Source organism: Symphalangus syndactylus, chromosome 7, assembly GCF_028878055.3.
Source record: "Symphalangus syndactylus isolate Jambi chromosome 7, NHGRI_mSymSyn1-v2.1_pri, whole genome shotgun sequence".
Lineage (NCBI taxonomy): Eukaryota > Metazoa > Chordata > Mammalia > Primates > Hylobatidae > Symphalangus > Symphalangus syndactylus.
Window position 1 is genome coordinate 141,178,630 of NC_072429.2, and position 281,822 is coordinate 141,460,451.

At 57.7% G+C, this 281,822-nt stretch overlaps 4 protein-coding genes and 1 long non-coding RNA gene across 26 annotated transcripts in view; 3 read left to right on the forward strand and 2 right to left on the reverse strand.

Moving 5' to 3' along the window:
- Nucleotides 1-11,533: 11,533 nt before the first annotated feature.
- On the reverse strand, nucleotides 11,534-147,671 carry TSNARE1 (t-SNARE domain containing 1). Of its 16 annotated transcripts, none has more exons than XM_063643603.1 (15): nucleotides 147,601-147,671; nucleotides 98,794-98,920; nucleotides 90,167-90,316; nucleotides 88,404-88,910; nucleotides 74,701-74,778; nucleotides 73,951-74,020; nucleotides 63,287-63,481; nucleotides 62,113-62,203; nucleotides 58,498-58,572; nucleotides 57,952-58,008; nucleotides 43,029-43,187; nucleotides 27,351-27,423; nucleotides 23,558-24,019; nucleotides 18,305-18,387; nucleotides 11,534-13,775 (listed from the first exon to the last, which is right to left on the reverse strand). In XM_063643603.1, exons 2-15 carry the CDS (start codon nucleotides 98,879-98,881, stop codon nucleotides 13,197-13,199), a joined length of 2,667 nt encoding a protein of 888 aa, XP_063499673.1. In that variant the 5' UTR covers nucleotides 98,882-98,920; nucleotides 147,601-147,671; the 3' UTR covers nucleotides 11,534-13,196. The 16 variants fall into 16 exon arrangements, with proteins under 16 accessions (XP_063499673.1, XP_063499671.1, XP_063499677.1 ...); XM_063643601.1 differs by having other exon boundaries at nucleotides 43,029-43,190; XM_063643607.1 differs by lacking the exon at nucleotides 90,167-90,316.
- Nucleotides 63,504-73,144, reverse strand: LOC134737260 (uncharacterized). Its single transcript, XM_063643615.1, has 2 exons — nucleotides 63,964-73,144; nucleotides 63,504-63,901 (listed from the first exon to the last, which is right to left on the reverse strand). The coding sequence occupies exon 1, from the start codon at nucleotides 69,733-69,735 to the stop codon at nucleotides 68,512-68,514; it is 1,224 nt and encodes a 407-aa protein (XP_063499685.1). The 5' UTR covers nucleotides 69,736-73,144; the 3' UTR covers nucleotides 63,504-63,901; nucleotides 63,964-68,511.
- A 166-nt stretch (nucleotides 147,672-147,837) lies between the features above and the next one.
- Nucleotides 147,838-151,500, forward strand: LOC134737262 (uncharacterized). The gene is made up of 2 exons (XR_010121965.1): nucleotides 147,838-150,127; nucleotides 150,247-151,500. It is a non-coding gene; the product is annotated as an uncharacterized lncRNA (long non-coding RNA).
- A 43,762-nt stretch (nucleotides 151,501-195,262) lies between these two features.
- The window catches only part of ADGRB1 (adhesion G protein-coupled receptor B1), a 98,219-nt gene continuing 11,659 nt past the window's right edge, over nucleotides 195,263-281,822 (forward strand). For 4 of the 7 annotated variants that reach the window (XM_055287434.2, XM_055287435.2, XM_055287436.2 and 1 more), the window contains exons 1-25: nucleotides 195,263-195,349; nucleotides 209,143-210,145; nucleotides 220,678-220,839; nucleotides 221,823-221,933; nucleotides 222,349-222,513; nucleotides 222,635-222,798; nucleotides 223,316-223,490; nucleotides 225,086-225,250; nucleotides 225,456-225,557; nucleotides 227,018-227,124; nucleotides 227,281-227,475; nucleotides 229,463-229,531; nucleotides 230,143-230,251; nucleotides 233,877-234,020; nucleotides 234,545-234,620; nucleotides 234,826-234,928; nucleotides 236,259-236,302; nucleotides 256,403-256,544; nucleotides 265,210-265,313; nucleotides 267,869-267,971; nucleotides 269,011-269,161; nucleotides 269,691-269,760; nucleotides 271,314-271,380; nucleotides 273,604-273,689; nucleotides 281,173-281,344. In XM_055287434.2, the coding sequence (XP_055143409.1) occupies nucleotides 209,362-210,145; nucleotides 220,678-220,839; nucleotides 221,823-221,933; nucleotides 222,349-222,513; nucleotides 222,635-222,798; nucleotides 223,316-223,490; nucleotides 225,086-225,250; nucleotides 225,456-225,557; nucleotides 227,018-227,124; nucleotides 227,281-227,475; nucleotides 229,463-229,531; nucleotides 230,143-230,251; nucleotides 233,877-234,020; nucleotides 234,545-234,620; nucleotides 234,826-234,928; nucleotides 236,259-236,302; nucleotides 256,403-256,544; nucleotides 265,210-265,313; nucleotides 267,869-267,971; nucleotides 269,011-269,161; nucleotides 269,691-269,760; nucleotides 271,314-271,380; nucleotides 273,604-273,689; nucleotides 281,173-281,344 (3,570 nt within the window). In that variant the 5' untranslated portion in view covers nucleotides 195,263-195,349; nucleotides 209,143-209,361. Of the gene's footprint in view, nucleotides 195,350-209,142; nucleotides 210,146-220,677; nucleotides 220,840-221,822; nucleotides 221,934-222,348; nucleotides 222,514-222,634; nucleotides 222,800-223,315; nucleotides 223,491-225,085; nucleotides 225,251-225,455; nucleotides 225,558-227,017; nucleotides 227,125-227,280; nucleotides 227,476-229,462; nucleotides 229,532-230,142; nucleotides 230,252-233,876; nucleotides 234,021-234,544; nucleotides 234,621-234,825; nucleotides 234,929-236,258; nucleotides 236,303-256,126; nucleotides 256,274-256,402; nucleotides 256,545-265,209; nucleotides 265,314-267,868; nucleotides 267,972-269,010; nucleotides 269,162-269,690; nucleotides 269,761-271,313; nucleotides 271,381-273,603; nucleotides 273,690-281,172; nucleotides 281,345-281,822 lie in introns of those variants that run through there. The other 3 variants (XM_055287433.2, XM_055287441.2, XM_055287442.2) reach the window with 2 other exon arrangements.
- On the forward strand, nucleotides 258,489-264,633 carry LOC134737264 (uncharacterized). Its single transcript, XM_063643628.1, has 3 exons — nucleotides 258,489-261,807; nucleotides 261,911-262,432; nucleotides 262,553-264,633. The coding sequence occupies exons 2-3, from the start codon at nucleotides 261,919-261,921 to the stop codon at nucleotides 262,966-262,968; spliced, it is 930 nt and encodes a 309-aa protein (XP_063499698.1). The 5' UTR covers nucleotides 258,489-261,807; nucleotides 261,911-261,918; the 3' UTR covers nucleotides 262,969-264,633.

The window sequence follows — 281,822 nt, forward strand, 5'->3', positions numbered from 1 at the left end:
ACACTGGTACATGAAGGCAGGCGTGTGCACACTGCACACATACACACAAATGCACACACACACGGATGCATACATGCAGGCATATGTAAATGCACACACCCGCCCACTGCTGCCCTGAGTGCACACCTACGCTGTAGGTGGAACTCAGGGAGTGCTTACTGTACCTTGGACAAGTCTTCTCTTCGCCCCCTGGGCCTTCTGCCTTCCCTCAGTTGGGACCCAGTCAGCTGCAGAATTTGTGCTTTTTTTTTTTTGAGACAGAATCTCACTCTGTTGCCCAGGCTGGAGTGCCGTGGCGTGATCTAGCCTCACTGCAACCTCTGCCTCCTGGGTTCAAGCCATTCTCATGCCTCAATCACCCAAGTAGCTGGGATCATGGGCATGTACCACCACACCCGGCTAATTTTTTTGTAGTTTTATTAGAGACAGGGTTTTGCTTTTTTTTTTTTTCATATTTTTAGTACAGACAGAGTTTAGCCATGTTGGGCCAGGCTGGCCTCAAACTTCTGACCTCAAGTGATCCACCCACCTTGGCCTCCCAAAGTGCTGGGATTACAGGTGTGAGCCACCGCACCCAGCCGGAACGCATGCCTTTCTGCTGCTCACCTCAGAGACCCCAGAACGCAGCCAGCTCAGAGTCTGGAAGAGCCCCAGATGCAGGGCATGGTGCCAGAACGGAGGGGAGTCCACGGTGTGTGTGGGTCCAGCATCCCCGGGGCCCTACTCCCACCGCCAGCCCGAGGGGCCCCTGAGCCACCGCCGTGCACCGTCCGGCGAGCTCAGGTGAGACGCATCCAGCCACAGTCACGCTGCAGCTGAGGCGTGGCGCAGCCCACCTTGAACCCAGGCCTGACTCTGAAGTTGCTCCTGAGTCACCAAGGACACTCCCAGGTGAGGTGAGGAGGATGGGCACGTTGTCTGAGGACGGGGCCGCGGGGCGGAGGGGTGACAGCACCTCACCTCCCATGGCCGCTGTCTCTACCCTTCCCTCAGCTGTGAGCCTGGTATTTATTAGATGCAGCAGATTGATTGAAATCTTTGCCTAGGGTTATTTTTCTGCTCAGCATTCTCCCAGAGAAGGACTGGTCAAGTGGGCACGGCCAGAGCCTCTGTAGACAGGAAAGGGCACGGCCTCTAGGGCCCCAGGCCTGAGAGGGCCGAGTTCAGACCGGGTCACCCTCCCTGCCCCCCATGCCCCTATAGGCTGTCCTTTAGGGCGCCTGGAAACACAATTCACATTTACATTTCTCAGCAGACTGGGGGAAGAATCTATAACAATCTGATCACGAAAATGAGATTCTCCAGTGTTCTCTGTACCCGGGACACTGCGGGCAGCTCAGGCCTCAGCAAAATCCAATTGCTGTTTATTTAACCTGCTTGGCCTCCAAATTAAAAGGCAGCCTCCTTCGCCCCGGACACAGGCCCACCTCCCCCACAAGCAGCCTCTCACAGGGCTGCCAGCCCAGGACCAGCGCAGGCCCCTTCCCCTACCGTTCTGCTACTTCCCTGCCTGCAACGTGGCCACTCCCAGCTCTCGGGATTAAAATACCAAGTTGCTAAGAATGCAACTAAGGGGTTCTGGAAGGAGACTTGGTGGCACGCCTTCCCTCGGGGGCACCTAGAGGATGCCTCGCAGAAAACCCTGAAGGCTGTCGTGGCAAGGAAACCTGGCCTTCAGCAAGAGGACAGTGGTTCAGGGCCTGGTGCACCTTCCCAACCCGGCCCCGCCCTGCCCAGGTGCCCTCAGGCCACAGAGGCCCGGGACTCACCCTCTGCACTCCCCCAGCCCACCTCTGCTTGGGCCTGGCTTCCAGGCACAGTTAAGTGTCTCTTCCTCCAGGAAGCCTCCCTTGATTCCCTAGAACCGATGGCTAACTCCTTCCTCCAGTCTCCACAGCCCCGAACCCAGAGCCTGCCACCTGGAAGGCACCTCAAAAAGTGTGCGACATCTTACCGTGGTGCAAGCCCCTAATTTTACAGGGAAGAAAGTAGAAAAAGTCAAATCATGATCTCAGGACAACTAGCTCAGAGCCTGAGAGCCACAGAAGCACAACGGTTTAGAGATGGAAAGAGAGAAAGGAAGGAGGGAGGAAGAGTGAGTCAGAAAGTTGATGGCCAGATGAGCAAGCAGGGGCACTGGGGCCGGGGCTGGCAGCCCACTCTCAAGGGACTCAGCCCTCCCTGGCCAGGTGCCCTCTGTCCTCCCTTGGGGCACACACTGTCCAGGCCCCACGGCCAGGGAGGCCGCGCGGGTTATCAGCTAACCTTGCCCTTTGCTGGCCTTGGATTAACTCAGAAGCCCAAACTCTTTAGCCACCATCTGACCCAGCCTCACTTCTCGGAACCTTGAGCCCCGTTCCCCTGGAAAGCTTCGATGTGGCCAGAGACCTCTCTGCATGTCTTCATCTCACCCCAACAGTCGGCTGAGTCCCCCGGGAAAGACCCTGACACCCCAGCCTCACCAGTTCCTGGGGGAAGCACAGCGGGCACATGCACTCTGTGATCTGACTTTACTCAGCACTTATTGCATGCAGAGCTATGCCTCAGGCACCAAAGCCCTGCCCCGTGGAGCTGATGTTCCACAGGGAGGGAGACCACAGGGCAGAGTCTCCGCAGCTGGGTCAGGGAGGGGAGGGCAGGGAAGGTGAGGGCAGATCTTCTGATAAGCACATACCTGAGACCTAAGGGGAACCAGCAAGGCAGGATGCAGAGAGGACAAGGCAGGGAGGGAGGGAGGGAGGGAGGAGAGAAGGAGGGGGGAGGAAGGAGAGAGGGAGGGGGAGGGAGGAGAGAGGGAGGGAGGAGAGAGGAAGGGAGAAGGGAAGGAGGAGAGAGGGAGGAGGGAGGAGAGAAGGAGAAGAGAGAAGGAGGAGGGAGGAAGGAAGGAGGGAGGGAGGAAGGTAGGAGGGAGGGGGGAGAGAGGGAGGGAGGAGGGAGGGGGAGGGAGGAGAGGAGACAGGGAGGAGAGAAAGAGGAGGGAGGAAGGAAAGAGGGAAGCAGGAGGGAGGAGAGAGGAAGGGAGGAAGGAGGGAAGAGAGGGGTGGAGGAGGGAAGGAGAGAGGGAGGAGGGAGGCAAGGAGGAGAGAGGTAGGGGGAGGGAGGAGACAGGGAAGGATGAGGGAGGAAGGAGGAAGGGAGGGGAGAGAAGGGAGGAGGGAAAGAAGGAGAGACGGAGGAGGGATGCAAGGAGAGAGGGAGGATACAGGGAGGGAGAAGGGAAGGAGAGAGGGAGGAGAGAGGAAGGAGGGATGGAGGAGAGAGGGAGGAGGGGGGAGGGAGAGTGGTGAACACCTGCTGGGAACTCAGCACATGCCGGATGCTGGCACTCCCTGCTTTCTGTAGTTATTTGAAGACTGTAGCCGCTCCCACTGCACAGGCGCTGTGACGCCTCAATGCATTGACACAGGTGAGCCCCAGGATATTCCTGGCGGAGGAAGGATCTGTGAAGGCGGTATTTCTCCTCGCCCCTCATCCTGGCCACAGCCCCGGGGTGGGGGTGCAGGGGGTTATCATTATTCTCCTTTAACGATTGCGGTTTCCCGGCCTTCCTGCCAAACCACGAGCTCCGACAAGGCGGATCACGGGCACAGAGGGGTCTGAGGCTGCCCTTGCTGCACCCAGCAGAGCCTCCTCCAACATGCGGCGAGTCTGTCCTTCAGACCTGCCCTGGGGGCACAGGTCACAGTGCCAGATGCCAGCCAAGTCCAACCTGGGCAGCAGGGCTGATGCCCAGACCTGCACTGGGGGCACAGGTCACAGTGCCAGATGCCAGCCAAGTCTAACCTGGGCAGCAGGGCTGATGCCCGGGAGAGTCCTGCCGGTCACAGCTGCCCAGGGCATCTCCCCGACAGCCACTCCTTCTATCCCGCGGCGGGGCCGGCCTGCTCCCAGCCTCATCAACTCTTGCCTGGCGTCCGTCTCACAGGCTCATGAAGCCGCTCACGCCCACCTGCTCATGGTAACAAGACAAGGCCCAGCCCTACAGCCCTCCAGCCACACACTCAGGTCCCCTTCAGGCCCGCGGCGACTCCATGGTGGGACAGCAGTGTCTCTACCTCGTCCTTCTTGTTCCAGGTGGCATGGCCATTTTTAGGCCTTCATTTGCTCACAAACTTTATAATCAGTTTGCCAAACTCCTTGAAAAACACTATCAGAATTTTGGAATTGTATTGAGCCTATAGATTTGGGAATTGGCAGCTTTACAAAACCGACTCTTCCTATCCATGAACATGGTGTGTGTGTGTGTGTGTGTGTGTCCATTTTAGAATTTTTTATGTCTTGTAATAAAGCTTTATAATTTTCTCCGCAAATACTGTCCTCATATTTTGTTATTTTACACATGGTATTTTTGTCGGTATTATAAATGGTATGTTTTTAAACGCAGCTTACTTATTAATATGGTTTGGATGTGTGAGCCCGCCCAAATCTCATGTCGAACTGTAATCTCCAGTGTTGGAGGCCTGGTGGGAGGTGCCTGGATCATGAGGGCCGGTTTCTCACGGTTTAATGCCATCCCCCTAGTGCTGTCATGGCGATCGTGAGTTCTCACAAGATCTGGTTGTTTAAAAGTGTGTGGCACCTCCCCGCCGTCTTGCTCCTGCTCCAGGCATGTAAGATGTGCCTACTTCCCCTTCGCCTTCCACCACGATTGTAAGTTTCCTGAGGCCACCCCAGAAGCAGAAGCCACTATGCTTCCCGTACAGCCTGCAGAACCCTGAGCCAATCATACCTCTTTTCTTTATAAATCACCCAGTCTCAGGTATTTCTCTATAGCAAAGCAAGAATGGACTAACACACTTATTGACTATGTATGGAAACGCATTTGATTGTAATAACATGTGGACTTCAGACAAGCCACTTCACAAACTCTCTAATAAATTCTACTAATTTGTCCAGGAGTTCTTTTTATGAAGAAAGACAGTCGTGTTGTTGTGTTTCATCTTTTCCAGTCTTTATATATGATTGCGTTTCCTTTCTAACCAAGCCAGCCAGCACCTCGACTTTCTCTGTTTTTAAAGGAGGGCTCCTCATGTCTCACCGTGAATGTTCGCTGTTGAGGTTTTGGTAGATAATCCTGGTCAGTTAAGAAAATTCTTGCTTTTTAATTTGGTGAGTTTTAAAAATATGAATGGGTGTTCAATTGTAACAAATACTTTCTCAGGACGTCTGGAAATGACAATCATCTGCTTTTTCTTATTTCTTCTGTTCCAGTGGGGTGAATTCTATTTATAGGTTTCCTGTTGATTAAATGAATAGATAAGCAGTGTTGAATCCACTTCCAGCATAAATCCAACCTGGCGAGGATGCCGTATCTCCAAACACTTCTGGTTACAGTTTGCTAGTGTTTTCTTTGGGATCACCACGGTTTAGTTCAAGGGGTGGACTGGCGTCTAACATCCCCTTCTCATGGGCTTGTTTCTCATCCTACGCATTTAGGAATTTCCCCTCTTTTTCTTTTTCCTTGAAAGGTTTGTGTAAGACTGGATTTCTTCCTTGAAAGTTGGGTAGAACATGCTTTAAAAATCATCTGGGTTTAGCATCTTCACCATGGAAAGAATTTTTCCTACCGATTCAATTTCTTTAAAGAATGACTGAGGCTATTTACAGTTGATGTTGGCAAAGTGGACTTTTCTAGGAATCTGTCTATTTTTTAGCTGAGTTTCCCCACGTGTTGGCATAAGATTATTCATGGACTCCTCTTGTTATTTTGAAATGTCTGCTCTTTCTCTCCTGGACTGCTGTTGCTAGTAGTTCATCTATTTAAATGGTCCTTCCTAAGAACTGGATTTGGACTTTGTAGAGCCTTCCATTAAAATTTGAACAAGTTAAAGTTAAAGTTAACTCTGCTCTTGTCTTTACAAGTTTCTTCCTTCTATTCCTTTAGGTTCATTCTGTTGTTCCTTTACTTAAAAAAAAGTCTTTTTAATGTCTATTTTAATTTTCAGCTTTCTTTGGTAGTATAAGCATTGAAGGGTACTAAGTTTCATTGAAGTATCCCACAAAATTTGATATGCAGTATTTTCATTATTATCCAGTCATGTCTTTGTACCTAGCTATTAACTTACATATCCCTTAATGATTTCTTCTTTGACCTCTGAGTTATGTAGAACTGTTTTAAAATTTCCAAACATACAATGACCTTTTTTATTTTTTGCCACCAATATCTAATGACTGCATTTTTCTAACTGCATTTTCTAATGATTGAAGTGTTCTACACATTACTGATCCTTTGAAATGTTTTGACTCTTGCTTTATGACCTAGTCCATGGTCAAAATCTGGAAATATTCCAGTTGTACCTGAGAAAATGAGTGCCCTCTATTTGTGTAGCAGAGGGTTCGTTCTGTAAGCATCCGTGCAGTTCAGCGTTGGAGTTCAAATTTTTAGGTTTCCTGCTGACACTCCCCATCAATCTCTAAAACAACATGCTGAAACCTTCCACTATCCTGATAGATTCACTGATTTCCTTCTGTAATTCTACCCACTTTTGCTTTATGTATTTTATTAAGTGTAGAAGGGTTTAGGATTTTTCATCCTCCCAATGCGCTGAACCCATTCTGGAGTGACTCCAATGTACCCTCAATACATTTTGTCTTAAAGTCCATTTTGTCTAAAATTAACACTGCTACTTAAGCTCTCTTTTGCATAGCTTTTTTTTTTTTTTTCTTTTTTGAGACGGAGTCTCGCTCTGTCGCCCAGGCTGGAGTGCAGTGGCGCAATCTCGGCTCACTGCAAGCTCCCATCTCCTGACCTCGTGATCCGCCCGCCTCGGCCTCCCAAAGTGCTGGGATTACAAGCGTGAGCCACCGCGCCCGGCCCTTTTGCATAGCTTTCAACTGGCAAATCTTCACACCTTTCCTTCCAGTGCCCCACGGCCTTATGTTGGAGTGTCTCTCTTGTCAATAGCAAAGGTGTTATTTTTTCCTCCAACCTGACAGTCCTTAACTCTGATGACCCCATTTAATCTGTCTGCATTTATTTTGCTCACTGGACAGTTCCAAATGCTTCTTTGCGTTCTCGCCCTGTCCTGCATTTTTCTTCTGTATTATCTGCTTCTCCTTTTCTTTTTGTTGCTTTTTTTCCCTTCTCCTTTCTGTTCAACATAGGTTTTTGTTTAATTGTATTCTTATTCCATTTTTACTGATTTGGAAGTTACATACTCTAATACTCTTCTTTTAGGTTACCTTAGTCTTAAGTTTCTTATTAACTTTCTACTCAGGTTTTTTTTTTGTGTGTGTATAGTTCTATGAAATTTTATCACATATGTAGATTCATGTCACCAGCACCATGTTCAAAATACAAAACTGTCCCATCACCATGAGGATCTCCTGCAGCCTTTTACAGCTGCACCCCACCCCACTCCACTTCCCTAACCCTCGACAACCAGCTACCGCTCTGCCCTCCATCCTTATGATCTCGCCCTTTTGAGAATGTTACAGAAATTGAGTCATAAAGCATGGCCTTTTCGAGACTGGCTTTTTCACTAAGCACAATGCCTTAAGAACCATCTGAGTTGCTGGCATTTCCGAGTGGGCTCCTTTCGTCCCTGGGTAGAGCTCCACTGTGTGGCTGTGGCAGTCTGTTCACCTGCTCACCTGCTGAGAGGCAGAGCAGGGCTTTTCCACTTTGGGGCCACTGCAGATAAAGACACGAGGAACATTTGTGTGCAACTGTTGGTGTGAACATGAGTTTTTATTTCTCTAGGATAAATGCCCAGGAGTGAAACTGTTGGGTTGTATAGTAAGTGTTATGTTTACATGTTTATGAAACTACGAAACTGTTTTTCAGAGTGGCTGTAACATTTGACATTCCCATCAGCAGTGCATGAGTGAGCCATTTCTCCTCATCCCTGTGCCTCTTAGTCACTTTAGCGGCAGGCAGTGGCATCATGGTGCTGGCTTAATGTGCATCTCCCTCATGGCTACTGCTGTGGGACATCTTTTCATAAGCTTACTTGCTACCCATATATCTACTCTGGTGAGTGTCAGACCAAATTGCTGTGCACTTTCTGATTGAATTGTCTTCTTTCTGCTGAAATTAGAGAGCTTTTTATATATTCTGGATACATCATCAGATATGTGATTTGCAAATATATTCTACTAGTCACTGGCTTCTCTTTTCATTCCCTTAACAGGATCTCTTGCAGAAGTTTCCAATTTTGATGAAGGAACCCTTGAGCTTTTTTATGATGTACAGTTACTAGCACAGGCTAAAATTAATCAATATTTAACTTCCCTGCGAATACAAGGATCTCAGAATATTTGAACAATTCTTCACATTTAATATACTATCATTGTCCAGTAGTTCCATCCTTTGCAAAAATTCTATTCCACAAATTAGACATTCTAGTAATTATGGACTTTTTAAAACCTTAATGAGTATTTGGATTTACTTACACATTTACCAATTTCGTGGTTCACTATTCTTCTTGCATTACACATAATCTTTCTGGGATTCCAGTCCTTCACCTTGAGGTCCATCTTTTGGAAACCCCTTTCATGAAGGCCTATTGGTGGTAAGCCCTCGCAGTTTTCATTTGGATAGAATGTCTGTATTTTGCCTTTGTTCTTGAAAGGTAGTCTTGTCCGTTGCAGAATTCTAAGTTGATACCGACTTTCTGTCAATACTTTGTAGATACTACCATTTTCTGGCTTCTTCTGTTGCTAATGTAATGTAACATGAAATGTCAGCAAAATTGTCATCACTTCTCCCTTCTTTCAAATTGCTCGAGGCTTTCCCTTTCTCTGTGCTGTTCTGCAGTTCACCCATGATGTGCCCAGGAAGGTATTTCATGTATGTGTTCAGTATGCTCATGCTTCCTGTGTCCGTGGAATCACACGTCACATCAACGACCTCTTCACACATTGCTTTCCTCCATTTCACTGATCCACCTCTTCTGGGACTCCAGGATGACGTATGTTGCATCTCCGGTTCTACTTTCCCCATCTCTTCATCTGTCATAGTTTCTATTTTCTTACCTCTCTTTGCAATATTATTTCTTTAGAAATCTTCGAGTTTGCTATTACTAACTTCATCTATGTCCAGTATGTTGCTTAACCCATCCACAAAGTTCTTCATTTCTAAAAGCCATACTGATCTTTCACAGATCAGCCTAATCACCTTTTAGAATCTTATTGCTCATTTTTGTGATTTCATCTTTTTATTTTTAAAAATATTTCACAGAAATCATATTATGTGTCTGATTAATTCCAACAGCTGAAGTCCTTTGGGGTCTAAACTTGATATTTTTGCTCTCGTTGGTTATTCCTCCTGGTTTTCCCTCAACGGCTTTCCCCATTTCAGACTAAGTGATTTCCAACTGGAGGCCCAAAAGATTCTTCTTATTCTGTGAGTATCCCAAAGGCCTGACTAGGAGATCTTTTCTCCAGAACCTTCTGCTTGGATCCAGGATCCACAGGTAGACCTGGTGCTTATTTGGGCTCAGGGCAAGAAACTTCCTCATTTCCTGAGATCCTCTAGCATGGGTAAGCTGGCTGTGCTCATTTGAGCCAGATGGATGAGGCACCTGAAAACCGTCCTCACCCACCTGGAATGTAGCACTACGTAGGGAAGCGGCATGAACTTGGAATCCAGACACCTGGTTCAAGGCCTGCCTCTAGCACTCTCTGTGAACCTGGACATGACCCTGCAGCTTCACCACCACCCCTCCAACACCACCCTGGGCTCTCAGTCTGTCTGTAAAATGGGGGACCTGGTGAGGGGACCATCCCCACGACTCCCCCCAGCCTCTTTTCTAAAACACGCCTTGGAAGGCCCTGCAGGCAAGCTCCGCCACAGAATGCCACATCCCATTTCTCATCAAAGACCCACCATCCTCCTAATCTCTCCTGGTAAACATTTGGGCTGCCTGGGGGATGGAATGCAAGAAGCACAGCGTCCGAGGTGAGCAGTGTGGATGTGAATCCCACTGAAATCCCATCCGGGATAGGTCGGCAACCTCAAGGTCTTCCTGGCTGCCTCTCTCACACGCTTGCTAAGAGCATTCCTTCCTCAAAAACTCTGATCCTGACAGGCTCCTGTTGAAGCCAGGACCACAGCCTCCTTCCTGGTGAACCTCAGGCCACCTCTGGCCCACATCCAAGAGAACAGGTTTCCAGGCCCAGGTCTGAGGGTGACACTCCTGGACCCTCCTGGTTCTCCTTTCATCCAGAAATGTCCTTGCCCTCAGGGCCAGGCATGGCCTCTGCCCTTCCTGTGTGCCACCTGCCATTCCATGCCCCCGCTGGATGATGGAGCTTCGCAGACAGCCATCTGCTGTCCTGGTCATGCTCCTGCCTGGCCTCTCGGCATCTGAGCAGCTCTCAGGAAACTGTCCTAGAGTGCAAAGGGCACGTGTGCACTGTGGAGACACATGGACCAGGACTTGCCCATTCTGCCCCTAAGTTCTCGACTCCCTGCTCCTCAGCCACAATGCAGAGGTGGGGCCGGCTCTCCTAGCTTGGCCCTTGGTCTTCTCTGCCTGGGGTACTTCTGGCTCTTCCTGCCCCTCGCTGGCTGCAGTGATTACTGCCAAATTGCCTTGGAGGCCTCTGCTGTCTGTCCTGTAGGGAAGCCCCCGACACTCTAGGCTGTGTAATCCCAGCTCTGTCAATGCCCCAGCTTGGCAGATTGCACGCTGCCTACCCCAGCATCCAGTCCCTTCCGTTTTAGTAACAAAATCCTGAATTGGGGCTGAAGCCATGTTTTCCAGCTTCTAATGCAACGAAATGTGGGCATCTGACTAACTCCCAGTCAGTGGGCTGAGATGCAGGCAGAGATCTCCTTCAAGGGAGTGTGTGTGACCTTCCTCCACTCCTTCCCTACACCCTGCTACCTGGAACACGAGTGTGATGGGGGGAGGCCTGCAGCCATCCTGGGCCATGAGGATCATGGCAGAGAAGGGAGCAGAAAGACACCTGGACCTCTGAGGACTGTGGCCCTGCCTTGCCAGCTCCAGGTCATCGATGTCCGCGACATAGGGGCCATGACGCCTATCTACTCTAAGACACTCTATTCTCTGTTTCCTACCAAATGCAGTTACACCGATTTTTAAGTGATACACAAAATGACTTTCATCAAATACTGACTTGCTTAGTAAACGTTTTCTGTAGCACACGCTAAACTCTGGAAGGAGGGGCCTCAAGTCTGCCTTGGTTGCTTCTGTATCCTCAGCACTCAGTAAGGGCTCAGCCCAGAGGATACTCCCAGAAGATGCCTGGACTGACCAGGGTCAGGGCTGGGGCCAGAGCTTAGTGTGTAACTAGGACCAGGCTCAGTGTGTGATCAGAATCAGGGCCAAGTCTGTCACCAGGATCAGGGCTAAGTCAGTCACCAGGATCAATGCTCCATGTGTAACTGGGGTCAGGACATAGTGCAGGACCAGGATCAGGGTTCAGGGTCAAGGCTCAATGTGCAACTGCAGTCAGGACACAGTGTGGGGTGAAGGTTGGGGCTCAGCTAGGACCAGAGTAGAGGCTGTGTCCAGGTTAAGACTGTAACACAAGACAAAATACACATGGCCATACGAGGCCACCGTCAGCCGTGCTGGGTATCTTTATTTATTGAGCTTTATTTTTTGTAGAAGCAAGGTCTTGCTATGTTGTCCAGGCTGGTCTCGAACTCCTGGCCTCAAGTGATCTTCCTGCCTCAGCCTCCCAAAGTGCTGTGATTACAGGCATGAGCCACTATGCCCAGCCCATGGTGGGTATTTTTAATGGACAAGAACCCAGAATGAAGATCTACAGAGGCTTCTTGGAGGTGGTGGGACTGAGGTCACCTGGTTTTGCAGGATGGAAGGCCAGCTTTCCCGGGGTGGAACCATCAGAGTGGAGGCCCCGCCCAGAACCAACAGCAGCACCATGGGCACCCACAGAGTGGGGAGCCTGGAGGGAGGCCAAGCATGCACAGAAGGCAGCTGGACATGTGGCTACACCTCAGGTTCTTTCATAGACAAGAGTTACTGACACACTGCTGGCTCCACAGGAAAACGCAAAACGAGGAAAAGGCCCCTCTCCCTGCTCTCAGGGACACTGTAGTCTTGACTCTCGGCTGTGCTGGAGCTTCCCCAGAAGCTGCTGGGACCAGCATGCCTCCCACTTAGGCCAGTCGGCCAGCATCTTGCTCCTGGGACAGGCTTTGGGCCATGGGAGGCAGGCAGAGGCCGCAGAGGAAGAGGCTGGAGGCCCCAGACCAGCCAAGGCCCGGGCTGGTCCCACCTCCCGCTCCTGCTCACTCCCGACGGCTGCCCAGGCTGGGGGGCTGCAGACTGTGCCCTGCCGCACAGGGACTGGAGATGGGGCAGCCCCACCAAGGGATCTCCAAAGAGTCAAAGGAGGTAATGGAGGAAGAAGGATCTGAAGACGCAGGGAGGTGCCCGGACCCCCGCAGGGAGGCTGGAAGCAGCGGCACCCGCCAGGCCCGAGAAGCAGGCTCCAACTCCTGTGCTCGTCAGCAGCCGCATTGCTGCCTGCTTTGTTATTTTATGCTGATATAAAAAAAATATTTTGCAAGAAAAATCTACAGGTACAAAATGTCATCCCAGCCCCATACAGTACCAAGTAATATATAGGCATATATATATATATATATCTTTATGTATTTATAACATAGAAAATTGGAGATAAATTATTCCAGGCTTATGGGATGTGGTTGCCTGGGCCAGAATGACGTAGGGCACAGGAGCCCTGCCCTCCGAGCGTACACGCCCACGAAGGCGACAGGGGCTTTCAGGAGTCATGCCAGATCACACTTGGGACCTTTTTAGGGCCTGGCCGAACCAGCCTTTCCAGAGCTCCGGTGAGCAGGGGGCCCCTAAGTGCATCTTCCCCACCTCCCCCTCCCCCAGGGGCGCTGGGCTGCGGACTTCACGGCCACTGCCGCAGGGGCTGGAGCCTCCAACAGCATCATCCCTGAGTAGACCTGGTCCACTGGGCCCCACAGGTCGGCTCTCTGCAGCCTTTCCCTGCAGGTCACCACACTCCACAGACAACGGCAAGGACGCAGCATCACAGGTAGACAGCCCACATCCTCTCATCCTCTGGTCTCCTGGACTCGAGTTGTCCCGGCGCCCTGGAGACCCAGTCACTGCCACCTCTCCCCTGCCTGGACTCAGCAGGGGAACGACCGGAGGCCCCACTCCTGCCCTTTGGCTCTGCCAGCACCCCCGAGCAGCCCTATATCTCCTCCTCCACCTTCAAGATCATCCCTGAGAAGACCTCGAGCCCCGAGTGGGCGCCCTGGGGGCCGTCCTGGGAGCCTCCAGCAGGCCCCTGGGCCACTCCACTGGCAAGACCACCGTCCTGGAGTGAGAGTGAGGCTTCCCGGGTGGGGCGTGCTTCCACCAGCCTCTCGAGGGTCCGGTTGAGGGCCTCCACGCCATCGGCCAGACGCTGGCTCTGCTCGGCCAGCCGCTGCAGCAGCAGGTTCTGCTGGGCCATGAGTGTGCTCTGCTGCTGGGCCCAGGAGGAGAGCAGGGCACCCTGCTGCCGGTGGGAGTCCAGCAGCCGCTGCTCAAATGCGGACGTTTCAGATGCTGCCACCGGGGTCCTCCTGGAGGGCAAGGGAGGTGCTGGCGCCAAAGAGGGCGGGGAAGGCTGGAAGGCCCCCATGAGTGTGGTTGCTGGTGGGGTGGAGGCTGGGGAAGCAGGTGGGGAGGGTGAGGAGGTGGGTGCGTGGAAGACTCCTCGTAAGTCCAGGGGGTCAGGTTCAGGCGGGTTGGGCCCTTCCAGGGTCCGCAGGGGCAGCCACAAGCAGCTGGGGGTCTCATCCTCCTCATCAGCTAACAGAGGGAGACAGGGAAATATCAGCCTGCATGTCCAAAACCCAGTGATCTGGGGAGTGAGTGAGGTGCAGGGACAGTGTCCATGTGAGGCCTCTGCGCCTGGAGCTGTTTGGGTCTCATGATGCTCTGTCTGCAGTGGGTGTTGCACCGGTTTGAGAGATGAGGAAACAGACCCAGAGAGGTGGGCACATTTACTCTAGTAGTGCTGGGACTGAAGCCACAGCCTATCCAAGTGCAGAGCCTGCATGCCCACTCATCACAGCACCACCTGTATTCATCCTCCCACCGACTCCCCTGTGCTCCGTCCGCTCGTCCGCCTGCCCTCTGGTCTACCCGCCATCCTGCTACCCACGTGTCTATTCCTCCACATAGACACGCCCACCTCATCCACTCATCTATCTGTCCACCTGTCTGTTCATCACTGTCCAGCCATCCCCTTCCAACCTCCTCTTCCTTCTATTCATCCATCCATCTGTCTACTCACCCATCTACAGACAGCATGGATACTCACATTTATCCATGCTGTCCATCCACCCAGCCACCCACCCATCTACACCTTCCTCCTTCCATCTACCCATCCACACGCCCGTCTACACCTTCCTCCTTCCACCCAGCCACCCGCCCATCTACACCTTCCTCCTTCCATCTACCCATCCACCCGCCCACCTACACCTTCCTCCTTCCATCTACCCAGCCACCTGCCCGTCTACACCTTCCTCTTTCCATCCACCCGCCCATCTACACCTTCCTCCTTCCATCCACCACCCGCCCATCTACGCCTTCCTCCTTCCATCCACCCTACCACCCACCCATCTACATCTTCCTTCTTCCATCCATCCATCCACCCGCCCATCTACACCTTCCTCCTTCCATCCACCCACCCGTCTACACCTTCCTCCTTCCATCCACCCACCTGTCTATACCTTCCTCCTTCCATCTACCTGCCCGTCTACACCTTGATCCTTCCATCCAGCTACCCACCTGTCTACACCTTCCTTCTTCCATCCACCCACCCGTCTACACCTTCCTCCTTCCATCCACCCGCCTGTCTACACCTTCCTCCTTCCATCCACCCGCCTGTCTACACCTTCCTCCTTCCATCCACCCGCCTGTCTATACCTTCCTCCTTCCATCTACCTGCCCATCTACACCTTGATCCTTCCATCCAGCTACCCACCCGTCTACACCTTCCTCCTTCCATCCACCCTACCACCCACCCGTCTACACCTTCCTCCTTCCATCCATCCATCCATCCACCCACCCGTCTACACCTTCCTCCTTCCATCCACCCGCCTGTCTACACCTTCCTCCTTCCATCTACCTGCCCGTCTACACCTTGATCCTTCCATCCAGCTACCCACCCGTCTACACCTTCCTCCTTCCATCCACCCTACCACCCACCTGTCTACACCTTCCTCCTTCCATCCATCCATCCACCCACCCGTCTACACCTTCCTCCTTCCATCCACCCGCCTGTCTACACCTTCCTCCTTCCATCTACCTGCCCGTCTACACCTTGATCCTTCCATCCAGCTACCCACCCGTCTACATCTTCCTCCTTCCATCCACCCTACCACCCACCCGTCTACACCTTCCTCCTTCCATCCACCCTACCACCCACCCGTCTACACCTTCCTCCTTCCATCCATCCATCCACCCGCCCATCTACACCTTCCTCCTTCCAGCCACCCACCCGTCTACACCTTCCTCCTTCCATCTACCTGCCTGTCTACACCTTGATCCTTCCATCCAGCTACCCACCTGTCTACATCTTCTTCCTTCCATCCACCCGCCTGTCTACACCTTCCTCCTTCCATCCATCCATCCACCCGCCCATCTACACGTTCCTCCTTCCATCCACCCACCCGTCTACATCTTCCTCCTTCCATCCACCTGCCCGTCTACACCTTCCTCCTTCCATCCATCCACCCACCCGTCTACACCTTCCTCCTTCCATCTGCCTGCCTGTCTACACTTTCCTCCTTCCATCCACCTGCCCGTCTACACCTTCCTCCTTCCATCCATCCACCCACCCGTCTACACCTTCCTCCTTCCATCTGCCTGCCTGTCTACACTTTCCTCCTTCCATCCACCCACCCGTCTACACCTTCCTCCTTCCATCTGCCTGCCTGTCTACACTTTCCTCCTTCCATCCACCTGCCTGTCTACACCTTCCTCCTTCCATCCACCTGCCTGTCTACACCTTCCTCCTTCCATCCATCCACACATGCATCCATTCTTCCAATCATGCTTCTAGCCATGCCCTTGTCCATCAGGCACCCATCCACTTAAGTGAATGTCCCCAAGAAGACAAGGGGGTCAAGCTTCCGTAGGGCAATAGGGAGAGAGGCCTGAACCTGAGACACAGCAGACGTGGGCTCCAAGGCCAGCTCTGCTTGGTCTCAATACTGTGTGACCCTAGAAAACACCTTTTCTTCTGCAGGCCTCAAATTCCCGGTCTGCAAATTAAAGGCCTGGCTTCACAGTCTCCAGGTTTGGGATCTCTGACCCTTCCAGTTCCCTGGGTGTGGAGAATGGGTGAATAAATGTCCCTCCCTGACACACCGTGGGGAGACCCCTCACAAGTGGGAGCAGGACATTCTATGCAGAGGTGACTTCACAGACGCCTGGTCCCTCCTGACACACCGTGGGGAGGGCCCCTCGAAGGCAGGAGCAGGACATTCTATGCAGAGGCAACTTCACAGACACCTCATCCCTCCCTGATAATCCCTGGTGGGCCCCCTCAGGGGCAGGAGCAGGACAGCCTATGCAGAGGTGACTTCACGGCAGAGGTGACTTCACGGCCGCCTCCTGGGCCTGAACCCTGCCCACCTCCTCTGCAGTGTGTGTGGGGGGGTGCCTGCTCTGCCAGGACTGAGCCCACAGGCTCACTGGGAACGCGGCATGGCGTCCATGGCACAGGTGGCTGGCCCAGTTGCCACCGCCCTCCTTTCCTCCTCCTCCTTCTCCTCCTCCTCCTCACTGTCCATCGTCCTCCTGCCGTCCCAGGCATCAGCGCTGCTTCTGACCAGGTGATCCCAGGCTGCTCAGGAGGGGTCATCTTGCTGGCTGGCTGCTTTCCTCTTCAAACAAGGCCCTCTGCGTGGTGTGGCCCTGAGTTTCCAACGAGTCCGCCTTGCCCGTCACCAGAGCCTCCACCTTCTGCCTCCTGGAGGCCTCCGGGCCTAGCTGCCCTCAGCGGCTAGAGGTGGCGGGCCAAGGGCCGAGGCCAAACAGCCCAGAGCTGGCGCCAGGAGACCCAGCCCCAGCCCTGACTCTGACCCCATCCTGCAGATGACCTTGGCACAGCCTCTCCCAGGTCTTGTCTCCCGGCCTGGCGTTCACCAGCTGTCAACAGGGGCCAATCCTTGGTGACCCCGACCTTCTGAGTCTGATGGCCCCGACAGAAACGGGGAGACCCAAAGTGGGCTCAGCCTCCCCGTTACCACACACTCCCCTGGTGGCGGTGCCCGGGCTGGGTCCTGCTGGGGAAGCTCAAGGTGGCCCTGGCCTTTCCCTCATTCTCCACCCAGTCAGGCCCCTGCGTGGTTCCAGCTGCGGCCCCCTTTTCCTCTTGCACCCGAGGCAACTGAGGACCCTCTGCAGGCACAGCCATGATATCCCAGCATCCTGGGGATGTGGCTCCTCTCTCGTCACACCTGCGTATGATGTCCTGGGCTCGTCTGGCTACTCCCGGACCCCGGCCTCACACCCACTGCACCATCTCGTCTGCCAGTACTGCCCCTGCTCCGCCGTCAAGCGTGTGTGCTCTCCTGGCCCCAGGTGGCCCAGGGGCTTCTTCTGCGCTCCCACGGTGGCCCATGCCACCCTCATCTTGCTGGACTTAATGTCCAGCCTGCCTGGCCCCTGGGACTCCTTGACGAACAGGCTCTGGTCATCTCTGCCTGTCAGGGCCAGTGGGGAGCACCAGGCCACAATGAGGACAGAGACGGTGAGGGGAGGCCTCCATCTCGCTGGACCACAGTCTCCAGCCAGCCTGACCTGTCAGGTCCTCCTGTGGTGACCACAAGTCAGCAACAAGGCCCAGCGAGTGGCTGGTCCTCAAGGCAGCTCCAAGTCCCACTTCAAAAAAATAAAGGCCTGAGCTTTCTTGTTCCCTCTGAGCCACTGACCTGCCCCAACCACAGAGTCCCCTCCACAGTCCCCCGCCTCAGGAGGGACACCGAGCCGCATATCAGCATCTGGCACGGGAGATGGAGTGGGAAGGCCCCAAGGGCCCTCCCCTCGGCTGCGCCCGGGATCCATGGGAGAGGGTGGAGTGGCGCACACAAGACAGGAGACGGTGCAGACCGCTGTGGACACCACGCAGACCACTGCTGCTGCAACCCCGCCACTCCCAGGGCCCCCAGGGCATGGGCAGCAGACTGGTTCAGAGGAGGCCTGTGGGCATGCCCCTCCCAGGCACAGGGCAGGGCCTGGGCCCCTCCAGACAGACGGAGGGAGGGTTGGAGGATAGGGGACGGAGGCCGGGCCGGCCGGGCACTGTGGCCCTCACACGGACTTACTTGGTGCCGGCTGGCTCCAGCCAGGAGCTGGCGGGCTGCCTCCGCATGCGAGGATGCAGCCTCAAGGCTGGCTTCAATACTATCTGCAAATCAAGACAACAGAAGGCAATTACAGATGGACGCCCAGCCGCCCCCGCCCTGAGGACACCCCCCAAAGGCAAGCCCAGGGGAGCCTGAGCCCAGGGCCTCCAGAGGAGTGGAGGCTGCAGGGATGGGCGCTGGGCTGCCAGACGTGCCGAGGGCTCCGCGTGGTGTGGGCAGTGGGCAGCAATGACATTAGAACAGAGGCCTGGAGGGGGCCCAGGGAAGGGGACTCCTCAGTGCCCACACCGGGTGCGGCAGGAAGAGTCCACTCAGGAAAGGGTGGGAGGGGCAGGCGGAGGTCAGGGCTGGGGTCAAGTCCTGCTCTGTCATGACCTTGCCTGGGCCAGCCCCTCCAGTCCGTGGCCACAGCCCCCTCTGAAGGGGCAAAGCCCCTGCCTTAACATCTGTGGAGTTGCGACGTGGCTGATGGAAACCAGGTCTGCAAGCACAGGGCTCTGGTTTGCCCCACGCGCTGGCCTCGACTCAGCACAGGGAGCTGATCAGAAAGTTGTGCCATCATGCAGGGATCACGGGAGACGCTACCTGGGCAAAGCCGGGCTCAGTGGCTGCAGCAGTGCTGCTCGGGGCAGCCACATCAGCAAGGCCCACGGGAGACACCAGACCAGGGCCTGGGCAGCCCCAGAGATCCGGAAGATTCCATGCCGCCCCGCCAGCACCAAAATGGCAGTACCAGGTGCTACATGCACCTAAGCCGTCCTCACCCCACAAGGGATGCGGGGCTGGCTGTGGGCTCGCAGCAGTGAAGGCGTCACCCCCAGCAGGAGCAGGGCCTGAACGCAGGTGCTCAACCTGGGCGGTCCCTGGTGCTCAGCATTCTCTTCCACCCAAGGGAAGGACACATGCCACCTGGGCACCAGGAGCGCAGGCACAGCCTGGGTCCGCAACAGAGCCACATGCAAACACACGCATGGGCAAGGCTTCTTCCCGGAGGGAGGTTCCTTGCAAGGCCTGCCTCCAATCAGGCAACTGGATAAGAGCTTGGGAGGCAGGAACATCTCAACAAACTGTACCTGCAGTGCCTACCCGGGCACGGGCCTGAGCTGACTTGAGCCTTAGAGGTCTTAAGGCCTGGGATAGAGAGGCCATTACAACCACAGGGACTACTGCCAGGCACAGCATCACCTCCGGCCTGGCAGGACTGGCTCTGAGGGAGGAGGTCCTCAGAAAGACAAGGCCACTCCCCACCGTCCCAGCAGGGACTCCCTACTCTCATCAGGGAACTGTGGCCCCATCTCTGCAAGCCCCCTGGGCAGGAGGTGGAACCCATGAGCCCGGCCTTCAGAAGCCCCCACCCAGGCCTCACACGGATCCTTGAACCCTTGGTCACCAGCTCCACCCCACCCTTGTCCCCAGCCCAGGGCCCTAGTGGAGCCGCAGGCACTCGCAGACACACCCTGATCGCCACATCTGGGGGCTCCTGCCCCAGCCAGGGAGGGGAGAGCCAGGCTCCTGCACAAGGAGCCAAAGCCCAGAGAGGGCGGGTATGGGTGACGGCCTCGGCCACTCCTGGAGCAAAGCACTCCTTTGCTCACTTGCAGACAGCCCCACTGAGCTCGGCTCTCTATGTCCTGCCACATTAGGGTCACGACCCTCTCAGCCAACGGAGGAGGAGAGGGAAGGAAGATGGGGCCAGAGGTGTGACAGATCCCCCTACAACTGCCACCCAGGAGGGACCAGCCTGCCAGGGAGGAGGCGCTAGCCTGGGCCCGCGCAATGCCCCACTCACGTGCAAAGGAGCCACCTTACACCTGCAGTGGTAACAGCCTGGCCTCGCTTCCGTTGCTGAGAGGTGAATGTGGACAGTGGAGAGCATTTGCCCGCAGAGACAGGAAGGCCATGGTGGTCTGGGCTAACACAGGTGGTGCTGGACAGGCCACGTGCCCTGGCTGGACACTTTCTCTGCCCCGTGACCACACGCAGCCTCAGCCAAGCCCTGGACCCCACCCTTGGACTCAGCCGGTGCCCAATTCTGCTCTACACCGAGCCCTGGCCCCGGGGACTCTGATCGTAGCATGTGACCTGGAGGCCCACTCTCAGAATGGGGACTGACGTCCTGCTGCTCCAGGGCTGCATGCACGGGCCACAGACCCAGGGCGGTCCCAGGGGCATTCTTAGCCAGCATGGCACTGCCCACATTCAAGACACGTCACACAACCACTGCCCAGCTCCGCAGCCAGCAACATCTCCCTCAGCGCCCAGGCTGCCAGGTGGGCACGCCACGTCCTGCCCCGTGGCGGTGCACAGAGATGCACAAGGGGAGGGGGGGCTGCTCCTGGTGCTGTGTGGGCCCGTGTTGCTTGTGGGGTGAGGACAGGTTCGGTGCGTGGGCCCTGTGGTACTGAGTGACACACCAATACCTCATCAGCCATCAGCCCTGGACCCAGTGGCTTTGCTAGGTCTTGGAGACCCCGGTCTGTGGGGTCAGCCCTGCAGAGCCACAGGCCCTGGGCACCTGCCCCTCCCAAAACAGGGGGTGCTCCATGGGGGCCCCTTGCAGATCCCGACTCCAGGAGTCCAAGGGATACCCAAGCACTAGGCCAGAGGCCTCCAGGGGCCAAAGAGAGCAGCCTTTGGGACTGCCCTCCCCAGACACTCACAGAGCAGCACACACACCTCAAAGGAAACTGCCTGCCCAGTGGCCTCAGGGCACAGGGACCCCTGTGGGAGACCCCCCCGCACTGGGTCAAATCGCTGCCCCCAGCCCCACAGCCGTGATCAGCCCTGCAGGCCTGGCCCTGCCCAAACCCCAGGCGGTGCCACTGCAGAGCGGAAAGCATGGCCGGCTCAGGGCACCTAGGCCTGCAGCTGGGATGCCCCCACCCTGTCCTCAGGCTTGGCAGCCACTTCCCTACTCCCTGCCTCAGTGCCCACGAGGGGAGGTCCGGCCCTGTCCCAAGCACTCTCCCTCGGGAATTCAACACGTCAGTTGCTGTCAGCAGCAGGGCAGGCCACTCGGAGCAGCTCACAGGCACCAAAGACTCCCGTGATGCAGGTGAGCCCAGCGGCCTGTGGACCTGGAGTGGCTGATCCACCAGGGGTCACAGAAGTCAAGGCTGGGTCTCAGTCTAGGGCAGGGAACCACAGGGTGAGCAAACCTGAGTTCCTGCAGCCTCCAGGGCTGCAGAAAAGGACCAAGCACCTGGGCCACACCAGTGCCACCCCCGCCAGGCCCTTCCTTCTCAGCCCCACATGTCCACCCTTGCCATGAAGCACCCCCAAATCAGGTCTGCCTCTGCCCATAGAACCCTGGGCTGCAAGAACCTGCCCTGCAGGAGACAATGCGGCCTCCCTGGGGGGTGGATCCGGCCACCCCAGGCCTTCACAGGCCTGAGAGGACCCAGGTCCTCCTCCAGCCCCACCCCACCAGGAGGCCCAGTGACCAGGCCCATCCCCCAAGCCCCATCACAAGGACCAGTGACCAGGCCCATCCCCCAAGCCCCATCACAAGGCCCAGTGCCCGGGCCCATCGCCCAAGGCCCACAGCCCAGGCCCCTTGTCCAAGGCCAGCCACTGGGTCTACATGCGTCTCCCAACCAGCCCGGCCCACTCTGCCCATGGGTCCCAGCCTCATGCACCGCTGTGAGCAGCAGCAGCTGAGTACGCCCCAGTGCTCCAAGTTCTGCCATGGCCGCCACTGGGGGCGTTTGAGGCCAGCCCCTGCCTGTCTTGTGGGGCTGAGTCCTTCTGTCCACTCTGTGGCCCTCAAGAAGGAGCTGGTCCTGCTTCCGGGGCTTCGTCCCCAAAGTCCTTCCGGCAGCTCCCAGCAAGGGGAGGGTCCAGCGGGGCTCTGCTTCAAAGGCTGGGCCACCATATGCAGAGGATGGCGAAGGAGGTCCTGGCGCGGTATCTTGAGGAGGAGAGGAGGTGCGGTGGGAGGAGGCACGGAGGCAGCAGGAGGAGGCACGGAGCCAGCGTCACCCTTGGAGCTAGGGGCAGCTACGGGCTGCAGACGAGGCCCGACTGGACAGAAACGCCTGGCTTCTGGTGGTCCCTGGAGTGGGCCCGTGGGCTCGGAAGGGGGCACAGCGTGCCTGACAGGCTGAGAGTCACCAGATAGCACCGCACGTGGGGCTTCCAAGTGGGCCCAGAGGGAAGGGCCTGAGGAAGGAGGGGAGGCCACTGCAGGCCAGAGTGAGGCACAGTGTTGGGTGGGGAAGAGTCAAGCTGGGGCCCAGGCTCCTCCCTGGCTCTGCCCAAACTCCTCAACTGTGACCAATGAATGGACAGGTCACCTCCTGCTCCCTGGGAGCTACAGCAAGGGCCAGCTGGCTGGAGGGGCATATGGGCTGAGGCTCCTCCCGCCTGCTGGCTGGCCTTGTCTTCTCATGGTAGCTGTACCCTGGGGCTCTGGGGCTGGGGGAGAGCGGAGGGAAGCCCTCCTTCTTCCCAGACACCCGTCTTCAGACTCTGGGGCCAGCCGGGCCCTGCTGCCCTGCATGGGAAAGTAGGGCCTGCTCCCTGCTGGGACCCACTGGTTTGGAAGACCTGGCTGCCTAAGGACAGCTGTGCTCACCGCCGGGCTGCATTTGGAAGGGGAGGGCCGCCTGTGGAGAGGAAGGCCAGGCCGGGGCCCGGGGCCAAACAGGACTCCTGGCCACACGACATCAGGCGGGAATGGCAGAGGCCAAGATGGGGGCCTTGGAGGGCACCCTGGGCTGCACCCGCTGCTGCTGCGCATTGGGGAGCTCTGCCCTCGTCTCTGCCCCTCACCAGGCACTGGTCCCAGCAGCCACCTTGTGACCGTCTCCCCATGGTAGCGCTCACCTCTCTACAGTGACGTGGAACTAGGCCCCAGCATCCCATCTGGACACCTGGTGGGCATGGCTTGAAGTGGTGTCTACGGTCGAGCCCCTTGGCAGCACAATGCTTGGCAACGCCGGGAGGACCCTGAGCTGGGACCCCAGGCGTGAACTGCAGCCCTTCCACTCCCGAGACAGGCACAACCCTCCCTGGCCCCGACCCTTGGTTTTCCCACCTAAAAGAAGAGATGGGCCAGGAGGGTGGCGGGCCATCTCCATGGGCCTCTGGGTCTCCCTCGGAGGGTCTCCCGCTTGGGAGCTGGCGCAGAAGGCTCAGCCCACTTGCCGGCCCTGCTTGCCCCAGGGCAAGGTGGTCCTGGGGGACAGGTTGTGGGGAAGGCCCACTTACTTGGCAGGGGCTCCGTGGCCTGGCCCTCGCCTTGAGGACCGTGGGCGGAAAAGGTCTCTGCCACCACGCGCTCCACAGGCGTGAGGAGGCCGGGGGCGGGGCCGCCCTCTGCCAGCTTCTTGCGCACAGCGCCTCGCAGGTCCCGCCACTTGTGCTTGAGGTCACCCAGGTCGCGGCGGCAGTAGCCCAGCGCGTTCACTGCCTGCAGGATACGGTTCCACACGCGGTGCTTTCTGGCAGGTGTGCCCCGCAGCGCCCCGAACAGCAGCGGGTAGTGGCGCCTCACCCTCTGCACCAGCACCTCCGTCTCCTGGGGGCTGAAGTTGGGCTTGCGTGTCTTGGTGCGGGAGTGGGGGCCCGGCCGCAGGGGTGTGGAGCCCGGCCCGACACCTGGCAGCAGGGCCACCACGGCCGGCTCAGGACTGCAGCTCTGCCGGCACACAGCTTTGCTGCTGCTGGACCCTGGAAAGGCACCAGAGGCTGAGCAGCGGGCAGAGACCCTGGGGAGAGTAGCCAGGTTCGGGGTCACAGGTCATCACAGGCCCTGCATCTGTGCACAGTGGCCAGGCCTCGCGTCGGCACCCAGCATAGGCAGCCTGCATCCACTGTACTGGGGCCCTTCTGTCTCAGCTACGCTCTAGGCCTCCTGCCTGTCCACCCGACAGGTGCCCTCTGCCCTCCCTGGGGCCCTGACCACGTGTGGTGGGTCAGCCCTGGTTTGTCCCCCTCCCCACGACGGCTCCCTTCCTTGAACTGCTGGCATGAGTGCCCCTCGTGATCAGTCCTTCACTGGGACTGATCAATCCGCCACTGGGACTGGGTGGGCACCTGGAGTGGACAAAGCGCTCCACACACTCAGCACATCCCAGCCCGCGACAGCTGGCCAGGGGCAGAAATGGCTACAGCCACCTCTGGAAGCTGATAGTGGGGAGAAGGCAGGAGGACAGGGAGACAGGAGGGGTCCTGGGGAAAGGAGGTGGTAAGGGAGTGATAGGGCAGCCCAGCAGGCCCTGTATGCTGCCACAGAGCAGCTGGAGGGGGCCACAGAGCAGCTGGAAGCCCAGGCTCCGAGGGGATTGAGAGGCGAGCCTGGCCCAGCCCCGCCCCAGGGAGCAGAGGGTGCTTGAGCCTGTCACTCTTCTCCTTGGGACACAGCACAGCTCCCGGGAAGAGGACGCCAGCCGCCTCAGGTCTCTGGACACACTGCCAGTTGTCAGAGCAGGAGGGACCAGGAGGCTGTTCTCAGCACAGGCCCCAAGGTGAGGCCACAGCTTGGCCAGGGCACGGAGGGAGAGTGGGTGGGAGGGGCGGGGCCCGAGAGTCCTGGTGGGCAGCTGAGTGCTTTAACCAAAGGCCTGTGGGCACCAGGGGCAGCCTGGCTCTTCCTCAACTGAGGAAAAGAGCCACCCAGCCAGAGCCAGGAGCCCCTGCCCCACCGGCCTGGGAGCCAGGGCTCCTGGCAGCAGCAGGTATGGACAGGGCGGGATGAATGGGTCAGAGCCCTTGAGTGGGAGCGGGGAAGACACCAAAACACAGCAGGGATGGGGTCCCTATGGGAGGGGAGCAAGGTCAGCATCCCCTCAAAAGCCCCCTGCAAACCTGGAGCCCCACCATGGTTGGGGGCTGCACAGGCAGGCCAGGGCCGCTGTGTGACTACAGTGGGAAGAGGACATGAGGGACTCTGGCTCTCCACAGCAGAGGAGGCCAGAGCACATGGAGTCAGAACTGGACGCAGTCACCCCGGGGTTAGGGTCAGGGTTAAGGGGACCCAGAGCTTTTAGACCTCATGGTGAGGACCTCTCTAGGGAGGTCCATGGGCAACCCCATGGAGACAGAGGAAGGGCTGTGGCCCAGGGTGGGGGGGCAACCAAGGCAGGTGGGGGCACTGGGGAGTCGGCGGGCCTGGGCGGGGTCACCGGGCACTGTGACCTCTGTCGCATCTGTCTGGGAAGGCCCCTCCCTTGCCCTGGGTGAGGGTTTCCTGAACGGAGCCTCCAGCCTCCCTGGCTCCACGCTCAGCCCCTTCATCCCCACCTCTCGCCTGTCAGGTCCTCGGCTGGCTGCCTCCAGCGGCAAAGGGTGGGGCTTCTCCCGGACACTCAGAGGCAAGGCACAAGACTGTGGGCCTCCCACTTCCCGCCCCCACATAGAGCCTGGCACTAAGGTAGGGCCTGACTCTGGGGACCAAGGCATCCCTGCTGCTTCACTTCCTTTTCCAGAGGAATGCAGGGCTGAGAGCCCACGGTGCTGGCTGGGAGGTGTCCTGGCTTTCGGTGCAGCCCCTCTTCTTGTGGATGCAGGGAGTTCAGGACACCACGCCCTGGCCAGGCCTGCACGTTTCCATGCCGCTCTCCCCACATCCCCTCAAGCACGGGCATATCCATAGCAGAACCAGAGCTCCAGCCTCCCCATCTCTGCAACCTAACAACCCTATCCACCCCAGAACAGCCTCACTGTGGGGAGTCTCTGGACAGAGGCCCAGGATGAAGGCGTGAAGGCCAGTATCTGTCAATGAGCGGAGCAGGGGCCAGCATCTGTCAGTGATCAGGGTGGGGCCAGCGTCTGTCAATGAGCAGAGGCGGGGCCCATGTCTATCAAAGAGCGGAGCGGGGGGCCAGTGTCTGTCAATGAGCAGAGCAGAGGTGGGGCCAGTGTCTGTCAATGAGCAGAGTGGGGGCCAGTGTCTGTCAATGAGCGGAGGCGGGGCCAGTGTCTGTCAGTGAGCAAAGTGGGGGCCAGTGTCTGTCAGTGAGCGGAGGCGGGGCCAGTGTCTGTCAATGAGCAGAGGGGAGGCCAGTGTCTGTTAATGAGCGGAGGTGGGGCCAGTGTCTATCAATGAGCGGAGGAGAGGCCACTGTCTGTCAATGAGCAGAGGCGGGGCCAGTGTCTTTCAATGAGCAGAGGCGGGGCCAGTGTCTTTCAATGAGCAGAGGCAGGGTCAATGTCTACCAATGAGCAGAGACAGGCCACTGTCTGTCATTGAGCAGAGGCAGGGTCAATGTCTACCAATGAGCAGAGACAGGCCACTGTCTGTCAATGAGCAGAGGCAGGGTCAATGTCTGTCAATGATCAGAGGCGGGGCCAGTGTCTTTCAATGAGCAGAGGCAGGGTTAGTGTCTGTCAACGAGCAGAGGCAGGGACAGTGTCAATGAACAGAGGCGGGGCCAGTGTCTGTCAGTGAGGGGAGCAGGGACCAGGGTCTGTCAATGAGCAGGGTGGGGGCCAGTGTCTGTCGATGAGCAGGGTGAAGGCCAGTGTCTATCAATGAGCGGGTACCAGTGTCTGCCAATAAGCAGAGGCGGGGCCAGTGTCTGTCAATGAGCAGAGTGGGGGCCAGCGTCTGTCAATGAGCAGAGTGGGGGCCAGGGTCTGTCAATGAGCAGAGGCGGGGCCAGTGTCTGTCAAAGAGCGGAGCGGGGGCCAGTGTCTGTCAGTGAGCAGAGTGGGGGCCAGCGTCTGTCAATGAGCAGAGTGGGGGCCAGGGTCTGTCAATGAGCAGAGGCGGGGCCAGTGTCTGTCAAAGAGCGGAGCGGGGGCCAGTGTCTGTCAGTGAGCAAAGGGGAGGCCAGTGTCTGTCAATGAGCGGAGCAGGGACTAGTGGCAACGAGCGGAGCAGGACTGAAGGAAGACAGGGCAGGAGGGGAGGGAGCAGATGCTCAGACCCGGACCCCAACCTGGGCCTGGATCCTCTCAGAGGCTGCTCCACCCACCCTTAGGTGAAGGGGTGAGGGCTGGGGGCTGGCAGGCAGGCCCTCAGGGCAGCAGGCGGCCCGAGGCTGGGGCAAGTACCCACCGACAGCTTCTCCTTGCTCTGACACCATGGAGGCCAAGTCCTTGATGATCTGATTCACATCCAGCAAGTTGCTCTGTGGAAACAACACAGAGCCACATCAGGAGCAGGGCTGTGGGGCAGACACCAAGGGCACCTGAAAGTTCCCATGGAGCCTAGGGCGGGCCCGGGCGACACCTGCAGAATCAGGAACCAGAGAACAGCTGGGGACCAGCTGGTCTGTCCACTTCCTGTGAGAGAAGGCATGACTGGGTCCAGAAAGGGCCAGGGGTGAGCCCAGGGTCACCCCAAAAGTCAAAGACAGGGCAGGGATCTAAGTGCTCCATCTCCTGACTCTGAGGCCAAACCCCAACCTCTCCAGGTGTCCTAGGGGCTGTGAGCTGCTTCCCTGGGTACAGAAGTCCCAGCGTCTGTCCCCGGGATTTGCAGTCTAGTGAAGGACAGCATCCCCAGCACTGTAAAGGCCTCACTGCAGGAGAGCAGAGAATGTCTAGCGCAGATACACCATCCCCACTTGCCTGGGGGCTCCTGGACAGAAGGGGCTACCTTTCCCTCTCTGTGTAACAGCACTGAGCATGGGCCAGCACACAGGCACTGCTCAGCAAATCCTAAAGAAGTGGGATAGATGGACGAATGGGTTCAGAGGAGTGGACAAAAGGGTGGATGGGTAGATGGAAGGATGATGGACAGATGTGTGAATAGGTGGGTGGACAAATGGAATGGTGGATGAGTGGGTGGATGGATGAATAGATGGGTGAGTGGATGGGTGGATGGATGGGTAGGTGGATGGATGGATGGGTAGGTGGATAGGTGGTTGGACAGATGGGTGGGTAGATGGATGGGTGGGTGGATAGATGTATAGATGGGTGAATGGATGGGTGGGTGGATGAATGGATGGGTGGGTGGGTGAATGGATGGGTGGGTGGGTGGGTGGATGGATGGATGGATAGATGGGTGGGTAGACGGATGGGTAGATGGATGGGTGGGTGGGTGGGGTGGGTGGACGGATGGATGGGTGCATGGCTGGGTAGATGGATGAATAGATGGGTGAGTGGATGGGTGGATGGATGGGTAGGTGGATGGATGGATGGGTAGGTGGATAGGTGGTTGGACAGATGGGTGGGTAGATGGATGGGTGGGTGGATAGATGTATAGATGGGTGAATGGATGGGTGGGTGGATGAATGGATGGGTGGGTGGGTGAATGGATGGGTGGGTGAGTGGGTGGATGGATGGATGGATAGATGGGTGGGTAGACGGATGGGTAGATGGATGGGTGGGTGGATGGATGGATGGGTGCATGGCTGGGTAGATGGGTGGATAGGTGGGTGGGTGGGGAGATGATGGATGGATGGATGAGGGATAAATGGATGATGGGATAGATGAGTGGGTGAATGGATGGAAGAGTGAATGGAAGATATGTGGACGGATGATGGACAGGTGGGTGGGTGGGTTGGTCAATGAGCAGCTAGGTGAATGGTTGCTCCAGTGCTATCCAAGGACTGAGTGGCTCCATGAAGCTAGTGAACAGAGTAAGGAACAGAAACGTGGGCCAGGAGGACTTCGGGTACCCCTCCATCCCGGTATACTGTGCTGGCCTCTTCCATCTTCCATACTGTCTACCTTTACCCTAACTCCTTTTGCCCAGTAAAGTGGCCCTGATGATCCTAAGGGATGTGGCCACGCCACTCTCAGAGCACACACCTGGGCTGTGCTTCAGGCAGGGCACATACCATCCCCTTCACACCTGGCACCCACCCAGGGGCATCCTAGCACCCATCTAACAGAGCAGGGAGTAGGGGCTCAAGTGGTCCCATGACCTCTAGGGCCTCTCAGAAAGGGGAAGAGTTGAGACTCAGACCCCTGCCCACCAGATGCCCACTCCTTCCCTGACTGCCACGCTGCACCTAGGACGGCTCCTCCGTTGGCCAGATGCATGGCCCTGGGCAAGCCTGGTCACCTCAAGCCAGGTTTGCTCACTTATCACCCGAACAAAACCAACCCTCCTCACATTGCACCTGGCACATGGCTGGGTTCCAGCCAAGTCCAGGGGAAGCTCCTTCAGGCCTGCCGTGACCCCTGCCCTGGCACACCCGTCCAGTCAGCAGCTCATTCCAGAGCTGGGACTGATTTCCATGAGGGTCACTTCACCCCACTGCAAAATGTTACAAGGGAATTCATTTTCTCTTTAGGAGTATTCTGGGAAATGAAGCAATTAGCATGACCTTAAACTGACACGTAGTATCAACTGCAATTCAATTATCAGGCTTAAATGTGATACAGAGGCAGGCAGTCCCTCTGCAGGAACTGGGCAGTGGCTGGGAAGGTAGCGAGAAGGTGGGGCCCAGGGGTCAAGGCTTCGGTGTGCGTCTCTGGCATGGCAATGGGGGCAACAGCGAATGAAAGGATGCGTGTGGGTTGGCCCGGGCCGGTTTCTGGTCTCCTCGTCACCACCACCTTCTGCCGGAGTGAGGTCACGGGCTCTGGAGACCAAGCTTAGGCTCCATCCTACAACGGGGACATCAAGGTCATGAAGCATTGCTCAGCCAGGTGGGTCCCCACCTCCACAGGCTTCCCAGTTATAGACCTGACCCCGTCAGAAGCCAGGCATGACCTCGCCACCACCAACTTCGACCCTGGCCACTGGGCATACCCAGGCCTGGTGCCCTGGTGCACCCTGAGCCTGGTCTTGGTGGCTCATGGCCTCAGGGACTTGCAGGGGCCTTCCCAAGGGCTTCACAGGCAGACGCATCTCCCCACGCGGAGTGTGACTCACCCATTATTGCCCCATTTGACAGGGAAGACAGAAACTGAGTCACTGAGAGGGTTAGTGACTGCCCAATGACACACAGCTGGAAAATGCTGGAATCCGGATCCAACCCACATTTAGGCAGACTCCAACCCAGGTCACTACCACAACCAACGCTGGGTGGCACCCAAGGCCACCCTCCAGGATGTGGAACCCAGGACCCCGGCCAGATCTCAGGGACAGTGGGCCACCCTCCAGGTCGTGGAACCCAGGATCCCGGCCAGATCTCGGGGATGGTGGGCCTCCCTTCAGGACGTCCCATGCCGCAGCCACCGGCACGGGGTGGGCCTCGCGTGTGTGGACCAATCAATCTGCTTCCCATCAGCAGGCGCAGAGAAAGGCCACACTGGCATGATGCTGCTGTGTCCCTGGGGGGAAGCATGGCTCCGAGCCCCTGCCCAGCCTGTGGGGATGTAGCTTTGGTGAGAGATGCCAGGGAGGGGTGTGGCTGGGCAAGGCGAGTCCAGTGCCTTTGAGGGGCTTGGGATGCCCAGCTGCTGGGGCAGGGTGGAAGAGGGGCAGCTGCGAGTCCCTGAGGCTCGGCCTCAGTGTTCCAGGCACGCCTCTGTGCACACACAGCCACTGCACTGGGCGTTCCCTGCTGACAACAGAGTCAACTTCCATAACCCCGAAAGCGCGGGCTGGGACATGGTGTTCCCAAGACAGGCAGACCCTGTGGCGCCCACAGGGCACAGATGGCCTTCGTTCTAGGTTTTGGGGGAGGCCCCCAGAGGCAGTGGCCGAGGTGATTTTCCATCTCATCGCCGACACTCACTGCCGCTGCCGGGCTTCACAGAGGGCTTGCTCCTCCAGGGCCCCGGGGCCTCCTGGGCAGAAGGGTTTTGTAGTCAGTGCTGGTGCTGAGGACGGCTCACAGGAGCCGGCACTGGTGGAGCCCCCTGCTATCCCTGCCAACCTTACCAGCAACACGTCAGGCCCGCAGACAGAGGAGCTGGTGGGGGGTGGGCACGCGTTCTCTGGGCTAGGGCTGCTGCCGGGGCTCCTGCCCACTCATTGCTGGACTCAGCAGAGAAGCAGCAGGAACAGTGATAACTGCCCATTGGGATGAGCTAAGACACAGAATGTTAATTTGCACCACAGCCGGCACAGGGGACACACAGACTCCAAGCCTTCAGTGCAGTGGGTGTGCCTCCTGTGAGAGGGGACCATGGCTCCTGGCACCACAGCTTCAAGAGGCTGGGCCGGCAAGGCTGGCAGGGCCTCAGGGCTGCATGCCGAGAGGTTCCCACTCCCTGACCTCTTACGAGCAAACGCAGCATTTGTGCGAAGCCTGCTCTTCCTCATTTTAGGCACCCCTCTCTTTAAGACGCCTGGCACTCAAACATTGGCCTGGTCCCACTTCCCTGCAGACGGGTGAGCTGCCAGCCGGCCCAGCCCACTCGGAGGCACCCCCTGCCGAGGCGCTCACTGATGAGTGAACATCGTTCACCTCGAACAAAGCGGGAAGCAAAGCCTGAACAGCAGCTCCAGCTCCAGGCAAGCAGCCACAGTTAAGAAACCCCTGACCCTTGTTTTCTGGAAAATGGCTCACCACAGAGAACCACTTCCCACAGGCCCTGGGCAGGGCCAGCTGGACCCAGTCCTTGGGGAGCACTCTCTGTATAGAAGGGAAAGGACGCTGAACTCGGACAGTGAGCCTGGGGCCCCTCCCTGCTCCCCAACCTGAGGCTGGAGGCCACAGCCCCACGACCCCTCCTGGCGACTGAGCTGGGGATCTCACGGAACCAACTGAGAGGGCTGCTCAGGGCACAGGCAGCCCCAGAAACCCAGGTCCTGCCACATCAGCCACACGAGCTGCGGGCTACGTACACACCACCGTGCACACCCCATCTCAGGACGGGGCAGGGTGCACCCTGGCCCTGAGGCCTGCCCTAGAGGCCCCGGATGTGAAGGGATGGGCCACATCTACCGGGCAACCCCAAGCCCTCTGCAGAGGAGCCTCCTGGAGGGAGCAGGGAGCCTGAGGCACTGCCTGCCTTTGTGTCTCCTCCTCCATCATCGGAGGCTGCCGGGACTTCCTGGGGATTCTCCTTCGTCCTGGCCCAGTGCTGGTCTCAGAACGAACAGAGGAATAAAGAGCTGAACACAGCCTGTGGCTGCGAGAGCCGGGCAGGCGCAGTGGGGCTGGGACCTGCAGCTGGGCCTGTCGCTGACGGTGCAGGCAGATCCCAAGGATGGGCTCAGAGAGGGCCCCACCGCAAGAGCCAGAGGAGGGCCTATCAGGCATGCAGCTGGCATGGGTGGGCCCCCCCAGGCACTGTGGGCCCTGGGCCCTGTGCACCTGGGCAGGCCTCGGCTCCTGAGGAGGAAGCTTGGGGCAGGCACAGCTCCACTCCCAGGCATACCTGGGGGACTTGCCAGAGATCTGGGCTCCCCCACAGGCCTAGGTGGGAGCCTAGTTCCAGGCAGAAGCCCAGTCCTCAGTCCTGGGGTGACAGAGAGGCCAAGGCCAGGCCTGAGAAGGGTGGGGCCTGCACGAGGGGCTGGGACTGCCCCGATGGAGCCCTCCAGGGCAGCAGCAGTCCTGGTGCTGTTCTCGGGGGACAGGCAGGCTATGCCCTGGCACGGCAGCCAGAGAGCGGGAGAGCGGGGGAGAGACCCAGAACTTGGCAGATGGTTAAATCATGCAATTATTTGTCAGACTGCTTCTAAAACCAGAACTCATTAAAAGCTCTCCTGGAATTTTCTTTCTCTTCTTTCAGTGGCACGGTGGAAAAAGCCCCTTGCACGAGACATAATAAAACCTTGGTGTGTGTGTGCCTGTGTGTTCCCTTCACTTTCCAGAATGAGAAGTCAAAACACCGCTGCATTTTTCTCTATCACACCATCTCTTCTTATAATTAGGATCCTGGCAACCATCCACCTACAAAGACGACTATTCCAGTTAATGGAGCCACCAAATCGTATGCGTTTATTTGTCCACTCACCCATTTATAGCTAAAGATCAGCCAGGTCAGGCACCTTCAGGCTGTGCAATGCCAGCCACAGGGCAGGTCTGCTGGGCTCTGCCTGGGGCCTTGGAGCCCTGCCTGGGCCATCTCCACATCCCATCCTCCGCCCTCCCAGGCCTGCCAGGTAGCCATGGCAACAGAGCAGCTGGCGTATTCTGAGCTCTGTACCTGGGTCAGGTGATGCCCGCTCAGGAGCTCCAGCAGGTGAGATGGGCTTGGCGAGGGAAACCCAGTGCAGACACAGAGGGGCAGGTAGGCAGAGCTGGCGGGGAGCAGACACCAGCTCTGGACCAGTGCCCCGGTGAGCCTGCTGCTGCACGCTGGCAGTGGACCGAAGGGCATGCGTCTGTTCCCTCCAACCTCTCCAGCCCAGGGAGATGAATCGCTGCCTGCCACACACTGCTCAGGACTGGTGTCCTCAGTTGGGGATTAAGTCACTGGCTCCTGGGGCGCTGGCTCTTTCCATGCCTGGCTCTGGACCTGCGGGTGGCCTTGGAGACAAATCCCACCATCCTCATCTCAGAAAGGCCAGGGAGAGTCAGCTCGCGAGCATCGCGGTGAGGATGGCCTTGTGCTGGAGTAGGGCACCTGGGCTCGAATCCCAGCCCCACGGCATGTGAGCTGTGTGACCCTGGGCAAGCAATGGGCCTGCTCCAAGCCACTGTCATCTCTGACAAAATCTGAACGTAGGAGTGTTCACTCTCACAGAGCTCTGGTGTGGGCTGAGACGCATATAAATAATGTCGGCAGGGCCCTGTCATTAAACACAGAGCCTCCACGGAGTCCCAGGATACAAACACACTCACCCAGTCCCCGACCCAGCCCTCCTCCACCCACCCCACCCAGCACCGCCACCCACCCATTTGTTCATTCAGCAGCCACTGGGTGCCAGGCAGCGTCAGGCCGGTGAGCTGCTGCGAACACAGACGTGACCGCAACAGGCAACGCCGCTGCGAACACAGACGTGACCGCAACAGGCAACGCCGCTGCCTCCACGGGCTTACGTTCGAGTGGCGAGAGATGAATCCTTACAAGAGAACCCAACAGTGTGTGGGGCGAGCGCGGGAGCGGCGGGGGTTAGAGGGCACCCCTGGAGTCAGGGCCTGCAGGTGAAGAGGAGCCAGCTGCTCAGGCGTCGGGCGTAGGGTGCTCTGGGCCTCGGACAACAGGAACCAAGAGCAGGGGTGGCTGGGCCTGCCCAGGGAACTGTGAGATGTGGGGTGAGGAGTGAGGGAGAGGACAGTCCATTGGGAGTACGGGGTCAGCTGCCTCTCCCTCGGACGGTCACAGCAACGCACGCCACCCCCGCCCCCCTCCACCTGCTTCAAGCAGAATGTGATAGAAGGGACGCAGTAGAGTTTCTGAGGCTCGGCTTCCTTCTGGCTCTGCCGGGGTCCTGGCAGCATCCTCCAGGGCCCAGCCTCCATGCCGGGAGGAAACCAGGCCGTGGGAGAGGCCAAGCGTGGAGCTCCGGCCCAGAGCCCAGCCCGCGTCCCAGCCAGTAGCCAGAACACCAACACGAGACAGGGGCAGCCGAGCCTTCCCGAGAGTCTCCACCCTTGGCTGTCCGAGCTAGTGGACAGGGAAAGCAGTCTCAGCTTTGCCCTGTTGGATGTTCTGACCCACAGAACCCACAAGCTTCCCCCGCGGAAGAGAGGTGAGGGCCGGAGAGGAATGGCGGAGTGCCGAGAACCAGTGGTGGGCAGTCAGGGGCGGCACCCTTTTTCATGGGAGCTTTTGAAGATGGGCATGACTGCAATGTGCTTGCTGATGGGCAGAATCGGAAGAGGGAGACGGGAGGGCCCAAGATCGGCGTGTGGAGGCAGTGGGGGGGCGGGGCATGGCCAGGGCGGGAGCCACAGGCTAGCTGTGGTGCAAGCAGCTCACCCAGGGCCCCGGGAGTGGAGGCCGGCCAGGCCCCAGGAGGCTGTGGAGGCGCTCTTCTAAGGGCTTGTTTCTCCGTGGAATGAGAAGCAAGGTCAAGGTCAACGTCACCAGTGGGGTGAGGACAGGAAAAGAGAGCACACATGAAACAAACCACGGGAAGACTGTTGCAGGCCCCCAGGACGCCACCTAAGCCCCAAAGCGCATTGAGCATGGAGCCCTACTCCTGGCTGCACCAGACCCACCAAGGGCCTTTCAGAGCCCCAAAGAGCCAGTTCCCAGCCCTATCCCAGACCAACGTGGGCAGAACCCATTTCGCCAGGTGCCCCACCAGTGTGGATCCACAGCCCCGCACCACCACAGAAGCACACCCCTGTCAGTCGGGCTCTTCACGGGGTGGCAAGCTCCACCTCCCCCACACTCTGCACACAGCACGTGGAGGGTCACCTGTCAGACCACGGCTCGCCTTTCCTGCCCCAGAAGCCCCAGGACCCCACATGAAGAAATCCCGGGACTCCGGCACTTCCTAGTCTTGAGTGCTTTCCTTCCTCAGGAGTCCCCAAGAAAACGCAAACCCCTCCCTTGAGCAGCCGCACCGCAGGCCAGCGGCAGCATCTGCTGCTCTTCTCAGTGGCACCGACACCCCAGCTGGCAGCAGTGCAAGGCTAACCCCTTAGCGGACAGTGAGCTGCTGAGCCAACAGCAAAGCCCAGGGTTCACCTCCTCACCCCAGAGCTTGGCCGCATTCCCGAGGCAGAGGGCCGGGACGCTTGAAGGAGGGAGGGGCAGGTGGAGAGCCCCAGTGCAGCAGGAGGGTGGGTGTGGGGCACGTGGACAGCCACGGCCACACCTCCTGGCCCAAGTTCCTCCCAGGCCTGAGTTCTCACCAGGCAGTTACACTCCACCGTGGCACTTTCACCCTGAGGCCAGCACATTGTGCCCATTTTACAGATAAGTAAACCACGCTCCAGGAGAGACCTGCCCAGGGTCACGTGGCCCAGTGGTATGGCTGTGCCTGAGCCTGGGATCCTGGACCAGCACCTACTTCTCCTTGGCTAGAAGACGCCTGAGGCCTGCCGGCTCCCCTCCCCAGGGGACAAGGGAGCTTCCTGGAGACCTGGCTGTCATCCCTCCCACCAGCCTGGCAGCCAGACAGCTCTAGCCACCTCGGATCGAGGGTCATCTCCTGCTAACTGGGTGCTATTGGTGTTCAGACGCCACCTGTTGGCTCTGCCCTGGAGCATCTGCCCACACACTGCGGGGATGCATTTCAGCCCCACGGGGCCCTCAGCAAGCAGGAAATGGGGCTGCAGTGGGGGCAGCAAGCAGGAAGTGGGGCTGCAGTGGGGGCAGCAAGCAGGAAGTGGGGCTGCAGTGGGGGCAGGAGAGGAGTGGCCACACTGGCCCAGCCTTGGCACTAAGCTTCCCCTGGCCACCACGGCCACCCTATTCTTCATCTTGGCCAAATAAAAAAGGTTACCTAGGCTCCACCTGGAGGGGCAGGGACAGGGGCAGGGGCAGCCCACCCAGGGGGCAATGAGGAGAGGGAGTAAGGGAGCCCAAGGCGAGGAGGAAAGAGCAAGCTGCTACAGGGTCTGCAGAGGGCCGGGACCCCCTGGGGACCTCAGAGGATGCAGAGTGGCCAGAGGGAAGGTGGAGGGTGGTGTGAGGAAGGGCACTGGAGGTGAGAAGCAGCAAAGGCCAACAGGGTGCCCAGGGCCCCTGGGAGAATCGAAGGGCATGAGTTTGCAGGGACGAGGCAGGGATCAATCACCTCACTAACACCTGGGGCAACAGCAAGGGCCCAAACACCAGGCTGAGGGCTATCCTTTGTCCTTCATGCCCTCACCCACAGCGACACACGGACTGGTTTGCAAAGCACTTTGCAGTCACTACCTCAAGGGCCTTCTCATTCCCAACCACCTGGCAGGAGTCGGAGACCAGGGCTCAGAGAGTGGCCTGGGAGGCACTGGGCACAGTTCTGGCCTGGGCTCCTGGCGGCAGCTGGCGGCCTTGCTGTGTGGCCATGGGCACCCTGCCTCCTCTGGGAGTCCCGCAGCTCAGTGCAGAGGGTGGAGGCAGCTGTCCTGGAAGCCAGCTCTCTCCCAGCCAAGGCCAAGAGGAGGTGGGGCCGGTCAGCAGGGTCCATACAGGGCCGGCACAGCTGCGGGTGCTCGGAGGGCCTGGCTGGACAGGCAGTCAGCTGAGGGTCAGCAGACAGCCCTACGGAGGAGCTGCTGCTGCGGGGACGGGCAGTGGCTCCTGGACACGACCTAATTGGATGCTCAGACACCGCCTCACCCACACCGGGGCTCACACTGCTGCTCAGACACAATTAAAGCTCACACTCCCGGTGATGAGATGGGAATGGCCTCTCCATCTTCTCCCCCATCCAGACAGGGCCGCTGGCCAGGGGGCTGCCAGCCGCCAGCACTCGCCTCCGCGGCACCTGGATACCCAACACCCGGAGTCCTGGGAGGCTCGGGGCTCCAGCCCGGGACCAGCAGCAGGGTCTACCCAAGGCTGGAAGGCCAGAGACAGGATACCTCAGCTCAGGCAGGGAGAGGAGCCCCAGGGAGGCGAGTGAGTACACAGTGGAGACAGACAACGCCCCGGGACCCCACGAGCCTTTTCCCACCCGAGCAACCCATATGCAGACTCAGCTCCCATGTGACTGGCACAACCCCTCCCACCACAACCCTCACCTGGGAGATGGCGGGCAGCCCCAGGTGAAAGGTTCAAATGCCAGTGCTGCCAGGCCCTGCACCCTCCAGAGACAGATGGCACTCGGGTCGGAGTCAGACTGCCTGGGTTCCAGCCCTGCGGCCTCCCCCACTGGGAAGGGGGAATGGTGTCCTCCCTGGAGGGGGCTTGTGCACTGAGCCGGCCCCAGGTCCTGTTCACTCTCGAGAGGCCGCTCTGCCCCTCTAACACCCCTGTGTACGCAGCTGGAGCAGAGCCTGTCTGGCAGAGAGTCCCGGCACCCTGGAGAGGGCCAGGGCCCCATGCAGGCCAAGGACGGCTGCACTGTGGCCAGTGAACAGGTCATGCAACGCATAGGGGACAGGCCCCCCTCACTGGCAGCCCTCAGCCTCCACCGGCCCCTGGGTGGCTCCACTTCTGCTCTCAGAGGAACTTTATTGTATTTATCAACTCCATTCCTGCACAGGAGAGAAAAAGGAAGATGCCCAACATAAACCAGGAAAGAGAAACGTGGCCTGGTGTGCTTCCGGCGGGGCCGTCCATCGCCCAGACTCAGGCTGGGAATGCTCTGGGGCTGGCCTAGCCTCTCCCTGCACCTCCAACCCCCTGCGCTCACCACAGCCCTGCAGCATGCTCTGCAGGACACCCTGTGGGCAGGGATGAGATGCTACCTGTGGGACCTGAGTCCATCCTGGATGCCAACAGTGAGGGCTCAGGACAGGCCTAGCACTGGGGGCTGGCTATCATCAGGGAGGGGCCGGCCACTGTCATGGGAGGGGGGAGGTCACTCATGGGAGAGAGGCAGTCACTGTCACGGGGGAGGGGGTGGTGACTGTCATGGGGGAAGGGTGGTCATTGTGGGGGAGGGGGCGGTCACTCATGGGGGAGGGGTGGTCACTGTGGGAGAGAAAGGTGGTCACTATCATGGGGGGTGGTCACTACCATGGGAGAGGGGGTAGTGACGGTCATGGGGGAGGGGGGTGGTCACTACCATCGGAGAGGGGGTAGTGACAGTCATGGGGGAGGGGGGTGGTCATTGTGGGGGAGGGGGTGGTGACGGTCATGGGGGAGGGGGTGGTGACAGTCACAGGGAAGGGGTGGTGACTGTCATGGGGAGGGGGTGGTGACTCATGGGGGAGGGGTGGTCACTGTCATGGGGGAGGGGTGGTCACTGTGGGGGAGGGGGTGGTGACTGTCACGGGGGAGGGGTGGTCACTGTCATGGGTGAGAGGTGGTCACTGTGGAGGAAGGGCGGTCACTGTCTTTTGGGGCACTGGCCAGTTTGACACGTCGGTTCCACAAGTACTGGCAAGTTGCTGTGGAGCCCACTACTCCAGGCTCTGCGGATGGGGCTGACCCCAGGCAGGCAAGGGCCGCTCACCTTCTGTCGGGGCAGGGACCAACCAGAGACTCCCCGTGGGAGGCAGACAGGGAGCTAGGGCAGTCGAGGGCAGTGGGGAGGGCCTCCCTGAGGAGGGAACACGGTGGAAGCAGCAATGCCCAGATCGGGGCAGGGTGCTCAGGGGCATACGGAAGCCAGCAGGGGTAATCAGAGTGGGTCTCGGCGGTCCCCACAGGCTCCCCAGGACGGGGCAGGACACCCTCACTCAGAATCCGACTGCACCAGGCCTGGGGGGGCCAAGGTCACTGCCCAGAACTGAGGCTGGCCTGCTCTCCACTGTCTCCCGTGGGTGGCCTCTCAAGCCAGCCACATGGCACCCCGTGGTTCCTCTGACAGGCCGTCACCTCCACAGGGCCTGTGGATGCCCCACAGGGCCCGCTACACTCTGCCTACGGCCACACAGGCTGTCCCAGCTGGCAAGTCCCTGAGGACAGAGAGCGACTTTCCACCTGCCCATTTCACAGATGAAACGACTGAGGCAAATCGGGGTTCAAGGTCACCCAGCCAGTGAGTGGACAGGGGCCTAAAGCCAGGACAGCATGTCCCCAGTCTGGCCCTTTGTTTTGTCCCAAGGACGAAGCTGGGGAGGAGGACAAAGGAAAGGCATGCTGGGCGTGGCCATCTGTCCCAGTGGACAGGAGCCCCCAACACAACCCCGAACTGCAACCTGCCTGTCAGCAGCGGCGGACGCTCGAGGAGACCAAGAGCAAGGCGGAAAGTGGGCACCGGGAATCACGCAACACTGGCCCACTGCTGTGATACTGCTTCCCCTCCCTGGGCCTCAGCTGGCCCTTGTGTTCACACCCCCACTAGCCACCTAGTAAGTCATTGAGGGCTGGCCACAAAGGAGGCTCTCTCTCAGACGCCAAGTCTGCCCTGGGAGACTTCTGAACCTATAAAATCTTGCAAATCCCAAAGCCCCCAGTGAATGTGGGAGGAGAGATGAGGGGATGAGGGTGCTGGCTTCCACAGGAAAGGGCTACAGCCAGCCGAGGTGCGTAACATAGTTCCACAAAACCCTGCCGCCCACACCCCCAAGCCCTGTGCAGGCTGCAAAGATGGCTCCAGAGCAATCGGGCCTGCAGGGCCTGGCACGTGGGACCTCCGCTGCGTCACAGCCTCTCACGCATCACGCTGGAGTTACTGTCACCGGGACCTGCTGCAGACCGGGGGAGGGCTTCCTAAAGGCTAATGACAATTTGCGTTTTGTTTTTCCCATTTTCAGAGAGCAAAGGGAGGGAGTGGTGCAGTGAGGTGTGCGGATGCCTTCCAGGAAGGACTCCCACCCCGCCACCCTCCGTCCCGCGCCTGCTGTTTGCTGGCATGAGGATCCACATCCACTGCGTCACCCCCATGCTGCAGACAAAGAAACTGAAGCTGGAAGGGCCAGGCTGGCCATGGGGCCTGCCCACTCCGCACCACTCCTAGTCCCCCCTGCTACCCGCCCTCTGCACAGTGCTGAGCTGTGAGGGACCCCGAGGGTCACAGGCAGAGCCCGGGCCACCTGCATCCTCTGGTCTAGACGCAAGCCCAGGCCCTTGAGTGAATTCAGTTCAGCCCAGAGCCCCAGCTTTCCTCCCGCCCTCATCCAGGCCTCTCCATCTCTGAGCTGGACGAATGCAGCAGCCTCCACGTGGGGCGCCCTTGCCCCCGGAAAGGCTGCTGCGCAGCCCACACTCACCACACAGAGCGCCAGAGGGAACCCGGGGCCAGGACTGCCGGTTGGACAGGCCCTCACACAGAGGACTGCGGACGGGGCAGCCAGCCCCAGCCTCCACTCCGTTGAACCCCATCCTGGGGTGGCTGCACCGGCACGAGCCCTCACCAGGCCCTGGGAGAAGGACTCCCAGGCCAGGACAGGGAGAAGCCAGCCCCTCAGGTGAAGGCGCCACACCGGAACCCCAAGACCCGTTCCATAGATGCTGCAGAGTGAGCGCCAGGAGGCTGGAGGTGGGCCAGGAGCCACGCCTCTCCCTGGATGCTGCCCTCTAACGGCCTCCTCATGCCCGCAGCCCTCTGTGGGGGTTTGGGCTTTTTGGCCGAATGAGCTTCTGTGAGCAACCTCCACTCCTTGGACTTAATCAACAAGCAGTGCCTCCTCTCTCCTCACGCCACTCTATGCCCCACAGGGAGGGCTGAGCCTGAGCTGCCCGAGGGGCTGTAACTGGACCTTCCCAGAGGATCTCGATTCCAGCACAAAGGGGAAGCGGGTCGTCTGCCTCTCTAGATGTGGTGCCTTCGGGGCAGTGCTCCTGGAGGACTCACGAGCACCCATTTCTCTGCTTCTCTGGGAACAGTGGGCCTCGCTGCGCCAGCAGGGAGGGATGGAAACCATCTCTGTGCTTCAGGTGGTTCTCTGGAGCATCTCAGCAGCAGCAAAGGGCTCGTTCAGCCCCAGAGAGAAGCCCCCGAAGCAGCCTCCAGCCAGGGCCACAGGCCCAGAGCTGGCGCCTTCCTCTCTGGGGAGCCCGAGGACAGGAAAGGGTGAAGGGGAGGACACCTCACAGAGGAGGCGGGGGCCCCGCACACAGGTCTTGAGAAATGGGGGCTCCTCCACCACGTCAAAGTAGGGGGTTGCCACAGCAGAGGCAGGGAGGTGGGGGCCACAGAAGTAAGGGGCAAAGGAGAAGGTGCTGAGCCCCAGCACTGTGGGGCACTCCCTTCCTTCAAGAGTGGAAGGCCTGCTCCCTGGGAGAGCAGAACCAGCCACAGGTCCTAACCCAGTGACTTAGCTGACTTACTGCCAGGCCTCTGCTTTTCTAGAAGAGTCAGCTCTTAGCAGACATCTGCTCTGGAAACCCAGCCTCCAGGAGCTTCAGAGTGGGCAGGCCCTAGTGCCTTCTGCAGATGAGGGGCCAGAGGAAGGGAAGGACGTTCAAGGTCACACACAGGCTCGGATCCCACCGCCAACAGAGCGGATCTCCACCACGCTGCCCGATTGATGTGTTCTATGTACACTCAGGCATCAAGGGAGAAGAGGCTCATTCACACATGCATGCACTTACACATGCATGCACACACACGCACTCACACATGTATGCACTTACACATACATGCACACACACGCACTCACGCGTGCACTCATACATGCACGCACACACACGCACTCACATGCATGCACACACAAGCACACACACTCATACATGCACTCACATGCATCATACACACATGCATGCACTCACGCACACACATGCACGCACACGCATCATACACACGCATGCACTCACGCACACACATGCACGCACACATGTACACACACACATGCATACATGCATGCACTCACACACACATACATACACACATGCCCAGACTCAAGTGCCTCTTGGGATACTCTGTTTTAGCAACTGTCTCAAGGAGATTAACCATGGGCTAGAGACACATTTGGCAGCAGGTATTACACATGTGTAAACTTTAAAGAAACGAAAAATAAGCAGCATCCAATGCCCACTCTACAGTTGCACCCCAACAGCTCACCCCACCACCTGCTGGTAGCACCACCAAATTGCAGGTTCGGTTCTGAGCAATTTATTCAACCTTTCAAAAGAAAAGTTACTGGGAACTGCATTAAGCACCAAATCATCTTCATTAGAGCTAAGCAGCCTCCTGGAAGTCTAACCACACAGCAAATGAAATGGCCATGGTGACTCAGAGGCTACCCCAGCACAGACCCCAGCTCCTGGCCAGAGGGCGGAGGGGATGGGGATGGGGCTCCCAGACTCCCATCTCTCCCTTATTGGACCAGATGGCCAGAGAGAGGTGGTTAGAATGGGCAAGGCCATGGAGGCCTAGTTCCAGCCCCTCCAGGCCAAGGGCAAGCAATGGTGCAGCAAGGCTGGCACCTGGGCTCCCCTGGTCCCCGGCCTCCACACGTAGAGCACGGAGAGTGCGCACGCTTGCCCGTGCCAGCCTCACCTCCATCTGCAGGATGGCCTCCTCCCGCAGCCGGATGGCCTCCAGGTCCTCCTCAGTGATGTCCGGGAGCAGCACCTGCTCCTGGCCCTGCCACATGTTGTCACTCCCATTAAAGACCTTCTCATCAGCAGCCAGCTCGGCAAACGGGGCCTGGGGACTCTGCTGGTGACAGACAGATCTTGTTAGCACCGACACCCCCCATTACCACCACCACCCAGGCCTAGACCTTGTTAGCACCGACACCCCCCATTACCACCACGCCCCAGGCCCAGACCTTGTTAGCACCGACACCCCCCATTACCACCACGCCCCAGGCCCAGACCTTGTTAGCACCGACACCCCCCATTACCACCACGCCCCAGGCCCAGACCTTGTTAGCACCGACATCCCCCATTACCACCACGCCCCAGGGCCAAGTCTTCCCATGGCTCCCAACAGGCCACCCAGCTCCGTCTCGAGATGAGGCCACAGATGCTAGGTCTTGGCCTCCCACGCCTCTGGGTATTGGGACCCCCCTAGAGCTTTGGGCAACGTCATGCACACTGTGGGGGCAGGAGAGGAGCTGGGGGGCTACTGTGAGCAGTGGGCCAGGGTCACAGGCGAGTAGACCCTGGTCCCCTTTTGGCACATGCCCCCCTCTCTGGCCATCCCAGGCCTGTGTAAGGAAAACTTGTGAGCCCTATGGCCCCCACGCCAAGCCAGGGCTGCCCTGTCCTTGGCCAGATGGAGGACACGAGAGCCAAACGTGGCCCCGACCCCAGACAGCACAGTCTACCTCGTATTCCCAGCTTTTGGGGGTGACGGGCCCTTTGTGAACCGCCAGAAAAATGCCCCTATGCACATAAACACAAATTCTACCTCTTCATTTTGGGGGCTGTGAGCCCAACGAAGGCCCCATCAAGGAACCAGTTAGAGAGCCAGGGGCAGGCTGCAGCGCGGGGCTCAGAGATGAGGTGGGACTGCAGGCAGGGCGCAGGTGCACCCGCAGGAACCCAGAGGAACCCGCCCTCCCGTGACAGCCTCAGGGAGCAAGGCTGAGAGGTTTTTGGAATTTGTTTTCATTCCTTGTTAATTTATTTGCCACATTTTAAATTCAACAAAATCGTGCTTTTCCCTTCACTATCTCCATCTGCTCTCTGAGGGGACGATCTGGGTCTGAGGTGGGGGCCTTCTGTGGCCATGAGCCTGTCGCTGGGCATCAATCTGGGCCTCCCAGGCGCCGGTCACCTGGGAAAGACCACAGACGTCAGTCCCCGGTGTCATCAGCCCCCCGCATCAGGTCCCAAGTCGGGGTATAGGGGCCCGGGAGCAACCAGCAGAGGGGAGGGTGGGCAGGAGGCAGGAAGGGTCCATGCTGCAGCCGCCCCCTCCAGGTGCACGTGTTCGTACCGAACTGAAAACGCAACAACAGTGGCGATCCCACCCCACAGCCCTTCCTCCCCTCCTGTCAGGAGGCCGCAGTGCCCCCACCTGCCCTGCCCACGCCAGTTGGGCTGCCTTCATGTTAGGAAGGTCTGTGTGGTTGTGCGTGTGTGACTGTGAGTGCCTGTGTGGTTGTGGGATGTGTGACCATGTGTCATGGTGTGTGTGAGAGGGAAAAAGGGAGACAGGAAAAGGCACCGAGAATGGGCAGAGCAGAAAACCAAGGTGGCGGCCTGGCCAGGACCGGCCTCACCACGAGCACCTGCTCCACTCAGCCGTGCCCCCTCATCTTCCTGAAAACTCTGCAGGGAGGAGCCAGGGCCTCCACAACAGCCGAGGACACTGAGGCAGAGCAAGGTGGGGCTGTGCTAAATCAGGGCGAGCCCGTGGGGCTCTGCAGCAGCGCCTGCTCTTAGACACACATCAAGGTTCGGTGAGCGCAAGGACAAGGTGACAGTGGTGGGGATGGCTGACAACGAACAGTGCCACATGTGCCAGGCCCACTGATGCTACGCCGGCCACTGCCACCTTTACTTGCTCCTCATTCTCCTGGGGCAGTGTAATGACCCCCCCCCCACCCACCATCCGGGAGACTTAGGGAGTTCACAGCCACCCAAGCCACTCTGCAGCGAACGTGCAATTCGGCGCACCTGGCCAGGCTGCTGCCTCCTGCAGCCCTCAGGAGCAGACCCATGGCACCCTCAGCCCCACTCCCAGATCCAGCTTCCCCTGAGCTTCACTCATGCTGTGCCCACACACACCCCCTGACACAAATCCTGGCACCACCCTCCCTGCCCAGGCAGGCACTCTCCCAGCTGACTCGTCTGGCCGCTGGTCTTGGCCCAGTGGGCGTCACCAGGTGTCCGGAGAGGAGGATCTGACAGAGGTGGGGGCTGTGCCGGTCCCAATGCCTCGGGGCCTTCTGTGGCGGTGGGGCAGGAGGCACAGTGGCTGGGCCTGGATAAGAGCCCCTGCTGGGACAGGACTCTCAGGATGGGGTCCGCCCAGTTCACACCAGAGCCGGGGACTCAGCCACAGGCCCCCTCCCTCGCCTGTCCCCACCCCCATCTCCCCAGCCCTCTGCAGGGAACACAATCAAGGTCCCCTCCCAGGTCTGGGAAAGGTGCCTGCGAAGTGCGAGGTCCCAGCCAGCTTTGCACCTCTGCTCATCAGGGCCCTCAGGCAGTGTGGACAGCTTTGCCAGGTCCTAGCCTCTGAGGGCACAGGGCCCTGCCTAGGTGTCGTCTTAGGCATGAGATCTGGGTACAATGTGTGAAACTGACTGGGAACGGGAATCCAGGCAGACCTGGGGTGCAGGCAGCCTCTCTGCCTCATCTCTCCCCACTGGACCCTGCTGGCCTCCGCCGTGCCTAGGGACAGCACTGTCCGCCAAGAGCAGCCAGCCATGCAGGCCAGGAGGCAAGGCACGGTGAAGGATCCTGTCAGCGCTAGGCACGGAGGCACTAGGGGTACAGCCGCCACCTCAACCCATCCCACTCACGTCCAGAGCCCTTGCTGTGCCCCTCCCGTGTGTGTGGGCATCTGGGGACATGGGCTGCAGGGCAGCCTGGCTCACGGGACCTGCTCTGCCGGCTCCCCCAGTGCTTGGGGACTATAACCTCAGTCGCTCTGCAAGGAAGCTGCAGAGGCTGCAACTTGCTCATCTTCTGCCCTTTCCCGATCTGAAAGGCGCCTCACCATGCCATGCAGCTCACAGTGGGCACGTGCAGAGACCCCAGGCCAGAGGAAGTTCTGTGAGCACTCCTGGCGAGGCTTCCCGGTGTGGGGGTCTCACCTCCCCTGGAGCAGTCACTGGCCCCACCTGGCTTCCCAGCAGGTGCTGCTCCCAAAAACCGCCCAGGCTGGGTCACATTTATGCCCAGGGCCTGGTGAGGTGCCCCTGCCTCCCGAGGCCCAAGAACCCTCTCTTGGCCAAGGTGGGGAGAGGACTGTGCCTTGGCCGCTGGAAGGAAGACCCCAGACACCACACAGGAGACGGAGGGCTCCGCCCCGTCTCACATGCTTTTCTTTCCAGGAACACCCATGGGGAGCCCATGGTGCCCACCCTATGCCAGGCACTGGGACTGGAGCAGATGGACAGGTGACAACCCAAGTACGGACAGATGAACCCCGGCTGGGCACCGAACCAGTGGATCCACAAACAAGCACTTCATTGCGTTTCTGGCAGAAGCCACCCCAGGCAGGGGCGAGGCTAGGAGGGCTGTATGCTGGTATGACTGCATCCAGGATGGGGCGGCGGGGTTCCTCACTAGCCCCCACAGTCTGCCTGAGACAGCTAGTGACAACAGGACCAACAGCCACAGCAACCTTGGAGGGACGTGGCATGAGGCTGGAGACAACAGGACCAACAGCCACAGCACCGGCCACCCCTGGAGGGACACGGCATGAAGCTAGGTGCTATTCCCTTTCTCCCATTTCCTCAGTCCCCTCGGCGGGGGCACGGCCACCCTCGTCTAAAGGACAGCTTGTCCAGGTCCCACAGGTGGGATGGTGAGGCTGCCCTAGCCAGGTTCTCCTTCCCAAGCCAGCTTCTTCCTACACACCACCCTGACACGGGTAGAAGCTAGCAGAGGCCTTTAAATAAATAAATACGTGGACAGATGAATATAAAATAAAAGATCTAAAAAATCTGTTGACAAGCGCAACTCGTCCAAGGTGGTAATTATCACCTCCCCTTCCTGGAGTGGGTGGGAGGAAGTGAGCAGTGCCTGGCGGTGGGAGCCCAGGGAGGCGCTGGCCCCGTGCCAAGCCCAGCAACCCCAACGCCTCCTTCCTACAGCTCCAGCCCCTAGGCTTCCGGGGCGCTTGCACAAAGAGCCTGGGCTCAGGTTCCGGCCCAGCACTGGTGCCGGCTGTGAGGCCCCAGGCATGCCACGCACTTCTCTGGGCCTCACTGTCCTCATCTGTAGAATGGGAACAGTGGCATTCACAGCCCCATGGTCTATGCCCCTCAAGCTCCACTCACACGGTCTGACCCCTCATGTCTGCAGAGCACAGCAGGCGCGCACCTCACTCCACCCGGAGCCCCAGAGCACGAGGCTCTCCTAAGGTGCGAGGGCTCAGAAACACTGCCCTTCACTTCCTGTGTGGGCCTGGGGAGGGTCCTCAGCGTCCCTGAGTCTCCAGCTTCACTTCCAGGGGATGGAGCTGACCTCACCATGTCCTAGTGTCGCCTGGAGAGCTCGAGGTGAAGCACACAAGGCTGCAGCACACAGCAGAGATGCCATGAGATGCCACCTTCCTGACTCAGGTAGGAAACCAGGCTGAGCTGCGCTTTTCCCAAGTGCTGCAAGCTACGGGGCAGAGATGCTCCTCCCAGGGGGACATGGCCGTACACGTCCCTGGAGAGCAGCATAAGGGTTGAGCACAGCCTCCTGCCTGCCAATGGTGACAGGCCCTATAACAGCCCCACTGACTGGGATCCCGTGGCCTGGGTAAAGTCAAAGCCCCCAGGTAAACATAATATAACTGTTAAGGTAAAAGGTCCCCGGGGCAGCCCGGCTGGTGTGCCCGAGGACGGAGATGCAGGAGCTTGCCCTCGGCCCTGACAGCAAACAGCCACAGATACGGGGGCCGGAGAAAATGTGGTCCCTCCTACGATGAAATCCTCCAGGGCAGCTAATGCGGGCGAGTGAGACGGCCGGGTGAAGGCACCATAGGACGTTCTGTGTGACATGAGTGAGACGCCCAGGTGCAGAAGGCACCACAGGACGTTTCGTGCGACGCCCAGGTGCAGAAGGCACCACAGGACTTTCTGTGCGACATGAGACACCTGGGTGGAGAAGGCACCACAGGACGTTCTGTGAGACGTGAGTGAGGCGCCCAGGTGGAGAAGGCACCACAGGACTTTCTGTGCGACATGAGACACCTGGGTGGAGAAGGCACCACAGGACGTTCTGTGAGACGTGAGTGAGGCGCCCAGGTGGAGAAGGCACCACAGGACTTTCTGTGCGACATGAGACACCTGAGTGGAGAAGGCACCACAGGACGTTCTGTAAGACGTGAGTGAGGCGCCCGGGTGGAGAAGGCACCACAGGACGTTCTGTAAGACGTGAGTGAGGTGCCCGGGTGGAGAAGAAACCACAGGGCGTTCCGTGAGATGTTCCCTGGACTTAAGGGTTTCAGTAACAGCTCCCCAGGAGCTGCGGGCAGAGGGTGCCGGGCACCCATGGAGACCTGCCTCAGATCTGTGCCTTGGGACTGATGCCACCTCCTGCATGTGGAGAAGGGGGAAGCTCAGGGGGACGGGGAGGGCGCAGAGGTGGGAGGGGGTGCAAACGGGGCTCCATGTGGACGTCCAGGAAAGCGACCGGGCTGGGGTGCGGGCCGTGTGGATGCCCAGGAAGGCGGCAGGGCTGGGGTGCAAGCCATGTGGGCGCCCAGGAAGGCGGCCGGGTTGGGGTGCGGGCCAGAGGAGACCCCGCAGGTGCTTGGTCTCCCTCACCTCCACAGCGGGAGGATCAGGCGGCCTGGTGTCGCTCTCCCCAGCAGTGCAGGACAAAAGCCAGGGGAGGAAGAGATGGCTTAGATGCCCGGGTCCCTCTGCAGCCTCCTCCTGAAAGGCTCACAAAGCGCTCCTTTATTCTCCTCACAAAGGCCCAATTTGGGTCTTGAGCTCCGAGGCTGGGATTAGGGATTTGCTGGCAAGGTGCTGGGGCCAGCGCAGAGGGGACGGCCCTGTGATAGTTTTCCAGCTCAAGAGGCAGACAGACAAAGGCGGCTTTCTCCTCCCCGCAGGGCTCAGGGCCTGGGTCCCTGTTCCAACACGTAGGGAAGAGACATGCTCTAACGTGAGTGCTGGAGACAAGGCACACACGGTTTCCCGTGGGAAGAGACTCCGCTCTGCCAGGCATTCAGAAAGCAGGGACCCGAGGCCGGCACTGAGGGCTCTCCGAGGCTCTGGGAAGGAGACCACTTTCTCATGCACTCCGACCCAAGGGAGGGCAGGGGCCAGGGCAAGAGGCACTCACACAGGGAGTGGTGGTGTCTTTTCAGGAGCCCCAGATAGCTCACTGTTTCCTCCAAGCAGCAACGGACTCTATTTATTAGCTGCTGGAGTTTCTGGAGGCAAAGCCCAGAACATCAGGACGGACACGGCTGTGGCAACGCTTCCCCCAGCCCCATGTTAAATCAAAGGGAACTGGACCCACAGACAAGGGGCGACCCCCAGCCCTGTGCCCCAGACAGGGAGGCGTGTCTAGGGCATTTCCAGCCAGCCAGTGAGAGTGAAGCACATCTTCACTTCTGCAGCCCGGCTGGGGACACACAAAGTCCTGGTGGAAATGCAGGCTGAGGTGGCCAGTGAGGGCAAAGACAGAGCGTGACCTGCCACTGGGGCCATTGCCCTGACGCTGCCCCAGGGACTGGGTTGCTGCTCACTGGCTGAGCCCAAGTTGGGTCTGAGACTGACCCTTGACCCAGCTGAAAACTACTGACCACAGCCAGGATCGCCAACTCCAGACAAGCTGAGCTGCCCACCCCACACCCAGGGGAGACAGGGAAGGCATCAAGTGCCCCTCGCCCCTGCCAGGGCTGCCAGCCTGTGAGCAACAGCCCCCAAGTCCCCCCCACATCAGCCCAGCATCAACTTGACAACAGTCCTTTTGTTGAACAGGGCTGCATATCATCTCATCATTTATAGTTTGCAAATTCCTAGAAATAATCTAACCTTCCATGATTTCTCAGAAGCACTACTGGCCACTCCCCACCTTTTTAAAAGAAAATTCTACTAAAAGGCAACACATCTATGTTTCAATGCAGTTGCCAAGAATATAGCTCTATGACTGCTTACAAAGGAAACACGTCCCAGCCAAGACACAGGACACTGGCCAGGACCCCCGGGGCCTCCCTCCAGCACCTGTCATCCCAGGCCTCCAACAGAGGAGAACCCAGCTCTGACTTCTAACACTGTCCACCAGTGGGGCCTGGTTCTGAACACTACAGAAATGGAATCCCACAGTCTATCCCCTTGGGTCTCAGGTTTCTCGGACTCAGCGTTATGTCCGAGGCATCACTGGTGGGGCCACTGATCATACAGTAGCCACAGCTCATTCTTCTGGCTGCTGTAGAGTCCCCAGTGGCATGAATTCAGCTTGGACTCGGCGTTATGTCCGAGACATCGCCAGTGGGCATGGTGGCCACAGCTCACTCTTTTGGCTGCTGTGGAGTCCCCTGTGGCATGAATTCAGCAGGTGCTGCTTTTCCATGCTGGTCAGAATGGGCGGTGTTCCAGGTTGTGCCACTGCATGGGGGCTGCTATGAGCATTCTCCCATGTGACTTCTGTCAACACACACAGTTGTCCTGTCTCCACGGGGGAGTGGCCGAGGACTCCCACAGATACCAGAATCTGTGGGTGCGCAAATCCCTGATATAAAATGACTTGGTATTTTCATACAACCTACGCACATCCTCCCATATATTTAAATCACCTCTAGGTTGCCTATAATATTTAATATGATGTAAATGCTATGTAGTAAATAGCATAGTTGTTCTACTGTATTGTTTTGGAAACGATGACAAGAAAAGAAGAGGCTGTACATGTTCAGAACAGCTGCCATTTTTTAAAAATATTTTCAGTCTGTGATTGGTGGAATCCATGGATGTGAAACTCATGGATACGAAGGGCCAACTGAATATGCATGTCTGTTGGGTAGAACTGCAAGATCCTAGGTAAGAAAATGCTGGACTTTATAGATATTCTCGAACAGTGTTCCAAAGTGGTGATGCAGAGGCACACCCCAACAGTAAAGGCATGAGAGTGCAACCGCCTGCACGCAGCCCACGCCTGGCTTTTGCAGAGGTTTTCACTCATGTTTGCTCTAGTTATTTGTGTGGGGGTGGTGTGTAGTGATTTACCATCATGGGTTTCTTTGCCATTTTTCTGATAACTTGTGTTGCTAAGTACACGTTCACAGGCTTATGAACCAACTGGAATCCTCTTCTGTGAGGTGCCTGTGGAAAGCTGCTGTCCTTTTGTTTTTCAATAGAGTTGTCTGCCCTTTCCTTGTTGATTTGTAAGATATCTTTATATATTAAGGATGTAAGTCTTTTTCACACGTGTTGTGCAAACGCCCTCCCTTGTGCTGTGGGCTTCACTCTCTTCCTGGGGTATAATTTTAACAAAGTGTGTCGACCTTCTCCTTTGCAGTTGGCACTTGTGCATCTGTGTAAGAAATACTTGCCCACCGTGAAGGCGTCAGGGGAGCCTCCCACGGTGCCTTCTGGATGTGCTACTGCCTTATCTTTCGCACGTGGGTCTGTGGTCCAGCTGGAAGTGCTTTCTGCACATGGTGAGTTGACATTTGGGAAGGGTCCTTTTTTTCCAGTTCAAACATCCGAGTGATCTGTATCAAGCTCTGAATGAATCACCCACCTCCCGTGGCAGGGCAGTCCACCTCGGCCACAAACCCAGCTGCCATGTACGTGTGGTCTGTGTCCAGTCTCCACTCTGTTCCATGGGTTAGTGTGTCCATGGGCTGGTGTGTCCACGGCTTGGTGTGTCCGTGGGCTGGTGTGTCCACGGGCTGGTGTGTCTAGCCTCGCACAAACACCACATTGTTTTCATTTCTGTGCTTTATAGCGTATTCCAATGCCTGATAGTATAAATCCCTTTCATCGTTCTTCCAAATTGTCTTCACTATTTTGGGTCTTTGACATTTCCATGTACATTTTGGAATCAGCTTGACAGTTCACACACAAACACACACTGAAAACCTGCTGGAACTTTAATGGGATTGTATTGGGCCTACAGATCCACTGGGTGAGAGCTGATATCTCCACACACATGGTATCCCCTCCATGGTTTAGATGATCCACTGGGTGAGAGCTGACATCTCCATAAGCACAGTATCCCCTCCATGGTTTAGGTCATCTGTCATTTCTCTCAGTAATGTGGCATGGTTTTTAATGTAGAGGACTTAAACCGCTCTTCACAGAATTTTTAGAAGAAATTTATTTATTGTAATAAATTTATTATGTCAGTTTTTAAATTTCCTCTCCAAACTGTCTTTTGCCAGCATACACAACGTCTTCTTGTCTGGTGACCTGTCCTGCCGCATTCACTGATGAATTCTAACAGCACGCTGCAGATGCGTTCGGATTTTCCATGGACATAATCACGCCGTCTGCGAAACAGTTTCTTCTCAATCCTACTCCTTTTTTTTTCATGCCATACTGCATTGGATACGACTTCTGGCACAATGGGGAACAGAAACAATAGTACTAGATGCCCCAGTTTTACCCTCTATCTTAGGAGAAAAGATTTTAACATCTCCTCAGTAAGTATAACGTTAACTCTAGGGTTTTTGAAGATACCTTCTGGCAGATTAAAGGCATTCCTATCTATTCCTAGTTTGCCAAGAGTTTTTTAGCCTCCTTGAGTGTTGAATTTTATCAAGTGCTTTTTTCCATCTGTTGAAATGACCTGTACAGATTTCCTCACTTATTCTATATTATGTGGTGAATCACACCCAGACTCTGAATGCAAGTCAATCCTGCATCCCTACAATAAACCCCACTTTATAATGATGTATCATCCTTTTACATATTGCTAGATTGAAGTTACTAATATTTAGGATTTTTGTTTCTACGTTCATAAGAGAGACTGGCATGTTATTTTCCTTCCTGTGATCCTTGTAAGAATGTGGAATCAAGGTACTGGGGCCTCATGAGGCAGGGAAGGTGTGCTTCCTCCTGCCGTATCCTCTGTAACAGTGTGTGTAAACTGCTGCTAGCTACTGCTCAAATATGGGACTGAATTCACCCATACAGCTATTGAGGTCTAGAGTTTTCTTTGTGGGATATTTTTAAATTATGGATTTAACTTTTTAATAAATATTAAACATCCCAGATTTTCTGTACCTCTTGGTAAATTATAGTTTTCTAAAAAAAAAGTTTCCTGTAAGTTGTCAAATTTATCCATGTTTTTAACGTCCCTACATTTTTCTTTTTTTAATGTGTAGGACTGGTAATGATCTATCCATTTTCATTCTGATACTGGCAATCTGTATTTTCTCTTTGTATCTTGATTAATCTTGTAGGGGTTTCACAATCCTTTCAAAGAGCCAATTCTTTTGGCTTTGCTAACTTGCCTACTGAACATCTGTTTTATATTTCGTTAATTTCTGCCTTAGTAATTGCATATATTCCTACATAATGCTTACTCAGTCTGCCTTCGACATGTATGTTACCTCTCTGATGATGTGAGGATGTCATGACACTTTAACACTATTTGCCTCCCCTCTGTCTGCTGGGCCATTTTGTCAATAACACACACCTGACCATATCTGAAGCCCACCAGTCCTCATCATCACCGTTCCACGGTTGATGTTAACCTGGGCGCAGCCGCATCAACTGTTTCCAGTGTCCCTTACTCCCTCCTCCAGATGCGCTTCCCTTTGAAATCACTCCTTTTCCACGTGGAGGGGGTTCTGTGGATGAGCAGTTCTCTCGTTTTTGTGTCTCTAAAACTGTTTTCACTTCACCTTTATTTCTGAAGCGTGTCTTCCCCAGGGTGCAGCTGGAGATTATTTTTCTCATGCATTTTGAAGGCACACTTCCACTGTCTTCTGGATTCCATCGTTTCTTCTAAGAAAGTCAGGTGTCAGTCTTCTCACTTTAAAAATCATGTGACTTTTTTCTCTGACTTTCATGTGCTCTTAACATCTTTTTCTAGTTTGAATCTGCTTTTCTAAGATTTTATTTTTGTCTTTGGTTTTCCAATTTTTGTCTTGCTATGACCAAGGGTGTTTTTTTTGTTGTTTTTTTATTTTGTTTTTTGTTTTTTTGTTTTTGAGACAGAGTCTTGCTTTGTCCCCCAGGCTGGAGTGCAATGGCATGCTCTCAGCTCACTGCAACCTCCATCATCCAGGTTCAAGTGATTCTAGTGCCTCAGCCTCCTGAGTAGCTGGGATTACAGGCGCCCGACACCACACCCACCAAAAATTATGTATTTTTAGTAGAGACGGGGTTTCACCATGTTGCTCAGGCTGGACTCAAACTCCTGACCTCAAGTGATCCACCTGCCTCAGCCTCCCAAAGTGCTGGGATTATAGGCGTGAGCCACCGCACCCGGCCAAGGGTGTTTTTTTTGTGTGTTTTTTTTTTTAATTTGAGACAGAGTTTCACTCTTGTTGCTCAGGCTGGAGTGCAATGACACAATCTTGGCTCACCGCAACCTCCGCCTTCCAGATTCAAGCAATTCTCCTGCCTCAGCCTCCCTAGTCTTTATTTTTTTTATTTGAGATGGAGTTTCACTCATTGCCCAGGCTGGAGTGCAATGGCACAATCTCGGCTCACCACAACCTCTGCCTCCTGCATTCAAGCAATTCTCCTGCTTCAGCCTCCTGAGTAGCTGGGATTACAGGCATGTGCCACCACGCCTGGCTAATTTTGTATTTTTAGTAGAGACGGGGTTTCTCCATGTTGGTCAGGCTGGTCTTGAACTCCCAACCTCAGGTGATCCGCCTGCCTCGGCCTCCCAAAGTGCTGGGGTTACAGGCGTGAGTCACCGCGCCCAGCAAGGGTGGTTTTTTAAAAGGAGAAATTTATCTATTCATAGAGCTTCTTGAATCTGTGACTTGAAGTATTTGGACAGTTTTGGAAAACTCTCAACTGGTACCTCTTCGAATATTATTTCTGTCCATTTTCTCTCTTTCCTGTTCATCTAGGACTCTATATTCTTTAGATTTTCTATCATTTTTTATTTTGTGTTTCAATATAAGTTTTCTTATGCCCTGCCTTCTAATTCACTAATCCTTTTTTCTGCTTTGTCTACATGGAGATTTAGCTAACCCACTAAATTCTTAATTTTAGTTAAGGTATTCTTCAATACTAGAACTCCCTTTGTAAAATAAAATGTAAGTTCTCTGGTAAAAGTCTCTACCGTTTACTATTTCCGTTCACATGTTAATAAGACAGACTGAGTATCCCTCATCCGGAATGCTTAGGACCAGAAGTATTTCAGATTTTGAACTTGTTTTCAGATTTTGGATTTTTTCTTCAGATTTTGGAATATCTGCATTGTACTTATGGGATGAACATTCCTCATCAAAAATCCAAAAACCTAAACGTTCCAATGAGCATTTCCCTTGTGCGTCAGGTTGGCTCAACGAGTTTCAGATTTTGGAGCATTCTGGATTTTGGAGTTTTAAATTAGGGATGCGCAATCTGTAAGCTGAGTGTCCAACCAACTATTTGAATATCTGCATCACCTGTTGGTCAGTTTCTACTTCCTGTTTTTCCTAGGCTTTAGTCATTGGATCCTGTTACCTGTGATGCCTAATGACTTTGGCTTAAATCCCAAACACTGTATGAAAAATTGCAGAGATTCTTGATGATGGAATTGTCCTCTGTCTTTGGAGAGACAGCACAGACATGATTCCAGGCTATGCTTTAGGTTTGGTTGGTCGGGGCTGGTCTATTTCTGGTTTACCTTCATCTCTCATGGTCTCAAGAGGAACTTGTGTTTACAAGAATCCCTCCTTCTGGGTGGGCCTTAAAATCCAACTTCCGTCTTCTTAGTACTCTGAGGGTACTCCGATTTCCGTTCAGCTTTTCCTGTAAAGTACTTGTTGCTTGACTTCTTAGACTCTCACATCACGCACACACCAGCGAATATGGATCAGCAAAAGCCTGCCTCAAGGGGAAAACAGACTGAGCGCTGCAATCCCCTTGTGCTCCAGGGTTTTATTCCTAAGGGTCCCGAACTCTAATTTTTGTCTCTCCAGCCCAGTAAGACCACTAAAGCTATAAGCCACCACTGCTGTTCAGTCTTGGTAAGCTGAGACACAAGCTGGCAAATGTCCTGGGGGTGAGAAGGCAGTGATGACGAGTCTGAGTGATCTGGGAATGGGTGCCCCTCTAGGCCTGGCTCCCAGCTGCTCCGATGCTTCCCCCATGTTGGATCCATGTGTGTCTGCATGTCTGCGTCTATCTGCGTGTCTCTAGGTGTCTATCTGCATGTGTCTAAATGTCTGTGTTCATCTGCATGTGTCTGCGTGTCTGTGTTTATCTGTGTCTCTGTGTGTCTGTTTATCCGCGTGTGTCTGTGTGGCTGTTTATCTGTGTCTTTGCGTGTCTGTTTATCTGTGTCTCTGCGTGTTTATCTGCATGTCTACATGTCTGTGTTTATCTGCATGTGTCCATGTCTGTGCTTATCCGTGTCTCTGCGTGTTTATCTGCATGTGTCTACATGTCTATCTGCATGTTTGTCTGCATCTGTTTACCTATGTCTCTTCATGTCTGCATGTCTATCTGCGTGTCTGCATGTCTGTTTATCTGCACGTGTCTGCATGTGTTTGTCTGTTTATCTCTGTCTCTGTGTGTTTATCTGCATGTGTCTACATGTCTGTGTTTATCTGCATGGGTCTGCATGTCTGTGTTTATCTGCATGTCTGCATGTCTGTGTTTACCTGTATGTGTCTACATGTCTGTGTTTATCTGCATGGGTCTGCATGTCTGTGTTTATCTGCATGGGTCTGCATGTCTGTGTTTATCTGCATGTGTCTACATGTCTGTGTTTATCTGCATGGGTCTGCATGTCTGTGTTTATCTGCATGGGTCTGCATGTCTGTGTTTATCTGCATGTGTCTGCATGTCTGTGTTTATCTGCATGGGTCTGCATGTCTGTGTTTATCTGCATGGGTCTGCATGTCTGTGTTTATCTGCATGTGTCTGCGCATCTGTGTTTACCTGTATGTGTCTCTGCGCGTCTGTTTATCTGCATGTGTCTCTGTGTGTCTATCTGTGTCTCTGTCTGTCTCTGTCTCTGCAAGTCTCTGCATGTCTGTGTCTCTGTGTCTATCTCTGTGCATCTGTGTTTATCTGTGTGTCTGCATGTCTGTGTGCATTTTTCTGTGTGCACATGCCTGTGTTTTTTTGCTTTTGTTTTTGAGACAGAATCTCACTCTGTCACCCAGGCTAGAATGCAGTGGTGTGATCTCAGCTCACTGGAACCTCAGCCCTGTCTCCCGGGTTCAAGCAATTCTCCTGCCTCAGCCTCCCATGTAGCTGGGATGACAGGTGCTCACCACCACGCCTAGCTAATTTTTGTGTTTTTAGTAGAGACGGGGTTTCTCCATGTTGGCCACGCTGGGTCTCGAACTCCTGACCTCAGGTGATCTGCCCACCTTGGCCTCCCGAAGTGCTGGGATTCCAGGTGTGAGCCACCGCGCCCGGCCGTGTGTGTGTGTTTTAACCCAGGTTTTACAGTGGTTCTCAGCAGGAGGGCTGGTCTGACCGGTGAGTCCTGCCCAGCACATGGAACCATCCACAGTCATTCTTTGGGAGCTGAGCCCTTGTCAGGCACTGTGCCAGGGCCCGAAGGTCAAAATGCCCATGTTTTCAAGGCTGTGCCTCAGGGCGCCCCTCAGATGAGACCCCTGCCCTTGGCCCTCCCCGCCCTTCCATGGAGCACAGATGGCAGCGGATTCTGGGCTGTCCCCTAACAGCCACTAACCATGGTCAGTACTCGGCACCCACCTGTTTACTGCCCCTCTGTGCCACGGGAAGCAGCGCTCTGGACTTTTCTGCAATTTTCTGTTGAAAAAAGGACAAGAGAAGAAAAACAGGAATAGCAAAAAAGGTGGGGAAGGGAGAAGAAATGGTCAGCTGAGTGCAGGGCTCTGGACGACAGTGCAGCAAAACACGCCTGCCCCTCCCGGGAGAGGCTGCTGGGGCCGGGGCTAAGCTCTGCCAGCAAGTCACTGGAAGGCCTCTGTCCACGCATGGGAGCTCTCTGGGACCCAGTTTCCTCACCTGTCAGAGCAGGGTGAGGCCTGTTCTTCCTGCTTCCCCAGAGCTACTGTGGGTCAGCTCTTGAGGGTAAATGTCCTCTAGGACACATGCCCTGAGGCACAGTCTGGATCCTGGCTGCCTGGAGACTGTCTGTAAGGATGACCCCCTTCTCTACCTTTAGGGATGGGGCTGCACCAGGCCCACAGGGACAAGACAGCCATGAGGGTGCTCCGGGAACCGAGGCCCACCCCACCTGGCCTGCAGGCCCCCGCTGCCCCCGCAGCACCTCACCTTCTGCACCACTCCGTAGCACTGAATGGCATCCGAGAGCTGGGTTTTCAGCCGGTCCAGCTGAGGATGCTCCTGCTGCAGAGAGGGTACAGATGGCACGGCATACCACCCACACCTCCTCCCACACCCATGTCCCACCTTCCCACACTCAGAATGGGACTTGCCATCAACTACTTCCCCCCCGTGTCACCGTCGTCTCCACAGGCACAGCCAGGGTCCCCAGGGACACCATCACCACAAAATCCGGCGCAGGGGTCACCACCTGCCAGAGCCAGGAGCTACTCAAGGCACATAAACCTGGCCCCACACCACCTCCGCGAGAAGCACTGTGACTTCTCTTCCACAGCGCAGGACACTGTGGCCCTGAGTCCCGAGTGGCTTGTCTGTGGTCACATAGGTGGCGGGGCCACTGCCAGAACCATTCCCCTCCCCAGCATCTCGCCTGTACCTGGGCTCCCCGTGGCCTCCAGGGTCCACCAACCCCAGTTCCTTCCTGCTGGGACGTTCGCCACCACACCTCAGCGCCCACCAGGCACCTGCTTCAGAGCTGGAGCTGGAGAAGCACTGAGCCAGGGTGGGGCTGGACAAGCAACCCTGGGGCCAGCCTCACTGCTCTGGCTCACCGTGGAACCCACAGCTTCCTTCCAGCACCCACCCCATGGCTATCAGAGGATTGGAGAGAGCCAAGGCTAAGGTGGGCTGGTCTGGGGTAAACCTCTGATGGCCGAGGGGCACTGGGAGCAGCCTATCACAGCCTTCACCTCTCCCCACAATCGAAGGCACTATATCTCATCGAAGCGTCCATGGCCCACAAAGTCAAAGATGTGGTAGGCACTGACTGTGCGCCCATCAAGCCGCGTGAAGGAGCCATTCGCTTCACGAGGAAACGGCCTGCATGGACCACCCACCCCTCCTCTCACCCCACAGAAAGACCTCTCAGAATCGCAACCCTCCACCATGTGGGGTCTTGCTCACACCTCACGTAAGTGCAGTGCCTCCCGTAAGAGGTACCCAGCGTGTATTCTTGGATGAATGAGTAAATGAATAAGTGACCCAGGCACACCCGAGTCAGAGAATGAAGAACAAAGCTACAGAGGAAGAGGTCAGACACAGGCATCAATGCTGGTCATGACGCTGCTGACATCACTGCCCGAGGGCACAGGCCAGGGCAGCACCCAGTCCCCACAGAGTGGTCCCCGCAGGGCAGCCATGGCTATGAGGAGTGAGCCATGCATGGAGAGGTTCCAGGCCACTCAGCACGAAGCTCCCAGTGTTCCTGTCATCTGCCTTTAGGGAGACTCTGGCCACCCCATCACTGGACAGGGGGCTGCTGCCTCTGTCACAGGTTTTTAGTATAACTAACTTTTGAACTGGTTCTACTTATTTAAGTACAAGTTTTATTACTGTATAATTTAGATCTGATAAAATTTACCCGCTTTAAGTATAGAGTTCAGTAACTCTTAGTTGTACAGCCACCCCACAACCCAGTTTCAGAACATTCCCATCACCCCAGAAAGGGCCCTGCGCCTGCCTGCAGGCACCCCAAAACCAACCCCTGCTCCTGCCTGCAGGCACCCCAAAACCAACCCCTGCTCCCGCCTGCAGGCACCCCAAAACCAACCCCTGCTCCCGCCTGCAGGCACCCCAAAACCAACCCCTGCTCCCGCCTGCAGGCACCCCAAAACAAACCCCTGCTCTCGCCTGCAGGCACCCCAAAACCAACCCCTGCTCCCGCCTGCAGGCACCCCAAAACAAACCCCTGCTCCCGCCTGCAGGCACCCCAAAACTAACCCCTGCTCCCGCCTGCAGGCACCCCAAAACCAACCCCTGCTCCCGCCTGCAGGCACCCCAAAGCAAACCCCTGCTCCCGCCTGCAGGCACCCCAAAACTAACCCCTGCTCCTGCCTGCAGGCACCCCAAAACCAACCCCTGCTCCCGCCTGCAGGCACCCCAAAACCAACCCCTGCTCCTGCCTGCAGGCACCCCAAAACCAACCCCTGCTCCCAACCCCGACAACTGCTCGTCGACTTTTGGTCTCCAGAGATTGCATTTTCTGGATGTTTCACACAAACAGAACCATACACTGTGTGTTTTCTTGAGTGGGGGCATGCAGTCTTCGGGCCCCACCACATTGTGGCCTGCCTGACTCTCCGCTCCTCACTGCTGACCACACCCAACGCAGCACTGGCCACGTCACGTGCATTTTCCACAGGGAGGGTGGCATGCGTTTCCCCTGCGGGACTGGCTGATCCATGCTGCTGGCTCTGCAGCAGGCCGAACTTGCAACCTCAGCCCTCCCAAAGCAGTGAGAGCAGCTATGGGCAGCACCTATGGCAGGGACACGTTGGCATCTTGCTCACACTGTACACATGAAGCGGGTGCGGGCCAGCAGCTCACACTGTACGCATGAAGCGGGTGCGGGCCAGCAGCTCACACTGTACACATGAAGCAGGTGCGGACAGCAGCTCACACTGTACACATGAAGCGAGTGCGGGCCAGCAGATCACACTGTACACATGAAGCAGGTGCGGACAGCAGCTCACACTGTAAGCATGAAGCGAGTGCGGGCCAGCGGCTCACACTGTGTGCATGAAGTGGGTGTGGGCCAGCAGGCTGCAGCTTGCTGACTCCTGCCCCGTAAAATCTTGGGGTTCAGCAGTATTTAATCTTTTGTCACAAATACCCTCCAATCTTCAGCAACTGGGCACTGACCTGGTGTGATGGAGCGGAGGGTGTGGGGACGGTTAGAAGTGGGGACAGGGCCAGGCGTGGTGGCTCACGCCTGTAATCCCAGCACTTTGGGAGGTAGAGGTGGGCGGATCACTTGAGGCCGGGAGTTTGAGACCAGCCTGAGCAACATGGTGAAACCCCACCTCTACTAAAAACACAAAAATTAGCTGGGCATGGTGACGGGAGCCTGTAATCTCAGGTACTCAGGAGGCTGAGGCATGAGAATCACCTGAATCCAGGGGGCAGAAGCTGCAGTGAGCCGAGATCATGCCACTGCACTCCAGCCTGGGAGACAGAGCAAGACTCCGTCTCAAAGCAACAAAAAAAATTGGGGACAGGGTGGAGACGAGGGAACGGCCCTGGGGCAGCTGAGCCAGGACGGTGGTGATGGCTGAGGCAGTGGGTGTGCTGATGGCCACCGCCATGGCCATATGTCTGGCCTGAGGCCCATGCATCTGGTAAGGCGCCAGGGTAGGTGAGGGGATAGGGAGGGTGCACGTGCGGGTGGCTGATGCAGCAGGGGGGCAGGGGATACAGAGCAGGGGAGAGGATGGTGAAACAAACAATGGTGGACCATCAGCTTCCAGTAAGGCCTGGCCAGGAAGACCCAGGGTGCTCCTGTCCCCACTACTGCATAAGCCAAGGACAGCAAGAGTCTGGGTGGCCACACCAGCTCCCGGCACGTGGTCAGCACACGGCTGCTGCCCGAATGACTGAACACAGGTTCTGAGCCATGGAGCCACGTGAGGCTGGGTGCCAGGCCAGTCTGTGTCCATCCACACGTCAGCCTCCCTGTATCCTGCCTTGTGTGACATCCCCGCTCCCATCACAGGCACAGGGGTCCGTTCCTCTCCTCCCTCCCAGCCCCAGACCCCAGGAACATACCGGGGAGGAGCTGAGCAGCAGCTCGGCCATCTGCTTCACGGAGCTGGCGCTGGCTGCAATGGTCTTGTTGGTCTCCTGCTGCACCGTGTGCCTGGGGGCCGAGAAGGAGCCAGGAGCGAAGGCAGGGGAGGAAGGCAGCAGAGAGCAAGGGCCCAGAAGGGCGCAGCAAGCAGGGACACATGGGCCGAGTGGGGGAGACAGAGACAGACAGATGGACAGGCGGAGAGAGAGCCGAGAGACACACAGAGACAGAGAAAACAGCAGAGAGGAAAACAAAAGTATGGAAAGGGTAGCAAACAGAAAGAGGCAAAGACTCAGAGAAAGAGAGAAGGGAACAGAGACGAGAGCAGCAGTGAGTCCCACAGAGAAAGAGGAGGGGGCCCAAGAGCCAGGACAGGGAGGGACAGGCAGACACCCAGCAAGAGACAATGGGGGCAGAAAGGCAGGCAGAGAGGATGGCGCAGGTAAGCTCTGGCTGGGGTGGGTGGCCCAGCCAGCCAGAACGGTGGCAGCCGGGCCCCACCAATCAGCCACTGTGAGGACCACCTTGCTCTCCCGCTGCAACCACCCCCAAATACCCCACAGACAGGAGGCTGAGCCACGGGCCCTCCCTGCAAAGAGGCCCCTCTCGGGGTCAGCTCTCCTCGGAAAGCCAGCAGGAGAATCAAGGCAACAGCGCCATGGCCCAGGGAGGCCAGCAGTCCTCACTCCCCTGCACACCTCTGAGGGGCCCCGGGTGAGACGGTTCTCACACCCAGACCCAGTGAGACACAAGGAGGCCAGGACAGTCCCAGGTTACAGTTCCAAGCATGACCTTGAAAGCAACTGGGAAGACCAGCCCATCTCCCACTTGGGGTTCGCCACCCCCGTCCCTCGAGAAAGAAGCACCAGGGCAACGGTACCCCAGACCGGCCGCAGGCACACACACCAAGTGCAGGGAGGACCCTGGCCTGGTGGAAACTGGGGAGCCTCAGTGACCCTTTCAAGTACAGGCCAAATGGCCCTGCAGGCCCCTCAGGCATCATCCAGGGGGGCCAACATGTGGGAGCAGGCCTGGCACCACCACTCCAGGCCAAGCCTACAGGAGCAGGGCCCACCTCCTGATACCCACCCTGGGCGGGCAGAGCCTGTGGCACACAGAGGAGTAAGACTGCCCCCCAGAACAGGCACCTACCAGGCTGGAGAGGGTGTGGGCCAAGGAGGGCAAGGAGCCATAAGGTTACCACAGACTAGGCGGGAACCGCGGGGACAGAAGCTTTCTTCCCCGGGGCCTTGGTCAGGGCCGCGTCTTCCTGGCATCTGAGGCTCTGGAGAGCCACCAGGGCCTCCAGCTCCCAAACACGCTCTTCGGCCAACCACTGGCTTAACACTGTGAGAAGAATGCAGAAGCAGAGTGCCCCTCACCCCCGCTCCCACCAGTCCCCTCCTCACCCTGCGCTGCCACGCAGCCTCCTGTCCCTCTCCCTGGGCTGCCACTCGGCCTCCCGTCCCTGGCCCACTCACCACTGCATCCCCTCACATTTTGTGCACAGCAGGCCTGGGCAATTCTGCTAAAGACAGTTCAGATCTTGCCAGACCAAACCTCAGCTCACCAACAGCTCCACATCTTATTCCGGTCAAAGCCAAAGTCCCTCTAGCGCTGCACTAGGCCCACGCGGGCGGCCTCCTGCACCTGCAACTTCACCTCCCCACACCGCCCTCCTGCACCTCCGACTTCACCTCCCCATACTGCCCTCCTGCACCTCCGACTTCACCTCCCCACACCGCCCTCCTGCACCTCCGACTTCACCTCCCCACACCGCCCCTGGGCTCTAGGCCTACGTGGGCAGCCTCCTGCACCTGCAACTTCACCTCCCCACACCGCCCCTGAGTTCAGTTCACTCCTGGCCCACGGGTCTCTGCTGCTCCTGAATGAGCCGGACAAATCCCTGCCTTAACACTTTCCTAGGCCAGATGCAGACAACCAAGCCCTAGCTGCTGATCCAGGAGCAGCTGTCTGTGGTCACGCTGCCACCGTGGGCAACGCCCCCAGCACCAACACCTGCCCAGATAACTCCCCTGGGAGGGCCAGGCAGGTCACGGCTCACACTCTTCTCTGCCCTGCGCTGACCTCTCCACTCCTCTAGACTCCCATGTGGCAGGGGCTCTCACTCATGCCCCACTGAAACACCCTCGTGCAGCCATCAGTGCTGGAACGAAGGCAGCCCGTTTCCTGTATGCGGTGGGTCAGGCTTTTCTCTTTCCAGGCAGGATCTCGTCTCATTTGTGCCTCCCTCACAGGCTGTTAGCACCATGCAGGATCAAAGTGAACAAGGCCTCCTTACCCAACCTGGCAACACCCCAGGCATCAGATCACCCTGCCAAGTCCATCGTGGGAACAGGAGGTTGCCAACCAGAAAACCCAAGACATGATGAAGGGAGTGGGGAATGAGAGCCGCCAGTCAAGGAAGGGCAGCCAGGCGGAAGGGCACTGCAGAGGGGCCACCTTCCATGATGCTCGTCCCAATAAAAGGCCCAGAGGAGACCTCCACTTACAGCCATGGTACCAGGCAGTACCTCCTACCTCAAACAAGCAGAAAACACATTTTAAACACACACACACACAAAGCTAAGGGATGCAGCTAAAACAGTACTTACAAGGAAATTACTGCTTTAAAGTCTTATATTAGAAAAGAGAAAAGAATAAAATCAATGTCCAGAAAGTCCACCTAAAGAAACCAGCAAATTAAACACAAAGGAAGTAGAAGAGAGATAATAAAGGTAAGTTCAATAATTAATAAAATAGCAAACAGACCAATAATAGAAACAATAAAATAAAAAAGCATTCAAAACATTACACAACTCTGCCTAGGCAGGTCAAGAGGAAAAAACCACACTTGCAAATTACCAAGATCAAGAATGAAAGAGTGAACCTGACAACAGATCCAACATTAAAAGAACATTAAGGAAATACAAATCATATCAGGCCCATAAATTCAACAACTAAGATGAAACAGAAAAATTCCTTAAAAGACATGAATTATATCAAAACTGACTCAAAAAGAAATAGAAAACCTAAATAGCTCTATATGTATGGCAATAAGTAAACTTGTGCTTAAAAACATTGCTGCAAATACACAGGCATGACAGGCTTCAATATCAGTATCACACAATCCCCTAGAAAACAGAGAGGAGACACACATCGTATGAGGCTCACACTACCCTGATAACAGAACCCAAACAGAGAATCTAAAGGAAAAAAACCCATATATCACTCACAAACCCAGCAGCAAAAACCTTCAATACAATTTTAGAAAAACAAATTCAACAATATATGAAAGAGATAGTACACCATGACCGAGAGGCATTTACCCAAAGGATACAAGGTTGGTTCAACACTCAAAACAGCCGTGAGTGTATTTCTCATATCAACAGAGCAAATTTAACAAGGAGAAAAACATCTTAATAAATTATGCAGAAAAAGCATGTGACAAAATTCAACACTCATTTTAGACTAAAACTTCCTTTAGTTTAGTTCCTAGTTTCCTTAACTAGAAAAAAGAAGGGGACTCCCTCAACCTGATACAGAGAGCCTGTTAAATAAAAAACAAAACAAACATCTAGGATACTTACAGCAAAAGACGGAATGCTTCCCTGTAAGATGGGGAACAAGGCAGGTATGCGTGCTTTCACTACTTTTACTCCTCATACTATAAGTTTACCCATGAATAAGGAGGAAAGAACTAAGAAGCATAAAGATTGAAAATGAAGAGTAAAACTGTCTTCGGTCATACAGACGTGTACATCTAGATAGAAAATCCCAAGGAATCCACAAAGAAGCTCCAGGAACTAATCAGCGAGTGAATCTATGCAGGTCACAAGATACACGGAAGTACACGGAAGTCACTTATATTTCTATGGAGTTGCAGCCAGCAAGAGGAGAGGAACACAAATAAGAGAAAGGCCAGCCTGGCTGTGTCCGTGGGCTGGACGATGACACTGTTATGGAAGTCCAGCTTGGCCATGCCTGTGGGTTGGGCGACGATGTTGTTATGAAAGGCCGGCCTGGCCGTGTCCATGGGCTGGATTATATTGTTATGAAAGGCCGGCCTGGCCGTGTCCATGGGCTGGATTATATTGTTATGAAAGGCCGGCCTGGCCATGTCCATGGGCTGGATTATATTGTTATGAAAGGCTGGCCTTACCGTGTCCATGGGCTGGACAACAATAACTGTTACGAAAGGCCTGCCTGGCCGTGTCTGTGGGCTGGATGACGATATTGTTATGATGCCAGTTCTTTAATTTATCCACAGATTCAAGGTAATCCCAAAAAATTATAGAAAGCTTTTTTTTTTAAAGAAATAGTAATTGACAAGCTGATTCTAAAATGTATACTGACTTACAAAGGGGCATGAGAGGAGGAGACGCGTTTGGGCAGCACGGGAGGCAGCACCAGCGTGGTGGGCTGAACACCGTGGCATGGGGCGGGCGAGGCGAGGGACAGCTCATGGCCACCTCCTGGGTCTCCAGAGTGGACGGTGAGCCATTGGGGAGTCTCTGGAACTTCTGCCTCTCACCAAAGTATGAGAGACATCCTAAAGACGCACTTTCAGGCAGACTCCTGCTGGCATGGGGAGGCCTCGGGGGGGCAATGGGGCAGCAAGGCTGAGTGTGGGTCCCACTGGAAGGGGCTATTCCGGGAAATGGCGACTCCAATCTGAGGCTGGACACTGCTCCAAAGGCCGAGGTGCCTCAGCAAGGGCAACAGAGCAACCCAGGACCAGCAGGGCACTTGGCCCAAAGACACGGGAGCTCACACTGTCAGAGCCAGGGAGTCGCCATCCTCACTAGAGAATGGACTGATGATGTCAGCATTCCCACTCGCCATCACGAGGCAGTTGCCACAACAGCAATTAGAGCGCCCCTCCCGCTTGTGTCTCACTTACCCATCCATCCTCACGGCCACCGAGGGAGGGGGTCCCACTCCGTCACCGTAGCATGCATGGCTTGGGGAACAGCAGTGGATCGAGTGCAGGGAGACGGATGAGACTGCACCTGTCTTATGACCCCAACACCACAGCAAAGCCCATGTCAGTGAACCTGTGACCCTCACCTGCCCTGGACTGCTTCAGCCAGGAGCCAAGTGAGGCAGAGAAAGCTGGAAACGCTAGCTGTACATTGAGAGAGCGGGCCCATCTCTCCACATCCAATGTGCGTTACAGATGCAATGCATAGAACCGTAACACCCATTTGTTGCCTCAAGAGAAGCTGGCCTGAGATTGAATCTGATGCATCAGCAGAGCCAAAAGAAACCAAGTGAACTGGAGGCTTCATCAAACTGCACCTGAAGCCCCACGACCGCTTTACAAAACCTACGTATCCCCACAAAGCCAGCTCTGCACGGTTTTGGTGAAAGGCCAGCCAGGCAGCTACAGGGTCCAGGAAACCCAACCCGAGCATCCCTCTCCCAGCACTCCTGTGCGAGGCCTGCACAGCTGCCGGCTCGGTGGCTCCTGCACCACCAGCCAGGTGGTGCCATTGCTACCAGCCCTCAGGTGACTGAGGAGTCCGTGAGGCCTGCCTGTGGGGTGTGTCACCTAAGGCCCATTTGCCCTAGCGCCCTGCCCTAGTCTGCCGGGGCCGGAACCGACCTGAGTACGGAGGCTCTCTCATTTGCTTGTCATTATTTCAGATGTCGTTCAGAAGCACCTCATGTCCTGCATATCTCATACCTGCTCATTTACTCCCATGACCACCTGTGTTTTACAGACGAAGACACAAGGCCCTGAGTCACAAAAGCACCTGCAGGCCGGAGCTAGTGAGCCGGAGTGGGCAGAGGTAGGGTCAGGACCAGCCCAGGCTCCCTGGCACCGGGCCCTGAGCTCTCCCAGCCTCCATGCCAGCTCCCAGGTGACACACTCGCCCTGGAAGACACCCTGCTGCCCGCTCCAGACTCAAGTGGTTAATCGGCGCTCCCGCCCCTCTGCCCGTGTTCCTGGAGAATGCGGCACCCCTGCCAGTCCCTTGGCTGAGGGGGCTGTGGGAAGAGCCTGTGGCTGGGCTGCTTTGATTTCCTGGTTCCTGCCCCTTCCCAGTTGCCTGTCCTAGACCTGGCAATGCCCCAGGAGTGACTCCATGTAGACCACGGATCAGCTTCATGAGCGGTTGACGCCCAAGTCAACACAACGCAGTGGTGTTGGCGCACAGACCCAGGGACCACCCACAGTGGAGGAGGTGGCCAGGGCGAGTGGACCGGCAAGGCCTGGAGTGAGAGGGCCTGGAAGTGAGGCCAGCAGAGGGCAGCGCAGGCAGAAGCCTGAGGCTGTGGGGCTGGAGGACGTGGTGTGGCCATGAGACAGGTCTACAGTCGTGAGGGTCATGCTGGGCGGACCTGAAAGGCCACAGCCCAGACTTTGGGTTTTACTTTACTGGGAGGGAGGCCACTGGAGCATCCTGAGCAGGAACCAGTGTGATCAGATCCACATTTTTAAAGATCACTTTGAGCTCTGCATAGAGAAACCACTGTCGGGGGCAAGACTGGGGAGGGGAGGCCAAGAGGAGACAGTGCAGGAGCCCCGGGCCAAGGCCGGGCCTGGACCAGGAGGTGGAGAGGAGCGAGAGAAGTGCGGGGACAGGGGGCAGCGTAAGAGGAGTGGACAGGCCAGCCCGTGACCAGTGAGGGCAGGGGTGGGGTGGGGTCCTGGGGGTCCCTTCCTTGGCCTGGGACTGACAGGGAGACCCCAGGTCAGTCCAGAAGGAACCTAAGTTAGCAGGCGAGAAGGTGGCAGGGCTGGAGGGACACCTGCGGTTCTGAGGCCCCACTGAGGAGGAATTCTGAGCTGTGGGATATGCAGTACCACCAAGAGAGGGGAGGAGGTCAGAGAGGAAAAGAAGCTGGAGCAGATGGATGAGGAACCAGCACCAACGAAGGGGAGGGCACCGGAGAGCATGAGATGGATGAGGAACCAGCAACAGCAAAGGGGAGGGCCCCGGAGAGCATGAGATGGATGAGGAACCAGCACCAGCAAAGGGGAGGTCCCCAGAGAGCATGAGACGGATGAGGAACCAGCACCAGCAAAGGCCAGGGCACCTGAGAGCATGAGACAGATGGGGAACCAGCACCAGCAAAGGGGAGGGCCCCAGAGAGCATGAGATGGATGAGGAACCAGCACCAGTGAAGGGGAGGGCCCCAGAGAGCATGAGACGGATGAGGAACCAGCACCAGTGAAGGGGGGGGCCCCAGAGAGCATGAGACGGATGAGGAACCAGCACCAGCAAAGGGGAGGGCCCCAGAGAGCATGAGACGGATGAGGAACCAGCACCAGCAAAGGGGAGGGCCCCAGAGAGCATGAGATGGATGAGGAACCAGCACCAGTGAAGGGAAGGGCCCCAGAGAGCATGAGATGGATGAGGAACCAGCACCAGTGAAGGGAAGGGCCCCAGAGAGCATGAGATGGATGAGGAACCAGCACCAGTGAAGGGGGGGGCCCCAGAGAGCATGAGACGGATGAGGAACCAAAACCAGTGAAGGGGGGGGCCCCAGAGAGCATGAGACGGATGAGGAACCAGCACCAGCAAAGGCCAGGGCACCAGAGAGCATGAGACGGATGAGGAACCAGCACCAGCGAAGGCCCTGGGAAGCATGGGCTGCACAGCGGGAGAAAACTTCTAGAAGGAATAAACTCAATAGTAAAAAGAAAAATACCCGATCAGGACATGGGCAAAGGATCTGAATAGACATTCCTTCCAAGAAGATATACAAATGGCCAACAAGCAGATGAAAAGATGCTTGAAGCCTTCAATTACCAGGAAAATGCAAATGAGATCACCACAAGACCCCACTTCGCACCCACTAGGATAGCCACATCCAAAAGACATCTAACAACAAGTGCTGGCAGTGAGGTGGGGAGACAGGAACCCTCCAACACTGCTGGCGGGGGTGTAAAATGGGGCAGCCACTTTGGAAAATCTGGCAGTTCCTCAAAGGGTTAGACAAAGAGCCATGGTATAACCCAGCAAGTCCCATCCTGGGGATATATCCAAGACAGGTGAAAATCTACACCCACATAAACACCTACCGCAAACATTCACCGCAGCTTTATTCATCGTGGTCAAAATGAAGTCACCCAAATGCCCACCAGCTGGTGAATGGGTCTGTCCTTACAGCAAGACAGAGGGGTGCAGTTCTGCACAAGCTGGTGAATGGGTCTGTCCTCACAGTGGGACAGAGAGGGGGCAGTTCTATCAGCTGGCGAATGGGTCCGTCCTTACAGTGGGAGGGGGGCATGGTTCTGTACCAGCTGGCAAATGGGTGCATCATCACAGTGGGACTGAGGGGCATGGTTCTGCACAAGCTGGTGAATGGGTCCACCCTTACAGAGGGACAGAAGGGTGCAATTCTGCACCAGCTGGCAAATGGGTCTGTCCCTACATACGGAGGGCACTGTGAGCCCTCTCTGGCCCCCTCACAGAGCCCTCCATCGGCCACTCCAGGGGGTCAGCTCTTCACACCCTGCTGGCTACCCCTCTGCCACAGGGACTTGCCTTCAATCAAGTGGGATGGGATGAACCGCACACATGGATCATGGTCCTGCCCTGCTTAAGCTCTCGCTGCAGGAGGCAGGGCTGTTAGGACTAAGCCCCTGAAAGAGCTGCCAAGCGCGGGCCCACGGTGCTGAATGATCGTCATCCAGGGCTCCTTGAGCCCTTCTGGTGCTGATTCTGACATGCAAATCCCAGGCCGGGAAGGAGAGCACATCTCACGCGGAGCATCAGCCCAGCTCACCCAGACCCCACTCCCATCGCTGCATGCGGGGCAGTGGGCCAGCAGACTCTCAGCAGCCACCTCTAATGCATCCCCACCAGGGCCACCCAACCTACAGCCTCACCACACTGGGGAGGTGAGAGGGAGGCATGGCTGCGTGCCCAGGCAGATCAGAGAACGCGGCCCACGGGAAGAAGTCCAAAAGCCCCAAGGGGAGCGAGTCCTCTGTGCCACTGTGGAAAGTAAAAAATTTCCTCTTCAAAGTTTCCCTTCTTACTAAAGAATATATCGTAAGTGTTAGAAATAACAGTTAAAAAAAAAAAAAAACTAACTTCCTTCAAGCCTCCTTGCTTTTATACTAATAACTCTTTGTTAAGCCCTATCCTATGTAGCTGTTAGATATAAGGGAATAAGTACATCCTATGTCCTTGTACTTTAACCAAGATATTTGTTCTAAACATGCTCAAGCATGTCCCAGCTCACAGCCTATGTGCCCTCCTTATTTGGAAATGTTATTACTTTTCTAAGTTCTTTTGCAAGCAGCTTCCTCTTTTCCTTTTGTTCTCCATTACCTTTACCTGTTCAGGAAAGTTTTAAGTTGTTAGCCAATCAGGTCTAAAGGATCCAATGCATAAGGAATAAATATTCTTGCCTTTCTTTGTTCAACTGTGCTCTCGTGGCAGGACTGCTAACAGGCAGCACCCCTTCTGCAGAAAGTAAAATTGCCTTGCTGAGAAAATTCTTTGTCTGAGCGCTAGTTCTTCTTTTTGGCATCAAGGAACGAGCATTTCTGACAGCCACACACCAGGGGGTGCGCCGGCCCACACACCATCTCCAGATCGTGACGGCCCCCAGGGTGGAAGGGAATAGAGCCCAGACAGGAATTGCGAGAGCCAAGTTGCCACTGAGCCCCACCCACGGGATCACAACGTGGCCACTGGACTCCAGTGTGGGGGCCTGTGACAGGGAGGCCCGGGCGGGGGTCCGCACACAGGTGACAGAATGACCTGGCCACACCGGCCTTGCATGGGATCAGAGAAATGGGCCCCACCTGGTGAGGTTTTTCTGAAGCTGAATGTATTCAGGTGGAAGGACCACCCTCCCTCCTGAGACTGGGTCCCTCCTACGCTGCAGGGCTGGAAAGTCTTTTCCCTGATGAAATGATGGTGGCCATGGATGAAGGTATATTCTTTAAATGTCCTTAGTTGGCGACTTCATCAATGTGGAGGAAATACAGAACTGGCAACCATGTTGGTCTCAAAAGTTATTTTTAAATGTTAACAGTCCATGATATGGGAGCATCAGAGGGGCCATAGAAGCCTCTAGATAAACCATGACAAGCAGGCTAGGCCCACAGCCGGCCATGCAGGGAGGGTCGGAAAAGCAGTAAGGCGAGAGTATCCAGACCTGAGAGCTAAGGCCAGCCCAGGGGAGAGCCAAGGTGCCAGGATACTCAGTCCTCAGACCAGGACAGTCTCCTACTCCACACTGGGGCCCCCTCTCCTCTCCAAGGCCCACAGCGAGTGGTGTCGGTCTTCAGCTAACCAGGCTGAGTGGCCCAGGATGCGCACATGAGGGCCAGGGTCCTGAAGTGCCCATCCCACCTGGCCCTTGTGACCTAACCCAGGAGTCAGGCAGCGGCACAAAGATCTAAACGCAACAGCTTCGCTGGGAACTCTGCTCACCACACTGAAGAAATGGGAGAGCCACAGACCCGGCCCAGAGTTACACAAGTTATGTGCATCAACAGGGCCCTCTGAGAGGCTACGCGTTTCCTGAGCCAGAGCACCCCAGAGCCCAGGTGTGACCAGCAGGTCCACAGTCCCTCGCTGAGCTCTGACTCTGCGAATATGCGTGGGTGTGAGGAAGGCTGGCAGGGAATATCGACATGCGAACAGCGGTTCCCAGGCATCCTGTGTCCAAATTCCCTATCACGAGCCTACGTCACTATCACATCAGAAAACAGTAAGTTTCAGCTTTATAAAAGAGCTTAAAAAAAAAAAAAAGCTAAGAATAGAATTGCCCTGAACATCTGCAAAGGGTGTTCCACAGCTGGTGCGTGAGGCTGTGTGGCATGGCGCCTGTGGATTTTGAATGGAGCCGCTGTGAGGAGGAGCAGAGACTCCAGCACCCTCCACCCCTGTGGGAGCCGTGGCCCCCCCAGCCTCCTCAGTTGTGGCCCTTTCAGGGTGCAAGGCTGGTGTGGCCACCAGTTCTGCACAGGGGAGTCTGAGGACAATGTCCCAATGCAGTGGCCTGGGGCTGACTGGGGTCCTTGGGGCTGTGGGCATCCTGCTCACTGCAGGGCGGGACACAGGCCAGCACAGGAGGTCACAGCAGCAAGTGCAGTGGGGGCCAGCTGGAGGGCAAAGGTATAGACTGCTAGCGTCCCCTCGGACCCCAGAGTGCCACTCTAACCACATCCAGGGCAGATGCTCCCTTCCCTCCCCTCCCCAGCCCAACCAGGGCTCCGGCTTAGCAGACAGCACCCGAGGCACCTCTCCCCAACCCAGACCAGCCCAACCCAGGGCAGGCCACTGGGCACCCCTCGAGGAAAGTCCAGTGGGAGCCCGCCAAGGCTCAGCTCCCTGAAAGGGCAGAAGCAAGATCGGACGCCCCACTCCAACCTAGCCCATGGCTGTGCAAATGGCACATCTGTGTCAACCTCCTGTGTCACCTCCTGTGTCCACAGCTGAGCAGGCCCCAACAGGGAGCCTTTAGACGTGGCAAAGACACATTTGGAGCATATTGGCAGGGAAAAGTGTGTGCCAGCAGGCATGCACCCCCTGACCTTAGCACACGCATGCGCGTGTCTGGGGCATGCACAGGTGCACCTGGGCTTCTAGGTTGGGGCGGGGTGCACCTGCGTGCCCTGTGGAGGGCACCTGCAGGCTGAGGGCCCAGTCTCAGGTTCACAGCACTGACTAGGCTTATCCGCAGTTGCGTGTGCATATGTGCGCACATGTGTGTCCCGGCAGCTGTGGGCAAGCAGCTGTATGGACAAAGCCCCTGTGCACAGGAGGACCACACTCCCGCCCCTGCCCCCCAATGTGCACCATGCCCAGGCACGGAGATGCCGTGGCCCACACACTCACAGGCTGTCCCGAAGCTCCTGCGTGTCACTCGGTGTCCCTAAGGACTGAAGGCTCCGCTCCAAGGAGGTTACTGCCCGAGAGAAGAGGGACAGGGTGAGGACAGAAGGAGCTTCCCTGCCCCTATACTCCACATGGGTGGCCCCATTACAGCCCAGGCAGGGTGAGCAGAGCCCAGGGACCAGTGCCTGAGCCAGGACAGACCACCTAAGTGGCCTGGAGGCCAGGGCCTACACTGCCTCAGCATAAGGTCACGCCCGCCAGGACCCCTCCCCAGCTGGCCTGCGACAGGCGCTCAGGCCCACGTGCAGCTCAGGGGCTCTAAGGAGCTGCCTCCAGCAGTCTTGCCCTGGCTCTGTCCACCCTGCTCCCCTCGCCCCGTCCCCTGCCCCTCCACTGGCCATCTGGGACGTGGCTCTCATCCCTGCTCTCAGCCTCAGTGACCTCTGGTCTGCACGTCTGAGAGGCCCTGGTATGCTCCTTCCTCCACTGGGCTCCATCCAGATCACACACAAGGTGTGGAGAAGGAGCAGCGTGGGGTCAGGGAGAGGAGCCGGCAGAGGGCAGGGGGCAGCAGGCAGGAGCAGCCAGCGGGAGCAGCCCAGCCCTTGCTCCTTCCCACCCACGAAACCCAGGACTGCACCGCAGGATGGCCTGAGGGGGGAAGCCATATAGCACCCTCGCCTCCCATGTCGCATCAGTGGTCCAGGGCGCCTGGATGGAGGGGTAGGCCCGGGCCAGACGCAGACTCACCACTGGAGTTGATTCGGGAGATGTTGGCAGATGTGTTCTGGAACAGCTCCTGGAGGTTGCGCGGATCAACCTGGGTGGCTGGGAGAAGACAGGGAGGAGGAAAGAACACAGGCTGAGGGTGAAGCCTGCGGGCCCAGCTCTGCTAACCGCTCTGGGCAATTCCCAGAGGCAGGGACCCGAGAGGCGGCAGAGTGGCCCTGAACCCCTCTCACTGCCTTTGCAGCTTGGCCACCCTGGGGTCAGGGCTGGACACCCGTGCCTGCCTTCACAGAACCCACAAGCTGGAAGGAAGGAGAGAGGAAGGCAGGGGGTGGTCCCTCAGAAAGGCTGTACCCTGAGCTCCCGTACACCGCAGCAGCTGGCATGTGTGCCCGGAAGCTACGAGCACCTGCATGTGGAGGCTCAGAGCAGCATCACTAAGAGTCAAAGCACAGCCCCGCTGATGAAGCAACAGAAACAAGGTCCAGCTCTGCGCCGGCAGCTCAGCATTGGAAACAGAAACACTGGTTTCCACACAATGCAGGTGAGCCCTGAGCGCAGCACGCACGGAGACGAAAGCCAGCAGGAAAAGGCCACACACTGCACGGTTCCACACATCTACCATGTCGGAACAGACCAATCCTAGGACAGAGCCAGGGCAGGGCAGTGAGAGGGAGGAATGGGCATGACTGCTGATGGGTACGGGGGTCCTTTTGGGGTTGATGAAAACGTTTTAGAATTAGAAAGTGGTGCCTGCCCGCCCTCCAGCCAGCAGCCCCGGGGGTTACACAGAGGAGCAGAGGAGCAGAGCGCATATCCAGAGAAGCTCCTGAAGAGCACTCCCAGCTCCCAGCAGCTTGATTGCTACCAGCCCACACTCGGAGAGAGGGCTGGTGTCCAAGAGACACTGGGGAAAGGACAGCCATACGGGGCCTGTGTGCAAGGAAACTCCAGGCACGCAACACGGTGACTCTCAGAAATACTGCTCAGAAGCCAGAGCGCACGGGGCAAAGGTCCAGAATGACCAAGGCAATCCCCAGGACCTCTGGGCCAGGCTGGGGAACTGGGGCAGGGCCGGAGGGACCCTCCTGGGTGAGGGCCTGCCCTGTGCCTGGACAGAGCTGTGGGTTACACACTTCTGTCACACCGCCCAGAATGGCACACTTAGGAGCTGTGTAGTTCACTGTACATAAATGAAAGAAAAGTGAACGGCAAGTAAACCAGCATTCAGAAGGAAGCGCACGGAGGGCTGAGTTCGCTCCGAAATGCATGCAGGTGGAGGCACTAAAGGTGCGATTAAACCAGGTAGAGACTCCAGGCTCGCATCTAGGTGCCAGCTACGTGGGTGTCTGTGCAGTTCTTTCAACTTTCTCTGCAAGTTTACAATTTTCCATATTAAAATTTAGTAATAAAAGAACATGGTTTGAGGTCTACAAACAGGTGTGAGGGCTAGAAGACGCTAGGGGTGCCGGGGGGACCCTACCAACACCACCCCTGTCTGGGCTGGCCTGAAGTGGCCTAGCATGAAGGGACACAGCACCCCTGGCTGGACGTCTGGGTTTCCACCAGGACAAGGCCCAAGCCCGGCTCTGCTCGGGGTCACTGAGCTGCCTGGCCAGGGCAGGGCTGACCCTGGCACTCCATCTGGGAGCACACAGGCCCGTCCACGGATGCTCTGTACACCCCTGCCTCCCCAGCAAGTCCTGGCCCCCTGCATACTTTCTGTCCAGCTACCTCCACCCTGCCCCAGCCTCAGGCCTTCCGGTCCAGCAGCTGCACTCATGGCAAGGCCTGGAGAAAGGATGAACTGCCAGGCAGCCTCCAGGAGGGCGAGGCCTGAGGAACAGCCCCCCATCACCCAGCACCCACCACCCCTCGATGTCACCATGGCCCAGCCTAGCAAGGTCAAGCCAGGGCCTCAGCTGCATTAGTGGAATAACGAGAATGATGATGAGTTAAATCAAGTTTAGCCTAAAGGCGCCTCCTTATGTATTTTCAGTTTGCCTAAAGGTTTATCTGTACATCTTGAACTACAACAACAGGCAGTGTAAATGGACTGTGGTCTACACTTGTGCCAATCACTGAATTTTGGCCAAACGAAACCAACTGTTGGAACCGTGTTCAAATAAGGCAAACGCCAAGCTGTAACTGATCTGTTTCCATGCCTCACTACCATTTTCTGTATGTCACTTTCCTTTTTCTGTCCAAAATCTTCTACCCCATGGCTGTGCTGGAGTCTCTGAGCCTACTCTGGCTGGGGAGGCTGCCCAATTCATGAATTGTTCACTGCTTAACTAAACTCCTTTAAATTTATTTCAGCTCAAGTTTTTCTTTTACCATGGAACAAGCTCTGGCAGGAGCACAAGAACCCATCCCAGGGCCCAGGATCACTCTCCCCGTTCACAGATTGGCAGGGGACCTGCTCAAGGTCACAGGCCAGTAAGTGACACACACAGGGAGCGGGGCAGCAGGGGGGAGGGGGCAGAAAACAAACAAAAAGAATTGCCAGAAATAATGACCAAAAGTACCCAAATTTTATGAAACTATAAACTCGGTGATTCAAGAATGTCACCAATCCACAAGCAGAATAAATATATATTTTTAAAATCCAAGGTACATTATAGGCAAACTGCAGAAAAACAGTGATAAAACTGAAAAGTGGCCCAGAGAACAAACTGCACATTTCATGAGGAAGAAAAAACATATGAAGGACTTGACCCTTTCATCAGAAACTGTGGAAGCTGAAAGACAATGGAAGGATGTCGTTAAAGTGCTGGACGGAAAAACTTGCAACTAGAATTCTACACCCACTGGAAACAGACAGGGGCAGATTTTGACAAGCAAAAGTGAAAAGGATCGGGTCCAACCAGATGTGAAGTACAGGAAACGTTAGAAGCAGCTAGTTAGGGTGAAAGTAACAGCAAGAAATCTGGATCTCCATGAAGAATTAAAGAACTCCAGAATGGTAAATAGAAAAAAGATACTTGGCCGGGCGCGGTGGCTCACGCTTGTAATCCCAGCACTTTGGGAGGCCGAGGCGGGCGGATCACAAGGTCAGGAGATCGAGACCACGGTGAAACCCCGTCTCTACTAAAAAATACAAAAAATTAGCCGGGCGTGGTGGCGGGCGCCTGTAGTCCCAGCTACTCGGAGAGGCTGAGGCAGGAGAATGGCGTGAACCTGGGAGGCGGAGATTGCAGTGAGCCGAGATTGCGCCACTGCACTCCAGCCTGGGCGAAAGAGCAAGACTTCATCTCAAAAAAAAAAAAAACAACAACAAAAAAAAAAAAAAAAAAAAAAAAAAGAAAAAAGATACTTTCATTTATTTAAAACACTATCGATTGTGAAAGCAAAATCCATAACTATGTGCCAGGGTCACCATGTGTTATAAATGACGCGTGGTCCTGAATGTATTGAAACCACATCAACGAGGCGGGGTCATCACATGTTATAAATGACGTGTGGTCCTGAATGTACTGAAACCATCTTGAGGAGGCGGGGTCATCACATGTTATAAATGACGCGTGGTCCTGAATGTATTGAAACCACATCGAGGCGGAGTCATCACGTGTTATAAATGACGTGTGGTCCTGAATGTATTGAAACCACATCATCGAGGCGGGGTCATCACATGTTATAAATGACATGTGGTCCCGAATGTACTGAAACCACATCGAGGCGGGGTCATCACATGTTATAAATGACATGTGGTCCTGAATGTACTGAAACCACATCGAGGCGGGGTCATCACGTGTTATAAATGACGTGTGGTCCTGAATGTACTGAAACCACATCGAGGCGGGGTCATCACGTGTTATAAATGACGTGTGGTCCTGAATGTACTGAAACCACATCGAGGCGGGGTCATCACGTGTTATAAATGACGTGTGGTCCTGAATGTATTGAAACCACATCGAGGCGGGGTCATCACATGTTATAAATGACGCGTGGTCCTGAATGTACTAAAATCACATCAACGAGGCGGGGTCATCGTGTGTTATAAATGACGCGTGGTCCTGAATGTACTGAAACCACATCAATGAGGCGGGCGCGGGACACAGAAGTGCATTCCTGTGCGGCCGATCCACCACACAGGACATGATACGGTGCTATTTGAAGGCAGGCTGCAGAAAGTTAAAGATCTACGTTGTAAACTCTAAAGCAACCACTAAAAAAAGAAACAAACAGGAATCTCTCATAAGCCCATAGTGGAGATAAAATGGAATGCTAAATAGCACTCAATTCTACTCCAAAAAAAAAGGAAGATAAAAGAAAAAGGGGAAAAAAAAGAGAAAATATGGAAAGCAAACATCAAGACAGTAGAGTTAAAGCCAGACATGAAGGCCTTACACTTAATGATGCATGAGCCGAACACGGCTCGTCCACTCCAGTAGCCATCAACCCCTTGCAGCAATTTAAATGTAGATTTTAATTAATTAAAATTAAATAAAATGGTAAACTCGGTTGCTTCCTGCACTAGCCACATTTCAAGTGCCCAGGAGCCCCATGTGGCAAATGGCTGTCACACTAAAGAATGCAGATGACAGGGCCTTTTCATCATTACCAAAAATCCTACTGGTCAGAGGCACCACTTTAACCATTCCGACCAAAAAGCAGAGCTTCTCCAATGAGAGTAAAAGCAAGATTCTGGCCAGGTGTGGCGGCTCATGCCTGTAATCCCAAAACTTTCCGAGGCTAAGATAGGAGGATCGCTTGAGCCTAGAAGTTCAAGATTAGCCCGGGCCACACAGTGAGATCTCTTTCTACAAAAAAATAAAAATTGGCCAGCTGTGGTGATGTACACATGCAGTCTCAGCTACTTGAAATGCTGAGGTGGGAAGACGGCTTGAACCTGGGAGATCGACGTTGCAGTGAGCCTTGATCACATCACTACAATTTTAGCATAGACAACAGAGTAAGAGACCCTGTCTCAAAAAAAAAGGCAAGATCTTGCTCTACAGTGTATACAAGAAGCCCACTTCATATATAAAATCAGATGAAATTATAAGTAAAAATTACAAAAATATATCATGTAAACAGTAATCACAAGAAAGCTGGAATGGCTACACTAATATCAGAGTAGAATTCAGAACCACAAATATAATAGAAATAAAAGAAGGACACTTTAAAAACAGATGGTCGGCCGGGCGCGGTGGCTCACGCTTGTAATCCCAGCACTTTGGGAGGCCGAGGCGGGCGGATCACGAGGTCAGGAGATCGAGACCACGGTGAAACCCCGTCTCTACTAAAAAATACAAAAAAAATTAGCCGGGCGCGGTGGCGGGCGCCTGTAGTCCCAGCTACTTGGAGGCTGAGGCAGGAGAATGGCGTGAACCTGGGAGGCGGAGCTTGCAGTGAGCCGAGATTGTGCCACTGCACTCCAGCCCGGGCGACAGAGCGAGACTCTGTCTCAAAAAAAAAAAAAAAAAAAAAAAAAAAAAAAAACAGATGGTCAACTGACTAAGATAAAACAATTCTAAGTATGTATGCACCTAATATCACAGCTTGAAAATACATGAAGCAAAAACTGAAAGAACTGGAAAGAAACACACAAATCCACAGTTACAGGCAACGCGGTCAGCAGAGCAGGCAGACAGAAGAGCATACAGGCCACAGAAACTCCAACACCATCAACCAGCCTAACCCATGCAACAGGGGAATACACATTCCTGCCAAATGCACGTGGAACACTCACTAAGACAGACTCTATTTTAGGCCCTAAAGCAAGTCTTGACATAGTTATAATCACTGAAATCATACAAAATACATTCTCTGAAGACAGAACTAGCAATCAGTAACAGAAAGGTATCTGTGAATGACATAATCATCTGAAATTACACAACACACTTCTAGATAATCATGTGTAACAGAAGAAATCAAAGAGAAATTAGAGCTGGACCTTTCAAATGATTAATAAAATCAATCGATTTACATGGGAATAATACTGAGAGGATAAAATTATTCAGACTAATCAAGAACAAAAGATTGAATATAAATCAGCAACACCAGAAATGAAGGAGGAGATATCACCATAGATCCTACAGACACTGAAAGGATATTAAGGAAATACTATGAGTAGCTTAATGCTGATTAATTTCAGAACTTAGAGGATGAGTTGCTTGAAAAATACAAAACAATCAAAGCTCACCTGAGAAGAAATAGACAGCATGGATAGCACTGCAGCATTAAAGGAAGTGAATTTGTAGCTGAAAATCTCACAACAAAAACTCCAAGCTCAGAGAGCATCACTGGCTAATTCTATCACTTATTTGCGGGAAGAGTAATACGAATTCTACACAAATTCTTTCAGAAGACAGAAGAGGAGGGACTCTTCCCAGCTCACTGCAAGATGTATCTTATAGTAATCAAGACAGTGTGGTATTAGCATGAGCAGAGATACAGATCCAGCTCTCACCTGCTGCTCAGGGGAATTAAAACAGCACAGCCACCTTGGAAAACAGCTTGGGTATATCTTTAAAAGTCACACCAGCCCTACGGCCAGCAATTCAACTTGCAGGTAATAATCCCCCCACAACAAAATGCAAACATCTGTCCATACAAAGATCCCACAGAAATGCTCACAGCCTCTTTCCGCCTAACAGCCAAAAGCTGGAGAACACGAAAGCATCCATCGATAGGTGGAAACACAGGCTGTGGTATGTCCAAAGGCATGCCTGCCGCCCAGCAATAAAAAGGGGTGCACTACCCACTCACACGGCACACACTGGGCTAAGGAAGGCGGAAGAGTACATGCTACCTGGCTCTGCAACTGTGAGACAGATACCTGATCTATGAGGGCAAAGCAAGCCATGGGAAGTGGGATGGGGTAGGGGCTGGGGCTGGACTGGGGCTGGGGCTGGACTAGGTCTGGGCTGGGGCTGGGCTGGGGCTGGGCTGGGGCTGGGCTGGGGCTGGGATGGGCTGGGCTGGGGCTGGGCTGAGGCTGGGGGTGGGGGTCGGGGTGGGGGTGGGGGTGGGGTGGGGCTAGGGGCTGGGGCTGGGCTGGAGCTGGGGCTGAGGCTGGGCAGGGGCTGAAGTTGGGGCTGGAGCTGGGGCTCCAGCTGGGGCTAGGGCTGGGGCTAGGGCTGGGGCTGGGGCTGGGGCTGGCTGACCAGAAAGGGGCAGAGGGAACCCTCTGAGGCCACAAGAATGTTCTTTACCTCCCTGGGGTAGGAGTCAGATGGGTGTGTTTCGCCCAAACTTGCACTGAACCATGCCTTTAAATGGACATGCCACATTGTGTGTGAACTAAACTTCAAAGAAGTCATGTCCGGATTCCAAACGGGGGTGAGACAGAAGCACACAGCCCGAGCACCCTGCCTCCGCCTCCGCCCGGCACCTTCCCAGTCTGACCTCCCCAGCCTGACCAGGCAACCTAGCTTTGACCATCGCCTTCCCGGCTGGACGTCAAGCATGGCATTCAGGGCCTGCCAGATGAGCTTCCGCCCTCTGCACCTCACACCCAGGCCGGGGAGCCTTCCTCAGCAGGCAGGCCGGGCCGCCCACCTTTGACCTCTGCGTTTCTAGGCCAGGACTCGGCGCAACCATGCTTTCTAGAAATGCCTGAGTCACAACATAACCTCAAGACTGAGGGAGCTGCGGGGAGTGCTGTCCCGTCACCAGGCAGGCTGTGGGGCCTCCCCCAAGCACTGCCTCTGCTACTGCTGGGGGTCCACAGTCACCAGGCAGGGGCTGCCTCATCTCACACCACCACTGCGCTCCTGTGACACCGCGGCCCCGCCAACCACAGCACAGGCATCCTGCTGCTTCCAGCCCCCACTGGGCCAACTCATCACTACATGCAGGACGCCACATCCTGGTCTCAGGAAGCGCCCATTCTGACATATCCCAAGGCTGCCGTTTGTTGGGTCCAGGAATCCTCGGAGGGACGGCCACACAGCTGAAGACCCTGGCTTCACAGGCCGCCAGTAACAACCCCGTGACTCTGGCCGGGGACCTAAGGGAGGTCCAGAGAGGGCCCCCCTCATTCCCAGTCCTGTCCCCAACACCCATTCCCAAGAGAAGGAAGAAAAATTCATTTCCCAGATTCCATCTTCACACCATCGGAGCAACTTCACTAACACTCCATAAAACAAAACAAAACGTCAGCAGGGCTTATCGGGACTTCTCTCTGCCGTCCCCATCCCCACCCTCTAGCTCTGCTGTGAACAGGGATAACGGGACACCATAAAATGCCAAAAGGAGGCAGGCACGCTCCCCACCAGGGCTGCATCGCCTACATCTCACTGCAGGCCCCACTTACCTGCCTGCTGCAGACGAAGGCCTCTGATGAACACTTGGCCATGATGTGGGATTACAAGGGTCTGGGTCCCCACCTGCTCTTCACTGAACCAGGTCCCATGGCAATGCAGCCCCAGCAGGAGGGGGTCCCCAAGGCAGGAGCTTGAGGAGGGCACCCACACAGCCACTCCACAGTCAGCACTGAGACCCCTGGACACCCAACACCCACCCCAAGCCTGCCTGGCTGCCTGGACCACTGGGCAAGCTGACAGTCTGCCAGGCTCTGTTGCCACCAGGTATGACACTGGCCAGGCAGTTCCCCAGTTGCCAGAGGGGATGAGCTGAAGGATGTGGACCAGGCTCAGATTCAGGCAGGAAAAAGCCCAGTCAAGACAGTGTGCAGCCTAACTTGGCTTGAGCTGAGCTGGGTGCCCTACATGCAATGCTAACCCTGTCCCACAGCTGCAGACAGGGTGTGGTGTGTGCCCGAGTCCACATGCAGTGGCCCCAGGGAAGGGAAGAACAGCCCAGGGCCGGCCTTCCCTCTGCCGTCTGGGAGCCACCATACACTGGCCCTAGGGTGAGATGCCTTGGCCCTGCTACCCTGCATGTGAGCTGCTGCCAGATTCTGCTAGCGTGACCTGGGCAGGGCACAAGTGGCCAGCCCACCTCCCGCCCTGGGAGGACCCTTCTTGCCCACTCATCTGGTGATGGACAGACGTGAGGAGAGAGGTAGTAGGGACAGAGGTCTGAAGCCCTAGGAGGCCATCCCCACTCTGGGCCTCTGCACATCCATGATGGTGCTTCAGAATCCAGAGAGCACCATCGGGGGTCCTCAAGAAGAAACAGAGTACCCCAAAACCTTAGTGTGTGACTGACAAGGCTGATAATCGCTTCCCCAACTTAGTGTGTGACTGAGGCTGATGACCGCTTCCCCAGCTGACCCTGGGCCAGCCCGTGCCGAGGGAGCGAAGAATCGGATGCGGCTCAAAGCGAAGTTGACGTTGACTAAGCCGGGCAGCTACGTGATGTGTGACGGCTCTTGTTACACTGGACCAGGCGACCATGGAGATGGGTCTCTGCAGGCCAGGGAGAATCACAGGCCCGTGGACCTATACCGTGGATGAGGCAAGGGAAGCCAGGGCGGGGAGGCAGGGAGTGTGGGCCAGGGCGCCACGGCCGGGAGTGGCAGCTCAGAGCGGCCACAGCAAATGCTGTTTGGCTCCCACAGGGCGCTGAGAAACCAGACTCAAGCACTGGCAAGGTTCACCCCAGGGAGACAGGGTCACCTCCGAGGGCCTCATGGAGAGGACGCGTCTAAACCCCAGCTGCCAATGCCAGCAAAGCTGAGAGCCAGGCTTTGTGCCAGCAGCCACGGGGCAGCCAGGGAAGCACAGGGCAGCTCCTGCCCACCTGGACAACCACTCCCGAGGGAGGTCTGCGGGAAAGGCAGGTGGCAGATGGACACATCAAAGGCAAGGCTCGCTCCCCACACCTGCTGAGTCTGGGCCCTCACCAGCCAAGAGCAGCGGCCCTGCCCTGCAGCGCCCTCCTCCTCTGCGACCAGCCCTCCTGTGGACAGCTGCGCCGGGGGTGTCTCCAACACACATGGCAACAGTCCTGCACCACGCAGGCAACTTCGCAGAGGACTGAGAGGGCTAGGGACGCTTCCCAACAGGGGCTGATGACGCAGCCGGAGAGCTGGGGAGTGAACCAGCTCATTCTGGGGCAGGGTCGGGGCCAGACTGGCCAGCACAGGGCTGGGTTTGTGGCCAGGGTCGGGGCCTCACGCTCCAGGAAGGCGGACGGCATCAGGAGGGAAGTGTCCACAAAGGCTGGGGTGCAGGGGTGGTGCTCAGGCCTTGGAAAATGGAGGCAGGCGAGCACCAGTCCAGAAAGAACACGGGGCCACGTAAGAGAAGTGAGGTTTGCCGGGGCCTCCTGTGCACCAGCCCTGGCCGAGGCATGTCCCGTATTTCCTCGTGATGGCGGGAACCCTACTTTATAGAGGAGGAAGCGGAGGCTCCAAGGATTACAGAGCAGATAGAGGCACATGGGGCATGGCTCCAGTCACAGGAAACGTCCAGAACAGGCAAAGCCGCAGGCAGACCGCAGACTGGAGCGGCCAGGGCTGGGGGAGCTGAGGGTGGGGTGACTGCCTAGGGCCAGGGCTCCCTTTTGAGAGTCAGAAACGCTCTGGAATTGAGACAGTGGCGGTGGCTGCACAGCACTGGGAATGAACTAGCATCACCAGGTTGAAGACTTTAAAAGGGTGAAACGACAAACTTTGATATGTGACTATTATGTCAATAAAGAAAGAAAATAATAAGGCTGTGGCACTCAACAAAGGCCCCAGAGCTGGGAAAGGCAGGGCCGGGCAGCTTTGTTCTGGCTCGGTCCCAAGGGAGCCGTCCCCTCTCGACCTCAGCCTTCCCACCACTGTCTGGATCTCAAAGGACCTCTCTAGCCCTTTGCCTCAGACGCCAGGGCTGCATGACCCAGCCCACACACAGACAGGGCCTGCAGGCTGCTCGGACTTCACACCCCACAGATGATACCACGTGCCTAGACACCTCCCTGGGCCCAGAGAAGCCACAACACGGCACAGGGCTGGTGTCAGAGAAGGGGCAGTGTGTACTGGCTTCTGTTGGCTTTTTAAGTTCTTAATACACTTTAGGGAGCCTGTTTCAAAGTCAAAGACGAGGTATGCAATTAGAGAAATGCCCCTCAAGGCCTAACTCCAGAGCCCGCCTGGGTCGGAAAAGGAGGTGCTCACGAAACACTCTCACACTCCCCCAGACCCCTCCCCTGCCCACCCCCCCCGGCCTCCCATCTGTCCACACATGGCTCCACCCTCTCAGATGCAGAGCCCGACATTGGGGAGGGAGTTCAAGTGGCACAGTGGGGACTGAGAGAGGACAAGGACATTGAGAGTGCCCTCAAGTGCCCCCTTCCCAGCCTCCCTGCACCCGCCCCCCCAGGCCTGGCCGGGCAGTCTTCTTCAGAGTAACAATCCAGGCCCACATCTCCTGCCAAGGCAAGGGCAAAGGGACTCCTGTTCACAGGAAATAAAGGCTCATCCTTGATGAGCATGGAGAGGAGTAAAGCGCAGGCAGTGGTGGAGAGGCCGCCGGGGGCTGCAGGCATGTCCCAGGAGGGCCCTGGCAGGCTAGCAAGCAGGCCGGCAAGGGGCTCTGGGGACCTGACCCCACCCTCCAACCCGAAGCAGAGTGCGTGCCTGGGGCGCACCCGGACACACGGCTGGGGCCAGAGGTCTTGGACACAGGCTGGGACAGCAGGAGGTAGAAGAGGATATGAAACCATCGCACAGCCTCCCCCCGGGACCACCTCCTCTTCCTCCACACCAGCAAGGTCACCCCCATCAGTGTCACTGTCCATCAGTCACTCACTGCCCGGCAGGCTGCAATGAGACCTCCTGCAGCCCGGGCCTTTTGCGGAGGACCACGGGCCGTGCCTCTAACTTTGCCACCTCCTCCATCATCCCGTTAATTACCCAGTGCCGAGCACAGCCACCGGCTCACTCAGCACCCCCAGCCCTGACAGCACCAGGAAACCCACCTGAACCCTGTGAGGAGGGCAGGAGGCCTTGTTCATGTAAAAGCCAGGGACGAGCAGCCCACAGCCCATGACAGCAATGCTCTGTGTCACCCCAGTCCCAGGCCCTGCCGGCCGCCTACAATACGGGCTGACCCCACTGCGGGGGCAACTGAGCCACTACAGCAGCTGCCAGAGAGCGGAGCACCTGTCCTCAGACACAGCAACGGGGAGGCCCTGGGGCCAGCTATCCCACTGACGGCCAGAGAGGGGCTCCCCCACGGCCCCCAACTGTGCCAAGAGGAAGGGCTGCCCTGTAAAGACCTCCCTCAAGCTGAAACAGTCAAGCCCGAGCAAGCTCCTGCAGCAAGGCCGGGTGACTCAGTGCCAGGACTGCCACTGCCTGCTACCTCATCCCGGGGCTGAGCAGGAGGCCTCAGTGCCCGTGACCAGAGATGCCTGCTGAGGTCTGCCCTGTCCAGGTGGGGCTGGGAGCACTTGCTCAGACCCTCTTCCAGACACTGCCAGCTCCACCACAGCCAGGACTGCCGTCCTCGCCACACACTCAGCTCGGGTACATGGGCAGATCCCAGCCAGTGTCTTGAGGGGAACCTTGGCCCACTGCAGCCCCATGCTCTAGGGACCCATCCAGTCCCAGGGCAGGGTGTGTCCAGGCAGCGTCCACACCAGGATGGAGGACTCATCGCCCACAGCTGAAATCCAGTGCGGGAACCAGGCTGCTGCCCTCCTCTTCCAGATCTCCTGTAGCACGGCCTCGTGCAACAGTCAAGAGGCCTGAGTGCACGCCGTGCCTATGCCCAGCACCTGTCCAGGCACCTGTCCAGGCACCTGTCCCGGCACCTGTCCCGGCACCTGCCCCGGCACCTGTCCGGGCACCTGTCCCGGCACCTGTCCCGACACCTGTCCCGGCACCTGTCCGGGCACCTGTCCCGGCACCTGTCCCGGCACCTGCCCCGGCACCTGTCCCGGCACCTGTCCGGGCACCTGTCCGGGCACCTGTCCCGGCACCTGTCCCGGCACCTGTCCGGGCACCTGTCCGGGCCCACCACAGCAGCAGCTCAGACGCCGGGCCCGCACTGACCTCCTGTGGACCTCCCTGACCCATCAGACACCAACAGAGCGATGCTCTCCCTGGGAAAAGAGACTCTGCCGGAGCCTCAGCCTCGGTGTCCGCAGAAGGCCCGCCGCAGTTCTGAGCAGACGCTGCCTCCCAGGTCTCAACCTGCCCACCCTGACACCACCACCACGGGGCGGCACCAGCCTGTAGGAAGGCCTCTTCTGGGTGTTAAAAACAGTAACAGAGCAGCATGTTTCAAACCACAGCGCTGAAACCCAGGTCAGAAAACCAGTTTAGTAAGTTGCAACCAGCTTTTTCTTTCATGAGTAGCACAAGACGCAGCAGGAGGAACATGAGCACGCATGGCCGTGGGGAGCATCGGCACAGCTAGAAAGGCCTGATTCTCGGCGTGTGTGTCTACCCCAGGCAGCAATGGCAAATGCCCCTCTCACCACGGCTGTGGTCCCAGCGTGTGACTGGGTGATGGTGATGGGAGAACTCTGTCCTGCCTGTCTGCGTGCTCAGCTCCACTCTAGGAGGGGGTGAGGGAGAGGCCAAGTCAAACGTCAAGCAGGGAGACAAAATTTACTAATGCTCCCTTTATACGTAATATGTATTGCCTGAATGCACAGATGGGTGGATGCACAGACGAGTGAAGAGTGAATGGGGCAGAGGATGAATGAACAAGAACACTCCAGATGAGACAGTGGTGACAGGGAGTGGGGGGGAGGGGGAGGGGGGAGGGGAAGGTACTGTGGAGGAAGACACAGGGCAACATGGCCAAGATGGGCCCCACCTTCCTGCTGGACAGAGTGGCACCCTAGCGAGGTGAGCTGGGCAAGGAACTCACCTCTGGGCGGCTCCAGACCGAAGCCCTCAGAGGGCAGTGCCTGGCAAGAGAAGGTCTTGGCCACCACCTGCTCCACGGGCGTGAGGGCCAGGGCCTGGGGCTTGCCGGAACCAGGGCTGGGGCCATGGGCCGCCTTCCGGAGGTCGCCCAGCTTGCGCCGCACGACGGCTCGCAGGTCCCGCCACTTGTGCTTTAGGTCCACGACGTCGCGGCGGCAGTAGCCCAGAGCGTTCACGGCCTGCAGGATGCGGCTCCACACGCGGTACCTGCGAGTGGGCTCGGCCTTCAGCAGCCCCGTGCCGAACAGCAGCTGGTGGTGCTTGCTCACCTTGGATACCAGCACCTCGGTCTCCTGCGGGCAGAAGTTGGGCTTCCTCTTCTTGGCCCGGGTAGCGCTGGGCCCCGCCATCCGGCCATGGGGCCCAGCAGCTGAGTCCTTCCTCGGGCCAGTGGTGGGTGATGAGGTGGGCTCCGGCATCCGGCTGCCTTCAGGGGCAACCCCAGGCCCTGGAAAGGCACCAAAAGGTGGATGTTTAAGGCCCTGGGCCTGTGGAGGCAGCGGCCCCGGCAGCAGCTCCCTAGGGCACCTCCTCTCTGGTTTCTGCTTCAGGACACGGCTGTCTGGTCCTGGCCCCCACCCCTCCCTGCTGGGTGTCCAGAGACCTGGGCCCACAATTCCCTAGCCCTGACACTGCCTCACCGGGTGCCGTCCGCAAGCACATAGCTTCTGGGTCACAGTGCCCCATCTCCAAGACAGCACACCGCTAGCCCTGCCTGCCCCTGCAGCCACCACAGGGGTGAGGGAGCCGGGCAGCCTAGGTTGCGGCCCTGGACCCTCTGCAGGGTTTCCTGCCCTCAGGCCAGGACTGGGCTGCTCCCGGGGTCAGCCCTTGCCTGGGGACAGCCTTGCCAGCTGACATTTTGGAAGGATCCTGCCTACCTGTCCACAGCACAACTAAGAGCCCTCTGAGCACCGGCCTCGGCTTCCCTCCCGCACTTGGGTCGAAGCCAGTAGGGACACGGTGGCCAGCCTCGGCTTCCCCTCCCGCACTTGGGCCGAGGCCAGTGGGGACATGGTGGCCTGGTCGGCAGCCTCACCCCCCTGCCATCCTGTGCCTCTACAGCCCTCCAACCTGCAAGGGAACAGGGCTGCGCTGGCAACAGTGGCAAAGTCTCTGCGTCTTTGCTCACATACGAGCTTTTTCACTAACTGGACCAGCTTCCTGAAGGCAGGGACAGTGCCCGACACTGCAGGTTCCCTGGTGCTGCATGTCTGAGTCCCCGGGAAGGAGCACTCAAGTGCAGGCCTCTCCCCAGGGGCCAGGCGTCCCAGAAGCACCTGGAAGGGGCCCCTCCACCAGGAGGGAAGCCCACCAGGATACCCGCAGAGGTCACGGCACCTGTTCCTCCCCAAACCACAGCAAGCACCCTGTCACCCCTCGCCAGCCCACTGCACAAGGACAGTCAGGCTTGAGGTTGAGGGGCCACATGAGCAGGTCCAGAGCCCCCAGCGGTAGCACCCCTGCTCGGTCCTGAGCCTACGGGGTTGGCCAGTTCTGGCCACCACGCAGCTTCCATCCTGTGGCCTGTCTGGGCTGGCTGCACCCTTGGCCCTACTCAGGGGAAGGCCTGGTGGGGGGCAGGGGATGAAGGCCCCTTGCCTCCTGCCTGCAGTTCCTGCCTGCTGACCCTGCCCTCCTCAGCACCTGCATCTCCAAGCCGCCTTCCCAGGACCCCCCAGACCCAGAGTCTGAGTGAAGTACCTCGCTTCCTGGCCCTTGGGACAATAGGCGTGCCCGCTGGCCCCAGATCACCTTCCCCGTCCTTCCCCACACAGGGGTTCTGCAGCTTGCTCTCTGGCGACGGGCAGGGGAAATGGCGGATTCCATACTCGGTCCAACATCTAGCGCACTCTACGGACAGCAAGGGACAGTCACGATTACTCTCAGCTCAGGGCGCTCCTGGCAGTGCCAGGCCCCCACGCACGGACAGCAGACGCCCAGGACCCGAGATGCTCCACTCAGGGCTCCTCCTCCAGGAAGCCCTCCCTGCCTGCTATATCCTCTGGATCATCCCCCTTCTGCTAAATGCCAGCAAGGAGTTCAGCACTTTAGGTGTTCCGGATTTTTCTCTGAACCAGTTCTGAAATGTGACTGCAAACTAGCAAACAACCCCCACGGCCTGCAGGGGTAGTCACAGATTAATCCCTGGACAGCTATTACCAGTCGGCAACAAAGTACAAAATGAGAAGTGCAGCTCCAGAATCGTTTAAGGCAATTCGAAACTGCCACGACCTCCATGCTCAGAATCATTCTACTGCATTTTATAAAAGTGCCACTCTGTAGCATATGGGAGATGAAAAGCAGAGCCACACTGCTATCCCCACTCGGCTTTGCGGAGACAGAGACGCATGCTCCCCCTCTCCCGGCTCCCAGACCCCGCACAGAACGCATCCTCATTTTCTCTAATTATTTCCATTTGTTCACAAAACATTTCTGGACACATTTCACTGAAATTCACTGATCCTCAGATGCACCTTATAAAAGCCTTTTAACAACTCCGGAACCACAATGTGCCTTTCAATCCACGGCACCCCAGAGTCAAAGACACGCCGTGTGCGCCAGGCTGAGGCCTCCGAAGCCGGACCCTGTGTGCCTGTCTGCAACCTGTTCTTCCCAGGACATGTCCCGGTAGGTCACAAGGATGCTGCTGGCTTGGAAGTGCTTTCCGGCCACATCCGTGGCCTCCAGGGCCAGGTCGGCACAGTGGGTCCCAGGGCTGCATCCCTGAGCCAAGTGCCTGAAGCAGCAGCTCTTGGAAAAGGCCCTTCATGCAACTCTCAGAGAAGTGACACTAGGGGCCACCCTGGTGAGCTCCCACTCAGGGTCCGTCTAGGGAGACCCTACAGCCCAACGTGACGGGGAAGGAGGGACTTTCCCAAAGCCTCTCACCAGACCCCCGGGAGGTGGGCGAGGGCCCAAAGGCCACCTGGTCCATCCTCCTGCCCCCAGATAGCACTGCCCAAACCACACAGGCAGAGACAGGTCTACGGCCACATAGACTCAGGGAAGGGCCTCCAGTGCCCAGCTCACTGCTCTGGACTGGGGCTCACTCACCCTCCAGCTCTGGGCCCTGGTGTGGGGAAGAGGGCCTGTGGAAGGACAGGAGGGCAGCTGCCTGGCTCATTTCGGGGCGGAGGTTTCCGCAGGGCAGAGAAGTGCAGCAAAGTGGATCGGAGTCACAAGAAGACAACCCTCTGGGGGGGCTGGAGAGGGAGCAGCCGCAGCCTGGAGACAGACGCTGCCCTGGGAAAACCAGGCACCCACGAAAGAGGCTCTGGCCAAGGCCTGGAGGGGGCCCAAGTAACAGAGGGAGGGGCCCCAAGTCACAGACGCCTCTCAGAGTTTGATGAGGTGAGCCTCCAGCATGGGGCCCCCTCCCAAGAGGGCAGGGCCTGTCCCTCCAGCTCCCGGCAGGCCCCTCTCCCCTGGCATCCACACCATCCTCTCTCTGTACAGAGACACACTCTCCAGGCCGGAAACCCCGGACAATGGCCTGTGAGGGGATCCAGGCACTTGGTGACTGAGCTCAGCCTCTGCTCAGAAATGGGGTCCCACAGGCCCCCAGAGAGACCACAGGCCCTGCTGTCACTCAAGGACACACCATCACCTCGCCACACTGCATCCACTCATCCAAGTCCAGAAGGACACGCCACCACCTCGCCACACTGCATCCACTCACCCAAGTCCAGAAGGACACGCCACCACCTCGCCACACTGCATCCACTCATCCAAGTCCAGAAGGACACGCCACCACCTCGCCACACTGCATCCACTCACCCAAGTCCAGAAGGACACGCCACCACCTCGCCACACTGCATCCACTCACCCAAGTCCAGAAGGACACGCCACCACCTCGCCACACTGCATCCACTCACCCAAGTCCAGAAGGACACGCCACCACCTCGCCACACTGCATCCACTCACCCAAGTCCAGGTCGTGCCCACTGCACCCACGTTATTCCACGGTGCTCCCCACACCCCTTGAGGGGCCAGTATGTTCTGCCCACCTGAGCCACATGAACCTAGAACATGGCAGGGACAGGCCTGGGACATTTACTGTTTGCTTTTGAATAGAATAATACCCACAAATTACAGAAAAATGTAAATGCAGACAATTATAAATAAAAAAATAAAGATCACAACATCCAGAGATAAACATTATTAGCCCTGGAGGTGGGCGGCTGTCTTCCACAAGCAAACACTGCACGTATGGCTTTGCTTCTTCCACATACCACATATCACAGCACGTGCACAGGTCACTCGAGGGCCTTCGACAATGTGATTTTAATGCCTACATCGAATTCTATCCCAGCTGTAACACAATCGTCTCCCTAAAGCCAGGTGCTTACAGTATTTCTGAGTCAGCACTCACACAAATCCTATGTGGTGAACACCTCTGCCCGTGTGTCTATCTTCTAAGACAGAGTCCAAGAGGAAGCACAGCTGGGCTAAGAGAAGGAACACTCCTGGGTGCCTCGAAGCTGGCTGTTCCCGGCACCCCACACCCACCCTCCCCCGCAACCCGTGGCCCCTGCTCCTGCCCCAGGCTGCCCCAAGCTGGCTGCTCCCGGCACCCCATGCCCACCCTCCCTGTGGCCCCTGCTCCTGCCCCAGGCTGCCCCGAAGCTAGCTGCTCCCGGCACCCCACACCCACCCTCCCCTGGCCCCTGCTCCCACCCCAGGCTGCCAAGGGCGTGTTAACATTTTCTTTTCCTGCCAGGTTACTGTGAGGCTGACCACTGCTGGTGAGCTGAGGAGACAGCTACGTGTCCTAGCTGTCCACAGACCTGGCCCGTGTGCATGGAGCTCTGGGGAGCTTTCTTCTGTGTATCTGAGTTATTTATGAGTTGACAACTCACTAGCTGGCTTTTTGTTGCCTCTGTCCAGAGGACGTTACGATGACACGACGGCCCTAAGGTGCTGCACAGTTAGGTTGGCAGGACTTTGGCACACAGCAGGGACTGGGCACATGCAGCTGACCCTACACCCATGGGGACTTTGTCCAGGCCCCACCGGCCTGCCTGGAAGGCCCTGCCCAGCTCTGAGGGTCCTTGAAGGCCCTGCCCACACAGAAGGCCGAGAGCTGACGGGAGCAAATGAGGCACTGAGCCAGGCTCGCCCCCGCACCCCAAAAGCAGCCCCGGCGCAACGATTTTCAACAAACCCGGATAGCACTGGTGCTTTTCTTTCAGATGTGTGATCGGGTTTGAAATCACTTTAAAAAGACAACTGGAAAAAAGTATATCTGAAAATGATGAAGTAAACTTCCAAGTAATTCCTAAACAAAGAAATCATAATGAAAGTTAAAGATATTTAGAACTGAACAAAAATTTAAAATACTATACATTTCAAAATGTGTGACATTCAACTAAAGCAGTTACTTGGGAAATTTCTAATTTCCAATGCTTTTATTACAAACAAATATTTACCATAGTCATGGTGAATGTTGTAAATATTCAATCTGGGAGTCAGAAAAATAAAATAGCATCAACTTAAAGAAAGGAGGGAAATGATGACACTATGAGCAGAAATCAATCACAATTTAAAACTTGCACGCACAGAACGGGGAAGCCGGGGCCATATCTCTGCAGAGACCTGTGGAACTGCCAGGTCTCTGCCGATACTGACTATAAAAGAAAACAGAGAAGGTACAAATACAGAGTATCAAGAATGAGAAACGGGACGTGGTTGAGACGCTGTGGCTGTGAAAGCAGCAGCAGCCACCACCGGCCCTCAGTGGCCCTGCCCGAGCTTCACAGGTGTCGACGCAGCCATGTGCATGACCACCGGGCTGGAGGCCTCTTCTCACCTCCCCTTCCCAGCCCTGAGCTCACAAAGCTCATGTGCAGCAGGGTGGGCAGGGCTGAGACCAAGGCAGGCAGGGTGGGAAGACAGGGCAGGGCAGACAGGGCAGGGACCAAGCAGGCAGGGCTGGCATGCTGGGACAAAGACTCGCAGAGCTGGGACCAGGGCAGGCAGGGCGGGCAGGGCTGGGACCAGGGCAGGCTGGCTTCTGCATCTGCATCTTAACCATTACATAAAGGTGCCCCAGTGTCACTACTGACAGCGAAAGGCTATCGTGTACAATTTCATTTCAGTAAGTTGAACATTTAGATAAAACAGTCGAATTTCCAGAAAAATGCAACTTAACAAAACTGACCCAAGAAGAAACAGAAAGCTTGAATAACGTTTTACAACTACAGGAATTAACTGGTAGCCAGAAAATCTTTCCACAAAGGAAAACACTAGACCCGCATAGTTTTACAGCAAAATCCCAGAAACATTCAAGGAATACATAATCCTGTTCTTCCACAAACTCACCAAGAATAGAACCACCGTCCCCATTCAACACTGCAGTAGAGGTTCCAGCCAGGAAAACACATAATAGGTGAAAGCACTGGAAAAGGAGCGAAAATGCCGTCATTATGCACAAACACCACCATCTACAGGAAAAGCTCAGAAGATTCCACAGACAAATCATTACAATAAAAAGGGTTTACAACATGCTGGACACAAACCAGTACACAAAAATCAATTACACCACACAAGAAACGCCTGGTTTCTTCAGCAAATAAACTTGGAGGGAATAAAGACACAGAAGGAAGCCAGAGACAGAGACACACTCAAAGGAGGAGCACGGGTCAGCCGCAGCACGGGATCTCAGGAGGCTCCACGTTAAACAGCATCCCTGAAACAGACACTCCTAGAGGCCGTCGGCCACTTCAACTGCAGGTCGGGTACGGCAGCCAAACGCGCTGTCACAGTGGAAATCTGGTCACACATAAAAGGAGTCCTTCTCTTTTAGAGACACGTGGAAATATTACAGATGAGATGATCTGCTATCTGGGATTTACTCCGGAATGACGCGGCGGGGGAGCAGCTTGGGGGCACATGTACCGCCACACTGGCCACAAGCAGTGAGGGGAAGCCAAGGTACACCAGGGGCTGCGACGTGTCTGTGCCTACTTTGATGTGTTTAAAAGTTTCCACACTTAGAAAATTAAAACATAAAATATTCAAAAATTAAATAAAATGTCTGGACTTTGTTCTTAGAAAAAGCCAACTGCATGTACACACCAGCAAGAAGCATTTGGAAAATGTAATATTGGGAATGGTACCACTTACAGCAGCAGGGAAAACAGTTTTTACTTTGTTGAAATGAATTTAAGACAAGATATGTAAGATCTTTCTGGAGAAAGTTATATGACTTCATTGAAAGACATTAAAGAAAACCCCATAAATATAAAGACGTGTGCTTGTGCACGGACTGGAAGGCTCAGAACCATAAAGAAGTCACTTCTCCCCACATGGACGCAGGGATGCCAGGCAAACCCAGTCAAAACTCCAGGGTGCGACAGGTGATCCTAAACCTTACAGTCAACGTCAAACCGCCAAACACACCCGAGATACTTCTGCAGAAAAATAAGAAGGGCAATTTGTTCTAAAAAGTATGGAGAATTATAGCAAAGCTATAGAAATTAAGGTGGATTTTGGCACACAAAAAGCAAACTTGACCAGAGAATCCAAATGAAAACTATCACAGAGCTGTCACTGCAGGTCTGCAGAAGAAAGGCAATTCAACAGTCCACACAATTTGTTCTTCAAACAGAGAAAAACAACATCACAGCTTCCCCTCCACACTCATCCCACCTCACACCATAAACAAAAACCAAAGGTCAATTACAGTCTTAAATATGAAAAACAAATTGTTCCATCTTTAGAGGGAAGTAAAAGATGGCAGCATTATCACCTCGTGATGGAAGTTACTAAAGAGAAAAGTGCAAGTCCCGAAGGGAATGATGGATCAACTCAAGGCTGCCCTGGCTGAGAACTTCTGCTTCCCAGCAGGCCTCCCAGTGAGAAGCTGGCCTGGCCTGGATGGGGCTGTGTAAACCCACCTGATGAGGCCATCATCTCCAGAACACAGGAGGGAAGCCTGGGAACCCATAAGCACGAGGCAAACCCAAGAGAAAAGCAGACCAACAGTGCTCACTGGCAGGAAGACCCATGTGCCCAATCAACACGGAAAGGGATCCATCCCATTCATTATCAGAGAAACATCCATTCCAACCAGAGGACAAGCCGCACCCACCAGGTGGGCAAGACGTCACCGTCCAACACCCCCGAGTGCTGACAAGAACGTGGAGCAAAGAGGGCTCTGGGTGGGGCCCGCATCAGCTCGGCTGCAGGTGGCCCGGCCCAGGAACGCCACGCCCCGTGTTACCTGCAGAGGCCCTGGCCATGGGCACAGGCTGTGAGGGATGACACAGGAGCCAGCCTCAGCATCCCTGAGACGCGGAACACGCACAGACGCCACGGTGTGCTCACAGAACCCAACATGATGCAGCGCGAAACCCAAGGAGCCACAGCCACGCGCACCGTGCAGGCTCCCAGAACATGACGCGGAAAAGTAGCACGACACGGAGCAACACAAATCGTCTGAGCCCAGGGAAGTTCAAAACCCACACAGCTCAGCAACGTACGGCTCAGGGATATGCACACACATAAGCAAAACTGTGAAGAACCAGCAAGATGCGGCACATACACAGTTCAGAGGAAGGACGAAGGAGGCGGGAGGGTAAAGGGGTAGGGGCCTGGGGGTCAGGCTCACCACCTCCGAACCGTTAGATCTGAACCTGTGTCTACACCCCACGCACATGTGTTCACATGCGCAATCCTGTGTCTACTCAGCGTCCCTCAGAACACATTTTTAAACATAAAATAGACCAAGCAGCTGACACCGTGCCCTGCCTAAGGCCACGCAGGCTCCCCTGGCCCATGGAAGGAAACTCCATCCACACCGGCCCATCTCCCAGGACACTCTCACTCAGGTCTCCCGGGGCTGCCTCCTCCAGGGTCCCCCTCTACTCTCCACTAAGCACCCCCTCCCCGAGGGCCCTCCCTCACCTCCTCCGTTCACGCAGCCCACCCCTCTGGGCTGGCAGTCCTAGTCCCTGCTGGGTCATTTCCTTCCCAGCACTCAAGAAAGAGGATCTCGGAACCATCCCAGTCAGAACACGGGCCCCTAAGGGCACAGGATTCACTTGTCTCTCTGCCTCCTGCCCAACTCCTGGCACACAGCAGACGCTGGACCAATGGTCTGGGTGGGAAGGAGGAAAAGGTGGCAGAAGTGGGAGGAGACCAGGCCAGCCCGGCACTCCCAGTGGGCAGGAAGGATGAGGGCATCCCAGTGGCCTTCCAGGCACTAAGTGGTGATGGCAAGATGAGGAAGGGCACTTGGTGATGTCACCAATGGCCATCTGCACCCCTGTCCTCCCTGCTGCCATCCTATCCCAGCAGGGCTGAGGCAGGCAGCTGCCCTCTCGAGCACATGCTGCTCCCTCTCTGCAGGGCTGGGGGTGGGAGACAAATCCAGGGCACTGGAGACTGCCAAGGAGCCAGCGAGGGCCCCTCAGCCGGCCTCATTCCCTGAACAGGCCACCCTGGGGACCAGAGCCCCAGCCAAGAGCCAAGCCAAGCTGCAAGGGAAGACGCTCACACCCCAGCAGAGAAGGGCCCCAGGGCGAGGGAGACCTGCCCGCACAGCTGTCAGGCTGAGCCCGAGGCCTGGCCCTGGGTGGAGAGAGGCAAGCAAAGAGCTTGAGGCCCCAAATTCAGTCCTCTTCCCCCACCCAGACAACCCTCATTGCGGCTGCCCTGACCCAGGCGTCGCCTACATGACCCAGGCCTGCCCACATGAAGGGCCGGATCTGCGGGCCAAGCCGACGGCAGAGCGGGAGTGGCCGGGGGGTGGGGGGAGGGGGTTACCGTGGCATTCAGATACCATGAGGACCTAAGTGGGGCCAGCCTGCAGGGTTGAGGTGGATGAGGTGAAACGGAAGAGCAGGGGCTCAACGCTCTGAAATACCTAGAAATAAGCCCCAGCTCTGCCCTGCACCCGCTGCACGGCCCTGGGGTGAGGTTTGCAAGCCCCAGGGGCCTCAGCTTCCTCCTCTGTATGGAGTGCAAAGTGCCAACTGCTCCACACCGTCATTAGGAAGGCCAGGTGAGATCCTGCACCCTCTCAGCCACTCTCCAAACAGCCCGAGCACCACCCACCAGCAGCTTGGTGCTCTAAGCGCCAGCTCCATGCCCAGCATGAACTGGGACACCTAGGTCTGCCCGCACACAGGACAGCCACTCCTGATGCTTCCTTTCCAGGGGCCTGAATCGCCTGAGCTCAAGAGTCACACCCCATCTCAGGACACAGGCCACTTTCCTCAAAAGAACAGAACTGGTATACAGCCATCAGCATGACACAGTGAGGACCCTACCCTACCCACTGCCATCCCCTCCTCCCTGCCCCCACTGCCAGCTACTATCATTACCTAGGGGCTGACAGCCTTGTCTCGAAGGTCCCCCGAAAGGGCCACGGCTCCCCAGGCCACCTCCGCCGGCGACGGATCCATACGACATCTTCTTACAGATGGCAGGGCCAGCAGCCTCCACACTGAGCTGGAGGAAACAGGAAAACCAGGGTGAACAGGAGGAAGGCATGGGAATTAAAGCTCCAATTCAGGGTGCACAGGGGCCTCCTGCCCCTCCCCAGCCCCAGGAACTGTACCTATTCCCTAGCCTACTCCAGGCTTCTCACCAGCCCCCAAACAGCAACCCCCACAGAGCCCCTCCAAGGTGGCCTCTTGGTCCACTGGTCCCTGTAGGAACACAGAAACACAGCCTGAGGAAGGCATGCCCCATCCCCTCCCAACAGGGACCCCCAACAAGGTGAGCCCTCTAGCCGGCTCTTAAAGACCAACTCCCACCGCCAGCCTCCCAGGTAGCTTCTGGGAACACTGGGCCCCCGCCATGCAGGCAGGGCAGCATCCACTGCATGTGAGTCAGGCCCAGGCCGGGCTGAGCACCCGGGGCCCATGCAGCCTGCCAGCATCTCTAGCTCCGTCGTCTCGAGCCACACTCCACGGTAGCGGGGCTGGGTCAAGCCCGGAGTGGCTCTGCCCTGGCTGAATGCAACTTGTGCAGCTGGGCAAGAGCCATGGGGCCTCTCTGGGCCTCAGTTTCCTCATCTGTGAAGCAAGGGGAAGAAGAGGACCTGCATCTTAGGGCTGTTGTGAGATGTAATCACACACACATTATGACTGGTAAGCACTCAACACATAACTCACGGCACTGGCGCCATCTTTGGGGCACCAGCCATCCCTGGCCTGGGTAGCTGGGCATCCCGCCCAAACCTCTCTTCCCATGGGCTGCAGCTCCAGGGACTCAGAGCAAACGACCAGAGGACAACGGGAGCTCTCCTGCCCAGACACTGCCAGAGCATCCTCTCTGTGTGCAGGGGTCCCTGTGTGCAGGGGTCCCTGTGCGGGCAGCTTCTGACTGGCCTACACCCTAATGCTATCACTATGGAGCCCGCTGGCCAGGCCACACTCAGTTCTAAACACCTTAGGGCAAGGGCTCCACCCGCCCACACAAACACCTAAAGCGCGAAGGCAGGTTTCAGGGCAAAGTGAGCCTCACGCCAGCCGAGTACAGGCCCAAGTCCCCAGGGCCAGGGGAGGCGGTGTGACCCCCACGTTCCCTCCGAGCAAGACGCCCGCCTGTGCCATCCAGCCCCACCCAGAGCAGGGCAGCACCAGGACACCATTGACCCAGTGGGCCCCACTGCCTTGCTCAGAACAATCGGGACCCAAACAGCTCTGGTTGCTGTGGATCGCACCTACCAACATCCACTGCATTGGAAACTCAAACGGAGGCTTCTGAAATAGTAGTAATTCATTTTAAATAGCAAAGCTCTTACTGTGAACACAGATAATGTCTTTACTAAAAACCACTGCATTTTCTAAAACAAAACTCCTGAGAGGGACAGCGGTGCCGTCCTACAGTCGCGGCACCCTCCAGACAGGCCCCAGCAGGATGGCCGGACTGACACCTGCTGCTGACACAGGCCTTGTTCTGCCCAAGGCGCACGAAGACGCCCAGCCCCACACAGAGAGGCATCAGGCAGAGCGGTCCTCAGCCCCTCTCTCCACGGGTCTCAGGCATCGCATCCCAGGTACCTGCCCAGTCACCACGGCCTCCCCTCTCTGCACGCTGCCTGGAATGGGGAGGTGGGCAGGACATTGGGTCTCAGTGGAAGACAGGAGGCAGGAGATGTCTGCTGCCCCAGGCGAGAGTGGGCTCTGAGGGCAGTGGGATTCCAGGAGCCCTGAGTGAGAGGCAGGTCACAACCCAGCGAGCAGAGAGCTCCACACACGCGCCGGGGCCTCATCGGGAAAAGCTCAGATGTGGAAGACAGCCCAAGACACACGGGGGAAACACAGCGTGGAGGAAACAGACACTATCCAGAGAGAAAACCTTAACACGTAACAGCATAGCAGCTAGCACTTCCTTAACACTTGGCGTGTGACGACAATCACAGAGGCGCTTTACTACACGCGCAGATTCATCCTCACAACCCTCTAAGCTGGGGCCACAAGTATCTTTACCTTGCAGCTGAGGAAACTAAGGCATGGAGAGGTGAGGTCACTTGCCCAAAGTTCCCCAGCTGGTAAGTGGTGGAGGAGGTTTCAGACTCGGGCAGTCTGGTTCCAACACCTGTGTTCTCAGCACTGCCCTCAAAGGAACGAGCCCAGATAACAAAGGCTGTGTTAACAGCCCCAGGACAGGAACGGGATGCCAAGAAAGGGATTTTCAGAGAACACAGAGGAGCACCGAGAAGCCAACACTGGGAGCAGCAGCAAAGAGCTCCAGAGAAGGGGCAGGCAGAGCGGGGGCCTCCGGAAACCGGAGCACGAAGACACCACGGAGTCAGAGGAAACCACCAGCCCTGCATAGGCACTTCTCCATCCAAGGAAGGGGAGTTCCAGAAAGAAGAACAGGAGAGCCAGGGGAAGGGAATCGTCAGCAACAGCATTCACGCTGATCCCAGCCGGAGCTCACTCGAGCTGGTTAGGGGCCCCTCACGTCCCGTGAGACTTCAGGACACCCAGGCAAGGAGACTGTCCACAGGCAACCAAGTCCCATATCCGGCATCAGAGGCCACAGTCCCCACAGCTCCAGTGCTGGGAAGAGAACCAGTGTGAGGGCCACAGAAGGCCATTTCCGACACCTGGGGTCCCCAGACCGCCCCTCCATGCGTGTTTTCTCGGAGAAGTACTCGAGGGTGAGCTCTGCCAAAACCAGGAACCGTGAAGAGGGAGGAAGGCCTGGACTGCCTGCAAGCAGAGGAAGCTGAAGGGGACCCAGGGCAAAAGCTGTGCCCAGGCAAGGAGGGCAGCCCGCTGACAGGGCCCCCGCAGAATGTTCTAGAGAGACTTCTTCAAGAAGACAAAAGCCGAACCGCTGATGTGAAGGAACGTGAGACTGAGAGGTAGAGGAGGGCTTCAGGCTCCTAAGAAGTACAAAAACACCAGGCAAACAAAGGCAGTTACAAACTACAGGGAAAAACCACAGGTGGAGCAGGGAAGAAAAGTCACCCCGGTTTCCTGTGACTGGGCTGATTCCAGTAGCACTTGTGGTTCTAATTAGGAAAGCCCTGGTCTCCTTGAGAGTGTGACAACACTGTAGCTACACCAGGAGGAGGGGAAGCAGGAAGTGTGTGCATATGTGTGTGTGTGCATATGTGCGTGTGTGCCCTTGGGTGCGTGTGCATGCATGTGTATACGTATGTGGGGGGCATGTGTGTGCCCACATGGCTATGTGTGTGCTTGTGTGTACCTGTGAGAGGGCAGGTACCTGTGTGTGCAGACAGACCTGAATCCTCATCTTGCAAGTTGATAAATAATGCCTAAACATTTTAAAAATCAAGTAGCAATCGAGGTCTACTATTTAGAGATCAACATCAAAAGAATCTACTAGAAGAATCAGACACAGTTGACTCTGGGGAAGGGGATGGAGGGCGACTGGGGATGACTGTTTTTCTTAATTAACTTTGCACAACTCATTTACTTTCTAAACTACATGCATGTATAATTTTAAAGTATTAAAGCTTAATTAGTAAAATTCCAATGAAACATCATCTAGAAAGACCTGTCTGGAACCAAGGGGAGGGCTGTTGGGGGGTGGGCCTTCAGCAGACAAGAGCCAGGCGAGCACCCAGGGCTCTCCTTAAATCCCCGGGAGGCGGCCCCAGAGCACCTAGCTTTGTCCCAGGTGGCCACACAGGCCACAGGGAGGCACAGCTGATGCAGGGCATGGCCCAATCCTACAGATATGCCCTTCGTGCCCCAGTGCCACCACACCAGCAGGACAGGCCTGTCCTGGCCTCAGGACATGAACTTCCATGGAGGAGCCAGCACAAGCCATCTTGGGCGAGGGCTGCTGCAGAGGCTTTCAGAGAACTCGGGGAGGGGCACTCAAACCCCAGGTGGGGAGGGTCCAGCAGTCCCAAGGAAGCGGCTCAAGGGGGTCCTGAGCACAGGGCACTACTTGCCATCACCTAAAATGATGGTGAGACACTGGCGGGGCCAGCCAGGCCTGATACGAGACTTGTGTTTGGGGAGCTCCCTCTGCTTCAGGATCGAGAGCAAGCTGCTGGGTGCATGTGAGGGGCTGGCAGGGCAGTGAGCAGGTGGTGGCAGGAATCAGGGCCCGGGGAGGGAGGGAGGGTAGAGCTAGGAATTGGCACGGAACCCAGGGAGAGTCAAGGGCAAGTCCCAAGTTCTGGCCCAGAAGACACGCGGACAGTGCTTTGACTTCCTCGTGCCAGAAAGTGAGGGGAGCCATGTGCAGGGATGAGCCCAGAGGGCCTCCCACAGGCGGGCAGATACCCAAAGCCCTGGAGATGGGGCTAGATGCAGATGGGGAGTCCGCTGTGTAGGGACAGTTGCTAAGGAAGAGAACTCCCAGGGAGAGAAGCCACCATGAAGAGAGGAGAGGGCCCCACAGACAACACAGGAGATGGGGACGAGTCGGGGGATGTTAACCAGAGGCCACGAAAGCCATGGCAGAGGCTCCATGAGAGAAGGGTTCGGCCAGCAGCTATCACTGCAAAGGGCAGCAGGGTCTGCTGTGTTTCAGGAGAAGGGGAGCAGCCAGCCGCCATCACTGCAAAGGGCGGCAGGGTCTGCTGGGTTTCAGGACAAGGGGAGCAGCCAGCGGCCATCACTGCAAAGGATGGCAGGGTCTGCTGGGTTTCAGGACAAGGAGGAGCACAGGAAGCTTGCGGAGGGCTCATGAGAGGTAGGAATGCTCATTGGAGGAGGGAAGGGATTCAAGTCTGAAAGAGCTCAGCTGAATCAGAGCTGGGGCCCCTGAGGGGACTGGAAGGCTGCCCAACTCCCCTCTGCTCCGGCCAGGCACGCGGAGGGGAGTGAAGATTCGTGAGCTGCTCCACCACCGCCAAAGAGACCACCTGACCAAACTCACAATTTCATTTCGCTGCACACGGGAACATGAAACACCCCTGTGTTTGCTCAGCCAGCTCAGGGACAAAAGCTAACCCACAGTCAGGGCCACCGAGTCACCGCAGGCAGAGAAGGCTGGTCTGGAAACACGAAATGGCAGCACGTGTCTTCCGCCTATTCACGGCCCCGCCCAGCCAGCCACTCTGGGCCCCAGGGGACACCTGGAATCCAGTGGGTGCAACCCCCCCATCGCTGGGAGACCACAAGGGGCCATGGGGTACTGAGCTGTACCAACCCAAACCCCCCAGGTGCCCCACGCTTCCACTTCCCTCCAGTGTCCGACTCAACCCCTATCCTGTGCTGGCCCAGCCCTCCCCAGTCCTGCCCCAGCCCCCAGTGGCCCCTGTGCGCACACCGACACCCAAGGTCTCTGGGAGCTGGGCCCTGTCCTGCCCCAGCCTCAGCTTTTGCTGCGCCCCTGCCCCACACCCTTGCTCTCTGGGGGTTCTGCCTGTGTCATCCAGGCTGCCTCCCACCTCTGTGCCTTCACCAAGGCTGTGCCTTGGCTTCCCCCATGCTGCTCCTGCCCTGCTCCTCCACCCCGCAGCCAGCTCATGCCCCCACTTCTCAACCCAGCTATCCCACCAGGCCAGCCAGGTGCTCCCATCCTGACCCTCCTGCCCACACCTACCTCAGAGCCTGATGCTTACCACACATCAGGCCGAGCATCGCCAAGCTCCGTAAGATGTAGATGCCCACCTGTTCCCTGCCTGGGGGAGGCTGCACACCCGCTGGAGCCGTCCTCACCCAGGGCTGGCCTGGTCCAGTGCATCATCACCCCAGCCCTGCCCTCACCTCAACACGTCCCAGCAAGCCAGATCGGAAACCCTGTCTCCTGTCCCCAGTCAAGAACCTCCACAGGATCGGTCCACCCTTCACTGAGGGAGGAAAGAACGAGAAGCCCAGCCCTCACAGGTGCTGAGCCAGTGTCCTTAGACTCGGCACCGCTCACGTCGCTGGATGCCGCACGAGTCCATGAGGAGGTTCTCTCATGCATCCCGTTCACAGCGGAGCCAGGGAAATCCCCAAAAGAGAATCTGACTGGCCCCGGGCCACCCAGAGCCCGCCTGCCTCACCTGCACCTGCTCAGCAGGCCCTGGCCAGGTGCCTCACCTGTGTGAGCAATGCTGATCCTCACGACACTGTGAGGCAGGGGTTATAACCCCATTCAAGAGGAGGACACTAAGGCCCGGGGTCAGCTGGCCGTCAGTGCAGGGCATGGAACATGCCAGAAGGCCTCAGACCCCCTGGCCACAGCATGCCACTCCTGTCCCAGCAGGAGCACACTGCCAACCACGGCTGGCACAGCTGCCCTGCCAGGAGGAGGGGTCAGCGCCCAGGCATGCTGGCTTGCTCAGGTGGGACTTCACCCGGACACCACGAGAGCCTCCCAGAAGTGAGCTGGATGCAGGGAAGGGCTGTGGCACAGGAGCCAGGCAGGCAGCCAGGCACTGTGGGGTGCGGCCTCGAAGGCCTGGGCACAGCAACAGAGGGAGCCAGGCCTTCCCAACCAAAGCACTCCGCTGAGTTCAGGACACGGTGGCGCCCCCGAGAACTCCAGGAGAAGGCAGGCCAGCATAAGGGGCTGCACATGGGCAGGGGACCCAGCCAGGGCCAGCGCTCAGAGGAGGGAGGGCTGGGCAGGCAGAGGCACGGCCAGGAGGAGATGTGGCAGAGGACAGGGACAAGGCGTGAGGGGGACATGGAGTCCCTCGGGGGAGTGTGGCAGAGCGGGCACTGGCTGAGCCAGATGTGGCTGAGGGCCTGGGTGAGGGCCGCAGAAGCCATTCCCAGCCCAGCTGGGCGGAAGCTGGCAGCGGGGCCAGGCCAGAGGGGTGGGCAGAGGCTGCCAGGCTGTTTTGCCCAAGAATGGCCCGAGCCTCAGGGCTGCCTCAATGAGACCGGACAGAGGCCAGGGACAATGCCCCACTTGCTCCCAAGGAGACTTCCTACCGAGCTGCTTCCGTGCCCGCCGAGGCCAGCCATCAGCCCCTCCGGCCTCATGCCCCTCAGGCTGGCGCCGGCTCTTCCCAGGGCCCCCGCCCCCCGCCAGCCTGAAGGGAGCCGTCTGTCCTTGCACTGCCCAGATTCTGTTTGCAGGGCGCCAGGGGAAGCGGTGGTGCCAGGGAACACCCACCTCAGGCATGCCACCACCCCGGCAACTCAGCCTGCCCCTGGGACAAAGCGCCCCGGCCTAGGAGGAGCGAGGTCAGGCAGCAGGCCACACCCACTACCCACCAGGCTCCCAGGCCCAGCTCTGGGGCTGGGTCCCCAACTCCTGGGCTGTGGGGCCAGTGCGTGGGTCTTGAGCCCCTCAGTCAGACTCCCCAACAGGGCCTCTGAGGCAGGGGGCCGGGCCCCACACAGGCAGAGGACACCCAGGCTGGGCCACCCACCCCCTAGCAGATGGGAACAGTGTTCTCCGGGCCGGGGCTTCCAGAACAGCCCCAGCTCCTCAGCCTGGCTTGAGAGCAGATCACCGTCACCCACAGGGCCAGGCCCCACACAGGTCGCATCAGCTCTCCCACCCTTGGTTTTCTCATCTGTCAAATGGACGGCAGTCCCTCCCTCACCTTCAGGCACGCGTTCTCTGGACCTCTGACCCGGGCACTGTGGTGGGGACACAGCAGCTCCAGACAGGCCTGGCCTGCTCTCGGAGACTCTGTGCTCCAGACGGGGACAGACAGGAAAATGGCATCCTGCTTGTCCCGTGGGGGAAGAAACGACAAGGGCAGCTGCTTGGATGTGCCGGGTCAGTGAGGGCACCGGAGGCCCCAGCAACTCCAGCTGGAGGACATGAGTGCAGGGACGGGCTCCTCGGGCGAGCCCAGGGCTGAGCCGCAGCCAGGACACGCAGCAGCAGAGGCAACGGCAAGAAGTGGCACTGCCTCCCAGGAGCGAGGGCACAGAAAGCAGCCCAGGGCCCACACCCGGACGAGGGGCCAGGGCACCCGCGACCTGTGGCCTCCATGGTGCCCACCTGCGGACTCAGTGTGGAGGAGTGAATCCTGGGGCAGGCTCTGGCCCCAGCTGGGCTGCTCACGCGTGGGCTTTCTGCAGCCCCCAGCCTCCCTTGTCCCCTGGGGTGACCGAGGTGGAGCTGAACTCGCTCCCAGGGAGCTCAGGCTCGGGCTTGCCCTTGGCCAGGGGAACACATGCTACCTTCGCACTCCCTGAATGAGCCTCAGGCAAGCTTCACAGGCAAGGCCGGAAAAGACAGAGGGAGCTGTCAGTTCACAGGGACGGGGGCACACAGGGAGCAGAGGCCTAGATCAGTGGCCAGACCACGGCCAGACCCTGCTGCAGACCACCGGGAACCCTCGGCCGCGCCCCACCATGGGGAGAGACCACAACACAAAGCTCTGCTCCCCAAAGCCTACCCTTTGGGGGAAACCATTTTCCAGGGCAAAATGAAACTGCAAAGTTCAAGAGGAGAAACTGAATGATGGACGAGGCGCCCCAGTCGCCTGCAGCAGGAGGGCTTGCTGTCAGCAGGGCAGCTGCCCACCAGGAGCCCCCATGGGTGGCCACGCTGCAGCTCCTCTGCTGGGTGCGCGGCTTTCGCCACACCCATAACACAGCCTCTCCACAGGCAGGAATCAGACAGCGGCACGGGAAGGGGCAGTCCCAGGAAAAGTGAGCACCTTGTCTGGCATCCCACTCCCAGGCTCCGGGAAGAGACAGAACCAGGACCCCGGCGGAGCTGTGGCCTCAGGGGTTGCTGCTGGAGCTGTCCTCCCACCGTGAATTAGCTGACTCTCTTACCTGGCCTCAACAGACCCATGCTGACAGCAGTAGGTCGCCTCCCTGCCCTGGATATTCTCGGCCTCTTTAGACTTCTCTGTATAATCCCTAAAAGCATTCAGTGTAAGGCAGAGAACACAGTCTGAGCCCACTTTCTGCTGCTGTTAACAGAATGCCACACACAGGGGAGTCTGTAAGGAAAAGAGATTTCCTCAGCTCGTGGTTCTGGGGGCTGGGAAGTCCAAGACGGAGAGGCCTCTGGTGGAAGAGCATACACGCACACTAGGCCGAGAGCAAGTGGGGGCCAGCGCTTCCTCTCATCAGGAGACCACCCCCAGATACGGCAGTGACCACGACTCAATCACCTCTCATGGGTCCCACTCTTCATACCATCACAATGGAGACTGGATTTCAATGAGTTTTGGAGGGGACATTCACACCACAGCACAGTCCCAGTCCAGGAGCAGAAGATCTGGCAAAGTACCAGCTCAACCTCTAGCTGGTTCTCTCTCTAGCCTGCTGTGTCCCAGCAAGTCTTGGCCCTTGAATCTGTTTCCTCCTCTGTAAAATGGGACCAAGAAGGGAAATCTCAGAGGGTGGGTATGAAGACCAGTGAGATGAAACATGTGAGCCACTCTTAGGTCCCAGGCAGGAGCTCAAAGCCCAACTTACAAGTCCCTGGACAGTCGGGTCCCTGGCCCCACCCTAACACATAGACATCTAGAAGGGTTCCTGGCCCCCGGAAGCCCACAGCCACCATGCTACGCTCAAACAGACCAGTCTCCAAGCCACCAGCAAGGAAGAGGACCTTCTGTCATCTCCCCACATGGCTGTGTGAGGGCTGTGGCTCCCTGTGCACTGGTATCTGCCGGGGATGGCCCTACGGGGAGAGCCATCCCAAGACCACATAGCCCAGAGGAAACAGCGGGGCCTGGTGAGGAAGCAGGGAGCCTCTGGATCCTGTTTCCTGGTTCCTCCAGCTCAGGGCAGAGGCTGCTGGCCCTGCCCTCTGTAAGAAAATGTCATACGGATCCATCACCAGTGGAGGTGGCCTGGGGAGACGTGGCCTTTTCCGCAGGAACCGGGGGAGAGGGAGAAGAGATGTGGGTTAAAGCTCCGATTCAAGGTGCACGGGGCCTCGTGCCCCTCCCCAGCCCTGTGAGCCTGGCTCCACTGCACCCATTCCCTAGGCCACCCGGGGCTTCTCACCAGCCCCCACAGAGCCCCTTCACGGTGGCCTCTTGGTCCACTGGTCACTGCAGGAACACAAAAACACAACCTGAAGATGGCACTCCCAGGGAATCCTGAGCTGCCCAGCCTGCCACTCACCCTGAGGGCCAGACAGACACCACGAACTGGCCCCCACAGGAGCCTTCAAGCTGCGACTGATGTCCCCTGGACCACCCTCCCCTCTACTGCCCACTGCCCACAGAATCCACCAAAATGGCTCCCACCCATGCATGTGCCCTCAGGTGCTTTGGAAGCCAACCGACCCAGAGATCTCAGGGTGAAGACCACGCACGCCCTCGCAAGAGACCGGGATGCCCAACAGACGGTGCCTTGCGTCTGGTCACACCTGCTCACAAGACCATAGTCTCATGTGGAGATGTGTAGGACCTGTCTGGGGGTCAAAGGGGATGATGAGTGATGACAGCATGGTTCCAGGTGAGGAAGAAGAGTCACCTGTACCAGGAATTCTCTAACTGAAACCTCGATTTTTAAAATGAGAAAACAAAACCTGGGGAGGGAAAATCACTTATCAAGGTCACAGGGACACAGTGGATCTAGAATAAGGTACCTGGCTGCAGTGTCTTCTACCTGCCTTCTACCTGCCCCAGCTTCCACACTCAGGGTTCCTCAGCGCTCTCCCTGCACTGGCACTGAGGCCTGAGGTCTGCCCTCATGGTAGTCTCTCTGCTGGACCATGAGCTACGAGGAAGAGGAGCACGTCCTCATCATCCCACCCGCCACACTAAGCATTCCCGCGCTCACTCACCAAGCAGTGGTACTTGATTAGAACTTGGAGGAGTCAGCGTGAATTCATAGTTTTTAAGATGCACAGAGAAATACAGATATAGATGTGTGTGGGTATATATAATCACACAGGCACACTCATTTACATGGCTGAGTGTATACATGACAGACATCTACTCCCTAGCTTTGTCCACTGAGAGGGCTGAGACACCACACACCCCCACAGCAATGGGCACACCCAGCACAGAGCTCTTGCTTCCTAAATACCACTCTTCACCGAAAGCAAGCAAGAGATATTAAGATGTCTTAGAGAAATGGCTGATTGCAGGGCTATAGCCAGGAAAGTAAAAGATAAGTCTGGAGCATGGAGCACGCTGTTATGCAAAAGAGTAAGGAAGAGCTCAAATAAAGGTAGGGGCATCTCAAAAGGACACAAGAACCAGCTTGAAAAGGCTGTCCCTGGCCAAATCTGGACAATCTGAGCATGAAAATAAATAATGATAAGAATTGTATAACTCATTGAATAAAATAAAAATCTACGAGTCCACACTATTATAGATGAATAAATAGAAAAAAACAAGAAGAGCTTTTCTTTAGAGTAGAAAGCCAGCTAATAACTGTGGAAGGAATGATGGAACCAGCAACCAACAGGATAATCATTCATTCTGGTAAGAATGTCCAACAGATGTTAAAGCTAGTGTGTGAAGGCTTGATGAATAACAGGATATTTACATAATTGCAAAGGATCTTCCCTGAGATACTTATAAATTAAAAAATGTAAGAAAATAACTTTACATAAGAGAAGCCTGGTAGGCATCACCTTAATCAAATGATCTAAGTCAGCATCATCAGCCATGGGACAACCCAGCACCACATATCCCTCTAACACGATGCACAGAGAAGAACATCACTTCCATGATCTCCCTGCCCAAAGCGTGTGACTGTGAGAAACAGCAGAGACACTCAGACTGAGAAGAACTCACCAGCCATCTTCAAAATGTCAATGTCATCAAAGACATGCAGACTGAAGTGTTGTCTGAAATAAAAGGAGGCTAAAGAGACAATCACTAAAACCAACACAGGATCTGGGATTTCATGTTACTAAAAAGGACGTTTTGCTAAAAAGAACACAATTCAAAAGGTCTGTCCTGTGAATATGAACACGATCTTTAGAAGGGAGAAGCCTACTGTATCCATGTCAATGTCCTGATCTTGATCACTGTGCTGTAGCTATACACATTGTGTATTTGGGGATCAAGGAGCATCACGTCTGCAACTCACTATCAAGTAGTTCTGAGAAAAACCATCCATACACACACACACACACACAGAGAGAGAGAGAGAGAGAGAGAAAGAGACAGAGAGAGAGAGACAGAGAGAGGGGAAGAAAGAATAAACCAAATGAGGGACATGTTAACATTTGGGATATTTGGGCAAAATATACACAACAAGTTTTCCCATTAATCTGGCAACTTTTCTTTAAAACTAAAATTATGTCCAAAAGTTCTAAATTAAACCTAAAATAAAAACTCACTGGAAATTATTTTTTAATCATAGGAATAAATTGTAAAAGCTGCAAGCACTGAAAAGTACAAAACATTACTAAAAGAAAGTGAAGAACATGTAAATGAGTGAAGGGACCTACCATGTTCATGGACAGGAACACTCAAGACTGTGCAGCTACAGCAGCTGATGGTTTTGCAGAGGAATTTGGCTGAACATTTCTAATGGAACAACATAAATTGTCCCAGGACACTGAAAATGAAGGGAAACTTTTTCTAATTGCTTTTTTTTTCTTTTTTTTGAGACAGAGTCTTGCTCTGTCGACCAGGCTGAAGTGCAGTGGCATGATCTCGGCTCACTGTAAGCTCCGCCTCCCAAGTTCATGCCATTCTCCTGCCTCAGCTTCCCGAGTAGCTGGGACTACAGGCACCCACCACCACGCCCGGCTAATTTTTTGTATTTTTAGTAGAGACGGGGTTTCACCATGTTCGACAGGATGGTCTCAATCTCCTGACCTCGTGATCCACCCGCCTCGGCCTCCCAATCTGATTGCTTTTATGAAGCATGTATAACCATGTCACCAAAACCTAATAAACCTAGTCTAAAAACAAGAAAAAGAATATGTTATAAACATTGATGCAAAAATACTAAATAAAACACTAATAAATAAAATCCAAAACCCCCTCTGCTTGTTTTTCCCCGGAATGCAAGGCTAGCTCAACATGAGGACGCTCACCAGTGCACTACACCATATTAACCTAAGAGATCTACAGGGAAAAGCTGGTGAGTTTCTCTACAGATGTTAAGAACAGCATCAACAGAGTTGCACGCTCATTCCTGATGAAAACACAAGAAGCTGCCTTATAATGATAAAATAAAGAACCTTTCATCCTAAACGAGCACCTTATTTAATAAAAAACATTAGGAACAATTCCCAAAGATCAAGAAGAAAACAAAGGTGCCGGCTATCTCTAGTCCTATTCGACACTGTTCTGGTGGTGTCAGCCAATGCAGTTAAAACAAGCAATCAACAAGACATTAAAAACAAAAAAAGAAATGAAACAAAATTATCTCTCCTTGTAAATGATATGACAGTATACTTGGAAAACCCTAGCAAAACAATGTTAAAATCTGAACAATAAAAGACTTTGGTAAAGTATCAGGATATAAAATTAACATACAGAAATCCACAGCCTTCACATATACAGAAACCAGTCTGAGGCTGTCATGGTAGGAAAAAACCCATTTACAATAGCAACAAAGAATATAGTATACCTAGGAATAAATTTAACATGAAATGGAAAAAATCTCTACAAGGGGACTTTAAAGTATTTTAAAGTTCATAAAACTAGAACTGATCGAACAGAAAGCTATCCCTTGTTCTTGAACAGGATGACTGTATCACAAAGACGTCAGTTTTCCTATCGCAATAAAAATACCAACATGCGTTTTTATGGAGCTGGACAAGTTGGCAGGCAGTTCATATGGGAAAACAACAGGCAGTTCATCTAGGAAAACAAAGACACGAGAATAACTGGGAAAACGCTAAACAAAATGGGCTTGCACTTGCAGACTTTCAGAACCCCAGAGAGTGAAGTCCTGATGCACGTTACAACAGGGACGGATCCTGAAAGCACTGTGCTAGGTGAGAGAAGCCAGACACCAAAGACCACACATGTGTGATTCCACTGTCATGAGAGGTCCTCAAGATGCAAATCTACAGAAACAGCAGATAGACGGATGCCGGGGTGGGGGAGGGGGAGGGGGAGGGGGACTAGGGAGTGACTGCTAATATATGTGGGCTTTCTTTTCAGGGTGATGGAAATATTCCGGCATTTGATAGTAATGAATGTACAACACTGTAAATAGACTAAAATTCACTGAATTATACACTTCAAAATGATGAACTTTAGGATATGTGAATTACTTCGCTATTATAAAAATGCTAGAAAGCCTCTATAATTAAAACTGTGCATGAAAATATAAATAGACCAATGGAATAAGGAAGAAAATCTAAAAATAGACCCATGTACATATGGAAATTTAGTATATGATAAATGCGGCATCACAAATCAAAGAAGGACTTTTTCATAAATGGTGCTGAGATATCTGCTTAGACATTTGGAAAAAAAAATTGGTTCATACCTCACATAATAAAAAAAATACACTCCAAATGGATCATGGCTATCAATACAAAAAAGATAAAACAATCAAAGTATGTGCAGAAAAAATGAATTCCCCTTTAACCTCTATGTAGGGAAAAGTTTCCCAAGTAGGACGCAAAATCAAAATACTATAAAAGGGAAGACTGACACATGTCACAGCTTTTATAAAAGCAAGTGAACAAAGAAAAAAAAAAACTTCTGTATGGTTAAAAAAAAAAAAAAAAAAAAACACCCTAAGCAACGCAGAAAGACAACACACAAGCAGGGAGAAAAGATTTGCAACATATGCCAGAGACAAAGGACGAGTATTATCCTTAACATATAAAGAGCTCATAAAAACTTCAAGGAAACAAACAAAAAAATGGGCAAAAGACACAAACAGAAAATGTACACACACAGGATATAAAACTGGTGCTTAAACATATGATAAGATTGCTCAAGCTGACTCATAACTAGAAAAATGCAATTTATACTGGTTTGGAGAGTTCCCCTTCTGCCCATGACTAGGAAGCTGGAAAGAGTGCTGCCCTAACCTAACAATATGAAAAGGCCTGGCCTCATCAGACAGCTGAAGCATCAGGGCCATGGAGTAGCCTAAAACCTAAAGAAAGAGAGTCCCAGGAGAGAAGATGAGAGCACTGGCCTCTGCAGTAGAGAAAAGACGGGAGACCCCAGGGGCCACCCAGGCAAACAAGAAGAATGAAGCCACCTGGGCGGCCACATCCACTCACAAGCTCTTCTCCATGGGTTCAAGAGAAAGCCTAGCACAGGACAAGCCAGGACCCCTGGGGTGCAGGTGCCGGCAGACGGGCGGCCCTGCAGCTCAAAGACAGGAAGCCCCTTTCCCCTGAAGAATAAAAGCCCAAGCCTATGGGTTAAGGGCAGCAACGGCTGAGCCCTGTGGCCCCAGGGCATCCGTGAACACCCACAGTGGCTAAGGAAGGGTCAAAAAACACTTTATGTATCTGGAAAAGGGGCAGGGCCCCTTCCTGGGCCCACTGCAGGGGTGCAGGAGAGGCAGAAAACACTCTCCTCTAAAGACCAGCAAAGGACTCAAGCAGAGTTTGACTGGCGCAGGGAGAGGGAAGGGTCACTGTGAAACCCCCGCTCCCCAGACCAGACCTGCCTGAGACTGAGGCTGCAATGAGACAACCGCCACCCAGCTGCCAGGCTTCCAACAGCCAGCAGACGCACCTACTGCTGCAGGAGGAGAAAGAATGTGGGGAGAGACCACCTCTGTATCTGCAGCGTGGGCACAGGAGGAAGCCCAACACTGCTGGGAGCAGGGCAGGAACACCCACCCACCCTAAACCCAAAGTAACTCCAGAGGAATCTGCAGCCGGGTCGTATACTGAGGGTAAAAACAGCAGCAACAAAACCCGAATCCAGGCCAACCCCTGACCAGCTGGACTCAACCCCACATAAATGGCCTAGCATAACGGGCATGCCCATTTCTGAGCATAAATATTATTTATCTCAGTCTGAAGTCCTGTATCTGAAGTCAAAATTAATCAAATCAATCAAAAAGTACGAGACACACAAGAACATCAGAAAAAGCAAACCACTGTTAAGTAACAAGACAATCAGCAGAGCCAAACTGAGGAGAGGTCAGAACCATCAAGGAATTTAAAATAACTCTGGCTTCTTTGTGAAAGGTCCCAGTAGAAAAGATGGACAAAATGCATGAGCAGTGGGGAAGCTCAGCAGAGAAATGGAAACTAACAGGGGGTCGCAGGGAAATGCCAACAATGAGAAACACCAGACGGAAATGAAGAAGCTTCTGGAGCTCTGCCATAGACTCAACACAGCCAGGAGGGAAAAGTCAGTCAACCAGAAATTACCCAAACCAAAACACAGAGAAAAAAGTGAAAAAAGAAAACAAAACACAAGCACCTACCAGACATTATCAAACGTCCTAGCAAATGTTTAACTAGAATCCCAGAAGGTGAAGAGAGAGAGAGCAGTGGCAGAGAATTTTCCAGAAAGAATGAAAGGCATTCGCTCTAGACTGAATGTGTCTTCCAAGGTTGGAATCTAACTCCCAACATGATGGTGTTAGGAGGAGGGCCCTTTAGGAGGTGATGAGATCATGGAGGTGGAGCACTCACGAATTGGATCAGTGCCCTTATAAATAAGACCCCAGAAAGACCCTTCACCCTTCCGCCACGTGAGGACACTGATAGAAGGCCCCATCTAGGAACTAGGACATAGGCCATCACAGGACACCAAATCTGCTGGCACCTTGATCCTGGACTTGCAGCCTTGAGAACTGTGAGAAACACATTTCTGTTGTCTATGGTGTTCTGCTATAGCAGCCTCAACAAACTGAGACAGTATCATCCTACAGACCCAAAAAGCCCAGAGAGGCCAGGCATGGTGGCTCATGCCTGTAATCCCAGCACTTTGGAAGGCCAAGGCAGAAAGATCACTTGAGGCCAGAAGTTCAAGACCAGCCTGGCCAACAAAGTGAGACTCCATCTCTACAAAAAATAAAAAATAAATTTAAACATTTGTTGGGCACAATGATATGTGCCTAGCTACTCGGCAGGCTGAGGTGGGAGGATCACTTGTGCCCAGGAGTTTGAGATTACAGTGAGCCAAGCACCACCACACTCCAACCTGGGGGACAGAGTGAGATCCTGTCTCAAAACAACAACAACAACAAAACCCAACAACAACAAAAAGCTCAGAGAACACTATGCAAAATAAATACTAAATAAAAAAGAAGGTGAAAAACATAGAAATATCATACTCAACCTGATGAAAACCAAAGGTTAAAAAACCTTGAAGCTGACAAAGAAAGAATACAGATCGCATGCAAAGAAATGAAGAAAAGAATTACAGCTGACTTTTCCTCAGAAACCATGCAAGCCAGAAGACAATGGAGTGACAACTTTAAAGTGCTAAGAGGAAAAAAAAAAAACCTGCAAGCCAGAATTCTATACCCAATGAAAATATCTTCAAAAATGAAGTAGAGAAAAAAAGCTACTGACCTAAGTACCTTCGGAAAACAGCATTCTGACTGGAAATGTCAGACTAAAGCAAAAGGAACTGTATAAAAACACTACACTTCAGCTGACAAAGCTGTTTCTGACAGGTACAGGAGGACATCATTACAGACATTCAAAGAATAAGGAGGGAATATTACTAACAACTTTATGCCCATAAATTCAACAACCTGGATGAAATCAACAAATTCCTTGAAAGACACAACCCTGAACAGCCTTGTATCTATTAAATACACATTGAACTGGTAGTTAAAAACTTTCCATTAACAAAAACTCCAGGCCTAGAGGCTTCAGAGCAAATTCTATCAAACATTTAAAGAAGTAATACCAAATACATAAACTCTTCCATGAAGGGGGAAAAAAAAACCCTGCAGGAAGCAAAGTCAGGTGAATGACTGCCAGGGGCTAGGAGTGGGCCATAGGGATGGACTGCAGGGGGCAGGAGAAGACATCCTGGGCGGTGAAAATGTCCGGTATCTTGACAACGGTGGTGATGCACAACTGTACAAATTCATCAAAATTCACTGCACACTTAAAAGAGTAAATGTTATTGTATATAAATTATACTTCAATAAGGCTGACATCACAAAAACAACCAGACAACACTCATTAACCGTGACAGCAACTAGGATCACAGTCACCCTTGCGAGGAGGTACCGGGCTGGAAAGGAGCACAAAGGCGACTTGCAGGTGTTGGAAACACTCTGTTTCTGGATTGAGGTGGTGGTTCCAGGGGTGGATACACCTGCAACAATTTGTCAGGCTGTATACTTAAGGTATGTGTCTCTTACCAGACGTGAGCTAAACGCCAACTCTAAAAAAAAGACTATGAACACAAAATGTTTAGCCTAAGCTGAGGGTTGGCAAACAACAACCCACAGGCGCTCTGCCTCATCTGCAGTAAAGCTTTGCTGGCACACAGCCACGCCCATTCATCCATGAGTTGTCTATGGGCTGCTTTTGTACCATGGGGCAGAGCTGGGTAGCTGCAACAGACACTCTAAAGCCGGAGAACACCAACATATTTACAGTCTGGCCCTTTCCAGGAAACGTGTGGTGATCCTGGTTTAAGCAAATGGAAGAACAGGATTGTCATCAACCAAGGAGACGAAGGCTGTGAGAGTAGGTGGTGGATTCTGAATTCTGCTTGGCAGACATTAACCTTGAGAAGCCACCTCACTGAAAACACAGTATGGGCAACTGAACACAGGATCTGATCTCAGGGGAGACGCTAGAACTGAAAGACCCACCATGGGAGCCTGACCCCGCAGGTCCACAGCACGACAGACGCAGGATGGGCCCTGGGCATGTTCACTGCAGCCTCAGCTCCTGGGACCTGGCATCTGGCAGCAGAGCGGGAGGAGCCCCACAACCATTTGCTGAAAGAATGAGAGAAAACCAGCGAAGGATGAGTGGGAGGGAGAAGGGAAGGGAAGAGCTGGAGGGGCTGGGACACGGAGGACAACCATGAATGTCAGCCTTACAGCAGCCACAGGATGGACCCCCTCTTTAAGGGTGGGCCCACTGGCTTTGGAAGGATGAGAAGAGAAACCAGGCCCCAGGGACAGACAGAGGCTGCAGGGTGGAGCGGGGGTGCTGGCTTCCCTCACCCCTCATGTGAGCAGCAGGGGCAAAGGAGCTCCTGCCTGGGGGGCCCCCTGGCACGTTCCTGAGCCTCTGTGCCCCTCCTCCATGAAATGGTCTTAACAGCAATGCTGGAGGATGAGCTGAGCTCACATACGCAGAAGGACCCGGAACATCCCCACAGGCCTCCTCCTGAGAAGGCCACCCCGCCAGTGCTGTTTCCTTCCCTGCTGTGCCTCTCCCAGCAGACTCCCCCAGGCCTCCTCCTGAGAAGGCCACCCCACCAGTGCTGTTTCCTTCCCCACTGTGCCTCTCCCAGCAGACTCTCCCAGGCCTCCTCCTGAGAAGGCCACCCCACCAGTGCCGTTTCCTTCCCCGCTGTGCCTCTCCCAGCAGACTCCCCCAGGCCTCGTCTGTGGCCTCTTGGCCAAGGCCCTGCCCCTGACTTCTGGACACTTTTTCTTGCTCTGCTCCCTCCCTCTGCCCCTCCATCCTACCCCTCAGCCTGTCCTAGGCCTCCCCCGTCACCTGTCTGCTGAGACCCCTGAGTGGGTCTCTCTCTCTCTCTCGGACTGTGTCTGTGTCTCCCTCAGCCTCTGTCTCTGGGTGTCACGAGAAGAAAGAGAGGAAGGGAGGCCTCACAGGACCAGGCAGCAGGCATGTGAGCTGGGCGCAACTCCCTTAGGAAGAAAACCATCTGGTCTTTGAAGGTACTGCAGGGTGCAACTGGGCTACGGCCATGGGAGTGGGTTCAGGCCCGGCCATGCTGCCACCTTCAAAGGCCAGCTGGGTGATCTCAAAGGTCCAGCCAGGCCTCACGCTGACTGGTGGCTGGGAGAGAGAAGGCTGGGAAAACACCCACCGGGAGGCCAGCAGCAGGATGGCAGGGCCGATCCAGACTCCCGCCAATACCCCCCCGGCCCAAGAAACCAGCACACAGGCATCAAAGACGAAATCAAGAGGGGTTCACTGCCATCCTCCAGGAAGAAAGCCCGACAGGCCCACGAGCTCCACGGGACCCTGAGACCACACCACCATCCCACAGCTGATGGACGCTGGCCCCTGCTCTCTGTGACACCCCCACCCCCACCCCTCTTTCTACCTCTGACACGGGGACCTGCCACAGGAGAAAGAAAGTGAGTCAGGCAAGGAAGGGCCGAGCACAGAAAACCACCAGAGACCCGCCTGCTGCCCATCAGGGCAAGACCTAGACTTCCGGGATCCAAGAACCCACTCCAGGCAGAGGCAAGCAGGCACACACAGGAGAGGGAGCTAGGCAGGTGAGCGGTGAAGCGGGGAGAGGGACGGCCGGGGAGGAAGGGCTCAGAGCACAGCAGCGGCACACCCAGGGGATTAAAACATCAACAAGAAGAAACACCTCAGGCTCCAGGTAATACACTGTGTGTGTGGAGCAAAGGGGAAGTCTCCAGGAGGCGTCAGTGAGGAAAAAAACTAAGACTAAAGTTCAGGCCAGGCAGCATGGCTCATGCCTGTAAACGCAGCACTTTGGGAGGCTGAAGCAGCCAGATCACTTGAGGTCAGGAGTTCGAGACCAGCCTGGGTAACATGGTGAAACCCCGTCTCTACTAAAAATACAAAAGTTAGCCAGGCGTGGTGGCCCACACCTGTAATCCCAGCTACTGGGGAGGCTGAGGCAGGAGAATCGCTTGAACCTGGGGAGGCGGAGGTTGCAGTGAGCCGAGATCGCGCCACTGCACTACAGCATGGGAGACAGAGCGAGACCTAGTCTCAAAAAACAAAAGAAAAAGAAAAAAAATAAAACTAAAGTTCACTCACTGGGGACTTGGCTTCCAGGCAAATCACTTTAGAAGTAGGAAATGTGGCGGGGTGAGGTGGCTCACGCCTGTAATCCTAGCACTTTGGGAGGCTGAAGCAGGCAGATCACGAGGTCAGGAGATCGAGACCATCCTGGCTAACATGGCGAAACCCCGTCTCTACCAAAAATACAAAAAAAATTAGCCAGGCGTGATGGCGGGCGCCTGTAGTCCCAGCTACTAGGGAGGCTGAGTCAGGAGAATGGCGTGAAACCCAGAGGTGGAGCTTGCAGTGAGCCGAGATCCGGCCACTGCATTCCAGCCTGGGCGACAGAGCGAGACTGTCTCAAAAAAACAAAAAAAGTGGGAAATGCATGAATTATGGCCCCTGGAGAGTTTTCTCAAACAAAGACCATCCGAAAAGGGGAAAGAGGCTCTGAGAAGGCTCTGGAAACTAGTGGGGGCAGGGAGGGGCTGGGGCGGAGGAAGGAGAGACTCAGCTCAGCCTGGGGAACAGGCGCTGGCCTCAGAGCTGCCCTGGGAAGACCCCACACACGTCCGACTGCTGCTACCAAACCAATCCACATTTGACAGAAGCTGCCAGGGACCTGGCACCAGGCAGGTGCCCAAGCACCATTAGTTCCTGTCCCCTTTCCCCAGGGAGGAGACAGGCTTGCTGGAAAGACCCAAATTTAGGGTCACCACACCTCAACCACAGTACTCGACCACAGTGCCCCAACAGAAGTGGGTCTCCCACGGGGTGGCCCCATTGGTCACAGTGTGCTCCGAGCCTGCCACGTGCCGGTCCTGTCCTAAACACTGGGGTACAGCAAGGGACAAGCCACACATCTGCTTCTGGGTGCTCGTGAGAATGGGGCAGTCTCCCAGCTGCTCCCGGCACCCACAGCGGACAACTGCATGTGGCCCCTTGAGGACAGGGGCCCCAGGGCCTGGCCTGTGCTGGACAGAGAGCAGCAGTGGAGCGGTGCCCTGGGGGAGGGCAGGTGGCAGGTGAGGAGCGCCACACGTGGTGGTCAGAGCAGGGCGGGTGTGTCCCTAAGTCTCTGCAGGGAAAGGAAGCTGGGCTGGCAGAGGATGGGGCAGGCACTGGCAGGACAGGCCCTGGGGCTGGGCGCCAGCCTCCTCGGCTCCGAGGGGACCCACCAGGCAGGCCTGGCAGCAGCTGCCTGAATGCTCAGCCCACTGGGCAGCCTTCGGTGCACCTCCCGGTGAAGTCTGCCATCCAGCTCACCACCGTGCACACTGCATGCTCTCTCAAAGGTCTGACCCTTCAATTAGCAAAGCAAGTGGTTCAATGAAAATGAAATCCTGCCTGTGATGCTACCAGCACTCAGCTGCTGGGCCAACCTCCCTGCACAGAGACCCCCAGTCATGGCAACTGAGGCCCAGAAGATGCGGCTTCCTAGCAGCAAGAGCCTGCTTGCTCCCAGGCCTGGCTGGCTCCCATGAGGCTCCAGCTTCCAGCACAGGCCCAGGCTGGGGTTCCAACTGACAGAGATGTGTGGATGCCTGCAGGGTGTAAGGAGAGAGGAAGAGGGTGGGCAAAAGCAGCGGGCAGGGCCTCCTAGCTCTGGCTGCTCCTCCAGATCCATGGGTACAACAGAGGCCCCTGTGCTGGAGACTTCACAAGTTGGACCAGCCGCTATAAACACATGGAAAACATGGACCCAGCAGAGTCAGTGGAGACTATAGACTGCAGAGTCCGCGCCTCCCTGACCTGCGTGCAACCTGCAGAGAAGCGCTCCATCTCTGAGTCTATCCACATAATCCAAAGTGCGGGAGCAATCGGCACCCCGCAGGGCTACTGAAGGGGTGAGAAAGGGACGAGGGTGTGTCTCACACAGGGGGACTCCACATGTGTCTTGATGCCCTGCTTTCCCGAGGGGAACCTGAGAACCGCAAGGGTGACCCTGCAGCCCAGTGAACCCTGCTGTGGTCTGAATGTGCGTGTCTTCTGCAAGTTCCCACTTTGAAATCCTGCCTCTAAGGCGATGGTGTTAGCAGGTGAGGCGTTTGGGTAGTGAACAGGTCATGAGGCAGAGCCCTCATCAGTGGGATGAGTGTCCTTGTCAAATGGACCCCTGAGAGCGCCCTGGCCGTCTTTCCACCATGTGTGGGCACAGCAAGACGTCAGCAGCCTGCAACCCAGAAGAGGGCCCCCCAGAACCACCCCTGCTGGCACTCTGATCTCAGACTTGCAGCCTTCAGAGTGATGAGAAATGAGTGTCTGTCACCAGCCAGTTTGTGGTATTTGTTACACCAGCCTGAATGGACTGAGAGGCTCCATGGCCCGGAGAAGGTGTCAGGCAGAGAGACAAGGCCAGCTGGAGGGCCCACCCAGACACAGGACTCCCAGGGCCCAGGCATGGGAGCTATAACCCCGAGTGGCAGACCCGGGGCCTGGAGCGCAAGGGAACCGTGTGCCGAGCCACCAGTGGACACCCCGCAGAGAGGCCAGCCCTTCCTTGCCCATCCCCTGGGCCAACAGCTTCAGGTGGATCAGCAGAACCCGGGCAGAGCAGGGAGAGCCACACAGGACCCTGGGCTCAGGAAGAGAGGGAAGCACTCCTGAGGTCACATGGGAAGCAGAGGGCAGCTACTGGCAGAGCCCCACACCTCAGGCCTGCCCTCCTGTCCCGTCTCTCTGCTGTGCCCACCCTGCCACCTCCCCCTGTCAACGGGGGACATGGCAGCACCCTCAGAGCCCATCCCTCCAAGAGCACATCCCCTCATGTTCTCCGCAGACACTCCTCATCCAGCGGCCCAGAAACCAGCGGATGACTTGGGACAAAACACTCCAGCTCTTCATCTAATCAGTTACCCAAGATCTATCCCAGATAGACTAAAGGGCTACATCACTTACAAATAAATCAAAAGTAAAACATTAAGACAGCCCCAAAGAAAACATCTACCAAATACAAAAGCAACGTTATCCACACACACAAACACAGACTTGGCAGCATACTAAAAAAAAAAAAAGCTTCTGTAAGTTAAGTTAAAATGCAACGTAGGCAAAATTAAAAGGCAAAAGATACAGTGAAAACATATTTGCAACAAACATGACAAAGGCTGCTACCCTCAATAAATAAGGCCCTCCTACAAATTCATTTTTAAAACATTCAGACATAACATGAACTAAGTCAGGGCGGTGTGCAGGAAGGCAGGCGAGCGCCCCAGCAGCATGAGAAATAACCCAAGAATCACAAGAAGGCTGATCCCAGCCAGAGGCCGCCAGCACCTGCCATCGGGTTAGTGCTGGTGCATAACTGGGGGAATGGCAGGGGCCCCAGCCTCAGACACAGCTTGTGGGGGTGCGAAGCAGCACAGGCCCCTGCAAAATGACCATGCAGAGGGAACCCTCTTCACTGCATCTCCAGAGCTCTGCTCCAAGGAATTCAGACAGAAACTACCAGAAGCTGGAAGCACTGGAAACAAAAATCAAGTAGCTGGAAACATCCTAAAGACTCAGTAATAAATAAACAACAAACCACGCTACACATTTATATAATACGCAGCAACTCTAAACAGGGTCTAAACACGTGTCTTTAGTGATGTGGGTAAGTGTTCAGAGATGCCGAAGTGGATGGGCTGCATATGCGTGCGTCACACAGCCATCCCACACAGGGATCCGCACAGTGAACTATGATGTCCTTTCTGATAAAGACACAGCAGTCCCTAATCCAGCCATTTCCACCCCCAAGCACTTACATGCTGGAAACGCACGGCCCCAAGACCCCATACACCATGGTCAGAGCAGCCTTGTGCCAATTGCCCCACACAGCCCAGGACACAGGACAAACCCTGGTCTGTCCACACACGGGAACACTGCTCAGCATCACAGGGGAGAAGGCACGGACGCCACACCCACAGCTCAGGAAAGCAAAAGCAGCCAGGCCCAAGACAGTCACGCTGTGTGATACCATTTACAGAAAATTCTAGAACAGGCAAAATTCACATGTGGTGACAGAACTCAGAAAGGCATGGGAGGGGCACAAGGGACTCTCTTGGGGTGGAAGATCACCTTCATGGCACGAGCAAACGCAGCCGTCAAAACTCATCACACGGAACACTGGGGAGCTGTGTGTCCTACTGTGTGTTAATTATACATGCTCGAAATCTGTGCACTTGCGCAGCAAAAAGACTAGAAGGAGATCTATTACAACGCCGAGAGTAAAGTTCTCCCAGATGTGACAGCAGGCATGAGCCTTGAATACACTGCTCAGTGTAAGAAGCCAGTCCCAAAGCACCACGTGTTGTCTGAGGTCATTTATAGGAAACGCTCAGAACCCACAAATCCACAGAGCCAGAAGACAGATGAGGGGTTGGCCAGCGGTAACAAGGAGACAACCTCAGTAGCTGCTCCTGGTGGGCCCCGGGGAGCCGGTAAGCTACTGCCCAGAGGTCCTTCAAGGCGCACGGGCGTGTTAGGTGCTCCAGCCGGCACGGGTGTGTTGCCAACAGCCCACCGCAGGCCCAGCACCCTTGGTTCCACTGCAGCCTCTGAGTGTGAGCTCCTCTGAGGCCCTGGGTGGCCCACTCTTCACCACCCAAGGCTGGTCCAGGCAGACACCCTTCCCACCACCAGGCTCTGTGGTCGCCAAGCTCACAGGGCACTCTCATAGCTCCCTGGATGCGGCTCTCATGCCAGCCTTGGGAGGACTGGGCTAGCAGCATCCCTCTGCAGAGGACCCTCAGAGCAGAGGACCAAGCCCGCAGCAGATCAGCACGGATCAGAGCAGCTCACACATGTCCTCCCACCCCACGTCAGCGCCTCAGCAGCAGATGTGGCCTCAAGTGCGTCAGTCTCCTCATCTGTATAGTGGGCATGCCTCAGCGGGCCGCTGCCAGCAAGGACAGACCATCCGCCACGGAGTGGGCACCACACCTCTGAGTAAGCCTCCCAGGGCTGCCTCTCCTCCTAACCCCCAGACTCAAATGCCCCCAACCTCGCCCTCCCAGCGAGCAGCGGCTCTGCACTCGTGCTGCACTCAAGTCTGGGGCCAGCCAGCAGGGGGATGAGCCGCACGCTGGCTGATGAGCTACACTTGCCCAGAGGTGCTTGTCTGGGAAAAGGGAGAGTGGTTTCACAACTTCTACAATAAACACGGCCAATACCACTCCTGCCGGGGGCACGATGGAGAACAGGGCGGGGAGGCCCACTTGTCCTTACACCTTCGTTTCCTAATTCAGTTTTCAGGGTTCAACGTGCCACAGGTACTTCCACACCCTTGAAAGCCCTTCTCTGCCTGACGGGGAGGCATCAGACCACACAAGAGAGAAGAGGGACCCCACCAGACAGACGCAGCCCCCAGTGCTCCACCCAAGCCCCCAAGTGAAGTGCAGGGCCCCAGCTCAGGGCTCCAGCTTTACGGGTGGGGCCGGGGCTGCCTCAGCCTCCAGGGCTCCAGGCTGCTGACGTAGGCCTAGCAGGGCCGGGGGATGCCCCAGTGCCACCCACCCAAATCTGGCTAGATCTACAGCCTTCAGCAGGCTCTTATCCCAAGCAGGGCTCTGTGGTCCCTGAGGGAGAGGAAGCGTCTAATCCCCCTCTCCCCAGGGTCTGAAGGGCCTTCCTGTGCCACTGTCCCCAGCAGAGGAGAGAACTGACATTGGAGGGAGAGGGCAGAACATGTGGGTCCCGCACACTCCCCAATGCCAAATCTGTGCTGGGAATTCCAGGTCACAACAACAACAATAAGAGTGGGGAGGTGGGTGGACAGCGAGGCCAAGCTTCGTCCAGGGCCGACCACGTCGCCAGGCACTGTCCTAAGCATTGAACTCATTCCCACCTCCCAACAACTCCACAGGACAGAAACGGAGACACAGACGAAAGAACAAGTAGAGCCTGCAGCACGTCCATGGGGAAGCCGGGCCTTGCCCTCTGCTGGCGGACACAGAGTCCGGGGTCCCACCCATGGCCAACGGCCCCTTCCTCCTTCCCGGCACCACCAGACACAGCAGCAGCAGGCCACAGAGCAGGGAGGGCGCAGTTGGGACACTCACCTGGGGCTCTGTGGGCCCAGGACAGGCTCATGGCATCGTGGAGCCTCCTGCGGGCTGAACTGCATGGATGGCAGAGGGGAGAGACCCTAAGGCGATGTGCCCCTATCACGCTGCATCCTGACCCCACCCCCCACCCCCGCCCTCACCTAGCCCAGGCCACCCCACTTCTCACGGCAGCCCCTCCATGGGGCTCCCCAGCCAGACTGTGGGCTCCCTGCAGAGTCCCTCCCTCTGTTCCCTGCCCAGAGGACGGTCCTGCCTCCCTCAGGGGGAAACAGCAAGTCTGGAAACAAGCTGTGTGGTGAGGCTGAAATTTGGTAAAATACCCGTAACAGAAAAAAGACTGCAAGGAGAAAATGCTCCAGGAAAGTCTGAGTGGCCACCAGGGATGGCCCATGGCGGGTGCCACCGACATCATCTGCTGACAGGCGTGGCCTGAGTTTTCTACAAGCAATGAGTACTACTCTTAGGAAGTGAGATAAAGTCCTTTTAAGAAATAATAAAGGGGGGGGGAATGCTACAAAATCTTCCAATGCCCTTCCCTCCTCGCCCTCACCCCCTCCACACACACATGCACCTGCACACACACCTTCACAGCTGGCCTCCCGGCATCACCCACAGCAAGTCCCTGGCTCCGGCCTCAGTCCCAGCACTGCAGACTCAAAGCAGGCACACAGCTTCCCAGGCCTCAGCAGCCAATCAGGGCCGTGAGGGCCTTGCCCTGGCCCAACTGCTGGGCTCCAAATCATCTTCAGAATCAGTGCCAGAAGCTGCTCCCCTGGGAATCCTGCCCGCACTTGTCCCTCGACTCCTGGAGCACTGGGGAAACTCCTGTCTCCACAGCATCCACCCAGCCCAGGTCCCTGTCGGGCCATGGGCAGCCCAATGCCACAGCTCAGCCACCTCCATATGGCCAGCACCTGCCCACTCTGTGACGGTCCCAGGATGAATGGCTAAACCCCAGGGCCAGGCAGCAGGTGTCCAGGGAAGTGAGCTGCCCAACGCCCTCCTGTCAGTGCTGGGAGAGCCTCCGGCCTCCCCCTTCCAGCACCCAGTGGGGCCTCCCCTTGCTAAAACCTATCAGCGCCCCCCACCAAGCACAAGGGTGGAGGTCAGGGTGGGCTCAGGGACGGTGGCACAGGCAGGAGTGTGTCCTGGAGCTCAGCGCCCTTGCTGGGAGACCCCAGAAGCAGAGGCAGGCGCCCAGCAGTGCTGAGGGGTCTGGCGTGAGGCGGAAGAAGGGCAGCACCCGGGGAACCACACACCTAAACGAGGAGGAGCCGCGTGGGGCAAACCACAGTCTTCCGGTTTCCTTCAGTGGGAGTGTCGGCCCCAGGCTGTGAGCAAGTCCCCAACCCCAGATGACCTGGGCAAGCACCGTCACCTCCCTGCAGCTCGGCGTCCTGGGCCAGCCCCTAATGGAGCAGAAGACAAGCCCTGCCTGCCTTGGCATCAGGAACAGGCAGCGCCCGCGGGTGCCGCAGCTCATCCTGCGTGTGGGAGACACTGAGTCACGGCCACGGCTCATGCCCGCACCCACTCTCAGACGCTGCCCAGTCCTCCCCTCGGTGAGCAGGCCGCCACCTCCTCCTCTGACGGGTACCTGACACCCCCCCACACACAGGCCAGATGCTCGGTGGGGGAGGCCTGGCCGTGCCCAGGCCCACGCGCCCCTGCCAGCATCAGCCCTGTGCAGCCTCCGTGTGGAGTGGGGCCCCTGCGCATGGGCATCCGAGTGGCATGTGTGAGCGTGTATGCTCATGTGTGCGACACAGAGCCAGAGGGGGAGGAGGGCTCAGCTGGGGAGCTGCAGTTACATGAATCAGTGTTGTTATAGCAACTTCAACTCCACGTCAAGCAGAATGCCAGCCGGGCACCCCCAGGCACCTCGTAGACCATGCCCAGAATCAGCGGTGGAGAAGCACCGATCGCTAACGGCACAAATGGGCGATCAGAACACCAGCAACACACATCCTTTCTCCCTCCCAACCTCTACCATTCCCCAGGAGGCCAGCCTCTGCCCACTGACCAGCTGCCGGCACTGCCCACCAGTCCCTTCTCCCCGGGATGGCAGCAGCAAACAGTAAGATGCCAGCACCTGAGTCACGCGGGCAGGGGGCAGGGAGCACCCCTGCACGCAGCTGCACGCAGCCCAGGAGTCATGCTGTGCCCTCAGGCAGGGACCTCCTAGCAGAGAGAAGGTCCAGCCATGGGGTGGCCAGGAGAAGCAGAGCCACCCACTGTCACCTTCAGGCCATAAGGAGGAGGGGACCCATGGGCCCCATCCACTCAGGCACATTTCACTCCAGAGGAAAGCTGTTCACTTCACCAGAGGCCAGCTTTCCAGGAGAGAAGGGGCCCGGTAGGCCCTGCCTAGAGCCAGTGGCCGTCACTTCAGTGAGCTCCCAGGTCTGTGCGGAAGGCACTTTTCTGTCCTTCCACAGATCACAGAGTTGGAGATCAACCATGGACTGGGCCCGGCCCTCGTCCAGGGTGGAGGCAGCAGGCAACAGGCAGCAGGCGGTGAGGGCCCAAAGTGCAGGCTCTTCACCACTGTGCTGGAAGCACAGCCCCAGCCAAGCAGGGTCTGGGGGGAAAGGAGGGCAGGGGGGCAGGGAAGCGGCCTCAAGAGAAGGTGGGGATCCTCTCTAGAGAAGGGCACAGGGACCCACAACGGGACAGGGAAAGGCTGGCCCTAGCCCTGCCTGGGACCAAGAAGAGCCCCGTCATGCAGGTGGCTTTCCTACAGGCAGCCTCAGAAACAGGGGCGGAGTCATAGGCCACAGGACCTAAGGGAGGGGAGACAGGAGGACCAGGGGTCAGTGTACGTGGAGAACAACCCAGGCTCAGGCTGGTTAGCAGCAGCTGAGAGAGACCTGGAGAAAGACGGGCCGGGGCAGGGCACAGAGGCTGGGTAGGACATGTGGTCAGAGAACAGGATGCTGCCACTTCAGGGCCCAGAGACAAGGCACCACCCAGGACAGAGTGCAAATGCCAGACAGCCATCCTCTGTGGGAGGCCCCAAGCACAGCTGGCCAGGTGCTGTCCGCGGTGCTGAGAGCCACAGACCGCAAGCTGCCCCCACCAGCCTAGTCCACACCCACTAAAGCCTCATGGGGTCTTCCCTCCCCCAGCCTCAAGCTCAGCACCTGCCAGGGCTGGAGGCCCTACTGTCATGGCAGGGGGCAAGGGTGTGCGCACGTCTTTGCTAAGTGCCTACTGTGTGCAGCCACCAAAAGAGACAATGGAACATTGCCTTTTTCAATGTTCACAACCCTAGGAGGTTATCAAGGTGAGGAAACTGACCTCGAGTGTAAGTATGGCTACATACATATTTTTCCTATTTCCTTCTAGAATTCACCTTAAAACAACAAGAAGAATGCCCCCACCACTGCTACCAAATTAACAAAAAGTTTGAAAATCCAAGCTTCACGTTTAGAAAAAACAGGAAATAAATACAAGTTACAGGCCCTAAAACACAAGTGAGGGCTATGACCAAGAACAGAGAGGGCAGGCAGGGCCCACGCAGGAGGGAGTGAAGCAGCACTCGCGGTGGAAGGGGTGCAGTGCAGAACCTGCAGAAACACGCTCCCTGAGCATGGCCACTGACCCAGAACTCAAACGCCTTTCTTTGTCACACCACCAGCAACAGAACCGGGTGAGAAGGGTTGGCGTCAGGAGCCTCCTGAACAGTAGACAGACCCAAGCAGCAGAGTAGGCACCACATACAGAGTCACTGAGAGAGCCACATGTGCAGTCTGCCTCCATGGCAGGGCTGTAGGAGAAGGACAGGGCCTCTGGAAAGCTACTATGTCCCCTACATCCCCATCCCCTGCCTCTCTAAGAAGGAAGCTGCAAGGACTCTTACAAGGAGCTGGCCCAGAAAAAAACTAACACATTCTAAAATGAAATAAAACTCAATAGCCAAAATAATCTCGAAAAAGAAAAATTTGGAGGCCACATTCTTCCTGATTTCAAAACATGCTACAAAGCTACAGTAATCAAAACAGTATGGTAGGGCATGAAATCAGATATATAGACCCAAAGAATAGAATAAAGAGCCCAGAAATAAGCTCTGGTGTATACATGGTCATATGATCATCAACAAGCATGCTAAGACTATTCAATGAGAAAAGGATCATCTTTTCAACAAATGGTGCTGGAACGACTGGATAGCCCCATGCAAAAGAATGAAGTTGGATTCTCACCTTAAACCACACACAAAAATTATCATGAAATGTATCAAAGGCCTAAAAGTAAAAGCTAAAATTATTAAACTCTTACAAGAAAACATAAAGGAAAATGTGCATGACGTTGGATTTGGCAATCATTTCTTAGCTATGACAGACACCAAAAGCACAGACAAGAAAAGAATAGACAGATGGGATTTTATCAAAATTAAAAACTTTTGTACATGAAAGTACACTATCAACAGAGTGCAAAGGCCACTCACGACATGGGAGAAAATATGTGCAAGTCATGTGTCTGTTGAGGGATTAACATCCAATATAAGTAAAGAATTCCTACAACTCAACAACAACAAAAAATCTGATTTTAAAAGTATTACACATGATAGAGACAAGAAAAGTGAATGAAATGAGGTGAGAGAAAGAGAGAGAAAGGAAGGAAGAGACAGAGGGAGGGAGGGAGGGAGGGAGGAAGGAAGGAAGGCAGGCAGGCAGGCAGGCAGGCACTTATAAAGGGAGCCAGGCCACAGATTCCTCTGAAACAACATTAGAGAAGACAATGCAGTGACACCTCCAAGGCACTGGAAGGACAGTGGCCCAAACCAAGGGCTCCAGCAACATTCAAACCATCCCGCAAGCCAAGAAGCCACAGCTTTAAATATGCAGCACTTAGGGACTGTTCCCACCCACCATTCTGAAAAAACACCTTCAAGACAAACCTCAGCCAATCAAAAGCTGACAGAGGAAATGTCATCAAAACGACTGTCAATGAGCATGAACTATTAATACATTTACCAGTAGATTTAAGACTAAAACAAATGTGAGCTTGGGGTGACAGAAAAGAATGCAGATAAGCCCTGACTACAGAGTAATGACTCAACTGATGACACCTGGGAGGGGAATGAGACAAGAGGGAGTGAGGTAGAACAATTAGCTCCTCACCTCATTAGTAAGAACTGGAGTCAAAGGATATCATTTAAAGCTGACATTTCAGTAACAGAAATACAAGTAGATTTAATAGTATAAAGGCAAACACTGAGAAAGGTACTATTGTCATCGAAAATCAGTGATGGGAGGAAGAAAACAAAATACATTCATTTTGTAATTACTCATAGAAGGTGTACTAGTTTCCAATGACTGCCATATCAAATCACCATAAATGTAGCTGCTTAAAACAGACAAATTTGCTCTTTCACAGCTTCTGCAGGTCAGAAGTCTAGCTGGGCCATGTTCCTACTTGGAGACTGGGAAAATAACTCGGATTGCAGGAAGAATCCAGGTCCCTGTGGCTACAGGACTGAGGCCCTGTTTCCTTCCTGGCAGGGGACCACTCTTAGCCCCTAGAGTCCTTGCATCTAGGGGCCAGCAAATCCTTCTCACTCTTGGGACCTCTCTAACATCCTCCTTCACCACACAGCTCCCATTTCTTGCCAGAGAATGCTCTCTGCTTTTCAGGACTCAGATAATTCAGCCTTCCCAGGTAATCCAGGATAATCAATCTACTTTGAGATCCATACCCTTTAACCATATCTGCAAAGACCCTTTTGCCATGTAATATGACATGTTCACAGATGTTAGGGATTACAGCGTGGCTATCTGGGGAAATGGGAGAACATTATTCTGGCTATCACAGAAGGTACTTAATAAATGGTCCCTCTCAACACGAAGTATTAGAGGCATTTACGAATTACATGAGATACTGTAATATCTCATATAAACAAAAGCATAGACTCTCTTCAATATAAGAATTCTTTAAAATTTTTAAAAAGGAAAGAAAATGCACCACAGAGTAAAAGACTTAACAATACATGCACACACAAAGCACATCACCACTCACGTCAAATATAGTTGACCTATCAATAAATGTACATTAGTTTAACTTCACTAGGCAAGAAAAAGAAAAAGATTCCCCAATTGAATCACAAGGCAAAATCTAACTTCACGTGGTGTAAGAGACACATTTAAAATAATTCAGTAGAGTTAACATTTTGTAATGGGCAAAGGTATGCCAAGCAGATACAAACTCAAGAAAGCACTAGTTATGATCTTACAGTCAGACAAGTAGAAATGAGACAAAGAAGGACACTTTGATCCTAATGCATGCACTTCAGAATAAAAATATAATAGTTATAAACAGCTATGCAACAAATCATATAGCAGCCAACATTCACAGGAGCCACAAGGAGAAACAGACAGAAATGTATCAATGGTAGACATTAATTCACTCCTCTCGGTCCACAACAGAACAAGAGACGAAAACTAAGTAAGGATTACACATGACCTAAATAACACAATTAAGGCGGTAAAAGTGATTGATACACACATCAAACTTCTGTAACCCAAAACAACAACCCAATCCTCTTTTCAAGCCCCAGTGGAACAGTGATGAAAACTGACTCCAAATTAGGAACGTTAAGAAACCTTCCGAAACCCTCCGAAACCCAAAAGTTCAAGAGGGAATAGTCAATATTCTCTCACCAAAATGCAATTAAAACTGGAATACTAACAAAATCAGGAAATTAAAAGACTTGTTACTTGGAAATTTTAAAACTTGCTCCTGAAAAACTCTTGAACCAAAAAGAAAATACAAACCAAAACTGCAGAACTTCTAAACAGCAATGATAAGGAAAATGTGTCTCATCTAAACTTAGGCATCAGCCCTTGAATACAAAATAAGTTTGAAAAGAATAATAAAAAATGAATCAAGCATTCACACCAGACATTTAGAAAAACGATAAGATAAACTGAGGAAAAGTAGAAGGGATTATTATTAGCAAAAACAAGGGAATTTAAAAAGCAGAGAAATAAGGCAATTAATTTAAGTTAAAAATTCAAGGGCCGGGCGCGGTGGCTCACGCCTGTAATCCTAGCACTTTGGGAGGCTGAGGCGGGCGGATCACAAGGTCAGGAGATCGAGACCATCCTGGCTAACACAGTGAAACCCCGTCTCTACTAAAAAAAATACAAAAAATTAGCCGGGCGGGGTGGCGGGCGCCTGTAGTCCCAGCTACTCGGGAGGCTGAGGCAGGAGAATGGCGTGAACCCCGGGGGGCAGAGCCTGCAGTGAGCCAAGATCGCGCCATTGCACTCTAGCCTGGGCGACAGTGAGACTCTGTCTCAAAAAAAAAAAAAAAAAAAAAAAAAAAATTCAAAAGCTGAATCTTGGAAGAAAAATAAAACAATAAAATGGAAACTACTCACTAACCTAACCAAGAAAAACAAGAGAAGCAACTGAGACAAAAATAACCCCAGAAACCAAAGATATTAAAAGAGTCACAGAAGATCATTTTACTCAAGCCTACATGAATAAATTTGACAAATGCGATGAAATTGATGATCGTTTGGGAAAATATTTACAAAACTGATCCAAAAAGTTCAAACATAATAATTTCCATAGGGAAAATAATAAAGACAAAATCATAAAAGAACTTTCATCCTCAAAATGAAAACAAAACAAACAAAAAGGCACCAGGCCCCAACAGTTTCTCAGAGGAATCTAACCACTCTTTAGAGACCAGGCAATTCAGTGCTATTAAACTCTTCCAGAGAATGGCATAAGAAATATAACTTCTATATTACATTTACGAAGCAACTATGATGTTGATATCACAACCAAAAAAATGTGTACATACAAAAGAAAACTACAGACCAACCTTAATTATGAAGAACAATACATAAAAATCAATTAAATATCAGCAAAAAGTATATTCACCAGCACCTTAAAAGAATTATGTATCAGACCAAGTGAAGTATAATCAAGGAATTTAAGACTCTTTCATTATTAGCAACTTCATTTGTATAATTCATTATATTAATATGTCTTAAGAAAAAAATCATATGATCACCCCATCGATGATTTTTTTTAAAAAGCAACTGACAAAATTCAATAATGATTCTTGATTTTTTAAAAAAGAAAACATGAAATAAAATAGAAAGTACAGGTTTTTCATTAACATACCTTTCTCAATCCCAAGCCATACTCTGCTTTATGGAGTAACAGCAGAGACATTCCAAACAGGTGTCTACTAAAAACACCATTAGCTACCATCATGCTGAAGGATCTCGTCCACAAAAATAGGTAAGAGAAAGAAACCAGAGTATAAAATTGGAAAGGATAAGGTTAACCATCACTATTTGCAGTTCACATGAATGGATACCTTGAAAACCCAAGATAATGAACTAAAAAAAAAAAAAAAACAGAAGAAACCAGTAAGTTAGCAAAAAACAATTTTTTTTTTTTTTTTTTTTTTTTTGAGACAGAGTCTCGCTCTGTCACCCAAGCTGGAAAGCAGTGGGAGGATCTCAGCTCACTGTAACCTCCACCTCGCAGGTTCAAGTCATTCTCTTGCCTCAGCCTCCTGAGTAGCTGGGATTACAGGCACATGCCACCATGCCCAGCTAATTTTTGTATTTTTAGTAGAGACAGTGTTTTGCCACGTTGGCCAGGCTGGTCTCAAACTCCTGGTCTCAAACACCTGACCTCAGGCAGGTGATCTGCCTGCCCCGGCCTCTCAAAGTGCTGGGATTACAGGCATGAGCCACTGTGCCTGGCCCAAAATTAATATTTAGAATACAATAGTATTCACACACATATGTGATAAATAAAGAAGAAAATATTCCTTGAACAACAATAAAAGGGATAAAATTTCTGAGGATAAAGAAAACCTGACTCAAAACATACCACAAAGCTATAGTAATCAAAACAGCATGGTGATGACATAAAAACAGACATACAGCCTAACGAAACAGGATAGAGAGCCCAGAAATAAATCCACTCATTTATGGTCAAATGATTTTAGACAATGGTTCCAAGAATTCCCAATGAGAAAAGGATAGTCTCTCAATAAATGATGCTGGGAAAACTGCTTCTCTAGATACAGAAAAATAACAGTGGACACATCTCACACCATATACAAGAATCAACTCAAAATGGATTAAAGACAACCATTTAGTCCTAAAACCATAAAACAACTAGAAGAAAAGGGAGCAAAAGCTCCATAACATCAGTCTGGGCAATGACTTTTTGAATATGACCCCAAAAGCAAAGGCAACAAAAGTGGAAATAAATGGGGTTACAGGATAATTTGGCAGTGTACATCAAAATTACAAAAGTGTGTACCCTTATTGACCCAGCACTTGTTCTGAGCGTTTATCCTGCACATATATCACACTTAAACATGTGCAAAGCAGCATACGAACTAAGCCACCCATTTTGTAATAGGAAAAGATCGAAAGTCACCTAAATGTCCATCCCGAGGCCTATGAAATCAGTCTGAGCATATGTACACCATGGAATCCTCTGTGACTGTCAGAGACAAGAAAGGAACCCCGGACTGATTCCAAAAGATCTCCACATCACTTACCACATTAACACTTCGCCAAGGGAGGGAGGGACCCAAGGTGCAGGAATGTGTCATATCATGACTTGTGAAAGAAAAAGCAAAAAAGAAATGTTTATGTTTGCTTGGAATGTATAATGAAGCTCTGGAAGGACAAACAGTCATTCTTTGCTTAACCATGGGGATACAATCTGAGGACTGTATCATTAGATGATTTCCTCACTGTGCAAACATCACAGAGTATATCTTCACACACCAAATGCTGGAGCCCAATACACACCCAGGCCATGTGGTAAAATCTATTGCTCCAGGCTATAAACCTGGACAGCAGGCAAACGTACTAAATGCTGTAGGCAACTGTAACACAGTGGTAAGAATCTGCATATCTATACATATCTAAACATAGAAAAGGTACGGCAAAAATACAGTTTTAAGGATTTTTTTAAATGGTACACCTGTATAGGGCACTTACCATGAATGGGGCTTGCAGGACTACAAGTTGCCTGCGTGCCTCAGTGAGTGAGTGGCAAGTGAATGTGAAGGCCTGGGACATTACTCTATACTTCGGAGGACTTTATAATAGATGCTGTACACTGCTGGGGACTTTATAACAGACACTGTACACTGCTGGGGACGTTATAACAGATGCTGTACACTGCAGGGGACTTTATAACAGACACTGTACACTGCGGGGGACTTTATAACAGACGCTGTACACTGCTGGGGACTTTATTATAACTGATGCTGTACACTGCGGGGGACTTTATAAGACACTGTACACTGCTGGGCACGTTTTAACAGATGCTGTACACTGCTGGGGACTTTATAACAGACACTGTACACTGCAGGGGACTTTATAATAAATGCTGTACACTGCAGGAGACTTTATAACAGGCACTGTACACTGCTGGGGACTTTATAACAGATGCTGTCCACTGCTGGGGACTCTAACAGACGCTGTACACTGCTGGGGACTCTGTAACAGACGCTGTACACTGCTGGGGACTTTATAACAGATGCTGTCCACTGCTGGGGACTCTATAACAGACGCTGTACACTGCTGGGGACTCTATAACAGACGCTGTACACTGCTGGGGACTTTATAACAGACGCTGTGCACTGCGGGGGACTCTATAACAGACGCTGTATACTGCTGGGTACTCTGTAACAGACGCTATACACTGCTGGGGACTCTGTAACAGACGCTGTACACTGCTGGGGACTCTGTAACAGACACTGTACACTGCTGGGGACTTCATAATAGACACGCTCCCCACTTGCAACATTGCAGGTGACAAGAAGGAAGAAGAGCTGCAGCTCTTCAGCTCTTCAGGAAGCCCAGACCTAGAAACTCCTTGAGCCAGGGCTGTGGCACCCTCTTTGGGGCTCTGCGGTTCCTGGCGTCTCCAAGCTTCTAGCGCCACCACGTTCCCCTCATCCAGACGCGGGTGCTCACAGTGGAAGCCGTGTGCAGTATATCTGGTCCAGCCGCAGCACTGCATGGAGCCAGCACCTGTGCCAGCACCTGGGGCTGCCCGCCCTGCCACAGCAGCCGGCGTGCCTGGCTGCACATAGTGGCCAGACCCATGCTTGCTCACCCACACGCCCCTCACTGCTCCATGCCTGGCTCACCCTTGGCAGGTGTGGGATCTGTGCTGGTAGCATGAGCTGAGCACAGCCTACCGGGCTGAGTGGGCGGAACAAGCCCAGTGGGTGTAAGCACGATTCAGGCAGAGGCACCGCCGGCCACAGAGGTTTCCAACGGTCTAAGTGACACCCCAGGGATACCGTGACAATACCTCCTGAAGGCCCTGCCCAAGGCTGTACAATACCTCCTCAAGGCCCTGCCCGAGGCTGTTTTGCAGTTAAATTTTTTTTTTTGAGACGGAGTTTTGCTCTTGTTGCCCAAGCTGGAGTGCAATGGTGCGATCTCAGCTTACTGCAACCTCCGTCTCCCAGGTTCAAGTGATTATCCTGCTTCAGCCTCCCGAGTGACTGGGATTACAGGGGCGCACCACCATGCCCGGCTAATTTTTGCATTTGTAGTAGACAGGGTTTCACCATGTTGGCCAGGCTGGTCTCAAACTCCTGACCTCAGGTGATCCACCCACCTCGGCCTCCCAAAGTGCTGGGATTACAGGTGTGAGCCACCACACCCAGCCAACTTTTTTTTAATAAGTAGAAGGAGTACAGTCTAAAATAATGATAGAAAGTATAGTAAATACACAAAACGGTAACATAAGTGTTTATTATCAAGTATTACGTAGCACGTGCTGAACTTTTAGATGACAGGCAGTGTAGCAGGTCTGCTTACACCAGCGTCTCCACACACACGTGAGTAATGCATTGCACTACAACATCATGACCATTAGGACATCACCAGGTGACGGGAATTTTTCGGCGCCAGTATAATCTTACAGGTCCACCCTCGTCTATACCATCCATCGTTGACCAAAACGTCCTTACGCTTTACGTGACTGTGTGAGAAACTCACAAGAGGCCGGGCATGGTGGCTCACACCTGTAATCCCAGCACTTCAGGAGGCCGAGGCGGGCGGATCACCTGACGTCGGGAGTTTGAGTCTGAGACCACCCTGGCCAACATGGCGAAACCCCATCTCTACTAAAAATACAAAATTAGCCGGGCATGGTGACACATGCCTATAATCCCAGCTACTCAAGAGGCTGAGGCAGGAAAATTGCTTGAACCTGGGAGGTAGAGGTTGCGGTGAGCCGAGATCGCACCGTTGCACTCCAGCCTGAGCGAAACTCCGTCTCAAAAAAAGAGAAAAAGAAAAAAAAATGAAAGAAAGAAACTCACAAGAGTGGCTGCTGTGGAGATGAGGGCTGGGCCAGCCAGGGATAGGGACACTTTCTACTGGATGCTTCCTGCCATGTTTTAATTCTCAAACTACCTCAACTATTCAAAATAGTAAAGTAAAAGATCATTAGAATAACCTGTGGGCCACCCACACCGTGGAACAGGCCTCAGCAACAGGAAGAAACCACTCCTGGCCCCTGCAGCAGCCCTGAGAACCGTCCGGGGAATGATGGCGAATGGAAAAAGCCAATCCCCAGCCACATACTGCAGGATTCCACTTCTACAACTCACTTCAACTGACGACATTACGGAGGTGGAGAGCAGACTGGTGGCTCCCAGGAGTTAAGGAAGGGTTCGCGGCAGAAGCAAGGTAGGTTTCGCTGAAATGGGCACCGACACAGGGCTCCGCTGAGTGATGATGGAAACCTCGGCATGGCGGCCGCGTCGGCCAATCCGCTGGCTGTGCTATTGTCCTCGTTCTGCACAAAGCTACCACTGGGAAAACTGGGTGAAGAGTGCACAGGATCTGTGTATTATTTCTCACAACTGTATGTGAATTTACAACGGTCACGATAGTTTAATTTACAAAAAGACCCTGAGATGTCAAACGCCACGCCCGAAGGTGCTAAGTGAAAGAGCAGAGGCCACATTCTCCCTGGTCTGGCTCCCCGGAGCACCTGTGCCGTCCACTCCACCACCTCCTGGAGTGGAGGACTAGAGGCAGGCGAAGCGTCACACAGCCCACCCTCTCCTACTGCAGACAGGGAAGCCCGGGAGGAAAATCGAGGGAAAGCCCGGGTAGCAAAGGCGGCCAGTTCACAGCACAAGCTGCCTGGCTACGTGCTGGTGTGGCATCGCCCGTGCTGCTCACCCGAGACTCCCAGTTCTCCTCCCTCGGGGAGTGTGGGGCACTTCCTGGCCTCTTGTGGTTGCAGCCGTGTGGTTCCTCCTGGCCAATGAACTGTGAGTCCCCAACGAACACACACCTTTGTTGCTTCAGGCTACTAAAACCTGAGGGATGTTCATTACGAAAGCAAAACCTTGCCTATATGGTTACGTTCTCCACTCGTCCAATTACAGGTCTGCCCACGCTGGCTGCCCATCTTCAGTCCTTGCTGGGCTGGGAGGCCCTCCTGCCCTGGCTAAGGCAGAAGCCTGCAGGCTGCCCGTGGGCCCCACGCTTATGCCTGCGGCCCCCAGTGGCCTCCATACCCTCTCGCACTGGTTAAGGTGTCAATATAACAGCTTCGGGGGCAGATACGCAGAAAGGCGGGAGGTGCTCTGCCCGTCGGACCACCCTGCCAGACTGAAGGAACCAGGGTGTGGGCACCCCACAGCAGCAGGGCGGGTGGACCGGACAGCCCATCTGTAAACTGGGGAATGAAAGCAGCTCTAGAACTATTCTTAGCTACAGAATCTTTCCTCCAAACACAACCGTACTCAGAAAACACCAAGTGAAACAGATCACATCAAAGCTGCTCTGGGTAAAGGGAGGGACGATGATGGCAGCAGGTCTAAGACTAGAACCCCTGGGGTTCCAAGGCGCAAATTGACTCACCTGGAAGTGCCCCATAGTCCTGGGCCCCTTTCCCATGGCACAGTGTGGGAATGACAGGCCACAGTTTCTACAGCCAGACCCCACGGGATTCCTCCCACAGCTCTGCTCTGCGCTTGCTCCACGGTCTTGGGAAACCACATCACCTCTCGGGTTGGACAGAAAACAACTCCCACCTCCCTGCTCCAACCAGGGGCACCGGGGCCACCAGGCCACTGAGCTCTGAGCTGTGGGATGGTCCACAGGGTCACCGCAGCACTCCTCACACCCCAGCCGCCAGCGTGCCTGTCCACGTCCCTGCGTGCCCTGCCAAGGCTCCTCTGCTGGCAGCATCCAGGCCGTGCCTGCGCCCCCGGGACAGTGAGGCGCGCTAAGGGTGCAGGGCCCTAGAAGCCAAGTCTCCATGTGGAGAGACACAGGCAGGTGACTCGGTCTCCCTTCCATAAGACAGGGTGATGGCGTCACCTTGGAGGCTGCGCGGGGAAGTCAGGACCTGCCCACCTGCAGGAAGCATCGCTGTTCCTGTCCCCCACCACTTCCTGCTCCTGGCAGGGGAGGGGGCGGCCCCGTGCATCAGAGGCTGAGCAGCCTAAAGGTGAGGCTCAGCTCCTCCCATGGTTATCTTGTGCCCACTGCGCACATTTTCCTGTGCCGGGACCACAGAGACAGAAAAGACAAGGTCCTGGCCCTGGAGGAGGAAAGCTAACAACTGCAATGCAACAAGGCCCAAGCCACGCAGAGCCACTTCCCAAAATCTGCAGCCCTCTCTCTGCCTTGCCCTCCCCGGGAGGCACCAGGCCCTTGGGATGAGTGGATGGGGCTGACTCCTGACGGCGTCCCCGAGCGGAGACTTCAACAGCCCAGGAGGTCACCAGTCGGAGCCACTCCAGGCAGAGGGGCAGCCCCAGCAAAGACACCGGGGGCAGGCTGGGGGCATCCTGAGAAGTCAGCGCAGCTGGTTTCCCAGGGGCTGGAAAGCCCAGGGAGCACGGCAAACGCCAAGTGAGAGTGAGGCTGAAGCTGCCAGGAAGATCTGTCGCCAGGGGGTGGCACGGCCAGATCTACCCCTCAGCAAGATGCAGAATTAAAGGGCCCAGGCTGGAGGCTGTGACCAGCGAAAACGCCCAGGTACCAGGAAGCAGCAGAAGCAACGGTCCTCCCCACTCGCAATTCCGCCTCCTGCGCCCACTCCCAGCACGCCACACTCATCAGCACCTTCCCACAAGTGAGCAGCAGGGAGAAGGAGGTCAGACTCCCAGCAAGGAATCCAGCTCCTCATTAGCACCAAGGGCAGCCAGCCGAGGAAGGAGGCTGCTGTGTTGTGTTGTTTCTTTCTAATGCTGGGAGAGACTGATTCTGGGCTCTGGTTTAAAAATATGTCCCCTTCCAAATACTTGGCTAGAATGGATCATGGGTCCGGCTGGAGGGCAGCCAAGGTGGCCCGCTCTGTCCAGGGCAGACGCCTGTGGCTCTCTTTGTCCATGGCTCTTACAGGAGCCTTGATGACCCATGCCCTCAGAACACTGGCCCTCATCTTCCCCAGACCACGCCACACTCAACTCCTTCACCATCACTCCTCCGATGCCCAGCTTCCCATTGGTACAGGCTCAGTCTGCACCCCTCAGATGACACCCAGGGTCAGGCTCAGGCGATAAACACACACACACACACACACACACACACGCCTGGCCCCAAAGCCCTGGAAACGCTTGGCTCAACTAGATACCACCCACAGGCAACCACAGCCTTCAGGGGGCTCACGCCACCCCAACCTCCTAATCTCAAGCCTTATGGGAACAAGAATCGTGAGCTCCGGCCACCTCCCCTCTCCATCAGAAATCTCAACCTCCATATCTGGATTCCTTCAAGCCTGTGAACCCTCGCCACACTCTACTCTGGAACATCACCTCGAGATGGAAGGGAGGGACAAGATTCGGTCTTTATTAGTGCAGTAATTGCCGTTATTAATAACATCCTCTAACTCAAACAGGGAATTTTTGTTTGTAAAGCTGCTTCCAGCCTGGTCCTCCTGGAGAGCAGCAGAGCAGGATCGCCAGGCGGGCAGGGCAGCAGAACGGTGAGCAGTGCCTCTGATTTCTGCCTCTGATCAGAATCCTGGTCAGAACACCAGGGCTCAAGTCATGGCTGGTCATTTACCCCCACCCGTGACTGCAGGTAAGTTTCCCAAGGCTGGGAAGTTTCCTGATCTGAGGAGTAGGAAGAGCCTGGCAGGTGCCTGACAGAGGCCCTGTGGTCAAAATCGGGAGGTGTTATTATAATCAGAATCCAAGACAGCCTGACGCTCAGTTCTACTGTACGATCTGGCCGTGCTGTGGCTGACCGGGTAGAGCTCTCTGATGCGTGTGGCAGTGGTGAGGCAGCCCAAGGGTCTCAAAGGAGAGAGGCAGCTCCACCTGCCCTGGGGCTGCACTCCCTGACCTTCCACAGCCCCTCTGTGCACCTTGGGAATTCTTCCCTACACCCCTCAGGTGATGTCCCCAAGATGCCCGGGGATTCCAAGTCTCTGGGACAGACACAATGCTGCCAGGAGGCTGCAGGATCAGACTAATGACATGGAAAGGCAGGGCTTCTGAAGGGGCCGAGTGACATGGTCAGGGTCCCACGGCTAAGATGTGGCAATGCTGTGTCCCTATCTGGACGCTATATAAGTCAGGGCTGGCTTGTAGCCCTCCCCTCGGGGCAAATCAGAGGGAGAAAACAAGGCAATCTTCCATGGCGGAAGAAAACAACAGTTGACCTGGCCAGAGCACTGGGTCGGGGCTCCCAGGCCAGTGTGAGTGCCTGGCTCTGCTCACTCGCTTCCATGCTGGGGAGGGCTCAAGCCTGCAGCCTGAAGCCCAGGGTTGCCAGGATAATGAGCAGTAGCTGCTGCCAGTCCACTCAGCTGCGTGGCTAGCCCACCAATCCATCAAGAGGGCCCACAGCGTGGCCACCACAAGGCACCCAGCCACACAGTCCCAAGACATGGGGCCTGGCCCCTGCAGGTCCAGCCACAGGCCCTAGGTGTGGCACTGCTGCACCCAGCCCTGTCTCCAGACCTCTTCAGCAAACCTCGGCCTGGGCCCTGGGTTCCCTGCTCAGCACCAACAGCCACCAGAAAAGCCCAGGCCTCACCCTGCCTCCCAAGACCCTCACAGGCTGACCCGAGTCAGACCTGCCTACTAGGAGTCTAGCACTCCTGTGCCTTCCCTTGGGCCTCCTGCTGCCTGGAGCAGCTTCCTCTCCTGCCCTCCCCGGCTAAGGCCACTCAGTTCTCCAGACACAGCTCAGGCCTCACCAGCATCCAGGATTCTTCCCAGGTATCTACCCAGCCCTGCCCAAAACGCACCCCGAAACCCTCCCAAAGCGCACCCCTAGCCCTGCTCAAAACACACCCCCAGCCCTGCCCAAAACACACCCCCAGCCCCAAAACATGCCCCCAAACCCTCCCAAAGCACATCCCCAGCCCTCCCAAAGCACACCCCCAGCAGAGTCAGCTCCCATCTCCACCTCCTCACTCCACTGCCGCGACCTTGCCCTGTAAGGTGCCCTCCCCACCTCCTCGCTCCACTGCCGGTACCCTGCTCTGTAAGGTGCCCTCCCCACCTCCTCACTCCACTGCCGAGACCCTGCTCTGTAAGGTGCACAGCAGTGTCAGGAGCAAGGCCAGAACAGCCTGATCCTGCTTGCCACTGTGTCCATCCCAATACTTACGCCAGGCATGGCCTTAGCACAGTCTCACAGAACACTACGCATCTCAGACAGCAGCCCTGACGGCAGGGGCAGGGGCTGGGAACGTGCCAATGACCCTGTCCAGGCAGGCACCCCCAGCAGACCGTCCTGCTTGCCCGCAGTGGCCCCCGAGTGGGTTCAAGTCCTAACAGGACCTACCCAAGGACCAAAAAGGAAGGGCCCTGTGCAGCACAGTCTGGATTTGAAGCCCCCACGGAGCCACCTTCACCCCCATCCTGGACTCAGCCAAGCCGCAAGTTGACGAGAGAATCTCATGGCCTGGATAAGGGCAGGCAGGACAGCCACAGCTGGCTTCTGAGGACAGCCCTGGATGGCAAGCAGGACACCCTGAAGCAAGGCCCCTGCAGGAGACACTGCCCAACTCGGCTCCGTAGGTGAGGACACCCCGCCCATAAGGCATCTTCAGAAACCTATTCAAGGCACCTGGCTTGCCATTGTTGGCAGTGCCCTTCTTCTCTTGCCAGGGAACTTGGACCAAGAAAACTCTTCCTGTGGAAGCTTCCAGATGGCTTCACCATGCAGCACTAACGGGAATGATAGTGGAATAAGAACAGCACAAGTTCAAGATCAGCTCTGAAACAACCCCTCACTTCTTCAGCAAATCTCCACCAGGCATTTATTGGGCCCCAGGCCCTGGGCCACAGCTGGATGGACATTCAGAGACGCACAGCTCCCTGCGGGTGGGTTGGCAGACGGGGAGGTGTGGAAAGGTACAGAGTCCACCACTGGTGCCGGGGACTGTGGGGGCAGGAGGAATGATGATCTTCCCCAGCTGCCTCAGTGCACCCAAGAGGGACAGGATGAGGATGCCCTCAGTACAGAGAGCAGAGTCAAACCTAAGCACCCACACTGAACAACGGACTGTCATCTCTGGAGAGACAGCGCCGGCCACGCGCTCTCCAACTCTCCACTCACTCCTTCTTACCTTTAGTCTTTCGGTCACCACTGCTCCACACACAGATGCCGCAAATGTTTAGACAGGGCTGAGCATCCCAGCAGAAAGCAGAGGAATCTGAGAGGAGGGCTGCTCAGGAATCCACTACTACAGACGACGCACAAATCCGACTTTAAAGAACATAATGAATTACAGCTGGACTGGGCCACAAGGTCAAAATCTACTTAGAGCAAATAACACCATCCAAACAAACCCAGTAGCCACAGAAACGCCCGTGTGCATTAAAACAGAAAGCCTGGAGCCAGACGCCGTGACTCATGCTGGGAATCCCAGCACTCTGGGAGACTGAGGCGGGAGGATGGCTTAAGGCCAGGAGTTCAAGACCAGCCTGGGCAACTGGGCAACATAGTGAGACATGCCTATCTCAAAAAAAGAAAGAGGTGGCTGGGCACAGTGGCTCACGCCTGTAATCCCAGCACTTTGGGAGGCTGAGGCAGGTTGATCACCTGAAGGTCAGTAGTATGAGTCCAGCCTGGCCAACATAGTGAAACCCTGTCTCTATTTCAAATACAAAAAATTAGCCAGGCATGGTGGCAGGCCCCTGTAATCCCAGCTACTCAGGAGGCTGAGGCAGGAAAATCGCTTGAACCCAGGAGGCAGAGGTTGCAGTGAACCAAGATTGCACCAATGCCCTCCAGCCTGGGCAACAAGAGGGAAGCTTCTCCAAAAAAATAAAAAGGGCCGGGCGTGGTGGCTCACACCTGTAATCCCAGCACTTTGGGAGGCCGAGGTGGGTGGATCACAAGGTCAAGAAATCGAGACCATCCTGGCCAACATGGTGAAACCCCATCTCTACTAAAAATACAAAAAATTAGCCAGGCGTGGTGGTAGGCACCTGTAGTCCCAGCTACTTGGGAGGCTGAGGCAGGAGAATCACTTGAACCTGAGAGGTGGAGGTTGCAGTGAGCCGAGATTGTGCCACTGCACTCCAGCTTGGCGACAGAGTGAGACTCCGTGTCAAAAAATAAAAATAAAAATAAGAAGAAGATAGCCTAACCCCTAGCCAACTGTTCATATGGCCAAACACCACTCAGAGGGATAAAACGCCCAACAACCTCGGAAGAAATGTGTCTGTCTGGGCTGAACAAATGACGTCCTAGAACCCGACAGTTGAGGGACTCATGGCAAGATCACCATTCTGTGCCTCAGTCTCTCCATCTGGGAAATGGGAATAACAGACCCTCCTCCCAGGGTGACTGTGAGAGTAAACTGAGTAATGAACACAGGTCACTGGTCACCTGGCACCAGGAAGTGCTGTGACTAGTATCATTAGTGTCATCACCTGCAGACACTCACCACCCCTTTTCAGGACCGTGGAAGGATGCACCCACGCCACGTCTCGAATGACTTGGTACAGCCATGGTCGAGGCGTGTGTGTCTTTCCTCCCCACCTGGAAGGTGACTCCCTGATTCCATCTCAAGCTTCAGCATTACATGACCTTCCACAATTATACTTCTCACCACGTTCTCCTCAAGGCCTTACGTGTCCAGTTTATTTATTCATCAAAACCTGCTGGGTGCCCATCCTACTCTCGGTGCTGGGCTGGGTGCTCAGGACACAAGGGTGACACAGCAGAGGTCTATGCCACAGAGGCTCCCAGGCACACAGGACAGACAAACACAAGAGTGCCAGGGCATTCCAAGCAGAAGGCTCTGCATCGACAGGCACACCGGTGAGAAAAGCCACAGACTAGGCGGGAAAAATGACTGCACTGTCAGGGACGTAAAGCACAGACTGAAGATGTGGCTAGAGCTGCTGGCATGAGCCAAACCCACAACCTCGCTCTGCAGGCCATGAGGAGCTGTGGAAGAGACTTAGGGACACCTGGCTGCCCACGAGCCCATAAGCCCCTAGACCGAGTGCTTAGGCCTAGGCTCTTGACCCAGCATCTGCAGAGGGCCAGACTCAGGGGAACTGTCCAGGGAAGGTTCCTGGATAGAATCAGAGCAGCCACAGGCTGCCAGATGTTCATGGGGCCAGGCCAGCAAAGGAGGAGAGAAACAGAGGTGACCCAGCCAAAACTCAACCTCCTCCAGGAAGTCTTCTTGGATTTGCCAGCCTCCCACAGCCACCTGCATTCATGGCCTGTGCTGCTGTGTCCAAACATTTGTTCTACCAGATTTCTGCTGAGGTCCTGTGATGTATGGGGTCGAACTGTATCAAAGCAGCGGTTCAGTCAGGGGAAGCACTCCAGTACTAACAAACTTCAGCTTTCTTTCAACTTAATACTGTGTCCACACTGGGGGTATCCTAAGCAACAATCCCCACCCCTGTCTCACAGACACTAAAGATAAAACAGAAAACAAGCAAACGAGTAACAATGACAAACAGGAAATACTGTAAGGAGAGTGATCAGAAAGGTGAGCTCAGACATGCTGGAAGCGGAGCTGCCACAAAGCCAGGAGCAAGCCAGGAACTAAAAGAACAGGCAAGTGTGCAGCAGAGGAAGGAAAGGGCGCCAGGTGTGGCTAGAAAGGCACCTGGCAGGATGAGGGACGGAGACACAGGGGCAGAGAAGCACGGGCGGAGAAGCACGGGCGAGGCCCATTTTGAGCAGCACCACGGCTCACAGAACTTCCTGTGATAAGCAGTGTTCCCTACCCGCGCTGCCCAACACAGCCGCCACCAGACACGTGTGGCTACTGAGTGTCTGACATGTGACCACTGGCACGGAGAACCTGAATCCTTCACGTTAAGGTCAATGTAAACAGCCACGCATGCCTAGGGGCTACCCCACTGGACATCGCAGAGCGGAGCAGGAGGAGTGCGCCATGAGGCAACAAACACGAGGTCCCTGGAGAGTTTCTGCGGGGGCAGCACAGATCAGCATCACCTGAAAGTCCCTGGTGGGGATGTCGCAGGCCCCAGTACCCAGGAAGCACCTTCTTACAACTTGGAGAAGGGACAGAAAGGCGTGGAGAGGCAAGCACACAGGGGCGGGGTCCCCAGCTCAGGCTCGAAGGCGGGCCCCGCAGGGCACCATCCCTTGCAACTAGCAAGTAGGCGCTGGGGCGCTCCCCGGGACGGCACTGACCTCCAGGCGCAGGCACCGGTTGCCCGGGCCAGAGCCCACCGACCTGGGGTCTGGACAGAGCGAAAGGACCCGCCGAGGGGCGCATGTGCCCGCGGGCCGGTCCCCGAAATGCGGCGCTCTCGGGGGGCTACGGCTCCGGGTCCCTGGCGCCCCTGGGGTCCACCCCCGGCGCTGCCCCGCCCCCTCCCCTCCCCAACGGTGCGGCCCCGCCCCCCGCCGGGCCTTCCGCGAGCCCCACGCCACGCCGCGGCCCCCGCCGGGCTCCGGGCCCCGCGCCAGCCCCGGACCGCCTCGCCCTCGCCGCCCCACGCCCGGCCCCGGCCAGGCCCCAGCCCCACCGCCGCCGCCTCACCTGGGCCTCGGTGGCTCGCGGACCGCTCCGGGCGCTCAAGGCGGGCGGGGAGGGCGGGGCGGGCACCCAAACATCACGTGACGGCCCCTCCCGCCGCCGGCGTGCGCGCCCCCTCCCACTCCAGCCAATGGCCGCCGGGCCCGGACGCGCGCCGGGACTACCCGCCCCAGAGGCCCCCGCGCGGAGCCGGAAGCGGCGCGGACGGCGGTCGGCTGGGCCAAGAGGCCTCTGCGGGTGCGCGCGCGAGTCGGTTGTCCCCACCTGCCTGCTGGTGGGCCTCCGTTTTCCCGTTTTGCACATGGGAATGACGGCGAAGGTGGAGGTCACGCGGAGGGCGGCGGCCCGGCGCTGAGGCGCTTCGGGAGCGGGCTCCGCCCAGCCCAGGCCGAGCCCGGACCTTACACGGGCTAAAGCTGGAGCTTCTGCGGGGCTGCGCAGGCGGGTCTCGGCCAGGGCACGGCCGGGCACCTGCGCGTCTCGGGCTGCAGGGACGGGCGTCGGGTCCCAGGTCAGGCTGCACGGGTTCCGCGTGGGGCCGTGCTCGGCCGGGGGCTAGCAGGCCCCGCGGGGACTCCGGACGCCCAGTGTCACCAACGAGGACACTGAGTCTCAAGTCATCTGAGGGACCTTTGCCCGAGGTCGCAGCCCCTCCCTGGAGGAGCTGAAGCGCAGAGTGGGGACCCCCTTGCGGAGACCCTCCTGGGACCTCCTTCCGCAGGGGCCTGGGGCGCCTCCCTCCTCTCCCTGCTCTGCCTGCGGGCACTGAGCTCCCGAACGACTCCAGCCCCTCGCTCTCCCTGTGACCTACTGGAGAAGAGACCTGGGAGAAACCTGGGGACCATGGGTGTGTGTCCTTGGGCCTCCAGGGTCACCTTTCAGCCTGTTTCCCCGCAGGTGAACCAAGAGTCACACCCAAGGCAGAAGAGCAAGAGTGATGAGTCCGCTGCACCTTCGGCTAGGGAGGTTTCCCCGCCGCCCTCACTCTGTGATGCTTGCTGTCCTTGCGAGGCCCACGCCAAAGACCTACGGGCAGCCCTGGGCTCCCGCGAAGGGCCTTGCTGAGCTCCTGGGAAGGAGGTGTGCCCTCCCCATCCCCTACCGCCCCACTGGCTGGGGTTCTCTGCAGCCCAGGACTGTGCATGTGTGCGCACACGGGTTCTGTGCACATGAACACAAAAGTGTGCTCGTGGACACTGTGTGGTACTGTGTGTGCACAGCGCACGTCTGTGAGCTAAGGGAGTGTTCCTGGACACCAGGTGCAAGTGCACAAGTGTGTGTATGCACAAGTGTGTGCCCAGGCGCGAGCATGGGAATGGTAGTATATGGCACAAATGTGTGTGCACCCATGGGTGGGAGGGAAGAGGGGCACATGTCCACCAGCGTTCCTGTGCTCAGGCCGGCCTGTCCTGGGCCCACCCAGGCTCCTTGCCCTGGTGTATTTGAGACTCCCCTGGCTCCCAGGAGGCAGTAGTGTGTGCCTGTCTTGCAGCCTAGCTGGGATTTGAACAGGGCTTCAGCCTTCTGCTAAGACAGCTGGAGTGCAGGGAAGCCGGCTCCTATCCAGGGAGGTTGCCCATGACTGCTGACCCCCCAGCTTCCACTTGAAGGGGAAGGTTCGCCAGGAGCAATGCCTGTCTGAGAGCTGGCAGTCCAGACTGAGGATGCTGGGTGCCTGGCACAGTGCCCACCTCCCCCTCCGTGGCTGGCGCTGTCTCTGTGGCCGCCACCTCACTCAGCCTCCTCTGACAGCTCCGTGTTCAGGTGTGGAAAGGAGGGGAAAGTGAAGCCCCTTCCTCCCAGGGCAGACGACCTCCAGGAGCCGCTTTCTTGACCATACAAGGCGTATATGGGGATGTTTCTGTGCCTGGAGAGTGCAGGGGGAAAGGTCTAGGGTGGGTACGAACCACCAGAGGAGGGGCTCCATACCTGTCGGTTCCTCCGAAATCTGGGGTGAGCCCACCTTAGTGCCCCACAGCAAGTCAGGGAAGGTAAACCTCTCCGTGGAAGAGCCAGGAGCCCACTCCCTCAGGCTGAGCCAATGGGGAGCGGGAGGAGGATGCTAAGGGGTCCTCAGGAAGGGATGAGGGAAATAGCCAATAGCTGCCTGGGCCTAGGGCCGGGGCTCCCCTCCCTTCCCTCATCTCTGCCCCTCCCTGGAAGAGGTCATCGCATGATCTCGGGTAGCTCTGGGCTCTCTCCTTCCTCCGGAGAAGCAGGACTCTGGGGGAAGAGCTCTGGTCCCACCCCTTGGCCAACCAGCGAGACCAACAGGGTGAATAAGTGGGACTGGCCCCAGCACGCCGAGTTCTGTTACCTAAGGGGGCGGGGGTTGCCTGGTCCTCAGCTGGCACCCCCCAAATTGGATCTACCATTCCAGGTCCCAGAGGGAATGTGGGCAACAAGATTGGGGGGTGGTTCCAAGGCCTTTGGAAGGAACGTTGAGGCAACACCCACTGAAGCCGACCCCAGAAACGCTCCCTCTCTGAATAGTAACATGGACTTTTCAGGGTTTAAGCTGAATTTCCAGGTCAGTGTCAACCTATGGATTTGTCGTGAGTTTCCCCGCCCTCCCACCCTTCCTCTCTACCCTCTGCTGCCTGGCTCCAATGTTGCCTGCTCAGGAGACCATCCCTTGCTCCCCTGCAGCCCCTGCCTGGACAGGAGAAGGCCTTTGCACCTCCTGCTCTGCTCCCAGCACAGCTTCTGCTCCAGCAAAGCCCACAGGCACTCAGTCCTTGATTCCTGCACCCACCAACCCCGCCAAGCCGCCCTCACTGTTACCCAGGCGTCCTTTGTCCGTTAGCAACAGAACCCCAGTTTTGTTCAAGGCATCAATGTACCCAGCCTCACCAGCAGCTAGGGCCAGCTGTGACACTCTTTGCCCAGGGGATGACTGCAGGAGGCACAGTCGAGCCTCCCGGTCCTTTGGAAGGGGCAGCTGTGGCCACCCACCTCACTGACAGTCTTCCTTTCTCCTGGCTCCAGCCTGAAGTGTGGGCACGGCATCCCGAGGACAGCAGCCGTGTGGCCAGCAAGGGGCAGGGTCCCAAGCTGAGGATGGGAGCAGCTGCCTTGATGCCCCAGTGGCCACCATCAGACTCATCACCATCGGGAGAACAAGCCCCTGCTCCCTTTATGGGGCTACCTCATTGGATTTCATTAGGTTTTCTGTAACTCAAGCCAGTGCCACTTCTATTGTAGCTGCTTTGGGCTCCTACGCTCACGGGGGTGGGACATGGTTCTATTAGCTGCGTCCTGCCCCTCAACAATGATGGCTCCTTGCGGGCAGGCCCCAAGGGCATATCGTGGCCCCACACACAGCGAGTGCCCCACACCTGGAGCAGCCTGGAGGAGCTTGTGAGGAGCAAGGGCGCGGGAGCCACTCCCACGTGCCTATTTTCCACATGTCCCCATGCAGCCCAGGCTTCCAACCACATCTTAAAAAATAAAAAGATGGGGAGGAGAAGAAACTTTGGTCCTAACACCAAACCAAGCCCTGTCTTGCTGTGTGATGTTCAGCCTGAGGCACACCTTCTCTGGGCTTGTTCCGCAAAGCCGCAATGCAGGGGCAGAGCAGTCATGAGGCCTGCCCAGGAGTGAGGGTGGTAAAGGGCTGGGCAGAACCAAGGGCATGGGGTGTGTGGGAGGGTGGCGGTCCATTCCCTTGTCACCCACGCAGAGGCAGTGTCATGAGGGTACACGTGGGAGTCTCTGGGAAGTGTCTGACACAGCCCCAGCACAGGACGGGGTCTGACCATTCAAGACTCAATCTGCGTCATCAGAGACCAGGCTCTTAGAAACCAACGCCAGCCCGATGTGCATAACAGCCTCCCAAGGTGTTTAACACGGAGCAGGAGTGACAAAAAGAAAAATGAAGTAAAAGAATAGAAAATCCATCAACGAGCGTGTGGAGTGCTGTTCTTGCTAATGCATCGTCCAAGAAGGGACACTTGCCACCCTTCCTGGGAATGCTCCCCACTCCCCGGCCCCCTCCTGGCATCCCTGAGCCTGAGATCAGCAGGTGGGGACGTGGGGACAGGAGGAGTCTCCACCCTGCAAGGGCACGGTCCCCCCAGATTCCACAGCCACCGCTAGGCCTGCTGCTGGGCACAGCTGCCCTTTCCTTCCCTGCCACCGTTTATCTCATCGGCAAAGCCTGTCTCCTCTTTCACTGATTCAACAAGCTTTACTTCCACACCAGGCAACGTGCTAGGATCTGGGGATACCGTCCAGTTTTATTTGGTTGCTGATGACAGAACAACCCAAGTAACAGTGGCTTAACGATTGATGGTTGCTTTTAATGTGATATTTTTATGTCCAGGTAGGCAGTAGGACTGGAAAGGTGGCCTCACAATCATCAGGACCCCAGGCCCCGTTAGTCTGGTTGCCCCATCAGTCCCCAAATAGGCGTTCTGCCTCACGGTACAAGGCAGCTGTTGAAGCTCCAGCCATCATGTCTGCCTTCAGCCAGCAGGGAGGAAACATTGGCATACTCTTCCCAACCTTGCAACCCATGCTTTTACAGATGCTGCCTGGATTTTGCACACCCCACCTCTGCTTACAGCCCCCCTTGGCCACAGCTGGGTCTCGGGTACTTCGAGCTGCAGGGGAGGCTATGACATGTCTCCACCCCAGGGCTGTGTTCTCAGCTAAGAGCTGGAGTCTTGCACTGGGTATAAAGGGAAGGATGGGGTTACCTGGCAGTCTCTGCATCAGGACACAGCCCTGTGCACCACCTGGCAGGCAGGCCAATGTCAACAACCTGCAAATCACACACGTGCCTGCTGGGAACCTGTGCTGAGGCCGTGCAGGAGCAATCAGGGGCGTGGGGGCACCCGGGGGGATAGGGATCAGGGAAGGCCCGTCAATGAGGAAACCAAAACGGGCAAGACTTGAGGGGTAGCCTTTCTAGGGGGTGAGCTGTGAGTACCATGGCGAGAGAGGAGCCAGCAACGTCCATGTCTCACTCTCCTCTGTGGACACATCCTGATCCCTCCAGCTGCTTCGGATCGGGAGGGTTCAGATGGCCCATCTCCTGGCTCCTCCTCATTCCACAGGTGAGAAACCTGGTAGGGGAGGGACACGTACAGGGTCCCAGACCAGCACCGGGCCATTCTGGGCCCAGCCCATGTGCCCTAACCCCAGGCTCAGTCTCTGCCTCCTCATCATGGCACCTCCCCTCTCCACACATTCAGCCTGTAACAGCCACGAAGTCATAGCCCTGTGGAGTAACTGGTGAGTCGAGAGGACTTTATTTTGTTCTGCTTCCTTTTTTTTTTTTTTTTTTTTAGAGACAGGGTCTTGCTGTGTTGCCCAGCTGGAGTGCGGTGGTGCAATCACAGCTCACTGCAGCCCTGACCTCCCAGGCTCAAGCAATCCTCCCGTCTCAGCCTCCCTAGTAGCTGGGACTACAGCTCATTTTTTTTTTGTATTTTGTATTTTTTTTTATTTGAGACAGGGTTTCACCGTGTTGCCCAGGCTGGTCTCAGACTCCTGGACTCAAGCGATTCACCTGCCTCAACTTTCCAAAGTGCTGGGATTACAGGCATGAGCCACTGCGCCCAGCCTCTGAAGGGACTTTGAAAATGGTGTCATTCGCCACTTCTTTTACAGTCAACAGCACACGTTTTGGTTCTGAATGTGTGGTTCTTGTGTGTCCGCTGTTTGGATTTAGACCTGGTACCCGAATGAGAGCAGGACGCTTTAGGGGCAGTGAGCATCCTAGACGTGCACGCTGGGCGGTGGGCATCCTAGACGTGCGTGCTGGGCGGTGGGCATCCTAGACGTGCGCGCTGGGCGGTGGGCATCCTAGACGTGCGCGCTGGCACCTGGCTTCTTGGTGAACACCTTAGAAACCATCAGGAACCACTGGTGAGTGGGGCTGGGGGCACGTACCCACATGTGAGTGCCCGCGATGAGAGGCATGAGCATGAACACGATGGTGACTGTGGCAGCAGCTGCTCCCTGAATGCTCCCCTCTTCTCCCCCTGACGCAGCCACACTTCCGACCCCTCTTGCCGTCTAAGGCCCACATGGCTGGCCCCATGCAGGAGTGGGTGCAGCACACCCTGCCATCCTTCCCTGTGCATCTGCCTGTGGCCGGGAGGCAGAGTCGCCCAGCAGCAGTGGAGCCACAAGAGGGAAGGAACAGGTCCCAAGGCTCTCATTCTTGTCCTGGGGATCACTGAGTCGAGTGGACAAGGGTTGAGTGAGAAGAAAAGGACAGAGGCAAAGGCGCCGCCTGCCGCCGGCCCTCAGCCTCCCCTTCCTGCGTTCTAGACGTCCACCTGGGGCATTTGAGGAAGGGGCATCGTGTCCCAGGAGAGAGGCCTCATCCCATTGAGGAGAGGGGGATGAATGGGGAGCTTGTGCATGGATGAGGAAGACGAGCAAATGACAGGGGGATCATTTGAGTGTCGGGGAGGGAGAAGACGGCCACCTCTGCCGCTTCGATGGGCGGCCCTGGGCCTGCGGAGGAACAGGACACGCCCTCATCCCCCAGGCTGGGGGCAGAAAGAGCAGAAGGCTGCACCCTGACCTTTGGGTTCCCCTGGGGGAGACCCGGTGAGCGCTCAGGGCAGGGCCGAGGGCAAGTGCTCTCCCTCCTGGCCCTGCCTCTGCAGCTTCTTCAAGGAGCTGAGCCAATCCGTCCCTCGAGGGGCAGCGGCTGAAGAAGCCCCATGCCAGGACACATTTTGCTGACACAGCCCACCTGTTATCTTATGAGCTGCTCTGCAAAGGCACGTATTATTCTCTGGGTAATGAGGGTCCGTTTAGGGACGGACACGCTTAGTCTCCCTCCTCCCTGCTCTGCGCTCTCTCCAGCTGAGCCACCAGAAGCTCCAGCCTCCCAGCCAACCCCTGGGGCCCCTGCAGCCTGGAGGCAGGGAGTGTGGTTTGACTCCTGGCCCCACCGTGTGCCTACGGCGTGGCCCAGGCCATCAGACACCTGCCCAGAGCCTCAGCCTCCTCGTCGGTGCCATGCACACCAAAAAGTTCCCAGCTCCGTGGAGCCAACCTGAGGCTTGAGTGAGTCAGTGCAAGAGAAACCTGGAGCAGCCCTGAGCACAGGGCCTGGCCTTCTGGAAGCCCTGCAATATGCAAGCTCATGGGTTCTGTGTGGGTGAGCATTTGCCATTGACATCTTGCATGGATGCTAAGCACCAATGCCAGACATGGGAGCTAAGGAACACAGCATGATGCCCTCAGAGTATCTCGGAAGTTGAAGAGGTGGCAGACCAGCCAAAGGGGTCACCGCTGGACCATGAGACTGTTGTTAGAAGGTGATACGAGGAAACACTACGTTCTGTCCAGGGTGCTGGAGAGGTTTCCCAGAGAAGGAGCATTTGGGCTGGGTGCTGAAGGATGAGTAGGAGTTTGCCAGGCAGGAGCAATGTGGCTCTAACATGGCTGCTTGAGAAGGTTGCCACATCCACCTCCTGCATCACTTTCTGCCCCAACTCCTATTCCAGACATGGCATATGGAGACTTGCCCACACCTCCTCCCTCCCTTGGCCCCCACCTCTCTTCACATCTGCACACAAATGCAGTCCCAGATACTCACATACAGTCACAAACATTCTTATACTCACAGAAGCTGGAGTTGACACTGCTGTGCTGAAATCAGCCTCCATGCCCACCCAAAAACCCAAACACCCCGACTTCTGCGCACAGGGAAACACAGTAATGAGATGCTAACGAGCTAAGTAAAAATCAGAGAGAACAGCGTTTTGCAAAATCACAACAGTTCGTACTTCCAGGGACTCCCTCCCCAGCAAGCGTGCTGCCAAAGCTCACGACAGTGCTGTGTGTGGGCTGAAAGCAACTGTGGGGGGGGTGGGGGGGGCACCTCCTAGGTTGTCAATGGAAGCTGAAGGGGTCCTTGAGGTTGCTGGGGTGTGACCGGCCCCAGGCCCTGCCTAGCAGTGCCCCTCTCTGCTTGGCTTACACACCTGGTCTCCCTGAGAAACTGCCTGCTTGAGGCCTTCTGGGGCCATGCATCATGCCAGGCTTACATCCAAGCACCTGCCCAGTGTCCCAGGTCTCTGACTATAGCAGCCAGTGCTCCTGGTTGTCCACACGCCTCCCTCCAGCTCCTGTGTTGGCACAGCCTGGGCCTCTGCCTGGAGGGTAACCTGCTCATCCTTTAAGGTTGCACCTCTGCACACTCTATCACCTGCTCCAAGAAGCCTTCCTGACCCCTCGGCCCAGCTCCGGGGCCTCCTCTAAGCTCTGCAGACCCAACCTTCCTGCCTGCTGGGCGCTGACTGTGTTGTCCCCCCACCCCCAAATGGAGGAACTCCTCCTTGCTGGCACCTGGCCGTTACTGCTCTTCACTGTGTGTTTGTTGGATGAATGAATTAGATAGAATGTGAATTAATGAATGACAGACTTAGAGTGACTGATCTGGAAGGAGTCTTGGGGATCATCTGGAATATTCTGGAGGAAACTGAGGCCTGGAGCAGGGAAGTGGCCCCCAAAGCTACGCAGCAGTGGGGGCAGAACTGAGTTCCTGGCTCCCCAGCCAGTGCGTTTCCCTCTCCACTGGATTGTGGGAAAATCCCCAGGGGCCAGAGCCCTGCCCTCATCAGGATGGCCTCTCCCCTGCCCTTGGGGTCCCCACGGCTCTCTGCAGCACCATCATCCCTTTCTGAACCAGACAACCCAGCTTCCCTGTGGCTGAGAAATGGGCTCTGAAGAGCAGACGAGGTGCTGAGGGCAGGGCCAGGCATTCTCCCCTGTGACCCGGGGCCTGTGCTCCATCACTCTCCCCAGCTCCATGGGGCCTGGGTGCAGGGCTGGGAGGGGTCCAGCACCAGGACAGATAAGTACCTCTGGTCCCTGGGAGGTAGTGGAAGTTAAGGGAAAAGTCATCGAGGCTGGATCTCGTCAGGGTGCTCCCTTGGGCTGCATGCCAGGAGCTCCCAGGGCCTCAGGGGCCATTGGGTGGTGGCCTCCAGCCCACAGGGCAGCATTCCTGGGTGGAATCGTCCTGACCGCCCAGGCCCCTCCTTGTGTTTTCATGAAGGTCGCAGGGAGAGAACTCACGGGTATCATGAAGACAGATCAGCGGTGTGGACCCAACGCAGCTCCCCTGTGCCACGTGGGGAAGGGCCCAGGAAGGAGCCGTCACCACCCCGGACAAGCATCCAGCCCCCGGCAGGGCGGCCATGTCCAGTTGATGCTCGGTGGTGGCAGCAGGAGGCCAAGGGAGAGGGACCCCTGGTGGGTCCAGCCCAGCCCGGCAGGCGCGGCCCTGAGCAATGTTGGTATTTTGCTGTTTTTCCCTTTTCCCACCTGGAAAATGAGTGCTGTGTCTTCAGTTCTGATTCTCAGTGTGGGGCACCATTCCCTGCGGGAGGACAGAGCTGAGGCTTCTGGAAAGGGGGGCAAACCAGGTAGTCCCTCGCCCACCTCACATTGGCCTCTCGCCCACCCCACACTGCTCCTCGCCCACCCCACACTGCCACTCAGAGAAGCAATGCCGTGGCGGGAGGGCTTCATTGCCTGCCCACCCAGGAGTCAGGGGTCCTGCTGCTGGTCCCCACTGGGGCCTGGCTCCAGACCCGCAGACTGAACCCACTGCACTGCCCCCACGAAGCCTGAGGCAGCCCTGGAGCATTACTGCCACCTCCCTGGGCCTCAGTTTCCCTGTAAGTGAAGCAGGGTGGCTGCGAGAGGCCCTCGAACCTGTCATGCATTCTGCAGGCTCCAGTGCCTCCAGGTGCAGGGTGGGGGGCGCACCTGCTGCTTGGTGGGCCCTGGCCTGGAGCAGGGAGAAGCTCGGGGCCAAGCTCCTGGGAAAGGCAGCCAAGACAGTGCCAGGCATGGCTCCAGTGCGGCAGGGGCTCCTGGCCTGGCCTGCGAGGGGTGCAGAAGGAGGGCAGGGCTCGGGGGACCTGTGGCTTCTTCCCAGCCTCCATCTCTCCACTGAGGCACAGGACACCTCCCCTTCCCCACGGCCATCTCCTGCCTTTCCTCCTCTGTCCTGCCCCTCCTACCAAGCTGTCAGAGCATGCCCCCAAAACTTAAGGGTGTGATGGCCTCCTGGGGTGTTTGCAAACCTATAGAGTGAGATTTCTACCCTGCTAAGGTCCTCCCCTAAACACATCCACCCTGCCCCACATGCACACACACCACACATTCACACACACTCCTGCAATGCACACACGCAGACACACTCTCACACACGCACACACACCACACATTAACACACTCCTGCAATGCACACATGCAGACACACACACACGCACACACACCACACATTCGCACACTCCTGCAATGCACACATGCAGACACACACATACACTCTCACACACACCACACATTCACACACTCCTGCAATGCACACATGCAGACACACACACACGCACACACACCACACATTCACACACTCCTGCAATGCACACACGCAGACACACAACACACACACATACACCACACATTCACACACTCCTGAAATACACATGCACAGACACCCACACACACACGCACACACCACTCATTCACACTCTCTCACACACACACATGCACAGACAGGCAGCACATGCACATATGTTCTCACACATACACGCACAGACATACACAGCACATGCAACACAGACACACACATTCTCACACACATGCACATGCTCCCTGAATAACACGTGCAGACACACAGTGCATGCACACATATGTTCTCACAGCCATGCACACACTCCCTTACACACTTGCACAAATATCCCACACACAGTTCATGCACACACCCATGTTGTCACACAATGCACACACTCCCTCACATGCACATTCACACACAGACACACGTTCCCACATGCATGTACACCTTCCCCACACACATGCACACACCTCACAGAGTGCATGCACACGCACTCCCTTACATGCACAGACACACATGTTCACACATGCACACACTCCCTCACACAAAACATCCATGTTCTCACACACATGCACACACTCCCTCATATGCACAGAGATGCATGTTCACACACAGGCACACAATACCTCACACACAGACATGCACATTCTCACACACATGCACACATTCCCTCACACACACAGATATGCATGTCCTCACACACACGAAGACATTACCTCACATGCACAGACACGCACATTATCACACATACACACAGTCCCTCAAATGCACAGACTCAAGTTCTGACACACATGCACACACTACCTCACACACACACATGTTCTCACACATATGCATACACTCCCTCACATTCACAGACACACATGTTCACACACGTGCACACATCCCCTCACATGCACAGACATGCAAGTTTACACATGCACACACTCTCTCACACACAGACACCCATGTTCTCACACTGCACACACTCCATCACATGCACAGACATGCACATTCTCACACACACGCATACACCCCCTCACATTCACAGACATGCGTATTTACACGTGCACACATTCCCTCACACACAGACGCTCATGTTCTCACACACGTGCACACACTTCCTCACATGGACAGAGGAGAGGAAGGGGCCTGCCTGCAGCCCCCCTTTCAATCAAGGAAGAACCAGCTCCCAGCTAGACCTGTTAAGAAGGCTGGGGTGGGGGTGCTCCTGGGCCCTGGCGTGCTCAGGGAGGGGCCCTCCTGGGGCTGCGGGCGGCAGGACTGCCTTCAGGAGAGGAGGTGCCTCTGCAGCTCCGTGTGACCCCACGATTCTCTGGCATGGAGGACTACCCCTGCCTTCCTCCCCGTAGTGACAGAGAGGGGCCTAGGGCAGGACTTCAGGCTGTGGGGACCCGGTGGGCAGGGGCTAATGGGGGGCACCGCCAGTGGCAGTGGTGGGGGACAGCAGCTGAGGGCCCTGAGCCTGTCTGAGTGGCTGGGTGGTGGCCGTCCCCCCGGCCTGGCCTCACCCAGGTGAGACTCAGATTCTGAAGCCACTGGGAGCTTCATCCCTGGGCGTGGACGAAAATCTCAGCAAGCCTGGGTTCAAACCTCAGCTCTCCCTTGCTGTGTGACCTTGAACAAGTCACTCTACCTCTCTGTGCTTCACTGTCTTGTCCAGGAAACGGGCACTTGAGACCAACCATGTGGAAATATGTCTGTGAAGCTTGGCACAGATTGGGGGCCAATTTTGGGTGGAATTTTGGGTTTCCAAGCCCCAACCTCAACCTGGGTGCCTCCCGTTCACCCTGCGAGGTTGGCCTCCAGGCCCCAGCTTCCATCCATGCCTTGACAGAGGTGAGGAGGCCTTCCCATCTGTGATGGGAACAGGGACCATTCCTGTCTTGTCCAGTGGCTGCCAGGAGGTGAGGGGCAGCAGGTGCTCTGATGAGTACTGTGGCATCATCCCCACCTAGCCCCTCATCCCGGGCATGCAAGGCTGTGCTCTCAGGCCATCCATGCACTCACTCAGTCCTTCGCTCACCCCAAAAACATTTATCAAGGACCTTGACCCAGGCACTGGGGGGCAGCAGCGACCAACACCCGCAAAGCCCCTGCCCACCCCACCACCCAGAGCAGACACGGAGCCGACCGCACACAACCCACCCTGATTCTCACGTCCATCTCAGACAGGAAAACAGACAGCCGGGTCCCCAGCAGAGGAAAATACACTATTCGTGCTTGGCACCAGAACTGAGAAGAAAGAAGGGGGGATCCCAGACCATCCAGGCAAGGGGATGCGGGTCTGTCCTGGGGGAAGCCGGGGACCCGCCGCTCCTCTGTTTGGTGCCCCTTCTGTGTGGATGGGCCGCTCACTGGTCTCCCCCTGGTGACGGTGGGCCAGCGCCGGGGGCGGGAGGCGCTGGGAATATTGACTGTATTTGGTGATCATTGCTGTATTTATAGGGCTCGATGGAGATAAAAATAAAGTGAGGAGGAGCCGCGTGAGTCACTGCAGTGCTTCGCAGCGTGGTCTCTGCCTCCCAGCTGGGTACAGAGCCTGGGGTGGGATGGGTAAGGGGGCAGGTGCCAGGGACCCAGGCAGGGCTGGGCCTAGGACAGCCGGACAGCTGGATGTCAGTGGAGCCCTGTGCCCACTCCCGGGCTGGCAGACAGCACCCCACCGAGCTTGGAGCAGGGTCTCCCCCAGTGCGGCCCGTCTGCCTCCCATCCCCAGGCCACCTGCAAGGCCGGAGTCAGGTTCAGCAGGGTCCTAGGCCGCCTGCGTGGCCAGAGTCAGGTTCAACATGGTCCCCAGGCCACCTGCATGACCAGAGTCAGGTTCAGCAGGGTCCTGGGCCGCCTGTGTGGCAAGAGTCATGTTCAGCAGGGCCCCGAGGTAGGAGGAACTTGCAGAATCCTGAAACCCCAGGCAGGATCTGTCCTCCAGCCCTCCTCTGGAACTTCCCTGGCTTTAACTGTCCCTTTCCGGCATCCCACGGCGCGGGTCCCCTGCACGTCACAGGGCTATTGTGAGGGCTTTGCACGCTGCCGAGGGCTGTGCTGATGTTGGGACGTGTGTGGTTCTCCCTGTGTGGGCTCCCCGCTCCCATGTCTTCCTGAGAGCCTGGCTCTTTCCCCGGCTGCGTTCCGTCCTCTATTTTTGCTTTGAGTTCAGCTGTTGTAAGTCAATCCCACATGAGCCTCAGGCTTCAGGTGGGCAAAGGAGCCACGAACAGCCAGTTGGACCCCCCGCGGAGAGCTGCCCCCGGCTGGCAGAAGCCTCGGGAGTGCTTGCTTTCCGGCTCCAAGCCTGTCCCCTGCCCGGCCTTGGACTTGGAGTGGCCTCCATGGAGACCCTGTTCTCACTGCTGAGAGTCACCCGCTACCTGCTCCTAGCTGGGTCCCTCTCAGGGAATGGCCTTTGACTGGAAGGAATGTCCTCGCTGCCCCCACCCAAGGGCAGCCTACCTCCCGGGACTGGCTGATACAGTCTTGGACCTCTCGCCCCAGGTTGGCACAGCTCTGCAGGGGCATCCCAGCTCCAGGGGCCATTATGGGGCTGGCCGAGGCCCCAGGACCACAGCGCCCAGTCCATTCTCCCGCTCTGCCTCCTCACAGGAGCTGCCCTTACCAGCTTTCCCCAGTAAACGTCCATCAGGCAAACGCCCACCTCAGAATCTGCTCCAGGCAGAAGCCTGCTTTCCCATGGGGACCCCAACCTGTTTGAATTGGGTGGACACTTCCTGGTGCTCCCGAGGTCGGGGCCTCCCAGCCTTTTCTGACACTTTCCGCTGGGGCTGCTGCGTCGGTGGGCATGGGTCTTGAAGGCCTGGTGCCACCAGCTTGCCTGCCAGCAGTGGGGAGCTCGTTGGAGAACTGGGGAGCAAGATGGGACCCCCATGCCCCGCCCCCACAAGCTGCTGGATCCACCCAGACCTGCAGCTAATTGTTTCAGGGAATGTACGGGGTCCTAGTTCCTTTTTTGCTTAAACAGGCTTGAGTTGGGCTCTCTGAGTGGAGATCTGCACCTAGCCCGGCTGAGGTGAGCTCTGGGAAGTGGGACCCGCTTGGAAACTAAAGGGCGTCCTGGGCCCTGTGAGGCTGAACACTGCTCAGGGTGTGCAAGTCACAACGAGGTTGGAGAGTAGCTGCCAAGGGCTGAGAGGTGCTTCTAGCCATCACAGCCCACCACCCCTGGCTCCAGGAAGCAGTGCTGGGGTCTCTGGCCGTCAGCCAACCAGGGTCCCATGGCAAGGCTCTGTAGGAGGCCCTGAAGGAGGGAGGAAGCCTGTAGGAGGGGACATGGCCATTGCCGGAGCTGCCTTGGCTCCCCTGGGTGGAGCGGGAGCCCCAGGGGGTCAGGTCTGTGCAGGGCAGAGGGGGCAGAGGGACAGTGCCGAGGCACATAGGGCAGGCTGGGTTTGGCCAGTGCATTGGCTGCACCATGGCGGGCCCCCTGTCCCATTTGCTCCTGTGGCAGGCCCTTCACCCCACACTGTGCCGGGCACGCTGGAGGAGTGTGACTCTGCTCCTACTTTGTTGAGTGACTGAATGAGAGAAATGGCACAGCCCAGGAGAGAAGCCAGAACCAGCTGTCCCTGGGGCTCCCCTGCCCCACCACGGGCATGTGAATGCACTCCCGGTCAGCCCCTGAAGCTCCTGTTGGGCACGCAGTGTCACTTCGTTAGCATAAACCAGGGGAGGTCCCAGCTCCTCTCAAGCCCTGCAGACAGACCTGCTCACCCCTCAGCCCCAGGCTCCCCCCGCCTCCCCAGTGAACCTCTTTCTGCCTTGGGGCCCTGGGTGTCCTGCCTGCCCGCCCAGGCAAAGTGGCCGTGGCATTGAGGTGGGAGTTGGGTGACCCTGTCCTGCAGCGCTGGGCAGAGTCCTCAGGAACTTGCAGTCCTGGTTCCCCTCGTCTTATGGAGGGGAAGACTGAGGCTGGAAGGGGCAGAGTGACCGAGCCCCACCACAGACAGCCCAGGCCTCCCCAGAGGCCTCGAGACCCCTGGGTTAGGCTGCTCAGAGCCCAGGTCCTGGCTTTTCTGGGCCACAGCCTCTGCCAGCCCTCATGTTCTCCCTGCAGGGTTGGGGTGGGACCCCTGGGGCAGGGGTGTGGATAGCACAAAATGCCAAGGCTGGGCAGAGGTGTGGCCGCACCTGTGAGGTGAGAGTGTAAGGCTAGACAGAGGCGTGACCACGCCTGGGAGGTGAGAGTGGGGCTGCAAAGCAGAGAAAGGAGGTGAGCCACATTGGAATGGAGTCAAGGACACCTAGAAGTTGGAGGCTGAGAGGTCAGGAGGGCATGGGGCAGGTCCAGGTGCACTAGCAGATGCAGCAGATGCAGCAGGTGCAGCAGGGGCCTTGGGGCTAGAGGGGGGCACTGCAGGAGACAGTGTGGAGCTCTGGTGTGCGGGTGGAGAAGGCTCTTCAGGCCAGGGAGGCACAGGACAGACACCTTGTTGGCTCCTGGGCCTGAGTCCCAGAGCTAGGCCTGGAGGCAAGGATGTGCTCAGTGTCACCAGGACCCTTTGCTGTCCCTGCCCTTTGGTCCATCCCCCTCCATGAAGGCCCGTTCTCACTTCACCTTCCCTGGTAACCTCACCATGGCTCTTGGGGTCTGGAAGCCTCTCTGAGTCTCTGTCTTGTGCAGGGTGGGAGCCCCAACTGGGGCGCATCTGGGCCCTGCCCTCACCGCCATCCCAGCCAAAGTGTTTTCTGGATGGTGGAGTATGCAAAGGCTAATCAGGCCAAAGGGTTTGTTTGTGGTGGTCTAGACCCAAGAGAAGCCCCAGGAGAAACAGAGCCCTTGTGTCCAGCTCCTGCCTGAACTGGAATCCTGGCGAGGTTGGCGGGCGCTGCCATAGCCTCCAGCCTCAAACTATCCACAGGTGGAGAATCTGTGGCTTTTCACTGTTTGGAAGATGGAAAAGGGATGGAGGGGACGAACCCTGCCCCCTTTTTCCTTTTCCTCCTCTTTGGGAACAGGTGGGAGCCCCTGGGCAGTGGAGGCAGTGGGGAGGGAGAGTCTGTGTAAAAGTACCCTGGGCTCTGGTTCTGGGTAGGATGGAGCACACACAAGCCAGCTTCCTCCCCCACAGAACGAGGGCATGAACCTGGACAGGCAGCAGCTGCCTGAGGACTCTCAAAAGTCAATGCTAGCGGGTGAACTGGGGAGGAAAATTTACATCTGAAGCAGCTCCAAGCCCGTGGTTAAGTCTCCTCCTTTCTCCCCACTGGTGTCCTTCAGCCTGGACTCAAGGTGGCCTGAGTCTGGAAGTGGGCATCAGCACCAACAGAGGGAGATGGAGGAAGCTCCTTCCAGCTCTGGCTCCTAACACGGAAAGAGCGTGGGAGAGATTTCCATTTCTTTTGTCCCTCCCTATTATCTCACATCCCAGCCCCAGGCAACCCAGGTACAGTGTCCTGCAGGCAGGGCAGCAGGGGGCCCCCAGGCATTTACAGACCCCAGGAGGGAAACTTCCTCTTTAATCAGAGGAACTGAGCTCACAGAAAGATGGGGTGAGCCTGAATTTTTTCTTTTTCTCTCTATCTTCTATCCCCATTGGCCCACACGTGGGGAGTGCATGGAACAGTGTCCCAGTGGAAACCTTCCTTTTGGCCAGAAGACTACAAGAGGAAATCCCAGTGAACAGAGGTATAGGAGGGCACTGAGGAAGCTTGGGAAGGGGACATCATCAAGTTGTTTATGATTGTCTAGGACCAGTCCCAAGCTGAGCATGCGTGGACCCTAAACAGCATACCACACACTTGGAGAAACCATCTGTGGGGTAGACATTGCCCAAGTTGCAGAATGGCCATGGGGTATTCACACACAGGACAGATATGAATAGCCCTGAAAGGCCTTAAACACTGACCTGGCATAGAAATCACAGCCCATGAAAGACAGGTCAGAACTTGCAGCCAGGGCCAGGTGTGCTGGCTCATGCCATAATCCCAACACTTTGGGAGGTCAAGGCAGGAGAATCAGTTGAAGTGAGCAGTTTGAGACCAGCCTCAGTCTCAAACCCAGAGTAAGACTTGATCTCCATAAGAATTTTTAAAAATTAGCCAGGCATGGTGGTGCATACCTGTAGTCCTAGCTAATTGGGAGGCAGAGGTGAGAAGATTGAGCCCAGGAGATCAAGGTTACAGTGAGCTATGATCACAACACTGCACTCCAGACTGGGCTGGGCAACAGAGCAAGACACTGTCTCAAGAAGAAGAAGGAGGAGGAGGAGGAGGAGGAAGAGGAGGAGGTGACAGGGATGGAGAAGGAGAAGAACTACTTGCAGCCAGGAAGCTGGGGAGATTGCCTGCTAAAACAAGAGTTATCTCTATCTCCACAGGATTTAGGCCAGATCCAAGGCCTTATACAATAATATTCAAATTTTCCAGGATATGATCCAAACTGACTTGGCATATGAAGGACAGGAAAATGACAACTTGTGTTTTGCATAAAACAAAACAATAAACAGAAGCCAACTCAAGATGGCACAGTTGTTAGGATTCAAACAAAGACTTAAAAGCAGCTATTATAAAAATGATCCAACAAGTAAAGGCAAACACTCTTGAAATAAATGGAAACATAGAAAAGCTCAGCAAGAGGGGGAGGGAGAGAAAGAAGAACCAAACAAAAACATTGGAACTGAAAAGTGCCTAACAAAACAAAAATACTTGTGGTACAAGCTCAGTAGCGGGATGGGAATGACAGAAGAAATTAGTGAACATGAACATGGGTCAGTAGAAAGTACCCAATAGAAACAACGGGAGATAAAAAGAGTGAAAGACCTGCGGGACCTGTGGAAGGATATCAAAGTCTAACATTTGTGCAATCAGTGCCCACAGGGAGAGGAGAAATATAATACAGAGACAAATATTTGAAGAAATAATGGTTGCAAACTTCTCAAATTTAGTAAAAACAAGCCTGCAGATACAAAAGATCCATGAACCCCAAGCAGTATAAATCCAAAGAGATTTATTTCCAGACACATCAAATCAATCTGCTAAAAACTAAAGACAAAGAAAAAATCTTAAAAGCAGAAAAAAGTAATGAATTATTTATAAAAGGAAAAATTCTCCAAATGACTTTGGATGTCTCATCAGAAACCACAGAGGCTAGATGGAAGCAGAGGAAAATTTTCATGCTGAAAGGAAAGAACTACAGCCTAGAATTCTATACCCAGTGAAAACAGTCTTCAGGAGTGAAGGTGAAATACAGACATTCTCAGATGAAGTGAAACTAAGTGAACTCTCTTTCTGTACTATTTTTACAACTTCCTGTGAGTCTATCATTATTTTGAAATAAAAAGTTAAGGGGGATAAAAGGGCAAAAGACCTCAACAAAGTTCAAGAAAGGGGATATTTTGATAGTAAATATGCACACGGAAAGATATTCTACATCATTCATCATAAAGGAAATACAAATTCAAACCACAAGGAGATGCTATTCCACACCTACTAGAATGGCTAAAATACGGGAGTGGTGGCTCACGCCTGTAATCCCAGCACTTTGGGAGGCCTAGGTGGGCAGATCACCTGAGGTCAGGAGTTTGAGACCAGCCTGGCCAACATGGAGAAACCCCGTCATCTTTACTAAAAATACAAAAATTAGCTGGGCATGGTGGTGCATACCTGTAATCCCAGCTACTCAGGAGGCTGAGGCAGGAGAATCGCTTGAACACAGGAGGCGGAGGTTGTAGTGAGCCAAGATTACACCACTGCACTCCAGCCTGGGTGACAGAGCAAGACTCCACCTCAAAAAAAAAAAAAAAGAATGGGGTTAAAATAAAAAAAAAATACTGACCCTACTAAGTGTTAGCAAGAACTCAAGGCAACTGGAACTCAGTCACATTACAATGGAAATGCAAAATGGCTCAGCCACTCTGGAAGACGGGTTGGCAGTTTCTTAGCAAGTTAGACATGCGTTTGCCACGGGGACCAGAATCCCATTCGAGGTACTCACCTAAGTTAAGCAAAATCTTGTATTCACAAAAACCTGCACACAAATGTTCGTAGCACCCTTATTTGTAATAGCCCTAAATCGGAAAGTACCCAAATCTTTCAATAGGTGAGCCACTTAACAAGTTGTGATCCATCCACACTGCAAAATAGAGCTCAGTGGTGAACAGAAACAGAAACGAACTTCTGGGATATGCAACAACACGGTAGTTGCCAATGGTGTTATGCTGAGTGACAGAAGCCAGCCTCCACAGGAGGCGTACGTGCCCCTCCATCCACATGACGTTCTCAGGAAGGCAGATCTACAGCAATGGAGTTGCAGGGGCAGGGGCTGGGGGAGGTGCAACTGCAAGCAGAAGGCACAGGGCAGGGGAAGAAACTGTTCTGTATTGTCATGGTGGTGATGTTTACATATAAACAGAGGCTGGGCATGGGGTGCACACCTGCGAGCCCAGCACTATGGGAGGCCGAGGCAGGAGGATCACTTGAAGCCAGAAGTTTGAGACCAGCCTGAGCAACACAGCAAGACCCTGTCTCTACAAAAAAAATTGTACATATAAACGCATAGAACTCCACATGTGAATTAAATTTTTTAAATTGTCTTAGATGAAAGGCCTCAGAGCCAGAGAAGGACTGGAACCCAGGGATGGCCAAGCTTCAGGAACATTCTTCAGGGGAGCATTTGGGGCAGGGGCTCTGATGTCATCGTATGACATGATTGACGGTGACACTGGCCCAGCGGACTCAGCAGCCAGCCCTGAGCAGCCCTGGCATTCCTCCTGGCCTCCACTTTCTGCCTTCTCTCTCACTCCGTCTTTCCTGTCCAGCTGTCTGAGAGCAGGGCCACCCTCCCCTTAGACCGGAAGCTCTCCAAAGTAAATGAGGGGTGGGATCTGGGGTTTACTGAGCATCTACTCTCCACTGGCCCCTGCCAGGTCCTGGAGTGGCACCTCATTTATCTGCACATGCTTGGGGCGGGGATGTTTGCCCCACTTTACAGATGAGCAATTAGAGGCTGAGCCAGAGGGCAGAGGTGGGTCCAGGAGGGGCTGGGCTTGGATGCAGGGCCACCTGAAGCCAGTGGTCACCCTCCCAGTGTGCAGCTCTGCCCTCAAACCAGTTCTTTACCAACACTGTGTACCATCTGCCTGCATCTGCGGTGCCCACGGTGAGGACAGCCAGGGTGCTGGGTGGGAGCCTGAAACTGACGCAGGAGCTCCTCAGGTTCTCTGCAGGCTCCTGCATGGGGGGCGTCTAGGGAGGGAACCGGCTTCGCACCGACAGGTACTCTGGGGCGGAGGCCAGGACTCAGGCGCCTGCCTGCCGAGTGCTGCTTGTGTTGCAGTCAAACTGGATTGTGCTAAAAACTTGCTCCCTGCTGCCGCAGAGGGCCTGTTAATTAATTAAATGGCACTTTGGCTCCCTGCATGGCCGGTGAGTGAGAACGGGCATCCGTGGCTCTTAGGATCTGGGGCGAGGCAATGAGGGCAGGACACGGCAGCGTGGGCGGGGTCTGGCTGCAGGGCGGGGGGCTGGCTGGGCAGGGCAGGTGGGTGGGTGTGGACGCTGGGGACACCAGCCTGTGGACACCAGGCAGGCGCTGGCCCCAGGACCCTGGGCTTTCCTGCCCGCTTTGTTCTCCCTCCTGTGTCCACGGCAGGCCACCCACTCTCTCATCTGGACAGCCCGCGTTGGGCTGCTGTCACAGTGATGCGGTCGGGTGGTATGCGGAGCACAGGCCCCATGCCCACCAGGGAGGTCTTCCCTGTCCTGGCCTGCCCTGCCTCCTTCCTGCCTGTAGTATCTAAAGAAGGGATCCCACAGCTCCCTCTGCATTTGTCCATCTCTGTGGCCACACCCTGCCCTGGGTCCAAGGTTCGTCTCCCCCGACCAGACGGTGGGTTGACTATGAGTAGGACAGTGTATGGATCATCTCAGAGTCCACGGCCCCTAGGAGGCAGCCATGGGAAATGCTGACCACCAAGGGCAGGCCCTGTGCTGGGTGATCTGGCCTCTAATAGTCCAAACGTCCCTAGGAGGTGGCATCTGTAGCATGAGCTGCCAGTGGCCCCTGGGGAATAGAATCCTGGGTCTTTAGCTGGGTGAGTAGTTGCCAGAATAAAGACTTCACAGCCTGACCAATTTCTGACCAATGGTATGCATAGGAAGTGACGTGTGCAACCTCCAGGAAGTGCCCTTAAAGAGCAGTGTAGGCCGCTCTTCTCCTCTGCTCCTTCCTGATGGACAGAAGGTGAGTGTGACAGCTGGAGCTCCAGCAGTCATCTTGGACCATGAGGTATAAGACACAGATGAGGAGGAACCGTGTGGGATGCAGTTGAGGACCACAGATGCTGACGTCACCCTACTCCGTGGAGTGAGCCATCGTGAAGACCAAGTCAACACGTCAGGAAGAGGCAAAGCGTGGAGCATCAGAGGAGCAGAGCTGCGGCCCCATCACACTTCATCTGAAACCTGCAACAGCAGCAGGTTTTCCATTTGCTTGGGCTAACCCACTGTCCACCATCTGCCTGCATGTGGTTTCAGCCAGCTTGTGTTGGGTTTTCTGTCATGGGTTTTCTGTTACAGGCCACTGAAAACTTCCCAACACATACAGTGGGAGAGGCATGTGTTGCAGCTGGCCTGTGAGCCTGGGGCACCCAGGCAGACTTCCTAGAGGAGGAGCCCCACTGGGAGAAAGGAGGGAAGGGTGCTCCATACTGTGGGTGAGGGCGTGGGGGACAGGTCCTCAGATGAGGAGGAGAGCTGGTACCCCCTGGACTGATAACCTGGCAGCCCCTGGGTCCCAATCCCAGGGCCCTTTGCCAGGCTCCATTTGGCCCAATTTAAAATTCTCAGGCAGCACCTCACACCTTCCCTGGAACTGCGGAAAGCATGGCGTGGCCTCTATGTACCCTTCAGATTTAGTTACCGCACCTCCCAGCTTTCCCAGGGCTGCCCTCCTCTGACCACATGCACACAGGATACACAAACACGTATACACTTGCACACAGACACATGGGCTCTGTGTGTACCTCTGTGTTTAGATGCCAGTGCACATGCCTGCACCCCATGTGAGTATTCACATGCACTGTACACCCATGTGTACACTGTGTGCATGTGGTGTGCATGTGCATGTGTACTTATGCTCATAGCATGTCCATGCACACACACACGGTATGCACTTGAATATGCATTCTGTATATACAAGTGGGTGCACACATGTGCACAGAGTGTCTGCATGTTGTATGCTCCTACATACACGAGGAGCACGTGCAGAGCTGCACTTCAAGTGTACACACCCATATATACACGTGGTGCATGCACATATACCCATGAGGGTGTACATACAGGCACAAGCCAATATGCCCTACACTCCATACAGATTTAGTGGAGGCAGAAGTGCAAGGGGCGTGGGGTGAGCCAGGGTCCAGCCAGACCTGAGGGAGACCAGCTGACGCCACAAGAGAGGGCCATGCCCTCCTCGGCCATCTGTAGCAGAGCTTGCCAGGCCCCCGCCAGCCTTGGGTTTAGCTATGGCTGGGGGCAGAGGTTGGGAATCCAGCTGTGGGCCCCCCATGCCCCAGGCTGTGCAGGACTTGAACCAGTCCCCAGGCCAACCCAGCACCACACCCTTCCCCCTCTGCAGGATGAGCCCCCCCTTTTCACCCCTACCTTGATTCCCAGCCAAAGACTAAAGACTGCAGCAGGCAGGGAGATTTGCACATCCTCAGGTGGTCAGGCTTCAGAGCTGGGGTTGGTGGGTAGGCAGGTAGATGGGCTGGTGTGGCTGAAGCCCAGGGAAGTGCTGGCGAGGTGGCTGGCCGGCTCCAAATCTCTGCTCTGGGAGAGAGCAGGGGGCTCTCGGAGGGCCCAGCGGGACCTCAGCCTCACGGGAGTCTCAGAGAGCCAAGCCCCCTCCTCTCTAACCCAGATTTCCTTTGTCCCACAATCCCAATGTCTGTGCCAACCAACCTGGTGCAGACCCTAGCTGCCATTGGCCCTGGTGAGGTCCCATGCTTAGGGAGCACGTGGTGGCTGAAGGGAGGGAAGGTGTGGAACGTCTCAGATCAGCAAGTTCCAAGCACGGCTCACTGGCCTCCGCCCATGTGGCCTCCATTCCTCCAGGCCAGGGACAGGGATAGGGGCAGGAGACAGCCTGTGTCTTTTACTCCTTTTATTTTTGGGAAAACAACCTTCTCCACCTCTTCAGGGTTTGGGGAGCTGCTGTTCTTCACGCCCTCTAAATCTGGGGCCAGCAGGTTGCCAGCGGCCTCTGGTACCAAGGAGGTCAGCCCTGGGGGATGAGTTACAATGAGTTACACAAGCTGTGGCCCCGTTCGTGACCCACATCGCCTGCCTAACGCACTCCAGACACTGCTGGAGTGTGGCACTGGAGGGCATGTACGTGGGTGTGTGCTGAGATTGCATTCCTTACACACACAGAGTCTGTGTGTGTACGAGCACATCCTCATCACACCCTTGGTGGCATGCCCTGGGCCCCCACAGATGCTGGCCAAGGATCTGGGCTCTGAGCTGTAGACCCACCCATGGTAGCGGCTGCTTCCAACAGTGCCTTCTGCCCAGGCCCACGGTGAGCCTGGCCCTGTGGAGGGACTCCTCCTTCATCATTACCTGCGTTGTCTGTCCTCTCTCAGCCACCTCCACCTGCGTCACTGCCAGCCTGCCTCAGCACAGAGCCTGCGTTCCCTCCCACCCCCAGGCCCTTGGTTCTTCCCACGTGGGATATTCTGGCTGTGTGTGCGTGACCATGACTGTGGGGACTGTCCCAGGGCTTTACTGTGGGGACTGGCCCAGGGCTTTTCAGGGTTGGAGCTGGGATTGGAGCCCGCCCTGCCTCGGGGAAGATCCTCGCTCCCTTTTTCCACGGCACCTCTGTGACTCTCGTCACCTGCCATCACCAGCACCAGGGCTGCCCCTCCTGATGGCCCCCTTGCCATCTTTCTGGGCACACTCCATCAGCACAGCGTTTTCACTGTCCTCCTGACAAACCTCGTGCCACCCCCATCAGCTTTAGCACCACCTCCACAGCAGCCGTGGCAAGCACCGACATCCTTTTCTGTCACCGTCAAGCCTCAAAACTGGGACCATGGGTAACGGCGTCACCTCATCCACCGTCTCTCTCTAGCTGCCAATTGCACCTTCATCAGACACGCCCAGCCCCACCTTCCAGGTCAGCAGTCCCACCCCTGCATGTCAGAGGCCTGCCCTCCCACAGCGTCCACAGTCACTGGGCCAGGCTCGCACCTGTGAGGGGCCAGGACCCATACTGGAGCCCAGCGAGGCTCCCTCGGCCACCCTGTGGGTCCTCCTGTGCTCCTGGGGCACAGCCCATATGGGCCCAGCCACCCAGGGCTGAGCGGGCTCTGCAGTCCCCAAGACCGGGGCCCACTCCACTCCCAAGCGTTTCTCGTCTGCTAATTTCCTAAATGAACACTAATGCAAATGGCTCAGGCTGGCTGGGTTGGGTTTTTGTTGCCTGTTTATTTATTTTTTTCCTCTTTGCTTCTAACTCCTTTTTCTACCCTCTAAATTGGTGTGGCGCGGGGAATTCACAATTCACCTCCTCACTCCCATTTCGGCGCGCACTCCTCTCTGCTTCCTTAATTATCTCATTTGTAATTTTTCATCTCTCCTCCCTTTCATCTCCTTCCAAACACCCCAACCAGTTAAAATAAATATGTATTTTTAATGTTGAGGCGCCTAATTTAATCTGGCAGGCAGTGTTCTGCAGTCACCGGCAGGCATCTCAGTCTGAGTCATGTCGTGGGCCACAAGGCTTCCCAGGCCCCCGCCTGTCCTGCCAGTGGGCTGTGTGGGGAGATGGCTGGGGGCAGTGTGCCCGGAAGCCAGGCCTTGGACAGGGCACTAGGGAAAGCCTGAGGCACTCTCTCAACCGCCTTCCTCTCTGCAGCTCTGTCTCAGATACGCGGGGAGCACCTGGGGATGGGGAATGGCCTGAGGCTGGGCAGGGGGCAGAGAGCTCACTGCCTTGCAGGTCATGCTGTGCTGATCCTGGGCTGCACCAGCTTATTTCCGACTTGCTCCTGATTCCCCTTTGCTGGGCTTGGTCATCAGGCAGACCCTTTGCACCACCCCAGGGACTGCTGCCACCACGTGTGTCCTCCATGGAGACCGCATCCCTGCCACTGAGACACTCCTCCCAGCCCCACTGCAGCACCATCCTTGGACCTGACCTAGACCAACAGCACCACATGCGGGAGTCAAAGGGTGAGGGGCTGCACCTGGCCTGTCACCTGTCCTGCTTGGGGACAAGGAGAGCTGAGAGGACAGGGAGTCAAAAGCCCATCCCTGTGTCCCCTGGTCATCCTGAGACCTCATCCCCAAACCAGCTAACTGCCTGCCTCCTAAGGGAAGCTTTTCATGACTGGTCTGTTCATCCATCCATCCATCCATCCATCCATCCATCCATCCATACACTCATCTATGCATCTATATATCTATCCATCCATCCATCTATCCATGCATCCATCCATCCATCCACCCATCCATCCATCTATCCATCCACGCATCCATCCACCCAGCCATCTATCCATCCATCCATCTATCCATCCATCCATCCATGCATCCATCCATCCATCCATCCATCCATCCATCCATCCACCCATCTATCCATCCATCCATCCATCCATCCATCCATCCATGCATGCATGCATCCATCCATCCAGCCATCCACCCATCTATCCATCCATCCATCTATCCATCCATCCATTCATCCATCCACCCATCTATCATCCATCCATGCATCCATCCATCCATCCATCCACCCATCTATCCATCCATCCATCTATCCATCCACCCATCTATCCATCCATCCATCTGCCCATCCATCCATTCATCCATCCACCCATCTATCATCCATCCATCCATCCATCCACCCATCTATCCATCCATCCATCTATCCATCCATTCATCCATCCACCCATCTATCCACCCATCTATCCATCCATCCATCCATCCATCCATCCATCCATCCATCCATCCCTTCAGTCATTCCTTTACTCAGAGTTCACCTGGCTGAGAGAGGTGCTCTAGGGATTCAGAAAGGAGGCTTGTAAGGAGGGAGATTCCAACATCAGGAAGTCCCAGGGCGCTTGGGGCTGGAGGCAGGGGGAAAGAGAAAAGCCCCATGCCTCAGTGTGGCCATCCGTCCCACCGGCCATTGCAGCTGCCCTGACTGATGCTTCTAACATGGCCCCTGCACCTGGGCTTGCACCAGACCAGGCTCCGCCTGCACTGCCTCAGCATCCTGCTGCCACTCCCAGTGCCTGTGGGCCTCGGGGTCTACAGGCCCCACCAAGCCCTTTCCCAACCTTTGTCCCTGTCCCTCTCCATTTCCTTGGCCAATGGAATATCTGCCAATAGGAAATACAAATGAAAACTGCAACAAAATGCCCATCCACACCGCCGGGCAGGACTGGCTAAAATAACACGTGTGACGCATGCACTGCTGATGGAGAATCCACGCCGGTAAAGCTCAGGCTGCATGTGGCCTCGGCCTGGTACTTCTGTTCCCCCATAGACGCCCTAGAGAGTGGTGCCCCACGTACTCAAGGAGGCCCCTGTGCAGCTTGCTCTAGGGAGACACAGCATGTGAGCCTGGCAGACACAGGCTGGGCCCTGCAACCTGTGTTTCACCTGTGACAACCCACATAATATATGGAACAACTGGGGAAGTTGAAATCCTGGGAATGGCGTTCAGGGACAGAAGAGTAGTTGGAAGGACCGAGGCGTGTGTAAGAGCCGGGAGGCACAGAGCTGCAGGCCTCATTGCGAATTAACCTCACACACAGCACTGAGCACAAGATGCAAAGTACTGAAGGGAGTGTGACTTGGGGAGCCATTTACGAGTAGGAGCCAGGGGAGCCCCTCTGTGCACTATCTGAAAGATGTGTATGGAAGGGAGAGGTGAAGAAAGGGACTTGGGAACCAGAGGCTCCATTGCAGCAGGAAGAAGCGGGAGGCCTGTGGGTCAGGGAAAGTCAGGCAGAAGACCGCAGCGTTTGGTTTTGTTCCCCTAAAACCAGAAGAGATTGGAGGCAAATATGGCAGTGTGCTAAGAGGCATTGGAGCCGGGTACTGGGCTGGCTGCCAGTTATGTTGTCCCCATACACTTCAGTGTAGTGGAAATATTACAGAAATGTTTAGAAGAAGAAAGATACCCAGTAACTAAGCACCACGGAGGTGTAAAATGCTGATAGCTCCTGGAGCCTTGCTTGCAGGGGTACAAATTACCCTAAAGTGGAGAGGGACTAATGGGGTGTCGTGGGCTCCTTGGCCGTCCAGTGGTGGAGCTGGGCGTGGACTGTCCTTGGAATCCCTGAAAACATCCCAGGATGCTGGTTCCCAAGGCGCTCATCTCTCCACGTGGAGGCCCCACAAGAGGGAGCACAGGTCCTACCTTTCCTCTCCATGCGGCTCTGACCCTCTGCCCGCCACCAGGAAAGACTCAGTTGGCTGATTCTCAGGAACGGGCGCCAGGCAGCCACAGCTCCCTCCTTGGGAGTACACAAGCTATGGCTGGGTGACATCCTTTGGGGTCCCTGCAGAGGCTTGCCTGGCATTCGAGGCCATGTAGGTGCATTGGAGTGAGCAGGATCATGGGATCAGGAGAAAAGCCCCCCAGGCTGGATCTGCCCTGCCTGGCCATGTGATCCAGGGCCTTGTGTGCCAGTTTGTGTGCATATATGAGTGTGACTATGTTTGCATTTGGTGTCTGTGTTTTCGTGTGTTTGTGTATATGTGGACCTATGCTTGTGCACCCATGCACACCTCTGGCTGAGACCCTCTGGGGGACAGAGACCCTGAGGGCCCCACAGAGCTGTCAGCTTCCTGGGCCTAGCTCCAGTTGAGGACAGAAGGGAGCAGGAGGAGGTGGCTAGCCCTGGGTCATGTGCTGTGGAGGAGTGGGATGAGGGTTGTGGGGTGATGGTGGAGTCTTGAGGTATAAGGAGCTGCTCCACCTTGTCTGACTATTACCCCTATAGCTAGACCCATTCATACACCCACTCATCAAATAGTAGCTGAGTCAAGCAGCCCTGGGCCCAGCCCCGAGCTGGGACTGGGATAGATACAAAAATCCAAATGTGGCAGGCCATGCCGCTGCATTCTGCTGGGAGAGAGACTGCACACCAGAAGGCACTGCCTAGGAGAGGGGGCTGAATAGGATGCAGGGAGACCTCAGAGGGGCCAGGATTCTCCCAGAGCTCCAGACTGAAAAACATGGTGGGTTGGCCACAGGAAGAATGGCATGGGCATCGAGTGAGCCAGTTACCAGGCTCTAAAGATATCTAGGAGAGAGCCACGCAGATTCTGGTTCCTGGCTCCACGGGTCATCCAAACCCTACAGGTTCATTTTCTTCAACATCATTACAATTACTATCATCATTACCCTCCCCTGAAGCACCACCACCACTACCACCTTCGCCATTAGTGCCAACACCATTATTACCACCTTCACTATGACCACACAATCATCATCATCGCCACCTTCACCCTGAACACCACTACCATCACCACCATCCCCTTCACCATCATCCCCCGTAACCACCATCATTACCATCATCCCCTCATCAACACCACCATCCCCATCACCTCCACCACCCCCACCACCACCATCATTGTCACCATCATCATAATCGCCATCATCACAACCACTACCATCACCACCACCACCATAAACACTACCACCACCATTATCATCACCATAACCATCACCACCACTATCATCATCATCACCTCCAGGATGACCATCATCACAACCAAAATTACCATCACCATCACCATAACCATAACCATTATAACCACCATCACCACCACCACTCCCATCACGCCCCACTCCCATTACCATCATTACAATTGCCACCATCACCACAACCACCATCACTATAACAACCACCATCACCGCCCACTACCATCACCATCACCATCATCACAATTGTCACTATCACCATCACCATTACTACAACCACCACCACCACCATCATCACCATTGCCATCATCACTACCATTACTATCACCACCATTTCCACCATCACTATTACCACTATCACCATCATCACCACCACCACAATTATCACCATCATCACTACCACCACCACCAACACCCCCCACTCCCATCACCATCATCACAATTGCCACCATCACCACAACCACCATCACTATGACAATCACCGTCACCCCCACCACCATCACCATCACCATCACCATCACCATTATCACCACCATCACTACCACCACCACCATCCCCCACTCCCATCACCATCATCACAATTGCCACCATCACCACAACCACCATCACTATGATAATCACCATCACCCCCACCACCATCACCATCACCATCACCACAATTGCCGCTATCACCATCACCATTACTACAACCACCACCACCATCTCCATCACCATCGTCACTCCCATTACTATCATCACCACCATTTCCACCATCTCTATTACCATCATCACCACCACCACCATTATCACCATCATCACTGCCACCACCATTACCATCACCACCACCATCATCATCATTACCATCAGCATTATCACTACAACCACCACCATTATCATAATCACCACCATCACCCCACTACCACAACTATCACCATCACCACCACCTCCACCGTCACCACCATTAGCATCACCACTACCACTACCATCACCATAATCACCATCACCCCCACCACCATCACCATCATTACCACCACCACCATCACCATCATCATCATCATCATTGCCATCACCATCACCATCATCACCCCATTACCATCATCACCATCACTATCACCACTATCATCATTACCACCACTACCACCACTATCACCATCATCACCACCACCACTAACACTGTAATCACTAACATCACCATCACCATCACCACCATCACTACCACCACCACTATCACCATCACCACCATCCCTACCATCACCCCACCACCACCACCATCACAACCACCACTATTACTGCCACCTCCACCATCACCATCATCACCGTCATCACCACCGTTATCATCACTATCACCATCATCACCACTCCCACCGTTACTATCTCCACTACCATCACTACCAGCACCACCACCATCATTGTCCCCATCATCACCACCACCATCACTATCATCACCATCACCATCATCACAGCCACCACCACCACCATCACTATCACTCCCATCACCACCACCACCACCATCACTATCACTGCCATTACCATCACCACCACTGCTATCACCATCACCATCATCACCATCACCACTACCATCACCACCACCATCTTCCCAATTAGGCTATGAGCAGAGGACTGTGTAAACTCAGTTGAGGGCAGGTGACAAAGGCTACTGAGTTGAGGGCAGGTGACAAAGGCAGTTTGGTCTGGAAGAACAGGAGAAAGTTTGTCAGGTTACTTGCTTGCCGTGTGATCTTGTGCATCAGCGTGCTATTTTGGAGCCTCAGTTTCCCTACCTTTAAGAGGGGAATTATGCTCACTAACCTCTCTGCTTTTCAATGTTGTTTGAGAGTGAGATAATTTGAAGTATTTGAAGGTGTGTGTGCATTGTAAAGTGCTAAGCAAATGTTACGCATTAGGATCACCGTGTGAAGCCCATTCCCAGTAGTGACCCCCTCCCCAGCCCTCCTCCCAGCAACCACACATTTGTCAGGTCTTGGGAGGGCCACAGTTCCAGGAACGGACCCCAGGAGCTGGAAGATTGATTCCACCTTTGACTGGAATGCAAACAATATGCAAATGAACATACAAATTCCATGTGTTCCTTTGGGAGATCCCAGCCTGGTTCTCTGGGGTGGGATGCCCTGCCGCTGGCTTTGAACATGGGGAGGGACTGAGTTGGGGAAGTCAGAGGAGGAGGGAAAAGGCATCGACACATCAGTACCTGATTGAACTCAACTAGCCAATGCTGCTGCCCTGTCTCTGTTTTGCAAAGTATCAACTGTGTCTTTACAGAGGTCCAATCCTCCCTCATTGTCTCCTCTGTCAGCCTCTGACTCCCTCCTCCCCAATAGCTCCCAGCCACTCACTCTCCCTCCTCTCTCCTCCCCCCCTTCATCCAGATCTTCCTGGGCACTCTTGCAGGCTCTGGACGCACTCTCCACCTATAGTGGGAACTCTGGTTTTGAGGAGAGACACAAGAGGAGATGATCCCCCCACTAGGGTCTCCCCATCATGGTCCCATCCCACGGGCCCAGGCCACAGCCTGTCAATATGGAGAGTGACGTTGGGACACTGAGGCAGGGGCTGCCCTCACCTCAGGGAAAGGGAAGTTTCTCCCTAGGGCAATGTGGTCCAGGCAGCCCAAAGGGAGAGGGTGTCCTGGACAAAGGACTCAGCAGAACAAGGAGTAAGAGGACAAGAGAGAGCCTGGCAAGGGTGGTGACCAGCAGGGTTTGGGGATGAGGCAGGAGGACCGGCAGCCAGGCAGACCAGGACAGGCCTCATGAGTGGGGAAGGGCTTGGGCATCACGGGAGGAAAAGAAAGCCACCAAAGGCTCTGAAGCCCTGGAGTGGCAGGTCACAGCCGCCCTTAGGAAAGATAGCCTGGGGCAAGGTGCGCTGGAGGTGAGGAGGCCAGCGGCCCCTTCACAGCCCTGAAGAGTTGACCAGCTTTCCCTGGAACCCACAGGAGTCTGGGGCAGACAATGGCTGGCTCACGCCCACATGTCACGGCTCCTGGGAGCCCTCCAGCGCGCTCTGCCCCTCACAGGCTGAGGATGCCTCCCAGGGGCATGTGAGTGACCAGGCTGCCTCCTGCAGCTCATCCATAGAGTGATGGGTGAGAGGGTCCTCTGGGGCTTCCCAGGAGGGATTTAACAGTCCTGTTGCACCCTGGCTGTTCTGTGCCTTCAGGTGGGGCGGGGTTTGGTGTGCACATCCCTCTCGGGGGGACAGGGTTCCAGAGTCCAAGCCCAGGCCCTGTACCCATCTCCAGGGCCCTCTCTGCTGGGGCTGGCACAGGAGCCAAGAGCCTGAAGCTGACCCCCATGTCTCCTGGACCCCATGTAAAGTCTCCTGGTTGCTGTAGTGACAGCTGTGGCCAGCTGGGGGAACCCACCTTCTGCCTGTGGGTGGGGGACCTGGGCCAGAGAAGTCCACCCATCAGGCAGCCAGGAGCAACCACGGTGCCTCGGACAGCCCCAAATGTCAGTCTGGGTGCAGAAGGCGCCCATCCATGAAGTCATCTGTGATGGAATCTGTGTCAAATCCCATGTTCATCTTCCTTTTTTAAAAAATAAATTAATCTGCATTTGGAGGAGCTGGCTGTGTTGAGGCCACCTGCAGGGCCACTGAGGTTCCTGTTCTAATAGGATGTTAGAGCCAAGTTTCTGCTGGTGCTGGGCAGGTGGGGCATGCAGGAGGGCTCAGGTACCCTCCCTTGAGCTACTGAGGCAGAGTACACTTGGGCACATGCAGTCCTGTGCACACATCCTCACAGTGCACTTATAGGTATGCTTACACTCCCACTCTCACACACACGTGCACTCACACTCATGCTCACACATCCACTCACACACATATGTGCATTCACACACGTGCGCTCATACACGTGCTCACACACACTCACACGTACACTCACACACATGCTCACACATCCACTCACACACATATGTGCATTCACACACGTGCACTCATACACGTGCTCACACATGCACTATCAGGCACAGAGTGCACTCACGTCCTCACACATCCACTCACATGCACCCTCACATATGCACCATCATGCACACACAGTGCACTCATACATGCTCACACATCCACTCACACACACGTGCACCAACACATGCTCACATGTGTACTCACACACACTCACATGTGAATGCTCATACATGTGCACTCTCGCACACACATGCACTTTCACACACATATGCACTATCATGCACACACATGTGCACTCATAGTCACATGCACACACGTGTACACTCACACACATGCACTATTATGCACACACGTGCATTCACAGTCACATGCACACACTCTTGCACACACGTGTACACTCACACACATGCACTATCATGCACACACGTGCACTCAGTCATACGCACACACTCTTGCACACACGTGTACATTCACACACATGCACTTTCACACACACACTCACATGCGCACTCTTGCACATGCATTCCTCTCACTGCCTGCTCCAGAAATACCCTAGGCCTTTCTTTCGTCCCCAGTCTTCTGTGTGAGTTGGGGCGGGCAGGCCAGGGCTGCTGTAGCAATAACACCACAGATATGCAACAACTTAAACTGCATAGATGTTTTCTGTTGCTCATCAGGGTCGTTGTGGTGGCAGGATGGTCTCTGCTCCATAACAACCAGGACCCAGGCTCCTCATCTGTGACCCCATCAGCCCCCAGGCAGCAGGGGGTGCATGGAGCAGCTTGGGAATTTCCTGCAAGCTCAGCCTTCATGGCCCCACACTCCATCAGCTGAGACCAGTCACGTGGCCTCACCTAAGCACAGGGCACTGGAAAACAAGAGTGGCCTGTGCCCAAGAGACAGAGGGGGGTCAAAGTAGTGTCACCTCCTCTCCTCCACCTTCCTGGGCACACAGTCTCTCAGGGTGACTTCATGCCCCCACCCTGATGCCTCCTCAACTCCTACCCCTGCCCAGACCCCTGTCCCAAGCACCCCAAAGATGCCCACAGCCCACCCCTGCCCAGCATCTGCCTCTTAGTGGGTCTCACTGCTTTGCTCCCGAGCACCCCAAAGATGCCCACGGCCCACCTCTGCCCAGCACCTGCCTCTTAGCGGGTCTCACTGCTTAGTGGTCTGTCAGGTTGTGGATCTGACCATCAACCTCTCTACTTCAAACCCTTCGGGGGCTCCTAGGCCTAGGATAAAGCCTGCACTACCCAGCCAGGCACCCACACCTTCCAAAGCAGCCCCACTCTCCTCCTGCTCCCTTCTCGCCCAAGGCCTCTTCACCAATTAGCGCTGCCTTGCAGCAAGTCAGCCCGTGACCTCCAGCCTGGGAACACAGGGTTGCGGTGTTGGTGGAGTTTGTGGGTCAGGACTTCCAACAGGCCTGGGGGGATGGCTTGTCTCCAGGGCCTCAGCTGCGGCGAGTGACCAGTACGGCTAGTGACCAGCTACGGCTAGTGACCAGTATGGCTAGTGACCAGCTGTGGCTAGTGACCAGTGTGGTCTCTCCAAGTGGCCTGGGCTTCCTCAACACATGGTGAGCTCTGGGCAGCACTTTGTTTCAATAGACTACATTTTAGAGCAGTGTTAGGCTTATTGTTGATCTGAAAATATGATACTCTCTCCCTCTCCCCACCCAGTTTCCCCCATTTTTTACAGCTTGTGCTAGTGTGGTTCATTTGCTACAATTGATGAGCCAATAATACAACATGATCACTAAAGTCCACAGTTCACATCAGGCTTCATTCCAGGTATTGCGCATTCTACGGGTTTTGACCAATGTGTGTGACACGTATCTTTTATACCAGCACCCAGAGGAGCTTCACTGCCTTAGAAACCCCTGCGCTCTGCCCATTCACCCCTCCCTCCCCACTACCCCAGCGACCACCGATGTGTTTACTGTCGCCATAGTCTTCCATTTTCTGGAACATCGTAGAGTTGGAGTCATGCGGTACGTAGCCTTTTCAGAGCGGCTTCTTTCACTTAGTCATATGCATTGAAGATGCCTCCATGTATTTCATGGCTTGATAGCTCTTTTTTTTAGCACTTAATATTCCCTTATGTGGACATATCACAGTTTGCTCATCCACTCACCTATTGATGGGCGTGTTGGTTGCTTCTAAGTTTCAGCAGCCATGAATAAGTCTGCTATGAACATCCACGTAGAGGGTTTCCTGTGGACCTCACTTTTCAGTTCATTTGGGTAAATTGCAAGGAGCATGATTGCCAGATTATAAGGTAAGAGCGTGTTTAGTTTTGTAAGAGACTGCCAAACTGTCTTCCCCAGTGGCTGGCTCAGTGTGCACTCCCACCAGCAACAAGCAAAGAGTCCCTGATGCTCCACATCCTCGCCAGCATTTGGTGCTGTTGGTGTTCCAGGTTTTGGCCATCTCAATAGATGTGTCGTGGTATCTCATGGTGGCTTTAATTTGCATTTCCCTAATGACATATGCTATTGAATGTTTTTTCTTGAGCTTATGTGCTATCTTGTATCTTTGGTGAGGTGTCTGTTCAGATCTTCTGCCCATTTTTAAATTGGATTGTTTGTTTTCTTATTGTTTAGTTGTAAGGGTTCTTCAGATGTTTTCATTATGTCTTTTATTGGGTGTGTCTTTTGCAAATATTTTCTCCCAGCCTGTGGCTTCTCTCTTGATTCTCTCGACAGTGTCTTTTGCAGCACAGTTTTTAATTTTAATGAAGTCGAATTTTTATATGGCAGCTCTGGACTCCAAAAGTGAGTCCTCTAGCGACCAGGTGGGAGCTAAAGAACTCAGGCCAGGCAGCGCCACCTCCAGTCAGGCAGTCCCAAGACCACCCAGATTCATGGGAAGGAGAGGCAGACCCCACCCCAGGAGGAGTAGTGTCAGCATTCATTTCTGAAAAGCTCAATCTGCCACATTTCCAGCTACCCAAACCCTAGACAACTCCTGCCCTTCTGACAAGCACCTTCTTGTCCCCTAGAGAAAAGGGTTTCAGGGTGCCCTGGTGTCCTGGCATGTGGGTGGTCTTTGGGGACTGCCTGCATGCCATTGCCCCCTGAACCTGTCTGACTCTTCCAGCAGAGACCCCCCACCCAGGGGATGAACCACGATTGATCTGAGCCAGAGAAGCAACCCTGTTTCATTGCCCGTGATTGGTCAGCTTGGAACATGTGATCCCTTCCTGATAAATGAGATGCAAGAGGGAGACTGGGTAGGGGGAGACCTGTTCCCTGCCTTGCTTTCCTGGAGCTGCTGTGGCTGAGTAGCAAGCTCAGAAATTCATCCCCATTGCTCTGGCGGCACTGAGCCCAAGATACAGGTGTCAGCAGAGTTGGCTCCTTTTGGAGGCTCTGGGGAAGGATGTGTCCCCTGTCTTCTCACTTCTGGAGGTTGCTGGCAATCTTCTGTGATCTATGGCTTCAGATGCATCATTGTAGCCTCTGCCTCCACCTCCTCGCGGCCTCCCTGAGCGTCTATGTCTCCACGTGGCCTCCCGAGTGTCTGTGTCTCCACGTGGCCTCCCTGAGCATCTGTCTCTCTGCATGGCCTCCCTGAGTGTCTGTCTCTCTGTGTGGCCTCCCTGAGTTACCTGTCTCTGATTATCTGTGTCTCCATGTGGCCTCCCTGAGTGTGTGTCTTTTCATGAGGACTCACTGAGCATCTGTCTCTCCGCATGGCCTCCCTGAGTGTCTATGTGTCCACGTGGCTTCCCTGAGTGTCTGTCACTCCGTGTGGCCTCCCTGAGTGTCTGTCACTCCATGTGGCCTCCCTGAGTTACCTGTCTCTGAGTGTCTATGTCTCCACGAGGCCTCCCTGAGCATCTGTCTCCCTGTGTGGCCGCCCTGAGTGTCTGTCTCTCTGTGTGGCCTCCCTAAGTGTCTGTCACTCCAGGTGGCCCCCCGATTACCTATCTCTCCATGTGGCTTCCCTGAGTGTCTGTCTCTCCATGTGGCTTTTCTGAGTTTCTGCCTCTTCACGTGGCCTCCCTGAGTGTCTGTCTCTCTGTGTGGCCTCCCTGAGTTACCTGTCTCCGATTGTCTGTGTCTCCATGTGACCTGCCTGAGTGTCTGTCTTTTCACGAGGACTCACTGAGCATCTGTCTCTCCGCACAGCCTCCCTGAGTGTCTGTGTGTCCACGTGGCTTCCCTGAGTGTCTGTCACTCCATGTGGCCTCCCTGAGTGTCTGCCTCTCCGCATGGCCTCCCTGAGTGTCTGTCTCTCTGCGTGGCCTCCCTGAGTGTCTATGTCTCTACGTGGCTTCCCTGAGTGTCTGTCACTCCACGTGGCTTCCCTGAGTGTCTGTCTCTCCATGTGGCTTTTCTGAGTTTCTGCCTCTTCACATGGCCTCCCTGAGTGTCTGTCTCTCCACGTGATGTTCTTCTTATAAAGATATCAGTGGCTGGGAGCAGTGGCTCAGGCCTGTAATCTTGGAACTTTGGGAGGCTGAGGCAGGCAGATTGCTTGAGACCAGGAGTTTGAGACCAGCCTGGCCAACATGGCGAAACCCCCTCTCTACAAAAAATACAAAAAATTAGCCAGGCGTGGTGGCACATGCTTGTGATCCAAGCTGCTTGAGGGGCTGAGGCAGGACAATGGCTTGAGCCCAAGAGGTCAAGACTGCAGTGAGCCGAGATTGTGCCACTGTACTCCAGCCTGGATAATAGAGTGAGACCCTGTCTCAAAAAAAAAGAAAAAAAAAAAAAATGATGGTCGCATCGCATTAGGGGCTTCCCCTACTCCAGCGTGACCCCATCTCAACTCTATTTCCAAGTAAGGCCATGTTCTTAGGTACAGGGGGTTGAGACTTCAACATATGCATCTTTGAGGGGCACAATTCGCCCATAACCTCCTCTATTGTGGGATCCCCACAACTGCCTCGTAGCTGGCCCGATGCTCCTCCCAGCCACCCTGAGAAGTGAGAGACGGGCAAGCAGAAGCCTCTTTGCCTCCTTTCTTCCCTCCCTGTTCTAGAGGTGGCCATGGGAAGATCTTTGCCTCCTTTCTTCCTTCCCTCGTCTAGAGGTGGCCGTGGGAAGATCTTTGCCTCCTTTCTTCCCTCCCTTTTCTAGAGGTGGCCGTGGGAAGATGTGATGCCTGGAGCTTGGCAGCCATTTTGCCCCCACAGTGGCACCCACCTGAGGAAAGGGGAAGGACAGATGGGAGCCTCAGGGGCCCCGTGATGTACAGGAGCCGAGCTCCTCCTGAGACTACCTCCCTCTGCGTTTCTTGTCAAGGGAAAAAAGCACCCCAGGCCTCTGAGGTGAAGCCTTTCCTCCCTGACCTTCCGAGGAGGGTGCAGGGATGCCCAGGGCTCACGGGGTCTTGGATACTTGGGCTCATGTCTAGGATTCTCAACTCATGGCTATGTACCTTCAGGGAGGTCACCTCACTGCCCAGAGCCTCAGCTTCCTCCATGATGGGGGCCTCGTCTCTACCTCCAGGCTTCCAGGGTTCTGCAAAGCACATGGGTTAGCTGTGGGTCTGACACCACGGGCAGCTCATCAGACACTGCCTCCCGAGTGAACATATGCATGGAGCCGGCGAGCCCCTCTGTGGCAGGTGGGGAGGCAGGGGTCAGGTGGGGGTGGGTGCAGAGTTCAAGATCTGGCTCCAGCACTTACAGCTGGGGAGGACCAGCCTCAGCTCTCCTTTCTGTAAGAGGGACAAATGACAGCTCCAGTGTTGGTGCTGTCAACACACACGGGGCACAGCAGTGTCACCACTGTTGACAGAGTGAGGGGACCCAGTGAGGACACGGGACCACCTCCGCTGAGGCCCTGCTGGCACAGTGGATGGGAAGAGAGGGCTACAGCCTAGCAGGGTGGGGGACTGCCTTGGAGGCTCAGGGCATTAGGGGAGGGAGTTTTGGTCATGTGACCCAGGCCCAGCCCCATCCTCCCCTGAATCACTCTCAGGCTTCATGGCTATGAGGTCCCCCAGAATGTCATTCCATGCCCCCCAGTGGGTTTGAGGCCTTCATCTGAAATGCTCTAGCATGGGGTTGTGTGCCTCCTGCCCTCTGGCTACCCAGCTCCCAGGCTGGGCTCTGTCCTGGGGTACCCAGACCAGCCAACCCCCCCAGTGACCGCTGAAGCCCTGGTGGGGCTTGGACATCAGGGCCTGGGGTGTGGACACCCAAGAGGGGCCGAGGGCCTCCTTTGGATGCCCAGGGTCTCTGGGCTGAGCATGGCACAGGACGTTTTGTGGGGGGAGTGCACGCTGTTGAGTGGTGGGCCTGAGACAGCTCGGGTTGAGAGACAACATAGCCTCCCCTGACTTGCTGTCCATACCACTTGCTGCCTGAAACACACTGAGTGTGAGCAGGTGAGAGTGCAGAGCTGGTGAGTCCCACCTCCAGCCCCCACTCCTGTTGGCGCCTCGATCTCTCTGATTGCATTGATTTTCACTGCAGTGTTTATTAAACGCTTAATCTGCCTCCACCGAGAGCTCCCAGAGCTGGCTTGGCATCCCCTATTCCTACAGCTCACTAAGCCCAGATGAGAGCCTGGACGGGAAGCTGGGGCAGTGGCCTGCACAGGCCCTGAAGTCCACACAGCCTCTGCTTTGGAGCAAGGGCTGTGGGGATGGGGTGAAGGATTGGCTGGTGTGGGCAGGGTGCCAAGCCTAAAAGAGGGGTATGATAAATACTGGATGAATGGTGGCAGTTGATGCCAATCCTCAGGGTTTGACCAGCATATCCAGAGGCTCAGGGCTCATTCTGTGATCAGGGATCAGGACCAGTATGTGCCCAGAGTCAGGGCTCAGTCAGTGATTAGGGATCAGGGCTCAGTCTGGGATCAGGGATCAGGGATCAGGGATCAGGACCAGTAAGTGCCCAGAGTCAGGGCTTAGTCTGTGATCAAGGATCAGGGCTCAGTCTGGGATCAGGGATCAGGGATCAGGACCAGTATGTGCCCAGAGTCAGGGCTCAGTCTTTGATCAGGGATCAGGACCAGTATGTGCCCAGAGTCAGGGCTCAGTCAGTGATTAGGGATCAGGGTTCAGTCTGGGATCAGGGATCAGGCATCAGGACCAGTAAGTGCCCAGAGTCAGGGTTTGGTCTGTGATCAAGGATCAGGGCTCAGTCTGGGATCAGGGATCAGGGATCAGGACCAGTATGTGCCCAGAGTCAGGGCTCAGTGTTTGATCAGGGATCAGGAACAGTATGTGCCCAGAGTCAGGGCTCAGTCAGTGATTAGGGATCAGGGTTCAGTCTGGGATCAGGGATCAGGGATCAGGACCAGTATGTGCCCAGTCAAGGCTCAGTCAGTGATTAGGGATCAGGGCTCAGTCTGGGATCAGGGATCAGGGATCAGGACCAGTAAGTGCCCAGAGTCAGGGTTCAGTCTGTGATCAAGGATCAGGGCTCAGTCTGGGATCCGGGATCAGGGATCAGGACCAGTATGTGCCCAGAGTCAGGGCTCAGTCAGTGATCAGGGATCAGGATCAATATGTGCCCAGGGCCGGGGCTCAGATGGGGATGAGAGATCAGAGGTTTCTAGGAACAGGGTCAGGCCTCAGCCAGGATGTTGTGGGGACTGGAAACAGTGCTCTGAAGTGTTTTGTGCTGTTCCTGGCCCAGGAGGTTACATTCCCCAGGCAACACTCCCCCTCTTCTTCCCTTTCTGCCTGGTCAATCTTGAAGACTCTCCTCCAAGACAAGTCCACGACTCGGGCCCTGCTGTGGCCAGAGTGCAAACATTGATGTCAATCCCGGTCCCTGGTCATGCATGACCTTGAGCAAGACACACGACCCCTCTGAGCCACAGTTCTTCCATGGAATGGGACCATGCCTGGCCACCTCTGGTAATGGCCATGAGGGCAGATGGGGACAGGGAGCAAAGAGTTTGGTCAGCACAGCTGCTGGGGAAATGTCAGGAGAATGCACACCCAGGTTTGCCATTTGCAGGGGTCTTGAAGACCCAGAGGGAACCCTGCCTCAGGAGCCCTGTAGCCCTAGCAGCTGCCCGGCTGGTGCCACCTCACCTCTCCCTGACCTGCATCTCTGCACAGTCCCCACAAGGGTGTTAGGAAAACCCGCCAATCATGCCTGGTTCTCACAAGGAGAGCTGTGAAAATGAGTGGTTGAAAATAGCCCGAATATACCCCCGACCCTGCCTCCTCCTCCTCTCCCAGAGAGGGCAGGGCAGGCAGAGAAGGGCACCTGCGGAGTGGGCCGGGCCCCTTGGGTTACATAAGCTCAGCATTGACCTCAGGAGAAGGCTGAGGGATCAGCCTCAGCACCAGGGCCAGGAGGAACTTGGGCATCACCTTGCCCCACAGCCAAGGGTCCTTGCCCAGAGTGGGCCTGGGCCTTGCAGACTTTCCAGGGGCTGAGAGGACAGGGCAAGGGAAGTCCCCAGCATGCTTGGCCTTGAGTGCCCCCACCACGTGCTGTGGAGATGCCTTTCCTTTTTTCCCTCCCCAGCTGCCTGTGCCGGGTCCAGGCGCCAAAGACCAAGACCTGCCTGCTGCGTGGCCTTGGCCAGTGCCTGCACCTCTCTGCGCCTTTCCCAGAAAGCACAGGGAAATGGCCCTATCCAGTGTCAGTGGGGCAGCCACCAACCCAGGCGGGGCTTGGCAGAGTACAAAGCAGGCCTGGACGCCGGCTCCCACTAAACCCAACTGGCCCCCGCCTTGCCTCTGCCCCTGTCCCAGCCTGCAGGAACCCTCAAGAGGCAAGCCCGGCCCTGGCACCCATCCCCCAGGGCCCCCACGGGAAGCGCACACCCTGCGTGGGCTGCAGGGACCTCAGCCTTTCCAGGCCTGCATCTCCTGAATGGCTTCCTTAATCTGTGAGAGGAGGCAGCTGTCCCGAGATTTGGGGTGACAATGTCCCATCAGTTCCCACCTCTTCTGAGTAAGGCCCTGGAGAAGACTTTTCCAAACATGCCTGGGCTGAGGCTGGAGCAGGAGGGCCAAGGGCAGGCGCAGGGAAGAGTGCTGGGGTGAGGGCTGGAACAGGCTGGCGTCTAGTGGGGAGGCTGGATCCCTGCCCTTCCAAGGGAGCAGAGACTGGGGCATCCCTCAGCCAGCTAGCACAGGCTTCCCTTGGGGGTGGGTTGTACCAGGTGGGCCCATAGGGCTGTAGGGGGGTTAGGATGAGGGGGTGCACAGTGGGTCCCTGGGAAATCGCAGCTCTGCGGCGCTGGAGGCAGATGGGGGTAGGGAGCTCAAGGCGCGGAGCAGAAGGGGGACCAGGTGCATGAGGTCAAGCCTCCACCTGTGCCTAGCATGCCTGCCAACCCAGAGGGAGGGAAGCAGGGCCCGGCTGAGTGCAGGCAGGAGAGCCAGGGCTGGGAGTGGGCCTGGGTGGGGAAGTGCACACGGAGGGCAGGCGGCCCCGGCTGCAGAGCAAGGACCACGGTCCAGACCAGGACCACGGATGCTCATTTAATCATGAGAAAGACTGCCTAGGTAGGTCCTGTCGCTGCCTCCTCTTTACAAGCAAAACAGGGAAGGTGCAGGCGGAGTGAGCCACTGGTCTGAAGTTCACATTTGAGCAGGGAGGGGCCAGCACCCAACCATTCCTCCCAAGGTGCCCCCAGGGTCCCTGGTGTGGGGACGGGCACTGGGTGGCACGACCTGGAGCCACAGGAGGTGCACTTGCTGGAGTGCAGGCAGTGACGAGTGTCAGGCACCCCCTGCCTGGGAACCCCACCTTGGAGGAAGCCTCGGGACCTGGGTGGAGGCTGGACCCGGCTGGGATGACCACTCTCCAATACAGTAGCCACCATCCACATGTAGCTATCTAACTGGAAATGGATTACAGTCAGTCAAATTAAAAATTCAGTTCCCCAGGCCACGAGCCACATTTCATGCCCTTGGTAGCCACTAAGGCCAGTGGTGGCCATGCTGGATGGCACAGACACAGAACGCTGCCACCATCACAGGCAGTTCCATGGAGAGAGGCATCCAGATATTGGCTCTGGACTCGGATGCCTGGGCGTAAGGGTTGGGCCTTCTCTGACCTTTGCTGGCCCCAGTCCAGGGGTGGGCTGTCCGGGAGGAGAGGGGAGGCCAGGGAGGAAGAGAGGAAGGAGATGAGGGATGGGGGAAGGGAAAGGCAGCCTCCCTGGGTCCTCTCTGTCTTCCTGGAAACCTGGGCTGGTGGCAGCCGAGAGGCCACCTCCTCGCAACTCCTCCCCATGACTCAGGCCCTGAACTGGGGTGGGTGAAGAGCAAAGCACGCCCGGGTCACCTCCATGGGTCCCCACCCTGCCTGGCCTGGGTGCAGGCTGAGAGCCACAGAGGGACTCCAGAACGTCACAGAATTGAAGCTGGCTGTGCATCTGCCCAGGAGCCAGCTTGTGCTTTGTCTCTGTCCCCCATCTTGGGATGCAGAGCCCTGGCTGGAGAGACTGGCTGCTTTCCTCCTCTGAATCCAGGCAGGAGATGGGGCCTCTGGGCAGAGGAACCAGGGAGGGTCCTGGCCATGTTTGCCTTTGCTGACTGATGGGTGTGCTGAGACAGAGGACCTGCAATGTGCCTGGGACACAGGAAGGGGCCATGCCTGCCAACCAGAAGACCAGGGGAGGCTTCCTGGAAGAGGAGGACGGGTGCACCACACTGACAGGAGCCTCTGCCCTCACTATCACTTGCTCTCCGACAGTCTCTCTCCTTTTCCCATCCTTTCTCAATATCTGCACAGTTTGGGGAACCTTCGGGCTGAGCTGGGGTTGGGAGGGGGGCCAGGATGCACCAGGACAGGCTGGGAGAGGGCAAGGCCTCAGGGTCCTGTACGGCGATAGGCAGGGGCTCCAAGGGTCCTGACTGGGAGGCTAACCTAGACTTGCTGCATCCACAGTTAACTCCTCTGCATGTGAATCCACTAAGTAGTCACCATTCTGGTCACCCCCACACAGAGGCCCTTCAGCCTCTGGCTGGCAAAGTTCATTGAGTACCTCGAGAGGACCAGGGGTCCCCTTCCTCCTGCGCCCCTATGCGACCTCAGCCCTAGGAAGCACTGGCTGATACAAAGAGCCTCATTCTGCCCTGGGGGTCCCTGCAGACAGCTCTGGGGGACCATGAAACAGGAGTCAAGGAGCTGAGTTGTAGACTGCCCTGGCTCCCCTGTGGCCTCAAACACCCCCCTCCCTGAGTATGGGACAGTCCTACGTGAAAATGGCTGGAAATACAGGACTTGGAGGCACACTTCCTGCTGCACCACTCCGAGGCCTCATATCCCCCTTTCTGTTTCCCATCAATCAGGGATGCCTTAGAGTCTACACTTAGCCTTGGGACCAAAGCTCTGGATGTGTAAAGCAGCCATGGGATCAGGGCTCAGTCTGTATCAGGATAGAAGCTCGTGTGTGGCCAGAACTCAGTGTGTGACCAGGATCAGGGTTCAGCGTGTGATCAAGCTCAGTGTGTGACCAGGATCAGGGTTCAATGTGTGGCCAGAGCTCAGTGTGTGACCAGGATCAGGGTTCAGTGTGTGATGGAGGTCAGTGGTCATTGATTCCAATGTTGGGGGCAGGGTCACAGCTGAATGGCTGTGGCCAGGGATCACTGTGTGGCTATGGAGAACACTGAGAAGATGCCACGGGTTAACCTCCCTCTGGGCTGCGCGAGGAGGTTCTAGGGCCCAGCGTCCAGCTGGGTGTGGTCCCCAGCAGGGACCGTCAATTCCAGCCTCCTGGTGCTGGACCCACCCTGGATTCTTCAGGCTGGGGACAGGACCCTGAAAGGAAGCCGATCTGGGCGTGAGATGGTGCAGTGGCAGGCGGGGGTGGGGGGCGGTGAGCAGGTGAGGGGAAGGGAGTTCAGGGTGCACACTGAGGCAAGCCTCCTGAAAGCCAGTCGCCGGTTTAGGTTCTAGAATCCTGGAGTGTCTGGGCTGGAAGATACCTTCAAAGCCATTCAGACACACGCATGCCAATAGGGAGATGGAGCTGAAGTGGGGTGAGCGGGACTGCTTCAGGGCGCCCTGCTGGGAGCTGGTCTCGGTGGGCAGAACTCCTTACACCTGACCTTCTCCTGGGAGGGGCTGAGGGCTGGGCCAGGGGGTGGGAAGTGGAACCCTCTGAGTCCTGGATCAGGAGCTGGGCTGAGAGGGCGATTTTCTAAAAGGGACGAGTTGGGGAGGGAAGCAGAGAAGGCCCCGTGTAGGGAGAGGGAAGCCCTGCCGAGAAGCTGGGCCCAGATGGGAGACCGCCTCACCCTGGATGGCCGCACTGGAGAGGGCCCCAGCCCTGAGAACCTGGGGCTGGATTCCCCAGCGGAGGCACCGGGATCGCTGCCACCCTCCGGGCTCCAAGGAGGAAGGCTGAGTCCTGACGCAGAGCTGCTGGCCTCCTGGCCTGACATCAGCCGCCCCCTGGTGGCCATGACTGCTGGTGCAGCGAGGAGACGAGGCAGGGCATCGCCGCCAGGACTGGGAGGAGGGGGTGCCGCTCGGCAGGGGATCCTCAGAGGCAGCCCGGGCACCCTGCCCTTTTGTCAACAATCCTGTCAAAGCCTTGGAGAAGAAGGCCTTTTCCCCAGGAGGAAGGAGGCGTGACACTGCCCAAGAGGTTGGACCGGGAAGCGGACCGCCCCCGCCCTTTCCTGGCTGCCCTGTGGCCTGTGTCTCTGGGCCCCTCCTGGCCAGTCCCTCTGGACACCCTTAGGAGCCCTGGCCACAGATCAGCCTTGAGGAGGGGACTGATATGGACACGACTGTGTCTGGCGAACTGTGCGCCATGCCCAGGGGCTCGGTGGGCTTGAGTTCCCTCCTCTCCTGGTGACCTGTGTTGTGACAGTGGTGACTGCCGTTGAGGGCCATGGGAGGCCAGAGTGGGTTGGGTGCTGACATTCGGGTAGGGGTGGTGGCGGTCCTTGTGAATTCGTGTTGGTGGTGGCAGTGGTGGTACCCAGTGGAGACTGGCTGATGGGCTGACAGAAGCAGCCAGGCCAACGGCGGGCCTGGGTAGCAGCAGCAGCGTGACCTGCTGAGATGGTTCAGTGTGCAGAGTGCTGGACGTCCACACAGGGGGACTTGCGCTCAGAGTGGACCACACATTGAGAGCTAGCAGAAAGGGGTTGAGGCAGAAGCATCTTGGTGGAGAAGGATCCCGCAGTCACTTCTCCAAGGTCCTTCCTTCTGGGAAGGCTCCCTCTGGGTACCTGTCCAGCGGTCCTGGAAGCAGAAGAGGGGCCGTGGATGATCCAAGGCAGCCGAAGGGGCCATCTCCATCAGCTGATGAAGAACAAAATCTGAATATGGGGCTGGGAGGTCCCCCATGTCACCAAGTCAAAGGAGGATGGATGGTGACAATGGCAGGAAGTGCCTGGGGACAGCCACCCAGGGTCAGTGGTGGGTTTGACCTCACCTTCAAATCCATCTCCTGGCTCTTTCCCCAGCCACTCCCCTCAGCGTCTCTCAGCACAGGGTCCATGAGGAAGAACTGGACAACCCCCCCCCGCCCGCCCAGCATTTCAACTGGCCCTACCCAGTCCCCGCCCAGCCCCCACTCTCTGACCTTCTTGGATGGGGTCAGGGGTCTATGGCTCCACTCTCTCTCCTGCCCATCCCCCACTCAGCCCGTTCTCACCCCCATCCATGTCTGGTCCTTGCACCTGCATAGCCTTCAGCCAAGCAGACCTCCACTGGGTGCCGCCCACCCACTTACCCACCTATCCTGTCCATCCTCACCCATCTCTTCCTTCAATCCATCCTCACCCATCTCTTCCCTCAATCCCCATCATCCTCCCGCCAGCTCCCCAGTCATCTGTCCATCCATCCGTCCTCCCCACTTCCATCTACACCCACCACCTCATCCATCCGTCCACCGTCCATCCACCCACGCACCTGCATTGCCTAGGCACAACCCCTCAATTCCTTCCCTCCATTCATCTGTGTGTCCGTCCTGCCGTCCACCATCCATCATCCAGCCAGCCAGTGGGGCCACTCCCCTGCTCCTGGAGAAGGCCGAGAGCAGGGACCCAACTCTTGGCTTCTCTGCTGCGCGGGGCAGGCACCGGGCTCTCCTAGGTGTGCGCGCGTGTGTGCATTTTATCCGCCCCCCCTTATCTCGCTCCCCTCCCCCCACGCCCCCGCCCCCCGCTCGCGCTCCCCCTCTAATGTGTGATCTGGAAGCTCTATAAAGCCTGATGTAATCCGTAATGCAGTCTCTGGCTCCCGATTCGGGATCCAGTTTCAGAGAGCGAGAGATTGGGGAGCGCCGGCAGCCGGGTGGGGGGAAGCAGCTCTCGCCTCTCTCCTCCTCCTTCTCCTCGTCCTCGGCCTCCTCCTCCTCCTCCCCGCGCCGCCCCGCCCCCGGCTCGGCTCGGCTCGCCCCCCCCCCCACCAGGAAGGGGAAAAAAGGCGAGAAGAGCCGGGCAGGCGAGAGGAGCGGAGCGGCGGCGGCGGCCGGAGAGGGAGCGGCGGGCGCAGGCGGCGGCGGCGGGCGCGGCGTTGGCGGCGGCCCCGGCGGAGCGAGCGCGGAGCCGGCGAGCCGGGAGCACAGGCGGCCGCGTCGCGTCCTGGCCCGGCCCGGGCCCGCGCGCCCAGCATCGTCCGCAGCGCGGGCATCCGGACCCTCCGGGCGCCCGAGGGGCTCCCGCAGGCGCGGGGGAAGGGGAGGGGGCCTGCGTGCGCCGGCGGGTGCGCTCCAGGGGGCGTCCCGGCGAGGCCCAGAGCGGGCCGGGGGCGGCGGCGGCTGGAGGAGCCCCCCCACCTCCGGTCGGGCGCCCGGCTCGGCCGCCGGCGACGCTAGGCGCTCGCGGGGATTTGCAACTCGGCGGATCGAGTCCTCGCCGGCGGGGCCGCTGCTGCTGGGGAAGGTAAGGAAGGCTCCGGCGGGGGGCTGGGGGCGCGGCGGGTGGGGGCTCAGCGAGGGCGGGAGGGGGTCGGGGGAGGGGCGGGCGCCCAGACTTCCTAACTTCGCCGTTTGGGGCTTCGCAGCTCCGAGGTTTTGCGCTCAGAGCTCAGGAGTTTGGACCCCCACCCCCTACCCCCTCAGCCCCCTGCCTCCTCCAGCGGTGGCGATGGAATGTGGCAGGTCCCCGCGAGCCCGCATTGGGCAGGCTGAGGAGGGGGCGACCCTGGACGCAGGAGAGGCTCCTCGGCGCTGCTCGCCTCCTCCCCATCCACACACCACAGCCTGGCACCCCTCCTCATCACATGCACAGGGCAGGCTAGGGAGGGCGTTCCCGCTGTACCCCCAGCACACACAGACGCTGGCGGGGGTCTAAGGGAGCCCCCCAGGGCCCGCAACAGCCACACATAGACGCAGCAGGCTCCGGAGAGCCCCCGAGCGTGTCCCCCTCCTGCTAATCACGTCCAGGGCCCCCTACAGAAATTGTAGGGGCCCGAGACGTCCTCCCCCCACGCACAGAGCCCGGGGCAGGCAGGAGAAAACCTCAGACTGCTTCTCGAAGCCCTCGCCCGTAGAAGCCCTCGCCTGTAGACCTGGCATTGGCGGTGGAGACTCCCTGGACGTACTCTCCCCCACTTTGGGCGGAGGGCTATTTTTGCGCCCCCCACCCCCACGCGAACGCCCTCGCTCTTCCCTCCTTGTCTACCTTTCCACTGGGTCGGACAGGCCGCGCGGATAAGCCGCTCTCAACTTTGGGCCGGCCCTGTGCCATCTCCGCTCCAAGCGCCGAGCACTCCCGGGCGCCGAGCACTCCCGAGTCCGCGTCCCCGGTGAGCAGAGGCCGCCGGCCCTCCACCGCCGCCGCGCTAGCTAGGAGCCGCGCGGAGCTGCCTCGAGGAACGAGCACGGCCCCCGCCCCCTCCTGGGGAGGCTGGGGGCTCTGGACCCGGCCAGGAGCCCTCTCCCTAGGTCCCCGCGGCCCCCTGGGCGACGTACAGAGCGCCTCCGGCCTCGGGAGGGGGCGGCGGAGCTGAGAATCACCGCGAAGCGATGCGACCGGGAGGGCTTGACGGAGGCTGCGGCTCCGAGCCCGGGTCCCTCCTCCTGGCCGCGGCGGCTCCTGCTTGGCCACTCCCCGGCAGCCTGAAGAGAACGCCTAATCTGGCACCCCAGCCCCAGGCCGCTGGGCACCTTACCCCTTTCCACTTTTATTTTGGGCTTCTAAGTTTCTTGGAGCGCAGGCGCCCAGGCTGGGACCCGAAGAGCCCTAAGCCAGCCTTCCTTCAGCACCCGTCCCCGCTGCGACCTCCCCGCGTTCTTCCTCCGGGTCTGGGGCACAGATTCCTGGGCTGCAACTCCGGAGTAGTTGAAAGGCAGGAAGGCGTGTGGGCGGGTAGGGGGCTTGCACTCCCGCCCCAGAGGAGCCGCTTGGCGTTTGTGTTGGGGAGGGGGCTGGGAGGTCTGCTCTCCCGCTCCACCCTGGGAAGCCACGGAGACCCTCGGTGCTCTCCCCACAGACACAAACACACGCCCCCTTGGAGCGAGAGCCGCCGCGGGGGAACAGCAGAGGCCGCGCGGGCGGAGGCGGGGGAAAGGGGAGCTGGGTCCCTTTTCTATCTGAGAGGGAGGTGGTATACGGTGTGTGGGGTCTGGGGAGGCGACTGTCACGTCTCCTAGAACCCTCATGCCTTACACTCCTCTGCGACCCCGGCTGCCGAGGAGGCAACGAGGGAGGTCGAGCCGCTCCCTCCCGTGGGCGGCAGCGAAACTCTGCGCCCGCACGCCGGGGTGCCGCCGAGTCCGGCTTTGAGTACCCAGCAAGGTCAAGCAGGCGAAGGAGGGGGCGGGGGTTCCTGGGCGCGCCCCCGTCCGCGCACAGTCGGGGCCTTGGAAGGGGGTGTGGGCAGCCCGCCGAGTCAGTCCTGCGCGCCCGCCGCCCGCGCCCGGTCCCCGGAGGCGGACGTTGCGCTCGTTCGGGGATCCCGGAGCGCCCGGCGCCCCACGCCCTCTCTTCGGCTCGCTAGCTGCTCCTTGGCGCTGCTTTCAGACTTGTTGCGCCTCGATCTGGGGGCAGAAGGCTGGCCCGGGAGCCCCGGCGGCTGAGGGCCGAGCCGCGAAGCCCAGGGATGCGCCTGAGAGGCGCGCGGCTCCGCGGGTGGGCGCTGCGCTGAGGGCTCGAGCCGGGAGTTTGCCGCCTCCGATCCCAGGGAAGGGCGCTTGTTCCTGCCGGGGTCCCGCGCGGGGGCGGATAGGGGGCGATTCGTCGCCTCGGCCTCAGGCAGCACTCCTCTGGATCCCGGGCTAGGGAGGGGGCGCAGCCAAGTTGTGGAGCCCTCGGAGGCCCTTCCTCTCCCGCAGGCTCCGGCCCCTCTCGGACCTCTGTGGCCGCGTCCGTGAAATGGGGGCGCGGGCTCTGCTCTCGGATCCCTTCCAGCCCCCGACCCTCCGCGCTAGTCCCGAGATCCAACGTGCCGGGTCCGCAGCGTGCTGGGTCTGCGGCGTCAGGGCGGCCTGGGTCCCGAGACCATCTGCGCTTGCGGACACAGCCGCGGGGCCGGGCATGAAGGGCCCCAGGGAAGGCTAAGCAAGCGCTCGGGGTCCTAGCAGCCTCCTGCGGCGCCCTCCGCCCCTGGCCGGCCCGACCCCGCCTCCGGGAGTGGGTCGTGGGGCGCAGTGCCCGTCCTCCGGGGACGACGCGGGGCTCCAGGCCCAGGCGGCCGGCGCGGGGCCGCAGTGGCGGAGGGCGGAGGGCCGGCGCGCTGCCGCTGACTGCCGGGAGAGGGCGCCCGCACCGCGCCCGCGCGGCCCTGCCCGCCCCTTCCGTCTCCTCCGCGCCTGGCCCGCGGCTCCGGCCCCATCTTGGGCAGCCCCGGCCGCCCCCTCCCTCCCGCCCGCCCGCGCGCCGTCCGCTCCCGCCGCCGGGTCCCGTGACGCGCCTCGCGTCTCGGCCAGAGCCCCCCTCGCCGGCCCGGCCCGGTCCCCGTGTGCGGTGCGCTGGCGTGAGCGCGCGTTTCCGTGCTGGTGTCCATGTGTGGCGCGCATGCACGTGCGTACCCGTCCGGGAGGCTGGGGGCACGTGTGTGCAGGCATGCAGACTTGCACATGTGTGTGCGTGACGGGGGCGGGTCTCGCGCCGGTGTGGCCCCGGATGGCAGGATTTAGTCAAACCCCGTTTTACCGTCGGCTGTGGCTCTGGGCTGCCCCCGGGTCTGCTCTGTGTGCACGGGATGGACCCCTGGGAGGAAAGCTCAAACACCCGACCCCCAGCAAAGACCCGGAACCTGGAGGGTATTGTTAACCCCTCCGGGTCCGCGAGCCCACGCCCTCCCTTTGTCCTCTGGAAGCCTCCGGCCTCCCTGGCTGCAGCTGCGCCATCAGCAGAGCTGTGACTTCTGGGTAAACACGCACAGGCCTGGGATCCCCCTGTAGACAGCCGGCGTGCACACAGAGGAAGTGGCACTCACTAGACGCGTGGGTGCCCATGTGAACACCCTCGCACTGGGAGCAGGGCAGGGGGCAAGGGGGAGGGCGTGGTCCTGTGCAATCCCCCCCTCCCCCAAGCACTAAGGTGCGCGAATATGCAGGAAAGAGCCCCTGACCAGCTCTGCCAAGGAGGCTCTGCGGAGTGCAAGAAGGCAGCCTACAGAAGCCTAGAAGTGGGGCTCACCCAGGAGGTGTCCCACGGGAGGGCAGGTGGGTGGGTGATGAAGGGGTCAGAGGTCGGGGCAGAAGGAAGAGCCGGCAGTGCAAAGGCCCTGGGGCAGCGCATAGTGCGGGTGTGAGAAATAGACCAGAGCTAGAGAGGAAGGTGGGAGGCAGGACCGGGCTGCAGAGGGGTCGGGGCCAGACCTGAGCCCCGAAGGTCTTGGCCCATGTGCTGGGAGCTGCTGTCAGGAGCCACAGGAGGGTCTTCAACGGGGTTGGTGGCTTGGCCTGATGGGGATGCCAAAGAGATGGGGCGCCCCATGGGCCGCAGGTCATAAGGCCCGTCAGGAGGCTGAGTGCACAGCCTGTTGAGTGCCGCTGCCACGCCCACAGCTGCACTGCACAAGACGCATGCCACATTCATCACAGTGGGCGGCAGCCAGCCCTGATGCCACCCAAGACCAACACACACCCCGGTGTGAGGCGCAGGCAGACACCCAGAGCAGGCACGCATGTCCCCACAAAGGCAAGAAACACGGAACTCCAGGGTGCCACCGCCCGAAAACCTGTGTCCCATTGTGGGCTCACGAGGACACCGGTCAGCACAAGCACATCGTGAGGTGCACACGGGTGCACATGGCACCCCCGCCCCACGATGTGTTCCTGTCTACACACGCAGAGGGGAAGGAGGGGAGGTTCAGACCTACAGACCGCACGATCCAGAAGACACAGCCTGGATGTTCATGTCCAGGGAGGGGGCAGGGAGGCCCCCGCAGGCAGGGACTGGCAGTGGGACCCAGGGGGTGCTGGCCCTGCATTCTGCTCTGTGACCTTCATCAGGCCCCGGCGCCTCCTTTCCTCATCTGTGCTCCACTCCTCGGCGTTAAGGTGAGGATCCCCCTTCCCTGCAAAGCACATGCCGCTGAGGAGGGGGCTCCAGACGTCTCCACTCCTGCCCCACCCTCCCTCTCTCTTCTTTTTTCATACTAACTCATTTCTGTTAATTGAGGATCAGTACCAAAGGACTAGCCTCCTTCCTCCACAAAGCCCTGGTCCCCTCGCCTCCTGCCACCCCTGTTGCAGGCTCTGTTGTTCGGGGCTACCCTGCCTGGATGGAGCGGTGGAGACCTCTGCCCCTCCTCCCTCCTTCCCTGCATGGGTTTCACAAACACAAACATGCACACATTCAACCCTTCTGTCCCTTGTCCTCATCACCAGCAGCAGCACCCTCGTTTTTGACACCAGCACCCTGACTGCCCCCCTACCATCTCACCCCACCCCATCACCCCCACCACCATTGCCCCCGAGGCTACCTCAGCCACACTCTGCCGCCAGCACCACACTGCACCATCGTTCCTATCTGACCCCACCTCCATCCCCAACACCAAAGCCAGCAAACACCTTCCCCCCATCACTCCCACTCGCTTCAGCAGCACCTGGACACCCCTCACAGCCACTTCCCTCAACACCTCGGCCCCCACCTTGGGCTCCTGTCTCCTTCACTGGCCCCATGGTGGTCCTCCTGCTTGTGGTGTTCTGTTCTCTCGGGCATCCCTCTCTGGGGCTTGGTCAGGGGAAGGGCACAGCAGAAGTCCTCTCTGCAGCTTCGCTGTCAGGCCCCCAGCCACTTGCCTTCCTGGGAGAGGAGCATGCGGCCGGCTGGTCCCCTGCAGCCCACCAGGCAACTGAGCTGTCCCGGCCCAGCGCGGCTGAGGTCAGGAGGACCCAGGGATTACTGGGAGCTCAGAGACTGGGGTGGACCTTGAGATGAGACAGAACCTGTGTCCTGATGCCTGTCCCCCACTCCTCACTCAGCTGTGGGCCAGTTTTGGGGGTGCTGACTCTTGACTAAGACGTGGTTGAGGGGTCCTTGAAGTAAGAAATGCAGAGGAGCGGCCAGGAGGCTGAGAAGATGGCACTGGCTGGGCACTGGCCTGGGTGCGAGGCGGGGAAGGAGGCTTGCAAGCCTACACCCCACCCCCAACCACCATGAATCCCGGCCCATCCTCCTGGGCCCTGGGGGCATGCGGTCGGTCTTTGGGCCAGCACCTCTCTGAGGCTAAGTTGGCATCTCTGTGACAGGAGGGTGGGTGGCCCTACCTGCTGGTCCTGGAGAGTGTCAGAGCGTCCAGGGTAGCGCCTGTGAAGTGCCAGGGAGAGGTAGGGCTGTCCAGGCAAGTCTTGGTGAGGCCCCAGTTCCAGCTCGGGGGTAATGGCCACCCCAGAGGAACGCATTTCAGTGGGATTTCAGAGCCCCAGGGAAAAGGAATGGGATTCAGGGAGGAGGAGAAGAGCCCCTGCACTCTGCACCCCCTCCCTGTTCCCCAGCCCCAGAGAGCCTGTCCCTGTGCCCATTCCAGATCTCACGGGCAGCTCCTCCAGAAAGCCTTCCTCTCACCACAGCGCAGCCAGATGCACACACAGACCCGCCTCGCCCCTCGCACACCTGAAAGACGTGTGCAGACCCACATGCTGGCGCCTCACTCTGTGTGCACACACTTGCTCACATACACCTGCACACATGCATGTGCACACAGCCCTTGCACAGTGTGCACACACACTTGTAATAACTCACAAAAGGAGCATGCACACACCCTGCATGTGCACACACTTCCTCACTCCCCCCAAAGCACACATGCCACATGTGCACACTCACGTATGCAACTCAGCCGGAACACACACATTCTGTTCCCCACACTCGCTCACACACACACCGCTCACACCTGCACAGCTTTCACTTGCATTCATCACCACATACACATATGTGCAGCGCACACAGCCACACATGCATCCTCCAGCCCCTCCTTGCGCCGAGGCTGCTCACCTGCTGGACACACCTACTCTCTCCCTCGGTCTCGCTCCTCCCGATGCTGGGCCCTGGCTGCAGCTGTTCCTCCCCATTGCCACATAACTGCCTGCCTGCTGTGGTGGGGTGGAGGCCTGGGTTGGGGCCTGCTCCTGGGGTACAGCCTCCTCCCAGGGGTCCTCGAGCCAGGAGACCAGCCACTTTGGAGTCCAGGCTGAGTGCTGCCTCCTCCTCAGGTCCCCATACTGCTGCTAGGGGCTCACCAGCCTGGCCGGGCAGCCCTGCCCTCGAGGACAACTCCTAGGCAAGGCAGCCCTCCTCACTCTGGCCTCGGACTGGCCCCAGGGTGTGCCTGGGACCTCAGAGCAGCAGGGCAGGGACAGAGGAGCTTCAGCACAGGGTGCATCTTTAGGGCCTGCAGGTGGCTTGGGGTGATGAGCCCTAGACTATAAGAGGTGCAGTGAGGCCTGGAGTCTGAGGGCCATTGGAAAGCTGGCCTCTGACGCCGGGCCAAGGTGGTCTGGGACAGCTGGGTGGGATGAGGGGTAACACAGCTCCTATCTTCCCCTGGAGTCACTGGGGGCCGGTCGGTCCCTCTGGGCCTGTATCCATGTCTGGGGAACTGCAGGCTGCGATCACCTTGCCTTCTGCAGGTGGGGGGGTCAGATGAAAGTCTGTGTGCCAGGGCAGATCACAGGGCTGGTCAGAGTGGAGCTTGGCACAGGACAGGGCCCTTTCTGCCTCAGCCCTACAGTGGTCTCTGTAAGAAGGGCCTTTCTCTTCCCGCCAGCGGCTCTGGCCAGATTCTTTGGGCACCCCTGTGCCCAGGCAGCTGGGTGGGGCTGGGCCTGGCAGGCCCTGTGAACATGGTGGGCTCCCACGCCCTTGGGGGCCCACCTCCAGGGAGTCCAACCCTGATGGCAGCCCTGCCCACCCTTAAGAGAGGCTTCCCCGGCCTGCCTCTGCTGTGGGTGGCACGTGACCTGGGCTCTCTACAGGCTTAGCTACCCCGCAGGTTGGCCAGTGGGGGTGTGGTTGGCACAAGCTGGGGTAGGGCAGGTGGCATCTGGGGGTCACCGTGTCGGGGGAGGCTATCTTGGCACACCCTCCTCCACTTGGCTAGTCCCCGACTCTCTGGCCCACTTCTCATGGCTCTGAACCCGAGACACGCAAATAAGTTGTCCTGGGCCCATGTCAGGGGCCCTGCCAGGACCTCACAGGCGGGGGACGGTGCTGCCTCTGCTTCCGGTACCAGGCCGCTTTAATGGGGGCCGTGGGCACCCTGAGGGGGGAAGGCCAGCCGTCTGCCTCCCAGCCCCCTGGGCAGTCGGTGCCGAGGGCGCCCACCCCGCCCCTCCCCCCGTGCAGCCTTTTCTCAGGACACACAGGCGGGCACTGTTCAGAGGGCCGGCAGGACAACAGAGTGCCTTTTGTGGCTGGTGTCTGGGGATGCCATTGGTGGCCTGGGGTGGGCGGGGAGGAGACGCAGGAGGACTGGGCCCAGGGTCGGGTCTGTCCGGTGTGGACTGGACCCAGAGTGGGCATGGGGTGCCGAGCTTCATGGAGGGAGCCCCAGTGCCCCTGAGAGAAGGGCCTTGAACAGCATCCACCGCCCCGGGTTGGATGGTGGGGAAACCGAGGTGCAGGGTGTGATTGGAACCCAGGCCTGGTGGCAGGGTGGGGTGTGTGTGTGCAGTTTGCACAGGTGCAGGATGGTGGCGGGAGGCGGGTGCCGTGCCTTTCGTCTGAGGGTGTCTGTGATGGGGGTCACTGCCTCGCCCACCTCATGCAGAAGCTGTGAGATTGAAGGTTCGTGTATAACCTCAGGCCCGGTGCTGGCCTGCGGTCAGTGTGTAGTGAACGTTGGTGCCCTCTTCCCCTCGCTGTGGCTCCCAACCCTGCTCCCCGGCCCAGCGTGGCTCCTGCTGCCCCACATCTCTGGGTCCCCTGTCTGCCAGCCCAGGCCCTCACCCTGTCACCTCTGCCCAGAGACCGGCGGCACCCCCTGCCCTCCCTGAGGCCACCTCGCAGAAGCTGGCCAGCCTCCTCTGCAGCAGGAGGGATGGGGGCTAGACACCAAAAAGTACGTCCTGACAACAAGGGCAGTTTCACCCTGGGGAAGGTGATGAGAAAGGCAGGAACCTGTGAGGGCTTTGCTGGTAATTGGTCACTGGCCTTGGGAAGCTGAGGGGCAGTGGGTAACGGGAGCTGCTGTTACCCAGGCCGAGATATGGAAACCAATGACCAGAGAAGTGGCCTGTGGTTCAGGGTCCAAGACAATCGCCCACTCTCTGCAAGAGAGTTGATGACAGTTTTGCCATTAAATTGTAACACTTAAAGACAGGAGTGGCCAACGCCCACACTGGTTCCCCAGCAATGGGGGCAGCCCATGAGCCTCTCCCACCCTGTCACCTGTGGCCTGGATGCCCAGAGCTTTCTGTCCTCATAGTGGAGGCCTGGCATGGGGTGGGCTCAGGGGTCAGCCCGGCCTCAATCTTCAGGGTCCCTGACTGCTGCACGGAGCACGCCTTTGGAGGATGAGGCTGGAAAAGCCTGCTGGGGAAATCAACGCACCTGACGGAGAAGCACAGAGCATGGATTTTGAGGGACCAGGGCCAGGTCCAACCCCTGGGGCCCCCGGGGGATCCTCCCAACTGAGAGGACCTGGGAGCTGGTGTGGCCGAGGGGAGGAGGGTGAGCCAGCCCAGGGGAGCCGAGGCCAGAGGTACAGCTGTGCAGATACCATAGCAGCTGCCCCAGGGTGGAGCCATTGTTGGCCTCAGGCCTGGACCCCTTTCTCCAAGGCTGTGACTGTGGTTCTGGCTAAACGCACCCTCTGGGGCACACCCTCCTCTCCCAGCCCCATCTCTGTCCCCGCTGCCCTCACATCCCAGCAAGTACAGCACTAAGCCCAGGCTGTCCCACTGCCACGTGGCCTTGTATAAATGTGCTGCATGTGTGTGTTCATGCTCACATACGCACACTCACATGCACACAGGAACACATGCACACACATATGCACTTGGGCACACACGTGTGCACACATGCCCATGCACTCGTGCACACGTTGACACACACACATCTGCTTCTCCCCCTCCAAATCTCAGCAGGGGCCACCAGCCCCTCCACCACTTGCCCTCTGGAAGTCTCCTGTGACCCTGCCTGCATTGACCTTCCTCCTGGCCCAGACACTACACAGACCCGCCCCTGCCCCCAGCAGGCAGAGGGACTCACTCATCCTCAGAGCCCCACTCAGGCGCTGACTCCTCCAGGATGCCACCCTGGGTGCCAGGAAGGATCAGTAGTCTCCCCTGCACAACCCACCCCGTCTCAGCTAGACTGTCGGCCAACACTGCAGCCTTGTGACCTGGGCTGCAGTGCCCGGCTCGGGCCTGGCATGGGGGGACAGGAGCCTGAGGAGATGGTCCCTGGTTGCCCCCGGCCTTGGCCAGCTCTCTGCCCGCCTGGGCCTGCCTTGGTGTGAGAAGGCTCTGGGGTGGCCCCATTGGAGGGTGGCGGGCAGGAGAGGTGCAGGAGACCTCAGCTGGCTCAGAGATGGGTGGGTCTGCTGGGGGCAGGGCAGGGGGTGAGTGTGGCAGGTGGGGAGGCCCGTGCCCACTGGCAGGCTCAGGGGCCATCAGCCAAGACAATGGCCTGGGCTCCTGCCCAGCGCTGCCCAGTGGCGCAGCCAGAAAAGGCAGGGTTGGGCCAGTTCTGTGGGTCTCAAATTCATGTCAGCTGGGCAGTCCTTCTGGCCAATACGGCCTCTCCCAAAGCCTGGGAGGGGAGCAGCTCAGTCTGAGATGTTCTAGGGGATGCTGGGGAGCCGGGAAGTAACCTGAGCCCTCCCTCCCCACACCCCCGTGACTTGCTGATGGCCCCTGTGGTCCCTCCTGTGGAACCCCAGGGCTTCAAGGTTTAAGAATCCCAGGGATGGGCACTTCTGGGCCATCTCCTGGCCCCGAGACAATCTGCCGAGGCCCCAGGTCCCTGCCAGGGCACTGGGCAGTTGCGCTGCCTGGCCCTCAGCCCCTCCTCCCTGCAGGTGCCTCCTACCTCCTCCCTCTCCAGGCCAGAAGTGGGCCGTGCGCAGCTTCCATGCCTGGCTGTTGCTGGGGCCTCCCCCTTCCACCTCCTGAGGACTCTCCTTCCCCATGGCCACTCCTGGCCCTCATGCCACTCCCTCACCATCACCCCCAGGGTGACCCCAGTACTGCCAGAGTGGGCCTTCTAAGGGGCGGTTCTGATAGGGGCACTGGCTGCTTCTGATCCCCTCTGCCACCTCTTGCCTACAGGGTGGGCCTCATACCCTAAGAGGGCTCAAGGCGTGGAGTGAGCTGGTGACAATGAGGGGCGACCAGTGATACCAGGGCCCTAGGGGATGCCAGGAGGCCTCCACTCGGCTCAGCTCTCAAGGGCAGGAGTAGGCCCTCATCTACCTGCTCTGGGGCCATGCTGGGCCATGCTGTGCAGACAGCATGGGCGGTGACCCGCAGGCCTGAGCTGGATTCCAGGCTCAGGCGCCCGGTACCGGCTGTGAACCTCCACCAAGGCATGGCCCCTCTGCGGACCTCAGCATGCCCGTCTGTAAAATGGATCTGTAACAGGGCGGCTCAGTGACAGAGTGCATGGCACACATCCTATCTCCCTGTGAACCTGGGATGGACTCTTCCGTGTTTTCTCACCAAGCTAGAGCCTGTCCTGGGACACCCCTCCCAGGCCTGCACAGTCCACACGACGTTGCAGACACCAGCCGCGTCGTGGCCAGCTGGGCTTATGAGGCTGCGCTCCCCTTCCGGGCTGCCAGGCTGTACGAGTTTCCAGATGGGATGACTGAGGCCCTAAAGACTGTGCCCAGCCGCAGGCCCCCAGCAGCTGGTCCTTGTACACCCCAGCTCCTGTGCCCGCTCCTGGCACCGCAGGCCCCCAGCACCTGCCCCGCCCTGGGAAGGCTATGGGGTGGAGCTGCCAGGGCCTGGGATGAGAAGGGGAGAGGTGGGCCCTGGCATCTTGAGCTACGCGCGTCCCTCTGGGGGAAGGCGGTGCATCTGGGGGTGACACCAACTCAGGGTCGGGGGTGACACAACTCAGGGTCAGGGCTAACAGGATTGCCTGGGGCCTCCTTGGCACTTGGAGGGGCATATGGGGCAGTGAGGCTGGCTGGCCTGTGGAGGAGTCAAGGCCACGTGGGGTCAGCACCAGGTGGGACTCGCTCTCTGCCAGGCTCTGCCGACACTCACCCAGGACTGGGCTCACCCCGGGACTGTAGCTCGAGGTGAGGCTGGGGAGGCCTTCTGGCTGTGGGACCTGCCCACAGCCGCTCCCTTTCCATGAGATGGTGAGGGAGCGTCCAGGACAGCCCAGCTTTTCCACGCCTTGTCCAAGCCCACGCAGCCAAGCGTGTCTGGGGGCAGGGCTGGAGGAGGGCTTGCAGGAGGCAAGGGACATGGCGGCGTCTTCCTAGGTCTGCCATGAAGGCGCCAGGATGGGAAGATTGTTTTGTAGGTTTGCCCCTTTTTAAAAAAATTTTCTCTTGGGAGCCCAGAATGTTTGCCAGGAATGAGACCACAGAGGGCCAGGTTGGGCCATGTCTGTCCCCAGATCCAGAAGCCCCAGCCAGCTTCCTCCCCCTGCTGGAAGCACTTCCTGCACCCCCCTGGCTAAAATTCCCCCACCCAGCTCTTAACCTCTTGTTGAGGGCGGTGGGGTGCCCGTCCCACTTTACAGATGGGGAAACTGAGGCTTTGTGGTGAGAAACTTGTCTGAGGCCACTCCACAGTCAGGAACACAGCCTGAGTCCAGCCTCCGGCCTCCTGGCTCCCATGGGCTCAAAGCCTCTGCTCAGGCTGGGGCCAGGCCTCGAGGCTGCCTGGGCCCAGCTCCCTGCTCTGCCTACAAGGCTGTGCAGGAAGGACGCCAGGAGGGGACTGCAGAGCAGTGACCGACCTTGTGTTGCCAGCCAGCTGGGCCCGGGCAGCAGGAAGCGGCAAGTCCCGTGGGCGGGCGACCGGCATTTGCGCGGTCAGCAGAGCGGAGGCATCCCCACCAGGAGGCCGGGTGGCCTGGGGGCGGGAGACTGGCTACAGCTCCCCTCCCTCCCGCACTGGCGCAACTGCTGGGTGGGATGGACGGCCTGGCCAGAGGCCTTGGGGGTGGTGAGGAGACTGAGGTCTGTAGGCGGAAGGAGCTTGCCAAGGTCCACAGCGAGGTGGATGCCCGCTGGGCCCAGGGCAGCCCCCGATCCAGGGCTTTCGCTGTGCCTCTGCTCACCCGTGCCGCTGTGAGTGGGCAGTCACTCAACCTGGGCCCTCTCCTGGAGCTGGGAGGTGTCTCCTGGTGGCACAAATTTGGGGTCATCCTGGGGCTCATGTATGTGTTCTCCCACCCACTCACTGTGACAGGGGTAAATTATGGATTCTCTCTGTGTCTCAGTTTTCCCATCATGAATGATAGGAAGTAATGCTAGCCTTGCAGAGGAAGGGCAGAGGTGAGGTGGCTCCTGGTGGCTCCATCCCCCCTCCATCCCTCCCTAGGCCCTGTGCTGTAGCTTTAGGGCACGAAGGCACATGTGGGAGGGTCGAAAGAGCTTCCTGGCAGGAGCACCAGCTGGGCACAGGCTGCTGGAGGCTGCAGAGGGCAGTCTTGGGGGGCACCAAATCTGAACCCCCCCTCACCCCAAAGATTCAGTCATTGCTGTTGAGGCTCTGCACCGCCTTCCTGCTCCCCACGCCTTTAGAAAGGGCTCGGGGGCCAGACGGGAGGCTGAGGAATGGCCCGAGTAACCTTTCTCTTATGCTCCGGGCCCACTTCCCTTCCCATGGGGTTTGCATAATCTTCCTGGGAAGGAGGAAGGTTAGAGAGGCGGGACCAAGGTCAGCAGGAAAGAGAGAGCCTGAGAGAGCTACACCCTCCACTCACAGGGGGCAGCCACGCACAGCGTGGTGAGCGAGTGGGCAGGCAGGCCAGGGCCCCCGGGAGCCACGCCAGGCTGCCTGGGCAAAGGGGTACCGCCAAAAGCCCCAGGTGGACTGCCAGCCCCTCCCTGCTCAGGCTTGGGTGGAGACGGAGGTACTTTGTTCCCCAAGCTGGGCCACTGCCCCTGCAGGTGGTCACGCTGGTGAGTGGCAGGCAGACAGGTGGACGGAGCAGGTGCCTGGGAGGGTGCCAGGGCCTGTGTCTGTGGCCCAAAGTCCTCCTGCCCTCGCTGGTAGCAGGCTGAGCTGCCTCCTCTGAGAGAGCCCACCCCCATGCCCAGAGCCCACGTCTCCCCAGGGGCTCACTCTGACCCTCTGCTCTTTCTCTTCCAGCTGCTGCTGGTGGCCACAGGCTGGCACCAGGGCCCTGGACTTTAGAAGCCGTTGCTGCCCTCTCTGTCACCTGAAGCGGGGCCCTCTCCCGTCCCACCCTTGCCCCGCCTCCCTGCCCCCACCGGGCCGGCCCTGCCCGCCGCCGGACCCTGGCATGTCAAGGTCTGGTCCGCGCCTGCCTGCCCAGCCCGCGGAACCCCGGCGGCCCCGCGAGCTAGGATGAGGGGCCAGGCCGCCGCCCCGGGCCCCGTCTGGATCCTCGCCCCGCTGCTGCTGCTACTGCTGCTGCTGGGACGCCGCGCGCGGGCGGCCGCCGGAGTAGACGCAGGGCCCGGGCCCGAGCCGTGCGCCACGCTAGTGCAGGGAAAGTTCTTCGGCTACTTCTCGGCGGCCGCCGTGTTCCCGGCCAACGCCTCGCGCTGCTCCTGGACGCTGCGCAACCCGGACCCGCGGCGCTACACTCTCTACATGAAGGTGGCCAAGGCGCCAGTGCCCTGCAGCGGCCCCGGCCGCGTCCGCACCTACCAGTTCGACTCCTTTCTCGAGTCCACGCGCACCTACCTGGGCGTGGAGAGCTTCGACGAGGTGCTGCGGCTCTGCGACCCCTCCGCACCCCTGGCCTTCCTGCAGGCCAGCAAGCAGTTCCTGCAGATGCGGCGCCAGCAGCCGCCCCAGGACGACGAACTGCGGCCCCGGGCCGGGCCGCCAGGCCCCAGCGACGACTTCTCCGTGGAGTACCTGGTGGTGGGGAACCGCAACCCCAGCCGTGCCGCCTGCCAGATGCTGTGCCGCTGGCTGGACGCGTGTCTGGCCGGTAGCCGCAGCTCGCACCCCTGCGGGATCATGCAGACCCCCTGCGCCTGCCTGGGCGGTGAGACGGGCGGCCCTGCCACGGGACCCCTGGCCCCTCGCGGGGATGTCTGCTTGAGAGATGCGGCGGCTGGTGGCCCTGAAAACTGCCTCACCAGCCTGACCCAGGACCGGGGCGGGCACGGCGTCACAGGTGAGTGACTGGCGGGGAAACCTTTGGACAGGGGAGGTGGGCAGATAGGGGGAGGTGGGCAGACATGAGAGGCGGGCGGATGTGGGGAAGTGGGCGGACAGAGGAGGTGGGCGGACAGGCGGAGGTGGGTGGGCAGGGGCGGTGGGCCAGGGTCTTCTTCCTCAGGGCTGCCCTGCTAGCACCGCTGTCTGGGAAGCGTGCACCCTGGCACCCTCCCAGGCGCCTGCTCCATCCACCTGTGCACGGAGTAAGAGTGAAGGTCACTGCAGGTGTGCAGGGCCAGCCCGGGCACACGGCGGGTGCTTGTTGAGTGTTGAAGGCCTAATTCCCTCCAGGATGGGAAAGGGTCATCCTCCCGGCTGGGAGAGGGCCCGCCCTTTCTCTCCGGCAGGACAACTTTAATGGGCCAGAGGCTGCAGCGGCCGGGGGCTGGGGCTGCAGGAGCCTCTGGGGATGGATGATGGTCCTGGGGACTCGGGCTGCGTGGAAAGGTCGGCAGGTGGGCTCTGTGAGACGTGGTCAGGAGATGAGGTTTCGGGTTGAGTATGCTCTGGGTGGATGAATCACATCTGCCACGCGCTCTAGGTGCCGGGGCCGGGGCTGCAACAGTGAAGATCCTCCAGAGCCCTGCTCTCAGGCAGCTGCGTACGGCAGAGAGGAAGGCCCTAAGCAAGAAGACACGAGCAGCCGGGCCTCGGGCAGCGATGAGAGCCTTGCACAAGAACCGGGCAGGGCTAGCCCCTCATGGCAGGGTTGCCATTGTACCTGGAGGTCAGGGAGGCTGCGAGGACCAGGGACCTTGCTCAAAGCTCTGGGAGAGGTGGGGGAACCTCATGCCAGGAACAGAGAACGGCAAGTGCAGAGGCCTGGGCGGCTTTGTGCCCGGAGAGCACAGAGGGGCAGGGGCCAGTCCTGTGGGGCTGCCAGCCTCTGGGACACTGGCTTTTCCTGCTAATGAGACAGGAGCATGCATAGGAGCAGGGTCCTCGGGGTAGAGCCCTGTGGGGGCCCAGTGGGCCTCAGTGCAGGAGATGGGTCCCATACACACCTAGGGCATGGAGACCCCTTGCTGACGGGTGACATGCAAGAAAGAAAAGGAAGCCCAGGGTTTTGGTGTTAGCATCTGGGAAGATTGGGGGATTGGAGGGGTTTCAGTTTGCAATGCCAGGCAGGGGCTGACTGCATACATCAGGTGTCTGGGGGTGAGGCCGGGCTGTGTGCTCGAGGCTGGAGGCCATCTTGGGGCAATGGGACCCTTAGGGGTATCCAGCAGCCTTGACTTCTCTGGGGCCAGTGAGGCCTGTGGACTCTTCCTCCGAATTTTGTGTTTGAAGTCACAAAATAGGCTGTGCAGAGCTACAAAGGAAGCCAGTTATGCTGGAGCATGGTTCTACCCACAACGCGGGGCCATGGATCCCAGATGAGAAGCCTCTGTGAGGCCATGAGTGGGGCTAGAGAGGGGCCAGGGGAAGGAGAGACAGGCGTGAGGCTCGGCCCACCCCTCCAGTGGCCCGAGGAGGAGGGAGGCAGCGCCCCTGGGCAGTGGGGGGCCAGGAAGCCAAGTGGTCATGCTGTGTCAGGACAGGTGGGCACATCAGCTGGGTCAGGTGCCGCCAGCGGCTGGGTGGGAGGGACTGAGGACCAAGCCCCCACCAGGCAGAGTGGAGGTCACTGTGGCCTTGGCGAGGGCGGCTTCTGTGGTGTGGCAGGGATGAGCATCTGAGGGGGACTGGGGAGAGAACGAAGTAGAGTATGGACGGCTCTTTCAGGGAGTAGAGATGGGGGGTGGACGGTTTGGGAGGTGGGAGGCTGCAGGAGGACTGGGCCCAGTGTTCACAGGCACACCTGGCCGTGCATCTTGGTCTGCCAGTCCTGGTCACTTCACCCCTCGGAGCCTTGGTTCCTTCCTTGGCAGAATACCAACTCCTTTGCCGAGTGTTTCCCTCCAACTGATGGGTCTCAGGAGCCCGGCCCAAGATTACACCCACTACTGAAGAGCTGGTCGTTAGCAGCATCAGGGGGCAGCAGCTCTGCCATTTCTAACAGTGCTCGGAGCAGCGTGGAGCTTGTTGGAAAGAGCTGGCGGGACAGACGCGTGTGACGCGTGGAGAGGCTGGGGCACCGTGTGACGTGGGTGTCGGAGGAAGCGCCGAGCTTCACTCCTCACTGGGCACCTACTGAGTGCAGCCACCCTATGGTGTAAGGTGGTCGGACCTCCCGTGGGAGATCCCACGTTATCTTGGGAACCCAAGGGCCTTAGCAGGGCTTTGGGCAGAAGAGCTAGATGGTTGGGCTGTGAGTGCAGAAGAGATGTCAGCCCTGAGGGGAAGCCTGGGAGGGGCTGGCAGCCGGTGCTGGCATTCAGGAGGGGACTGCTACTGGCCTGGTCAGGACGCAGCAGCAGCAGCAGCGGGAGGGAAGAGGAGGGCCTTGGGGTGCAGCTGATGATCGACTTACTGATGAAAGGATGTGGACATGGGCAGGGAACCCCTCCCAGGTGTCCCACCAGAAACGAGGATGTCAGCTGAGTTGAGGAAGTGGGGCTGGGGGTTGCAGGGGAGAAGAAGATCTGGAGGTCAGAGTGGGACTTGAGTGTGAGCTGCCTGTGAGGCAGCCAGCTGGCTGTGTCATGTGAACAGGCAGCTCTGACACCTGGAGCACCAGGACAGGGCCAGGATGGGGCAATGGATGCTTGAAAATAGCTTCTGAGCCACTTTTGCAAAGCCCCAGGGCCTGGGTTCAAATCCCAGCCTGACCCGGCTTGCCATGTGTCTCTGGGCCAATTCCACCAGCTCTCTCAACCCCTCAGGCCCCTCATCTTTAAAACAGGAAGAGTAAAAATATCTTGTTTCCTAGATTGCCCTGATGAATGAGAACTGGGGTGAAGTGTTTCTAAGCAGAAGCGATGTTGACGATGAAATATCAATATCCTCGCGTATTCTTAGGCAGGGAGACTCTAGAGGGCTCAGGGAGCAGAGACAGACTGGAGGCAGGGATATTCGAGCAGCTTGAGGTGTGCACGGAGATTCTGAGAAAGGGAATGTTTGGAAGTGGTGTTCAGAAGGAGGTGGGAGGATATGTGTTCACACATGCATTCATGCAAGTATGTTGTGTGTGCATGTGTGTTCATGCATGTGTGTGTGCAAGTGTGGCCTGTGCGCATTCGCATGCATGGCATACGTGTGTGCATATGTGCTCATGCTTATATGTGGTGTGTGTGCCCCCATGTAAGTGTGGGTGCATGTATGTGTGTGTGTGTGCATGTGTGCAGTACATTATGCACGTGCTTGTGTGTGCCACATGCATGCATGGTGTGAATGTACGTATCAAGGCTGGGCTCTGTGCAGCAATTTTGACAGAACACAGGTAAAGGCTGTGGGGCAGGGGCCGCTGGTCTTGTGGAAAGACGGCCAGGGGACATATTGACTCGGCTGCTGGCAGCATGAAGCAGGGAGCTCGTCATCTTGTTCAGGATGGGGTGGAATGTGGTCACCCGGGCCCAGAGACAGTTCAGACTCTAGTGCCCATGCTCTGTGCCCAGAAGGCCCTGATGCTTCCAGGACCACAGGAGCAAAAGTGATCTCGGTAGTAATAGTCATTTATTGAGTGTTTACTTTGTGCCAGAGGCACCCGCACGGGAGATAGGCTCCTGTGGAGGCACGCTCTGCCTCAGGGCCTTCGCACAGCTGTTCCCTCTGCCAGGAACAGTCTTCCCTAGAGACCCGCGGGGCTCCCGCCTTCCAGTCCTCACGCAGATGTGACCTTTCATTGCAGGCTACCCTGACCGTCCTGTTTAAAATGGCAGCAGCTCTGGCCCCACTCTCTGACCCTTTATCCTGCCTCTGTCTCTGCACGCATGTGTCACCTCTCAACACGCTGCGTAATTTCCCATATTTGCTATGTCCACTTCTGATTGTCCAGACCAGGAACCGTAAGCAGCACAAAGCAGGCATTGCCAGTTCCCTGACGTGCCCCCCAGCGCGTAGAACGGTACCTGGGAGCAGCAGGCACTCAGTCCACGTTGGAGAAAACCAGGCATAGACATGTTAAGGCAGCAGCCAGGGCCACACAGCTTGTAAGTGGCAGGCTGATGGCAGAGCCCCTTGACACTGCCATCAGGTGGTAACACTAGGGCGTCTGCAGTGAGCTCTGCTCAGAGCTGTGCGTGTGTGCGTGTGTGTGCATGCATGTGTGTGAGTGCATGTGTGCACATGTGCATGTGTGTGAATGTGTGTGTGCACGTGTGAATGTGTGTATGTGTGTGAATGTGAATGTGTGTGTGCATGCATGCATGTGTGTGAATGTGTGTGCACATGTGCATGTGTGGAATGTGTGTGTGCATGTGCATGTGTGTGAATGTGTGAGTGCGTGTGTGCATGGGCGTGTGTGAATATGCACGTGCATGTGTGTGCATATGTGTGAATGTGGTAATGTGTATGTGCACGTGCATGTGTGTGCATATGTGTGAATGTGGTAATGTGTATGTGCACATGCATGTGTGTAAATGTGTGCATGCATGTGTGACTGTGTGTGCACGCATGCATGTGTGTAAATGTGTGTGTATGTGCACGTGTGTGAATGTGCACATGCATGTGTGTGAATGTGTACGTGTGTGAATGTGTGTATGTGCACGTGCATGTGTGTGAATGAGTGTGTGTGCATGTGTGAATGTGTATATGCATGTGCGTGTGTGAATGTGAGTGCATGTGTGTACACGTGCATGTGTGTGAATGTATGCATGCATGTGTGTGAATGAGTGTGTGTGCATGTGTGTGAATGTGTGTGTATATGCATGTGCGTGTGTGAATGTGAGTGCGTGTGTGTGCACGTGCATGTGTGTGAATGTGCACATGCCTGTGTGTGAATGTGAGTGCGTGCACATGCATGTGTGTGAATGTGTGAGTGCGTGTGTGAATGTATGTGAGTGTGTACGTGTCTGTGCATGCACGTGCGTGTGTGGGGGGGATGGGGTGGCATGAGGACCAGAGAGGCAGGTGACCATTCAGAAGACACACAGCTGAGTGGAGGCAGAGTTGACCCCCAGATCCTGCCAGCTGACACCTGTGCCCAGGGAGCTTTGTGCCCTCGCCGTGGGCCCGGGGACACTGGGACGGGCTTGTCCATCCGTCGCTGTCCCTAGCAGGCAACACACAGCCAAGTGCGGGAGCAAGCAGGCAGCCCAGGCCAGCTCGTGGCCCATTTTCAGCCCTGCCCCCCGCACAGCCTGTCCAAGTGCCACATGGCCACGTCACGCGTCAGACTCTGCAAACACTCCTCAGGCCAAGCAACTGTTCCCCTCCACCTCGCGCTGCCCCACGCCCCACCGCCCCCCAGGCTGTCAGGCCCCTCTCCCGCCGGCTCTGTCTGGCCCTCATCGCTACCTCGCCACTGCCTCCCTTTGCATTTTTCCGCCTAGGGTGAGATGGGGCCCTTTCTCTCAAGGGTTGTTTTAAATATTCATGTTTTAATTAAAGAATTTTATTGCACAAGCGACATGGAAGATCATGAAAAAGCAGCGTCCTGGGGCCTGGGAGCAAGTGTGTGTGTCCCTGTATGTCCTCGTGTGCGTGTGTGTCCCTATGTGTCCCTGTGTGGTGTGTGTGGAGCCGCTTTTTGCACAAGGAGGGACAGGGGAGCCACTCTTTTTGCACAAGGGCCAATTTAGTGTGTGTGTCCCTCTGTGATGTGTGTCCCTGTGTGTGTGTGTCCCTGCGCCCCTGTGTGTGGTGTGTGTGCCTGTGTGTCCTCGTGTGTGTGTCCCTGTATGTGTCCTCCGTGTGCCCACACGGAGTGGCTATGGGAGGCTGGGCTGGAACTGGGTGTGGAGTGTGAACCCACACATTCCATTGGGCTCCTGGATCCCGCAGGGGTGTGGGAAGCTTACTGCTGGCCGAGGGGCTGTGACCGGCCACGGAGATGGGGTGACCTCCCCGTCCCTGCCCTGCCTCCAGGGAGAGTCAGCCCAGGCCCACCTGCCCAGTGACCCCACGCTCACTCTCGAGGCTGTTGGAGACACAGTCAGGCTCAGCCCCAACCCCAGGAGCCCGGGAAGTCCTGGGAAGAGGCATCTGGAGGCCTCCCTGGGGTGTGCAGGGGCAGAGGGAGCGGCAAAGCCTTGGCTGGGATTTGGAGGGGAGTCAGGACTGGAGTGGAGTTTGGGGCTCCAGGTAGTCTCACGGTGACAGGGAGCGCCGAGGGGCTTGGGAAGGTGCCAAGGTCTCCACTGTCAGGGGTTTCTGGCTTGGACAGGGGAGCCACTCTTTTTGCACAAGGGCCAATTTAGAAAAATCTAGAAAACAAGAAGGCTTCAGTCCCCATCACAGACAACACCCATTTCAGATGGGGATGGCAGGGTGGGGCCCCATGGGAATGATATGCTGGGCCCACCATGCCGTCAGCCCTTCACCTCCTCTGCTCAGAGCCAGAATGCACCCCACGCCTGCCCGGCTGCGAGAGAGGCTGAGAGTCAGGGCGCTGTGGTTTGGTTCCACTCCCCAGAAAGATGGGGAGAAAGGATGTGGAGCTGGCAGCAGACAGCCGGGGTCAGGGCCTGGGCGGTGGGCAGAGACTTGTCCAAGGTCTCCAGGATGGGCCCTGGGCTTTCAGGCTTGTAAACAGGGCACCATTCTCAGGCCAAGGAGCACCTGCCTGCTCAAGAAAAGGAAGCACCAAGACTCGGCCAGCTCAGGGAGCCTCAATTTCCCTCCTGAAAGTTGGAGACGGGACAGTACCTGCTTGCAGGGCCTGCGTGAGGGTTTAAGGAGAGAGAGCCTTGACAGGTTTAGGGGAGCCCCACTGCTGCACGAGGCTCCTCGCTCTTCTCAGCTCACCGGGGAAGTGGCCTGCCAGATGGTGGGCTCAGCTTCTCAGCCCCATCCTGAGATCTGCTGGTGCCTGCCTCTGTGGCGGGAGGAAGGGGGGCCAGCCACTTGGGCCCCGCCAGTAGGAGCTGCTGGCAGCAGGTGGGCTAAGTCAGGCCACAGGGAGCCCCATCCACCCTCCGGGGCCCTCCCTTCACATCTGTGCAGGGGGCCCTGGTCCAGATCTCAGAGGAGTCTGGGTGCCCCAGGACAGACCCTAACTCGGAGCCTGGGCTGGAGTCGTCCCTGGGGCACGCTGTGGGTGCCTGGGACCTGGTGGCAGGGCAGGGCGGGAATGGCAGAACTGACCCTCCAGCCCCGGTGCTGCCGGACCTGCTGGACTCGGGAGACCTCTGCTGGCAACAGATAGAAATGCACAGCTCTCCTCCAGAGAACAGCCCGGAAGCTGAGGAGGCCCAGCTGGAGGGAGGGATGCCCCCTGCGCCCCCCTGCACCCCCATCCCAGCCAACTCGGGGCGCGGGCTGTGGGGAGCTCACAGCCTCCAGTCTGGGGCGCCAGGGTGGGAAGGACACCGGGAGGCCTCTCACCAAGCACCCTCTCCCCTGGGTGGCCAGGCTGCCTGGGGCCGTTAATTGGCTCTATTCATCCCCTTAATGAGATGGAAATGAGGCTTCCAGACAGAGCTGGCATTGAGTGGGGGAAGAAAGGCGGCTTCTTTCCGGGCCTGGAGGGGCAGCCCACCCCCCAGCCTGCTTGCTGCTCCTCTGCTGCCCCTCACTGCCCACCCAGCTCAGACACACTGTGGCCACCCAGCAAAGGGTGGCTTGAACACCTCTGCACCCTGCACTGCGGCTCCCAGGGGCTCAGCCCGGCATTGACGAATTCACCGGACAAACATTTACTGAGTGTCAGCTATGTGAGGGGACACACATCAAAAACAAAACAAGAATAAAAATAGCAGCTACCATTTTCTCAGCGTTCATTAGTAGCAGGAGTGTGACCAAGATGGGGGATCAGTCTGTGGCTGGGATCAGGGCTCAGTATGTGACAGGATCAGGAATTCTGTGCCCAGGATCAGAGGTCAGTCTGTGATAAGGATCAAGGCTCAATATGTGACCAGGGTCAGGAATCAGTGTGTGACCAGAATAGAGACTCAGTATGCGTCCAGGGTCAGCTTGTGACCTGCATCAGGGCTCAGCACAGGTCCAAAGTCAGGGTTCAGTATGTGACCAGGGTCGGGCTTGGTTTGTGGGGGCAGGGTGATCCATCCTCTGGGCCAGTGTCCCGCCCCTCCGCAGCCTCTCCTGATGTGCCCCCACCCTTTCTCCCCCTACCACATCCTCACCACCTGGGTCACCAAGGTAACCAGCCCTGAAATGAGTGGGTGTTTTGGCAGCTGAGGCCTAACCTGGGTCTATCCTGAAAGGCTGCGCGCTGTAGCAGTTGCCATGGGAACCGAGTGGCATCCTCCGATGAGCCTGGCTTGGACACCCTCTCTCTCCCGCCCACTGCCAGTTTCCACGTCACTCAGGCTTCCGCATGGGGGCTGGGCTGGGACGGCGAGGGGAGTGCCGCAGGACGTGCCACCCTGACCCATTGCCAGGCCTGCCTCTCAGGACCCCGTCTGTGCCTTTGCCTCAGAATCGGGGGGTGGGATGCCTTCAGCAGGTGAGACCACTGAGGCCCGGAGCACCTGGGCCCCAGACAGTCCTAGCAGGAGGCCTTAGTCTGGGGGATGGGGGCATTTGCAATCTGACCACCAGTTCAAGTCCAGGTTCCTCTCCTTGTCCTGAGTTAGGGCATGTGACAGGGCAGCCACGAAAGGCCTGTCACCTGTTCCTGTGCTGTGGACAGGTGCCACCCTGTCCCGCCCTTGTGTCCTGGAGGCTGTGCTGGGTCCTACACCTCCCCTGGCATGGCATGGGCCAAGCACGCTGTGGAGGAGGCAGCTCAACTGCTGTGCACCCTCAGCCAGATGCTCTCCTTTCTGGGACCTGGGGAGTGTGGCCACCCTATGGACTCCACCAGGGAGAATGAGGCCTCCCACAGCTGTGGTGGGTCAAGTCCCTCTCCTGGGTCTCATCCCTGTGCCCCTGGCACCCCCTGCTGGCCATTCCTGGCATAGGTGCGGGGAAGTGGGGCAGGGTGGGGTGCACTCTGGCTGGACACTGAGTTTGCTGAAAATCAATGTGGGGCCCCAGGAGTCAACTCTGACCCAAGTGACAATGCCACACGCCGTCCTCTCCACATCCTTTTTTGCTGTTTGACTTCCCACTGGTCAGTCCTGGGAGGTCAGCCATTATCCTCATGTTGTAAATGATGAGAGTGAGGCCAGTGGGTGGTGGGGCCACTGGGGGAACCTGGTGGCTGGAGCTCCCCTGGGGTCTCCTACAGTCCACACTCCCATTGAGGGAGGCAGGGCCCCTACTCTGAGGCTCCAAGAGGCCCTGGGGCCCTTCTGGTGGGTCGGGGTGGCCTGTGCTTGGCCTGATTGCTGCCCCTGGGGCCTCCCCTGCTGTACCTGGGATCGAGCGGCCGGATCCCCAGTGTTCCCCAGTGGCAGCATGGGGCAGTGGCCCCAGCTCCGTGGTGGGTCCCCTCATGGTGGCCGCCGGCTGCCTCCTTGCCACCGTAGCCAGGAGCAGGCACTTGGCAAGGGCTGCATGCCCTTTCCAAGTCACCCCGACCCTGCTGCACTGGGTGTGCCTGGGAGGCCGGAGCAAGAGGCCTGGACGCAGCAGCCCCTTCCCGGCCCCCTGGTGCCGCTGCCCCTCTCTGGCCCACAGATGGCAGTGGCCCTCTCCTGCTTTGTGCTCCTCCATGGCTACCCAGTGCTCCAGGACCATGGGCACTCCAAGCGGCCCAAAGTGTTTTTGGCAGCACGAGGACCCCCGGGGAGCGGAGACTCCTGGGGCGTGAGGTCTGGTTTGCTGGAACACAGGTCCGTGAAGGCCGTGGGGACTGTGGGGCAGGGATGGAGGAAGACTCACTAGAGAAGCTGAACAGAGTGGCTGGGGTCAGGGCAGGGGAATGGTGGCGAGGGGCCTGCAGGCATTTGTCCCAGGCTCCTTCCTCGGGTGGCCAGCTGGCCAGGTCCAGGGCAGGCTCAGTCAGGCTGTGCCCTGGGTTCGAGGCCCTGGTTGGACACCAGGTGTGAGGCCTTGGTCACCACTGGTATCCCTGCGTGGGGTGAGGAAGCGGCTTCAGGTCACAGCTGGGGTGTGAGATGTGGAGCCCTGATGATGAGGATGGTGACCCTCCGCTGAGCCCATGAGGAAACTGAGGCTCTGATGAACAGGGCCTGGCTAGAAACTGGATGGAGCCTGGAGAGGGCTTCCCGGTGTGCCAGGAACCAGAGCCTTGGCGGCCAGGCCCCTCTACCCTCTGCTCACCATCAGGACGCTGTGCTGTGAGGCAGCCCGCGGGTGGGCGGAGGTCGTCATCCCTTCATCATCCTGGCAGCAAACCTGCCCAGCGGCGGCTGGCACACGGGGACCCTTCAGGCTCAGATATGACCTGAGCTCTCCAGAGGGGGCCCGGGAGCTGGGTAGACACTGGACCCCCAGGTCCTCCCAGGCCAGGCCTTCCCCGGCACTGCGGCCCCTCCCCACCCGGGCCGGCCTCGGCGGGCTTAGCACCCCCATGACTTACCCCGTCCAGACCACGAGCCCCTGCCCTGCACTGATCCCCGCCCTCTGGTTTCCCCCCAGGCGGCTGGAAGCTGTGGTCCCTGTGGGGCGAATGCACGCGGGACTGCGGGGGAGGCCTCCAGACGCGGACGCGCACCTGCCTGCCCGCGCCAGGCGTGGAGGGCGGCGGCTGCGAGGGGGTGCTGGAGGAGGGTCGCCAGTGCAACCGCGAGGCCTGCGGCCGTGAGTGCGGGCGGGGCGGGGCGGAGCCGGAGCCCTGGAGAGGCGGGGCCTGTGAGGGAGGAGAGTGGGGTGGGGCCCTGGAAAGGAGGGGCCCGTGGGGGCGGGGCGGGGCCTCGAGCAGAAGGGGCTGGTGGGGGCAGGCAGGGGTAGGGCCCGGAGCAGAAGGGGCCGATGGAGGGAGGGGCTTGGGGAGGGACCAGGTAGAGGCGGGGCCTGGGTCTGGCAGACGCTGGGCGGGGCCTGCAGGAAGAGTGAATAGGGTGGGTCTGCGCTCTGAGAAGCAGGACCTAAAGTCGGGGCTGGCCCGTGGGAGTGGGGCCTAGCCGGGGGAGCAGAGGTGAGGGCCCCGAAGAGGGTGGTGCTTGGGGCTGAGTGGGACTAGTTGGGGCTTTCTTCTCGTTTGTGGATTGGGGTTTTTGGAGGGTCTGCGGAAGGCTGGCTGTAGGAGCTCTGGCCAAGCCGCCCGCCTGCCCCAGCCGGATACTGCCTCCAGAACGTATTTCTGTAATAAGGCTCTCTAATGACCCCATGCATTTTTTAGCTGCTTCCATGAAGTTAAACCACGTTGTAATGAGACTGTCATTGTTTGGGCTGTTTTTTCCTTGGCGAACTTTCCTGGGGAGAAGAGCTCCTCTCAGCAGCCTGGGGAGGGCCCCGGGGCATCCGCTGGACTGCGGGAGGGAGGCAGGGGGCTGTTGGGGTGCCAGGCAGGGGAGAGCAGCCGTCCTGCAGGTGAACGCTGGCCTGTGGGCGATGGAGGCAGCGAGAGAGGTGGCGCGGGGTATGGGAGACAGGACCCACAAGAAGGGTCCCCTGGTGACCAGATGAGGGCTGGTGCCAGGCTGGGCACTCTGGTCCCTGGCTTCCCAGCTGCCCAGTGGAGCCAGGTGGCCCAGTGCTGGTGAACTCAGAGCACTGTGGCCACAGAGAGAGAGGACGGGGGCAAAGCACCGCTCCTGTGCTGACCTGAGCCCGTCCTGCAGCCGCTGGGCGTACCAGCTCCCGGAGCCAGTCCCTGCGGTCCACAGATGCCCGGCGGCGCGAGGAGCTGGGGGACGAGCTGCAGCAGTTTGGGTTCCCAGCCCCCCAGACCGGTGAGCTGGCGGGAGGGGGGTGGGTGGGACTAGGGCTTTGGGAAAATACTGTAAGTTATCAATCGCGGCTAGTTGTGGGTAATAACTTGAATAACGTGCCATAACTAGACTAAACCCTTAGGTGCAGGGCTCTTGTCTCCTAACTGACTGGCATTAGGGGAACTGGTGTGAGGCGAAGAGACCTGTCCCTGGCCAGACCCCAGAGGCCCAGGGATGGCACAAGCCAGCCCTCAGGGCTCCCAGTCTTGCAGGGGAAATGGCCGGTTGAGATCAGCCTGGTTCGAAGGCCCGGGGGCTCTGCCCCAGCCCTGCTGCCTGCTCCCCAGCAGGGCGGCCCTCCTGCTGTGGGGTCTGGCCCCGGTCTGACTGCAGCCCCGTGGGCGGCAGGCCTGTGACGCTGTAGTGGGGCCTGCAGGTGACCCAGCAGCCGAGGAGTGGTCCCCGTGGAGCGTGTGCTCCAGCACCTGCGGCGAGGGCTGGCAGACCCGCACGCGCTTCTGCGTGTCCTCCTCCTACAGCACGCAGTGCAGCGGACCCCTGCGCGAGCAGCGGCTGTGCAACAATTCTGCGGTGTGCCCAGGTAGGTGGGACGTTGGGCTGGGGCAGCAGACGGCCAGGGCAGCGGGGGGCTGGGGCAGGGGGGGCCAGGGCAGCGGGGATGGTGGCCGCAGAGGGCAGCAGCACCTTCCATTCCTCTGCAGTGCACGGTGCCTGGGACGAGTGGTCGCCCTGGAGCCTCTGCTCCAGCACCTGTGGCCGTGGCTTTCGGGATCGCACGCGCACCTGCAGGCCCCCCCAGTTTGGGGGCAACCCCTGTGAGGGCCCTGAGAAGCAAACCAAGTTCTGCAACATTGCCCTGTGCCCTGGTAGGTGAGAGGGGGGGCATAGGGGCAGGGAGGAAGGGAAGAAAGGGGAGGTCACAGTGGGCCACTGGCCAGGCCCAGGAGCACAGCTTTGCCCACTCCAGACCCACCTCAGGGTGCTCAGAGGTTGGAATCTCAGACTGGGTTCAGGAAGCAGACTGAGGTGTGACCTTGGGGCATTTCCCACCCATGTCCCAGGCTGGGTGCCGGCTGGTGGCCATCAGGGTGTTCACACCCATGTCCCAGGCTGGGTGTGGGGTGGTGACCCCCAGGGTTTTCTCACCCATGTCCCAAGCTGGATGTTCATGCCATGTCACAGGGTGGGTGTGGGGTAGTGGCCACCGGGGTGTTCACACCCATGTCACAGGCTGGGTGTGGGGTGGTGGCCCCCAGGGTGTTCTCACCTATGTCCCAGGCTGGGTGTGGGGTGGTAGCACCCAGGGTGCTCACACCCACATTCCAAGCCAGGCATTGGGGTGCCGGGTGTTCACGCCCACTTTGTGTCCCCTTCCTCCCCCGGGCCGGGCAGTGGATGGAAACTGGAATGAGTGGTCGAGCTGGAGCGCCTGCTCCGCCAGCTGCTCCCAGGGCCGACAGCAGCGCACGCGTGAATGCAACGGGCCTTCCTACGGGGGCGCTGAGTGCCAGGGCCACTGGGTGGAGACCCGAGACTGCTTCCTGCAGCAGTGCCCAGGTCAGGGGTGCGCCGGGCAGGGGTTGTGGGGCACCTAACAAGCAGGAGCCTCTAGGAAGGGGACAGGCCCCACAGCGGGTGGGAGTAACCATGGGCCCTGGCATGTGACTGAGGAGGGAGTGGGGTGCACAGTGGGGTCTGGGGTGGCTGTGGGGGAAACGGGGCATGGGGTGGCTGCAGGATGAGTGAGGTGCACTGTGGGGTGTGGGGTGGCCATGAGGAGAGTGGGGCATGGGGTGGCCGTGGGGAGAGGAGTGGGGTGCACAGTGGGACTTGGGGTGTCCATGGGGAAGTGGAGAGTGGGGTGGCCGTGGGGTAGCGGGGTGCACAGTGGGACTTGGGGTGTCTGTGGGGGAAGTGGAGTGTGGGTGGCCATGGGGTAGTGGGGTACACAGTGGGAATTGGGGTGTCCATGGGGAAGTGTAGTGTGGGTGGCCATGGGGTAGCGGGGTGCACAGTGGGACTTGGGGTGTCTGTGGGGGAAGTGGAGTGTGGGGTGGCCTGGAGTAGTGGGGTGCACAGTGGGACTTGGTGTGTCTTTGGGGGAAGTTGAGTGTGGCCATGGGGTAGCAGGTTGCACAGTGGGACTTGGGGTGTCTGTGGGGAAGTGGAGTGTGGGGTGACTGTGGAGTAGCAGGGTGCACAGTGGGACTTGGGGTATCCATGGGGAAGTGGAGTGTGGGGTGGCCGTGGGGTAGTGGGGTGCACAGTGGGACTTGGGGTGTCCATGGGGAAGTGGAATGTGGGGTGGCCGAGAGGTAGCGGGGTACACAGTGGGACTTAGGGTGTCCATGGGGAAATGGAGTGTGGGGTGGCCGTGGGGGAAGTGGAGTGTGGAGTGACTGTGGAGTAGCGGGGTGCACAGTGGGACTTGGGGTGTCTGTGGGGAAGTGGAGTGTGGGTGCACAGTGGGACTTGGGGTGTCATGGGGAAGCGGAGTGTGGGGTGGCCGTGGGGTAGTGGGGTGACAGTGAGGTGTGGAGGGTAGTGGGGTGGCCGTGGGGTAGTGGGGTGACAGTGAGGTGTGGAGGGTGGTGGGGTGGCCGTGGGGTAGTGGGGTGACAGTGAGGTGTGGAGGGTGGTGGGGTGGCCGTGGGGTAGTGGGGTGACAGTGAGGTGTGGAGGGTGGGGGAGTGGCCGTGGAGTAGTGGGGTGACAGTGAGGTGTGGAGGGTGGGGGGTTGTCTGTGGAGTAGTGGGGTGACAGTGAGGTGTGGGGGAGGTGGCCGTGGGGTAGTGGGGTGACAGTGAGGTGTGGAGGGTGGGGGGGTGGCCGTGGGGTAGTGGGGTGACAGTGAGGTGTGGAGGGTGGTGGGGTGGCCGTGGGGTAGTGGGGTGACAGTGAGGTGTGGAGGGTGGTGCAGTGGGCTGCATGTGGGGTATTTGCTTTATTTTGTATCAGGCTGATGAGTGGTTTCTCCTCTCCTGGTCTGAATTTCCCTTCTTCTGACCTCCTGCCCCACATCCCTCCCTCGGTCCCTATGTTTCACTGCCACATGGCTCTGTGTGGGTCCGTCTTTGTGTCCTCATGTCACTGTGGCTCCTGGACCCCGCCCTCCTTGTCGCCTGTGGCCTGTGTCTGGCCTCGCGCCGCAGTGGATGGCAAGTGGCAGGCCTGGGCGTCATGGGGCAGTTGCAGCGTCACGTGTGGGGCTGGCAGCCAGCGACGGGAGCGTGTCTGCTCCGGGCCCTTCTTCGGGGGAGCAGCCTGCCAGGGCCCCCAGGATGAGTACCGGCAGTGCGGCACCCAGCGGTGTCCCGGTGAGGCCCCTCCCCCCTGGGCTGGGCTCTGGGGAGGGCTGATGGCGATCGGGCGGGCTCGGGCTCAGCTGTCACCCACGTGGTGTGTTGGGGGCTCCCGTCCCATCCTCATAATGATGCCTGCTCCAGGCACCTTGCACCTTCCAGAGCCAGATGCCGGCTCTCAGTACCCCTTCCTGAACCCCTGTCCCGGGCCCCTTGGCAGAGCCCCATGAGATCTGTGACGAGGACAACTTTGGTGCTGTGATCTGGAAGGAGACCCCAGCGGGAGAGGTGGCTGCTGTCCGGTGTCCCCGCAACGCCACAGGTGAGGGCTGGAGAGCATGTGGTGTATGGGGGCTCCCATCCTGTCCTCACGGTGATGCCCACGCTGAGGTGCTGTCAGCACTGGGAGGCGGCCCAGACACGGAGCCCAGACAGCCTGCGTGCGCTGGCGCAGGGTGGTGGGGCCGCGAGCCCAAGGCACCGAGTGAGAACTCTGTGGCAGCCGCTGTTCTGAGCACTCGCTAGGGGCTGGCACCCATGCTCGGCCCCTAACGCAAGATGTCCACGGAGTCTAAGCAACCCAAGAAGCCACCACCATTTACAGCTGGGAAACTGAGGCACAGGGAAGTGAATGCTCTTGCCCTGGGCTTGCAGGGACAGGAAGAGGAGGTCTCCGTTGAATGCCAGCCTCGAGGAGAAAGCAGGGCTCCATGGGGAAGGGCTCGCTGCACTAGGGGCAGGCCTCCTTCACCCCTCCTTTTTGAAGGAGTGCAGGTGCTTTATGTCCCTGACAGGCAGCAGGCGGGGAGGATGGGAGCCCAGGTTCAAACTCTGGTTCTGCCCTTGTTTGCTGTGTGACATTCAGAAACTGACTTAACCTCCCTGAGCCTCAGTGTTCTCATCTGTAGGATGAGGGCAGTTGGGATTCCTCTGCTCAGAGCTGCTGTGGGGAGGTGTGGGGGACGGCGGCGGGGGCCCCGTATTGCCAGCTGCGGCTGCTGCTCCTCCCTCACTCTTCTGATTACAGAACAGGGCATGTTCTTGGTAGCAGATTGCAAATGCTGAGAAGCAAAATGAAGCATATGAATGCCGCACGGTGGCGTGCCTCCCCTGGCCTTTGGTCCTCATGTATGGCGGGATCTCCCAGTGCCACTCATTTTTGGTCCCATCTAAACCAGGTTCTGCATCCAGTCCCGCAGCTCTTGTTGGGTGTCAGGGCTGCGACAGTTCTCTGTGGCTGCCGCCACCCTGTAAACACTCAGCTGTCCCTGTTTCTCTGATGATGTCCTAGGAGTGAGCTCTGTATCACAGGGTGTGCCGTGTTTAAGGCTGTTGTCTCCTTAATGCCCAGCGGTACCCCAAGGCTGCCCCCGTGTCTCCGGGCCAGGCTGAGGCCCCCGTAGCCCTGTGGATGCAGCCAGGCAGGGGCCCAGGGTGCTGGCTCCCTCCAGGGCTCTGGGTTGGTTAGAAGGGGCTCCGAAAGAGGTCATGGCTGAACTCTGAAGCCCCTGCTCGGCCGAGATCTCCACCTCCATGCAGTGGGGTTCCTGAAGGCTTAGCTCCTGCCGGGTCCTGAGTCCTTGGGGCAGGTAGCAGCTGGAAATGTGTTGATGAAGGGAACGAGGTCCCTGCGTGGGCTCTGCTCTTCGTGTGAGGCCATGGGCGATTCCCTGTTTCTGGGGGCCACAGGGTCCCATCCAGAGGGTCTGCTGCCAGGGGCCGAGGGTGGGATTCCTGGGCCAGGCAGTGGGCGTCCACCTGAGAAGGGGGTGGTCTCCCCAGGACTCATCCTGCGACGGTGTGAGCTGGACGAGGAAGGCATCGCCTACTGGGAGCCCCCCACCTACATCCGCTGTGTTTCCATTGACTACAGAAACATCCAGATGATGGTGAGGACCAGTTCCCGGGGGTCCCCAACCCCTCCCCAATCACCCTGGCCACACAGGTTGGGACCCTGCAGAGGGTCCTAGGCGTGGGAGGTCCTGGGTGGCCGCCTGGACGTGTTCCACAGAGGTGAAGGCACCCGCCCTCTCTGTCTTCCGCAGACCCGGGAGCACCTGGCCAAGGCTCAGCGAGGGCTGCCCGGGGAGGGAGTCTCGGAGGTCATCCAGACCCTGGTGGAGATCTCTCAGGACGGGACCAGCTACAGCGGGGACCTGCTGTCCACCATCGACGTCCTGAGGAACATGACAGAGATTTTCCGGAGAGCGTACTACAGCCCTACCCCTGGGGACGTACAGGTGGGCTCCCCAAGGGGGATTTTGGAAGAGGGTGTCGGGAAGGTGTCTGAGGAGCCCTCCTCGACCTTAGAGATGGATCCCCAACCCTAGCCACAGCCCAGGCCCTAACCCATGTCATAGGTTGAACTCTGACCTTTGTCACACATTTAATCTTGGTCACACATTGAGCCCTGACCCTGGTCACACACTGAGCCCTGATCATAGGCTGAGCCCTGACCCTGATCACACACAGATCTCTGGTCATAAGCTGAGCCCTGATCCTGGTCACATGCTGAGCCCTGGTCACACACTGAGCCCTGACCTTGGTCACACACTGAGCCCTGATCGTAGGCTGAGCCCTGACCCTGGTCACATGCTGAGCTCTGGTCAGAAGCTGAGCCCTGATCCTGGTCACACACTGAGCCCTGGTCACATGCTTGAGCCCTGAACCTGGTCACACACTGAGCCCTGACCCTGGTCACATGCTGAGCCCTAATCCTGGTCATGCACTGAGCCCCGACCCTGGTCACACACCATGTCCTGATCCTGGTCACACTCTGAGTCCTGACCCTTGTCACAAACTGAGCCCCGATCCTGGTCATACACTGAGCCCTGACCCTGGTCACACTGAGCCCTGACCCTGGTCACATACTGAGCCCTGATCCTGGTCACACGCTGAGCCCTGACCCTGGTCACACTGAGCCCTGATCCTGGTTACACACAGAACTCTGACACTGATCACCCACTGAACCTTGACCTTGGTCACCTGCTGAACCCTGACCTTGGTCACATGCTGAACCCTGATCCTGGTCACACTGAGCCCTGACCATGGTCACACTGAGCCCTGACCCTGGTCACACACTGAGCCCTGATCTTGGTCACACACTGAGCCCTGACACTGGTCACATGCTGAACCCTGACCCTGGTCACATGCTGAGTCCTGACCCTGGTCACATGCTGAGTCTCGATCCTGGTTACACAGTGAACCCTGGCCCTGATCACACACTGAGCCCTGACCCTGGTCACACACTGAGCCCTGACCCTGGTCACACTGAGCCCTGATCCTGGTCACATGCTGAGCCCTGACCCTGGTCACACTGAGCCCTGATCCTGGTCACACCCTGAGACCTGACACTGGTCACATGCTGAGTCCTGACCCTGGTCACACACTGAGCCTCAATCCTGGTTACATGTTGAATCCTGGCCCTGGTCACACACTGAACTCTGATCCTGGTCACATGCTGAGCCCTGATCCTGGTCACACGCTGAACCCTGGCCCTGGTGACACCCTGAGCCCTGATCCTGGTCACACGCTGAGCCCTGATCCTGGTCACATGCTGAGCCCTGACCCTGGTCTCGCTGAGCCCTGTCCCTGGTCACACTGAGCCCTGATCCTGGTCACACACTGAGCCCTGACACTGGTCACACGCTGAGCCCTGACCCTGGTCACACGCTGAGCCCTGACCCTGGTCACATGCTGAACCCTGACCCTGGTCACACTGAGCCCTGATCCTGGTCACACACTGAGCACTGACCCTGGTCACATGCTGAACCCTGGCCCTGGTCACACACTGAGCCCTGGCCCTGGTCACATGCTGAGCCCTGATCCTGGTCACACCCTGGGCCCTGATCCTGGTCACACCCTGAGCCCTGATCCTGGTCACACTGAGCCTTGACCCTGGGCACGCATTGAGCCCTGACCCTGGTCACATGCTGAGCCCTGACCCTGGTCACACACTGAGCCCTGACACTGGTCACATGCTGAACCCTGACCCTGGTCACATGCTGAGCCCTGACCCTGGTCACACACTGAGCCTTGATCCTGGTTACACACTGAACCCTGGCCCTGGTCACAGTGAGCTCTGACCCTGATCACACACTGAGCCCTGATCCTGGTCACATATTGAGCCCTGACCCTGGTCACACACTGAATCCTGACCCTGGTCACAGTGAACGGTGATTTTGTGCCCTGTTCTCTGTCACTGGCCCTTCTTCCTCTTCTTTCCAGAACTTTGTCCAGATCCTTAGCAACCTGCTGGCAGAGGAGAATCGGGACAAGTGGGAGGAGGCCCAGCTGGTAGGGCCTGGGGCCCCTACGGTCAGCAGCCTCAGGAGGGGTGCAGGCACAGCTGGTGCCTCCCTGGTCTCCAGTCGGCCTGGGGTGGGGTCCCACTGGGTGCTCTGGGTTTGGATCCCAGGACGGCCTCTTGCTGGTGTTGACGGCACTGAGGAAGCTCAGCATTCCCAGCCTATTTCCTCATTTGTCTAAGGACAGTCATGTATTTCCTGGGGCTCAGTGAGAAGGTTCCAGAAAACACTGAGCACATGAGGATGCCGAGGCGGCTGGGACATAGAGCCCTCCTCACGTTGGGGCAGTGGGCAGTGCTCACTCCCCCAGGCTGACCTCCAGCCAGCTGCCACTCCTAGCCCCGGGTGGCACCCGGCATGGGGGCCGTGGGTATCCAGAAACTCTCCCCCATCCTGGGCTTCCCATGGGTGGGGCACAGCAGCCCCTCTGGGCATCTGCTTTCTCATCCCCAAAGTGGGGTGCTGAGAGGTCACCAGCCCCACTTCCTCGAAATGTTAGGAAATGGCCAAGAAGAAAAGGAGGGACAGGGAAGGGAAGGAGGCAGGGGCTAAGGGACAGTGGGGCCTCCTCCCTGGGCTGCTCACCCCCCTGCCCCCCAGGCGGGCCCCAACGCAAAGGAGCTGTTCCGGCTGGTGGAGGACTTTGTGGACGTCATCGGCTTCCGCATGAAGGACCTGAGGGATGCATACCAGGTGACAGACAACCTGGGTAAGCCTGCCTGCCTGCTGCCACCCCCTGTGCCTTGCTCTGCAGCCCTGGGCCAGGCCCTTCTGCCTCAGCGTCCTCATCTGTATAAAGGGGCAGTGACCAGACAGCCTCTGTGGGCCCTCCCAGCCGATTTCTCAGATGGGTCCTGTTTTCAGTCTCCTGAGGGTTGATGATGTGACCTAGGAGGAGATCAGACACAGCCCAGGGGTTGTGGACCTGGGAGCTCCATTCCCCAGCTAGCGCTTCGCATGTACCCACCGGGGGCCAGAGCTCATTCTGCCTGTCACCCCCAGTGCCTTCCCTGTGGAGCTTTAGAGGCAGGGGCTGTGTAACCCACACCTTCCCTGCTTGTCAGTCCCAGCAGTGCCTTGCCAGAGGGGCCTGGACTCCACCCAGCTCCGTGGTGTCAGCCGAGTCTTAGTTTTCTCATTTCTAAAATGAGATGATAACGGTGCCCACCTCATGGGGAGGTAGAGACTGATGAGACAAGTGAGTGCCTGAACCCCAGGATAAAAGGTGGCTGTCATTACAAACACTCACAGCAATTCTATTTAATGACTGTTACTACAGTGCCCTCAAATACCTCTCAAAAGCCACATTTCCCAAACTTTCCCTGCCTTGATCAGAGAGTATCTCAAAGCAGACGACCCAGGAGTGGGCGCTGGCCCCAGCTGTGATCCACAGAGTACCAAGGAGGGAGAATGTCACCTCCCCTGTGGGGATGCTTCACCTCTAGTGATATGACCAGGATCAGCTGAGCTTTGTCAGCACACACACCCTGGGGCCTTGCCCAGTGCCTACACTGGTGCCCAGGATATAACTGGTGGCCAACTCCCAGAGTGCTCGGCACAGCCCACGGCCCCTGGAATGGCCCACACACGCTTCAAACCCTGAGCACTGTGGTTAACCCACATGCTTCATAACCCTGTCTCAGTCCATTTCCTGTTGCTGTCACTGAAGGGGTAATCTATAAAGATGAGAGGTTCTGGGGGCCGGAAAGTCCAAGATCAGAGCTCCAGCTCTGAGTGAGCACCCTCCTGCTGCAGCACAGCGTGGCAGAGGCAGCCCATGAGAGACAGAGCAAGTATGCCCGCTGAGGTCTCCCTTCCTGTAATGCCACTAAAGCCATCGTGGGGGCCACCCTCATGACCTCCCAAAGGCCCCACCCCCAAGTACCATGAGCAGATGAAATTGGGGATTCAATTTCCAACATGTGAACGTTTACAGGACACATTCAAGCTACAGCACACCACAGACGCCCCGTGCATCCCATATGCTCCACTCACCCGTGCTCAGCCTCACTCACTCCCAGGACCCTGCTTCTCTGCCCACGCCCCCACCCTTACATCCCTCCCTCACTCAGCTGCCAAGAACTGGACGCCAGCGAAAGCAGCTTCCCATTGCATCTCTTTATGCAAATCAGATGAAAGAAATAATCCCTCCCGACCGTCAGAGCTGTAGGTCAAAGTGACACAGAAGCTGCATGTAGACAGACTACAAAGGCTCGAACTCTGATCCCTGCAGCCAACCTTAAACCCAGAGACCTTCCATGACCGGGTTGATGACCCAGTGGTTTCACCGATAGAAATGTCCATTTCAATATTCATCTCGTCAGAAGGTGCTTGGCACTCCCGAGGTGTCCCATCCCCAGGCCTAAAACAGTCACAGTCCGAGGACATTTAAGTTAGCAACCCTAACATCCATGCGACCAGGCCTGTACTGCAGGCAGCACTCAGATGTGTCTGGTGGAAACCATAGCTTCGTGCCTATTGTACTCGAGCAAGTCCCACTAAAACATGGCCAAGACGGATCGACATTGTTATTATAATGTCTTTGGGAGGCTAACTAGCATTAACCTTTTAAATTAAAGACAGAGGTTAGGCGCAGTGGCTCATGCCTGTAATTCCAGCAATTTAGGAGGCCAAGGCAGGAGGATCGCTTGAGCCCAGGAGTTTGAGACCAGCCTGGGCAGCACAGTGAGACCCTGTCTCTACAAATGTTTTTTAAAAAATTAGCCAGGCATGGTGGTGCGCCTTTAGTCCCTGCTACTAGGGAGACTGAGGTGGGATCGCTTGAGCCCAGGAGGTCGAGGCTGCAATGAGTCGTGATCACACCACTGCACTTCAGCCTGAGCAATAGGCTGTCTCTTTAAGGAACAAAAAAAGACAAAGTTGTGATTTTTCCATAGTGAAATGCCTCAGCTAGAAACATCAACACGACTGATTGCTACTATTTCAATAATTCTGCCACTTTTCATCTTGTTCCAATGAAATATTTCAAAGTTTGCCCCTTACCCAGGCACACCTCCGCAGCCCACCCTGGTGCCCATGCCAGCCCTCCACCGCCCCTCGATGACCCTGTGTCCAGCCCCCCACCCCTTCGCCTGCTCCAGGGTGCTGCTCCAGCGTCCATCTGCCCCCATTCCCCACTGCAGCTTCCTAGCAGCCCCTTGCCCCTGCAGGCCACCTGTCCTTTGATGTTTCCTCTTGTCCGCACCCCTGGTTCTCTGCTGGTCCCTCCTGCCCCTCCCCTCACTGGGTGCCCACCCAGTCCAAATTCCCTCTGCCCTCCATTGGGGCTGCCAGTGACATCCATGGTGCAAAACCCTCTTCTCGGGCATCCATGCCGCCCACTGCATTTGGCGCTACTGATGCTCATGCCCTCTCCTCCTTTCCCTCTCCTCCTCTCCCTCTCCTCCTCTCCCTCCCCTCCTCTCCCCCCCGCCTCTTCCTGCCCCATCTTGGGCTGCATTGTTGAGGCTCCACTGGGCCTGTGAGGGCTGAGGCCACGGCCCCAGGGCCAGGTTCCCCCAGAGCGGTGGGTCCCTGTCAGCACCTGCTTCCACCCCAGCGGCACTTCCCCAAACTCTCTTCCCGTCCAGTTGCCCCAAACCTGCTGCCTCGTCCCCACGTCCAGTTGCCCCTAAACCTGCTGCCTCATCCCCATGCCCATCCACCCTGAGCTCAGGGCCCTTCCGCACCCCCAATGCCTTCCTTCCCAGAATGGGAGGGAACACTGGATCCCCTCTTTCACCGTGGCCCATGCTGCCCTTTGATGCCTGAGCCCTGAGGCAGGGCAGCCCCCATCCCCCTTCTACAGAGGGAGGAGAGGTGGCATCAGCTCACAGAGCTGGAGGGCAGCTGGGCTCCCCTGTCCCAGGAGGGAGTGGGGGGCGCTGAGGAGGTGCCTGGTCCCTGTGGATCCCTCCATGGCCACAGGACAGACCCCAGATTCTGCCTTTGACCACCTTCTGGGCCATGGAGGGTGGGAGGGGCAGGCTCCCTGCCCCTCACCGAGGCTCCAGCTCAGCAGGACCAGGCCCAGCCCGGCCTCTGCTTGGTGCTCCTTGCTGTCTCTGCTCCTGGACCTCACTGAGGTTCTGGGGACAAGGCCCACCCAGGGAGTGTGGAGCCTGCACAGGGCCCAGGGTGCAGGGAGTTGGGGTCTGTACCCTGGGGGCTGGGGCTGGGGCCGATGGCCCCCACACTCCTGCCTCTGCGCCATGGGCACCCCGCGGCATCACCCTGCACTGCCAGGCCTGCACCTCAACTCCCGCAGCTGAGGCGCCGCCACATCTGTGACTTTCCCTCCTCTCTGTCTCTCGCGCCTTCAACCCTGCACCCAGTCCTCAGCATCCATAAGCTCCCAGCCAGCGGAGCCACTGACATCAGCTTCCCCATGAAGGGCTGGCGGGCCACGGGTGACTGGGCCAAGGTGCCGGAGGACAGGGTCACTGTGTCCAAGAGTGTCTTCTCCACGGGGCTGGCAGGTGAGGGGCCCAGGGAGTGGGGGGGACCTTCATGGGGGACGTGGGCCCCAGAGGCGGATGGTCGCCACCCCCGTGGAGTCTAGCTGCTGCCTCAGAGTTGGGCGGTTCTCAAGGGGGTCCCGTTTTCCAGGAAGCCCTCCTTGCCCTCTCGGGGGCCAGGGCCTGCAGATCAACCCTGAGGCCCAAGCAGAGGGGTCAAGATGAACCACCTCGCTTCAGGGAGGGACAGGGAGTCACGTGTCAAGGACCCTGTTACCGGGAACAGAGCCATGTCCTGCCTGCCCACAGCTCTCAGGATGCCCCAGGGAATGGCCCGGACTCCCTCTTCCCACCTGGCTGTTGCCCCAGCTCCCTGGCTACAGCACTGTGTCCGTGGGTGGGTGGGCCTCACCATCCGCCAGGGCCCTGGACATGACCTTGAAGACGGGCAGCAGATGCCAGTGACAGCGGGGTCCAGGCCAGGCTGCCAAGTCCCGCCGTGGCTGTGGGGATGGCGGGCCGGGGTTGACTGCACTTTCTTCCAGAGGCCGATGAAGCATCCGTGTTTGTGGTGGGCACCGTGCTCTACAGGAACCTGGGCAGCTTCCTGGCCCTGCAGAGGTAGGCAGCGCAGGGCAGGTGGGGTGGGCAGGACCCCAGCCACAGGATGTGAAGGGGGAGGCCAGGGGGCCTGGAGGAGTGTGGATGATGGGCTGGGGGTGGAGGGTGGCGAGGGGTATGGGGCCCTCGGGGGCATCTGGGGAAGGGCCTGGAGGAGCCTGGGCTGAGAGGGCTCCCCTGACACCTGTGCCTCTGGCTCTTGCAGGAACACGACGGTCCTGAATTCCAAGGTGATCTCCGTGACTGTGAAGCCCCCGCCTCGCTCCCTGCGCACGCCCTTGGAGATCGAGTTTGCCCACATGTATAATGTGAGTGCCGTCCGCGTGCGCACTCTGATGCCTGCAGAAACGCGTGAGCGTGAATTCTGTCCCACTCCTCAGCCACTAAGCCTTTGGGGCCTCCTCACAACAGCTCTAACCTGCGAGAGCTGCTTTTATTCCTGGATTATAGGTGGGGAAACAGGCTCAGAGAGGTGCGGTGACTTGCCCAGGGTCACACAGCAAGTGAGGTGCTGAAACCCCATCTGTGCCTGACTCCCCACCTGGGCTCCAACCGCTCTGCCCTCCAGTCCCCATTGGCCTGGTTGTTCCCCTTCTGAGAGGTGGAGCCCGTCCCATGACTTCTGGCCCCCTGACGCCGGGCCACCGAGAAGCTGGGGGTGTAAGTACATCCTCTGCCGGCACCGCCAGGGCTGACGCCGGGCCTCGCCTGCAGGGCCCCTAGGATTTCAGCACAGGAGCATCCTCCCGGAACTCCCTGGCGTGAAGCCCCGGCCAGGCCACGGCTGCCATGTGAGCCCAGCCAGGTCCCAACCCTGCTCCTTGGAGCTCTCCAGAGCCCTTCTTCGGGCCTCAGAGGAGTAGAGGCCGAGATGCCCTTCTGATGGGCCGAGAACCAGGGCCCCCAAGGAACACATTGCCTGGGTTACCGCACCAGGACTGGGCAGTGCCAGGCCTCCAGCCCAGGCCAGGACTGTAGGAAGCCACGGGAGAACCCAGCCCTGTCCTTTCTAGCTGTGTGACCTTGGGAGAGTTGTTCAACCTCTCTGTGCCATGGTTCCCTCCCTTATCAAGTGGGAACAATAGGGCTGGGTGAGGACTGAGTCTCACAGCTGCTCAGAGCAGGCCACACCTGAGAGCCACCCTCAGGAGCTCTGGCCATCTCTGCTGTCACAGCCCCATCTTGGCAGTGCTAGTGTGTGGCAGGCCTGGCAAGGCTGTGTCCCAGGAACGCTAGCAGGACGTCAGAGCAGTGCAGGGTGCTTACAGAGGCCACTGTGTGCCCAGTGACCTCTGCTCTCTAGGCCCCGGGGGATGGGTCTTCCCATTACCCTACTTCATACCAGAGACGGACTTCAGCCATTGCTGCCCAGCCTGGCCACTGGACCTGGGCTCTGGGGGGGGCCAGGAGCTGCCCGATGCCACATGGGTGGTGGGGGCTTGTGCCAAGCCCAGGTGACCTTGGGCCACTGCCGTCTCCACCCTGGACTCAGTTTCCTCCTTGCAAAACGCAGTCTGTTAAGGGACCCGCAGAGGTAGCAAGCCTGGCAGCACACCTTTAGGTGGGTCCCATGGTGACCCGAGAGTGGGGGCTGGTCCTGGCTGCCAGGGGCCCTGACTCTTCTCCCCTCTCTCCCAGGGCACCACCAACCAGACCTGTATCCTGTGGGATGAGACGGATGTGTAAGTTCACTTGGATTTCATGGCCTTGGGGGTTTGGGGTGCGGTTTGTGGGAGGATGGCCCAGTAGGGGAGGGGTGCAGGTTTCAGGTCTTGGCCGCTGGCCCCCAGCTGTCTGTATACCCGCATGGGCCTCCCTGTCACCACCTGTCACTCACTGTCTGGCTCTTGAGCCCACCAGGCTGCCTCCCACCCCCTCCCAGGGATGTCCACAGTTCAGGGAGGAGCGGACATGGAGGTTCAACCCCAGGCCAGGTGATGGGCAGGTGTCCTGGCCTGCCACCTGCCCCCAGCCCCATGCCCAGAGCAGGTGGAATCCTGGCATTCAGGTCTGCAGGTGGGTGGCAGGCGCTGAGGGGCTGCAGAAGCTGCCGTGACAGACCAGGGCAGCGTGGGGTGGAACTGGAACTTCAGGCTCATCAGATGGGGGCGTGGTCCCCTGGGGTCTTCAGTGGCCATATGTCCTGTGCCAGTTGCAGGCCAAGCACTTGTTGGGTGCCGGCTGGCCCAGGCGCTGTGGCACAGCTGGAGCGAGTTCCATGCCCCATGTGGTGTTCCATGAGGAGCAGTCAGGCTGTGGGGTGCCATCTTGGGGCCCTGGTGGGTGTGCCAGAGTGGGGCCATCCTCCCAGGCAGCAAGGCGGAGGCAGTGAAGAGAACCTTACCCAGTCAGAGGAAGAGTCTGTGTGAAGGCCCAAAGTGCCAGCGCCCAGGGCTGAGCTAGGCCAGGACATGGGGAGATGGATAGAGCAATGGCAGCCGGGTCCCGACATGCGGCTCCAGCCTGAGGGGTCTTCAGTGTGTGGTCAGGGACCTGGGTGTGTACACCCTGCCACCCGCCTCCTCCGAGCATGCTCCTCTGGCTCCCTCAGCCCCCGTCCCTGCTGGCTGCTCTGACATCACCAGCCTCAGGCCTCCCTGCGCCCCTTTCCTGGGCTGAGTGTGTGTGGTCAGCGTGGCCACCTGGGCGCCAGTGGCACATGTGATGGTCCCTTGCGTGGTGGGTAGTTCAGTGACAAGGGAAGGCTCCGTGAGTGGCAGGCATTGGAGGACAAGGCAGGGAGAGAGAGGCAGGCAGCTCAGGAGGAAACAGCTGGAGCAAGGGCAGGGAGGCTGAGGGCATGAGGAGCAGGGAGCCGGCCAGGAGGAGCAGGCAGAGGCAGGCAGGGGCTCAGGGGAGGCCGCGGCAGGGTGAGGACAGTTAGTGGGGGCTGGGTGTCATACTCTCCACCTACCCACTACCCATCCACCCTCTCCTCTATCCGCCTGTTCTTTAATCTATACCCACTGCCACCACCCTCCACCCACCAACCATCCACCCTCTCCTCCGTCCACCTGTTCTTTAATCTATATCCACTGCCACCACCCTCTACCCACCACCCATCCACCCGCTCTTCCGTCCGCCTGTTCTTTAATCCATCTGCCCATCGCCCACTGCTCACCACCCTTCCTCCGGCAGTCACTGCCCTCTGATGGGCACTATTCTGGCAGGTCCCAGCCTTTAGCCTCCTCTCCCCAGTGAGGAGGGCTGGGGAACAGGGACAGACGGAGCAGTGTGGTGACGCCCGGCTGTGCATGGGCTGGGAAGGGAAGCTAGCAGGGTCTGGATGTGGGTGTGGAAGGGCCTTTGCGAGCAGGGTCACGCACGCCTCCGAGGGGAGGGGAGGGGGGGTTTCGGCAGAGGCCTGGCAAGCACAGCTCTGCACGTGAGTGTCTGGGGATGAGCGTCACAGGGGAAGGAGCAGCCAGGGCAAAGGCCTCAAGATGGGATTGGCAGGTCATGCCAGGCTCCTGCCTTCTCTGCCCCCCACATGGTGGACTCTGCTATGTTTCCTGCCCTGGGTCTGGGGTTGGCAGCCGGGCTGGGGAAAGCTGGGTGCCCTGCAGCCCTGGGGAGCCAGCTCTCTAGCTCCCGTAAGGGTGGAAAAAGAAAATGCAAGAAAAAAGCCCCCCTGCTTGAATGACCCAGGCCCACCCCTGGGCTTTGCATTTTCAGGGGGTGGCAGTGCGGGGGCTGCAGCTGGGCCTCTCACCCCCACAGCCCTAGCACTTCCACCAGCACAGGCCCCTCCCCACAGTGCAGAAACCCTCCATCCGGGCTGCTCGCCGGCTGCGGCAGCTCTCAGGGGGCTGCACCCTGGTTCACTCAACCAGCCCCTGCTGGTGGCCTTCAGGAGCCTTCCCTCTCTACCAACATAAATGCCAACGTGACCAGCGACCTTGCCAGGACAGCCCCACCCGCACTTCCGATTGCTCCCTGGGGATGGGTCCCCAGGCAGTCTTACCAGATGGAGGGTGTGGGCCCCTGGGGGGCCTTCAGAGTAAATCGCTTTTTAGAAAGGAAAGCATCCCCTCTGTCCTCCAGGGCAGCAGGCTGTGAGGGGCCTGTCCAGTGAGCCGGGATAAGGACACTGCCCCAGGGACCCAGACTGCGGCCGAAGAGGACATGCCGTGTGGCCTTGGGCAGAGCCTGTGCCCTGGGAGCCTTGGCTTCCTGACCCTATGGCCAGCGTCTGCCTGCTTTTAGGCAGGGGCGGGGACAGCAGGACGGCCGTCAAGTCCTCAGGGTGTTTGGCGTCCGCGTGGCCTCCGTCGACCCTAAAAGTCACAGGTGTGGGGAAGGCCCAGGACCCGCCAGTCACACCGGCTGCTCCCCCGACCCCGTCACGGGCTGGATGCACTGAGTGCTAAGGTCCTGGTGCCTGGGTGCAGGACTTCAGGACAGGAGGACAGGAGGCAGGTGCCGGTGTGGCCCACGCAGTGCCTGGCAGCATTGTGCCCGAGTTGCCTCTTGGGTCCTTGACCCTGCCCGGGAGCCAGGCCACGCTGCACACCTGCTGCCTGTGAGGAGCTGAGGGCCTGAGACTCCTGCAGTCTCGCTGAAAGCACAGCACAGTGATCGAGGCCGTCGGCTCTGGAACTGGGCAGCCTGGAGCCCTAGCGGGCCGGCCGTGGCTGGTGGGGAGGGACTGGGGCTAACCTAGGTCCCCTTCCTTCTGCCCCTCGCCTCCCCTCCGCTCCGAGTTGGATGGCACCTCCCTCGACTGCTGCAGAGGCCACTCCTCGCCCTGTGAACTGTCTCCGGGGAGCTGAGTTTCCCAGTTGATCTGAAGTGGAGACCACGGGCCGGGGCCCAAGTCTGTTTCCACCAGGGCACCAAGGGACCGGGTCCAAGCCGGTGTGGGCCTGTGTCGGTGTGCATTTGGATGAGAAACAGTCTCATGCGTCTGGGGAGGGGTTCTGTGTGTGAGGAGTGCAGTGGTTTGTAGCGGGAGGGGAGTGAGAGCCATCAGTCACCATTAGCTGAGAAGTAGTGAACTCTTAGAGCCGTAATTGTTATTCATAACTGAACTAGTCACAGATGGAGCCCAGATCCCAAACTCAAACTGTGTTTTTACCCTGTTCACACACTGAGTTCTGATCCTACTCACTCACTGAGCCCTGATCCTGGTCACAGGCTGAGCCCTGATCCTAGTCACATACTCATCCTGATCATATGTGGAGCCCTCATCCTAGTCACATACTAAGCCCTGATCCTGGTCACAGGCTGAGCCCTGGACCAGTTCATACATTGAGCCCAGATCTTAGCCACACATAGTCTTGACCTTGGTCATACACTGGGCCCTGATTCTGGTCACAGGCTGAGTGTTGCTCTGGTGTCTTAGCTGGAATGACTTGTGTGTGTCACATGCTTGTAGGGACACCTCCTCTTCCAGCCACATACAGCAATTGACCATGTGACCTGCTCAGCCTAGAAAGACTTACAGGCTTCCACTGCAATGCAGGTCACCTGCCTGCCTCACCCCGGTTGTGCGGACACACTTGCACCCATGGGCTCCACATCAAGCCCATGATGTCTGCTCATGCTCTGTAAACCCTGAGCCCTAAGAGCACCTGGTGTCCCTGCACCCCCGCCACCAGATCTATTACCAAACCCCAACCTCCCAGGCCCAAACTCCCTGGGTCATCCAGTCCTGAATGCTGGCCTGGCAGCATGGCTCAGGTCCTCCTGCTCCGCCACACCCCTGCACCAGCCTGGCTTGTGGTGCTGAGGGCCTGGGGACTGGGGATGCTAGGGAGGGAAATGGGGAGCAGAGCGGGGGGTGGGGGTTGCAGAGTTCCCATGTGTTCCAAGCCATAGACACTGCCCCTACCGTAGCCCATCCTTGTATAGTTCCTTGACCACAGGTGTCTCTACTGGAGTGGGGTTGGGGGGACAGTGGCAGTTATGTCAAAGTCATGTCTGTATCCCTAGAATTGAGCCCTGACCCAGTGAGAATCAACAGTGGTTTATGAGCAAGGCAGTGATTACGTGGCTGAATGCAGAAATGGATGTCTGAGGGGGTTCTTGGTAGGCAGTGTGGACAAGCGGGGGTGTGGATAATCTGTGGGAGCCGGCTGTTTGCCAGAGGGACGCACCCAGGGTGCAGCTGTGAGTTGCTGGGGGATGGGGAGGCAGCGGAAGAACAGTCGCATGGCTGGGTGAGTGACCAGTGATAGCTGGCATGGGAAAGGGTGGGTGGGCGGACTGTGGATGAGAGCATGCATGGAAGGCTAGAGATAGGGGTGGATGGATGGGTGACTGAGAGAAGGAGAGAAGATGGAAGGTGGCTGGAGGGATAGAGAATCAGTTTCCTAGGGCTGCCCTAACAAACTGCCAAAATTACCACAAACTGGGTGGTTTAAAACAACAGATATCTATTATCTCCCAGTTCTGGAGGCCAGAATTTTGACATCAAAGTGTTAGTAGGGCCATGCTCCTTCCGAAGGCTCTAGGAAAGAGTCCTTCCTTGCCTCTTCCAGCTCCTGGTGGCTCTAGGAAATCCTTGCTGTTCCTTGGCTTGTGGCGGCGTCACTCCAGTCTCTGCTGCTGTCTTTTCCTGGCCTTCTGCTTTGTGTATCTCTGTACTTTCCTCTTCTTGTAAGGACCCCAATCATAGATCTATGCCGCCTCCGCCAAACCCAGTGTGGAATCAGTCAAGATCCCTAACTCAATTACATCTACAAAAACCATGTTTCCAAATAAAATCATATTCGTAGGTTCTGGGGGTTAGGACTTGGACATATATTGGGGAGAAGTGGATGATGGATGGATGGATGAGTAGATGGATGGGTGGATGAGTGCATGAGTGGGTGGGTGGGTGGATGGATGGATAGGTGAATGGGATGAATGGGTGGGTGAGTGGATGGATGGATAGGTGGGTGGGTGGATGGGTGGGTGGATATGTGAGTGGCTGGATGGATGTGTAAATGGTAGATAGATGGATGAGTGAATAGGTGAATGGGTGGATGGGTGGGTGGGTGCGTGAATGACTGGATGTGTGGATAAAGGTATGGATGGATGGGTGGGTGGCTGGCTGGATGTATAGATGGTAGATGGGTGGATGGGTGAATAGGTGTGTGGGTGGGTGGGTGGATGGGTGCGTGAATGACTGAATGTGTGGATGGAGGTATGGATGGATGGATGGGTGGGTGGCTGGCTGGATGTATAGATGGTAGATGGGTGGATGGGTGAATAGATGGGTGGGTAGATGGGTGTGTGGGTGGCTGGATGTGCAGATGGAGGTATGGATGGGTGGGTGGCTGGCTGGATGTGTAGATGGATAGATGGGTGAATAGGTGGGTGGATAGGTGTGTGGGTGACTGGATGTGTGAATGGAGGTATGGATGGCTGGGTGGGTAGCTAGATACATGAGTGGATGAGTGAATGATGGGTGGAGAAAAGGATGGGCTGGTAGGTGACAGGAAGTTGATGGAGGCCAGTAGCACACATTGGGAGTTAGGTTCTGTGGTCCTGAAAGGACAGCTCCCTGGGTGTTTCCCACGTAAGAGTTGCAAATATCTTTCGGTCTTTTAAAACTCCTCTAAAAAATGTAAATAACCCAGAGTTTTACCGAGTATAAAAGTCAGAGCTAGCAAGATCCTGAGAGATCACGCACTCTATCTTTACTCGAAACGTGGTTCAGTGGAGTCCCAGAGCGGGGATGTTAGTACAAGCCGGGCCACAGACCTGAAGCCCTTGCCATGCTACCCTAGCGTTTATGGGGTGTTCTGCTAGAAGCCAGCGCATCCTCATGGCTTTAGGAAGGGCAGCGCTCCGTGTGCTCCCAGGTGTGTATTGACCATCATGACCTGAGAAGTCCTGCAGGAGACTCCTGTCCAGCTGGGTTGGGAGTTTCCCTACTTTGCGGGCTCTCAGAACCCTTATTCTGCCGGACATGGTCCCCTCCTGGCAGGCGTGTGTGGAAGGAGGACATGTGAGAGGGACATTTGCTGGACTCCTTTCCTGAAGCCCAGCCTCAGGCCAGGCACCATGAGAGCTGCCTCACTCAGTGCACACAGGCTTTCTCAGCTCACACGTCTTTACTAACCGATTTTACAGCTGAGGAGACTGAGGCCCAGAGTGCTCACTAGCAGATCCAGGGCCACCTCATGGGTTGTTCCCATCTGGCCTGCGCGGGCCTCCAGCCCTGCCTCCTGTGGGGCCCCCGTCAGGTTCAGCTGTCCTGGCTTGGGACCCAGACCCTGGTCCCTCCCTGGGACCCCTGCCCAAGCCAGCATCCTAGTCCCTTTAAGAGCTTCTCCCTCACCCACCCCTTTCCTGGTTTCCTTGGAGAGGGCAGTGAGGGGGCAGGCCAAGGTGGGGGGGGGAGCGGAAGGAAGACTTGGCAGGGTCCCCGGGTCGCTGTCAGCAGCCGGTTCCCAGCTCAGTCTCTCCCACGCCGGCCGGTTCCTGATGGGGGCAGAGGAGGCTGGGGGAGGGGTGCAGGGGGAGGGGACGCACCCAACACAGAGGCTTCTTTGGTGGCCTGGGAAGAGCCTCTGTATCTGCACCATGAGCGAGGAGGGAGGAGGAGGATGAGCCTCTCCCAGCTTGGGTGGGGCCTGGGGGACGGGGGAGGGGTGGAGTGCTGCTCTCGAAGCTGAGCCCACCCTGGCCTAGCTTCTGCCCCTGCAGCAGCTTGGGCCTGGCACCAGCCCCTTCCCGGGTACCCCTTTCTCTGAATGTCCTCTTGCTTGGTCCTTGGGTAGGGGCAGCAGGGGCTGGCAGAGGCCTGTGTGGGCCTGTTCTCTCTGGGCGCAGGGTCCTCGCCCATGCAGGGGCTCGTGGCAGCTTTCAGAGCTGGAGGGAATGGACCAGGTCATAAGGTCACAGCTGCGGGCAAGCCCCCATGGCCTGAACTTGGAGTGGGCCAGCCTCCTCCCAGTCCAGGACGGACCCTCGGGCCTGCCCAAGGTCTCTGCATCTGGGAATGGACCCAGCTCTTCTGCCTGGCCCAGGGGCCTCTCAGCTGCCCTTCCCCAGGCCCTCTTACTCCCCCACAAGGCCTGCTTGGGAACTCTGGGACCCCATCTGTCCCTGCCCGGTGCCCTCTTCTCCACGTGCTCCAGGCCTCTCTGCCCACTGCCCTGCCCCCACCCCACCCCGTCTCTTTCTTCCTGGCAGCGGCTCGGATCTGCAGCGAATCCTTGGATCTGTGTGTGTGTTCTGTCTGCCCTACCCCAGCAATGCAGGAGCCCCTGAGGGCAGGGCCTGGGTCTCTGCCGTGGCTCCAGGCACACAGCAGCCCTCAGGAGGCGTTTGTTCAGGGAGTCCAAGTGTGCCCCGTGTTAACAGGGTCACCCCCTCTCTGGGGCTGGGGGCTTCCACATTCATTGGCTCACGTACTCAGGCTGCCCAGGACACAGCTGTGAGTTGCCCCGGGTGCCTGCTTGGACCCCTGTGTTCTGAGGGCTGGGGGCGTGCAAGTCTTACAGTTGGGGTTGGCAGCCAGGGCAGCCCCTCCCTCAAGCACAGAATTCGTGGATCTGGCCACACTGGCTGTGCACACCCAGGCCTCAGTTTCCTCAACTGTGTAATGGGACAGGAGATGAGGGGCCACTATAGTGAGAGTCTCCACCCTCCTCCCAGTCCAGGGAGCTTCCTGGGCAACGAGACCACCAGCCACCAGCAAGGGCCCAGGGCCGCTGCACCTCCCCTGCCTACCACTCCCCGCACACCGGCCTCCTGCCCACCCCTCCCCTGCCCACACTACCCCTCCTGCCTCCATTCTTTTTCTTCTATAGAAAGTCTGCCAGATGCATGGCCTGTGACAGCCCCCATGAGGCATGGCTGGGAGGGGCTTTAGCAGTGGAGGAGGGGACCGGTGGGCATAACAGACCCGCTAGTCTGCCTGCCAGACCTCTGTGCCACTGCCTCCCCGGGGCCCCAGCCTCCGTCTCCCTCTCTTAGGAGCTTGGCTGTGACTCCCAGGCCTACCCCAGCCACAGGCTGCTAGGCCTTTGCTCACCCTGTTCCTGCTGGGCAGTGCCATCCATTCCCCACCCACCCTAGCTGTGCCAAGTGGGGGAGCCCGTGGGCTGGGAATGCCCACTCCAGGCAGGCCCCTCACTGGCATACACACACAGGGTAGCTTGGCAGTTGGGAGGGGCAGGGCTCCAGCCCTGGCCCTGTTCCTCACTGGCGGGGTGGCCATGGGTGACTTTCTCCAGCCCCGGCCCTGTTTCTCACTGGCGGGGTGGCCGTGAGTGACTTCCTCCTCCTCTAGTCTTGGCTTCCATGTCTGTAAAGCCAGGCTGCTGTGAGTGTTACAGAAGGGGAGTCGGGCTGCTCAGCAGGTGGGCACCGTCCTACCCTCCAAGTCCAGGACGGCTTCTGAGAGGACGGCAGGCAGCTGCTCAACAGAGCGCCACCCTTGGGGGCCAGAGACTTGGGGTACGGCCATCCACGTGCTGGGATGCGGGGCCAGTTCTGGGAGTGGGCTTCCTAGAGGAAGGGAGCGTGTACCGGCTATGAAGAGGGAGCTGGAGTCCATGCCAGGCCCCAGGCGCCTCAAAGGCCCAGAGGCCGAACGTTGCCGTGGGAGCGCTGCCTGGGAGGTGTCTGCGAGAGGTGGGGTTGGGAGCGGCTGGGGTGGGTGGGGCTGCTCATGCCCTGGGCCTCCGGAGGCCCCTTGCCTGCATCCTCGTGCTGCCTTTTAGAAGCAGACAGGGTGAGCTCTCTGGCCCTGAAGGTGAGCAGAGCTGGAATAGCTGTGGGAGGCAGGGGCGTGCAAGGAGAGGGCCACCACTTCCTGGGTGCCTGCTCAGTGCCAGGCCTTCTGCCAGGAGCTTGGAAGAGCCAGACAGGCCCAGACCTGGACCAGAAGCCGGCACTCAGAATGGGGTCACAGCAGGCTTATGGGTTTGTGCCCAGGTGGAGCAACCCCTCAATGCCCACCTGGCTCCTTTGCACCTAGATGGCCCCCGGCAGCCATCTCAGCCAGCCCTAGGCCTGGTGCCCTGCCTGTGGGGCTGGCTCCTGGGCCATGTCTGAGCCTCCCTCAGCACCGACATGTCTGTGACTGGGGCCCGCAGGGCTTCTCATATTCCTCACAATGCAAGACGCCAGTCCCGTGGCTCCCGTCCCGCGCTGCCTGGGATCGGGGCAGGCAGGCTGGACATTTGCGTTCGGCCCCCTCCCGGCGCCACTCCTCCACCGACCCCCGTGCCGCTCCTCCACCACCCCCCACCCCACTCCTTCACCACCCCCCACGCCATCCTCCACCACCCCCCACCCCACTCCTCCACCACCCCCCACCCCACTCCTCCACCACCCCCCACACTGCTCCTCCACCACCCCCACCCCACTCCTCCACCACCCCCACCCCACTCCTCCACCACCCCCACCCCACTCCTCCACCCCCCCACCCCACTCCTCCACCGCCCCCCACCCCACCCCTCCACCGCCCCCCACCCCACTCCTCCACCACCCCCCACCCCACTCCTCCACCCCCCCACCCCACTCCTCCACCGCCCCCCACCCCGCTCCTCCACCGCCCCCCACCCCGCTCCTCCACCGCCCCCCACCCCGCTCCTCCATCACCGTGCCCTCCTCCACTGTGGAAGCTCCTCTCAGCCATGCCTCGTGGGGGCGAGGGCAGGTGGAGGGGTGGCTGCAGGGGTCCGGGCCACGGGGATGGGCCTGGAAGGCCGTGAGCCTCTTCCGCTCAGCACCCGTGTCCCTCCACCCAGGAGCACAATGGCTCATTTAAGGCAGCAGAAGAGGCTCCATCAAAGCCCCACCTTCCCAGGCCCCTCAGTGTTACCCTGAGGCCAGAGAGGGAGGGTGGTGACTGACTGTTCTGAAGGATGTGGGAAGGCAGGATATGAGGCAGACAAAGAGAAGGACTTCCACGTGAGCAGGGAGGGCAGAGTGGCCGTGAGTGTCCATTCTCTGACCTTGCCCTTGGTGCAGAGATGCCTGGAAGCAGGGGGATGGTGGAACAATCTGGAGGTCACCAGAGATGACTGCAGGGAGCGGGGTCAGCCTAGAGATTTCTGGAAGGCAGGGGTGTTGGGTGTGACAGGCAGTGCTGATGGCGTGGATGCCCTGCTGCTGGTGATGGTGGTGGCCGTCCCTCCTGCCAGCCTGGTTCTGCTTGCACTGCACCTTGGGCATGGTGAGCATGGGATAAACGCTTGTTGTCAAATGCTGGTGACTGTGACCAGGCTAGTGTCAGTTCCAGGGACGGTGATGGAGCTGGTTCTGATGAGGCGATGGCAGCGCTGGAGACGAGAATGATGATGTGCTCATAGTGGAGGGGATGCTGGTGACCATGGGTGACTGGTGGTCATTGTGATGACTGTGAAGGGACAGTAAAGGTGACGGTTGTGGTGACAGTGGTGGTAATGACTGTGCTGTCAATGGCAGTGGTGGTGGTGGTAGTGATGATGGAGGTGATGGCAGCAATGCAATCATCACTATGGTTTTGATGATGACAGTGGTGGTGGTCGTGGTCATAGTGATGGTGGCGGTAGTAATGGTTGTGTAGTTTTGATGGTGGTGGTGGTGGTGATGATGGGGTGGTGGTATTGATGTTTGTGTGGTTTTGATGATGGAGGTGGGGTGGTGGTGGTGATGGTGAGGGCGATGCGGTGGTGGTGGTGGTGGTGGTGGTGATGGTGAGAGTGATGCAGTGGTGGTGGTGGTGGTGGTGGCACTGATGGTGATGGTGGGGTGGTGGTAGTGATGGCTGTGTGGTTTTGATGATGGAGGTGGGTGGTGGTGGTGATGGTGGGGTGGTGGTGGTGATGGTGGGATGGTGGTGGTGATGATGGGATGGTGGTGGTGATGGTGGGGTGGTAGTGGTGATGATGGGGTGGTGGTGGTGATGATGGGGTGGTGGTGGTGATGATGGGATGGTGGTGATGATGATGGGATGGTGGTGGTGACGATGGGATGGTGGTGGTGATGATGGGATGGTGGTAGTGATGGTTGTGTGGTTTTGATGATGGAGGTAGGGTGGTGGTGGTGATGATGGGATGGTGGTGGTGATGATGGGATGGTGGTGGTGATGGTGGGGTGGTGGTAGTGATGGTTGTGTGGTTTTGATGACAGTGGTGGTGGTGATGGTGAGGATGATGGTGGTGGTGGTGATGGTGATGGTGGTCGGGGTGGTGGTGATTATGGGGTTGTGGTAGTAATGTTGTGTGATTTTGATGACGGAGGTGGGGTGGTGGTGGTGATGCTGGTGGCGGTGATGGTGATGATGGAGGTGGTGGTATTGATGGCTGTGTGGTTTTGATGATGGAGGTGGGGTGGTGGTGGTGATGATGGGGTGGTGGTAGTAATGGTTGTGTAGTTTTGATGATGAAGGTGAGGTGGTGGTGGTGATGGTGGTGGTGGTGGTGGTGGTAGTGATGACGGGGTGGTGGTAATGATTGTGTGGTTTTGATGACAGTGGTGATGGTGGGGTGGTGTTAGTGATGGTTGTGTGGCTTTGAGGATGGAGGCAGAGATGGTGGTGGTGGTGATGATAGGGTGGTGGTACTGATGGTTGTGTGGTTTTGATGATGGGGTGGTGGTTGTAGTGAAGATGGGGATGGTGATGGTGGTGATGGTGATGCTGGGGCTAGTGGTAGTGAGGACCGCATTGTTGGTAGTGTATGGTTTTGGTGCTGATGATGGGGTTGGTAGTGGTGGTGGTTGTGATATGGTGGCAGAAAGAGTGGTTTTTATGATGTCGATGGTGTCATCGATGGTGGTGAAGGTGTGCTAGCAGTGGTTGTGTTATTGGTGATGACAGAGTGGGTGTTGCTGCTGGTGGTGGTAGTGACAGTATTGTTGATGGCATGATGCTGATGATCGTATCTTGAGGTAATGATTGTGGTGTGATGTGGCTGATGGTATTGTTGGTAGTGGTGGTGAGACCTGGTGGTAATGATGTTGTTGATAACACATGGGGGGTGGTGGTGGCGATGGTGACAGTGGTGGTCCTGGTTGTATTGTAGATGGTGTTGATAGTGATTGGCCTCAGTGGTAGCTATGAGGGTGGAGGCTGTGGTGACAAGTGGTGGTGGTGGTAGGCCCAGCTCTTAGGTGAATTTGCAGCTCAAGCCCCACGAGGGAAGTGAGACCCCCCCATGACACAGTTAAGGAGCCAGAGCCCAGCAGCCATGCAGATAGCAGGCCAGGTGGGTGAGGAAATGGCGGGAGAGCTAAGGGAGCGCTTCCGAGGTCATGGCGGTCTGGGAGGAGATGAGGCTGGGCTGGCTGTAATGGGGGGAACGTTTCGGATCTGCTAGAGCCAGGGCAGAGCTCGTGGGGGTGTCCAGTGCCTAGTACAGGGCCTGGCACAGGCCAGGCCAGGGAAGCACTTGGTGAGAGACTGTGCTGACCCTTTGACCTTCCCACTGGGTATCAATGGCTGGAGTGTAAAAAGGTGTGAGGTCTGGGCAGTGGCCCCCCACCGGCAGGGGTAGGTGACAGGCCAGGCAGAGCAGGGCTGCAGGTGCAGCAGGTGCGAGTCTGCAGAGGGGAGAGGGCTCAGGGCAGGCTTCTGAATGCCAGCCTCCTGCTGGGGAGGGGCAGCATGCTGAGCAGCCCTGCAGGACCCCAGCCCTCCTGCTCCAGGTCACTTCTCTGCCAGGCTGGGCAGCCAGCACCCTGCCCTCTTCAGGAGCCCCATTCTGCCTGGCAGACAGCCTGGGGCCTCTGTGCCTCTGCTCAGGTGGATAAGTAGGTCAGGAGAAGAGCTGCTTGACCCTGGGGAGGGCTGGGTTTCCAGCTCAGGGGTAGCCCGTGGCCAGGAGCCCTGACTCAGTGTGGCGGCGCCGGATGGGAGCTAGGAGATTGGCATCTTGCATCGTGAGAAGCCCTGGAGGCCCTGGTTGTGGACCTGTCGGTGTTGAGGGAGGCTCAGACATGGGCAGCTCCGGGAGAAGCCCAGGAGCCAGCCCCATAGACAGGGCGCCAGGCCTGAGCAGGCTCCAGCGTCATCCGGCAAGCTGGGCTCAGTAAGACCCAGGTCAGGCAGGTGTTCAAATGCGAAGGTCGATGGGTCACAGCGACCAGGATCCCCTCGGGACCCCAGGCAATTGCCCCCAGGCCCTGAGCTTGGAGGGGCTAGAGTTGACCCAGGCCTGCCCTGGAGATCCTCACAGACTGGCAGCCAGACAGGGGCTGGGCATGGAGCAGGAGTCAAGGAGGCTTCTTAGGGGAGGCAGTGGCTCAAGGAGCCCTGGAGGGAGAGGGTAATCGTGTAGGACGTGGGGCCTGTGGCCAGGGGACCACGAGGACCAAGGCCTGGAGGCGGCAGAGGTGTGTGCTTGCTGGGTTACCTGCTGGGCTGGCTTATGCAGGCAGGGCCACCAGAGGCAGGGCCACCAGGGCCAAGGGAGGCCCCTCTGGGATGGTCGCGGGGGGCTATGGCTGCTGGGTGAGGCAGAACACAGGGAGGGGAGCGCAGCACAGCAGTGGGGAAGGGTCTGGCTAAGGGTCAGGAGCAATGCCCAGGAGCCCATGGAAGGGCAGGGGGGAAGTCTGGTTATCCAGGTAGACTTCCTGGAGGAGGACACGATGCCAGTCTTGATCTATGGCCAAGAAATCAATGGGCAGAGGTGGGAGCCAGGCACTCCAATGGATGAAGCATGACTAAGGGGCTTGTACCCAGGTGTGATCCAGCCGAGTGTTGGTTTAAGGGACACTGGGGAGGCCAGGCCTAGAAGCCGAAACCCCTGCCTGCAGAGACACCATTTCCACTCCCTGCCTAGCGCCTGAACTCCCCCACTGCGGTGTGCTGTGCCCACTCCTGGCTTCTTTCTGTTATGTGGGAGGACACCCTGTGAGTCATTCACATTAGAGTGTGAATTAGCCCATCAAATCCAAGGGGACCCCGACAGCGCACAGTCCTATAATAGCACCTGCTTCGTGGGCCGGCAGGAGGCATCGTGAATGCAGTGAAGGCTCTGGCTTGATGGGTGGGTGGGTGGGTGGGCTCTTAGTGCGCCCTCCCCATCACTGTCCCCTTGTGTCCCATGAATGAGTAGGCCCTGTGCGGGCACTGTGCCTCTGCCATCCCATGGACAGGTGCGGGGTGAGGATCTGGGCACATTTCACAGGAGGAAGCTGAGCTCCGAGGGTGAGAATAGAGCTGGCTGCTGGACCCCCTGCCGGGCTGGACAAGCATCGTCTAGGCGCTTGCTGGGGGTGCAGGGCAGGGGCCCCAAGAGCACAGGAGCCATGGTGGGCTCCCCCAAGGTCTCCTACCTGCCCTGGGCTCAGTGGAGGTGCCTGTGGGGGCTGCCCAAGCAGGGCTGGGCCCAGTCCTTCCCTACTAGCCAGCTGGGGAGGCCTTCTCTGAGCTGCCCTCCCCTGGGAGATGGGGACAAGGTTGTGGCCCTGCACTGGGGCTGAGGGCAACGTGAGGTGGGGATCCACACTGAGTTGGGAGCTGCCTGGGAGCTGCTGCCATTACTGGGTTTGGAGGGGTCTGCTGGGAGCCGTGGTTACTGACGGGACTGTGGCAGAGGGGAGAGTTGGGAGGTTGGGTGAGGGAGGTTGGGGCCAGTCCCTGTGGGCCCTGGGAGCACTGTGGCCCTTGCTCTGAGTGAAGAGGGAACCGCTGGAGGGCTCTAAGCTGAGGGCCATGTGGCCTGACATATTTCAAATGACCGGAGCCCTGGGAGGCCAGACGAAAGAGGGCAAGGGGCGGCGGCCACAGTAGCCAGGGGCACGGGTGGTGGCTGTGGAGGGTGGGCACTGTGGGGCTCTCCATGCATTTTCAGATAAAGGCTGGTGGGATTAGCTGGTGGGCAGCTGCAGGGAGGTGGGGGAGGTGAAGGGGGACCCAAGGCTCCAGGTGAGCAATGGCGGGCTGGCCATGCCCTCCCCATTCATTCACGCACAGGCATCCTGGCTGTGCGCCCTACTTTAGTGTGTGGCTGTGGGCGCCTGTGGGACTGTCATGCACCAGAATGTGGCCCTGGGGCCACATGTGCGAGCAGTGTGCTGACTGAGCACCTGGGCGACCCCGAGGTGGAGTAAACAGAACCAGAACTTGTCCCTTGGGTTTCTTGGTATGGAGGTCCTTGGCGACCTTGGCAGGAGCCGAGTGGGAAGAGTCCCAATGGTGGCGGTCACTGGTGGTCCGCAGAGGAGTGGGCAGTGGCTGGACCTGTCATGGGGCCCTATCTAGGGGGAAAGGCACAGCCCTGCCCTGGGATTCCCGTCTGAGGGTCCCAGGTCACTCCAGGTCCCCACTGCTCGTGGGCAGGAAGGAGACCTGCTGCAGCCAGGCCCCTGCTCAGCTGGTCCTGGGGGGCGTCACTGCCCCAGCTCCTGCTCTCGCCCTGAACCCATGGGGGTGGGGAGCAGGTGTAACTGACCCAGATTCCTCAGGCCTGGGCTCAGGAGGGGACCTCGCTCTGTGACCCAGATATTCCAAGTTTCAAAGAGAGGTGGCAAATGGTCTCCCACGTGCAGGAGCAGTGGCTGTGTGCGAGGAGGGAATGACTTGCCTGTTTGCAGAGATGGGAACAGGTGTCCCCTGCAGCAGGAAGGATTTCAGTCAGACTTTCGGGGGAACTTCCAGATGTTCTAAGTCAGGATCTGGTACAAGAGGATGCGTCCCAGAGATTTTGTTGAAATAGGGAGGTCTGAGGTTTTGCCACCTTGCCTAAGTCGACATGCATCTAAGATGCACACAAGGGCCTCAGTTCAGGGCCCACCCCTCCATCTGTCCCGCTAAAGGCCAGTCCTTGACTGAGGTCTAGTGCAGCAAGGGAGGCTGGGGTAACTCCCAGGAAACCTGCATTGGCTGAGTTTATTTCCCGGCTTGGGATGGGTCTCAGGTTGCCCCTGACGTTCCCTTGCAGACCTGCAGTTCAGTCAAGGTTCAGATGTTGTAGGCCCTGGGTGGGGCAGGGGGCATGCAGCCAGACACATAAAAACTGGATTCCAGGCCCACTGCTGTCTTGCTGTGTGACCTTAGACAGTCGCTGCCTCTCTGAGCCTTGGTTTCTTTATTTACAAAGCTGACCTAAGGGTTCCTGCAGAAATCAAATGATAAACTGCCAGAAAGCCCTTAGCACAGAGTAGAAGCCATTATCATGGAGGTGCAAGGCAAGGGCGAGGAGAAGGGTCCCTGTCCCTGGGCTGCGTGTTGGGAGGCTGTTCCCCTGACAAGTGTTGCCAAGGCCCGTGGAGCCAGGAGGATGGAGGAGGTAGAGAGGCTGAGAGGGGGGCACCTGCATTGCAGGCCTGCAGGGTCCCTGTGAACCCCACCCCAGGATCCAGGACCTTACAGAATGGCCGGGAGCTGCCTGCTTCCAGAGCTGCCAGCCTGACCGGCCAGCTCTCTGGACCAGGGGCAGGTGCCTCCTTGGGCCCTCCATGGCCTGACCCTCAGCAGAGTAGGCAGCAGCCCATCTCTCTCCCTGCCCCCAGAGGCTGATAAACGACTCAGCACCCACAGCAGGAGCCCTGGGGGCTGGGCGCTGGCTCCCAGGCTGGCCTTCTCCCAGGCAGCAGTGGGCAGCTGTCGGCCTGGTGCCCTGCAGACTGGCCAGTGCGGCTGGGAACCAGCCAGGCTGCTGGCCCCAGCCAGCCCGGCTCCCTGCACCCTCGAAGCGCTCCCAGTAACCCTCAGGCAGGTGAGCAGAGGGCTGAGGTTGTGCTGTGCCTGGCCCGGGTTGTGCTGTGCCTGGCCTGTGAGAAGCAGAGCTGTGACTGGAACCCAGTATCAGCTGCACAGAGAAAAGCGGTCTGCAGGACTCTTCCTGGGGTGCCCTCTGGCCTGTACTGTGCTGGCTGTCTTGGTGTCTGGTCAAAGGCTGGCAGGCATAGACCACAACCGCACACCCATCCCCAGGCACGGGGATGGACCCTCTCGGTGGGAGATGGAAGCTCAGGGAGGCAGCGATTATCCAACGTCACACAGCAAGGCAGCAGTGGGCCGGGATTCCAGTTTTTATGTGTCTGGCTGCATGCCCCCTCCCACCCAGGGCCTACATCTGAACCTTGACTTGAACTGCAGGTCTGCAAGGGACCGTCAGAGACAACCTGAGACCCATCCCAAGCCAGGAAACACACTCAGCCAATGCAGGTTTCCTGGGAGTTACCTGAGCCTCCCTTGCTGCACAGCCACCAGCCAGGGCTTAGTGGCTCTGTGCCCGGGGTGGGTCTCAGGCCACTGCTCCACCTGTTCCTCTCCAGCATGGGGACAGTGGCTTCTGCCCTGGAGGGTGTGGGGGATGGACGCAGGTGGTGAGTGGGATGTTCCTTGTGCACCTGAATGAGACCTTGGAAAAGCCTCTGGCCAGGATGTAGGATCTGGGGTGTCATTTGGAGCACCAGGACTTTCCAGGGACCCCACGCTCCCTTTCCTGTTCTGTCCATAGCCCCAAAGCCTGCCTGGCTCCTGGATTCTATTCTGCGGTTATCAGGATCTGCACTCTGCTCAGGGAGAGGGTGAAAGGGTCTCTCTGCCCCAGCTCTGTGACTTTTGGGCCATCCTGTGTTGGGGACATAGAGCAGCCTGGGTCCCTGGCCGCCATCGCAGTGGCTGGGTAAGTGTGGTGGATGGCTGCCCTTTGGAGCCTGCGAAGGTCACATGGGCTGAGGCCCCTGGCACAGACAGAGGCATCCTCCGAGCCTGACGGTGCTGCAGGGCCCTTCCAGGCTCCCACGTGCCTCTGTGGCTTCCTTTTACGGAGGGTGCTGGAGATGGATGAGCCTCATGCTTCTAAACCCTGGCCTGTGAAACAAGAACCTGGCCTCACACTGCACTTGAGAGGGTCACACAGCCCAGAGCCAGCCCTGCAGAGCCTGAGGCCGGCTCCCGGGCCTCCTCTCAGCTCTGCCTTGTCTGTGATCTCCGCCACAGTTTTCCTTCTCTGTAAAACAGGAGCAGGTCCTTCCCCTAGGAAGTGGAGAAGATGCAAGAGATAAAAGCAGATGCTAAGGGCATTCTCAGGGGTCTCCCTGTCCAGCCGCTCCCAGCATGTCCCTTCTCCCCTGGGCCCCAATCTCAGGAAGTGCTGTTGCTGAAGGAGATTGAGCAACATCCCCAATTCAATAGAGACTGCTCTAGGCTATCAGACATGGGCACTGGTGACCCATGCATGCTCTGAGCCCGGCCCTGTGCCGCTCAGCGCTGTCCAGAGTGGACTGGGTGCTTCCCTCTGGACACCCCCACCCCCATTTTAAAGATAAGGAGACTGAAGCAAGAGGTGGTATAGGTAACTTCCCAAGGTCACGTAGCTAGGACACAGCTGAGGCACAGTTCAAAGTCAGGTGTCTGATCAGAGGCGGCTCGCCCAGGCTTTTCGTGTGGGGTCAGGGCTGCGTGTGTGGGCGGCTCTCCAGGCTCCTCTGGGGATAGCAGGCTGGAGAGAGCGCCAGCCACAGGGCACCAGGGCAGGTCCCTTCTGGCTCCTAGCCTCAGCCCCCGTTGGTACAGTGGGGACGGGATGGAAGAGGTGAGCTGAACACTCTGCAAGGCACCTTGCCGCACTCATTCCTGGGTGGGGAATGGGGTAAAACTGCAGCATGAAGGCTCTAGGGCAGACCATAGGAAGACCCTTGACTTGGGCTTTTCTCCTGAAGTCCGGGGGCAGGGGCTGGGTCCCAGCTACTTAGGGAGGAGTGAGGCCTTTTCAGCCGTGGGTTCGGAAGGAGACCAGCAGCTGGGGCTCCTGCAGCTGCAGAGCTGCACCCACAAGCTCTTGGGGCTCATCTTTTCAGAAGGCCTGGAGTCCCTCCTCCACCAGGCAGGCCCAGGACCCCGGGTGGGGCTGGGGACTCAGCCTCAGAAGGGCCTCCTGGGCACTTTGTGCAAGCCAAGCCCCAGCAGGCAGGAAGGCAGGCCCGGCTCCAGGGCCAGGTCTGTGAAGGAGGGACACGGTGGCTTCCGGACAGAAGGGCTGCCTTGAAGGGTGGGGGAATTCGGTTCCAAAGCAGGAGGAGGAGGAAGAGGAGGCGGAGGAGGAAGAGGAGAAGGTGGAGGAGGAAGAACAGGAGGAGGAGGAGGTTGGGGGTGGAGAGGAGGAGGAGGGGTTTGCAGAGCAGGTCAGTCCCTGGTTCACCAAGTAACAAGTCCTGTGCTTAAATGCGTGCTTGGATGAAAACCGGGGCAGTCGCGGCCCGTAGACAGCGGGCGGCTGGGTCAGACCGCAGAGGGAAGTTTCCAGCGGCAAGCCTCCCCGCGGGGAAGGCTGTGTCTGTCCCAGGAGATGAGCCGCAGGCACCAGGGGTGATGAGGCCCGGGGGTGGTGGATGTGGGGGATGGAGCGGTCCCAAGGTCGTCAGCTCCAGCCGGCGCCCTGGGCCGCGGGGCCGGAGAGCTCCGGAGCGGCCCCTCGCCGCACTCCGAACCCGCCCCGCGGCCCCAGGCCACACCCGGCTCGCACCCTCCCCGCTCCACGTGCGCCCACGCGCCCCTCCGGGCCTCCCCCTCCCTCCCGCGCGGGCCGGGGGCGCGGGCCCCGGAGGAGCTGGGGGCGGCGGGGGCGCGGGGCGGGCGACTGCCGGGCCCCGGGCCAGCTCTCGCCCCCCGCCCCGCCCCCGCTCGCTCGGCTCCCCCGCCCGGCGCTCCCTCGGGCTGCGCTCCGCGGCTCTCGGCGGCGGCGGCGGCGGGCGCAGAGCGCGGCATGGGCGCCCGGGCCGCGGGGCCTGGCGGCGGCGGGCGGGCGGGCGCGCGGCTGCGGGCGCAGGTGCGGGCGGCGGGCCGGGGCCGGGGCCGGGGCCGGGGCGCGGAGCCGCCGCTCGGGGGCCGGGGCGCCCGCGTCCCCGCCGCCGCTGACGCTCCGCCTGTCTCCCTCCCGTGTCCCGCCCGCCCCCAGACCCTCCTCCTCCGCCCCCCCGCAGCTCGGGCCCTGGTCGTGGCGCGGCTGCCGCACGGTGCCCCTCGACGCCCTCCGGACGCGCTGCCTCTGTGACCGGCTCTCCACCTTCGCCATCTTAGCCCAGCTCAGCGCCGACGCGGTGAGACCCCGGCCGGGCCGGCGGGAGGGGCGCCGGGCAGGGGCGCGGGCGGGGGCTGCCGGCGGGCCTGCGGGTGGGGAGGGCCTGCACCCGTCCTGTCCCGGAGGGGTCGCTGCGCCCCGCAGCCGCCGTGGCCTGGCCCGGCCGGCGGGGTCCATGCGCCTCTGGAGAGGGTGGGTGGGCGCCGAGCGGGTGGCAGTGTGGAGTTGGGGACGGGCCTGGGAGAAGCCGGGACCCCCGGAAAGTGGCTGATGGGTGGGTCCCATCTCCCCTGGCCTTGGAGGCCCGGGATCTCCGAGGGAGCCTGGGCCTGGGGAGAGGCTGGGTCCTGAGCCGGGGGCTGGGAGGCGTCGCCTGTGGAGGGGCTACCCTTTCCCTTGGTCCTCCCCGCCTGCCAGGGAGAGGGAGGAGGAGGAGTTGCCGCCTTGGCGGAGCCCTTCCACCCATCCCAAGTAGAGCCTCGTCCGTGGAGGTGGCGGTGGCCCCAGGCAGGGGCCCTGGCCCAGATCCACCGCCCTCCAGGCCTCAGCACCTCGGGGCTTCCTTTTTGTTCCTGTGGGGGCTGCCGGTTTCTATGGAGACGGCATCTGGGGCCAGCCGCTGGCAGGGGCCCTGGGTGCTGGGCACAGCTCCCTGGGGCGGGTGGGCTCTCTTGCTTTGGGCCGGCCAAGCTGCACCCCCTGGCCTGAGGTGGGCCACAGCCCTCTACTGGGGCCCAGGCCGAGGCCCACGACAGCCCACAGAGCAGGAAAGGGCCTTGGGCGTGTGCTAACCAAGTAACCTCCGCCCAGACCTCGTGTGGAAGCCTGGGGGGCAGCAGGGGTGGAGGATGCACTTGGAGGGGACCTGTCCTTCCTGGGTGTTGGAGGTGGCGTTGCTGGCCCTTGGGGAACCCTGGGTTCGATGTAGAAGGTAGCGCCCAGCCTCTCGGATACTCCAGCCTCCTGGCTGTGTTCTCTGGAAAGTGAGGGGCAGGTGATGTTGGCAGCTGGGGTCTCCCACAGTGCCAGAGCCAGATGGGACCCTCCAGGCCATTGCCAGTAAAATCCTCTGTTGACAGGCAGGGAAACTGAGGCCCAGAGAGAGGGGCTCAAGGTCTTGGGTGAGTCTGGGATGGACAGGGGTCTGTGTCCCTGACCCTAGTGCACCCCTGCTTGGGCTGTCCCCTCAGGCGAGACTGTTGATGCTGCTGGTTCTGCAGACAGAGCCTGGCAGGCAGCAGTCTGAAGGGCCATCCCGGAGGCTCCCTGGAAGAGGTGGCCTTCTGTGTAGGAGGCCATAGACATTATGGCTTTCACTGGGTGGCCTTTCTGGGCCCCTTCGAGGCTGGACCAGGCAAGGCAGGGCCCAGCCTCCGGTCTCCAGGTGCTGCTCTTCCTGTGGGTGTTCGAGGAGGACCTGGGCAGGAGAGAACCTGCTGTGGTGTCTGCCCCGTCTGCCCCTTCTCCCAGCCCAGTGTCAGGCCTGCAGCAGGTCAGTGTTGGAGTCTGGAAACATAGGCTTGTCTGTGACGAACTGTGACCCTAGACTGGCTCTGCCTTAAGTCCCTCTGAGCCTCAGTTTCCTCACCTGTAAAAGGGAGGGGACCTGGACTACCCAGGACTGGCTGTGAGGAGGGAAACAGATGACTCGGAGAGAGTCCCAGGAACGGGACAGTCCCCAGGCAGTGGCATCCCAGTCACCAGGCTGAGCTCCAGAGTGGACCTGGTTTAGGGAACTTGTTCAGAGAGGGGCAGGTACATGGGCCGAAGAGGGTGCCCCTGAAATTCCAGCAGCAGGGGGCTTGATGCCAAGGGGCCTTTCCAGGAGGAGCCCCCCTATGTGCCCCAGTGCACGAGGGGGAGGAAGCGGCCGCTCTGTGGGACAGCGGCAGGGGGCGGGGGTGGAGGCAGCCGGATACACAGTCCTGGGCCTTGTTTGGCTGCTGTCGGGGGGCGCTTCTAGTGTTAGCCCAGCCCACCCATGCTGGTGTTCACAGGGCGGGATGCCAGCGGGCATGTTGGGTGCCCTGTCCCCCATCCCAGACAGGACATTTGAGGCTGGAGCACAGGGGCTGGCAGTGTCCTCAGAGCCACGGGACCGAGGGCAGGCTGCCTGGACCCTGGGAGCCTCAGTGTCCTCATCTGTGAGATGGGAGGGTGGTTAGCTCTGCCACAAGGGCAGACCATGTGCGGCTCAGTTTGGGCTCTGGGCACCAGCAGGGGTGTGAGCTGAGAGTCAGAGTGCCAGGAAGAAGCCAGGGTGGTTACAGCCTCTAGCAGGTGTCCCATGGCACCAGAGCCCCTTGGGGTCCTCCTCTCCTTTCCACACCACCCCTCCCTCCTCGGCAAGGCCTGGCCCCCTTGATGCTGGGCAGGGAGAGGCCGAGAGTGAAAGGGAGACTGTTATCTGGGTGCAGCCTGCCCCTGCCATGTTCCTTTGTCCACCGTGCCGACCCCTCTGCGGGCTGTGGGCTGGGGAGCCAGGGCTGAGGGGGGAGGCAGATGTGATCACACAGTGGTTCGCAGCCGCCCGGGCGGAAAGGAGGAAGGCTGCGGGTGGGCCCTGGGTGCATGGCCACAGCCTCCTCCCCTTCTGAGTGTGGTGTGGGAAGTGCACGGGGCTGAGGCTTGGAGTGGGGTCCTGAGGGGTGTGCAGGAGTTTACCAGACAAGCATTGTGGGGTGAGTAGCAGCCATTGCAGGGTGAGGAAGGCATGAAGCTACGGGGAAGTGGGCACAGGCGTGGGCTCAGCAGGCAGGAGAGGCAGAGAGACTGGTGGCCAGCAAGGCCTGGGGGGCTGGGAGGAGCCTGAGCTTCCTCCAGTGGCGTGAGGAGCCGGGTACAGAATGGACTGGTGGGAGGCTGGGAGGTAAGAGCAGAACAGTCAGGCCTGGGTACCCAGGGGTCCCAGCAGGAGTGAGGAGAGTGAGCCCAGCTGGCAGGTGGGGAAGCGGCCAGAAGTGAGCCTGGTTGGGCAGGGAGAGAGAGGGGTGCTGCCCAGCTTGGCCTGGCTGGGGTTGGATGGACATGTTGGGTGTGGGGACTCTGGTCTGAGTGGGCAGAGGCTATGGCATCAGGGGTTCAGAGTGGCCTGCAGGGGCTGCTGACCAGGACAGGGGCCTGAGATGGTGGTAGAGGCGGGTACGTGGGCACCCCGGGAGGCAGGGTGGGATGAGATCTGGGCAGGGTGGTAGAGCGAGGGGAGGTGAGACCCACGAGTCCTCCTCTAGAGCTGGCCTGGAGCCAGGGTGTCGGTGCAGATGCGGCTACGCAGATGCTGGCTCTGCCACTGCAGGCCTACGACGGCCGGAAGGTTGAGTAACCGCTCTGAGTCACACCTGTGAGGCAGATGATGCCACCTGTCTCAGTGGTGGGGACTGAACTAGGTGATATATTTATGGCACTTGACATAGTCTGGCATGTAGTAAACAGTCTGAAAAGGACAGTTGTTGGCATTAGTTCTGTGATGTGCCTCAGACTGTATTGGAAGGTTGTGACCAGGGTCACAGTTCATTTGCAACCAGGTTCAGGGCTCAGTGTATGAGCAGGGTCAGGTTCAGGGTGTGATCATGGTCAGGGTCCAGCACGTGACCAGAATCAGGGCCCATTGTGTGCCCAAGATCAAGACTCACAGCCTGACTGGGATCAAGGCTCAGGGTGTGACTGGGCTCAGGGCTCAGGATGTGACCAAGATCAGGGCTTAGAGTATGACTGAGATCAAGGCTCAGAATATACGTGGGTCAGGGTTTAGTGTGTGGCTGGATTCACAGGCCAGGGTGTGATGGGAATTGGGGCTCAGGGTATGATCTGGGTCAGGGGTCAGTGTATGATGGGGTTCAGGGCTTAGTGTATGATGGGATTCAGGGCTTAGTCTATGGCTAGAGACAGGAATTAGTTTTGTGGGCATTTGGGAGCCATAGATGATGTTGGGGCAGTGGCAGGACGAAGGTGGGACTGTGGGTAGAAATGAGTGCTTAGGGGGCATAGGGTGGATATAGGGTTCAGGAGACGATTGGGAGTGGGAGTTCATGGGGTGGAAACCGGCAGACACTCCGTCACCAGCCAGGAGAAGCCATCGGTGGGAGGGGGCCGGCTGGTTCAGACCGAGTATGCAGGGAGGGCCTCTGTGAAGTGGTGACTCCTGTGCTGAGAGGAGACCCAGGCGCCTGAAGGTCAGGGAAGGCGTGCAGGGCAGGGGGCCTGACATGTGTGAGGGCCTGGGCTGTGCTGTGCCTGGCTTGGGCCAGTCCCCGGCAGTGGCCCAGCCTGGCTCTGCCTCACCTCGGCGTGAGTTGAGGCCAGGCTTCGTCTACCACTCCTGGTGAGGCCTGCAGTTCTCAGACCCCTGGGCCTGCCCAGGCCACCGCCCATCCCTTCTCCGTCACCTGGAACCTGCTGAGCAAGGGCCGTCGGGAGTGACTGATGAGCCAGGCAGGGAGGAGAGGGATCAGGTGGACCAGTGGGAGAGCTGGCGGGCTTGCGGCTGCCAGGCCTAACGAGGGCAGGCGGAAGCAGATGGCTACAGAGGCCTGGGCCGGAGCCAGCCTCAGAGCAGGCGCAACACACTTACTCGGCCGCCTGTGACCTTTGTGGCCGGCCGGCCTCAGGCCAGCCCAGTGTCTTGGAAACATTTACTGGGGTCACCCTGTCTCCCACCTGTCCCTGTCCAGCTGGTCTCCTAGCCCTGGGCCTCAGCTCTGCACTGGTACAGTTATCAGTGACTGATGAGCCAGGCTGGGAGGGATCGGGGGGCTGGTGGGAGAGCTGGCAGGTGAGTTTTGGTGGGAGAAGTACCAGGTGATGGGACTTCAATCCCGGAGGACCACCGGTGTGAGGCCTGAGCTCCAGGCTGTGGCATGCAGGAGTGGTGCGGAGCAGGGTTTCCTGCCGGGCACGGCATCCCTGTTCCCACCGTGCCCTCCCAGAGCGTAGTTTGGACAACCGAGGTGAGCAACGCTACCTGGGGTAGTTCCAGGGGCCTGTCTGGAGGCAGTGGTGTTTGAAAGCCTAGTGGGTTGGCAGTGCTTCTGCACACGAAGAGAAGGCGACTCTTGTTCCGGGGAGGCACAGCTGGAGCCGTGGCACCTGGTACGCTTGGGCAGCACAGCTTGGCCCTGGAGGCGAGTGCCAGGTGTGGGGGGTGTCAGTCGTGTGTCTGTGCGGGCCCCAGTTGTGTGCGTGTGTGCAGGCCCCAGGGGTTGTGTGTGTGCGTGTGCGGGCCCCAGGTGTGTGCATCTGTGCGGGCCCCAGGAGTTGTGTGTGTGCGTGTGTGCGGGCCCCAGGTGTGTGCATGTGTGCGGGCCCCAGGGGTTGTGTGTGGGCGTGTGTGTGGGTCCCAGGTGTGTGTGTGTGTGGGCCCCAGGTGTGTGTGTGTGCAGGCCCCAGGTGTGTGCATGTGTTTGGGCCCCAGGTGTGTGTGTGTGCGGGCCCCAGGTGTGTGCATGTGTGCGGGCCCCAGGTGTGTGCGTCTGTGCGGGCCCCAGGGGTTGTGTGTGTGCATGTGTGCGGGTCCCAGGTTGTGTGTGTGTGCGTGCGTGTGTGTGGGCCCCAGGTGGGTGCATCTGTGCAGGCCCCAGGGGTTGTGTGTGTGCGTGTGCGGGCCCCAGGAGTTGTGTGTGTGCGTGTGTGTGGGCCCCAGGTGCGTGCATGTGTGCGGGTCCCAGTTGCGTGCGTGTGTGCGGGTCCCAGGTGTGTGTGTGTGTGTGTGTGCGCGTGTGTGTGTGCGGGCCCCAAGTGCATGCATCTGTGTGCGGGTCCCAGGTGCGTGCGTGTGTGCGGGTCCCAGGTGTGTGTGTGTGTGCATGTGTGCGGGCCCCGGGTGCATATGTGTGCAGGCCCCAGGTGCGTTTGTGTGTGCGGGTCCCAGGTGTGTGTGTGTGTGTGTGGGTGCGTGTGTGCGGGCCCCAGGTGCGTGCGTGTGTGCGGTCCCCAGGGGTGTGTTTGTGTGTGTGTGTGCGCGTGTGTGTGGGCCCCAGGTGCGTGCATCTGTGTGTGGGTCCTAGATGTGTGTGTGTGTGCGGGCCCCAGGTGTGTGCATCTGTGTGCGGGTCCCGGGTGCGTGCGTGTGTGAGTCCCAGATGTGTATCTGTGTGTGCACATGTGTGCGGGCCCCAGGTGTGTGTGTGGGTCCCAGGTGCGTGTGTCTGTGCACATCAGGCGTGTGGCCTGCACCACCCCGAGGACAGAGCCCCAAGTGGGCGACCTTAGGCCTCGTTTTGGCCTGGAGTGGAGTTCGGAGGAGCTGGGGGTGGGAGGAGCAAGGGGGTGTGGGGGATGAGGAATCCTCGATGGGCAAGGCCCTCCCCGGGCAGGGGCTTCGAACCGCACTCCCCAGGGCTCCACTGTCACACTCTGATTCAGGTAAGGCTGCCGCAGCCCTCGGTCTCACAGACCAGCAGGTGGCTGGCTTCATGGAGGCCGAGGTGCAGACTGCTGGGAGCTGAGGCAGGCGTGCCCATTAGGGCAGGAGGACGGGGGTTGGCCTACGGAGGTGGCAGCGAGGCAGCCCGCAAAGAACAAGGCTGGGATAGGTGGGACCCTGAGGTTACCCGTCCAGGGCAGAGGCGAGCTAGGCTGAGCCAGGAATCCTGGCAAGGATGCTGAACCCCCGATCCCTGGGGCCCTGCTCTGAGTCTGGAAACCTAGGTTTGTGTTTGAGCCGGACCCTCTGCTGTGCCGCCTGGTGACCTTGGACAGGTTCCTCCATTTTTCTGGATTCTGCCTTCCCCACCTTCATTCATCTGGTTCATGATGTTGACTGAGCATCCCTGCTGGGCGGGGCCCTCGGGGGATCGGGGACATGGAGGACACTCGGCTGTGGGGATAGCAGCCACATCTAGCAGGGGCTTTGAACTGGATCAGGGGGACACCAGCAGGGCCTGGGAGGCAGGGAAGGCTGCCTGGAGGAGGCAGTGCAGGGAAGGGTAGTCCAGGCTGCAGGAGCAGTATGTTCGTGATGGAGGGCACAGGGCAGCGTGGAGACTGCGGGGAAAGGGGGCGCCCAGGCTGGGATGAGTGGGGCCGCAGGGCAGCCGGGCTGACTCGGGATGTCGAGCATCTTGGGGGGCAAGAAGGGCTACCCAGGGCTTTAGGAGACAGTGCAACATGCCAGGGTCAGCAGACTTGGGGCGGGGGCCAGGAAGGCGTCAGCTTCAGGGTGGGGGGTACCCGAAGCACCTCTTCTCCCCAGGCCTCGCCTTCCTGCCCGGCCGACCACCTCTGCCTCCTTCCAAGGGCCCGGAAATGGACTGCACCCCCTTTCTCCTGAATTCTCCAGTCGTCTGGAAGCTCTGTACACAGGGGGCCTTTGTTCACGCCCCCGAGGCGTACACCCACCTGCCGTGTGCCGGCACGCCCCAGGCATGGCGGTTCAGCCTGGCTTACGACTCGGGTGATGGGTTGGGAAGTTGCTGTGGGTGAACTCATCCATACAGAAGCGATGTCAGCCTGAGTCCCCTCCACAGCTGTGCACACCCTTCATCCACCTGACTTCCCTGTCTGTCCTCAGGCCTGGCGTGCTGGGGCTGTGCAGGGCCACGGGGTCGGGAATGGCGGGGTCTGTCGCAGGCCCAGGCCCTTTTGAGGATGGAATGAGCTGAGTGCAGTGGCCAGAGGCACAGTCATGTGAAGTGGGGAAGCGTCTTCTGGGGACACCGCTGGGGAAGAGCCCTGAGGGGAACCAGGGGGCCTCGGGGGCTCGGGGCGTTCTTGTCAGGAAAGGGAGGCTGGCCAGGGGCAGGGCCAGGGTCAGCCCAGTGGCCTTTGCAGAGCCGGATGGGGCATTTGGACGACGCCCAGGGCAGGAGAGTCAGGGAGGAGTGGGGGCCCTCCCTAGGAAGGGGCAGTCACCTAAACTACCCCCCAGGTGGTGAGGAGGAAGGGCCCACTTTATTCGGGTCACCCCGGCACCCGGATGACACCCCAGCTCCCACACTCCTGCCTCTGAGCAGGGCAGAGGTGCCCTCCAGTGCGCTGGTAACCTCCCCCATGCCGCTGTGGCTGGAGAGGAAGTCACGGGGGGCAGGGCTAGAGGTGGGGATGCCTGGGGCTAGGGCTGGCAGCTAGGCCTAGAGGCTGCAGGGGACTGAGGGGCTGTGGAGGTGACACAGTCACCTGCAGAACAGAGAGGGAGGGGTGGGAGGGGGAGGGCTTTGGTGCAAGGAAGCTGGTTGGGTTGTATCGGGGCTGTGGAGGGACAGGTGGGTGTGGGGTGTCAGGGCCCGGCTGGATGGCATCTCGGATGGGGGTGGGCCGGAGTCAAAGCGGCTGCTCCCCCCGGGTTTCTCAAAGCCTGGGCCGGAGAGGACTGTGCGTGTGGGTGGGCCTGGACCTGGCACCTCCCTGGCCGCATCTGCATTGCGGGGCTGGCGCCTGCCTGGAATTGATGGGGGTCCGAGACGTGATGGCGGCAAAGACTTACCTGGCGTCAGGCTTGGCATATGACTGTGGGGCATGGGCAAAGGGTCCATCCTCACAGAGCACAGCCCCGAAAGGGAGTTCTGGAGGGCCTGGGCTGGTAGAGGAAACCCCTCCTCTGCAGGGGGCGAGCAGGGAGGTGACGAAGGGCTGGGCCAGACACTGGGGGTGTGACCCAGGGCTGCGGGCTCTCGGGCCTCAGTCTTCGGGTCTGCCGAGTGGGCGTGTGGGGTACCTCACGCCCCGCGGTCTCTTCCCGGTCCCCGCAGAACATGGAGAAGGTGACTCTGCCATCCGTGACGCTCATCGTGGGCTGTGGCGTGTCCTCTCTCACCCTGCTCATGCTGGTCATCATCTACGTGTCCGTGTGGAGGTGGGTGCCGCCCAGGTGCTGGGCACCGGCGGCCATGGCTCCTGCATCCCACGCCTCTTCCGCTCAAGGTCACAGGAGGGGTCGTGGGTGCCCCTCCCTCCCTCTGTCCTCACCTTCCCAGTCACCTCTGCCTTTGCCACGGACGCAGCCCTGCTGTGGCCCCTCCGAGGCCGCCACAGGTTCCTGAGGCCACCCCAGACACTCACGCTGTGTCCATGCTGCACAAACGCAGGGGGTGGGGCCCGGTTCCTGCCATCCCTCCCCTGAATGTGTTCCCTGGCAATGCCAGCCTGAGTTCCCGCCCCAGCTGTGCGTGCCCCCTCTGCCTGCACTTCCTGACTTCCTTGTCTACTCTCAGGCCTGCAGACCAGGCCACAGCCGTCCACAGACCCCCAGTCAGGCCTTAGGGCCCAAAGCCCCTGCTCACTCTTCACTCCAAACCCCCTTTCCCCAGGTCCACAGGGCTGTCAGTCTGCTGTCCATTCCGATTGTGGCCAGTGGGTTTTTGGGGCCACCCGGGCAGGTGTGGAGATGTGAAGAGTTCGTGTTTGAGCAGTAACATGCCTGTTGAGTGTGTGGACACGCCTCCAGGCAGTCCCCGCTATCTGCTCCTGTCCCATTGAGTAGAAGTGTGGAACAGGGAGCAACGACTCAAGGTCACTCACTGCCCATGGGGCCGAGTGGGGACTCCCAACGTGTGCAGAGGACATGTGGCTCCGGCTCTGCAGGCAGCGATGTCAGCCGATAATCGGAACTGACTGCCTGGCTGCTGCCCAAGGTCGGGCATTGGGAGGTCGATGTGGCTAGTGGGGGAGGGTGGCCGAGCTTTCCTGGAGACAGTGACTGGGTTGTGGGTAGTGGCAGGGGCCCTCCACTGTCCAGCCTGAGGGGACAGCATCCACTGGGCTCCAGGGGGACCATGGCATTTTCTCTTCCCGGGACCTGCCTTCCCCTAGGGCCTGGATTTCACAAAACATCTGGGGAATGGGGTTTAGGGGCTCTGAACTCAGCTCTGATGTCCTGAGTTCTGAGGAGGTTTTCTGCCGACAGTTTTCAAAGCATCTCCCTTGGTGAGCTCTCCTGGCCATCCCTGTGCCCTGTGAGCTGCCGGCAGGGACTGTTCTGTGGTCCCCACGAGGAAGTGGGGACCCAGAGAGAGAACGTGACCTGCTCAAGGTTATGCGGCACATCAGGGTCATGTCAGAGCTCCTGAGGCTCAGCCCTGTGCCCTCTGCTCTCCAGCTGGGTGGACCTCAGTCCCCAAGGGCTGCTGGTGATGGTGGTGATAGTGATCCTGGTGGTGGTGTTTGTGGTGATGGTGGTGGTAACGGTGATGGTGGGGGTGGTGCTGCTGCTGGTGATTGTGGTGATAGTGATGGTGGTAGTGGTGGTGATTGTGGTGGTGGTGATGGTAGTGATGGTGGTGATGGTGGTGGTGCTGGTGCTGGTGATTGTGACGATGGTGGTGGTGATGATGGTAGTGATGGTGATGGTGATAGTGGTGGTTGTGATGGTGTTGGTGGTGCTGGTTATTGTGATGATGGTGGTGATGATGGTAGTGATGGTGATGGTGGTAGTGGTGGTTGTGATGGTGTTGGTGGTGCTGGTGCTGGTGATTGTGGTGATAGTGATGGTAGTGGTGGTGATTGTGGTGGTGGTGATGGTGGTGATGTAGTGGTGGTGGTGATGGTGGTAGTGGTTGCGTGATGGTGGTGATGGTGTGATGGTGGTGATGGTGTTGGTGGTGATGGTGTGATGGTGGTGATGGTGTTGGTGGTGATGGTGATGATGGTGATGGTGGTGGTGATGTGATGGTGATGGTGGTAGTGATTGTGATGGTGGTGATGGTGCTGATGTTGGTAATGGCTGTGTTGGTAATGGTGATAGTGGTAATGATTGTGTGATGATGGTGGTGATGGTGGTGGTGGTGATGGTGGTAGTGGTTGCGTGATGGTGGTGATGGTGATGATGGTGATGGTGGTGGTGGTGATGTGATGGTGATGGTGGTAGTGATTGTGATGGTGGTGATAGTGGTGCTGATGGTGGTGATGGCTGTGTTGGTAATGGTGATAGTGGTAATGATTGTGTGATGATGGTGGTGATGGTGTGATGTGGTAGTGGTAGTGATTGTGATGGTGGTGATGGTTGTGTTGGTAATGGTGATGGTAATGATTGTGATAATGATGATGATGGTGATGTAGTGGTGGTGGTGATGGTGGTAGTGATTGTGTGATAAGGGTGATGGTGATGGTGGTGATGGTGTGGTGGTGGCGGTAGTGATTGTGTGATGATGGTGCTGGTGGTGATGGTATGGTGGTAATGGTGATGGTGGTAATGACTGTGTGATAATGGTGATGGTGATGGTGGTGATGTAGTGGTGGTGGTGATGGTGGTAGTGGTTGCGTGATGGTGGTGATGGTGATGGTGGTGGTGCTGTTGGTGACAATGCCTTCAGGAAGTGGGGTGGGGCTCTGGTCTTGGTGCCACAGGACCACAGCCCCTGTGCAGATGGGGTTCTGTTGGGTGCTGACCTTTGGCCCCCACACTCTCCACAGGTACATCCGCTCGGAGCGTTCTGTCATCCTCATCAACTTCTGCCTGTCCATCATCTCCTCCAATGCCCTCATCCTCATCGGGCAGACCCAGACCCGTAACAAGGTAGGCAGCCCTGCATCCTGCCATGCACCTCCCAGCATCCTCGGGTGGTGAGGATGGACCCCAGGAGGGGCCTGGGCCATGGGATCCCTGGGAAACTCAGGCAGGCGGGTGTGGGGGCAGGAGAAGGCTGCCCCAGCTACAGGGAGTTCCCCGCCCTCTGCTGTGGCTGCAGGAGCCTGTCAGGGGCTGGTCAGCCAGCCAAGAAGGGCAGCTTGTGTCCCAGCATCTCTGCTGGACTTGCCCTTCAGGATGAGCCTGCTGCAGCCCTGCCCATCCCCCTGTGGGCAGTGGACTTGGCCTCAGCTGAAGCTGCCTCAGAGCTGGGGAGTGGCGCTCAAGACGAGTGGCACTGTGGTGACAGAGGCTCCCACGGTCCACCCTCTCACCCCCACCCTCGCCAGCCTTGAAGCTGGCAGCTCATGGTGGGCCCCTGCCTGCCCTCCCCAGAACCCCTATCCCTGGTTCCTACCCTGTGGTCTCCAGCCCCATCCCGCTAAATGTGGCAGGCGCAGCCTTTGGCTGGGGGCCTCTGCTTCCTCAAGGGGCCACACTGACAAGGTAGGAGAGAAAATAAAGTAAGCGGGACCGCAGTGAGACAGAGAAGGCCTGGCCGCAGGGCCTGCCGTGTGCTGTGGCAGAAGCTCAGGGCTGCGGTGTGGGTGAGGTTGCCTGCAACTTGCTGTGTGTCCTTGGGGTGTGATATGCCCTCCCTGGGCCTTGGGCTTACTACCTCCTGAACGCATGGGCAGGCACCTGGACTTTTGAGAAGGCCCCTGGGTTAGCATTTGGTGTGGCTATGAATGGTGCTGAGGAAGATGGGGAGGGAGGAGCTGTTTGTCCCAAGGGGGCTTAGACAGTCAACAACCCATCTCAGGGCAGGGACCAGGTGATCTGTGGATTGCCTTCTGCCTGGGGACCTGGTCGGGTCCCAGTGAGGGTGCTGGGTGCTGGGCTGCCAGCTGCAGGCAGGCACTCAGTGGGGGCAGGTGTGGGGCCAGGGAGCACCTGCCCAGCCTGCCCCGCCCTCGGCCCCACGCAGGTGGTGTGCACACTGGTGGCCGCCTTCCTGCACTTCTTCTTCCTGTCCTCCTTCTGCTGGGTGCTCACCGAGGCCTGGCAGTCCTACATGGCTGTGACGGGCCACCTCCGGAACCGCCTCATCCGCAAGCGCTTCCTCTGCCTGGGCTGGGGTGAGCTGCTGCCTCCCTGACCCTCCTGGACAGATATCCTTCCTCCTGGCCCCCACTGCTTGTTCTGCCGTGGCAGCCCCTCCTCTCCGCATCCCCTGTGGACCCCTGAGGCCTCAGTTACTGCTTGGGTGGACTTCCTCCTCTGGGCCCTCGTTCCTCCATGGAGTCACCAGATAAAGCACAGGACACCCAGTTCCCTTTCATGTCTAGATAACGAAAACGTTTCTAGCACAAGTATGTCTGGTACATTGTTTGGGATGTACATTTATAAAAAGATGATTCCTGATTTCTCTGCGAGTCAGATGTGCTGGGCACCCTGTGTGTTTTCTGCTCATTGGACCACCCTGCACCCAGCTCGCAGGCCCTTGCCTTGTTCACCTCCTGCCCCATCTCTTGCTCAGCCCCATCCTCTGTTGGGGGCTTCAGAAGCGCCTGCCTGGCCCCCGCCCTTCAAGGCAGGGCTAGGAGGAGGTGGAGGCTGGCTGGGGACTTGGGTGGGGCCAACACCCTTTCTCTGCTCCTTCTCCAGGGCTCCCTGCACTGGTTGTGGCCATTTCTGTGGGATTCACCAAGGCCAAAGGGTACAGCACCATGAACTAGTGAGTCGGGGCATTGGGGGTGTGGTGGATGGCCACATGGCCCCCCAGAGACTTCTGCCACCCTGGAGGGTGAGGGCTGGCCATGTCCTCCCCCCGTGTGACCCTGACCATCTCACAGAGGCTCAGGGAGGGTGCGGCCCCAAGGGCTGGAGGTTGAGCCCCTTGGGCATCCCCTCCCTATTGGTCAGCCAGCTTCTCCCTGGCAGCGAGCAGTGGGCAGCAGTATTGAAAGAAACCGGGCCATCAGGGCCTCCCCCTCTGTCAGTTGGTCCATTAGCCACTCTGAGCCTCAGTTTCCCCATCTGTTCGGTGGGGATCCCCTCTCTGCACAGTGCTGGTGAGAGGGAGGGCTGTTTGAGACACAAGAGCTCTGGGCACAGTGGGCACACCCCCCACAGCAGGCCTGTGGCAGGCAGGGCAGGGGCCGGAGGCTTATTTCACAGATGACATCACTGAGACCCTGAAGGGTCAGCTGGACCAGGTCCTTGGGGCCTTAAATGGCAAGCCAGGAAGCTTGGGTCATCCTAGAGGCAATGTGGTTCCTAAGGTAGGGAGAGAGGGTCTGGGGCTCAGGATAGGCAGAAGAACTGGGGTGGGGAAGGGGAACCGAGGCTTGGAGGGAGGGCCTGGCTGCAGGGAGGGGAGCAGTGGGAAGCGAGAGGCAGGAGGAAGTGACTAACGCTGGCTGAGTGGGAGAGCCGCAGCAGGCCTGGCTCACTGTGGAGTCCCTGGGGACAGGACGTGGCACCCCCTTGGAGCACTGCCCTGTCTGAGTGGCAGTAGGGAGTAGACATCGCTGAGGGTCCAGGGGGTGACTGCTGAGAGGGAAATCCAAACACTGTCCCCAGAGATGAGAGAAGCAAATACCTGGCCTGCTGGAGTCAGGGGTGGATCAGGAGGGGATGGGGACATTGAAGTGGGGTTCTGAAGGATGAAGAGGAGTTTGTTTGACAGATGACATGGGGTAGGCTGCTCAGGGTAGAGGGAACAGTCCTTATTGGGTTTCAGATTTCCATGGGCACCACGGGTGGTGTCCAGAGATCTGGAGAATGTGGGGCTGCTGACTGGGTGGGTGGTGGGGAGGGTGCACGACAGATGTGTGAGCATAGGACCCGGTGCTCAGGCCACGGGGCCTGAGCCTTGTGGGCCAGGGTCCCAGCCCCAGCATTCAAGCATCACGTCAGGAAGGAGGGTCTGCCAGAGACCCCGAGAGAAGAGCCGGGAAGGGCCCAGATCTGGGGAAGGAGGGACAGTCAGGTGACCTTTGCCCTGCCAGCCTGGTGCCCCTGCTGTGTGGCTCTAAGCAGGTGGGTCCCCCACTCTGGTACTGTCCCCATCTGTAAAATGGGGGTGACAATGGCTGCCTGGGGTTTCCTGAGGATTCTAAGGCTAAAGGGTGGGTGTGACATGCCCTGCATGCCAAAGGCGCTTAATAAGTGCTAGTTTTCTTCTGCCACTTCCCAGCTTACCTCCCCTACTCCTGAGAGGCCGGCAGCACCTCTCTGCACACCCCTCTGCACATGGGCGGTGCTGATGGCCTGTCTCCTCCCCAGCTGCTGGCTTTCCCTGGAGGGGGGACTGCTCTATGCCTTCGTGGGACCTGCCGCCGCCGTTGTGCTGGTACTGACGCACCCGGGCCCCACTCCCCGCAACCCCGCCTGGGCCCCCCACCTGCCTCCTGGGCCTTGGTGCTCTCTCCTGCCCCAGGCTGTGCACCTGCTGTCCCTTCAGGATGGCCCTCATGGCCCTCATCACCGGGGGTGGGGGTGCCCACAGCCCCACTCTGACCTGTCCTCGGCATGCGGTGCAGGGGCTGGGCCAGAGTAGTGACCCTTCACACCTGTGAGTCTCGGCTTGCCTGATTATTGGGTGCCAGCTGTGTACCTGCCAGGAGATCCCTGCGGGTGTGGTGAGTGAGTGGCATGGGAGGAAGCTGGGGACAGACGGATGATGCAAGCAGCGAGGAGCTGCAGGCTGGACCTGGGTTGTGGGTGTCTGGCCCCAGAGCGCCAGATGTGAGGCTGGTGACCGGGGCTGCTTGCCCCTTCGGGGGGCCCTAGTGAGGACCTTCCCTGTGTGGGTCCTTGGACTTCCCTTCCCGCTCTCCTCCCACCTTCGTGTGGAGAAAGGCAAGACTGTGGCAGGTGGCACGCAGGGTCACCGTCCTGGGGTCACAGATGAGCTGCAGCACCCTGAGGGACCTGCCTGGGGTCACTGGCCTCTACTGGGTCCAGCTCTGAGCCCACTCAGCCAGCCCCCACCCCTCTACTCTGGCAGAGCACCAGGGTTCACACCCACCCTCACCTCCCCTCCCCTCTCGCCCCAGGAGAGGCCATCCACCTCCAGTAATTCCTGCCGCCATGCACGGCCACACCCCATTCTAGTGGGGCCTCAGGCACAGGCTGGGCCTAGCAGAGAAACGTGCATGAGGGGTGAGGGGGAGCTAACCCTGTAGGGGCAGTTGGGGAGCCTAGTGGGGGTTGGAGGGGCAGTGGGGCACCATCTTTGGGCAGCCCCAGACCCCTCTCCACAGTGCTGGCTGTGGAATCCTACCTTCTTTATTCCTTCCTCCAGGCGGGAGGCGGGAGAGGCGTGGGGTGCCTGGCGGTGCCCCAGGCACCTGGGGATGGAGGTTGTGGGAAAGGGGACAGAGACAGGAGCCCCACCCTGTACACCCCTCCCCAGGATGTGTCAGGAAGGCAGGCTGACCCTGGCAGCTGTGGGACCCGAGCCCCAGCAGCCCCTCCTGTCCTTGGGGCCACGTGGTGCAGGCTGGGCAGAGCCTGCTGCAGGCAGTGGCTCGTCACCGGTGCCCATCCTCTCTTCTCTGCTCCGGCCACATCAGAAAACTAGGCTGCCCAGGAAAGAGGCCACCCCGCATCAGGCTTGCCAAGGCTGTGAGGCGGGTGTCTGGGAACTCTGCATCCGTTGTGGAAAGCAGGCCGGCTGTGTGCTCGTGAGCCCTGAGCTGGAGGGCTACACGGTCTACCACCCTGGTCTTCAGGATGTGAAATGCCTGGTCAGGGGTCCATGGAGTCCTGGGGTCTCCCAGCCTCCAGCTTCTGGAACCTGGGCCTGAGGAAGTCAGGCCTTGCCCCTCAGGGTCCTGGCAGCATCTTTCTGCAGAGTGGGGATGCAGGAGGAGGGCCTCAGGGAGCTTCTGGCAATTGGGGAGCAGAGAGTATGGCCTGAGACTCCTCCTTCCCCCCAGCAGAGGAGGCCAAGAGACAGGGGGAGACCCCAGGATGCTCAGGGCCAGTGGCTTCCCGGGGGTGCTCCGGGAGCAGCTCTTGTCTTGAGTGGTAGCCTGGACAGTGGCGGGCATGGGAGACTTACATTGGAGCCCAAGAAGAGCCTCCCTGGGTGCAGGCGCCCAGCCAGGGCCCTGATGGGGTGGGCAGTTAGTCTGATGGGAATAGGAGAGGGAGATCAGGAAGGAAGTCTAGAGAGAGGAGGTGGCCTGCCCAGAGCAGAGAGCCAGGAGGAGTGTGACCCCAGGGAGAGCCAGGATTGATGTCCCTTAGACAGGCCTCAGCTGCAGGCTGGCAAGGGCCTCCGGGCCCTGTGGGTGGGGAGTGTCCCTGTGGAAGGGATGCAAGGAGTGCAGCAGAGGTGCCGATGGTGCGGGTGACACACAGAGAGGGCCCTGCACGGTTGGCAGCTGGGCTGGAGGTCACCTGACATCCCATCAGGCACTGGGGTTCCTGTGATGGAGGCACGGGAGGTGACCCTGGGTGGGGTAGGGGGTCGTGGTTGGCGTAGCCAGCGTCGGTCCAGCCAGTGTCAGCCCCTGAGCCTACGGCAGCCCCCACCCCCACACTCCCACCCCTCTCTGCCCTGCAGGTGAACATGGTCATTGGGATCCTGGTGTTCAACAAGCTCGTGTCCAAAGACGGCATCACAGACAAGAAGCTGAAGGAGCGGGCAGGGTAGGACCGGGGCCACGCGGCTCCTTGCCCACCAGGAGTGCAAGACCCAGAGCCCACCCAGCCCCGGGTTCCCGGGGGATGGAGAACACTCCATGCCCAATCTGAGACTGCAGGTCCAGGGACCCTGGAGCGGGTGGGAAACCAAGGCACCGAGTACAGAGGCCCGTTAGGCTCAGCCAGCCCCTGCCTCTCACGGTGCCTCGGTTTCTCCATCTGACCTGGACAGGGTGGGCCCCATAAAGTCCTCAGAAGCTGTGAGACTGACTGTGCAGGGACACCCCGCCTCTGCCCGGCTCGCAGGGTGGCAGCAGGGCACCCCCAAGGCTGGGTGCTGAGGGCCCCCTGGCCCCCCACTCCCCCACCACAAGGCTCGCTCCATGGCCAAGGGGAGGATGTCACCTGTGCATGCAGGGACTCCCTGTCTTTGTGGGACCTTCATCGGGGGGAGGACAGTGCAGGGGACAGGTGGAGCTGATGCTCCTCCCTCCGGGGAACCCAAGCCCGGGGAGTGCTCTCAGCACAGCAGCTGGACAGGGCGCGGGAGCAGGACAGACGCGCTTGGGATGTGTGGCTGCACCCACCTTTCAGCGACAGGGCCCTGGGCACAGAGGGGAAGCTGTGGGGCGTGGGGAGCTGACTAGAGCGGACAAGCCCCTCTTTGTCCTCCCGCCCCTCACCTCTGCCTGCTGCTCTGTGTCATCCAGCCCTGGCTGATGTCTGCGTGGGCCCCTCCCCTCCGTGCCAGTCTTGCCTGGATGCTTGGTGTCTGTCTGTCTCTCTCTCTGTTCCTGTCTCTCTCTTCCTGGCTCCTCCTGCTGTCCCCAGTGAACAAACGCTTCAGGAAGCCTTCCCCTTGGGTGCCTGTGGATTCTGGTCCTGGGTAGGAACCGGCCGAGCTGGCCTCTGATGCTGAGTGCCTGCAGTGGCCCTGGAGTCTCACTCTGGGTGGGAGTCCCAGTGCTTTGTCTCCTGGCCTGGGAAATGGAAGCTGGAACAGGCTTCTCTAAGGCCTTGTCCCACCTGTCCCTGGAACACCCTGTCCCACACTGCTCCCGAGACAGTGATCACACTCAGAAGAAGTCCCAGGGCTGCACATCCCGGGTCTGAGCATGGCAGACTGCCTGCCGCTACCTGATGAGAAAAACGGCAGTGATCTCGGGTGCTCGTCCAGGGCGCATGTTTTGTTTGCTTCTTAGAATAACCGTTGTGGCAGATTCTATGGTTATATTCCCATCTTACAGCTGAGAAATGGAGGTTTAGCGAGGGTGAGTGGCTGGTGGAGCTGAGCTTCCAGCCCAGGTGGGCACACACTAGAGCCAAGCCCAGGCGGCCTGCACTCTGCCCACCTCGCCCTGTGTGTGCAACAGGGGCCAGCCGCGTTAGGTGCACACGGCCCAGGAGTGCACCCAGACTCGCCCGTGTGGCCGTGTAGGTTTCTCTGCCCACGTAGACAGGGATGGAGGTTGGGGTGGAGGGGCGCCCAGTACACCAGTCTATGTGTGCACGCACACCCACATGCATGGGCACACACGCGTGGGCATACACATGCCACGAGGATCTGCATGAGGTCCCTGCCCAGGTCAGCTCCCTCGCAGACACATGGGAAGGGGAGAGGAAGGCGCAGTGGCCTCTGTCTGGGAATTTTGCTGCTTTGTGCAGACGGAGGCAGGGCCCACCCTCTGCTGAGCACAGGGACCCCGCGCTGTCTTCCCCCCACGCCCGCCACGTGCAGCCCTCAGCCCTGCCCACCACAGCGCCCGCGCCCCAGGCTTGAGTTTGTGAGGTGGCTGAGAGCCCCCAGGACCGTCCCCGTCGGGGCCCAGGCTGGACTCCTGAGTGGCTGGTTTTGCACTTTGGCCCCGCCCCTCCCGCCTGGATTCTGAGAGCAGAGCGCTTGCTTTCGTTTCAGCCTTTTAATTTCACTTGCAGTCAGCCGCCCCCGCACCCCCTCGGGCGCGCCCTCAAGTGTGCCGAGTGTGGAGTCCTCTCTGCCGCCGATGCCACCTCCGACGCCACCAGTAACGCCATGTTAGTGCCTCCGCTGCCACCTCCCTCCTAGGCCCACCCTTGGGGCTCTGCGCTCTGAGTCACCTTTTGTTTGTTTTATGTTTATCTTTCATTTCTTCCTTTTCTGCCGTCCACTCTGGGTTTCTAGGCCACTCCCGTCTCCCCCATCCACTGCCCTCAGCTCCCGCTTCCGTCCTCCCCACAGGCCTGCTCTAGGCCTGGCAGCACAAGGCACCACGTGTGCAGGGTGTGGAGCCGTGCCTGGGCACAGGTGGAGTGCAGCTGTGGGCAGAGCTGCCGTAGGGAAAGAGTGGTGGTCAGTCCCGTCCCTCTGGGGCCCGAGTGTGTGCCAGGCTGCAAGCTGTGGTTTGTTGGTTCTGGAGTTGAACCTCCACCCCCACCCCGGTGCTGCTGGCATGGAGCCCAGGACGGCTGATGCCTGGGCAGGGGTCTGCACCCATGACACCCCCGCAGCTCTGGTGGGGCGAGGAGACTGGCCCTGGCCTGCCTGATGGGAAGCCTCCCTCCTTGTGAGTGCATGTGAGCATGCATGTGAGAGCATGGCCAGGTGTGTGCATATGTGTGAGTGTGCATGCATGCCACTGGGTGTGTGCGTGTATGCATATCACCAGGTGTGTGTGTATGAGTGTGCATATATGAGTGTGCATTCATGTGAGAGAGCATGACCAGGTGTGTGCAAATGTGTGTGTGCCCATGTGAGAGTACTTGCTTTCATTTCAGGCTTTTAATTTTGCTTGTAGCCAACCGCCCAAGTACCCCCTTGGGTGTGCTCTCAAGTGTACTGAGTGTGGAGTTCTCTGCCGCCAGTGCCACCTCTGATGCCACAAGTGTGCAAGTGTCTGCACATGTGTAAGAATGTGCCTGGATGTGTGCAAGCGTGCATCTGTGTGTGTGAGGGCACCCCACTGTGCATATGTGTGAGCATATGTGTGTGCGTGCGTGAGCATGCATCTATGTGTGCATACGTGTGAGCATGCATCTGTGTACCTGTGAGTGTGCATCTATGTGAGTGCAACCCAGTGTGCGTACGTGTGAGCATGCATCTATATATGCATGTTTGAGTGTGCATCTGTGTGTACCTGAGTGTGCATCTGTGTGTGTACCTGTGAGCATGCATCTATGTGTGTGAGTGCAACATGGTGTGTGTACGTGTGAGCATGCATCTGTGTGCATACCTGTGAGCATGCATGTATGTGTGTGAGTGCAACCTGGTGTGTGTACATGTGAGCGTGCATCTATGTGAGTGCAACCTGGTGGGTGTATTTGTGAGCGTTCATCTGTGTGTGAGTGCATCTGTGTGTATGAGTGCAACCCAGTGTGCATGTGAGTGTGCATCTGTGTGCGGATGTGTGAGGAGGCATCTGTGTACCTGTGAGCGTGCATCTGTGTGAGTGCAACCCGGTGTGTGTACATGTGAGCGTGCATCTGTGTGTGGGTGCAACCTGGTGTGCATACATGTGAGCGTGCATCTGTGTGTACCTGTGAACGTGCATCTGTGTGAGTGCAACCTGGTGTGTGTGTGTATGTGTGAGCATGCATGTATGTGAGTGCAACTCGGTGTGCATGTGAGTATGCATCTATGTGTGCGTGTGTGAGTGTGCATCTGTGTGCATACGTGTGAGCGTGCATCTGTGTGTGTACCTGTGAACGTGCATCTGTGTGAGTGCAACCCGGTGTGTGTACGTGTGAGCATGCATCTATGTATGTGAGTGCAACCCGGTGTGTGTATGTGTGAGCATGCATCTGTGTGTGTGGGTGCAACCTGATGTGCATACGTGAGCGTGCATCTGTGCAGACGTGAGCATGCATCTGTGTGTGTCTGTGAGCGTGCATCTGTGTAAGTGCAACCCGGTGTGTGTACGTTTGAGCATGCATCTATGTGTGTGAGTGCAACCCGGTGTGTGTACATGTGAGTGTGCATCTGTGTATGAGTGCAACCCAGTGTGTGTACATGTGAGAGTGCACCTATGTGAGTGCAACCTAGTGTGCATATGTGCAAGCCTGCATCTATGTGTATGAGTGCAACCCACTGTGTGTATGTGTGAGCATGCATCTGTGTGCATGTGTGAGCGTGCATGTATGTGTGCGTATATGTGAGCGTGCATCAATGTGTGCGTACATGTGAGCGTGCATCTGTGTGTGTACCTGTGAGCATGCATCTGTGTGAGTGCAACCCGGTGTGTGTACATATGAGCGTGCATCTATGTATGTGACTGCAACCCAGTGTGTGTACATGTGAGTGTGCATCTGTGTGTGAGTGCAACCTGATATTTTGTTAGAGTGTGTGTGTAAGTGTGAGTGTGTATATAATTGGGCATGTGCCTGTGTGTGCAAGTGTGTGCGTGTGTGTGTATGAACATGTGAGCGTGGTGTATGTGGAAGTGTGTTTATAGGGGAGTGTGTGAATGCATGTGTGTGTCTGTGTACGCATGTGTGCCTGAGAGCAGGAGGCAGCCAGGGCCAAGGGAACAGGGGAGGAAGTGTTCAGGGTCAGGGGCTGCTCTGCTGACCTTGGGCAGCCTTAGCGGCTGTGCATAGGGCAGGGCGCTATGGGCTCAGGTGGGTGGGGCCAGTTGGGCTTTCCAGCCTGAGGGGTCATCTTGTCCATGCCCTGCCTCCCTCAACCCAAGGTGAGGGCGGTACCCCCAGGCGCATACCCCTGTACCCTCCTGCTTTGCTCCCTGAGCCAGGCACTAGGGGCCCAGGGTTTTAGGAGCTGTGGGAGAAGAGCTCTGGGCCCTGGCGCTGTGCAGATGCAAATCAGGGCGAGGCTAGCCTGGGTGGGAGGAGCAAGCCTGGAGCTGGGCAGCGTCCACACTGGCCTGCCAGGCCCCGGGAATTTCCGGTTCTTTGGGGCTAGTGTTGCCCTTTCTTTGTCTCAACACCAGGGATGCGGCGGGGGCTGTGGGATCCATCCCATCTCATTCTGTCAGAGAGAAGTGGGGGCCAGAAGGATGTTCCCTTTGAAGTCACCCAGAGCCTCTCCCCGCACCCCGGGCACCTGCCTCTCCAGACGGGAGCAGGCGCGGTGCAGCTGGGCACTCCTGGCCTCCCGTTCAGCGGCTCCCGGGCCTTTCTGCTTCCTTCCCACCGCTCTCTGCAGAAATGTTTCCCAGCCGCAGAGGCTGAGCTGCTGTGTGGGAGTAATTTACGGGTCCCCAGGCCCCAGGCCCCAGGCCACCTGCCAGCCGCAGCAGATCGGGCTGTAAATGTCAGGCCTGGAGACCCAGCTGCACCACTGTATCCCCTGACGGGCAGCAGCAGGGGTGACTGACAGCAGGCAAAGAAGTCTCCATGGGGAGGGAGGCCCTGCACCTCCTGCCTTAGGACTTGGGTGAGGAGAGGAGTCCAGGGTCCCTGCTCAAAGAATACCAGCTTTGGAAGGGAGAAGATTCTCCAGCTTATCACCATGGGAAGACTGAGGCCCCAGCCGAGGGGTCCTGCTCTGTGTCAGTGAGTCTTTCCTTGGCTCTGCGAATATTGATGGAGGGCCTCCTCGTCACAGGCTCTGTGCCAGGTGCAGGGACACAGCAGTGAGTGACAGCCAGGGCCCTGTCCGCTGCTGCAGCCTGGAGGGAGCAGCACGGTCATGGGCAAAGGAGGCCTCTCCGGACGCCTAAATTCCCAGGCGGAGTGTGCAGGGGGAGCAGGGGCAGGCTCTCCAGGGCCAGGGGGAGGGCCAAGGAGGTTGGGGGCCTCTAGCAGACTCCAAAGTTGTACAGGGAAGAGGGAGTCCCATGAGGCTGTTAGAGCCCATCCGATGCCCAAGAGCAGGAGGGGCGGGTGCGTGGCCAGGGCCACTGTACCCTGAGACCCGGGAGGCGCTGGCCGTGCAGCACCAGGCCCTCTGTCCTGGTGCTGCTCCGGGCTCTGGGCCTGCACGTGTCCTAGCCATGGGTATGTGGTCACGCCTGAGGCTGGGGCCAGACAGATCACTGCCGGACAGCATCACTGAAGAAAAGCAGGCCGAGGCCTGGGGTAGAGGGCCGGGTGGAGGAGAGGAGGAGGAGGGTCCAGGAGGCAGGCATGGCTGGCTGTGCTTGCTGAGAGGTCCCAAAAGATGAGCACACAGATATCCCTTGGGGGCTGGGCCCCGCACAGGTGTCCCGCACTAAGGGTGGGAGCAGCATTGGTGGCCAAGCCACGCTGGAGAGGGCTGAGGAGCAGAGCGTGTGGTTTTGGGGGCCCTTGTCCTGGCAGACTCCAGGTCATTCCAGCGTCTCTCCTGCCAGCCCTGGTGTGCCATCTCCTGCCTGGCATTCCGACCCCACACCTGGGCCCCCGAATCCCTATTCAGTCCTCCTGCCCCAGCTCCCCCTGTGTAGGAGGAGGGGAGGAGGGAAGCTGGCGCCAGCACCCATTCCAGGTGGTGATGACAGTCCTGCAGGCTGTGGGGCCCCCTGTGGACAGGCACAGGGCCACCTCCCGAGCACTCACCGCGGCTGGGGTCCTGCTGGCTTCTGTCTGTGTCCCACAGCCCTGGGAAGCAGCTTGGTGTCCCCACTGTGAGGAGGAGAGCACAGGCTCAGAGGACACGCACGGAGCCGAGTGGGTGGATGTGGGGAGGGGCCCAGGCCACTGCTCCCAGCGAGGCTGGGCTGCAGGGGCGAGGGCTGCTGTGAGGCTCCTGGAGGACCTCATGGGAGAGGGGGTGGCACTGAGGGGCAGAGGCAGCAGGACCGGTCTACAGGCAGGTGGCTGCTGGGGCTCAAGAGGCATGGGCGGCGCTGGCCCGCGAAGAGGAGGAGGCACCTGTCGGTCTGTCTGTTGCCGTCTGTCTCTGTCTCTCCTCTGCTCCTCCCCTGCTGGCCTTGGCCGTCTGTCCTCTATCTCATTCCCTCTAAGCTTCTCTCTCTCCAGGTCTCTGAGTTCGGGGCTCCACCTCCCCTCCCCACCATGGCCATCTTGCTCTGCCCTTCAGGGCCTGGACCCCTCGCCTGGGGCCTGTGGGCTGTCTGAGGGTCCTGGACCAGGGGATCCTCCTTGGCCCACCCCACACCAGACATCCCATCCCCCTCCAGCGTGTGTCCCCTCCTCTGTCACCTCCTAGACTGTCAGGAACCTGGATCTTCCCCAAAGAGCCCTTCCCCCTTGCCCAGCTTCTCAGGACCTCCCTCCTGAGTCCTTGGGTCCCCTCAGAGACCTTGGGCTTGGGGAGGGGGTGCTGGGACCTCAGTGTTGACGGGGGAAGGGCTTGAGAGGGGAGGGGCAGAACGTGGGACAGGATTGGGGGAGCCCTGGGGAGGAGAGAGGGTGCAGACACAGCCTGGGCAGTGGTGGACCCCTAGGGAGACTCACCCCAGAGAGGAAGTGCTACTTGGCCCAGGCCCCCAGAGACAGAGATGGGGACTTAGGGCTGGGTCCCCACCGAGGCGGCCTGGAGATGCAGGGTTCAGGGCAGGGTGTCCCTGGGGGCAGGGGCGGGAGCGGCAGCGCTGACGCCCTCCGTCCCCAGGGCCTCCCTGTGGAGCTCCTGCGTGGTGCTGCCGCTGCTGGCGCTGACCTGGATGTCGGCCGTGCTCGCCGTCACCGACCGCCGCTCCGCCCTCTTCCAGATCCTCTTCGCCGTCTTCGACTCGCTGGAGGGTTTCGTCATCGTCATGGTGCACTGTATCCTCCGTAGAGAGGTGGGTGGGGCAGCCTCTGTCCGGCCCGGCTCCTGCAGGAGGGTCCTGGGGCTGCCGAGTGGCCTCCTCCTTCCCCAAGGACCTCGGCAGGGAGATTGTGGGTGGGCGCAGCCTCCATGACCCTGACACATCTGCAGGCCTCAGTGGTCCACAGAGCGGGGCCTGCGGGTGAGCGTGTCCACCCCACTCTCCCTGGGAGCGGCCCAGGCAGTGCAGACCTTCCCAAGGATGCCCTGCGCCTGCACTGGCTTGGGGGCGTGGGGTACGAAGGCACACGGGGCCCCCATCCTCAAGGGGCCTACAGGAGCGAGGAAGCCGGCAGCAGAAGTAGACAGCTTCCAGAGCAATAGACTCCTGCTTCTGGCGTTTTTTGGATCTTTCCAGAAGGTGTCACTAGAAGGTTTTCACGAAACTACATCCCAACTACCGCCTGGCTGGTGGCCACGATTGGGATGCTCTTGCGGAGGCTGGGATGTGA

Excerpts from the sequence above, each read along its gene's own strand:
- LOC134737260 (XM_063643615.1), bottom strand. The coding sequence starts at position 69,735 with ATGCTTCCCAGGGCCTTCGCTGGTGCTGGTTCCTCATCCGTCTCATGC.
- TSNARE1 (XM_063643599.1), bottom strand. The coding sequence starts at position 98,881 with ATGTCGTATGGATCCGTCGCCGGCGGAGGTGGCCTGGGGAGCCGTGGC. Across the intron at positions 88,911-90,166 it reads CCCAAGGGCCAGGAAGCGAG|GGCCTGGGGTTGCCCCTGAA; the intron begins GTACTTCACTCA and ends GTGCCTTTCCAG. Across the intron at positions 74,021-74,700 it reads CTCCCGAATCAACTCCAGTG|TAACCTCCTTGGAGCGGAGC; the intron begins GTGAGTCTGCGT and ends TCTCTCGGGCAG.
- LOC134737264 (XM_063643628.1), top strand. The coding sequence starts at position 261,919 with ATGTGTTTGGGCCCCAGGTGTGTGTGTGTGCGGGCCCCAGGTGTGTGC. Across the intron at positions 262,433-262,552 it reads TGCGTGTGTGCGGGCCCCAG|GTGTGTGCATCTGTGTGCGG; the intron begins GTGCGTGCGTGT and ends TGCGGGCCCCAG.